At 41.6% G+C, this 288,358-nt stretch overlaps 7 protein-coding genes and 1 long non-coding RNA gene across 16 annotated transcripts in view; 3 read left to right on the forward strand and 5 right to left on the reverse strand.

Annotated features, from left to right (window-relative positions):
* LOC112255598 (zinc finger protein 2 homolog) overlaps nucleotides 1-6,818 on the reverse strand; it is a 21,581-nt gene extending 14,763 nt beyond the window's left edge. Inside the window, exon 1 of the mRNA XM_024428526.2 lies at nucleotides 6,239-6,818. Within this exon, the coding sequence (XP_024284294.1) occupies nucleotides 6,239-6,593 (355 nt within the window). The 5' untranslated portion in view covers nucleotides 6,594-6,818. The remainder of the gene's footprint in view (nucleotides 1-6,238) is intronic.
* A 20,281-nt stretch (nucleotides 6,819-27,099) lies between these two features.
* On the forward strand, nucleotides 27,100-45,316 carry LOC112255614 (bcl-2-like protein 11). 2 transcript variants are annotated; one of them, XM_024428528.2, is made up of 4 exons: nucleotides 27,100-27,547; nucleotides 29,341-29,705; nucleotides 31,356-31,489; nucleotides 42,425-45,316. In XM_024428528.2, exons 1-4 carry the CDS (start codon nucleotides 27,531-27,533, stop codon nucleotides 42,551-42,553), a joined length of 645 nt encoding a protein of 214 aa, XP_024284296.1. In that variant the 5' UTR covers nucleotides 27,100-27,530; the 3' UTR covers nucleotides 42,554-45,316. The 2 variants fall into 2 exon arrangements, with proteins under 2 accessions (XP_024284296.1, XP_024284295.1); XM_024428527.2 differs by lacking the exon at nucleotides 27,100-27,547 and having other exon boundaries at nucleotides 28,778-29,705.
* Nucleotides 45,317-80,043: 34,727 nt separating this feature from the next.
* Nucleotides 80,044-119,827, reverse strand: LOC112255640. The gene is made up of 3 exons (XR_002954338.2): nucleotides 119,606-119,827; nucleotides 86,763-86,857; nucleotides 80,044-81,733 (listed from the first exon to the last, which is right to left on the reverse strand). It is a non-coding gene; the product is annotated as an uncharacterized LOC112255640 (long non-coding RNA).
* Nucleotides 119,828-122,146: 2,319 nt separating this feature from the next.
* anapc1 (anaphase promoting complex subunit 1) lies at nucleotides 122,147-173,166 on the reverse strand. Of its 2 annotated transcripts, none has more exons than XM_042324663.1 (49): nucleotides 172,959-173,166; nucleotides 172,305-172,396; nucleotides 171,981-172,217; nucleotides 171,575-171,736; nucleotides 171,355-171,397; nucleotides 170,318-170,418; nucleotides 169,365-169,447; nucleotides 169,174-169,247; nucleotides 168,787-168,932; nucleotides 165,111-165,331; nucleotides 164,669-164,878; nucleotides 162,015-162,110; nucleotides 161,813-161,903; nucleotides 160,251-160,316; nucleotides 160,029-160,166; nucleotides 159,323-159,463; nucleotides 158,314-158,374; nucleotides 154,980-155,167; nucleotides 154,590-154,664; nucleotides 153,637-153,908; nucleotides 152,496-152,587; nucleotides 152,138-152,286; nucleotides 145,974-146,052; nucleotides 144,878-144,914; nucleotides 144,339-144,412; nucleotides 144,050-144,228; nucleotides 143,699-143,925; nucleotides 141,786-141,904; nucleotides 140,356-140,627; nucleotides 139,301-139,535; nucleotides 137,847-137,938; nucleotides 137,418-137,552; nucleotides 135,173-135,255; nucleotides 134,841-134,919; nucleotides 134,425-134,499; nucleotides 133,935-133,996; nucleotides 133,734-133,824; nucleotides 133,607-133,660; nucleotides 133,292-133,485; nucleotides 131,786-131,872; nucleotides 131,119-131,236; nucleotides 128,735-128,812; nucleotides 128,372-128,439; nucleotides 126,161-126,299; nucleotides 125,273-125,359; nucleotides 124,844-124,939; nucleotides 123,972-124,173; nucleotides 122,744-122,878; nucleotides 122,147-122,558 (listed from the first exon to the last, which is right to left on the reverse strand). In XM_042324663.1, exons 3-49 carry the CDS (start codon nucleotides 172,191-172,193, stop codon nucleotides 122,431-122,433), a joined length of 5,847 nt encoding a protein of 1,948 aa, XP_042180597.1. In that variant the 5' UTR covers nucleotides 172,194-172,217; nucleotides 172,305-172,396; nucleotides 172,959-173,166; the 3' UTR covers nucleotides 122,147-122,430. The 2 variants fall into 2 exon arrangements, with proteins under 2 accessions (XP_042180597.1, XP_024284299.2); XM_024428531.2 differs by having other exon boundaries at nucleotides 144,044-144,228.
* Nucleotides 173,167-178,636: 5,470 nt separating this feature from the next.
* Nucleotides 178,637-182,393, forward strand: LOC112252343 (VIP peptides). The gene is made up of 6 exons (XM_024423518.1): nucleotides 178,637-178,795; nucleotides 179,266-179,370; nucleotides 179,998-180,102; nucleotides 180,500-180,631; nucleotides 180,767-180,869; nucleotides 181,355-182,393. Coding segments are annotated over exons 1-6 (456 nt in total). The 5' UTR covers nucleotides 178,637-178,793; the 3' UTR covers nucleotides 181,364-182,393.
* Nucleotides 182,394-197,078: 14,685 nt separating this feature from the next.
* Nucleotides 197,079-201,618, reverse strand: LOC112255663 (F-box only protein 5). Its single transcript, XM_024428540.1, has 5 exons — nucleotides 201,460-201,618; nucleotides 199,931-200,587; nucleotides 199,736-199,826; nucleotides 197,893-198,090; nucleotides 197,079-197,699 (listed from the first exon to the last, which is right to left on the reverse strand). Exons 2-5 carry the CDS (start codon nucleotides 200,560-200,562, stop codon nucleotides 197,442-197,444), a joined length of 1,179 nt encoding a protein of 392 aa, XP_024284308.1. The 5' UTR covers nucleotides 200,563-200,587; nucleotides 201,460-201,618; the 3' UTR covers nucleotides 197,079-197,441.
* A 6,537-nt stretch (nucleotides 201,619-208,155) lies between these two features.
* On the forward strand, nucleotides 208,156-275,579 carry LOC112255674 (equilibrative nucleoside transporter 1). 4 transcript variants are annotated; one of them, XM_024428557.2, is made up of 14 exons: nucleotides 245,542-245,665; nucleotides 251,716-251,793; nucleotides 256,124-256,199; nucleotides 257,931-258,012; nucleotides 258,414-258,595; nucleotides 265,744-265,883; nucleotides 266,382-266,516; nucleotides 266,609-266,706; nucleotides 267,696-267,780; nucleotides 268,051-268,136; nucleotides 268,252-268,360; nucleotides 268,618-268,703; nucleotides 273,985-274,184; nucleotides 274,474-275,579. In XM_024428557.2, exons 3-14 carry the CDS (start codon nucleotides 256,171-256,173, stop codon nucleotides 274,583-274,585), a joined length of 1,344 nt encoding a protein of 447 aa, XP_024284325.1. In that variant the 5' UTR covers nucleotides 245,542-245,665; nucleotides 251,716-251,793; nucleotides 256,124-256,170; the 3' UTR covers nucleotides 274,586-275,579. The 4 variants fall into 4 exon arrangements, with proteins under 4 accessions (XP_024284330.1, XP_024284316.1, XP_024284311.1 ...); XM_024428562.2 differs by lacking the exons at nucleotides 245,542-245,665; nucleotides 251,716-251,793 and adding an exon at nucleotides 208,156-208,180; XM_024428548.2 differs by lacking the exons at nucleotides 245,542-245,665; nucleotides 251,716-251,793 and adding an exon at nucleotides 212,814-212,956.
* Nucleotides 275,580-282,369: 6,790 nt separating this feature from the next.
* Nucleotides 282,370-288,358, reverse strand: part of LOC112255710 (atlastin-2) — a 21,900-nt gene continuing 15,911 nt past the window's right edge. For 3 of the 4 annotated variants that reach the window (XM_042324688.1, XM_024428576.2, XM_024428569.2), the window contains exons 7-13: nucleotides 288,260-288,352; nucleotides 287,566-287,704; nucleotides 287,242-287,369; nucleotides 287,072-287,128; nucleotides 286,882-286,953; nucleotides 286,379-286,810; nucleotides 282,370-283,610 (exon numbers count right to left, since the gene is read on the reverse strand). In XM_042324688.1, coding sequence (XP_042180622.1) covers nucleotides 283,497-283,610; nucleotides 286,379-286,810; nucleotides 286,882-286,953; nucleotides 287,072-287,128; nucleotides 287,242-287,369; nucleotides 287,566-287,704; nucleotides 288,260-288,352 — 1,035 coding nt within the window. In that variant the 3' untranslated portion in view covers nucleotides 282,370-283,496. Of the gene's footprint in view, nucleotides 283,611-283,833; nucleotides 284,079-284,196; nucleotides 284,212-286,378; nucleotides 286,811-286,881; nucleotides 286,954-287,071; nucleotides 287,129-287,241; nucleotides 287,370-287,565; nucleotides 287,705-288,259; nucleotides 288,353-288,358 lie in introns of all 4 variants that reach the window. The other variant, XM_024428581.2, reaches the window with a different exon arrangement.

The raw sequence follows: 288,358 nt of genomic DNA on the forward strand, positions 1-288,358 counted from the left end.
GGAGCTCTATGGACAATTCCTTCGACCTTGGTTTTTGCTCTGACATGCACTGTAAACTGTGGGACGTTATGTAAACAGGTGTGTGCCTTTCCAAATCATGTCCAATCAATTGAATTTACCACAAGTGGACTCCAATCAAGTTGTAGAAACATCTTAAGGATGATCAATGGAAACAGGATGCACCTGAACTCAATTTCACATCTCATAGCAAAGGGTCTGAATACTTCTGTAAACAAGGTATCTGTTTTTATGTTTTAATAAATGTGCAAACATTTCTAAAAACCTGTTTTCGCTTCGTCATTATGGGGTATTGTGTGAAGATTGATTAAATAAAAACCAATCCTATGCAATTTTAGAATAAGGTTGTAACGTAACAAAATGTGGGAAAAGTCAAGGTGTCTGAATATTTTCCGAAGGCACTGAGTGGATTTACGACGTGGTTGTAAAGTCATAAAAACTAACAGGGGGGTTACATCTCTGCTAGTCAATTCACTGAAAGGGCTAGCGTCATGACACTAGGGATGTACGATATATCGGTGAACGTATCAGAATCAGCTGATATTTGCTAAAAATACCAACATCTGTATGGGCCCGATGTGTAGTTTAATGCGATGTGCAAAACTGACGTGCATACAGTGAGGGGAAAAAAGTATTTCCCTCATTAAAATGCAAATCAATTTATAACATTTTTGACATGCGTTTTTATGGATTTTTTTGTTGTTATTCTGCCTCTCACTGTTCAAATAAACCTACCATTAAAATTATAGACTGATCATTTCTTTGTCAGTGCGCAAACGTACAAAATCAGCAGGGGATCAAATATAACGTAGGTAAATAATGTAATGACGCCACGTAAAATGTTGCGCTACATGTTCAACACAGCATTCCTAACCTAGCCCACAATGTCTGCTGTGTGGATCCAGCAGTCAACAAGTCGAGCAGTCATTTGAAAGAGTAAGAACATTTCAGCGAGACAACTCAAAGGCGAAATACATTAACGTCAGGATAATGGAATTCATTAACGTCAGGATAATGGAATACATTGCCCTTTGCAATCAACCATTCTCTGTCATGGGTGATGTTGGCTTTCGCCAACAAGACGAGCACCGGAACACATGTTGCCCTACCGGAGTTACACAGTAATAGCGTCACTCTTATTAGCTTCACGACATATGACATATACGTCTCTTCCAAGACGGAGTAGCAGTCAGACGTCTTTGTCCTGTCGTGTCCCTTGTATATATCTTTTTACATCTTTTTCTTCGCATATCTTTTAAAAATATTTTCTTAAACCTTAACTTCTAAATACTCTCCTGCAACACGCCTCACCAAATGTGGGGTAGATCTGCTTTTTTCTAAAGTATTTCTATTTACTTCGGATCTGGAATCCCTCAAATGAAGCTAGCCAGCTAATTACCTACCAGCTATCAGTTAGCAATCCATTGCTAGCGGTCATCAACTAACCTTTAGCTCGGAAAGCTCTCGCCAGTTCAAACAACGTGACTCAAACCAGAGCATAACGGATCTATTTCTCTCCATATTCCCGGATTCCTACGCAAACTCTGGACATTTTCATTTGGATCTTCGCAACTAGCTAACCGCAATCCCAAGTGACCACTCCTGGCTAGCGTTTCCATCCCGGAGCAAGCACCAATTAGCCTGAAGCTAGCCCGGTCAGGACTCCTGTGCTACCACCGAAGCCCACTCCTGGGCTACAATATCCGGACCTCTTCTACTGCCGGTACAGGGCACGGAACCCCGCCGATCCTCTACGACTGGAATACCGACATAATCTGCCCGAGGATTCCAACAGGCCCGACACCCGCTGAAGGCCCATTCTGCTAACCTGCTAGATGCCTAGAGCTACTTGGAACCCTATTAATTCCACAACTGGTCTATCAACATCCCCCAAAGGCTAACTTTCTAGCCCCGGTCTGCTAACTCCTAGCTTGCCTGTCCCGGTCTGCTAACTGCTAGCTTGCCTGCTAACTGATATCTTGCCAGTCCCAGTCTGCTAACTGCTAGCTTGTTTAGCCCCGGCCTACTAACTCTTAGCATCGGCCTGCTAACTGTCTAAATCACTGTGTCCACAGTCAGCCCAACTACTCACTGGACTCATATGTTCACTTGGCTATGCATGCCTCACTCTAATATCAATGGTTTGTGATTACTGTCTTATTTCACTGTAGAGCCTCTAGCCCTGCTCAATATGCCTTAACCAACCATGTTGTCCCACCTCCTAGATATGCGATGACCTCACCTGGTTTAAATATCTCTCTCATCATTACTCAATGCCTAGATTTACCTCCAATGTACTCACATCCTACCTTCCCTTTGTCTGTACACTATGCCTTGAATCTATGCTTTCGTGCCCAGAAACCTGCTCCTTTTTCTCTCCGTTCCAAACGTGCTAGACGGCCAGTTCGTATAGCATTTAGCCGTACCCTTATCCTACTTCTCCTCTGTTCCTCTGGTGATGTAGAGGTTAATCCAGGTCCTGCAGTGCCTAGCTCCACTCCCACTCCCCAGGTGCTCTCTTCTGCAACCGTAAAAGCCTTGGTTTCATGCATGTTAACATTAAGAAGCCTACTCACTAAGGTTGTTTTACTCACTGCTTTAGCACACTCTGCCAACCCGGATGTCTTAGCCGTGTCTGAATCCTGGCTTAGGAAAACTACCAAAAACCCTGAAATCTCCATCGCGAACTATAATATTTTCCGCCAAGATAGAACTGCCAAACGGGGTGGTGTTGCAATCTACTGCAAAGATAGCCTGCAGAGTTCTGTATTACTATTCAAATCTGTATTAGAGGTCGACCAATTATGATTTTTCAACGCCGATACCGATTCCGATTATTGGAGTACCAAAAAAGCCAATACCGATTAATTGGCCGATTTTTATATATTTTTTATTTGTAATAATGACAATTAGAACAATACTGAATTAACACTTATTTTAACTTAATATAAAACATAAATCAAATCAATTTAGCCTCAAATAAATAATGAAACGCGTTCAATTTGGTTTAAATAATGCAAAAACAAAGTGTTGGAGAAGAAAGTAATATGTGCCATGTAAAAATGTGTGCCATATAAAAAAGCTAACGTTTAAGTTCCTTGCTCAGAACATGAGAACATATGAAAGTTGGTGGTTCCTTTTAACATGAGACTTTAATATTCCAAGGTAAGAGGTTTTAGGTTGTAGTTAATATAGTATTTATAGGACTATTTCTCTCTATACCATTTGTATTTCATATACCTTTGAATATTGGATGTTCTTATAGGCACTATAGTATTAACAGTGTAACAGTATAGCTTCCGTCCCCCTCCTCGCCCCTGGGCTCGAACCAGGAACACATCGACAACAGCCACACTCGAAGCATCGTTACCCATCACTCCACAAAAGCCGCGGCCCTTGCCATGCAAGGGGAATAACTACTCCAAATCTAAAAGCGAGTGACATTTGAAACAGTATTAGCGCACACCCAGCTAACTAGCTAACCATTTCACATTGGTTACACCAGCCATTAGGCTGATAGGCTTGAAATCATAAACAGTGATGTGCTTGCGAAGAGCTGCTGGCAAAACGCATGAAAGTGCTGTTTGAATGAATGATTACGGGCCTGCTGCTGCTCAGTTAGACTGCTCTATCAAATCAGACTTAATTATAACATAATAACACACAGAAATACGAGCCTTAGGTCATTAATATGATAGAATCCGGAAACGATCATTTAGAAAACAAAACGTTTATTATTTCAGTGAAAGACGGAACCGTTCTGTATTTTATCTAACGGGTGGCATCCCTAAGTCTAAATATTCTTGTTACATTGCACAACCTTCAATGTATGTCATAATTACGTAAAATTCTGGCAAATTAGTTTGCAATGACCCAGGCGGCCCAAACGGTTGCATATACCCTGACTCTGCGTGCAATGAACGCAAGAGAAATTACACAATTTCACCTGGTTAATATTGCCTGCTAAACTGGATTAGTAGGTATAACTAGTGATTATGATTGCTTGTTTTTTACAAGATAAGTTTAATGCTAGCTAGCAATTTACCTTGGCTTCTACTGCATTTGCGTAACAGGCAGGCTACTCGTGGAGTGCAATGGTTAGAGCGTTAGACTAGTTAACTGTGCGGTTGCAAGATTGGAACCCCTGAGCTGACAAGGTGAAAATCTGTTGTTCTGCCCCTGAACAAGGCAGTTAACCCACAGTTCCTTGGCAGTCATTGAAAATAAGAATGTGTTCTTAACTGACTTGCCTAGTTAAATAAAAGGTATAAAAAAAATATATATATATTTTTTTAATTATCGGAAATCGGTGCCCAAAAATACCAATTTCCGATTGTTATGAAAACTTGAAATCGGCCCTAATTAATCGGCCACACTTCTAAAAATTCACCTTTCGAGAAACAAGTCTCTCACGGTTGCCACTTGCAAGACCTCCCTCTGCCCCCAGCTGTGCCCTCGATACCATATGTGAATTGATTGCCCCCCATCTATCTTCTGAGCTTGTGCTACACTGTGACTGTGTGAAATCACCTCCCCAGTCAGCCTATTGTGTGTAGTGACATTTATATTACACTGTACAGCTTTACCTAAGGATTGGGGATCAATGAAATGGGGTATCAGTCTACTCAATACACAATATATTTTTTCCCAATGTCCACCTCAGTTATCAGACTCCAAAACATCCACACAGTATTGTTTTTCCTCAAGAATAGTGTTCAAAACACATAATTTGACAATAAATGTGGCTCAATTTACTATTGTTTAAGAGTCCCGCAATAAGAGCTACAACGCTAATGTTCTCTGGGTGTCACTGAGTAGACTGATACCCCATGTCATTGATCCACAATCCATAGGTAAGGCTATACAGTGAAATAAGTATGTCCCCAACGCAATTCTAAAGTATAATACATCCCGTGTGATTTCAACTGATTGTCAAATTAACAAATTATTGTCTTGTTGATTTTATATAACAACACTCCAACATTGCTTATGCAATTATGGCATAATTCTACTATTTGTATTAATTTGCGTCACTGTCAATTACATACTTTTATTTTGAAGGCTAAACGCAAAGTCCACTATTGTGGCTAATATTTATTGTGGCTAGCTTCACATAGATGGGTCCGACCACCATTAATCAAATAAGAACAATCTTGTAAATTAGGGTTATTTTAGATGATGTTAGCTAACTAACTAGAGCTAGTATGAGAAATCTTGGTTGAGAATGAAACAACTGAACAATGAAACAGCACAGCAAGTAAGTCAAAGAAATAGGTTTTGATGATGTTTTACTGATAATGGGGCCAATTGTGCGCCGCCCTATGGGACTCCCAATCACGGCCGGATGTCATAGAGCCTGGGTTCGAACCAGGGACTGTAGTGACACCTCTTGCACTGAGATGCAGTGCCTTAGACCGCTGCGTCCATGTGTGTGTTTTAACTATTTAACTGTACCAAAATGCTTAAAAGGCAGCTAAAATTTTAAATATTGGTTATTGGTATCGTGTTTTTTTGGGCAAGTAAAATATTGGATATCAGTATTGGCCAAAAATGTCATATCGGTGGATGACTACTTGTAACCATAGTGTAGCGAATTCAGGGGGAGCTCTGAGCTAGACTCAAAACTGAGCCCAGCCACAGTCAAGACAACACATTTTAACCGTTACGCCAAGATGTCCTTACTTCTTGACGAGGTCGCTAGGTTTTGGGTTAAGGTTTCTACAATAGCTTTCTCTGTGGATTTGAGTGTGGTTACATTTCTCCAGCTCCCATCCCTCAGATGTTAACCAAACCAATTTTCAGGGATACCATTTTGTTGCTTTTTAAATCCTTGGTTGCCCCTTTAAAAAAGACACACAAACAATCAATCAACCAACCAAACTGCAACTCCTCAACTCTTAGTCAAGAGACTGGCATACATAGCATTTATATTAGCCCTCTGATTACATTTAAGAGCAAGACCTGCAGCTCTGTTCTTGGCCAGCTGCAACTTAACTAGGTATTTCTTTGCAGTACCACATAGCTGGACAATAATCAAGCGAAGACAAAACTTTGAACTAAGCCCATGGGGCATATGTTATATTCTTCAAGAATAAATGGCTATCTATAAATAATTATCAAGTCTAAATATGGATGTAACAACTGCAGATGTACCCTTTAACACCACACGTCAGTTCAGCAAACTGCAGAGTCTGTGCCTCTGTTTTAAGACAGTACTTACTAGTGTTAATCTGGGCCGATTTTCCCAAACGCATTTTAAGGCTAACTTCATCAGTAGAACCATAGGATGCCTTAAGACCACTTTGGGAAACCGAGCCCAGATATCCAGTTTCCTCTTCCTCCTCCTTTTTCGATGTGACAGTCATCTCCCTATTCTCTTCTTTCACTCCGACAACTCCATCCTCCTCTTGCTCCTCTTCTTTCACAGTAACTTCCTCCTCCACTTTCACTCTAAACGCGTCTCCCTCTTCTTTTACTGTAACTTCTTTCTCTTCTTCTTTCACTCGAACAGCATCCTCCTTCTCCGTCCAGCAGACCTCTTCTTTAATAGTTGGAGAGTAGCTTAGTGAGGTCATGGTCGGCGATGTCAGCTTGCTTGCTAGGATAGTGCTAATTTAACCAGCCAGCTAGTTTATCAATAACAACACAGTAAATATTACATTAAATGGGATAACTAACTAGACAACAGACATGGGTTTAAAACATAGTGGCTAATATACACGAAAGCGTCTAACGAGCTGTATCGGTTTGGCTAGCAAGCTACGGAGGTGGCTGTCTAACTGTTGCTGTGTGTAAGAAGCGTCGCGTCCACTAGATTATACGTCACATTGGCAGCATTGCCTTAAAGCCCGACATCGCCATCTGCTCACTGGAGTGTGTAACGCAGTTGAGTCAAATTAATATTTTATTTTCAGACAAAAAAGTTAAAGGGTATGAGGAAGCATTAGTTTTTACTCACCAATGTAACAAGACAGTGTGGTAAAATGTTTTGTGGTAATCACAATCTGGCTACCTATAAGAACAAACAAATCAAGTAAATTTGTATTTGTCACATACACATATTTAAATCAAATCAAATTGTATTGGTCCCATACACGTGTTTAGCGGGTGTAGAGAAATGTTTGTGCTTCTAGTTCCGACAGTGCAGTAATATCTAACAAGTAATATCTAACAGTTTCACAACATATACCCAAAATACAAAATAAATCTAAGTAAGGAATGGATTAAGAATATATATACATATATATTAGAGCTGCATTGGACTAAGATACAGTGGCATAGTATAGAGTACCATATATACATATGAGATGGGTCACATAATATTTACAAACAATTAAGTAACTAAGATACCGTAGAATAGTATATAGTACAGTTTACACATATGAGATGAGTAATGAAAGATACGAAGACATTATTAAAGTGGCTAGTGTTTCACTTCCTTAAAGTGGCCAGTGATTCCTAATCTATGTCTATAGGCAGCAGCCTCTGATGTGCTGGACATGGCTGTTTAACAGTCAGTGGTGTAGTATAGAATGCAATACAGTATATACATATGAAATGGGTGATGCAATATGAAAACACAATTTTAAAGTGACTAAGATACTGTAGAATAGTGTGCTGTGCAGTTTATACATATGAGATGAGTAATGCTAGATACGGAACATTATTAAAGTGGCTAGTGATCCATTATTAAAAGTGGCCAGTAATTCCTCATCTATGTCTATAAGGCAGCCCCCCCTGATGTGCTAGTGATGGCTATTTAGCAGTCTGATGGCCTTGAGATAGATGCTGTTTTTCAGTCTCTCGGTCACAGCTTTGATGCACCTGTACTGACCAAATCAAATCAAATCAAATGTATTTATATAGCCCTTCGTACATCAGCTGATATCTCAAAGTGCTGTACAGAAACCCAGCCTAAAACCCCAAACAGCAAGCAATGCAGGTGTAGAAGCACGGTGGCTAGGAAAAACTCCCTAGAAAGGCCAAAACCTAGGAAGAAACCTAGAGAGGAACCAGGCTATGTGGGGTGGCCAGTCCTCTTCTGGCTGTGCCGGGTGGAGATTATAACAGAACATGGCCAAGATGTTCAAATGTTCATAAATGACCAGCATGGTCGAATAATAATAAGGCAGAACAGTTGAAACTGGAGCAGCGGCACGGTCAGGTGGACTGGGGACAGCAAGGAGTCATCATGTCAGGTAGTCCTGGGGCATGGTCCTAGGGCTCAGGTCCTCCGAGAGAGAGAGAGAGAGAGAGAGAGAGAGAGAGAAAGAGAGAATTAGAGAACGCACACTTAGATTCACACAGGACACCGAATAGGACAGGAGAGGTACTCCAGATATAATAAACTGACCCTAGCCCCCCGACACATTAACTACTGCAGCATAAATACTGGAGGCTGAGACAGGAGGGGTTCTGACCTCGCCTTCTGAATGATAGCTGTCCCATCAATGTGGATAGGGGGGTGCTCCTGCTGCTGTTTCCTCCAGCTATAGTCAATGAACAGCATTCTAACATAGGTATGCCTCTTGTCCAAATGGGACTGGGCAGTGTGCAGTGTGGTGGCGATTGCATCGTCTGTAGATCTATTGGGGTGGTGAGCAAATTGAAGAAGGTCTAGGGAGGCAGGTAAGTTGGAGGTGATATGATCCTTGGCTAGTCTCTCAAAGCACTTCATGATAACAGAGGTGAGTGTACGTGGCGATAGTCATTTAGTTCAATTACCTTTGCTTTCTTAGATACAGGGACAATGGTGACCATCTTGAAGCATGTGGGGACAACAGACTGGGATAGGGAGAGATTGAATGTATCTGTGAACACACCAGTCAGCTGATCTGCGCATGCTCTGAGGACACGGCTAGGTATACCATCTGGGCCGGCAGCCTTGCGAGGGTTATCACGCTTAAATGTATTACTCACATCGGCCACGTAGAAGGAGAGCCCACAGTCCTTGGTAGCGGGCCGCGTCGGTGGGACTGTATTATCCTCAAAGTGAGCGAAGAAGGTGTTCAGCCTGTCTGGAAGCAAGACGTTGGTGTCCGCGACGTGGCTGGTTTTCCTTGTCTCTGTCAGATAGTACGGTCGGCATTTAATTATGAGATATTCTAGGTCGGGTGAACAGAAGGACTTGAGTTTATGTGTGTTATCACAGTTACACCATAAGTCGTTAATCATAAAACATATACCTCCATCCTTCTGCCTCCCGGAGAGATGTTTGTTCCTGTCGGTGGGATGTACTGAGAACCGAACTGGCTTTACAGAGTCAGACAGTATATAGAGAGAGAGCCATGTTTCCGTGAAGCAGAGTACATTCCAATCCCTGGTGTCCCTCTGAAAAGCAACTCTTGCCTTGAGATCATCAATTTTATTATCCAGAGATTGGACATTAGCGAGTAAATTACTCGGGAGTGGTGGGTGTTGTGCACGCTTCCTGAGTCGGACCAGAAGACCACCTCGAGTACCTCTCCTTCGCTGGTGTTGTTTTGGGTCAGCCTCTGGAATAAGTTTGATTGCTCTAGGGAGAGCAAACAAAGGATCCGCTCCAGGGAAGTCATAATCCTGGTTGTAGGGCTGGAAATTCTGGTGAGTTACAGCCGCTATAATATCCAATAGTTCTTCCCAGTATGTAATGACACAAAACAATTCCTGAGCTAATAATGTAAAAAATAGTACATGAACAAACAAAATACTGCAGAGTTGCTTAAGAGCTAGTAGCAATGCTGCCATCTCCGTCGGCGGCAGCAGATGTTATTGTGGGTGAAGCGAAATGCTTGTGTTCCGAGCTCCAACAGTGCAGTAGTATCTAAATATTCACAACAATACACACAGATCTCAAAGTAAAATAATGGAATTGTAAATGTTAGGACGATTAATGTTGGAGTGGCATTGAATAGACTACAGTACATTCAGTGCATTCGGAAAGTATTCAGACTCATTCAATTTTTCCACATTTTGTTACGTTACAGCCTAATTCTAAAATAGATTAAATAGTTTTTTCATCAATCTACACACAATATCCCATAATGGCAAAGCAAAAATAGGGTTTTAGACATTTTTGCTAATATATTGCATTGTATTACTGTACATTCAGACTTGTCCCGAAGGTAGTCCTATGTTGCCTTGGCTGTGTACTTGTTGTCCTGTTGGAAGGTGAACCTTCACCCCAGTCTGGGTCCTGGGCGCTCTGGAACAGGTTTTCATAAAGGATCTCTCTGTACTTTGCTCCATTCAGCTTTCCCTCGACCCTGACTAGTCTCCCAGTCCCTGCCGCTGAAAAACATCCCCCACAACATAATGCCAGGTTTCCTCCATGCTTGACATTCAGGCCAAAGAGTTCAATCTTGGTATCATCAGCCCAGAGAATCTTGTTTCTCATGGCCTGAGAGGCCTTTAGATGCCTTTTGGCAAAGAAGACTGTCATGTGCCTTTTACTGAGAAGTGGCTTCCGTCTGGCCACTCTATCATAAAGGCCTGATTGTTGGAGTGCTGCAGAGAGGGTTGTCCTTCTGGAAGGTTCTCCCATCTCCACAGAGGAGACTGGTCCCACGACTGGTCAGTTTGACCGGGCGGACAGCTCTAGAAAGAGTCTTGGTGGTTCAAACTTCTTCCATTTAAAATGATGGGCGCCACTGTGATCATGGGGATCTTGGGAAATGTTTTGTTACCCTTCCCCAGATCTGTGACTCGACACAATCCTGTCTCTGAGCTCTAAATCAAATCAAATTTTATTTGTCACATGCTCCGAAAACAACTGTAGACCTTACAGTTAAAGTTATAATTTTCATAATATAACTTTCAGATATTTTCATATCTGATCAATAGTCTTCTGATTAATGAATTCTTCTTTACCTCATGTTAGTCACATTCCAAACGTCGTAAATTCTTGGTTATCTGCACGAACCCAGTCTTCACTATGAGTCATCCATACATCAACATCTTAAATCATTTATTTACTAACTAAGTAATTCACAGAAATGCATAAACAAACAGTAGATAGCTTCAAGGAAATAATATGAAATGCATGCTCTTCAACCGATCGCTGCCCACACCTGCCCGCCCGTCCAGCATCACTACTCTGGACGGTTCTGACTTAGAATATGTGGACAACTACAAATACCTAGGTGTCTGGTTAGACTGTAAACTCTCCTTCCAGACTCACATTAAGCATCTCCAATCCAAAATTAAATATAGAATTGGCTTCCTATTTCACAACAAAGCATCCTTCACTCATGCTGCCAAACATACCCTCATAAAACTGACTATCCTAACAATCCTTGACTTCGGCGATGTAATTTACAAAATAGCCTCCAACACTCTACTCAACAAATTGGAGGCAGTCTATCACGGTGCCATCTGTTTTGTCACCAAAGCCCAATATATTACCCACCACTGCGACCTGTATGCTCTCGTTGGCTGGCCCTCGCTTCATATTCGCTCCAGGTCATCTATAAGTCTTTGCTAGGTAAAGTCCCGCCTTATCTCAGCTCACTGGTCACCATAGCAGCACCCATCCGTAGCACGCGCTCCAGCAGGTATATTTCACTGGTTACTCCCAAAGCAGATTCCTCCTTTGGATGCCTTTCCTTCCAGTTCTCTGCTGCCAATGACTGGAACGAATTGCAAAAATCACTGAAGCTGGAGACTCATATCTTCCTCACTAACTTTAAGCACCAGCTGTCAGAGCAGCTCACAGATAACCTATCTGTAAACAGCCCATCCAACTGCCTCATCCCCATACTGTTATTTATTTTATTTATTTTGCTCCTTTGCACCCCAGTATCTCTACTTGCACATTCATCTTCTGCACATCTATTACTCCAGTGTTTAATTGCTATATTATAATTATTTTGCCACATTGGCCTATTTATTGCCTTACCTCCCTTATCCTACCTCATTTGCACACACTGTTAATAGACTTTTTTCTATTTTATTATTGACTGTATGTTTGTTTATTCCATGTATAACTCTGTGTTGTTGTTTGTGTTGCACTGCTTTGCTTTATCTTGGCCAGGTCGCAGTTGTAAATGAGAACTTGTTCTCAACTAGCCTACCTGGGTAAATAAAGGTGAAATTTAAAAAAATTTAAAAGGCCTCCTGCTGGGATTAAAAATAAAAATAAATAAAATAAAAATATAGGACAAATCACACATCATGACAAGAGAGACAACACAATGCTACATAAAGAGCGACCCAGGGATTAGTGTGCTTTGGGGACCGTGTGTCGTCTAGCCATACTTCCAAGTACTTGTATGAAGTGACTACCTCAAGCTCCAAACTGTCAGAGGATTTAGCGGTTTAAGTGTAGATTCTGCATGCATATAGATAATATCCCCATAATCTAAAATAGACATAAAAGTGGCCTGGACAAGTTCCTTCCTATTAGCAAAAGTCAGACATGCTTTGTTTCTGTAAAAGAAACCAACCTTGAACTTCAACTTCTTCACCAGCTCAGTGACATCTTTTTTAAATAACAGTTTGTCAAGCTAGATACCAAGGTATTTGTAGGGAGAAATTTGCTCAATTTGTGTACCGTTCAAACTAGTAAATCTAAATCTGGGGTATGGGACCTATAAAATATGCATTTTGTTTTGTTTGAACTTAGCACTGCTTAAAAATCAGTCTTCAAAGTCTACAAACATGGCAGCACAATTCTTTTATAATCTAAGGAATTATTAATATAATATACAACAAGCATGATAGACGTACTGGTGCTATGTTTAGGTCTGAATCCGGATTGATTATTACTAGGAATACCATTTAAAGATAGAAAATAATGTAACTGTTTGTTGACCAATGATTCTAGTATTTTCACAAATCAAAGAAGCTGTTTTCCATACTTTTGGAATATTTCCTGATACTAAAGTTAAATAAAAAATGTGCGTGACCCTCATTTCTGGCTTAGTAACACACATTTTGTATTTAATAAGCAAAGACAGGTCTAAGTTGTCAGCCCCTATTGACTTCTTGGTGTCAAAAGCTAATGAGGCAGCAAGAACGTCTGTTTCTGTGAATTGCCAAAAAGAAAAACCCTGACCATCATTTCAAAAGGCACGTGAGGTTGACTGATCATCCATAGAGGCAACTGGAGGCTGTATGTGGGAAGAACCGTCAACTGACTGGTCAAGACCAATATGACCACAATTTATTTCAAGAAGGAAGCCAGCTGAAATAAAATGCTGATTAACAGCATCACAAATCTGACATTTTTTAAATAATGATGCAGGAGTCTAAAGCTATTTGTTTAGGCAGGGAAGTAGAGCAATTTGCCCCGCTTCTGTGAATTAAACTTTTTCCAGAATTTAGAGAGATCACTAACACAGTCTGCCATAGTGCTAAGGAAGTAGTTTGATCTGGCCTGTTTAACCGAGGCAGTGGACCTATTTAAGCCAGCAGCATACCACCCTGCATATCACTGCTGGCTTGCTTCTGAAGCTAAGCAGGGTTGGTCCTGGTCAGTCCCTGGATGGGAGACCAAATGCTGCTGGAAGTGGTGTTGGAGGGCCAGTAGGAGGCATTATTTCCTCTGGTCTAAATAGCCCAATGCCCCAGCGCAGTGATTTGGGACACTGCCCTGTGTATGGTGCTGTCTTTCAGGTGGGATGTTAAACAGTGTCCTGACTCTCTGAGGTCATTAAAGATCCCATGGCACTTATTGTAGGGGTGTTAACCCTGGTTACCTGGCTAAATTTCCAATCTGGCCCTAAACTGTCACAGTCACCTAATAATCCCCAGTTTATGATTGGCTCATTCACCCCCTCCTGTAACTGTTCCCCAGGTTGTTGCTGAGAATGTGTTCTCAGTCAACTTACCTGGTAAAATAATGGGGGGAAAAATACTCTAATGGCATCATGCTATCTTAACATCTCTGTCCCCAAAATGTGTGAATTGTAGAAATGGCCAAAATATGCATATATTTATTGCTGTGGTCTACCCCAAACTGCTTTGTCTGGCTGTTGGTATTATTTGTGATTATTTGAAATGATTTCTAGCATCTGAACTGGTTGTGAAATGAGAAGTAAATCTTGATTGGATTACTCATGCCTCAGATCAGTTAAAAAATATCTGTCTTGCATTCGCCTTAACTCAGTTGATTATGAAACCAACTCAGATTAATGTACAAAAAACCTAGCAAACTCCTCATTGATTGAGCCTATCCTGACTAACCATGCCAACAAGTATTTGGCTCGTGGTGTTGTTGCAAATGATATCAGTGACCACTTCCCTATTGCATTCATTAGAGATTACACATTGGAAAACTTTGACACTCGTATAATTGTGAAGAGAATTAAATAAATAAAAATCTTGCCTTAGACATTCCTTCATGATCTACAGTACCCTACACAGGGTAATCACTGCCCTGGGGTATTTCTTTTTAGACCAGAGGAAAGAGTGCCTCCTCCTGGACCTCCAACACCATTTCCAGCAGCATCTGGTCTCACATCCAAGGACTGATCAGGACCAACCCTGCTTAGCTTCAGAAGCAAGCCAGCTGTGGTATGCAGGGTGGTATTCTGCTTGCATAAAGTTGTTTGGGAACCCATGAGTAGATCATGGGTTCCCACACTTTTGGCGTCCAATGACTCAATCGAACAAGGACAACCAGGCAGGGTAGCCTAGTGGTTAGAGCATTGGACTAGTAACCGGAAGGTTGCAAGTTCAAACCCCCGAGCTGACAAGGTACAAATCTGTCTTTCTGCCCCTGAACAGGCAGTTAACCCACTGTTCCTAGGCCGTCATTGAAAATAAGAATTTGTTCTTAACTGACTTGCCTGGTAAAATGAAATACAAAAATATCTACACACACAAAAAAGTATAGTTTGATCAGTATAACATAGAGCCTTCACAAAATGCCTCAAAGCAGGCCTACATTTATTTTCAGATCTCGCCCCCCTCCCCATTCAATACACTGGAAGCTGTCATAGGGTTTATCATTCAACCCACAAAGCCCAGACCTGCCTTCCACCTAGGTGATTATGTATAAAATACATCTCACTGTCCTAGAAATGCCTCGGACATGATGAAAACATGCCAAGATTCCCTCAGGGTGAAATTCCCCTTCAACCTTAACCCTTAACTAACCCTAACCTTAACCCTTACCTTAACCATTTTAAATTTCAACTTCAATGGGTTAGGGACGTCCCATGTTAGCCGGATTGAACTGACTATGTGCAATCGAGAGGGATAGAGTAGAGAGCAGTTGCTTCGCGAGGTATCTCCACATAAAAATACATGATCTAAGTGATTGATAGTTGGTATTCAGCAGACATAAAAGTATGCCATGGACAGATTCCAATTGATGTTGATGCTAAAAAGGTATAACAATTATGAAGGTAAAAAAATATGAAAGGCTTGCAATCAAAAAGTAAATCCAAAGGTATAATCCACAAAAAAGTATGAAACACTGATATTAAACTGTTGAAAACTTTATCTTAACCCTTAAAACCCAGATCCAGTTTTACTTGCATGAAAATTAAGCAATTATTAGGACTGCCCAAGGAGACACCAAATAACATATTTATATAAAAATAAATCAACAATCCTAGCTGGCTTTCCATGACTGACCAGGTTAATCAAGTTGAAAGCTATGATCCCTTATTGATGCCACTTGTTAAATCCACTTCAATCAGTGTAGATGAAGGGGAGGAGACAGCTTTTGGCAGTTTCATTCGCTGGATTTAGGATGGACAGGGTCGACACCAGAGAGCAGGCAGCAATATAAAATATTTTTTATAACTAAACCAAGACAGAACACAGCCTGTTGTTTCAAATGGGAACAAATGAGCCATAGTGGGAAGAACAAGCAAGAAGGTAGGCAGAGCCCCTGTCTTATCCGGTGTCCTGTGTGAATTTAAGTATGCTCTCTAATTCTCTCTTTCTCTCTCTCTTGGAGGACCTGAGCCCTAGGACCATGCCTCAGGACTACCTGGCATGATGACTCCTTGCTGTCCCCAGTCCACCTGGCCGTGCTGCTGCTCCAGTTTCAACTGTTCTGCCTGTGATTATTATTATTTGACCATGCTGGTCATTTATGAACATTTGAACATCTTGGCCATGTTCTGTTATAATCTCCACCCGGCACAGCCAGAAGAGGACTGGCCACCCCTCATAGCCTGGTTCCTCTCTAGGTTTCTTCCTAGGTTTTGGCCTTTCTAGGGAGTTTTTCCTAGCCACCGTGCTTCTACACCTGCATTGCTTGCTGTTTGGGGTTTTAGGCTGGGTTTCTGTACAGCACTTTGAGATATCAGCTGATGTACGAAGGGCTATATAAATACATTTGATTTGATTTGATTTGAGCTAAGCACGAGTTGGTGAAATCTTATTTACGTGTTCTAGAACTCATTTGCATATTTCCATTAGGGAACGCCTACTGTGAAGTGCGAGTGTGCAATAACTAAATTCGCGCAGGCACTCCTAAACAACGCAATTTTTAAAAACTTTGGCAAAGGGTAAAGTCTACAAAACTCAGTTCACTCTTTTCGGAACCAATTGTAGTTTTGTAAACAGAAAACTGTATTGAGATCAAATGTTTCATTGATGAGAAATTTAGCAGAATGTCCATCAAAATACATCTCGCTTCGTCTTCTCCCACTGCTGGCCACTGGGCTTCCTCTCACCACCATATTTGGTAGTGAGTGGAAACACCAACCGGATGCTTCCCATTTATACATGGGTTGGCAGGTAGTCTAGTGGTTAGAGCATTGGACTTGTAACCGGAAGGTTGCAGGATTGAATCCCCGAGCTGACAAGGTAAAAATCTGTCATTCTGCCTCTGAACCAAGGCACTGTTCCTAGGCTGTCAGTGAAAATTAGAATTTATTCTTAACTGACTTGCAAAGTTAAATAAAACAATAAATACATCTGGTGAAATATCTGTCTCATTGTTCTATATGTGACACAGCCTGTCCACCCGCTCTGTGGTATCTGCATGGTCTTAAATCCAGCTGACTGAAACAGCTAAACAGCCTGCCCGATCGTTCTGAGGCATCCGCATGGACCTAATGCACACAATGCCATTATTTTGTATCACAGCGCAATGATGAAACTGGGGAGCACAAAAATTCAATTTCAAAATGTGTGTGTGTGTGTGTGGGGTGGGGGTGGGTCACAACATTCACAGTGGCGTGAATGTGGCGCCACTGTTAACCACAGACAATTATGTTGAGATAGAGTAGAATAAATGAGATTAAACTGTTCTTTGGAAATGTGCATATGGAAATCATAACCGGCATCATAACTGGTAGATATTTTTACATAAATTGTCACTCCAAATGGAAAAGGATGCCAACCGCTGGTGCAGCCAGCTTATCACCAACAACTTCCACTATCAGCAGTGGGTGGAGGGTCGGGCATAGGTTTTTTTCTTCTGGTTAGGCTATCTTGATCTCTGGCTCCCTCTTGAGTAATTTTTGTGTCTTAATTATTTAATCAAACAGCCTGCTTAAAGCATCAGACAAGTTCAGTACATACTGTACAAGTCAAAAGTTTGGACACCGCTCCTCATTCAAGGGTTTTTCTTTATTTCTACTATTTTCTACATTGTAGAATAATAGTGAAGACATCACAACTATCAAATAACACATATGGAATCATGTGGTAACCAAGAAAGTGTGAAATATATTTTATGTTTTATATTCTTCAAAGTAGCCACCCATTGCCTTGATGACAGCTTTGCACACTCTTGGCATTCTCTCAACCAGCTTCACCTGGAATTATTTTCCAACAGCCTTGAAGGAGTTCCCTGATTGAAAAGATTTGTTATGGGTCCCCAGATTCTCAAAAGGTTCTACAGCTGCACCATCGAGAGCATCACCGCCTGGTATGGCAACTGCTCGGCATCTGACCGTAAGGCGCTACAGAGGGTAGTGCGAACGGCACAGTACATCATTGGGGCCAAGCCTCCTGCCATCCAGGACCTATATAATAGGCAGTGTCAGAGGAAAGCCCATAAAATTGTCAGAGACTCCAGTCACCCAAGTTATAGACTGTTTTATCTGCTACTGCACGGCAAGCGGTACCAGAGCGCCAAGTCTAAGACAAAAAGGCTCCTCAACAGCTTCTACCCTCAAGCCATAAGACTCCTGAACATCTAATTAAATGGCTATTTGCATTGCCCCCCCCCCCCTCTACGCTGCTGCGACTCTCTTTTATTATCTATGCATAGTCACTTTATCAACTCTTCATTCATTTACATATTACCTCAATTACATCGACACAGGGTGCCCCCGCACATTGACGCTGTACCAGTACCCCCTGTATATAGCCCCGCTATTGCTATTTACTGCTGCTCTTTAATTATTTGTAATTCTTATCTTTTACTTTTTTTTAGGTAATTTCTTAAAACTGCATTGTTGGTTAAGGGCTTGTAAGTAAGCAATTCACTGTAAGGTCTGCACCTGTTGTATTCGGCGCATGTGACAAATACAATTTGATTTGATCTGATCTGATTTCAATCCCCCCCACTGGGTACAGTCATATCTGAGGAGACAGTTATTTAACGGTGATTAACTAGATCATTGAGGTAGACCCAGAACAAAGTGGTATGAAGAGTGTAAGTAGCAAGAAAAACATTGAGGTCAGAATAGTAGTAGGCTGTATTCAAATGTTTACACAGGCTTGGTTCCCACACTCCTCATGTCAGGTAAGCTATATTTAAATATTGTTTTATGTAATGAGCCGATCTGCTGTACCTTCCATTTCCTGCATATCTAAGCCTCATCTCCTCATCTCTCAAAGGTGAGTTCCTCTGAAGGTAGAGTGAGAGTCACTGAAAAACAGAGCAGATAAGAGTGACTGTCTTTGCTTATCACCACACAGGCAGTATGAAACAGGCCATGCAAATCACCCTGCCCACCTGACTGTACTGTGTGAGCCTGGACAGAGACAGGCTCCTATACGCTAGTCTGGGTGCGTGATGATCATCTCTCCAGATTGATCTCTATGCACACACCTGCTCTTAATGTGTGCCCACACACCCACACACTGCTGCTTGCTGTTGCTGTTCTTGTCAGTTCAATATTGGGACTGTTCCTGATGGTCTTTGTATTTTGTTTTGATACCATACAGTAACAGTCTGCTTGAGTGAGAGCAGGGTTCGAGACAGCGACCAAAACACTCGCATTTGCGACCCTTTGACTTTGAAGTGTGACACCAATTTTTTATTGGTCGATAGGGTTCCAGTGAAAAAAATGTGACTGTGTCACGGTTTTCTAGGTGTGAAGGAGAGTCGGACCAAAATGCGGCGTGGCTATTGAGATTCATGTTTAATAAAAACAAAGTAAACACGAATCAATACAAAAACAATAAACGTAATGTGAAAACCGAAACAGCCTAAACTGGTGCAAACTAACACTAGACAGTTACAAGGACACTAAGGACAATCACCCACCAAAAACCAACACCAAACAGGCTACCTAAATATGGTTCCCAATCAGAGATAATGACGAACACCTGCCTCTGATTGAGAACCATATCAGGCCAAACATAGAACTAGACAAACTAGACATGTAACATAGAATGCCCACCCAGCTCACACCCTGACCAACCAAAACATAGAAACATACAAAGCAAACTATGGTCAGGGTGTGACAGACTGGTCACGTAAGTTTAGTATTGCATAGCATACTGAAACATTGGTACTAGAACATGAAAAATAGTTTGGTACAAAATGTTTTGTTACTTTCGGTACTTGTGTCAAATGTCTCAGTCATCTACTGATTGAGAGAGGATTAAGTCCGTCTATGTCTCCTTATAGCGCGAGCACACCGTGCCTGCTCCACTTACTCATTGCTAGCTCTAGCCTGTCAGAAGAACCATTGCACTCACTGGGAGCCTCTGGGCTGGATCAGGTTAGCTCTCCACTCATGCTGCACAGGAGTTAATGCAACACGGCATGTGGAAGTGTTGCAAATGTTAATTACTGTTCGCAAAACATTGTCCATTTTACAGGCTAGAACACTTTACAATGCAAGAAGATACCATTAGCATCCAGCTGTGTAGGCTAACTGTCCTAGCTTACAGCTGAAGCTAACATCAGTTCACTCTCCTAGTACTTTGTTTGTGATAATATGCAAACTATAACGCAAAAATATGTTGATTTCAAAACTGATTGTCGCCAAAAACCATAGTCATTGACAAGAACTTGATTAATTCACTTCATCTCCCTCAGGCCTCACGCCTCTTCTGTCTCTCTCACTCAATGCTCTCAGTGTGTGTGAATGACGTCGTTAGGTCTAAATGAGACAGCGTACACTTTTATAAAATAAGAGATTGCTTCCCCTATGCAAATGTTGATCAGTAGGTCAATAAAATAAGTCCCAAAATGCTTTTTGTTTTTCATCTGTAGCACAATGAAATCAGCCAAAACAAGTTTAGTAACTCAATGCATGCACACACTGATAATGCATTCACCTGTATTATGTTATTATGTAGTTAAATTGGTAAAAGCAAAGTCAAATTGATTTAATGATTGTATAATTGATTGTATAAACAGACACAGGTCAGGTCATTTAAAAAACAATCTCCAATCTAGCCCCCTCTTCCTCTACTTTACAATGACTGTCTAATGAACGTTAATGAAGGAAGATGGTCTAAGGATGTCTGTTGTTGTTTTGAAATAATTGACTGCGAGTTAGTGTGATTGTAGTTATTTAATTACACAAATGAATGACACAGACATGACATACTGTATCTGATTACAGTTTGTTAGCATGGTGGCTCCATGTGATCTTGCTTAAGGCTCACTAAGAAAATCTGTGTGTGATTGGGCATGTGTCCCTGAGGAATATAGCAGGGACATGGGGGAGTTTTTTCTGTTGTTTGTTGAGGAGACAAAGCACAGTTGTAACACATAGATGACATTTTCTCAACATGAGTCCAGCCCTTCAGAGTCACAGTGCCATTGTGAACAGAGCTCTCTTATTACACTGGTCAATATTGGGCCGTGAGGAGTGATATGGTTCACTGCATGGGAACCTGGGCTCTGCCAGCTACTGCTGTAGCTGTCAGTAGCTAGTCGTCAATAACCCCAAACACCCACTCACGTACACAGACACATACACACACACACACCTTTGTTTTACTATCATTGTGGGGACCAAACAATTGATTCCCATTCCAAATCCTATTTTCCTTAACCCCTAACCCCTAACCCTTAACCTAATCCTAATCCTAACTTTAACCCCAAATCCCTAAACCTAACTCCTAAACCTAAACCCTAATTCTAACCATAATACTAACCTTAATTGTAACCCTAATCTTGAACCTAAACCCAAAGCGTGAAATAGCCTTTTTCCTTGTGGGGACTGACGAAATGAGAGTAAAACCAAACACACACATACATTCTTAACCTTATAGTCACTGCTCACTAGCTGGAACATAGTCCATTACAGATAACAATCCCTCTATCTCTGACTTTCTCCTTCAGTCTGCTGCTGTGTGGATGTGGCGACGGTGACCTTTCCTTTGGCTCCTCTTTCTCGCTCTGTTTGTCTGGGTGCTGCTCTCCTTTCATCTTTGACAAGTAGGGAGGAAAGGAGGGAATGAGGCTTCAGAGAGAGAGGGAGTGAAGAGGGATTAGGTTAAAACCAGTGACAGGTTGACACCCTGAGAACCTTTATAGGGGCGGAGGGCTCTTTAAAAAGGTGCAGACACCAGGTCAAACATGCCCAAGCATCATTTAGTGCCTAATAGAACACAGATAAGATGGGGCTACCCAAATAAAACACAGAAGGATTGTTTGAATGCAATACTTTATCACAGGCCTGGTCTATTTTGTTCTTTCAGTCAGTGAGTTACTTTTAAGAACTCAATTATATCCAAGTTGTAGTGCAGTATCCACACAGTCTCTATAAACTTCCCCTTGTCCAGGGGTGAAATTTAAAAAATAAAATTAAAAAATGTACTGGAACAAATACCAGTTGGACAGGTAAATACTTTTAGTGTTTAGATTGCACAGTAGCTAGATTGCCTCATAGCTGACATTATGAGGTCAAATGACGTGCTATTGCTTTTCTGGTTAGGAGCCACTAGGTGGCATTAAAGGTGGCACCACACAAACTGTGAATCTGAGGGAACAATCTCAGTTTATGAAATTAATATTCTCCACAAAATTGGAGACCTGTACGAACAATGACATGTTACTAGATAAACTTAATGAAATCAGAATTAAGGATATACATTTAGTCAGGCATATTATGAGCTAATACTTTTTTGAAACAGTTATGTTAATGCCTCACTTCATAAACGGAATTTCTTACTAAGTATTTAGCTGAGAAACATTCAATAAATTCATTACAGCATGTAAGGGAATAACATATTTTTCTAGTCTTAAGAAATATGTATTTGTTCACGCTGTCTCAGTGATTTGTGGGGTTGGCTGCCATTACTCACCCTCTCCACTCCATTAGTTTTAATGAGTTTCTGAATGATCCACGGGTAATTATTTTCCCATGGAAACCATGGCTGTTAAGTTTACCCTCCTACTGATTGGGAACAATTACATCCTAGGCCCTCCTGAGTTTATGATTAATATGACTGTCCACACAACAGCCATGGGGAACTGGTTGGCTAATGAGGGAGGCTGCCTGCACCTATGACAGAGAGACCTGGTGTCAACTGAAACTTGTCAGAATAGCTCATCTCAATTTTTATTGCTATAATTAGGTTTGCCTGTTGCTGTGTAGTTACCTTCCTGTTTAGTTGCACAGTCAATATCTCAGATTGGGTGTTGGTTCCAGCATTTTCTTAGAACAAGAGATTTTGTGTGTCAAAGCAAGAAAGTTAGACCGATTGTTATTGCAGTTAAAGTTAGGAACACTAAGTCAGTCGGCACTATTAAGTCCCATTGAAATATTTTACAAATGTGCATAAAGCCCCCAAACTTGCAAATACACTTCGTTCTTAGGCAGTTCAATCTGATGCCAGTCTGAGCCTTGTAAAGATAATGGCAGTGGTGGAAAAAGTACTCAAATCTCATACTTGAGTAAAAGTTAAGATACATTAAAAGAAAATGACTCAAGTAAAAGTCACCCAGTAAAATACTTGAGTAAAAGTCTAAAAGTATTTGGTTTTAAATATACTTCAGTATCAGAAGTAAATATAGTTGCTAAAATATATTTAAGTATCAAAAGTAAAAGTACGAATCACTTAAAATGTCTTAAATTAAGCAAACCAGACAGCACAATGTTCTTTTTATTTACGGATAGCTGGGGGCACACTCCAACACTCAGACATAATTTACTAAAGAAGCATTTGTATTTAGTGAGTCTGCCAGATCAGAGGCAATATGGATGACCATGTTCTCTTGATAAGTGTTCGAATTGGACCATTTTCCAGTTCTGCTAAGCATTCAAAATGTAACGAGTACTTTTAGGTGTTAGGGAAAATGTATGGAGTAAAAAGTACATTGTTTTCTTTAGGAATGTAGTGATGTAAAAGTAGTCAAAAATATACATAGTACAGTAAAGATACCCCAAAACATGACTTAAGTACTTTACACCACTGGATAATGGGCTCTGGAATATACAGTGGCAAGAAAAAGTATGTGAACCCTTTGGAAATACATGGATTTCTGCATAAATTGGTCATAAATTTGATCTGATCTTCATCTAGGTCACAACAATAGACAAACAGTCTGTTTAAACTAATAACACACAAACAATTATGTGTTCATGTCTTTATTGAACACACCATGTAAACATTCACAGTGAACCACTGGATTCAATAACTGGTTGACCCTACTTTGGCAGCAATAACGTCAACTAAACGTTTTCTGTATAGTTGCGGATCAGACTTGCACAACGGTCAGGAGGAATTTTGGACCATTCCTCTTTACCAAACTGTTTCAGAGCAGCAGTATTCTTGGGATGTCTGGTGTGAACTGCTCTCTTGAGGTCATGCCACGGCATCTCAATTGGGTTGAAGTCAGGACTCTGGCTGGGCCACTCCAGAAGGCGTATTTTCTTCTGTTGAAGCCATTCTGTTGTTGATTTAGTTCTGCGTTTTGGGTCGTTGTCCTGTTGCGTCACACAACTTCTGTTGAGCTTCAATTGACAGACAAATAGCCTTACATTCTCCTGCAAAATTTCTTGATAAACTTGGGAATTCATTTTTCCGTCAATGATAGCAAGGTGTCCAGGCCCTGAGGCAGCAAAGCAGCTCCAAACCATGATGCTCCCTCCACCATACTTTACAGTTGGGATGAGGTTTTGATACTGGTGTGCTGTGCCTTTTTCCCTCCACACATAGTGTTGTGTGTTCCTTCCAAACAACTCAACTTTCGTTTAATCTGTCCACAGAATATTTTACCAGCAGCACTGTGGAACATCCAGGTGCCCTTTTGCAAACTTCAAACTTGCAGCAATGTTTTTTTTGGACAGCAGTGGCTTCTTCCGTGGTGTCCTCCCATGAACACCATTTTTGTTTAGTGTTTTACGTATCGTAGACTCGTCAAGAGATATTAGCACGTTCCAGAGATTTCTGTAAGTCTTTAGCTGACACTCTAGGATTCTTCTTAACCTCATTGAGCATTCTGCGCTGTGCTCTTGCAGTCATCTTTGCAGGACGGCCACTCCTGGGGAAAGTAGCAACAGTGCTGAACTTTCTCAAGTTATAGACAATTTGTTTTACTGTGGACTGATGTACATCAAGGCTTTTAGAGATACTTTTTTAACCCTTTCCAGCTTTATGCAAGTCAACAATTCTTAATTTTAGGTCTTCCGAGATCTCTTTTGTTCGAGGCATGCTTCACATCGGGCAATGCTTGTGAATAGCAAGCCCAAATTTTGTGAGTGTTTTTTATAGGACAAGGCAGCTCTAACCAGCATCTCCAATCTCGTCTCATTGATTGGACTCCAGGTTAGCTGACTCCTGACTCCATTTAGCTTTTGGAGAAGACATTAGCCCAGGGGTTCACATACTTTTTTCAACGTACACTGTGCATTTTTAAATTATGTATTCAATATAGACAAGAAAAATACAATAATTTCTGTGTTATTAGTTTAAGCACACTGTGTTTGCCTATTGTTGTGACTTGGATGAAGATCAGATCAAATGTTATGACCAATTCATTCAGAAATCCAGGTTTATCTTTGTTTATACCCTGTCCAACAATGTTAAACATTTCAAGACATTACCTCCGTTATAAAAAAACAAAAATTCAGCCATTGACTCATTTACAAGGCTATTCATACCAGTCTTCCTCATTACCATTTTCTCACATTCTCATTCATTGATTGCATTGATTTATGCAAATGTTGTGTCTCTGACTCCTGTTGTGTTTGTCCTCCAGCTGTTGCAGCTGTGTAGATCAGTTAAAGGATATGAGGCCCTGAAAATAGTGTCTGACTTCAATGTTCCCTCCTGCTGCATCTTTTTTTAATACATTTTTTATTTAACCTTAATTTAACTTGGCAAGTCAGTTAGGAACAAATTCTTATTTACAATGATGGCCTACACCGGCCAAACTCTGACAAAGCTGGACCAATTGTGCGCCACCCTATGGGACTCCCAATCACAGCCAGTTGTGATACAGCCTGGATTCGAACCAGGGTGTCTGTAGTGATGCCTCTAGCACTGAGATGCAGTGCCTTAGATCGCTGCTGCACCACTCGGGAGCCCCAGGTCCCCATTGCATCTAGGTCCCCATTGCTGGGGTGGCCAACCCTCGGGCTGAGTGGGCCGTCTATTCCCCACCAGAGTACCCCATCAGAGCCTCCATGTTATGAGCCCCACTGTGCAGTATGCTGGGGCCGATCTCAGAGTGTCAGCTCACACCAGCTCACTGCTTGATCACATAGTTCTCAGTGAAAAGCCATGAGCTATGTTCCAATGTCCATACTAGCATACCACTAAGAATAATGCAACATATTGGGCATGCATTCTAAGTCGCGTAGTGTGGATATGAGAACAGAGCCCGTGGTATTTTGCATAATCTGTACCAGGTTTGCAGACTACAGGCCCAGTTGTTGTCTACACTCAGTGTTGCTTAGTGAATATGCTAATTTTGTTTGTACAAAAAAAGTTCTGAAATTAAATGTATTCATGATAGTAGTGGAACAGAACTACATTTTAACAACAAGTCTTAAGACTAATGTAATGTAACATTTGTTACTAGTTTCCCTCATGAGCTGAGACCTAGCCTTGGCCTGAGACAGTGCACCAGACCATAGGTGTATGGAAGCAGACTGTCTCAGTAGACACATGGACTGCACTGCTAACAGCATGAGGTAGCTTCACAAAGTGGACCAGTGAGCTATGTGCAATCGCCCAACAAATACAATCTCCAGTATATACAGAGACCCACTGGGCACACACTGGTTGAATCAAAGAGGTTTACACGTAATTTCACTAAAATTACGCTAAACCAATGTGGAATAGACATTGAATTGACGTCTCTGCCCAGTGGGGAACACACGTTTACTGTGAATCTATCTGCCAGCCACTTTCTCTCATCAAGACTGAATAGGCCATTATGGCAGTTTTTTGATTCAGCGAGATACAAAAATTGTAAACACACAAGATATGTTCAGAATATATTTTATTAATATGAGCAAAGTCATAGGAAATGGTTTGTGACAGAATACATGTGGGAAATGCAGTACTTTATATCCCTCAATTCACTGATCATTGGTTGCGAACCATTTATTTAATAGTGTTATATTGTGCAAATGATCAACAAATGGATGATTGTGAGAAGGTGCAGCTGACTTTTTAACAATGTCTTTTGATATAGCCTTTCTTCTAACTGAGAATGTGTGGGCAAAAGCGTGATGAACCAATGCAATAACTATTTTAGGGGCTCAAATACGTGTACTAAATTACTCTAGAAAAAGCCAATTCTTCTTAAAGTAGATCATCTATAAAACAATGTTTGTCTGAAATGTATTATCATCTACTGGATGTTGTTATTTTAATAGAAAAATATCCTCCTCATAATTTCTCTGACACAAATTAAGTGTTGCTAGGTATAGGATCTTGATAGCTGAAGTTGCCCCTCTGAATTTGGTAGGTAGATGTACTAGTACTACAGTATTGTAAACGGTTCGCCTACAGAGAGAGAGGGGGGAGAGAGAGGTTTATCTGGACACTTGAAGGGATGCTTTGAAACGAGGCTTAGATCCCACCCAGTGCAAGAGTAGGCGGGTCAGAGGAGGAGGATGGCATACAGGCGTCATCCCACTCTCGACTCAGACCAGACGCTTCAACTTTTTATATCAATCGCGAGTGAACTGCTACAGCAAGGAAGTATCCTCAGCTGAGCTGAGATATCCACCCCGGAGACAAAAGAGTCGAACGCTTTCCCCCCTCCTTCAAGCAACGTATATTTTGTAGGGGATCTGTTTTTACAAGGCGGAACCACTATTCTTTCGATGTTGACATCGTAGTTTTCTGATTAAAAAGGCATTGGACTCTAAACTTTTGCGTTTAGAGCGTATGTAAGAAGTTCAAAAGCGGATTTTCAGATATTTTACCGTTATTAACAACTGTTATGTCGCGCTACTGAAGCGGTTTAGGACATGTCCGATTCGTCCAGGTGAGTGCAAAATAAACATAAGGAAATAGCATGCTTTGATGTTTTTGATAGCTATAATTTCAGAAGACTAAGAATAAACAATACAACAGAAAATCGCACCGCCGCTCTCCCAACTTTAGACTTCACTACCCAACATAGCCCCATAGGCCGAATTACTCGTTTTTAGATCATTATGCTGTCTAGTCTAAATGCATTTATTTTGTAGGCTACCATATCAAATAGGCTATTCATGTGTTTATTTAATGAAACAAAAGTGTTGTAGTCGGCTCACGGCGCACGCCTAGACGCGCACGATGTAACATTAATTGGAGAAAGTTATTTTTTTGATGAAGTCCCTCTGTTGTCTGCACAACGGTTTAGCGTGGGAGAATTATGTTTTAACAGATGTCCGTCGTTCCTGATTATCTGTAGTAGCCTATTATTTCCATAATAGTAACGCTTGAAACACTAGCCTACGCATTTCCACTGGGCACACACTGGTTGGAACAACGTTATTTCCACATCATTTCAATGATATGACAGTGAACCAACGTGGAATAGACGTTGAATTGACGTATGTGCCTAGTGGGATTGGTATTGAATATAATTTAAAAAAATACCATATATGCGTTTTCTTTCCCACGACTGCCTGGATTTAGCCTATGTTGTGTAGCCCTGTTGGTTCCAAAGCGATGGTGTCTATAATATGCCTATAGGGCCGTTTTGTGGGGATAGGAATGAGAGAAAAGCAGGCACCTGATTGTTTTGTTTCCTTTTGTTTTCCACATTAACCTATCTTCGCTCTTCTCAGTCTATCCAGCATTTAATGTGCTACCTGTTGAAATTGCTCGACAATGGGGCTCCTGTTCTCTGGTGATTCAGTGAAGGCGAGGGGCCGAATTGTGTTTCCAATTTCAAGACAAAGTAAAAAGAGAGAGGCTACTACTGCAACCTGTGGGTGGCGATAATGGACCAGTTGGCCGCTAGCCTATGATTTTGGATGCCGTTTTTTCGCCCGTCAGTCAAAGAGCCATTAATCCAATCAGGTCTGCTTTCAACACATGTTGGTAGAATGTGTGCCGAGTCTGCCGACACTCAAGCAACAAACTGCGTGACTCTATTGTTCGTCGGTTTGACTGCGTTTTCGTTGTCTCTCAAATATGGCATTCGATTTAACTCTGAATTTATTTGATATGAGTAAGTATTTATGATATAATAGGCTACTGAAAGTATTATGAAGTATTATAGTATTATAAAGCCGACAGGTAGACTATAGGCCTAATAGAGAAAGAGTGTACGCTGCCTGCGATCCTTCATGCGCAAGAGATCCTCCATGCGTAATTCGGAACCAATTCGAGTATGCAATACATTTTTCCAAGTAACGATCAGATTCATTTCGAAAACAAGACTATAACTAGATTTGTCTTGGGGATGAACAATATGCTATTCACAACTTTCATTTCAGATAGAAGAAGTTAACTTGGCTTGGAGATGGGGCTGTGACGCAGTTACTACGGCTCATAACTTCATGCCAACTGTTTCCCCCTGCTAAAAATGCTGGAATCAGCACTTCTGTCCAAACAAATAATGGATATAGGCCTACGTGGAGAGGAAGAAGTAACAGCGGAGTCAACAACTTGACTCGACCCGGCGGGATATTTAGTCATGCGCGCTCTGTTTTATTAGCCTATACATTCTATAAAGTATGACTGTTTAGACTTTGAGTCCACAAGAGCAAATCTCCAACAAATAATGACATTGCACCGACAAAATAATAAAAACAGCCTAACTCTGATACTTGATCTATCCTACAGACGACAAAATCAGTCCAATGGCTCGACCATCCTAATTGAGAGAGGGAAATACGGAGAATTGAATCCCGGTGGCGGAGCAGCCTCCGGTGCCGAACCGACTGACAATCCCCAGTTCAGCGAAGGGGAGCAGCAGTCACGGGGAGGAATAATGATGCCGAATAGTCTGCTTGGTTTCCAGTCGAGGTCGCCGTTGTTCAGAACACTGTCCAGGTCATCCAGTGGATATTTTTCGTTCGACAGCGATTCTATTCCAAGCTCCCCGCTATTGAAAGATAAATCGACACAGACTCCGAGCCCATCTAGCCAAGTCATGACTCACGCACTGCAGCGCATGTCTCAAGCACAGGAGACCAATCGAGATTATGGTAAGGCACACCCTTGCTTGTGTCGCACAAATAAATGTTGTTACTCACTATCCAGCCCGCGCTGGGCAGCTGCATGGCATGGTGTACATGATAAATCCTTGACGCGCAAATAATGATATGTGCCATGCCCCTGTGTCAATCGGAAGGTGCACTTTGTTTTGAACTCTTAACCCACACCAGTTCACGACATTGTCTATTCCAAGTATTAAGGACCATTGGTTTTGTAGTGTGTTCACTGATATGGGGGGGGGTTGTAATGTATATTGTTATTTACTTCAGTATCGTAGTCTTTACCACATCTGCATGTGTCCAGCCAACAGAATTGCGTGACCATGAGCCAACAGTTGGATTCAACCTCAACAGGAAGTTTCTAAAGAACAGTATCTGTCCTCTGTTTACTGAGTTGTGTCATAAGCCACCAAGGATCCACCTGGGCTCAGACAGGGTGTGTGTGTGTGCACACGTCATAGCAAAACATGCGCGTGCATATCTGTGTTAAAGGCACCTGTGCGTGTTCACACAGATTTACACTCAACCTCAATAACATTCCCTGACAAAGCTAGTGGCCATAGAAGACAAGCTAAAGGAAATACACAGGGACAAACAGGCACAGTGCATAATAGATGTGATTGAGCAGCCTGATTCACTTGTGTCCTTTTATGTGCGCTCAGTGTTGCAAAGGCCACATGTAGCGAGTTTGAGTATAGGCCAGTCAAAATAGACCTCTGTGTCTTTTGTCAGCAGCAGACAGGGATTCCTCTCCGTTCATTCTCCTTAGGAGCCGGCTGATATAAGGGACAGATAAATCTCTATCTGTAGTGTTTCACCACATCTCTAATCCCAGAGGCTACTCTTAATGGGGTAGAGAACAACAACTGTTCTATCTCTGATCTTGGGAAGTCAGTGAACTGGCTCCAACTCAAATCCAGTTCTTTAAATAAAGTCTGAATAGTATGTTTGTGGAGATTAACAAATGTTCTCCAGTTTTAGTTCTACCATATGTATGTTATTGCCTGAGGGAGACAGATGCTGTGGAGAAATTACTTTCTGACTATCAGATATGAGTGATCCTAGCGCACATGTAGAACACCACAGCTGTGGTTTTATATCTTCTCGGGGCATAATGCCTTTGGTGACTTAAATGGCATTTTGATTTTGACAAATTCTTAACAAATATCCTTTATAACTCAGTCATAAGGTTGTCATAATATAACAGAATGCCACATTTCATAATACCAGTCCTACACTTATCTTGGGAAATGTTGTGGTGATGCATGATGCATGTCATGAATTGTCTCTGTGCTGTGTTATTGTTATGTCTCTTTAATGAAATTGATATAAAAACATTATACCAGGCCACTTGCAGGAAAGTAAAGTAAGTGAAGTGGTTCCACATTAACATATGGTTCCACTGATATTACAGGGCCCCTGAGGGATATGAGAAATATTAGACATATGTTTCATGACACCTGTGAGTCATAGAAAGAGATCAGAACACATTCATATTGACAACTTAACCACACTATAGGAACCACTTGGCATGTCTGCGAAGTGTCATACTGGCCTTTTCTTAGTAATGCTGTAGCTTGGTCTTTGTTACTAGATTGTGTTCTAATGAGTTCTGACAGCCACTTGCTCTTTGTCCACCAGACGCGTGGCCCAACCCCCTCCACCCCTATAGACCACGGCCACCGCCAACTGCAGGGGACATGTGGCCAGAGACACTGATTGGCCAGGAGCTTCAGCGCATTGGTGATGAGTTTAACGATCTCTTCATACATGGGGTGAGTAGGTACACCACACCAGCACTGAGTCTTGTAACCTACTACTGTATATACACATACAGGGTTGGAGGAGCCAAAGATAAGTGATGATGAGGATGATAATGCCCCTTATATCCTGAAGATGCAACATTTTGGGGGTGTTAGCATTTAATTAAAGGACCCTCTTCAGGGAATGGGTAGCTTCAATATCCAGGGGGTAGAAATATGCTACATAGGCACTGCAAAAAAGTATTATATCAGGGACTTGATAATCACAGGTGTCACTGCAGCGCAGGGGAAAGTTAATCTTCCCATTAGATAGTGTCAATAATTTAAGTGTTGTCTCAGAGCTGCTGCCAAAATCATGGCAGCGCTGGTGAACAAAATGCCTTTGCTGCCATGTGTTTTTTTTCTTCTCTTGCTACTTGCACAGTACATTTCTGGAAGTTGCATCACCTTATTTACAAACCATATCAAGGACTGCACTGTATCAAATGGTGCTGATAAGGTGCTCAGCTCATTCTAAATTATTTCACACTTCCATACTTTCTTTGTGTCCTTGACCTAGCATAGACACATTCTGTGCTGTAATTTCTTATGTGCTGAGGGCTCTCTGTTTTTATAACATTATTTATAATAGATACAGGACAGATCCAATAGCCACATTGCAATTGTGGTGCATAGTGCAGAAGGCAAGATAAAGGGAAATCTGTGCAACTGCAACATTGTACAGTAGCTTGTATATGAGTATGGCGATTAATCAGCCAGCTGTTCATCTACAGTATAATGTCATGTCTTTGTACCTTAAACAATATCTGTGAGTTGGTGATTCATATTACCCTGGGTTATCAGTTTCCTGGTTTATTGTGTAACTCGTACACTTGAACACTAATACTCAAGGCTTGTTGTGTTCATTTTTGGAGAAAATATTTTGTTTACACTCTATGGAGAGTTTTCTCCCATGTTCCTTTCTTGTCACTCTCCATCTGAGCAGACTTTAATTGGCTGAAATGAAATACGTTTTTCTTGCCAGCTCATAACACCGGGATTTTCTTGTCGTGGACATTGTGTATCTTTGCACCTGAAGAATGTTAGGATGTGTTTTCCTCATCACCATCCCCAAGAGTCACTGCTTGGTACCCATAAAGGCGGACAGTTTGTCTATATAACCAAAAAGATTAACTGAAGACACATTTCTTTCAAATGAGTGTGTGAGGATTTGCCATGAGGTAAATGTTGTGTTACTAAAGGCCTCAATGTCTGAGGAGAAGTATAAATATTTATACATCTTTCAACAAATGAGGCTGTGATTCAGACTTAACACACATTGTAGAACAGGGCTTGTTTGTGTGTGTGTGTGTGGTACTGTATTGGCTAGAGGCTAGTATTGGCTAGTATGTATTTTGAGAACAATGAGCCCAATAAAAAGCAGAACATGTTGTGTTCAATGTTCCGTGTTTTGATCTCAGGTGTTTGGTTGACATCAGAGTGAGGAATTCTGCAAGACTGTCTGTCTAGAATCTAGAGCTGTCTCATATGTGACCGACCGCCTTGATTCGGTCTTATGTAGCAAAATTTGAAATGGTGTTTTTTACTTTGGATAAAAGCAGAGACACAGCTACAAAATGGTATATCATACACTGCAATTGAGGAACAATGGGAAAGTAATTCTGCTTTGAAAGTTGATGAACTTGAAATCTCACTTTTAAGAAAATGCTGTTAGAATATTTTGTTATCTACTGGAGAGCTCTTCTTTGTCTACACCCATTCAGCATCATTCACACCCTTTAAGCTTTAGCCCCCACCCAAACTCTGACCATTTTACTCCCCCTCGCAGAGCTGGTTAGGCTGTTCTCATGTTATCCAAAGCGTTGGTGACTAACTGTGCTGCTGTCAACAAATTAATTACGCTTTTTGCAGACGTTTACTGACACCGGCATTATTCAATGTGTTTTTAGCGTTCGGTAATTCATCAGTTATTCTGCGCTCTGGCACACTCAGACAAGAGTGTAGAATGGCCAGACTGAATTCATGAACGCATCCGACATGGCTACTAGCATAGTGGAGTCTTTTGTTAAGACATATAGCTAGCTAACTAAACAATGAACCATAATCCCAACTCATGATGTTACTACCCTGCATGAATCTGCAGGTAACTAACTAACCAGGTTCAATGTTAGCTAGCTAACATTAGGTTATAACTAGCCAATAAAATTATTCTGAGGTATGAATAATAAGGTCATACATGTAACGTTAGCTAGCTAACAGTACACTTTAACTTGAAATGAAAATACTTTGTCAAAATTAGAAATGTGTCATATCTGAAAATGTAGCTCGCTAGACTATCTTAACTGTGGTCTGAAATCGGAGTAGATAGCAGAGCGAATTTACCAGATAACATTAACATCTATCAACAGTTCTTGCAATGACATTCTATTGAAATGTATACTTTCATAGTGGAATATTTTGTTAAGACATGTAGCTAGCTAGCTTGCTAAACAACGAACCATAATCCCAAATCATGATGTTACTAAACTGCATGAATCTGCAGGTAGCTAACCAACCAGGTTCAATGTTAGCTAACAGTACACTTTAACTTGAAATGAAAAATCTTTATGTCAAAACTAGAAATGTGTTATATCTGAAAATGTAGCTAGCTAGACTATCTTACCCATAGACATCATAGATGTCACGGATGCCATGGTTGCCCTTAGTTTGAAGATGTAATCCGAAGACAGGTGTTTTCTCCATCTCCTTAGCTATCATACTCGAATTCCGGTTATGCAGTTTTACTACGCAATATATCTTTTTAAATGCAGCATTAGACAGGATTAGCTAGACATACTGACCAGCTCAAATAGACAGAAGTGTGCTATATGGCAGACCAATCCAAATTCATCTCTCGGCATGTCCAGCCCACTCATTATCTCAGCCAATCATGGTTGCTGGCTTTTTCTGTGGCTAAACCAACTAAGCTTGTAATTTAACCATGTCTTACATATTTACAGATGGCATACAAGTTTGATATTAAGGCACTTGAAAGTTCGCATGTTCGAGAAGGTATTTATGCCAAAAAACGCATTTTGATTAAAAACATTTTTTGTACGTTCAAATGAGCTCTCCTGTGAAGTAGTGACCCGCGACAGGCCTAGTTTCCTGAAACGGGTGACATATGTCTCCTATCTGTCTCAAATGTCTATTAAATAACTACACTGCCTTCGGAAAGTATTCAAACCCCTTGACTTTTTCCACATTTTGTTAGGTTACAGCCTTATTCTAAAATTGATGAGGGGAAAAAACTATTAAATCAATCTACACACAATACCGCATAAAGACAAAGCAAAAACAGGTTTTTAGAAATTGTAGCAAATTTTGGAAAAATCGAAAACTGAAATATCACATTTACATACAGTGGGGCAAAAAAGTATTTAGTCAGCCACCAATTGTGCAGGTTCTCCCACTTAAAAAGATGAGAGGCCTGTAATTTTCATCATAGGTACACTTCAACTATGACAGACAAAATGAGATTTTTTTTCCCAGAAAATCACATTGTAGGATTTTTAATGAATTTATTTGCAAAATATGGTGGAAAATAAGTATTTGGTCAATAACAAAAGTGTATCTCAAAACTCTGTTATTTACCCTTTGTATATACCCAATGACAGAGGTCAAACGTTTTCTGTAAGTCTTCACAAGGTTTTCACACACTGTTGCTGGTATTTTGGCCCATTCCTCCATGCAGATCTCCTCTAGAGCAGTGATGTTTTGGGGCTGTTGCTGGGCAACACAGACTTTTAACTCCCTCCAAAGATTTTCTATGGGGTTGAGATCTGGAGACTGGCTAGGCCACTCCAGGACCTTGAAATGCTTCTTACGAAGCCACTCCTTTGTTGCCCGGGCGGTGTGTATGGGATCATTGTCATGCTGAAAGACCCAGCCACGTTTCATCTTCAATGCCCTTGCTGATGGAAGGAGGTTTTCACTCAAAATCTCACGATACATGGCCCCATTCATTCTTTCCTTTACACGGATCAGTCGTCCTGGTCCCTTTGCAGAAAAACAGCCCCAAAGCATGATGTTTCCACCCCCATGCTTCACAGTAGGTATGGTGTTCTTTGGATGCAACTCAGCATTCTTTGTCCTCCAAACACGACGAGTTGAGTTTTTACCAAAAAGTTCTCATTTGGTTTCATCTGACCATTCTCCCAATCTTCTTCTGGATCATCCAAATTCTCTCTAGCAAACTTCAGATGGGCTTGGACATGTACTGGCTTAAGCAGGGGGACACGTCTGGCACTGCAGGATTTGAGTCCCTGGCGGCGTAGTGTGTTACTGATGGTAGGCTTTGTTACTTTGGTCCCAGCTCTCTGCAGGTCATTCACTAGGTCCCCCCGTGTGGTTCTGGGATTTTTGCTCACCGTTCTTGTGACCATTGTGAGACTTGCGTGGAGCCCCAGATCGAGGGAGATTATCAGTGGTCTTGTATGTCTTCCATTTCCTAATAATTGCTCCCACAGTTGATTTCTTCAAACCAAGCTGCTGACCTATTGCAGATTCAGTCTTCCCAGCCTGGTGCAGGTCTACAATTTTGTTTCTGGTGTCCTTTGACAGCTCTTTGGTCTTGGCCATAATGGAGTTTGGAGTGTGACTGTTTGAGGTTGTGGACTGGTCTTTTATACTGATATCAAGTTCAAACAGGTGCCATTAATACAGGTAATGAGTGGAGGACAGAGGAGCCTCTTAAAGAAGAAGTTACAGGTCTGTGAGATCCAGAAATCTTGCTTGTAGGTGACCAAATACTTATTTTCCACCATAATTTTGTCTGTCATAGTTGAAGTGTACCTATGATGAAAATTACAGGCCTCTCTCATCTTATTAAGTGGGAGAACTTGCACAATTGGTGGCTGACTAAATACTTTTTTGCCCCACTGTAAGTGTTCAGACCCTTTACTTAGTACTTTTTTGAAGCACCTTTGGCATCGATTTCAGCCTCGAGTCTTCTTGGGTATGACTCGACAAGCTTGGCACACCTTTATTTGGGGAGTTTTCTCCCATTGTTCTCTGCAGATCCTCTCAAGCTCTGTCAGGTTGGATGGGGAGCATTGCTGCACAACTATTTTCAGGTCTTCATAGATCTTCGATCGGGTTCAGGTCTGGGCTCTGGCTGGGCCACTCAAGGACACTCAAAGACTTGTCCCGAAGCCACTCCTGCATTGCCTTGGCTGTGTGCTTAGGGTTGTTGTCCTGTTGGAAGGTGAATCTTTGCCCCAGTCTGAGGTCCTGAGCGCTCTGGAGTAGGTTGTCATAAAGATCTCTCTGTACTTTGCTCCATTCATCTTTTCCTCCACCCTGACTAGTCTCCCAGTACCTGCCTCTGAAAAACATCCCCACAGCATGATGCTGCCACCACCATGTTTCACCGTAGGGATGGTGCCAGTTCAATCTTTGTTTCCCCAGACCGGAGAATCTCGTTTCCCATGGTCTGAGAGTCTTTAGGTGCCTTTTGGCCACTCGACCATTAAGGCCTGAATGGTGGAGTGCTGCAGAGATGGTTGTCCTTCTGGAAGGTTCTCCCATCTCCATAGAGGAACTCTAGAGCTCTGTCAGAGTGACCATTGAGTTCTTGGCCACCTCCCTGACCAAGGCCCTTCTCCCCTGATTGCTCAGTTTGGCCGGGTGGCCAGCTCTAGAAAGAGTCTTGGTGGTTCCGAACTTCTTCAATTTAAGATTGATGGAGGCCACTGCGTTCTTGGTGACCTTCAATGCTGCAGAATCTTTTTGGTACCCTTCCCCAGATCTGTGCCTTGACACAATCCTGTCACGGAGCTCTACGGGCAATTCCTTCGACCTCGTGGCTTGGTTTTTTGCTCTGACATGCACTGTCAACTGTGGGACCTCATATAGACGGGTGTGTGCCTTTCCAAATCATGTCCAATCAATTGAATTTACCACAGGTGGACTCTAATCAAGTTGTATAAACATTTCAAGGATGATCAATGGAAACAGGATGCACCTGACCTCAATTTAGGGTCTGAATACTTATGTAAATAAGCTTGGCACTAAAAACCTGTTTTCTAAAAACCTGTTTTCACTTTGTTGTTATGGGGTATTGTGTGTAGATTGCTGAGGATTTTTATTTATTTAATCCATTTTGGAATACGGCTGTAACGTAACAAAATATGGAAAAGTCAAGGGGTCTGAATATTTTCCAAAGGCACTCTATATACAGGTTATTACATTGTGTGTTACTGACAAATTCAGGTGTTTCATCTGGCTTTTATGTATATGTTTTCAACTGCCAATAACTGTAATAATGCTTGTATCTGGATCAGCGGTAGTCTCCTGGCTAGTATGTTATTTCCTTGTAAACAAAGCGTTTGTGTGTTTTCAGGTGTCACCTAAGGTGAATTTAAAAAACTCCTGTCATTTGTCAGACTACCCAGTTCTCACTTCGGATTGTCTCTATGGCCTCTGGCCACCCAAGCAACTGACCAGTGACCTACATTATTCTCGGGATGACCTGATTTTGTTTTGCTATTACACACACACACACACACACACACACCCCTCCTTCTCTGCCTAATAGCCATTATGGAAAATACTCTGGCTGTCTGAGTGCGCAATCAAGATCAAGTTTTGGGGTTAGAGAGCTCAGAGGAGGAAGGGTTATAGTGACTGGGCAGATGGTTAGTGAGTGAGGAGTGGTTGTGCTGCAGCATGGCAGGGCTACGTGACTGCTCAGCTTCATTATTCCTACCCTGTGGTTAAGGCTCTGAGAGCCCACTGTGGTCTCTAATTATCCACAGGTCCGCCTTTACAGGCCTCATTCAGCCAGCGCCATGGAGACCCACTCAGTCCAGCCCCAGCCTGGCCCTCTGGACCTGCTCTTTGACCGGCTCTTTCTCCCAGTGTGAGTTTGAACCCAGGGCTCTAGCGGTTGTCATGCTTTGTGAGAGGCACTGGAAAGAACTTTTAAGTGAAGTTGGTCCACTGTTAAGTCTTTGGGTGTGTTGTGGGTTTGGGTGTCTCCATACTCTCTTCATCTGGTTCTGGTGTTGCTTGCGTGTGTGTTTAGTGGTGGCAATGCTGTGAAGTTAACTTTGCATGTGAAGGTGCTCTGTCCTGTGGACTGAAAAAGGAGGCTTTTAATTCAGGGCACTCCTCTGATACGCTGAGCGTTTAACTGAACCTTCCCAGACTGACAGATGTGCAGGGTTTTCATTTATGGGACTATTCCATTGGTTCCATTGCACCAGGCCTGCTCAATAAAGTACAGCTAAAGTATTTGAAAGAAATCCAAGTACTATTTGAGCCCAGGTCTGGTGAGACGTCTCTCCAGTGGTAGATATGGCAGATAGTAGCGTGAAGCAAAAAGGACAAGCACCCTGCTAATGCAAAGCAGATGTCTGGCCACAGAAACATGTTGTATTCTAAGAGAACTAATGTCTGCATTTTGCCACTCAAATTATCTGAGCAATTTACATGGCAGCTGACTTCTTTGCTGAGTTTCTCTTCTGTTTTTAAATGGGGTTTGTTTTTTAAGTGATTTCCCTTAGAAAGTAGTGACACCCCATCTTATATGTGATGCAAGGTTATTTTGGCTTAGGACCAGCAGTCTTTCTCTTGTAGAAAGAGGGAGAGAGAAGTTTGTCTGTTTGGAAACTATTTTAAGCAGCTGTGTAATACCTTGTTTTGATCAAATAAAAGCACAAGCTGAGTAGCATTGAGTGTTTCAGTGACAACGTTGTTTTTCCTCAGGCAGACATCTGTGAACGTATTAGTGAGTCACTTTAATTTCATGTTGTCTATTCCAAATTCTGTCTGCTCTCCCAATTTGGTCGAATTGTTTTTGAGTGTTCTTATGGTCTTGTAAGTAATGGCTTCTTTGTTTTGCTTGCATGTGGTGCTGCACTCTGCGTTCTCTCACGCCAGATCAATTGTCAGAGAGAGATTAGTCAGTCTGTGTGTGATGCCGGCATGCCACAACACATTTTGGGCACAGAAACAGCTGAATACTCAGACCCTGATCCATCATACTTGAGACATGGTTTAAGTGTTAATGGTTTGCAACATTGTACCAATTTGCTGGTTATCGTTGTAAAACGTTCAGTGTGTGTATTTAGTGAATTTGGGTATTAACATTATTCTTAAAGGGAAAGAGAAATTGATCTAACTTTTAAGTGGGAAAAAACAAGATTCTTAAAGGGAAAGATAACAAGTACAATACACACTAACTCCATTTAAGCTATGTGTGAAATAGCTGAAAGTCTTTGAAAGTAATATTGGAATATGTTTTCTACTGTACCCTCCCCCCAGCTAATAACATATTATTAAAGGGATCATTCACCTGTTGATTTGCCTTATGCCTCCCTCTCATGTTGCATGCATCGGGGTGTGAAGTGGCATGTGATTACATACTGTGTGTACTATATAATGCCATACAAAATGCAACATGTAGTCATGATACTATAATACACATCAGAGAGGTTTTACCCTCAGCCTCAATGGCCAAATCTCAGGATACAAGTCTGTGTTTACACTGTTGAAACCACTGCCTGGAATGGCAGCATGCGTTTAATTTGTGGGGTGTACAGTAAGTATAGTAGTCATTCTTCTTTCCATCTCATTCTTTAAAATCTCTTTACCATAGGAACATACAGTATTTGTTTCACATATTGTTAAATAGTCCTAAACTTCGAATGAGGATATGTTCTAATCAAACAACCTTTCAACAGATTGTTTTAAGGTATTGTTAAGTCTTTCGGAACCATCATTTACATCTAGCCAAACCTTCGATCTGTCAATTCTCTAATGAACTCATCATGTTTGGCCTGAAGGAGAATGGGGTCTTACAATGTTGCCAGTCCTGTTCTAAGTCTATCTCACAGAGGAGTTAATGCACCTCAATTTAAGTTCACTTCCTCATCACCTGTTTCCTCAGACACTATTCACAGTCACTCCAGGTTTCTGTGGTTCTTGGCACAACTCATTTAGTGTAAAACCAAGCATTGATATTCCTCTTGCATTTGTTCCTAAAATCCTTTTGTTGAGAGCAGAATACCTGAGGCACAGGGCTGGTTTACAATGTCTGCATGGTATGGTTACCTGCCAAGCTGCTCTGAATCCACACACCTGCAGTGATTCACTAATGGAGCGATGCCCAAGTCATACTTCAGCACAGTTCCTGTAAGAAACAGTTGTTTTTTTCACCTCGAAGCACTAAGGGAAAAGTATAACTCAGACTTGGTGTTTTCTCTTCATTTTATACTTGTAAAATGAATCACGCTTCCTCCGTCCCCTCTGCCAAAGGGCAACAGGGGAAATGCTCAGCGCTTATCACAAAAGCCCTGCCAAACTAGTGGCCTCAGGCCAAAGTGCTGGCCTGGCCAAGACAGCCACCTGTTTTCACCTCCACTATGCCAAGTCTGCAGAGGTAATTGTCTGTGAGGGGAGTAGTCCATCCATCCCTCATTATTAGGATACCATGACCTGGCCATGTCCAAGTGCACCACTGAAGACCAAATAGAATGTCTCAATCTCTTCCCTAATCTCTCCATTCACCTCACAGTAAAAATGTCCCTATTTGTGTTTAGTTCATGAAGTGCCGTTTCCATTGGAGCTGAAGTAGCTGCCCTAATAGAATGGCCTTTATGACACTGCTGCTGCATTGTATTGCTCATTAAGAGATATCACTCATGTCGTAAACCTGGTATGTTAGGGTTCTCTTCAGCCCAAGGCTGTAGGACTAGTGTGGTCGTTTGCAGGGCCTCTGACCAACATAGCAATGTTGACACAAAGATCAGAAAAGCAGAACATTAACCCTCAATTGAGAGGGTAAATACAGTTAAAGTGGTTGCTCATTTAAATAAAATCACATTTTATTTGTCACATGCTTGGTAAACAACAGGTGTAGACTAACAGTGAAATACTTATGGGCCCTTCCCAACAATGCAGAGAGAAATAATACGAGGAATAAATGCACAATGAGTAATGATAACTTGGCTATAGACATGGGGTAACAGTCCCGAGTCGATGTGCAGGGGTACGAGTTAATTGAGGTAGATATGTACATATAGGTAGGGGTAAAGTGACTAGGCAACAGGATAGATAATAAGCAGTGGCAGTAGCATACACAATGAGTCAAAAGAGTTAGTGCAAAAAGGGTCAATGCAGAAAGTCCATGTAGCTATTTGGTTAATTATCAGTTTTATGGCATGGGGGTTGAAGCTGTTCAGGGTCCTGTTGGTTCCACACTTTAATGCTCAATTGTGCTTCTTTAATTCAATGCTGTGTACACATCATTACCAAACTCATTCATATACAAACACTCCATGGTACTGTATCACAGGAGCACAAACACATCATGGTACTGTATCACAGGAGCACAAACACATCATGGTACTGTATCACAGGAGCACAAACACATCATGGTACTGTATCACAGGAGCACAAACACATCATGGTACTGTATCACAGGAGCACAAACACATCATGGTACTGTATCACAGGAGCACAAACACATGTAAGAACAGTATATATATTTGTCTGGGCCTCTTGTCTGAGTGTGAAGTGAACCCACTGGTCCTAACACCTGGAGAGGGACCAAGGGTTTGGGTTGAAGTGGACCAGGATGTCAGGAACAAGTTGTGTTGGCCTGACTCCTGTGTTTGTAGGGCTGCATGTGTGTGATGATAAGTTACCCCTCATGAAAGGACTGGCACACTGACCACAGTTGAATTCAGCCATGTCCATAGCCATTATTGTCAGCCAACCTCTGGTGTCTGCGTTCCACACACAGCACGGGTCATTATGGTTGTCAGGTGAATGGCACTATTACGCCATGTGTTATGGCAATATGTTGAATGCTTTATCCTGTATGTTTGTGTATATGTTCAGTGGTTATGTATACAGGAGTATGTGTATGTAACAGGGCTCTTTTCGCTGTGTCCTCCACAGCGCCTTGCTGGCAGAAACGGTCATGTTGCCCAGGCAAACCTGCAGGAGATGCACCAAGAGCCCGCCTTCCTACTGTGGATGGGGCTCCTGATTGGACGACTATTACAGATCATCCTGCAGAGAAGATGATGGGTAGACAGAAGCCTCAATCCCATTCCTGCAGCACCCAGCAGACACATACTGTAGCACCTGGGAGAATTCTGTCAAAAGACCCTGTACATATGTGATGATATAAAATGCTACATTTTCAGTATGGATCTTCCTGCATATGTGGACCTATACAAATTTGTCTTGATAGTTTTTAACCTTGAATTGGCTCAAGATTCCCTGATCCAGGATAAGTTGGAATAGGGAATTTGTACAGCTTTGGAGAATACTTTCTTTGGGAATTCTACAACAACTGGAATTTTGCACCTATGTTTCCTGCTCAGATTTGGAACGCTGAGCCTAATCAAACCACCAAAGATGGAGTGTCCTGTTGCAGAGCACTCACAGGGATAATGCCATGTGGATAATGCTTTGTGGAGGTAAATGTGCCTTGTACAGTTTCTCGCTTTTTTACTAAGCTGTTTTCTTTTTGTTGCAGCTATTTATTTTTCACCTATGTATTTAATTTGTTTGTGAGTTTGCCCAACGTCAGATGTGTCGAGTCTGCGCTGTGTCTGTTCCTCCTGGTTCTCATGGTTTCTCACTGTTTCCTTTCCTCATCCAAACATCATCTGCAATTCTAATTTGATGCAACCAGTTCCACGGCCAGTTCCATTGACCCAGACATTTAAATCTTAATATTAAATATTAAATTATTTGTAAGCACCATTTTTTAAATGTATTTTCTTTCCAAACATATTCAGTACAATAGCAAGGATGTTAGTAATAATTGTAAGAACAACAGCTGAAAACATTGATAGCAAATACAATGCCTAAAATAATCATATTTAATTCAATTAAAGTACATGAATCATGGCAAATAATGTAAGTTCTTGAAACAACTTATTTTACTGTTGTCTCACTTGTTTAACCCTGCCCCTTTTCAGATGTCAAACATAATTGCTGTTATCATTTAGCATTTAGCTTGGACAGGCTGTTGTCGGGGCTTTCATAGCCCAGCTGACACTCATGTTGGCCCGGCCAAGTCCTTCACAGCGCTGCCAGGTCATTAAATGCTCATAGAAGCTTTGCTGGAAGAGAACCAAACTCTGAGCACCAGGGGAGCAGGGCTTTGTCAATGGAGAGCCATGAGCTAACATTAGCCAGAGGAACAGGCAGAGAGAGCCAATGGGTTCAATACAGGTTTTAATGGATGGGATGACTTGCAGTGCTTGAGAACTTAGATCGATAGACAGGGATAAAAACCACCCAACAACCTTGAAGGATCTATATCCAAATTCTTGAAAATGTGTTGTATTTCTGATCTGTGGTAGTATGAATGGGTTTTTTAAGGCCCAGTGCAGTCAAAATCCTGTTTTTCCTGTGTTTTGATGAAACTATCCCTTTAAAAGTGTGAAGGAATTTGAGGCAGTATAAGTTAATATATACCAATAACAAAGAGTTCCAACCTCTTTGCCAATAACAGTTAGTTTTCAGATTACATACTCAGACCACTCCAACAGTCCTAACAAAATTATTGCTAGAGAAATAGTTTTTGCTAAAAAGCTATTTTTGTTTCCTTTTTACAGTTTTAATGGAAAACTATTACAGTAAGGCACTTACTTAATTGTTACCCAGAAATTATTTGATATTGAGATAAAAACAGATGCATTGGGCCTTTAAGGAAAAACAAAAATTGAAGTAGGATTACTTTGAATGTTACATGCTACCACATTGTGCACCATGGGTTGGTTGGAAATGTTATGTGTCCTCTTGTGTGAGCCAAAGATTGATTACACTGTAATTTTGCTGGTTAGATCTTATTGTATAGTACAGTATAGGCGTGGTTCAGTCCAACTGCCTTGGCCACCCTTTTGATTCCATTGCCTCATATTTGTCAGTCTGCCAGTATTTGATTTGAAAATTCATTTCACACCCACAGTTCAATAAATGTTATCCATGTAATTAAATGTTAACGGTATAAAATATCTTTAAAATAACAGCACTTACAGCTCATTAGACGTTTTAATTGCCAAACATCTGCCTTTTAGAATTTTGCCGATCATGTAGACAAAATGTAAGGTATTAGTTGATGAAATTATCTGCAAACCCAATTTTTATTGAGAAGCGTATCACTCCGTCATGTTCTTCTTTGTACCAAAATTGTACTGCTCGGCCATGTCTTTTATATATTGTATGACTGTCTTTTCTTTTTTGGTGTTGTCAAATGAAACCAAAGACCTCATTTCAGAGTTGTGTATCTCAGACGGGTGTAGTCGAGTCTAGTGGCTTTCCAAGAGAACAACTGAAAGCTGAATTTTTCACCTTCTGAAACTGATATGGAAACTTCTCAGACAGTCAGCCAATGGTTCCATGTACTCTAGATATCAATCCATTGAGTGACAGCATAGTCCATACTGTCCATACTTCTTAATGGGTAGAGACCAGACCATAGATAGAAATAGCATTTTTCCCAGACACATACAATAACTTAATTTTGATCCGCAACATTCCCAAGTTGTCCTTAGCAAGAGCCATGAATTTCAACCAGTGTCATCTTGGTGGAGGAAGTGCAGGTGTGTCCCTCTTGCACTATGATTACTGTCCCAGAATTCTGTCTGTTCAGGACCCTTTTGCACTGAGCGCAGTCTGACAAACTGATTTATCTGACTCACAGGACCCAGTACATTTGTAGCAAAATGTAAATTTCTTTCAGTTTTTTTTGCACTGAAATGTTTTACGGTTGTGATTTAAATTGTGCATAATGCTGTGCCTGTATAAAGCTTTTTTTCATCTTTTTAAAAATGTGTTTCTGGAATCTTCTTTCATTGTTGATTAAACCACATTCTTTTTAATGATAAGTTAGTAAGCCCCTGTCATTGTTCTACAACTAGAACCACTCATATTGCAGTCATAATGGAATTAATCACAGGCAGTTCATAGAAAGTTTGACCAAAGAAAAATGTGGCGAAATATCTTTAGTGCAAACTTTCATTAACATGTCTTTATTTATGTAAGTGTCATACAGTAAGTACATTCTCAAAAATGACTATTTGGGTTCAAGTGAAAATTGAAAAGACTATTTGTGTATGTGTGTAAAAGAGGACTCTCTTCCTCTGTGTGGCGGCCACGCTTATCTCTGATCATCTGCAGGACATGGAAAGTACGGTACCTTCCCTAGCTTGGCAAAAACAGCCTGAGATAATTATACATCCCGTATTCAGCCAGTCAGTGGCTGCTACACTAAGCCCCATGTGACTGTGCACAGTCCAGGGTGAATTCCAGTATTCGTATAGAGAAAACCTTTTATCCACTTAGTGGCAAGGTAAACTATTGAGAGGACAGTACGGTGGGTAGGTATTTATTCAGCCTGAGGTGTAAACATTCGGTTGAAACTTGCGTAAGAATTGTAAGATGAGTCAAATGAATGAAGAACGATCTGAACTCCTCTCTATCACACACACACACACACTTGAGCATGTGTCTGAATTCGAGCATGATGACCCCACAATATATTTCAGATAAGTATTATTAAAGTTCAGCTGCTTGGTGAGAGTTTACATTAACTTGAGTTTCACAGCCTAACAGCAGACAGCCATTGTCTTTATCCAAAACAGACGAGCTGACTATTTGAGCTTTGTAGAGATCCAAACTGGGCCCTGAATCCCACCCTCTTCACCACTGACTCAGTGGAATATCCAAAGTGGTGGACTACTACTTGAAGGATCACTAAAGACCCAACTATATCAGCCCTATGATAAATCAAACAAGTGCATAGCGCACTTATATACAATACTATTTTATTTCTTATTCAGTTCTTCACTTGCTGGATTCAGTGGTATACACAGGACATAGCACTGTGTAATCTCTAGGAAGAGCAAATTAATTAGAATCCATTATCTGTTCAGGTCATCCCACAACACTTTCAGTGTTTCTCTTTTGACAGGGATACTGGCTCAATGGCATATTCCCTTAATTTCCCCTCAGGCGGAAGAACTCATAGCACATGGGATTTTTATCTAATACAGAATGAGAATGTCTACAGGATTAGAAATTCAAATGCTAATTTACTGAATTTGAGATTACTAGAAACCATGCCATTTGTAGTGTATTGGTATAGCACAGTGGTGCTATTTCACAGTCATAGGCTTTTAGAGATGGCTGATTTTCAATGACAGCCTCTACAGCTTGAAATGCACAGTGAAAATCTTTCTGTATCTAATCAGTCTGTTTTTACCTCTCTGCGCTAAAGCCAAGAGGCAACGTGTTTAGGATACTGTGGTCAGAGACCCCAGTCAAATCTCTTCCTCTGTTGAGTGCTTTGAAATACTTCATGTGAGACTCATGTTGAACTTAACTTTAGTGTCTTCCCTTTATGCCCCCCCCCCTTTTGAAAATGTAATGAATTTTTTGAAATGTTGAGTAGTTTCTTTGAGCTCATCACTCGTCCCTTTGATAATCACAAGATTAAATCGTTTTTTTCCTTCTCTTCTTTCTTCTTGACACGTCAGCAGCTGGAGATGACCTCCCAAGAGGGGATGTGTGTGTGTGTGTGTCCGTGCATGCATGAGATTCGTATGGCTCAGACACATAAAAGAAGATCCAACACAGAACAAAGGGCATCTTCACGAGTCCTGGTTAATCTAGTGTGTGTTTTTTCACTTGTGCGTGTGTTTATGTGTTTTCAATTCATCAACACCATAGTACCCTCCAAGCTCATCATGAAGCTTGAGGCCCTGGGTCTCAACCCCGCCCTGTGAAAATGGGTCCTGGACTTCCTGACGGGCCGCCCCCAGGTGGTGATGGTAGGTATCAACATCTCCACTTCACTGACCCTCAACACTGGTGCCCCACAAGGGTGTGTGCTCAGCCCCCTCCTGTACTCCCTGTTCAGCCATGACTGTGTGACCATGCACGCCTCCAACTCAATCATCAAGTTTGCAGACGACACAACAGTAGTAGGCTTGATTACCAACAACAATGAGACAGCCTACATGGAGATGGTGAGGGCACTTGGAGTGTGGTGTTAGGAAAGCAACTTCTCACTCAACATCAACAAACGAGATAATCGTGGACTTCAATGAACAGCAGAGGGAGAACCCCCCCCTATCCACATCGATGGGACAGCAGTGGAGAAGGTGGAAAGTTTTAAGTTCCTCGGCATACACATCACAGACAAACTGAAATGGTCCACCCACACAGAAAGTGTGGTGAAGAAGGCGCAACAGCGACCTCTTCAACCTCAGGAGGCTGAAGAAATTTGGCTTGTCACCTAAAACCCTCACAAACTTTTACAGATGCATAATTGAGAGCATCCTGTCGGGCTGTTTCAATAGCACCGGCCACAACCGCAAGGCTCTCCAGAGGGTGGTGCAGTCTGCACAATGCATCACCGGGGACAAACTACTTGCACTCCAGGACACCTACAGCACCCGATGTCACAGGAAGGCCAAAAAGATCATCAAAGACAACAACCACCCGAGCCACTGTCTGTTCACCCCGCTACCATCCAGAAGGTGAGGTCAGTACAGGTGCATCAAAGCTGGGACAGAGAGACTGAAAAATAGAAGCTATCTCAAGGCCCTCAGACTGTTAAACAGCCATCACGAACACAGAGAGGCTGCTGCTTACATACAGACTTGAAATTATTGGCCACTTTAATAAATGAATCATTAGTCACTTTACTAATGCCACTTTAATAATGTTTACATATCTTGCATTACTCATCCCATATGTATAGACTGTATTTTATACCATCTATTGCATCTTGCCTATGTCGCTCGGTCATTGCTCATCCTTATATTTATATGTATATATTCTTAATCCATCCCTTACTTAGATTTGTATATATTAGGAAGTTGTTATGGAATTGTTAGATTACATGTTAGATAGTGCTGCACTGTCGGAACTAGAAGCACAAGCATTTCGCTACACTCGCAATAACATCTGCTAACCATGTGTATGTGACCAATACAATTTGATTTGATTTAAAGTTGCAATATTTAACGATGATCTGACCAAATTCACATAGAAATATGAGTATTGATCTATCATTCTACTTGAAAGCAAGTCTAAGAATCGGTAGATCTGTTCTATGTCTGCTATTTCTCTTTTCCTTTAGCTAACATAAGCAAGCTAATGTTAGCAAATAAGAGTAGTTCAATCTGGATAAACATCTAATTCACCCGTGTCTGGAAAACACTGTTACTAAAAATAGAATTGTTGATATAGCTAACTCACTCTGTTTGTGTGCTGGTAACGTTAGCAATAATGAATGTGTATAAATGGTTGGTTAGTTGGCTCTCAGACAGTCTCAGCTGAATAGCAATCTTGCTTCCAATTTAGTGAGGCTAGTTAGCTAACAAACAACTACACAATATTGAAAGACAATTGAAAAAATGCATCCCATAACATTTAAACATGGAAATAGCTGTTCTGTCTTTCAGCCTACAGTAGCAGCCAATGTGTGGTGTTCAATCTAGGCCTACATTCCATGAGACTTTTGAAAAAAAAACATGTAGGGATTGACATTATCCTGTTAATCCACTTGTCCTTCAGACAGGGAGGTGACTGAAGATGTTGTGTTATTTGATGCAAGAAACCAATTTACAAAATACAATTCATTATTATTGCCATACCATTATTACAGAGAATCAGACAAATTATCCTACCTTCTGCCTATTGGCTACTTAGCTTATTCAAGCCTGTCTCAAAATACAACACTGCCCCTTACAGAAAAAAAAAGCTCTTTAACTGACTTGCTTTTCAAAGACGGCTAGAAATGCACATGTTTTGTGCTCTTTTAGGAAGAAACCAATCCCCTATTGCTGACTAGAACTTACCTATAACTAGGCTAATAATGCTACATGCAGCTCTTGCTTTGATCTCAAAATAAGCGCATCTACTTGCGACCACTTACGCTGTAAACACAGTCCAGTTCAAAGTGAATGGCACAGATCCATATATGGCAATGGTCTATTTACATATAGGGATACTGCGGCTCTGATTGGTTATGGCGCACCAGTCTGTGTAGAGTATGGGCCTGAGTCATGTCTGTCAATGCAATTGAATCCTACTCCAATGCGCTCTGCCTACAAGAAAATATCTTGCATAGTTTGTTTTGTTATGTTGCATTGAAAGTGACTAGTATTGCATTGATTCGATCACAATTCACACAGTAGAGGGAAATGTTGATAGTATTAACTAAAGCGGAAAACTAGAAAGTTGAGTGAAGTTCAGTCCAGGGAGAGCTGTTTAGAGGGAATATTGGTTACAAATGGTTAGACGTAGCCTGAGAACCTTCCAGAACATGTCATTCATTTAGTCTACCCCTCTTCTCTTTTACCTTTTGTCTTTGTAAAACTCAGGTTATCTGGAGTCATTACACAGTGCCCTGCTGAAAAATACCTCAAAGGGGTGGAATTTGTGGGTACACAAGCATGAGGGAGCAGAAACAGCTTGCGGTTATGGAGCACAACAAGATTGTGGGACAGAAACCAGCAAGGGACATTAAAATCTATAAAATCAAGACACAACCACCTCATTCTTCTCTCTGCAGATTCTTAAAACATAATGCATAGACATGCCTACAAAAATCCCCTGCAAAGGGCTACTATTGACAAGAATGATCTGTGAAAGTCAATGGGCTGGGGGAAGTTTACAGACAGTACTTTGAGATGAGGAAGGGTTTTTTGGTTGTGCAGTGTTGTGGTTAGACAGTAAATGTATTGTTCTGTATGAGAACGATTGAGGTGACAATTCTCCTCAGTCTCCCATACACAACAATTGTTGTGTAAGAACTGCCCTCCTAAGACGTTTCACACCTTTTTTGGCCCCCCCAGCCCATTCAATTTGTTGACTCATCTTTCCTCTCAAAAGCAGCTCCCAATGTCCCCTCATTGTCCCTAAACAATATGCTAGCCGTCCCATTCGGTTAACACCTTTACCAACAAAGGTGTGTTGCTCTATGTCCCTTCCACAAAAAGAGTAAAATGCTAACACCACAACCATGTCTTTGCAGGAGACGTGCAGTACCAGGAAGAGTCTTAAAGGCTCAAATCAAATCACATTTTATTGGTCACAGACACCTGGTTAGCAGTTGTTATTGCGAGCATAGCGAAATGCTTGCGCTTCTAGTTCCGACTATATCTCAGCATTCAACACCATAGTACCCTCAAAGCTCATCATTAAGCTTGAGGCCATGGGTCTTAACCCCGCCCCGTGCAATTAGGTCCTGGACTTCCTGACGGGCCGCCCAAGGTTGTGAAGGTAGGTAATTCTCTGTGCTACACCAAATGGTAACTATCCTGTAACTTCCAGTAATGGATACCAAAAATCTTTGGTTAAATCACATTATCTGGTGTAACAATCTGTAGCTAAGAGAACTTGTGATCTTGATGAAATTGCCATTCACAAAGAAACATACAGTACTCAAATACAATAAGATCAGTGTAGTAAAGTTCAGGGAATACATGGAAAACTGTGGGAGGAATGTTGTCATGATCAAACTGCCATTCAGCTCCTCATGAGTCATCTGCTTGAAATACAGCATAATGTATGATCCCTCGAGAGGGATACAGATCACGGGATACAGTTCTGTGACAATGACACACACAGGTAAAGGATTTATGTTTCTGTATCTAGAATTCACTCCAGGAAGAAGCCCAGGCACCCGGTATTGTAAATGTAATCAATTATACTCTATTGTAGTTTGAACGACAGTTGAACTGTGCCAGTATCAACATTAGGGTAGACTAGTTGAACATGCATACATGTGAACAGGCACAGAGATTACATTTCCCACCATATCTAGACTAATAGATAGTCTAATAGAAAGAAATATGGCATAACCCTCAACCTTTGCACAGTGACCAGATCGTACAAATGTACCTAGATAGGTAGGCAGACAGTATCTACCTACATCCATGTCTATCAGGCATGCAAAGGCAAATATGTTTTGAGTAAAATCAGCTTCAGTTTTAGAGAATTACAACAGCAAATTGTTGTATTAGTGGTTCTCCTCATTATTTGCTAATAAACTTAGCTAGCTATCTTGCTGGATATACAATACTTGTTATTTACATCTGTTAGGAATCATATTTTGTGTCATGCCTATAATTTTGTGAGATTGATTATGATTATGACTGTGGATGCATTTCAATGTCAACTCTCGTAAATTAAGTTACTTAGCTAGCAAGTAAAGTTATTTACATTTGCTGATGTTACATGTTTGCTAACAAGTTACAAATGCAAGGTGTGGCGCATAACAAGTTAACAGGCACCAGGCTAACTAGCTTGCCAACTTCAGTCATCTGCTAACATTTGCTGGTAAACCTAGCTTTAGTTGGCTGGTTGTAATATTGTAGCTTGCTGTTTAGTAGCCATATCTACAACTAAAAATAAGAGATTTTACAATCAAGAAACAAAAGATCTCTGATTGTAAAACCTCTTCTATTTTTTTGTCATAGATATGGCTACCGGTAGTTGTTAAGCTAACTTTACTACCTTGCTAGCTAGCTACCTTGCTAAGTTAGCAAACATATTTTTTCCCCCTTTGATTTCCCCCCACTGTAACACAGTAGTACAGTACCAGTCAAAAGTTTGGACACACCTATTCATTGTAGGGGTTTTCTTTATTTTTACTATGTTCTACATTGTACAATAATAGTGAAGACATCAAAACTATGAAACACCAAAAAAGTATATTTTATGTTTGAGATTCTTCAAAATAGCCACCCTTTGCCTTGATGACAGCTTTGCACACAGGAAAAGCAGCCAACAAGTGCTCAGCATATGTGAGAACTCCTTCAAGACTGTTGGAAAAGCATTCCAGGTGAAGCTGGTTGAGAGAATGCCAAGCGTTTGCAAATCTGTCATCAATTTAAAGGGTGGCTACTTTGAAGAATCAAAAATATATTTTGATTTGTTTAACAGTTTTTTGGTTACTACATGATTCCATATTTGTTATTTCATTGTTACGATGTCTTCACTATTATTTTACAATGCAGAAAATAGTACAAATAAAGAAAACCTCTTGAATGAGTAGGTGTGTCCAAACTTTTGACTGGTACTGTATGTTAGCCAGCAATACACAATATGGGTTTTAGTAGATATATTAAAGTTAGCTAGCTAGCTAGGTGGCTTGCAGGAAAAATAACTTACTTAGCTAGGCACCTTATTTGTCATCTCCCCTCTTGGTCCTGGCATCGGCTGTAGCTGAGCTTCTAACGTTCGCTAAATCCAACTCATTATTCTCAAATCTTCTTCGCTATATTCTATTTGAAAGATGTATGGTTGATTATACAATGGGTGGGCCTAATCCTGAATTATGATTGGTGAAAACCGTGTCTATTCCACAAGTTATCACCTGCTAAATCTATGACATTAAAATGCCTATTTACTCTGTTCCATCTGACTGCACAATCCATTGTCTTATCAGCCCAGTCAGGCACTTTATAAACTTGATCTCCACTATAAAAAGCATCTAGACATTATCTCACATTTCTTTTAGACTTGCTGTCTGTCTCTGACTTTTCAACATTGTTTCAATATTCAAATTCGATCTCCAGCTGTCCCATAGAAGTGATTGTGTTAGCTGTTGTGTTAGCTGTTTTGTTGGCTAGCTCCTCTGAACAACAGTCTCCTGATGAGTGAGCACATTTTCAATGCCTCATTAGCTCATTGTTATGGATGTATCCAAATAAATGTCACTAGAAAACAGCTTAAACAAATGCAAATGTAGCTACTTTGCTGTAAATCTGGCTGCACTTTTTGTCATGGCTGTAAATTAGCTGTAGTTGGCTAGCTAGCAAGCGATAAGAACATTGCCAGCCAGTATGGCAATGGAACATTTATACTGAACGACTGGTTCGTGTCCATAGATACAGTACAACTGGATTGCGTCTCTAGCAACCAAATCAGTGTGTGTTGTGTGTGTGTGTAATGCTCCGGGTGTCGTGGGTGTGGAGTCAAATGCAGGAGACAGAGTTCAATGCTGTGCGTCTTTTAATTGCACCAACGCACCACAGGGTGCTCACAAAAGTTACGTTCCCAACCACAGGGAATCAAAATGTACAATGGAAAAAATCACGACCAGGCACATACACGTACCTCTACAACAGAGCCGAAGGTTACATTGAAATAATCCCGCACAACAACCAGGCGGGCCGGCTGTCTAATAAAGACAAACTAATTAAACATGAACAGGTGCTACCACTAAACATACAAGGAGGGGGAGGAAAAACAATCAGTGGCAGCTAATAGGCCGGTGACGACGACCGCCGAGCGCCACCCGCCCGGGAAGGGGAAACACCCTCGGTCGGACTCGTGACAGTATGTGTTTGAAGCACAGTTTCTCTAGCCTGCATCTCAGTTAAACCTTGCAGAGATTGCATCACATTTACATCATACCCACTACGCATACAGCTTTTTGATGTCAGTAACAGCATTATGTTTACATGCACACTAATAATCAGATAATAAACTGATTATGGCCGAATATGGCAATAGTCATGTAAACACCTTACTCTTCTTACCTTAATAGAAGTAAGGTCATAATCGAAGCAAGCATACACCGATAAAAACACATGGTTTTCTACGCAATCTTTCATATTAATAGGACATGTAAACAGCTTAATCGGTGTTCCTGTGGTATATCAGCACCAGTAGTGCAAGCCACCAAAGGCTCTACATGGTCAATCTGGCATCTGCATTGGCCATACAGCATTTACGGGGATAAGGCCTCTGCAGAAGTCAGGGAAGTCATACATTTTGAGCTTCGGGGAGCAGAGCTGTTGTGAAGGAAGTTGTCGAGGAAGTGAGTTTGTGTTTATACAGGACCTACCAGCCCCACTTACCGTGAACCAATCATGTCATTGTAGAAAATGGCGCCAGAGAAGATGGCTGACATTTTACATGCTCCTAACCAACTGTGCTATTTTGTTAGTAACTTATTATTTAACTTATTTTGTACATAATTTTGCCGCTACCGTCTTTTATGACCATAAATAACTTCTGGACATCAGCGATTACTCACCTCGAACTGGAAGAATCTTTTTCCTTTAACGAGTCCGTCGAGAAGGATATACTGCTTTCCTGGGAACAGGCCCAAATCCCTGTCATTTGGGTAAAGAAAATATGGAGAAAAAGGGGGCGGAGGTCAGGCTGAGAATTCGTAGGCGAGCGAGTAAACTCCCACTGCCATCCATTCTATTGGCCAACGTGCAATCACGTTGGAAAATAAAATTGATGATTTTCCTGGACATCAAAAACTGTAATATCTTATGTTTCACCGAGTCGTGGCTGAACAACGACATGGATAATAAAGAGCTGGCAGGATTTTCCATACACCGGCAAAACAGAGAAGCTATGTCTGGTAAGACAAGGGGTGGGTGTTTGTGCCTATTTGTCAATAACAGCTGGTGCGAGATGTCTAATATTAAAGACGTCTCGAGGTATCAACTGGCAAGTGTCTTCACTGACATTTTCAACCTCTCCCTGACCGAGTCTGTAATACCAACATGTTTCAAGCAGACCACCATAGTCCCTCTGCCCAAGGAAGCGAAGGTAACCTGCCTAAATGATTACCGCCCAGTACCACTCACGTCGGTAGCCATGAAATGTTTTGAAAGGCCGGTCATGGCTCACATCAACAGCATCCTCCCGGATACCCTAGACCCACTCCAATTCGCATACCGCCCCAACAGATCCACAGATGACGCAATCTCAATCGCACTCCACACTGCCCTTTCCCACCTGGACAAAAGGAACACCTATGTGAGAATGCTGTTCATTGACTACAGCTCAGCATTCAACACCATAGTGCCCATGAAAGCTCATCACTAAGCTAAGGACCCTAGGACTAAACACCTCCTTCTGCAACAGGATCCTGGACTTCCTGACGGGCCACCCCCAGGTGGTAAGGGTAGACAACAAAACGTCTGCCACGCTGATCCTTAACACTGGGGCCCCTCAGGGGTGTGTACTTAGTCCCCTCCTGTACTCCCTGTTCACCCACAACTGCGTGACCAAACACGACTCCAACATCATCATTTGGTTTGCTGATGACACAACGACAATGATGAGACAGTCTATAGGGAGGAGGTCAGAGACCGGCAGTGTGGTGCCAGGACAACAACCTCTCCCTCAATGTGAGCAAGACAAAGGAGCTGGCGGGCCGAACAAGCCCCCATTCTCATCAACGGGGCTGTAGTGGAGCGGGTCCAGAGTTTCAAGTTCCTTGTTGTCCTCATCACCAAAAAGCTATCATGGTCCAAACACACCAAGACAGTCGTGAAGAGGGTCACTTCTCCCTTACCTACATGTACAAATTACGTCGACTAACCTGTACCCCAGCACATTAACTCGGTACCCTGTATATAGCCTCGTTATTGTTATTTTATTGTGTTACTTTTTATTATTTTCTACTTTAGTTTATTTGGTAAATATTCTCTTAACTCTTCTTGAACTGCACTGTTGGTTAAGGGCTTGTAAGTAGGCATTTCACGGTAAGGTCTACACTTGTATTCTGCGCATGTGACAAATAAAGTTTGACTTGATGTCAATGCAGAGCTATACGGAGCCCTCCGCATTGTTACAACATTTGGGAGGCTGGCCTCCGGCTCAGCAATTGCGTCACAACCTCCAGACCGCAATGTGGATCAAGCATAAAACACTCTGCATCGTCAATACGAAATCTGCTGTGGCAATAAAGCACTTACTGTGATGCGGCCTCCACAGAAGTCAGAGCATTCATACATATTACACTTCGGGGAGCTGTCATGCACATTCCAATAAATTGGTCTGCAGCACACCACTCATCGCTATAGCCATCCAGCTAATTATAAGCAACTGGCTATACGAAAAGATACAACCTTACCTCTTCTGAGATGTTAATGAAGAACAGACATGAAACAAGAGAGGCACAGCGTCCGCACACGGGCAAAACAACGACATTCGACAATCAATGCAGCAGCGGGGAACAGAGATGGGGAACTGACAAATATAGGGGAGGTAATTAACAGGTGAGTCCAATAATATGCTGATGTGCATAACAGGGAAAGGCATGTGTGCGTAATGATGGGGAACCTGGTGCCCCCGAGCGCCAGGGGGGAAGAGCAAGAGCAGGCGTGACAGTACCCCCCTCCCGGGGCACCACCCGGTGTCCCACCTGGGCAAGCCTGACGGGCCGGCCGAGGCACAGGCGCTGGACAAGCCAGGTAGGCGTGAAACCCCGATGAACCGACAGAGGCGTGAGAGCCTGGCAAGCTGGCTAAGGCACCCCTGGTTTCATCGGTGGCGGCCCCCAGACCCGACGTCAATACCAACCAGAAAGCCAGCCCATCCCTGATACATTGGTGGCTGCTGTATTCTGTAAGGGCCGACGCCAGAGATGAGAATCAAGCACGGGAAGTCAACATTTAATAAAGAACAGACATGAAACAAGACAGGCACAGCGCAGCACACGGGCAAAACGACATTCGGCAATCAATGCAGCAGCGGGGATCAGAGCTGAGGAACTGACAAATATAGGGGAGGTAATAAACAGGTGATTGAGTCCAGGTGAGACCAATAATACACTGATGCGCGAGACAGGGAAAGGCAGGTGTGCGTAATGATGGAGAGCCTGGCGCCCTCGAGGGCCTGGGGGGAAGAGCGTGAGCAGGCATGACAAGAGTTAAGACTGCACCGTTTTCCCACCTTCAATCCATCCAGAATCTCCCCATTGTCCCCCAGCAAAATGTGCCTACATTTAGGCTATTGTTAATGTGTATTTCCCACTATGTTAAGGTAAAAAATCTGAGTATAATGCTTTAATGGATGTCTACCCTAATACATGTTCATGTCATCAGTCAAATGCATTACAGTTAAAAACTACTGACTACCACCACCTATTTCTGTATGCTAGCTATGCTACCAGCTTATATGAACTGGAGTTAGCATTCAGCCAGCACTTTTTCTAAAGCTGAAAAGGGACAACTTCTAAATGTTGTGCAGTGAAAGAACTGTAAAATATATCCAAATCGGGTTTTAGTAACCACATTGTGGGCCTGTTACAATACATCAATCATGACGGATTTTACAAATATCCACTTTGTTAGATCAGATTTGATGAATGTGCGCTTATCCAGCGTACTTATAACCCTTCCCTGAATTCCACTGACCTCTTTACCGAATCTATCACCATTACCTCCCTGATCGCTTTCCAGCAGTTCAACCCCATTTTCGTGTCTTTGAAATCCCTACAAGGGGTATCATTACGATGTTTTTTATTTGTTCTTTATGTTTGTTGTCAAGGAAGTGAGTTTGTGTTTATACAGGATTTACCGCCCCCACCGACTGTCAACCAATCATATACGGAGCAATGCGGAGCCCTCGGCATTGTTACAAAATATGGGAGGCGCATGGCATCACCATAAGGAGCTTTATTTGGCCTCTGCAAGCCTCCGGAGGGTGCGTCACACCCTCTGTAAGGAGTGTGTGACTCACATTACTGGATCAAGCATAAATTGACTTTTAATAGGCTGTAATGATCAGAAAAATTATGCATCTTAGAAATAGTTTTCACATAAACTTTATATGTCCGAAATCAGAATCAAATAATCCCTGCAAAAGTAACATGGTCATTGTGTTAGAACGTTTATGTTTATTGCCGATTTTCTGCATTCATCAAAGTCCTATCAGTTAGCCTGATTTCAGATGTATCTAACAAGATTATTGGGTCCTTCTATAAATAAAGGGGTCAGGGTCAAAATGGTGTGATATACACTACCTGTCAAAAGTTTTCGAACACTTACTCATTCAAGGTTTATTTTTATTTTGACAATTTACTACATTGTAGAATAATAGTGAAGACATCAAAATGACGAAATAACACATATGGAATCATGTAGTAACCAAAAAAGTGTTAAACAAATCCAAATATATTTTATATTTGAGATTCTTCAAATAGCCACCCTTTGTCTTAATGACAGCTTTGCATACTCTTGACATTCTCTCTACCAGCTTCACCTGGAATGTTTTTCCAACAGTCTTGAAGGAGTTCCCACATATGCTGAGCACTTGTTGGCTGCTTTTCCATCACTCTGCGGTCCGACTCTCGAACCATCTCAATTTGGTTGAGGTCTGGGGATTGTGGAGGCCAGGTAATCTGATGCAGCACTCATTCCCTCTTCTTCTTGGTCAAATAGCCAACCATAAATCTCCCATTCGGACTCCAGACCAAAGGACACATTTCCACCAGTCTAATGTCCATTGCTCGTGTTTCTTGGCCCAAGCAAGTCTCTTCTTATTATTGGTGTCCTTTAGTAGTGGTTTCTTTGCAAAAATTCAACCATGAAGGCCTGATTCACACATTCTCCTCTGAACAGTTAATGTTGAGATGTGTCTGTTATTTTCACTCTTTGAAGCATTTATTTGGGCTGCAATTTCTGAGGCTGGTAGCTCTAATGAGGCTGGTAACTCTAATAAACTTGTCCTTTGCAGCAGAGGTAACTCTGGGTCTACCATTCCTGTGGCTGGTCCTCATGAGAACCAGTTTCATCATAGTGCTTGAAGGTTTTTACAACAGTTCTTGACATTTTCCGTATTGACTGACCTTCATGTCGTAAAGTAATTATGGACTGTCATTTCTCTTTGCTTATTTGAGCTGTTCTTTCCATAATATAGACTTGGTCTCTTACCGAATAGGGCTATCTTCTGTATGACACCCCTACCATGTCAGAACACAACTGATTGGCTCAAACACATTAAGAAGGAAAGAAATTACACTAATTCACTTTTAAGAAGGCACACATGTTCATTGAAATGCATTCCAGGTGACTAGACATCACTTTCTTGCTTCCTCTGTCCTTGTTTCCTCCACTCCTTGCCTCTCCTTGAAAGTACATTGGATCCTGAGGGGAGGAACCTTCCCTCCTCTCCTCCTTGAGGAGGTGAGGAATGGAGGAAACAAGAAGAGAGTGTTAATTGCATTTCCTTCATTTCTCACTTCCTCTCTCCTCGCCTCCTTCTCAAAGCCCATTGGATAAGAAGGTGAGAGGTGAGGGACCTCTGACCTTCTCATCCAATGGGTTTTGAGAAGGAGATGAGGAAAGAGGATTCAACAAACCAAGGAAATGTAATTGATATTCTCCCAAGGATAGAGGAAGCAAGTATTTGACAGCTATTCCCATTTTTTGAAAGTGCCAGACTGACTGACTGAGCTACCATAATATTCATGGGCTTTCTAGAAACAACCCCTTCCCCCTAATGCCCAGATTCTAGACACGAGTGGAGATCTGAGAGGGATTGATGGGTGGTGACATGCTGAGAGCTCCACCTAACCCTCTGATAGGCAAGGTGGAATTTTGGCAGTATTGCTTACACCAGTACAATTATCTCAGATCTCCACTAGGGGTAAGGGGTAAGGGCTAGGGGTTGTTTCTAGGCAGGACCCCACAACCCTTCAGGTGTGTGGTGGGCCTACAGCATGACATTTGAGGCATTGGATATTTACTTCTATTGCTATACACACATAGATTTGCACAGGTGGGAACTGGACACACCCACGGCACCCTACCAGGCTGATCAGACAGGTCTGGGTAGCTGAAGACCTGCTGTAAACAGTGAAAGGATATATTTACATGTCTACTGTTCACACCCTTGCTTCATTCCAGCTAGTTAGATGTGCAACCACTGACTAACTAAAGCTAGTGCATATCTCTAGTCTAGCAATTGATACTGTTGTTTTGGCTGTATAGCATCATTCAGTAAGATTACCAATGGTTAGCTAGGTATCTAGGATATATCAATATATTAATAAGTCAATATACACTAAATCGTATGCAGAAATTGAGAAATCGTATCTTATTTTGGCACTGTGGCAGGTATGGACAGCTATTATCAATTAATGAATAGATAGTAGATTAATAGATTTGAAGAATGGAGTTAGAAGGGTGACCTGCTTTGAAAGGATAACCACATTTTAACATTGAAATATCAAGTCGTTTTTTGGTTTAATATGGCTGTTTTCACGTTGCTCCGTTTTAACTCGGAAAACAAACGATCAAAACATACGACCATAATCTTCCCTCAATCTTATCGAATCTTGATATAATGTTGTTGAAGAAGTAGGCTAATTATTTAGACCACCTTAACAACATAGACACCAAAATGTTCTGTCAATCCTCAAGATAAACATTAATTCCCACACTTTAGCTGTTGTTAAACCGTGTGCAGTATCACACAAACTCTTTATCATTCTGAAAATCCTTTCCTGAATCAGCTGATGTTGTGCGATAATGTCCCCAATTAACTAAACAGCTAGACATAAAACGCATATCAAACAACTATTATGAGTAATTATTGAAGGACCCTGTTAATGACAGTATCACATTTTGTTTTATTAATCATATTAAATTTACACTTTCTGTTTGAAGCATTGGCTTTTGCAATCACATACATTATTTTGGATATGTGGGTGCATGAAAACTCTTTTCACACTGTAACATAGGGAGCAGTGAAGGCTCCTCGGAGAAGGAAGGGGGGACCATCCTCCTCAGTGAATTTCATAAAAATAAAACTATACTAAATATTTCATATCACCAAATAATTGATTAAAAGACACTGTTTTGCAGTGAAGGTCTAAAGTAGCCTCAACAGCACTCTGCAGGGTAGCACCATGGTGTAGCTGGAGGACAGCTAGTTTCCGTCCTCCTTTGTGTATAGTGACTTCAATACAAAACCTAGGAGGCTCATGCTTCTCACCCCCTTCCATAGACTTACACAGTAATTATGACAACTTCCGGAGGACGTCCTCCAACCTATCAGAGCTCTTGCAGCATGAACTGAGATGTTATCCGCCCAATCAAAAGGTCAGAGAATGAATCTAATATGGAAAGCATAAACTACAGCTAGCCAGCCCTGCAGTGCATAAAATGTGGTGAGAGGTTGACTCAAAGAGAGGGAAAGGCAAAAGTTGAACAGTTTGAACAAATGTATTTATTTAAAAATGAAGGAGAAACAAGAAAGCAAGAGTGAGAGAGAGCTATGTTTCGTTGTATTGTTTTTCACTTTCACTTAGCTAGCGAATGCAGCTAGCTAGTTTAGCCTACTCAAATAACCAGCTCAAACTGAGAGGGATGCTATGTTAGCTAGCTGGCTATGGCTATCCAACACTGGAACTCTTCCAAGTCAAGGTAAGCTTTTGGTTTTATAAATGTATTGCCACCGGGGCCTGCCGGTGTAACTGCTAAACTGCTTGCTGACTGTACACTGTACTGCATGATTGTAGCAGGTTTAATAATGCATTACTTCTAGTAGCTATGTTGACTAGGACGTTAGCTAATATGGCGACAACAATGTAGGCTGTTTGTAGCAGTTAGTGGTTATGATATGAAGGTTTTGCTTGGAAAGTCTTTTTAGCCATGTCACGGACAGCTGATGTGTTGTGCACTGAAGTCCACAAGCGAAGGGAAAATGTGAGAGGAAGAGCACATAAATGCGAGAAGGAATTATACAACGACCAAATTGATCATTCTGTTTGTATGTGGCTGCTATGAAAGTGAACTCTGTTTGCGTGTGATCAGTGGTGTATTCATTCCGCCAATTCCGTTGGAAATGTTTCTTAAACGGAAGCAAATGGAACAGGGATAAACATACCTGAATTGTCCAATTGAAACTCTAGTTTGCAACTGATGTACTAATGATTACACCCTAGATCAGCTAGATGCAGATAAGAGTGTGCAAGGCGGTATTGAATGTGTCACTGTCTGTCACCTTGATTACTCTAATTTTTTCTCGACCTGTGCACCTACATTGTAAACTTTCATTCATAGGCTAGGTTGTAGCCAACTCATAATGGGTACTGATATGGAGATAAGAAATGTTACAAGGTTACAGTACTCTTCGGAGATCGCCATACAAAAAATAATCCAACAGCAATATCCAGGAATGTCACAGGTTCAAGGTCAATGGGTAATTCAATTATTAAATGCTTAATATATGATCTAACAACAAACAAGTGTATCATGAATGTAAGAAAATAAATGTAGTGTTTTATGTCACACAATTTTTGCCAAATCTGTGAAGACTCCAAGCATGTGAAAGGGTTTAAACATAGGTATTGATTCAACTCGTGAATTATGTTGAATGTATCTATCTCCCCCCTTTATATCTTAATGTATTCACATAAAAAAAGTTGACTAAATTACTTATTTGCTGATAAGATTTTATTGTCATTTGAGCAGATGGTCGAGAAATATCGACTCCCAAAGCAGGACTTTTTCCGCTTCCTACAAGTAAGACATTATATTCTGAAGAGCACCACCTTAATTGGTAACCCTGATGTGTCTATCATTGAAATAATGCTTTTTTTCCCCACAAAGGAAAATGTCTGTAAGTCTGTTTTATGATACTTTAAGGTCCTTTTCTGCTGTCAACACACAGAGGGTGAAACAAGTGTGGGAGAAAGAATTGTCTGTTACTATTGACGAAGAGATGTGGGAGGACATTTGGAGATATGCAAAAACAATATCTATATGTAATCGTACTAGAGCAATCCAATTAAGAATAATACACAGATTGCATATATCCCCAAATCGCAGACATGCTTTTAGCCCCACTTCCTCCTCTCCTCAGTGTCTTAAATGCAAAACTGATACAGGCACTCTAACACATTGTTTATGGTCATGTACCAAAATAGAAAGATACTGGTCTGGTGTTCTGCAAGAAATTGAAAAGATCCTAGGGGTTGATCTAGAATTGGACCCAGTTTCTTTACTGTTAGGTCTCCCTAGTAGGCATGTTACTTCTGTGGGTAAGAGGAGGCTTTACAACATCCTTACCTTCGCAGCGAGGAAAAACATCCTTTTACAGTGGATTAGTGATAAGGTTCCTTCTATTAAAGATTCGCATAAGATACTATTTGAATGGGTGTCTCTGGAATATCTGACATGTACATTGCATTCTAAAAGAGACCAGTTCTACAAAGTATGGGAACCTTATCTAAATGACCTAGAACCTAAGGTATCAGCTATTATGCTGCAAGGATTCTCTTAGAATGGCGGGATCTATGTATTTCAGAACTACACTGTACGTTCCATGTGTGGAACCTAACTTCTTGGTTTAAACTGAGTTTTTTTGTTTAATTTCTGTTTGTAAGTTTATTTAAAATGTATGTATTGAGAGACGCAATGTTGGGGATGGGGTGAGAGAAGCACCAAGCGGGAAGAGGAAAATGATGTATGTATATATGTATGTATGTATGGGTGTGTGTGTGTGTATGTATGTATGTATGTATGTATGTATGTATGTATGTATGTATGTATGTATGTATGTATGTATGTATGTATGTATGTATGTATGTGTGTATGTGTGTATGTGTGTGTATGTGTGTGTGTGTGTGTGTGTGTGTGTGTGTGTGTGTGTGTGTGTGTGTGTGTGTGTATGTATGTATGTATATATATGTATATGCATGTATATATGTATATATATATACGTAGGTATGTGTAAGTGAGTGCTGTTTTTTTTTGTTGCTTTGTCTCTGTTGTTGTATCTCTTAATATGGGTGAAAATAGTGAAATTCCAATAAAAAATACTGTTACACAGAAAAAAAAGTCCACTACAATAAATGCTCACTGGTACCCTAGTTTATAGAAAGACCCTATTAGGGAAATCATTATTCTTGCAAAGCATGTAAGCATTTTAAACAAGTTATTATATTAATCTTACTATTCACAATAATCCTATTATTGTGTGCATGTAACCGTGCATAAGTAACCAGTTCTGTATCCATTACACTCAACAAAAGCCTACAGTAAAATCAATGGTTTTTGGTGGCACAATGAATTTCACAGGTTTGGATCCATTTTGTGTTCAGTTGAGTACGACCCACTGCAACCACATCCTGTGGTCAAGAGCTCAGTGACACTTAAAACTACAGAGTATTTAATTATGCAGTAAATGTAGTATAACACTTTCACTGAAATAACAGCTCAACAGAGAGAACACACCAAAATATAATTTAATTTATATTTTATACTATGTATGTACCACTAGCGTCATGCGGTGATGATAGGTTGTTCCTCACTATAATCCTGAGTTGTGCTCTGTGACTGAACAAACAGGTTGTGATTCTCAGTGATTCACTATGAGTGGTTACCCTGTCAGTATTCCCCTCGTGCTATGTTTCACCAGACCTTGAATCACTGCCAGAGAAACAAGTACTGAAACATTGGTAATCTGCATAGAGTGCACAAAGGGTTTGTTTAAACCTACGATTATAACATCTGTGGTTATTGCAGTAATTTACACCACAGGTTTTGGAATCGAAGTGCATCTTCAAAACAAATACATCAAATGTTACTTACCTTAGGCAATTAAATCCTCCTGAACTTTTGACCTAAGGTGAACCGAACTGAACCAAACCTTACAACAAACAAAGTGCAAAAGCAGGATGTTCATGTAACCTGTACAGACTTTTCCAGAGCATTTGACACTAGACCATGGCTAGCTCCTACTCAGTCTAGCTTCTTAAGGATGATGCAGAATGCTGTTCCCATGCAGGAACAACACTCAGCAGATTTCAGAGCGCCACCTATAGTTTTTGATAAAACTCATAATTTCATTAAACTTTCATTAAAATACACATTCAAGGTAGTGAATTAAAGCTACACTCGTTGTGAATCTATCCACCAAGTCAGATTTGTAAAATGCTTTTCAGCGAAAGCATGAGAAGCTATTATCTGATAGCATGTACCCCCAAAATACTGCAACGTCACCTAACACGACAGATTTTGCGGTAGCCGGCGCTACCCAAAACGCAGAAATAAAATATAAAACATTCATTACCTTTGACGAGCTTCTTTCTTGGCACTCCTAGATGTCCCATAAACATTTATTTGGGTCTTTTTTCGATTAAATCTGTCCATATATAGCCTAGATATCGATCTATGAAGACTGTGTAATCAAGGAAAAAACTGAGTTTGATAACGCAACGTCATTTTTAAAAATTAAAAAAGTCGACGATAAACTTTCACAAAACACTTCGAAATACTTTTGTAATGCAACTTTAGGTATTAGTACACGTTAATAGGCGATAAAATTCATCAGGAGGCGATGTAAATTCTATAGGTGTCCGTCTGGAAAAAATGCCCGGAAAAATCTCAACCAAAACATCCTGTTGGAGGCCGGAGGGAATCGGTTCCCTTGGGTCGGTTTGACCAAGAATCAAAACCTAAGCAAATGACAAGACTCTAGACATCGTGTGGAAGCTGTAGGTACTGCAACCTCGGCCTCATTTAATCCGGTTCACCTTTAACAATTCCTGGAAGTGGCGCATGGATATTTATTTCCATTTTCAGTGATCAGATTTTCCTGCACTTTTCGATGAAACGCACGTTTTGTTATAGTCACAGTCGTGATGTAACCAGTTTTAGAAACGTCTGAGTGTTTTCTATCCACACATACTAATCATATGCATATACTATATTCCTGGCATGAGTAGCAGGGCGCTGAAATGTTGCGCGATTTTTAACAAAAAGCTGAAAAATTCGCAGCCTCCCTAACAGGCTAGCAGAGCATGAGGTGTCCCAGACACAATGGTTTACTATCAAGAGCATGAGGTGTCCCGCTCACAATGGTTTACTATCAAGAGCATGAGGTGTCCCACTCACAATGGTTTACTATCAAGAGCATGAGGTGTCCCGCTCACAATGGTTTACTATCAAGAGCATGAGGTGTCCCGCTCACAATTGCTTACTATCAAGAGCATGAGGTGTCCCGCTCACAATGGCTTATTATCAAGAGCGACCTAGAAAACCGCAAGTGAAGGGTGAGGAGGAAAACATGCCTTTCTAACCCACAGCCAGTCCCAGCTGGAGTTCCCCAGGGTGGAGGGCTCTCTCCCCTACTGTTTGTGCTATGCACGAACACCCTAGAATCCACCCTGTTATGTACGCTGATGACCTTACATTCACTGAGTTGTGCCATAGCAAGCTACCTGGCCAAACACAAGCAGCAGTCAATGCAGTGACAATACCTACTTAAATTTGTTTGAGTGCCTTCTTGTATTTCATTTTTCTTATATTTTTATCAAATGTTTATTCATTGAGCTTTTTATGTTTGTATTGCTCTTTTATTCGCTTACTTACTTTTCGTATTGTTGTTGCATTGTCGAGAGGTGAAACTGCAAGTAAGCATTTCATTGCACTGTTTACCCAATGTATGTCAAGTGTATATGACGAATAAACAAACTTGAACTTGTGTGGAAAAACCAACTGCCTGTAAATGAAAGAAAAGAAAACCAAGGATATGGTCATCTGCTTCGTGTCTACTGACAAGGCCTTTCCAGCATCGGCTGCTGTAAACACCCATCCAGTTGAGCACGTGGAGTCTTTCAGTCGACTGGGTATAATGGTGTCAGCTGGCTTGACCTGGGATGAACACATCAGGTACATTCTAAAAGAGGTTCAACCCAGGATCTACCACTTACAGTTGAAGTCAGAGGTTTACATACACCTTAGCCAAATACGTTTAAACTCAGTTTTTCACAATTCCTGACATTTAATCATAGTAAAAATTCCCTGTCTTAGGTCAGTTAGGATCACCACTTTATTTTAAGAATGTGAAATGTCAGAATAATAGTAGAGAGAGTGATTTGTTTCAGCTTTGATTTCTTTCATCACATTCCCAGTGGGTCAGAAGTTTACACACATTCAATTAGTATTTGGTAGCAATGGCTTTAAATTGTTTAACTTGGGTCAAACGTTTTGGGTAGCCTTCCACAAGCTTCCCACAATAAGTTGGGTGAATTTTGGCCCATTCCTCCTGACAGAGCTGTTGTAACTGAGTCAGGTTTGTAGGCCTCCTTGCTTGCACACACTTTTTCAGTTCTGCCCACAAACTTCATTCAAGAAGTTAAATCTTGGTTGCAAATGGGTCTTCCAAATGGACAATGTTGTTGCAAAATGGCTTAAGGACAACAAAGTCAAGGTATTGGAGTGGCCAACACAAAGCCCTGACCTCAACCCTATAGAAAATGTGTGGGCAGAACTGAAAAATATCCCAGAAATGTTCCATATGCACAAAAAGCTTATTTCTCTCAAATTTTGTGCACACATTTGTTTACATGTCTGTTAGTGAGTATTTCTCCTTTGCCAAAATAATCCATCCACCTGACAGGTGTAGCATATCAAGAAGCTGATTTAACAGCATGATTATTACACAGGTGGACCTTGTGCTGTGGACAATAAAAGGCCACTCTTAAAATGTGCAGTGTGTTGTCACACAACACAATTCCACAGATGTCAGAAGTTGTGAGGGAGAGTTCAACTGGCATGCTGACTGTAGGAATGTCCCCCAGAGCTGTTGCCAGAAAATGTTATGTTAATTTTTCTACCAAAAACCACCTCCAACATTGTTTTAGAAAATGTAGCAGTACGTCCAACCAGCCTCACAACCGCAGACCACGTATATGGGGTGGTGTGGGCGAGCAATCTGCTGATGTCAACGTTGTGAACAAAGTACCCCATGTGGTGGTGGGGTTATGCTATGGGAAAGCATAAGCTACAGACAACGAACACAATTGCATTTTATCGATGGCAAATTGAATGCTCAGAGATACCCTGACGAGATTCATGTTTCAGCATGATAATGCACGGCCCCATGTCGCAAGGCTCTGTACACAATTCCTGGAAGATGAAAATGTTCCAGTTCTTTCATGGTATGCATACTCACCAGACATGTCACCCACTGAGCATGTTTGGGATGTTCTGGATTGACGTGTACGACAGCGTGTTTCAGTTCCCGACAATATCCAGCAACTTCCTAAAGCCATTGAAGAGGAGTTGGACAACATTCCACAGGCCACAATCAACAGCCAACTCTATGCAAAGGAGATGTGTCGCGCTGCATGAGGTCACACCAGATACCGACTGGATTTCTAGTCCACGCCTCTACCTTTTTTTAAGGTATCTGTAATGTGAAATCAATAGACTAGGGCCTTTTCCTTATTTGAACTGTAACTCTGTAAAATCTTATAAATTGTTGCATGTTGAGTTTATATTTTTGTTCAGTATATATTGTATGACATTGTATTTTATGTATGTTTCTGCATATTTTTTACTTTATTTAACTAGGCAAGTCAGTTAAGAACAAATTCTTATTTACAATGACGGCCTAGGAACAGGGGGTTAACTGCCTTGTTCAGAGGCAGAACAACAGATTTTACCTTGTCAGCTCAGGGATTCAATCTAGCAACCTTTTGGTTACTGGCCCAACACTCTAACCACTTGGCTACCTGCTAATACCATATGTACCAAGATCTTCAAATAAACCTAAACCTAAACCATGGAGATGTGGAATGGGCTGTATTTAACACACTGTGACAATCACCAGACAAAAACTGTAAAGGGACAGACACCTCAGGCTGTGAGTGTCAGTGACTCAGGTTGAAGAATCCCCATGTCCCAGAAGATGAGGAAGAGAAACCATGGGCTTCTGGTAATACTGAACTAGAACAAATACTTACATGCACCCTGCTCTTTTATTGCCTTGCCCTTTTCTCTGATAGCAGCTGTTTCCAGGAAAGGGGCTTTGGCACGACTCTGAGCCCTTCAGAGTGTGACCAAGGAGGACAACCACATCTGGAGGGTCATGGAAACTGTGTGTCACGTTGTGAGAGATGACAAATAAATACTGTCTGGTCTGGTCTGCATATCGAGGTTGCTGAGCTGCTGGTCTGTATTTGTATTTTGGAATTATGTTTAAAAGACACAGGTCACTGAGGGCATAATTGTGCAAGTCCCAAAACAGCAGAGGTGGGTTGAATTAAAAAATAAAGCTTTTTGGTCCCATTTTAATTAGATAGTCCCCTACAGATTGTCAATAGATGCATACTATCAACAAACCTTCAACAAAAATGAAACAGCTTGCCCTAGGGTTAGGATTAGGGTTAGAGTTAAGGTTCGAGTTATGATAATGATCAATATTTTTGGTTTAATGGTTTAAGTTGAACAGTTTTATTTAGGCAACTGCAGAAACCAGAATGCATTTTCAGTCCTTATTTAGTCTGAGTGGCGCAGCAGTCTAAGACACTGCATCAGGGGGAGACACCCTGGACCCAAACTGTTACAGACCTATATCCATCCTGCCCTGCCTATCTAAGGTCTTCGAAGGCCAAGTTAACAAACAGATCACCGACCATCTCGAATCCCACCGCACCTTCTCCACTGTGCAATCCGGTTTCCGAGCCGGTGCACCTCAGCCACGCTCAAGGTACTAAACAATATCATAACCGCCATCGATAAAAGACAGTACTGTGCAGCCGTCTTCATTGACCTGGCCAAGGCTTTCGACTCTGTAAATCACCATATTCTTATCGGCAGACTCAGTAGCCTCGGTTTTTCTAATGACTGCCTTGCCTGGTTCACCAACTACTTTGCAGACAGAGTTCAGCGTGTCAAATCGGAGGGCATGTTGTCCGGTCCTCTGGCAGTCTCTATGGGGGTGCCACAGGGTTCAATTCTCGGGCCAACTCTTTTCTCTGTATATATCAATGATGTTGCTCTTGCTGCGGGCGATTCCCTGATCCACCTCTACGCAGACGACACCATTCTGTATACTTCTAGGCCCTTCCTTGGACACTGTGCTAGCTAACCTCCAAACGAGCTTCAATGCCATACAACACACCTTCCGTGGCCTCCAACTGCTCTTAAACGCTAGTAAAACCAAATGCATGCTTTTCAACCGTTCGCTGCCTGCACCCTCACGCCCGACTAGCATCACCACCCTGGATGGTTCCGACCTAGAATATGTGGTCATCTATAAGTACCTAGATGTCTGGCTAGACTGTAAACTCTCCTTCCAGACTCATATCAAACATCTCCAATCTAAAATCAAATCTAGAGTCAGCTTTCTATTTTGCAACAAAGCTTCATTCACTCACGCCAAACTTAACCCTAATAAAACTGACTATCCTACCGATCCTCGACATTGGCGATGTTATCTACAAAATTGCTTCCAATACTCTTCTCAGCAAACTGGATGCAGTTTATCACAGTGCCATCCCTTTTGTTACTAAAGCACCATATACCACCCACCACTGCGACCTGTATGCTCTAGTCGGCTGGCCCTCGCTACATATTCATCGCCAGACCCACTGGCTCCAGGTCATCTACAAGTCCATGCTAGGTAAAGCTCTGCCTTATCTCAGTTCACTGGTCACGATGGCAACACCCACCCATAGCACGCGCTCCAGCAGGTGTATCTCACTGATCATCCCTAAAGCCAACACCTCATTTGGCCGCCTTTCCTTCCAGTTCTCTGCTGCCTGTGAGTGGAACGAATGGCAAAAATTGCTGAAGTTGGAGACTTTTATCTCCCTCACCAACTTTAAACATCTGCTATCTGAGCAGCTAACCGATCACTGCAGCTGTACATAGTCCATCGGTAAATAGCCCACCCAATATACTATGCCTTTGCTATGCACTTCTCAGTAGTTGATATTCAGACTTACTTTATTCAGTTGCATAACGGACTTTGTAAGGCGTGGTTCCTTTGCGCATGCTGAATACATTTAATTGAACTGCTGAAAACCCACTTGCTGGCCAACAGATTTTCTCCTGGAGTTTTCATTCAATAGGGGTTTCAGTACATTCATCTAAAGCCAACCCTATACATTTTGTATACCTTTAATTTGAATTTTCTTTACAGACTAACTAGAATATATGGAGAGAACAGTTCAGAATATTAGTGATCAATAAAAAAACATGTAAATACACGCATATTTGTCTCCTTTTCAGCACCAATTGGTAGATTAAAACATACTCTGATCTATATTATTTAGGGTTAGGAAAGTATTTGTTAATAAAACATAAAAAACGAGTTTGGAGAGCCTTTACATATCAAAATACTGGCCTACACACAATACCCTATAATGTCAAAGTGGAATTATGCTTTTCAATTTTTTTTCTAATTAATACAAAATTAGAAGCTGAAATGTCTTGTCAATAAATATTCACATGGGTATGCCATCTGTAAATATAAATAAAATAGTTAACTTAAGAGCCTTGTAGGTTAAGCCACAGAAAAAGTCAGCAACCTTCCCATTAGCCATGATTGGCAGAGATAATGAGTGGGCTGAACATGCCGAGAGATGAGTTTGGATTGGTCTGCCATATAGAAGGCTTCTGTCTATTCGAGCTCGTCAGTCTGTGTTGGTAATCCTGTCGAACGCGGATTTTTAAAAAATGGATTGTGTAGTGGAGCTGCATAAGTGTTGCTCTGTACTTTCTGGAGGATCAAGTTGAAATCAGTGGAATCAGTGGAATTAGAGTATGATAGCTAAAGAGAGTCTCTGTATTACATTTTCAAACTAAGGACAACCGTGGTATGGCATTCCAGACAGGGAGATGCGTTCATCATGCATGATGATGAATCCAGGTAAGATAGTCTAGCGTTAGCTAGCTGCATTTTCAGATATTACACATTTCTAGTTTTGACAAAGCTTTTTAATTTCAAGCTAAAGTGTAGCGTTAGCTGGCTGGCTCCCCAGCTGACGTTATTAGTTGTATCCTAGAGCCGTATTCATGCAGGGTAGTAATGACATGATTTGGCACTGTGTTCATTGTTGTTTAACTAGCTGGCTGGCTCGTTAGCTAATATTATGTTAGAGTTTCACACCCATTTTACTTGTTTGTGCACCTTGCCCCTCCACTTCTTGCTACATTTTATCACTAAACACTTATCTGACAGGATTCTTACAATGTGTCATCAACAGTTATTTTTTTCTGTCCAATTTATTTATTTATTTTATTTAACCATTATTTAACTAGGCAAGTCAGTTAAGAACCAATAATTATTTACAATGACAGCCTACACTGGCCAAACCCGGGCCAATTGTGTGCCACCCTTGTGGGACTCCCAATCACGGTCAGTTGTAATACAGCCTGGAATTGAACCAGGGTGTCTGTAGTAATGCCTCTTGCACTGAGATTTTTTAAATTTTTATTTCACCTTTATTTAACCAGGTAGGCTAGTTGAGAACAAGTTCTCATTTACAACTGTGACCTGGCCAAGATAAAGCATAGCAGTGTGAACAGACAAAAACACAGAGTTCCACATGGAGTAAACAATAAACAAGTAAATAACAGAGTAGAAAAAAAGAGTCTATATACATTGTGTGCAAAAGGCATGAGGAGGTAGGCAATAAATAGGCCATAGGAGTGAAAAATTACAATTTAGCAGATTAACACTGGAGTGATAAATGATCAGATGGTCATGTGCAGGTAGATATACTGGTGTGCAAAAGAGCAGAAAAGTAAATAAATAAAAACAGTATGGGGATGAGGTAGGTACAGTGGGGCAAAAAAGTATTTAGTCAGCCACCAATTGTGCATGTCTCCCACTTAAAAAGATGAGAGAGGCCTGTAATTTTCATCATAGGTACGCTTCAACTATGACAGAAAAAAAGGACAGCATAAATATGCAAACTTGAATATATATATATAATATATAAGTAAAAAAAAGAAAGTAAGAAGTAATTAAAGAGCAGCAGTAAAATAACAATAGCGAGGCTATATACAGGGGGTACAGGTACGGAGTCAATATGCGGGGGCACCGGTTAGTCGAGGTAATTGATGTAATATGTACATGTAGGTTGAGTTAAAATGACTGTGCATATGTTATAAACAGAGTGTAGGAGCAGCATAAAAAAGGGGTGCAATGCAAATTGTCTGGGTAGCCATTTGATTAGATGTTCAGGAGTCTTATGGCTTGGGGGTAGAAGCTGTTGAGAAGCCTTTTTGTCCTAGACTTGGCGGTCCGGTACCGCTTGCCTTGGTGTAGCTGAGAGAACAGTCTATGACTAGGGTGGCTGGAGTCTTTGACAATTTTTAGGGCCTTCCTCTGACACCACCTGATATAGAGGTCCTGGATGGCAGGAAGCTTGGCCCCAGTGATGTGCTGGGCCGTACGCACTACCCTCTGTAGGGCCTTGCGGTTGGAGGCTGAGCAGTTGCCATACCAGGAAGTGATGCAAACAGTTGGGATGCTCTCGATGGTGCAGATTTCTTATTGAGGATCTGAGGACCATTGACAAATCTTTTTAGTCTCCTTAGGGGGAATAGGCTTTGTCGTGCCCTTTTCGCAACTGTCTTGGTGTGTTTGGACCACGATAGTTTGTTGGTGATGTGGACACCAAGGAACTTGAAGCTCTCAACCTGCTCCACTACAGCACCTTTGATGAGAATGGGGGCATGCTCAGTCCTCATTTTCCTGTAGTCCACAATCATCTCCTTTGCCTTGATCATGTTGAGGGAGAGGTTGTTGTCCTGGCACCACACGACCAGGTCTCTGACCTCCTCCCTATAGGCCTGGCCATGCAGTCATTATTGAACAGGGAGTACAGGAGGGGACTGAGCATGCACCCCTGAGGGGCCCCCCATGTTGAGGATCAGCGTGGCGGATGTGCTGTTATCCACCCTTTACTACCTGGGGGGCGGCCCTTCAGGAAGTCCAGGATCCAGTTGCAGAGGGAGGTGTTTAGTCCCAGGATCCTTAGTTTAGTGATGAGCTTTGAGGGCACTATAGTGTTGAACACTGAGCTGTAGTCAATGAATAGCATTCTCACATAGGTATTATTTTTGTCCTGTTGGGAAAGGGCAGTGTGGAGTGCAATAGGTATTGCATCATCTGTGGATCTGTTGGGGCGGTATGAAAATTGGAGTGGGTCTAGGGTTTCTGGGATAATGGTGTTGATGTGAGCAATGACCCGCCTTTCAATGCACTTCATGGCTACAGATGTGAGTGCTACAGGTCGGTAGTAATTTAGGCAGGTTACCTTAGGGCACAAGGACTATGGTGGTCTGCTTGAAACATGTTGGTATTACAGACTCAGTCAGGGACCAACTTCCCAGTTGGTTAGGGCATACTCGGAGTACACGTCCTGGTAATCTGGCCCTGCGGCCTTGTGAATGTTGACCTGTTTAAAGGTCTTTCTCTCATCAGCTATGGAAAGCATGATCACACAGTCGTCCGGAACAGCTGATGCTCTCATTCATGTTTCAGAGTTACTTGTCTCAAAGCGAGTATAGAACATATTCCAGTCTATGTTAGCAAAACGGGCCTGTAGCTTAGCATCTGCTTCATCTGACCACTTTTTCATTGACTGAGTCACTGGTGCTTCCTGCTTTAGTTTTTTCTTGTAAGCAAGAATCAGGAGGATAGAATTATGGTCAGATTTGCCAAATGGAGGGAGAGGGAAAGCTTTGTGAGAGCTCTGTGTGTGGAGTAAAGGTGGTCTAGAGTTTTTCCCCTCAGGTTGCACATTTAACATGCTGGTAGAAATTAGGTAAAACAATAAGTTTCCCTGCATTAAAGTCCCCGGCCACTAGGAGTGCCACCTCTGGATGAACGTTTTCCTGTTTGCTTATGGCCGTATACAGCTCATTGAGTGCGGTCTTAGTGCCAGCATCGGTTTGTGGTGGTAAATAGACAGCTACGAAGAATATAGATGAAAACTCTCTTGGTAAATAGTGTGGTCTACAGCTTATCATGAGATACTCTAACTCAGGCGAAGAAAACCTCAAGACTTCCTTAGATTTTGTGCACCAGCTGTTGTTTACAAATATACACAGACCACCACCCCTTGTCTTACCAGAGGCATCTGTTCTATCCTGACGAAAAAGTGTAAAATCCGCCAGCTGTATGTTATTCATGTCGTTGTTCAGCCATGAGTCGGTGAAACATAAGACATTACGGTTTTTAATGTCCCGTTGGTAGGATATATGTGCTCGTAGCTCATCTATTTTTTTATCCAATGATTGTACATTGGCTAATGGGACCGATGGTAAAGGCAGATGTCCCACCGCTGTCAGATCCTTACAGCCTTACACCTCTAACCACAGAAAGCCTCTCCTGCCCCAAGGCTCTAAGTCATCAGTCTTACAGTCCTCAGTACTTTGCTGAGATATTAGTCACTAAACATGGTGCCTCACTCTCTCAACACACATCCCTCCCATCAGGGAGCTCTCACATGAACATCCTGCTTCAAATAAACTGACTAATGTCTAGTTTGGGATTTGAATGCTTTGCTTTGATACGATGAATGTTTCAGCTTGTTTGACAAAGACATTTGGAATGCTTCTCATTAATCTTCCAATTCAGCACCTTATCTGATATCCTTGTATTGTATTTGTTTCCCATTGGAAAGTCTCTCAGAACACTATGCTTGTCATTGTGAGTTATTCTTACGGTGGTGAGTCATCTTACCTGTCAGTCTTCTCACCTGTGATTGGCTGGTCTATTTCAATGCAGGTATATAATGAGAGTTGGTCAGATCCTGTGATAGTTAGTTTCTGTAGCTGAGCTCAGGGATGAAAGTCTACCATCACAATCTCATATATCTGCTTTCTGTTTTCTTATAAATTCAAACATATTTATGATATGAAATAGGCCTTCTGTAATATTTCATTCTGTCTGCTTTGCTGAATCTGTATTTAAAAAAAAATCATTGTTCATTTCCTAATACAAGACTTTATTTGTTAAATGAGTTTATTTTGTTACATGACTCTGCATTTTTCCCTGTGAGTGCACAATCAAAATGACTGCCATCTGAACAGGAAAGAGTCCTCCCATAAGTCAACAGGCCCTGTCACTGAAACTAGTTGACTGAGGTTGTGTGCCTCCTCTTCTCTCAGCAACACAGAGCTTCTCCTTTTAACCAGAGACAACAACGTAACTAACCTTTCATATGCTGTTTGAAGAATATTAGGCTGTTCTAAGAATTCTTGAATTAGATATGTCCGATTTATCTGTGCATCTAATTCAAAATGCCATGATTGTAGTACAAATGCTCCTGTGGATGGTGCAATGGTGTAATTAATGGACTGTAATCCATGCAAACAGCAATGTCATACTGGTGGACATTTAAAGTTCCAGTGGTTACAAACTTCTGCTTTTTTGTTTCATTTTAGGATTACAATACACTGCTTATTTTTAAATCCAATGAGAGTGAGAATCTACTTAGATTCCATCAACTCTTCCTTGTATTCTAACAAGCAAGAAACAAAAACAAAACTACAGTAGATGCCTCCTCAGGTGTTGCTCAGCCACAAAGTGAAAGAGTTGGTGTGGTGTTGGTTGACGGGTAATGAGGGATCGTGCTGTCTTCCATGCTGGGGTAAGAGACAGACAGCCAGGAGCTCCACTCTGCTATCTTCTATCTGCTCTCACCACCATGCCTTCCAACAGCCGAGGAGCACTTTGGCAAAACAAAAGAGTCTAGTCAGCATCTCATCCCCCCCCCAGTTACCCGCACCTTGAATCTGACTATCACAACCCAGTCCTGACAACCCAACCCTGTTCAAAGTCACATCCCTGAAATGAGACTAGACTATCTAACAATTTATCCAAACAAGGGAACCACTGCCAGAGTTCTTATCAAGTTGAACTCCCCAGACACCTGTATGAGACTATGTTCTCCTGACACTCAGCATGGTTCAAATCTGATTTCTAATCAGTGTTTGATCCCAAGTTCAATGTTAAAGCCTCTTTGTTATATACCTCACTGGCAAAGCACTTGTTGTCAAGCAAAAGTAATCAGTGGGCAACATGTGTTACCACCCAGAGTTCTAATGGTGGACTAATGATGAGTTAGCGGTTGTGGGGAAGAGGTCATGGCTGCGTTCACTGCTATGGAGTTGTCCTAGGCAAGCAGGAACCAAACAGTTTTGAACAGACTAATATTATCACATTGGGAATATAGTATTTATTGCAGGGATATAATCTTGGGGTCCGAGAAGGATCATCGATGTATTGGTACAGTGCTGAGAGTAAAGGATATGTCATCAGTTGTCAAACAGTTCTGTTAGCATCTCCTTTTTATTTCAGTTCCTGACAATTCCACCTTAAGTTCTAATTTTGTATCACACAAAAAAATTATACTTGTTAAAGAGAAGCCTTAAAAAAAAACGTGGTAGAAAGGGAGAGATTACAGTGTTAAGGGCCAGTGTTGGAGGGGTACAGGGGTGAAGGGGAGGTGTTGAAGTAACACTGAATTATGTACAAGAGGCTATGCTGCACTGGGTAATAGTGAGGCTAAACAGGCCTATGAGTGAATATAGACTACATTCTGTAACAGACTATTAGCAGGTTTCTACATAATAGGATGCCTGTTGATTAGGGTGTGGGGGACTGTGTCATAAGGTTATGATAAGTGGATGAATGAAGGGTCAGTGTGGTTAATGGGTGCTGACTGGAAGTAAATGAAGTAACTGGCTATACAGAACAAATGGTTCAATAAGGAACATTATAGCTGAGCAGCAATTGGCCCAGATAGCAACAAGGCTGTGTTGATATTGCTGGACAGAGCATTAAACCGGGGGAGTGAGCTACCGACTGCTCAACATGTCTGGGCGTAACCCTGTCTGTACATTGTAGAGCTTGCACCCTGAGGCACTACTGAGCATGCTCACGAGTGTCAGACAGAAACTGTTCAGACGCTCACTCTATCTGCCTGCCACTGTAACTGTAGCTAGTTCGGACATGAAGGAACAAAAGGCAGACGGGCCGTCTCAGAGTGATGACCTGGGGATATAGTTAGTATTTCAGAAAGGAATATAGTAACAAATTAAACAGATACAAATAAAACACAGGCACACAGAGTAAACACCCAGTAAAAGGCACACACAGTGAACACTCAGTACATACATGCTCACATAAATAAACAAGTTAAATGTGCTACTTCCCCATTGCAACTGTACCATGTGTACCTTCAGACTAGCGCCCCTGGGTGAGCCCAAGTAAGGCGACAATAACATTGGCAGAAAAGGAGCTAGTATAACAGCCTGTGTCTCTGATTGCCATGAGTCACTCCAGCCTTTGTGTGGCGGCTTTCAGTGGCTTGTAAACAGATATTCATCCGACGTGCATCACGTGCGCCCTGGCTCCTGCAGGTCGGTGTGTGTCGCTCCAGACACATTCTACGCTCTGTTGATCTTGACACACTACTGTCGACAAGCATTCAACACAATTAAACGCCATTTTTTATTACATGTAATATTAGTTTGGGGATTTATACAAAAAGGTATATGATGCAAATGAATGTAGCTAAGCAAGCAGTTAACTGATAGAAGTTGGTAATTTGGTGAGTGTCCATTGCAAGGAAGGAGAGGGGCAAGGAGGGGTAGAAACTAAGCTGTACAGAAATCTCAGAGACATACAGTACATAACTATGGAAGTACCACAACTTCCTGCATTTTCACTGAGTCACCAGAGTTGTTAGAGGGAACACAGACAGATGTAATCATGTAAAAAGAAAACTGTGTTATGCCAAAGATACATTGTCTTGACAACTAGCATTTTCTTCATCATCCTGACCGTAAAGTATAATGAGAGTAACAAAAAAGTCACAAATTCTCTTGAATCCCCGATTATACGGCAACGCTAATAACCTAATACCATATTCAAGAAACATGAGAAACATTCGTTTAAAAAGCTGTGTAGAAGCATCTCAATTTAATCAAAATTAACACGTACTGAATAAGGCAACCACACAGTATTTTATTGGGCAATTGTGCTTGTTCATCACCCTCTGTGACGTTATGTGGAGCCAGGTGTATCCAGGGTATGTTCTGTCTGAAAGTTCACTGATTGATTAACATTCTGAGGCCTGACCAATGACAACACCCAAAATCCTACGTGATAATGTTGTATTGCCTTACCCGATAAACCAGTTTTGATTCAATTCTGGACTTTGGCCATAAACATTGAAACATGTCATGACACAAATTAGCCATAAAACAGTCCTAATAAGAATGAACTTGGGCTATAAAACATCAGTTATACCTGGTGATAGCTGTAAGTCTATTGTATAAGGCTGTCTTCAGCATCATATCATAGACAAACTGTATAGGAGTTGGGCATTACCAGGTGCCCGATAAGACACTCTACTCTGCTGTACTGGAGATAACCCATTTATAGCCTGGGATAGATAGATAACTGCTTACCCCGCATTATACTAGAGCCAGCTGTGGCTGTCCCTACCTCACCCAGTCACAACCTTGGTCATGACCCAATCTCACCCCCTGGGGAACCCCTGTTCATGACCTCAACTACCCATGTCTACCACTGTCAGATTCACTTTTAACACCCTATCTAATTCATCCTGAATCAGACTAACCCTTTTCATGACTTAAAGACACATTTTGTGACCACAGATAACCCCAGTTGCTGACCTTCATGACCTCAAACACCCCAGTGTGCAGCTTGTGACAGAAAATGACAGTATCTTCATTGGAAGAGTGTTTATTTTGAGTAATTTGAGTGGACATGGGATCACTAATCATTCTTTCAAAGACTTCAAAGGACTTCAGAACTGAGCTCAAAGTCAAGAGTGATTCCCTGTCAACTACAGAAGACTTTAGCCTTTAGACACCATTCATGAAGAAAATGTATTTGCCCTTTTGGCACTTCAGGGGGAATTTATGCTTCTTAAAATGATTTAAAACATTTATATTTGTCCATATAAAACAAAAAACTCAAGTCAGACAACGTCCTTAGTTTCAAATAATTTATTGTTGTTTATGTCAAAGGTACAGAACCATTTTGAGACGTCAAGGACTAAACTTCAACAAATCGCCCTTAACAAGGAATCACAACTGCAATTAGGAAAACCCAGCAGAGCTTAGCATGATCTCCTGTCTCCAGCTATTCCCCTCCCTCTCTTGACAAGTCATTAACAGGCAGCCTCGTAGTATTTGAGCCTCAGGCAATGCCTTTCAAAGACAAAAGTCTGCAAAGAGGCTCTCTTTTTAACACAAAAACAGCTTTAGAGCCATTTAACAGACCTATGTCATCACTTGGGAGCTATGAGGTGCTTTGTCCAAAAACTCCCTCCTGCTTTAACAGTAGAGTAATTGTTTGCCAGGTGTTCTAGTGGGAGGAAATATAAACAGAATACAGCTAATTGACAGGGTCCCCAGAGTGTCAGGAAAGGACAAGTTATGAAGAGCCACATGACACGATCACACAGGAAATAACAAAAAAAAACACCAACCTGTAAAAAATATAAGGCCATGTTTATGTGACCCCCTTTCAAACAGCCCCTTATTTATCACTTATATGCAGGTATACTGCTATTATACCACAGGAGGTTGGTGGCACCTTAATTGGGGAGGACGGGCTTGTGATAGTGGCAGAAGCGGAATTAGTGGAATGGTGTCAAAAACATCAAACATGTGTTTGATGCCATTCCATTCGCTCCCTTCCAGCCATTATTATGAGCTGTCCTCCCCTCAGCAGCCTCCACTGTATTATACATATCAGTGGGTAAGTGGCAAATTGGGAGGGTCGGGGGATGTTCTTAAACCATAGGGGCTGTTTTGTATTTCAAATTAGGTAGGTGTTAAACAATAGAAGTGTTGATGAATTTACTTACAAAAAGCAGGGAACCATTCACACATAACCCATACCTGTATTTCGGTTACAGGGTCTGTCTTATTTTACTAGGCAAGCCAGGTAAGAACAAATTCCTATTTACAATGATGGCCTAGGAACAGTTTGTTAACTGCCATGTTCAGAGGCAGAACGACAGAGTTTTACCTTGTCAGCTCGGGGATTCAATCTAGCAACCTTTCGGTTACTGGCCCAACGCTCTAACCACTAAACTACCTGCCACCCCATGACTAGGTCTTTAGGTGGATTTTAATTGACCATGTTTTTGTGCATCCTATGCCTTTCAGATCTATGAAAAATCTGGCATGGTACATTTTTGGGGATTTTGGTCTATGTATGGAAGGGATATATACAGTCCATCATATTACATATAGGATAAAGGCAATAGTACAGTAAACCAGGGAATACATCAAAAAAGTGTTTTAAAAATATAGAATTTAGGTATTTGATTTCAATGCGTTGGGGTCCTCTGAGTGGATCCTTTCAATCAAATATTTTTCTAAACCAAAATGCACTTGTCAATTAATGATATCATATCCTTGTGATACCCAGACATTATCTTTTTTTATAATGCCTGAAAAGTGAAATGTACATACAGTAATACATATTATAGTTCAAACTAAATTATTGGGTTCCCACCTGCCAAGGTACAGTATGAGACAGGCTGAGCCGGTGGGATCTAACTAAGAAGTCTGGCTTCTGTCTCAGTGTCCTCACAAGATCATTTCAAACAGGGTAGTTCATCTCACCTCGGTCTCAATGCCATCTCACCTCTGTCTCATCCATCTCAATCTAAAGTGGAAGAGAGAAATAAGGGCAAATAAATAGATGATAGACACATTGTATCCAGGGGCAGATAACTACTGTAAACAGAAAATCCAACCTTGATATCATTATCCTATAAAAAGGCCTTGTGTTGTTTATATGACGCAATAATATGATGTGTTATTTTTCATGTGTAACATGTTTTGATCTAGCTTCACTCAAGTTGGTACTTAATCTCTACTTATACGATAACTATGTCCCACTCTCTACTTATAGTGCTATTACCAAACAACAATATTTATATAACTAAATCAATCCTTACATTTAGCAGAAAATAGTGCATATAATTCTCGTAGATTCTAAACAATATTATTTGCATTACACCATTGGAAAAAAAAAATCCAAGTTTATGTGTCATGTATTTTCATGATCCGTTTCTGCTTCTGACTTGCTCATACACCACAGGGTGTTATTTGTTGCTCCCAAGTACCACCTACTATCACCACGCTCTTATTAGCTATTGACAGAAAGTTGTCTGAAAACCCACATCCTCAGTCAAGTATTGTAAACGCGTGTAAACAGAGACTTGAGCAAAACCTCAGATTAGACGGAAAGCACAACCTTTCATAAAATATAAAAAGAAGCTTAATCTAAATTTCTTATTTATCTTTTCAAATAAAATTGTATTAGTAGAAAGAGGAGGAAGGGAAGCACTACTAAGGTACACAATAGTACATTTTGGTAGACAGAAGGTGCTCTTTGGTAAAAGGGGTACATTGGTCATCAAAAAGAAAGGACCAAGGCACTCTTCATATAATTAATTAAAATGCCTTTATTAGTATGGCATGTTCAATAGAAACAACCTTTTTTTTTTTCTTTTTTTTAAAGCTGTTCAAAAGAGGACATTGTATTCCTTTTTTTTGTACTCCCTGACGAAGGCCATGCAGCCAAAATGCATTGTTTTTAAAAAACTTTGTTTCTATTGAACATGCCATACTAATAAAGGCATTTTAGAAAATAATTGTATTGCTGAACAGGACAATACATCCTTTCCAGGGCAATTGGGTTTGTATTTTTGATGTAATGTCAGTTCTCACTGTATGGGAAAATGTTTACAAAGGGAATACAAGCTATGATTTCAAGTAAAAAGAAAACACCTGGATTTCCATCCCAAAGAGAATCTCCTGTTGGTTTAAAATGTACTTTGACTTTGTTTGAAACACTGGTCAGAGGAGCTGTGGTTGGGTGCTCTGGTTTTAACTGGACCGTGAGGGTTGACCGTGACTAAACAGATAAAAAGCAGAGAGGTTGTTGGTAGGAAGGCACGGTCTATGAGGATGAAACCTGAGATGGCTATTCACTGTGCCACAAACACTGGTGGGCCACCACACTCTGCTCAGAGACCTAAGACATTTTGGGTTTGTTTCACAGTCATAGATTGGATTTTTTTCCCCCTAATTTAGTCGATTGAGGACCAGTGAGTAGGAGTGTATTTAAATCATGTTCATGCAACCACATTTCAGTGGTCTGGATTGAAGTGTAATTTAGTTAAAACACAGGCTTATCTATGTCCGTGAAACCGTCCCTTCAAGTTTGAGAGAAATACACTACTGCTTTACATTTTAGATGAGCAGTTTTGCAACTCATGTGATCTATTCCTTACTGCGCTAATCTTATAGAGTAAAACACCGAAATACATGAGCATTCGTGTGGCTGTGTCCTGTGTTCATTACAAAGCATCCAGAAAGATGCTGCAGCACACAATAATAATGTCAAGTCCCACATAGACACGCTTAAAATGGCCGGCCCAAAGTGAAAAATAGCAACATTACTTAGTGTGTGTCATAGACAGAGAGTAGTCCCATTCACTGCCACGTAACCCCAACTGACGACAGGCTCTCCTACACAAGACACATTTATCAGGGCACCTAAACACATCGCAGGTGGACGTTATGATTAAAGAGGCCTTAAAAAGTCAACAATAAATGAAAAACCTCCATTTATAACCCAATGTGTCGCTATACACTGCAAAAATTAGAACACAGAGATTTAGAGTTTTAAACGTGTTTTCAGTGTGCTGTTTATCATCCTGCCATGGAAAGAGGGATTTGTATACTTTAAAATGGATGTCAGAGACATTTTCCACAACAAGAGCAGTCATTCATCATGACCACATTCCTCAGGACAGAGAAAGTGTCATGAATTATTTATTGTACAGACACTATATCACAAAGATTGATTAAAGACTAGAGAGCTTTGTCGTCCAGCTTGATACAATGCATCTTATAATTTAGCATGTTAGAGACATACTTTTCACACTGATGTATTAACTGGTTCAGGATCAAAGGTGACAACAACATTTTCTGCACTGAATTAAGTCATTGGAACGGCTGCCTTTCACAGAAAACCCCCTTTCAACAACACCCCTCCACACTGATTATTAAGGCATCTGCATGCTTCCCATGCTTCCGAAACAGTTCAGAACAGTTTGTGCATATATTCTGACGACATTTTGTGAAGATTTTGTTAGGTTTGGTCTTCGGCAAGGGTTTTTCCAGTTTGTGCACACAAACAAAATTCGAGGCAAGCCAAATTCAGTAGCCGAAGTCTACACCCCTTTGTCGATGATTGGTCAACAGTAGCGATTCTTCAATTAAGTGTTTGTTGTCATTCAAAGAGAGACAAATCGTTTTCATGCAATATGTTTCACTTGCAAAATTAGTTAATTGTAAATTTGACCAACTAAGATCCCTTCGACAATTTTTTTTCGAAATTAATGACCGATTTTTTGAGTTATCTTACATTAATTTAGACTATTTTGAAGAAATGTATACTGGTGTATTCAAGTGAATGTCTTTTAAGGGAGTATGCAAGCATACTCGCTCAGTGCACCTATGTTCAGCTAGGCGCCAGCTGACTCAAAACATGTGGAAGGCTTTAACACAGGGGCCCCCCTGGGTTGTGTCCTCAACCCTCTACTGTACTCCCGGTCACCCACGACTACACCAACTCCATCATCAAGTTTGTTGACGACACCGCGGTTGTAGGCCTGATAACCAACAACGACGAGTCAGCCTATAGGGAGGAGGTAAATTAACTGGCATTGTGGTGCCAGGACAACAACTTCTCCCTCAATGTCAGCTTAACAAAGGAGTTGATTGTTGACTTCATAAAGCAGAGGAGGGAACATGCCCCAATCCTCATGCTCTGATACCGTCTGCCTGACGATAAGGGAGTGAACAGCTTATGGCTGTGGTGTGTGGGGTCCTTGATGATACTGCTGGCCTTCCCCAGGCACCGTTTTGAGAAGATGTCCTGGATGGGTGGAAGCACGGTCCCAGTGATGTACTGAGCCATCTTCACCAGAATGTCAAGAGTGTGCAAAGCTGCCATCAAGGCAATGGATGGCTACTTTGAAGAATCTAAAATCATTTTTTATTTAACACTTTTTTGGTTTCTACATGATACCATCTGTGTTATTTCATTGTTTTGATGTATTATTCTGCCATGTAGAAAATTGTCAAAATAAAGAAAAACTCCTGAAGGAGAAGGTGTGTCCAAATGTTTGACTGGCACACACACACACACACACACACACACACACACACATAAATAAATTCATACTACACACACATGACAAATGCTGCTACTAGACTCTTATTATTATTGCTAAATACTGCACAATTTAAACACTTGCATCCCAATCCCCCTTTCACCAAAACATGTATAAATATTGGATTATAAATTGTGCCTTTCTGTATTATACTTATTCTACAATGTTGATTTCTATTCTACTGAGGCATTTACTTTATGTTTGTATTCTTATCTTTTATTATTTCTTATTGTTGTTGCATTGTCAAGAAGGAACCTGCAAGTGAGCATTTAGTTGGACGCCGTATACTATATATATCCCAAACATACGACTAATAAAATGTGAAACTTCATAAAGATCTAGAGGAAAATATTCATATATAATATAAAATATGAATAACCTTAAAAATACATGATCAGATATTATCTAAATAAATAATGACTATACCACACAATTGATCCAATTTCTAAACACACGTTGTTGTATGAAAGACCAGCAAAGGGAGAGAGAGAGAAAGAGAGCAGATGGTAAAACAAAAGGTTTTAGGTGATTCACTCATCTTTTGTTTCGCTATCTTTGATCAAATGAAGAGAAACCCACCCACAACAATAAAAGCAAACCACACTTTGCAAGCTCCCTCTCATCAAAAACACAGTGTTTTTATCTAAAGCATCCCCCATTACAACAAAAAAAGTGTGCATTATTTAAATTGTTCTAAGAACCACCAGTTAACCTTCCAGAAAAGATGCACCACAAAAAAAGTGATTTGCATGCACTCACACACACTTGTCATAATAAGCCACGAAAAACAACCAGTCTAACAGCAGTGTTTAACTGCCTGAAATGCACATTTTCTCAGGCCGATTTCTGCCCAATGACCATTTTATGGCTTTGAAAGCAGTTACAGTACATTGACTAGGAACTGTTGTGATCCTGTTTCCAAAACAGGGTCACATATAGCACATATAGCAGATTCACTCTACAGTATAACAAGGTCACTAACAAGGTCCCTGTCTCATCTTTGAAGTGTACACTCTCTCTCTCTGTCTTGTTATTTAGCCTGACAGACAGATGTGGTGAGTGAGCTAACGTAGGAGCACAGCATTGACACCAGCACCCAGGCTAAGAGATCATGGCAGCCAGTACTTTGTTCACTCTGCTATGGATGACAGCTATTGATCATCCATGGCTACTTAATGGATAAGCTCCACTTAAGTGAATTAATCTCGTAGAGAAAGAGGGGAAAAACCCAGACATGCTTCCATCCATTATGTGGTTGGGATGGTTTGCGGGGTGATTAGTAAATGTCTCCTGTACATTGTCTGAACGACTCACACATGCGGCAGGCCAACTCAGAGTGGCTTTGCGGGGGCTGGCAGGAGGTTGACTAAACTTGCAAACATTTTTTAATCACACACTGATCTGAACATTTCCGTTCATCATTAACAGGTGTAGTTACTTTACCCTACATGCCCTGCAGGAGAGAGTGACCGTTCCGCCACTATACTTCTCTCCGATCTTCTCCTCTTCTTTTCTCCAACACACGTTGTAAACAGACACTGAAACAAGAGGACAGAAACTCAAATTAGCCCTATGTCTGTATTTACTGAACGCAAAGTGCTATTGGAATTAGTCAGACACAAAAGTGATTCACTGAAGGTCAATAACTTTGTGGAGTTGAATTTGAGGTGTAAATTACATGGCTAAGGCAGTCTGGGAGATTGTCAGTTGGGAGTGTGTCAGAGAAAAGCCATCGCATGGGCATTAATCATATACATGTCAGAGTGAAAAGATAATGTAGTGACAGAGATACACTACATATATAGAAAATAGCATTTGTTTTTACAAAGCAATTCCGGTAGACAGTCATCTAAGTATAGGTGTATGTGTGTAAACACACACAGACTATGAGCAAACACACATTTAATTCTGCTTCAACTGACAAAGAAAAACATATACGCTGGGTTCCTGGGTTGTGGTCAGAATCTATTCATTAACAGAGTCACACTGTATTATTTGGGGTTTTGTAGTATACTCAAAAAGAGGATGAGGAAAAACAACAAAACAAACCAATACATTTTTTGAATAAGTTGTATGCCTAAATCATTTAAAAATAGCAACATCAATGTAAACAAAACAGCTTCAAACAGGAAGTAAGATGCTAATATCTGCATTGGTTCAGAACAGCTAAAGAACAAGTCCAAATCCTGTAATGTTTCCATTTTCAACATACCTTTCCTTTGTAAGAAAGCATATAGCAAGTCCTAACATATACACACACATTGATTAACCATTGTGCCCTGTGTCTGTCTATTATTTAGGGCATATTACACCGGGCCCATGTTTTACAAGGATTTCCAATATGAGACTTAGACGTCATATCCCCATCAAAACCATATACAACAGATACAAATGACCAGTGTCCATTTGAAGAGAAACACATTCCCACACACAGGACAGCACTGAAGATATACAGCAGCAAACTTAATGAAGAGGTTATAGCTATGCAAATAATGCATATTTCTGATTTGAATTGCAAAATATTACAGTTGAGGTAACAGGAGTTTAAGAAGTATTTCTCACACAGAAATAATCACACACTCAGACTAATGGTAATCTGAGGAGATAAAGAGGCCTGGACAGGTGAAACGAGTGACAGGACTAAGCTTTAAAACAAACACACTGTGGAAATATTTGCCACTCACTAACATTACACTGTACACTAAACTGACAGCCGTCACAATAATACAGGATACTGTATACACTTTACTCATGACAAAAACAACGAAAACACTTACAACTAAATGTGTAATGTGCCTTCTTTATGGTCATGAAAGCAGGGAGTCCAGATTCTACAACCAAGTACACTTTCAACTAATCCAGAAAACTAGAACTACGTACAATTCAATTATACCGTGGAGTAATCTAAATATTACAGGAAACCAACACATACAGTAGTCTACATGATAGTCTACAACTAATTTGTGATGAACTAAGTCTGTGTTTGGATGGTAGATGTATACATTAGATTACCATGCATTATTTTGTGAACCAATCATTTCCACCAGTAGTCTGCGTCTCTGGTAAAAATAAATAAATTGAGCCTTAAAATATGTTGCACTTGTTTTTTTTGATAGGCATTTGTTGTTGCTGAAAAGGTTAACGATTTTTCCTATCGAAACTGAGTGGGTTGTGAAAGAACATTTCATGAGGCAAATTTCCCCTGAGCGCCTGTAATATTATCACCCCAGCCATCATAGTTTCAGAATGACTTCTGGATGTATTTATATAAAAACAAGTCTAACACAAATAGGTTACAATATTAATGAGCTACTACAGTTTATTACACAATTTCCTAATGAATGCTGATCTTGTCAACTTTTGACTTATTAATAAATATTCAAAGTTAAGGCCTAACAAAAACTTTGAGGCCTTCAACAAAAATAACAAACACTTCAGTTTTTCATAGAATACAATTAGCTGTTATTCATGAAGAAATATACATTTAAAAAAAGTAATGATTTAGGTCAACAATTTGTACTGGGTTTGTTAAGTGTGAATTTGTTTCCAAATCAAATAAACAACTCTTACAGTAAACAGATCATTTGACCCATTTCTTTATTTAACAGCAAACATGACAGCATGCTTGTATTGTAAAAATACTAAATATAGGGTTTACTGTGCATTTTCACTATCAAAATTAGTCAGATGACACAGAAGAGGTTTTTAGAGCATTTCTTTGATGCGTTCCGTGGTTAAACAGAGGATTTCAGAGCCGTGGGCAGACTTGCCGAGTATTTTCCCACCTTTTTATTTGTCACAGACAGAGACAGAGAAAGAGAAATAAAGAGAGAGAAAGGACCGCTGAATTATGATAAACTTACAGCTTTAAAACCTGATACTTAATGGAGTTACTGTACCATATGGAATTCCCACAGAAGAGAGGCTGAGACAACAAATGGAGGAAAGACAGCAATGTTCTCAAAAAAGCACCACCCATTTTAAGCTGAATTGTGAAGCATGACATTACCATGATCTGTAAAATGATGAAAGCTATATAGACTGAAGTTAAATTTAGGTATCTTCAAACGATCTTAGAGAGAAGGTTGGCATTGGGCACTGGAGACAAAGACCAATCATTCCTACGTAATAACGAACCTCAACGATCAATACTGAAACTCACACAAATAAGAAAAGAATGGGAGTAGATTTACCACAGATGACTTTTCAGAAGGACAACTATAGCCACCATTGGGATGTAAACAAAAGACAGGTCCTTCCTCCATCTGAAAGCACATTAGCCTCATCTGACATGTACCTAAAATGTATAAATTACTGAACATAATAGTTTGACTGTAAACTGAAAATAAAATGCAGTTGCCTAAAGGTGAAAACCATGACACCATGGAAGCACAATACGCAATTTCAACAACTTGACACTGCCAAAGCTATGGATTCAAGGACTGAAAGTCCATGAGAAAGTTACATATTTTACTTTGTATTGCTTGTTTATAAATGATGGGGTAAGTTGTACAAGCTCATAAAGGAATGTATATGGATACATGGATGTGCCATAAACATGTAGCATTTTCTTTACATAAAAATCGGACAATTCTGGCCATCAGTGAATTAATCTTCTATTTTCTGAACACTGTAGAGTAACAGACTCCACATCAGATGGACTGAAGTGTTCATCATGTGCAGCAGACATTTTGTGCCCGTGTGAAAGCCGTTAAGAGTCTGCAGGCCTCCCACAGTCTAGCTAGGAGCAACCCGAATGTCACACACAACCACAGGTGGGAGTCTTCACACACACACACACACACACACACACACACACACAAACACAAAATAGGCTCCCTCTTTGTTAGCAGGAAATGTGAATTATTATGTGGATTATAATTAATGGATATTTTTGTAGGGGTTGATACATTTTTCGTAAGGGAAGTGACATTTTAAAGGGGAAATTACAAAACTTCAGAAGCCTTTTTGAAACCTCAAATAAACTACAAGTTTTAAATGTCCTGCATTGCAGGAACATTCTCCTGCAACAGGGTGATCAAATTAAGATCCTACACGAAAGTGTCCTCAAATTCTACAGGTAAATGTCTATAGAGGACATTCATTAATTTGTTACATATCATCAACTGTATTCTCTTGTTGTTAGTGATAGACCATATAATTGTAACATAATTCCTTTCATACCATTTGTGTACCAAAATACAGTGAAACTGGAGCACCTAATTTGATAACATTAAGTTTAACAAAATAACAAGCAAGATACCAGGCAGAATTTTACTGTGACATGAACAATATAACCAACTTCCAGGTAGTTCCAAGAATGTGAATTTAACTTTTACATGAACAAAAACAAACCAACTTCCAGGTTAAACAAATTACGCCTGAAAACAAAACTGAGAAAAGCTTGTGGTTTTCAGAAAAAGCTCAGACAGATATTTTGTGGAGGATTTGGTATTTCTGGGTGACATTTCAACATCCTATGTGTTTGGTTGGTGCCATCTGTGCATTCAAAACAAGCCCACGCGCACCTTGACTCACTGCTCAGTGCTCAAATCTCCCCTCTTTTGTGGGAGCCTTACACATTCTCTCACACAAACACAATGTCATATTGATGGTTAAAAGTTTTGTTGCTTTATTCACACTGTCCTGTATTATTGGTAAATTGATACACATCAGATTCCATGTTGAATGCAGTATTATGATATGGTACATATATACACACTGAAGACTGCCTAACTCTGAAACCTGTTTGAGTAAGTCCAGCTTTAGGGTGTTATAAACAATCATCTCTGAAATGTCTGCCTGGACTATATCTGGACTGTCTAGACAGCGCTGACCTTTGTGTATTCGTTCTTTTAACCTGAAATGCATTAACTGTAATTTGGATGTTTATATTACACTGTACTAGAGATGTATAATTGCTATCAACATGCAAATTCTTAGCCATGTGTATAATGTTTGTCTTGACTAACATGACCTTGAAAGGTCAGGGGTCACATTCATATCTCCCCTCAGTTCTCTTTTTAAATGCCACGGCAATAATGCATAAGCCTATAGATAATACACTCCAACTCAAATGAACATCAGACACACTAATTAGAAAGGTCAACACTGACATTTAAAAAAAAAATGATGGTATAGTTTGGGGAGGTTATTGTATTGAAGTACATTACAGTACACATTACTTTTGTCTGTGTGGATAAAATCAACCCTCACTTATCTGAGTATGTCTTTAATTAAAACAAGTATTTTGTTCTGAAGAACATGAATGACCCACTATTGAGCCTCAAAATCTTGTTTGCTTTTATAATATGAGTTTGTTGTGTTTCCTCACGGCCACGTAAGCCTACTCTATACACGGCATGTTTTGTAACAGTGAAACTGGAGCACCTAAGGGTATGTCACATCTCAAACTTCTATGACATGGTCTTCAAAACCGGACCCTGGCTCAATTGTCTTTTTCAGAGGACAACAATTGAAACAATTGCACAGTCAAACAGCATTCACATTGTTATGTCATGGAAGTCCACTGAAGTTTCACTCCATCTCAGGTTGGTATATTGTAGGCCTACAATACCTTCTCAGAGAATAGGGTTTCATAGATGCAATCTGCTTCAATCACCAGTTGTGTCATCTCTTATTTTCACTTGCTGACTGTCACAATTTATCTGTCAGATACAGTACCCAAGGACAATATTACAATGTGACTCTGTCAACAGCAACAAAAAACAGACAGTAAGACTAATAAGATGACTTCATGTTACACACGCGTTACCTTAAATTGTGTCAACTAAAAATATATATACTTTGTTCCTATAAACCTACTGCAAATCTAGCCGAGCTATATGTCATGTGCATCTTTATGATGTCCGGTAATAACTATTTCACACATCTACATAAAAGTGACCATAATAATACTTGAAGATTATAACACCACACAGACAAATAGATGCTGGGAGGTAAGGACAATGGGATAGACACATCACAAATAGATGCTGGGAGGTAGGACAATGGGATAGACACATCACAAATAGATGCTGGGAGGTAAGGACAATGGGATAGACACATCACAAATAGATGCTGGGAGGTAAGGACAATGGGATAGACACATCACAAATAGATGCTGGGAGGTAAGGACAATGGGATAGACACATCACAAATAGATGCTGGGAGGTAAGGACAATGGGATAGACACATCACAAATAGATGCTGGGTGGTAGGACAATGGGATAGACACATCACAAATAGATGCTGGGTGGTAGGACAATGGGATAGACACATCACAAATAGATGCTGGGAGGTAAGGACAATGGGATAGACACATCACAAATAGATGCTGGGTGGTAGGACAATGGGATAGACACATCACAAATAGATGCTGGGTGGTAGGACAATGGGATAGACACATCACAAATAGATGCTGGGAGGTAAGGACAATGGGATAGACACATCACAAATAGATGCTGGGTGGTAGGACAATGGGATAGACACATCACAAATAGATGCTGGGAGGTAAGGACAATGGGATAGACACATCACAAATAGATGCTGGGAGGTAAGGACAATGGGATAGACACATCACAAATAGATGCTGGGAGGTAAGGACAATGGGATAGACACATCACAAATAGATGCTGGGAGGTAAGGACAATGGGATAGACACATCACAAATAGATGCTGGGAGGTAGGACAATAGGATAGACACATCACAAATAGATGCTGGGAGGTAGGACAATGGGATAGACACATCACAAATAGATGCTGGGAGGTAAGGACAATGGGATAGACACATCACAAATAGATGCTGGGAGGTAGGACAATGGGATAGACACATCACAAATAGATGCTGGGAGGTAAGGACAATAGGATAGACACATCACAAATAGATGCTGGGAGGTAAGGACAATGGGATAGACACATCACAAATAGATGCTGGGAGGTAAGGACAATGGGATAGACACATCACAAATAGATGCTGGGAGGTAGGACAATGGGATAGACACATCACAAATAGATGCTGGGAGGTAGGACAATGGGATAGACACATCACAAATAGATTAATCGTGTTATGCTACCTTGTATTATTTCAACCTAAATGCTCAGTGCCTCATGTTTTCTTAACATCTCCTTTGTCATGAAGACCGATTTTCACAAAGTGATTTCGATGAAGTGGTCTTCTAGTTAGACAGAGCTCATTATAAAGCTCTGCTGTCTATTACTTGGATCCCACAGTCTCTCTACGCTGCACGCTCATACTGACTAGCAATGCCAAAACAATCAGTACAGGTAAGACACATGTCAAAACACCACTGTCAGGTACTGGATGATGGTCAGAGCTCAATGTGCGAGCGCCCACACACACACACACACACACACACACACACACACACACACACACACACACACACACACACACACACAAAGAGAGACACAGTGCCTAATCAAGGATGTAACTATTCAATGCCAAAAGGCTCTCATGAAAATAGCAAACCTCATAATTACTACAAATGACAGAATCCATAGACTGAAATAATTTGTGTATATTTACCAAACCCCTTGTACTTTGTTCATGCAGAAGGGAACCATTTTGCTTGGTTGGAGAGAGGGAGAGTGTGGCATAAAATCAAAAGGTATTACTTGATTTATAAAGCAGTAGGTCCTATCTTGCGGATAGAGTTCTTTAAAGTTATGACAACTTTCTCATATTTTTTTTCCAGTGACTGAAAGTGAAAAAGACTTAAAGGATGAGCATCGTGAATTGCCATAACCACAGACTGTGGAGGTGTTTGACTCAGAAAGGGCCAGTCACAACTTTCCTTTGACAAAATAGGCTTCTATCTGTGTACAATTCTCAAGAACTCTAGAGACCAATATAAGACTTTTTTTACTGAAGGCAACAAATTCAATTTATGTGACATTTAACACACATCTTTTAACACCCATTTAGTGACTTACAGATCTGTGAGAGACCATGTCATTGAGTTTTCCCAAATCAAGCCTGGTTATCATAGCCACAAAATCTTACCCATTTTAGTCATGTCCTACTTTTTAAATTAACCCGTATCATGGTTTACAAGTGTTAAAATGGGCCTATTACGGAATAAATGTGTACAAGTGTTAAAATGGGCCTATTACGGAATAAATGTGTACAAGTGTTAAAATGGGCCTATTACGGAATAAATGTGTACAAGTGTTAAAATGGGCCTATTACGGAATAAATGTGTACAAGTGTTAAAATGGGCCTATTACGGAATAAATGTGTACAAGTGTTAAAATGGGCCTATTACGGAATAAATGTGTATCTCATTTGTATTTCATTGCTTCATTCAATCTTTGATATTGACGTTTGCTTACAGGGAAATAATGTGCTCTTTTAAATCAGTATTTCATTATCCCGATGATCATTTTCAAAATCTTTCTATTTGATATATATTCACCAGTAAAATATGTATTGATGTTTAAAAAAGAAAGATATTGTAGGTGTTTCATATTGACCTTGAGGCTACCTCTCCCGACAGTGCTGCAAGCTGCATATATTTACACCAAATAGTCATATCCAAACCTCCACCAATTCAGCTAAATGTCAGGTAAGGTCTATTCTTATCAACTTCTTATCAGTCTCAGCACTGTTTGTGACATTTGATCGATTTGTTGGTTCAGAAAGCAGTAGGCCTATAAATAAACAAACTCATAGTTTCAGTGTTTGTGTCTACACCTGCACAACTGATGTTATGGATGCAAATAGCCTAATCAAAACAAAAAATAACAGTTATTTCTGAGTTGATATATAGGCCTAGCCAGGATTGTATCTACACTAGTAGGTTATTTGCAACTAGGCTTATATTACGTTTAACTTTTTTTTACCAAATAAAAAGGGCTTGCATAAATTCACAACATACTTTACCCTGTCTTCATGTTAATCTACCTCAAATACCTGGTAGCCCTCCCTGCACATTGATCTGGAACTGGTGCTTTCTGTAGCCCTTATCACTTCATTGTTGTGCATTATATTCCTCGTGTGTAACTAGTTTTTAACTCTGCAAGGTTGGGAAGTGCTGGTGAGCAAGCATTTCACGTTAGTCTACACCCGTTGTATTCAGCGCATGTGACAAATATGATTTGATAACCAATAATTATTGGTAGGTTGCCTTGCATAGTTTTCTATTATAGGTTTTGCTATCAATTTAAAAAAAAAAATAATAATGCCTTTGGTTCATTCACTAGGTTTAGACTACTGTGCATATCAACCTGTTCTCAAAACAAAAAGGCACATAAGAGTTGTAGATCTATGACATTTCGATTAATTCAAACATTACGTTTAATTTTCGGTTATACGATTCTTTACAATTAGGCCAACATTGTTAAGCAAGATATTTGAATAGCTTAGTTGAATAAGATTCAGCAATAATTTCCAAATCTATTCTGAATTTCAAAACGTTGAAATAACATGTTGTGTAAGCTATTGTTATCGCGAATAACCAAATTAAATAGACTGACACAAATATAGAACATTAGTATGAGACTGTAATGTGATTTATATCATATATACCATTCTTATTGTTATCTGAAATCTCTTTAGCAAAACATTCTGAAGAAGTTGACTTGGCGTTTTCTGAGTGAGCAATTTACGAAAGTAACCCACTGCGCACACAATGTGGGACACACTCTTTTCGCCGCACTTCGATACAAAGTGATTTTCGTAGCAGGTTAGGATAGCATTTTCGCTAAACCTAACCATTTTCCTAACATTAACTTCAGACTCCTAACCTGCTACGAAAATGTCACTTCGGTATCGAAGTGCCATGAAAATAGTATTTCCCCACACACTGGTTGAATCAATGTTGTTGCCACATTTGCCTGTGGTTTTGTCAACAATAACACTACAGATACCGCAGGCTAATAATGTATGTATATGTAGAGACTGTATAAACCGCATTGCGGATGAACAGCAGGTATATGAGCAAACTGTGTTCTAGAACCACTGCTTTATTGCACTACACTTAATATAGGCCTATTCTAATGTGATATAAACATACCTATATAAACGTTACTCATATATGAAAAAATATATTTTACTCGGTTATCGTTTCATTTCAAGTCCATGTTGAAACGAAAAAAAGTAGAATGAGGTGTTGTAAAATGTCCAATTGCCATTTTCATAGCAGTAAGTGAGCTCAGAGGCTTTCCTGGGACTGTAACGCCATCTACTGGCTATAACCTGCCAATCAGTTCTGGAAGGACAAGACACCCCTTATTTCTGAGAAGTGACTCTCATGTGTCATGTTGCTTACAAAGAGAAGAAAATTCAATACAATAGATATATCATCATTACACTGATGATGTCACTAGTTAAAGCTGTAGACAATTGCAGTAGGCCTATGATGCTATGCCATTATATTGAAGCACAACCACACTTTCATGTACCAAATGTCACTACTACTGTGAATCAAATTATTAGCAACACACGGTTTCAGTTTCCAAAAAAACCACATAATCCCTGCACCAATCTCCTATTCCCACCCATGATACATTATCTGTGAGAGAGAGAGAGATATGATGATGATGCTTCTCCATCTATAAAACTATCAACCGTGCCTCAACAAGCAGTCCACACAAATCTAACTACATAGGTAGCTAAGGTAACTGAACTAAATTACTACCGCCCCGTAGCACTCACCTCTGTCATCATAAAGTGCATTTAGAGGCTAGTGAAGGACCATACAGTGCCTTGCAAAAGTATTCATTCACCATGGCATTTTTCCTATTTTGTTGCATTACAACCTGTAATTTAAATGGATTTTTATTTGGATTTAATGTAATGGACATACACAAAATAGTTTAAATTGGTGAAGTGAAACTGGAAAAATAACTTATTTCAATAAATAAAATGTTTTTTAAAAACAGAAAAGTGGTGCGTGCATATGTATTCACCCCCTTTGCTATGAAGCCCCTAAATAAGATCTGGTGCAACCAATTACCTTCAGAAGTCACATAATTAGTTAAATAAAGTCCACCTGTGTGCAATCTAAGTGTCACAAGATCTGTGACATGATCTCAGTATATATATACACACCTGTTCTGAAAGGCCCCAGAGTCTGCAAAACCACTAAGCAAGGGGCACCATGAGACCAAGGAGCTCTCCAACCAGGTCAGGAACAAAGTTCTGGAGAAGTACATTAGGGTTGTGTTATAAAAACAATATCAGAAACTTTGAACATCCCACGGAGCACCATTAAATCCATTTTTAAATATGGAAAGAATATGGCAACACAACAAACCTGCCAAGAGAGGGCCGCACACCAAAACTCATGGACCAGGCAAGGAGGGAATTAATCAGAGGCAACAAAGTGACCAAAGATAACCCTGAAGGAGCTGCAAAGCTCCACTGCGGAGATTGGAGTATCTGTCCAGAGGGCCACTTTAAGCCGTACACTCCAAATAGCTAGGATTTACGGAAGAGTGGCCTGAAAAAAGACATTGCTTAAAAAAAAAATAAGCAAACACGTTTGGTCTTCGCCAAAAGGCATGTGGGAGACTCCCCAAACACATGGAAGAAGGTACTCTGGTCAGATGAGACTAAAATTGAGCTTTTTGGCCATCAAGGAAAACGCTATTTCTGGCGAAAACCCAACACCTATCATCACCTATCCCCGAGAACACCTGTGGGGATGTTTTTCTTCGGCAGGGACTGGGAAACTGGTCAGGAATGATGGATGGTGCTAAATACAGGGAAATTCTAGAGGGGAAACCTGTTTCAGTCTTCCAGAGATTTGAGACTGGAACTGAGGTTCACCTTCCAGCAGGACAATGACCCTAAGCATACTGCTAAAGCAACACTCGAATGGTTTAAGAGGAAACATTTAAAAGTCTTGGAATGGCCTAGTCAAAGCCCAGACCTCAATCCAATTGAGAATTTGTGGTATGACAAAGATTGCTGAACACCAGCGGAACCCATCCAACTTGAAGGAGCTGGAGCAGTTTTGCCTTGAAGAATGGGCAAAAAATCCCAGTGGCTAGATGTGCCAAGCTTATAGAGACATACCCCAAGAGACTTGCAGCTGTAATTGCTACAAAAGGTGGCTCTACAAAGTATTGACTTTTGGGGGGGGTGAATAGTTACGCACGATCAAGTAAAACATTTTTTGCCTTATTTCTTGTTTGTTTCACAATAAAATATATTTTGCATCTTTAAAGTGGTAGGCATGTTGTGTAAATCAAATTATACACCCCCCCAAAAAATCAATTTTAATTCCAGGTTGTAAGGCAACAAAATAGGAAAAATGCCAAGGGGGGGTGAATACTTTCACAAGCCACTGTGTCACGAAGGCCAAGATGATCATCAAGGACCTCAGCCACCCAAGTTATGGTCTGTTCACTCTGCTACCATCTAGCAGACAAAGACCGTACAGCTTCTATCTCCAGGCCATCAGACTGTTGAAAAGCCATCGCACCATCTCCTGTAGTAAGAGACAAAGATAGACTCACTTACAACACACACACACACACACACACACACACACACACACACACACACACACACACACACACACACACAACACTGCTGTCCCGTGTACTTAGCCTAGAGACATTAAATACTGGACTGTTTCTTTTATACCGTTTTTCACACTGTATTCATATACTGTATTCTTCACATTGCTCATTCTAATATATCTACTACTGTACATTGCATTTAGTTACACTGTTTATACACTGGATTCTCAACATAGCTCACTGTAATATATCTACTGCTGTACATATCCTTCTTAGTTGATCTTTTTTTGTGTATATACACACGCATAGATTGCATTTGGATTACTTACAAAATGTTATTTGGGTAAACTGGGTTCGTTCTGACATTCGTGATTTGTTGTTTTTGTTTATTTGTGTACTTGTTTGACATTTTTGCTGCTCTGTGGAGTGGTTGAAAAACTAGTTTTAATGACTCCAACCTAAGTGTATGTAAACTTACGACTTCAACTGTAGATCTTTATCAGATAATGACACAGGGCTCGTTTAATTGTGAGGCTTAACACGGAAGCATTTCACTGGACCCACTATAACCTCTGATAAACTGTGTACGCGACCAATACATGTTGATTTGATTTGATGTATTAGTCAAAATAAACTGTTGAATAAGCATGTCGGTGTTTTCCTATTCCTTTGTTTCATGCTAAAAATATAGTGCCACTGTGAAAACAATTGAATCCCATAGTCCATATTGCAAGCATACTGTAGTTTAAAAACTGCTGAGTCCAAAACAGTTATTCAAAATGTGACATATACAACTAAATATTGTAGTAGTTTAACTACTGGTCAATCTAGATTTCAAAGCTATAGGGAAAAAAATGTTTTTTTGTTTCTTTTGAATTAAGGCCAGAGGGCTTAAACTACCATTATGGAAAAAACACATGAATTTCACATGTGAAGTGTTCCAAAAACACATGTTTTCATGTGATCTTATGTGAAGTTATTGTGATAACAGGTTACAACATGTAAAGCAATGTGATAACAGGTTACAACATGTAAAGCAACGTGATAACTTGTCATAACCTGTGATCACATGAAGTTCCAAAACCAGGTTCACATGATTTCACATGAAATTTAATGTGAAATCATGTGGTTTTTCTGTAAGAGCTCAACCACAATCATTCCTGTTGAATCACTTGACACACACCGAAAGCCTCACACACACATTAGACCTGTGTTCTTTGAAAAAATCTGCTGTGTCTTACTAGATACACACATCTGATGTAATGAAAAGGTCATCATTACTCATTGTTTAGGTATTAATCATTGAGTTCTGACCAGAACACATGACGACTTCCATTTCACTCAGGACGCTGACACTACGCTACTACTACTCATATACATACATCCGTGACATTAACTTGACATTTATACATTTTCTATTTGACATCATCTATACAGGGAATCATAAACCTCCCACTCTGAAAGAAGATTAAAATTGTAAACACAACCCACACAATGTGATACCTGACAAGTTCTGCACCGTATGAAGAAAGCTTTTAAGTTATGATAACATGCACATTACACAGAGACCATTTACATCTGCTAAGGTTGCTAAAAGAATACTGTATTTAACCTTCAGTATCAATACTTATGCCATTTGAAATCTAATCTCCAAAAATAGACTAGCCTACATGCTTACATTTCAAGACAAATCCTTATTGCTAAAACTACTCAACTCCATTCTATCGGGTACAGTGAAATGCTTGACTTGCAAGCCCTACCCAGCAGTGCAGTTTTCATTTTCAAAATATTATAGCTAATCAAAAAATAAACAAGAAATAAGATATTAGAGAGGAAGATACAGTATAAGGGGCACAGTGCCAATACAAAATAGAAAATTTGTGCAGCATTTATCTGATACATAAAAATTATACAATTTAGGTAGCAGATGTCATGGAGGCCTCCTTTTTCTGCCCAGTAACAGAATGCTGAGTAATCTCAGTCATAGCCTCCCACTCGCAACTACCCACGCTACACTGGTCTTGGTCTGCACCCTGGTAATAATACCAAAACTACCAGCACTTAACAGACGCCCACAACACAACAGACACTCCATTTACAGTAAATGGGTGCAGTAGAAGCAGAATGAGCATGGGGGATTCTGTAACCCATAGAGACCCATATATCACAGAAAACACCTCACCCCAAATTCATTCCCACTTCAACTAAAAGCTTAAACATCTGATTTGGTTTAGAGAGTGTGACTCTTTTATTATACACTTCATTACACTACTCGTTTGTCCATTATAAATGACATGTGTACTGTACATGACTGGGACTTTTCATATACCATGCCTTACAGAAAACATTTGGTTAATCAATCTAGCAAACAACCAATGAGATGCATCTGTTTAAAGATTGTCCATGTTTGGATGTGTTATTGATGATTAAAAAAAACTGACTGAGCAGAAGGGGAACCGTATCTTGTCTTTGGACACATTTAGGTGATCTTGTCAAGTGTTAAATAAAATGGATTCCACTTCTACTTTGAATATGCCAATTACAGATGAATTGTGCATACAGTACATTATGCTGACTATATATTTACAAGAAGCGCACATAACATCGTTTAGAAATGAAATTACCTGAAAGTAGTGAACTTTTTAAATGTAGAGTGATGTGCAACTTACAAAAAATTTGAGTCCTGTAGCCTACATAAAACAAATGACTGAGAGAAAAACTGAATTCTCAATTGAAAGTCAGCTGCAATTAATGCATTATGCCATGTTGGTGTGCCAAATGAATACAATTTGTGGTTAAGTTTGGCAGGCAGCATATATATTACTAGTCAGACAGAAATCATTATGTCAATCATTTGAAGTAGTAATACGCCTGCGGACATCCATCTGATCTCTATATCATTTAACCTAATAGTAGGAACATCGTCAAACACTAAAGAAATTGACAACACAAACGACACTCAAACATGGATGACCCAGCATATGCTTACCATTCACTCACTCCCTCCTGGTCCTCTTAAGAACCCAGACCCTCTGAACACAAAGAACAACAGTCAGACTCCATCCATCTGAAATGGGTCAGTTTCATCACAATGAGAGAGACCGGTTCCCTGCCCACACACATAGCTGAATGACCCACTCAAACAGCACCCCCACCCAAGAAGATTACAGATATCCATATGAGTCAGAGAGAGCAAAAACAGAGTGAGCAGCTAACAGAACACAATCACTCATGCCTTAGCTGAGTCATCAAAATTACCACTTCCTATCTTTGCATGCCTGTCATAACTCCCCTAATGACTGGTCAAGTTCTCAGGAATCCAAACTGAACCATGGGAAGACTGGATGTAGGACAGTGTGTGTTCCTGAACCAGATTGAGGGGGTTGGGGGATAAATTAAATTGACCTCTGAGTTGGACATACACTTTGTGTGTGTGTACAGTGCATTTGGAAAGTATTCAGACCCCTTGACTTCGTCCACATTTTGTTACGCAACAGCCTAATTCTAAAATAGATTAAAACATTTTTTTTTCCCTCATCAAGCTACACATGATACCCCATAATGACAAAGCAAAAACAGGTATTTATACAAATAAAAAACTGAAGTAACATTTACATAAGTATTCAGACCCTTTACTCAATACTTTGTTGAAGCACTTTTGGCAGCGATTAGTCTTCTTGGGTATGACACTACAAGCTTTGCACACCTGAATTTGGGGAGTTTATCCCATTCCTCTCTGCAGATCCTCTCAAGCTCTGTCAGGTTGGATGGAGAGCGTTGGTGCACAGCTATTTCCAGGTCTCTCCAGAGATGTTAGATCGGGTTCACGTCTGGGATCTGGCTGGGCCACTCAAGGACATTCAGAGACTTGTCCCGAAGCCACTCCTGCGTTGTCTTGGCTGTGTGCTTAGGGCCGTTGTCCTGTTGGAAGGTGAAAATTCACCCCAGTCTGAGGTCCTGAGCAGGTTTTTATCAAGGATCTCTCTGTACATTGCTCTGTTCATCTTTGTCTTGATCCTGACTAGTCTCCCAGTCCCTGCCGCTGAAAAACATCCCCACAGCATGATGCTGCCTCCACCATGCTTCACCATAGGGATGGTTCCAGGTTTCCTCCAGATGTGACGCTCAGCATTCAGGCCAAAGAGTTCAATCTTGGTTTCATCAGACCAGAGAATCTTGTTTCTCATGGTCTGAGAGTCTTTAGATGCCTTTTGGCAAACTCCAAGCGGGCTGTCATGTGCCTTTTACTGAGTAGTGGTTTCCGTCTGGCCACTCTACCATAAAGGCTGGATTGGTGGAGTGCTGCAAAGATGGTTGTCATTCTGGAAGGTTCTCCCATCTTCACAGAGGAACTCTAGAGCTCTGTCAGAGTGACCATCGGATTCTGTCATTTTGCTCTGACAACGGTCAACTGTGTGACCTTATATAGACAGGTGTGTGCCTCTCCAAATCATGTCCAATCAACTGAATGTATCACAGGTGGACGCCAATCAAGTTGTGGAAACATCTCAAGGATGATCAACGGAAACAGGATGCTCAATTTCAAGTCTCATAGCGAAGGGTCCGAATTATTTTGTAAATAAGGTATTTCTGGTTTTTATTTGTAATAAATTTGCAAACATTTCTAAAAACCTATTTTCGCTTTGTCATTATGGGGTATTGTGTGTAGAATGCTGATGAAAAAAAATATTTCATACATTTTAGAATAAGGCTGTAACATAAAATGTGGAAAAAGTTCAAGGGGTCTGAATACTTTCCGAAGGCACTGTATATGAGTGTGCGCATGCATGCACAACTGTCTCAGTTGGACAAATGCATACCATGCCTCCGTCATAGCGATGACCTCACACTTTTGTGTGATGATAGTAGAGTACAGGAGGAGATTCTATGGCCATTATCATGTTATACATCAGTATCCCAGGCCTTTGTAGCTGAGCAGCCCACTAGGAACAGGTTTGGTAACTCGTGTTTTTATACTACACCAACAAACTTAGGTAAATCGGAAGCTTGTGTTGTAAAGCTTTGACAACAAAAAGGGAATAGTGATATGATCTACGGGACTTTAATGACGACCAGCCAACCTTTTGATACTGCATCCTGTTCACAGGGTTGGTTAACTCTTGAGGTTCCTCGGGTCTCCGCCAAATTAGGTAAATCCCCTTTTTGTTTTAATGCACCTCACCTTCTGGTGCTGTTCGGGTAATTTAAAGTGATGACTAAGGACCTAGTAGCTGAGGAATGTAACTGTTTTTCTTACATTTTGTGTTGTCCTGTAATATTATACTTTTTTTGACATTGTATTGATTGCTGTTTTGCTTCACATTGTATTGATTGCTGTTTTGCTTCACATTATATTGATTGCTGTTTTGCTTCACATTGTATTGATTGCGGTTTTGCTTGACATTGTATTGATTGCGGTTTTGCTTGACATTGTATTGATTGCTGTTTTGCTTCACATTGTATTTGATTGTTTTATTACTGTGATCAGGGCTCCCTTAAAATGAGACACTGGTCTCAATGGGTTTCCCCTGAATAAATAAATAATAAATACAAACAAAATGAAATAGGCTCTCCTATTCTCCAGAGGTTTCCATGTGAACCTAGGAGCTCTTCTGTAAATAGAAACTTCCTCTGCTGCAGTTCACACGCTGGTGGACGTCCCATTCCATACAACACACGCACAGGCTACAGTATATTAGTACATTGTATAGAATGCTGCCACGGCTTGTTTTAAAAAGAAACAAAGTATGTACTATGTTATACACATCAAATAAAAACTGTAGAGACATTATGACTTGGAAATGCTTGCTCAGTGTAACTGCGTGTGGGAGGATAGGGAGGTTTGGCTCTCTCCACTCAAGTCAATGTGAACTGTGAAGAATGCTAACTTCTTATCAAAAAGAAAATAAAGGGTTGTGCTCTGATTGCTGCTCTTGCACTATTCATCTTACCCTATAATTTTTCTAAAAGGGAAGACGACTCATAAAAATATACTGTATTTAGCATTCTACCACAAGCAGATAGGATGGACATTTGTCCTACGTGATTTTGGTCCCTAACCAATATCCATGCCCAGGGGCGCAGCTTTGGTTTTAGAAGTGGGGGGGACATAATAATAATAATTATTTTAAACACTCCAAACAGTCTACCCAACCACTCGGAGGCATCCGAATGGTCCTAAAGCACAACGTTGCCTCGTTTTGTATCCCATTCCAATGATAATACTGGCAGGGACAAAAATGCAATTTCAGAATATGGGGGGGACATATCCCCCCTGTCCCCATTGAAAGTTGCGCCCCTGTCCATGCCTATTTGCTTGGTATCTCAGAACACACAGATATCCAGCATGTCACTACACAGTCATTTCACCACTGAATCTAACTTCTGACTCATAGCCCTGTTGTTGCTGGTCTCTACAGATATGTGCATTGTGAATCCTTTTTTCACTAGATATTGCTCTGTCATGGAGGAGCTCATACTATATGTAAAGACACATACACGGTATATCCATCAGTTCACAAGATAAAGGGTGTTTTTAAGACTGTTTTTGGTCTTTGCAATGCTAGATTTATTTATTTAGTAACTGTCCAGTGAACATTTTAAAAGCTCATATTCTGTTTGCTCATACCCAAATAATATTGTTGAATCGTCCTTTACTTGTAGTTGTGGCCAAAGCATAAATTAGAGAAGAAAACAAACACTCTGTAGAACCCCATCTCAAACTTGTTTTTGAAACAAACAGTTTTAAAAAATGCTTGACATTTTCTGGGATAATGACATCATCCTCTTTTGCCAAGACAGGTCCGTATGTGATTAGTACAGCAGCTTTTTGCTGTTTTCCAAATTCTCCGGTTGGGGTAAGTATCCTTCTCGAGACTATGGGAGACATGGGCTCAGGAGTGCACATTCACTGCATACAAGCAAGCTAGCTAGCAAGCCAAGCAATCCACAGCTGGTGTTAGCATACAGGACAAAGCCTATGCAACAACTATCTCGTCAGTCACTTCTATTTCAAATTATGTGGTTTGTAACAGTTGGGCCCGCTGGCTGTTTGGAAGCAGTTAGCTATCGCGGCTAACTTAGCTAGCTGGCTAGCCAACAAGAAAGCAAGTCAAAGCAGATCCTCCACACAACAATCACCTCGCCATTCCATTCTATGGTTTGTAGCTAAAATGTTGTGTCAAGAGGCAACCTAGTTTTTTCTTTATTTTTTTACTATTTTCTATATTGTAGAATAATAGTGAAGACATCAAAACTATGAAAAACCACATATGGAATCATGTAGTAACCAAAACATTTTAAACAAATCCAAATATATTTTGATTTTAGATCCTTCAAAGTAGCCACCCTTTGCCTTGATGACAACTTTACACACTCTTGGCATTCTCTCAACCAGCTTCACCTGGAATGCTTTTCCAACAGTCTTGAAGGAGTTCCCACATATGCAGAGCACATGTTGGCTGCTTTTCCTTCACTCTGCGGTCCCACTCATCCCAAACCATCTCAATCGGGTTGAGGTCAGGTGATTGTGGAGGCCAGGTCATCTGATACTCCATCACTCTCCTTCTTGGTCAAATATCCCTTACACAGATTGGAGGTGTGTTGGGTCATTGTCCTGTTGAAAAACAAATTATAGTCCCACTAAGCACAAACCAGATAGGATGGCGTATCGCTGCAGAATGCTGTGGTAGCTATGCTGGTTAAGTATGCCTTTAATTCTAAATAAATCACTGACAGTGTCACCAGCAAAACACCCTAACACCATCACACCTCCACCTCCACGCTTCATGGTGGGAACCACACATGTGGAGATCATCTGTTCCCCTACTCTGCGTCTCACAAAGACATGGGGGTTGGAACCAAATCTTACAATTGGACTCATCAGACCAAAGGACAGATTTCCACCGGTCTAATGTTCATTGCGCTTGTTTCTTGGCCCAAGCAAGTCTCTTCTTCTTAATGTTGTCCTTTAGTAGTGATTTCTTTGCATTAATTCACCCATGAAGGCCTGATTCACACAGTCTCCTATGTATGAACTGTTGATGTTGAGATGTGTCTGTTACTTGAACTCGGTGAAGCATTTATCTGGGCAGCAATTTCTGAGGCTGGTAACTCTAATGAACGTATCATCTGCAGCAGAGGTAACTCTGGGTCTTAATTTCCTGTGGCGGTCCTCATAAGAACCAGTTTCATCATAGCGCTTGATAGTTTTTGCGACTGCACTTGAAGAAACTTTCAAAGTTCTTGAAATGTTCTGCCATGACTGACCTTCATGTCTTAAAGTAATGATGGACTGTCAAAACTCTTTGCTTATTTGAGCTGTTCTTGCCATAATATGGACTTGGTATTTTACCAAGTAGGGCTATCTTCTGTACACCACCCCTACCTTGTCACAACACAACTGATTGGCTCAAATTCATGAAGGAAAGACATTCCACAAATGAACTTGTAATAAGTCACACCTGCCAATTGAAATGCATTCCAGGTGACTACCTCATGAAGTTGGTTGAGAGAATGCCAAAAGTGTGCAAAGAAGGTAATTAAGGCAACATTAAGGTGGCTACTGAAGAATCTAATTTGTTTTACACTTTTTGGGTTACTACATGATTCAATGTGTTATTTCATAGTTTCTACAATGTAGAAAATATTAAAAATAAAGAAAAACCATGGAATGAGTAGCTGCGTCCAAACCTTTGACTGGTACTGTAGGTACTAGCAGTAGCTAGCTAGCTTCACGGCTTGCTAGTTAGTTACCTAACTAAATAAATATCAGGAATATAGTGACAAAGCAAAGGAAAGAAATGACTCAATCATATGAAATAATCAGTCTGCATTTACTGCTGTTAAAGTGCCCTAGTAGTGCCATTGTGCATCCTGAATCCATCACTTGGCTTGGTGCAGCCGGGCTCTTGGTGCAGCCAGTCTGTCCCAGTGCCCCCCACGTGGGAGCTAATTTGAATATCAAAGTGTATGGGCGTTTCATTGGCTTTGCGGTCAAATCCTTTTTTGTTGTTGTTTCCAAGCAGGCCAATCAGGGTCACAGAGAAAAGCTGCTTTTTAGGTCATATTTCATAAAAATCTGGAACACTGGACAGGCATGCTATTTCTAAGAGGTTTCTTAAAGCTGCAAAATGTCTCTTTTTGGGCGACCTGACAAACTTCACATACAAATGTAAGTTATAGTTCTGTCATTCTCATACCTGTTTCATACACACACCAAGTTTGGCTTTGGTCCCATGTTCATTAGTTGGGTCTCGTCTGTCAAAACGTATGAAATAGTGTCTGACTAATTTTGTCTCCACGAGGTGTGAGACAGGGTTTCCCCGCTAGTCCTCTCCTATTTATTTGAGTCTTCGATCCCCTGACATGTGGAATACGTGCTGAAAAGACCATCTCAGGTGTGTGCGCATTTATGAACATGAGTTCAAATTAAATCTATATGCTGACGACATCCTACTCACCCTTAGTAACCCTCCAATCTCCCTACCAGCAGTCTTAAAGCTGACTGACTCATTTGGCTCCCTCTCAAGATACAATATCAACTGGAGTAAGAGTGAGGCTATGCCTCGCAACCCACAGACATTTCAGGCTGACTTAGTGGGTTCCCCATTTGTTTGGAAGACTAGTGGCATGAAGTATCTAGGAGTTAATATAGTATTCCCCATAACCAAGATATTCAGTCTAAATGCACCTAGAGTTGTCCAGGTCATCAGTGATGATATTAAGAGATGGATAACTATCTTTATGGGGCAGAGCTGATATTTTGAAGATGAATGTACTACCTAGGCTAGCCTGTGATATTTCTTCCATCCCTGGCCAGTTCCAGTCATGGTTTAAGGAGGTACAAACTCTCTCCTCACAGTTCTTATTGAACAATCAGAAACCCAGGATAGGTTATAGGAAACTGGCTGCACCTAGATTCAAAGGTGGACTGGGTGTCTCAGTTGTATTAATCTACTAGTTGTCACATAATTCAAGATATCCCTTTACATGGGTTTACACATCTATAAGATTGGCAGCTGGGAGTGGTTAGAGGAGAGGATAATGTCTGAACACAGGTCTGTTTCCCTGGCATCAATGTGGTACTGCCCCAAACCCCCTACTGCCCTTGACAGTGTAATTATCAGGTTCTCATGTAGCATTGTTAAGATGATGCGCAGAAGGTTTGGTGTAAAATGTCTTTCTCTTCCATCCTGTCCCATGTGGCATAACCCCCTGTTTACAGCTGGGGAAAACACTTTCAATAATAGACTCTGGCATAGCCACGGTATTTTATCTATTGGTCAGATAGTTAAAGATGATATTCTACACTTTTCCCAAGTGAAGGCAGATTTAGGTTTGAGCGATACCTACAGCTTAAGACAGTCATATGTACGGTTCGTAAAAAGGAGGATGCTGAATCTGACTCTGGTACAGAGTTAGATCAAAACCTCAGCAACGCTGCCTCCTAGAGAAGAACTGTATGAGGCATTTCTAGACGGTTGATTTTTTCCGTCCCAAATGCATATTCTCCCATTTAGTTAGCATAGGAGTGTGACTTGAACAATGTCCCCATCGCAATGGGACACTACTTGGAGAAGGGGTCTGACCACTTCAACATGTGTTAGGTATAAGATCATGTGTATAGTGTATAGCCTATACCACCCATATACGTATCTCAAAGATAGATTTTAATACATCTAACTTGGTCTGAAGCTATTTCAGTTTTGTCCAACATTTTTTAAGTTGAATTTCCAAGGTGTTCCATTTTTTAAAATTTAACTAGGCAAGTCAGTTAAGAACAAATTCTTATTTATAATGACGGCCTTCCGGGGAACAGTGGGTTAACTGCCTTGTTCAGGGGCAGAACAACAGACTTTTTAAACTTGTCAGCTCGGGGACTCGATCCAGCAACCTTTTGGTTACTGGCCCAATGCTCTAATCACTAGGATACCTGCCGCCCCATCTTATGTTTACTTGGTCAAAGCCCAGAAAATATACTGTTCATACACTTTCAGTCAAGAGAATCATTCTTCTTAACTGGAAAGAACCTAAACCAACTTGCTTTTCTGTGGACCGCTGGCCGGAGGACTACTTAGACCTTTTATACATGGAACGTGCAGCTTGTCTGTTCAAGGACTTCAATCTAAGTTTACATGGTCACTGGGTCACTGTACGCAAGTTCTTGGACTCTGGAAATGTACACATTCAAGTTTTAATCCTGTAGTCCATACTTGAATATCTGCCAAGATAATTTGTACGAAGTAGAAACCTTGTAACTCTTATTTGATGCATTTCCCTTCCCCAGTTTTTTTGTTCTGTACTGCATGTACTGTCATTCGTGTTGTTTCTATGCTGAAAAACAATAAAAACTGTTAACAGTAAAGATCTGTCATTCTCATTGAAAGCAAGTCTAAGAAGCAGTAGATGTGTTCTGTATGCTCTATTTCTATGTTTCACATTACAAAATATGTTTGTTTCTGGAAAAGACATTTAACAGTGGTTTAGACACAAAAATTATTCTCTACACTATACTTGCTTGTTTTGTCACAAACTGAAATTAGGCAAACAATTGTAATTTTTATAACCACAAAACGGCAGAGCGATTTTTGTATAGTGCATCTTTAAGTAAGATCCTTTTCGTGGCCTGAGAAGGATATATTTCTGTACATGAGCTTGTCATCTGGTACACAGGAAGGGCCTTTTGCAACTGAGAGAAATGAGTCAGTCATGATGCTACAAAAACAGACATTCCCACACTCTGTCACACACCCACACAGGCACTGAGCCAGTACGTAATGGGAAACAAAAAATACTGGAATTACAGTATGACCTTGATGTGAGAGTAGGAACTGCGAATGTAGTATGTTTGCCCACTTGGCAACTACATGAAATGTAGAGACATTTCAAACTCGTGGCTGAGGACAGTTCTACAGCCCTACAGGAGGTCTGGGTTAAATCGGGGGAGAAGAGGAACTGAGTCAGGTCTGGATTAACAGAGTTAGTTCTCAGCCAGGTCACAGACATATTCTTCATTGTGTGTGCTTAATTACACTACCATGTCAGATATGCGGGGGTGAGACTGCATGCACAACATTTCCTTTCCTACCCCTCAGTTCCAACTCCAGACCAAAAAAAATACTGTACTGTGTGGGTGATTCACAGTGTGTCTGACCACCAACGATGAGACACCACAGGTGGGAATAAAATTAATTTGTGGGAGGTAGAGTGGAGGAGTAAAGCCTGTTCTGAGACACCCAGAGTTGTTAATAGCAGGATGTTAGTATTATCCTAGTACAGGGAGTGATGTCGACCATCGGGCTGGCACAATAACCATGAAAAATAAAAATAAAAATTATTTTCACATGAAGAGGGTAAAATTGGTAATTATTTTACGAGTAGAACGGCATGGTTGGGAGGAAAAGCTTAATTTCCAAAAGTTCCAACTCGTTTTTGAGACGGGGGTGTCACCAAAGCTGTGCTGTATTCATTAGGTATGTACTGTAGCTAATTTTCAAAGATGCATTACAAGCAAAACAAATAAAAATACTTTTATGACAATAACCGTGGTCATTTGTATGAGAATGAATTGTTCCCCAAAAATCCATAATCATCACAGCCCTAGTTTACCATCTGACTACATTAGTCTCTCATAACACATTCTACAAATCACTATAGTTTGTAGCAACAAAGAAAATAGAGCCCCACACCTGCCAGCAAAAATACTGGGCATGAAGATTTGTATGTCTTATATGTATTAGTTTGATCCATGTTACACAATAAGTGGGAACTGAAATCCCTCACGTGCATACTGAACAGACACACACACCCCACACACACATTGTCTTTGTCAGGAAAAGTAGGCCAGTGTAGGCCAACAGCTGTGTCCCTGTCCTCATTATAATAATCTACAGTGTGAAACTGGTTTGTACACTTTCTCACTGCTCATCCCCTCCTTCCCCACTGCTTAGAATATGCCTGTCAATAAATCTACCTGACACAAAACAACCAATCAATATCCTCCAATCCTAGAGGGGACAGAGAGAATAGAGCAGCTCACCAGCCCAGCCCAGGCAGGCGGGCAGGAAGCATTCAGACAGACAATGATGTTGGGTGTGATTTCATGAGGAAATCAATAATCTGAGATCTATCACAGACACCATGATAACACATTCCCACATTCTCTTGAATGAGAGCCAGTCAACATCTGATGGATGACCTTTGACCTACACTACAGTACAGAACATACTCTGGTGTTTCCCATTTACCATTTTGATACTGGTATACTAGTAACTAGACATGCAACACAATGTTACAGGGCTCAGTACATATACAAGAGACTAGGTGATTACATGTTATCAAAGCAGAATTACATTTTCACCTACAGTGTATCAACAGTCTTGATAAAGGACAAATCCATCAATTTACTTTTTAGTAAGCAACTGAGCAAAAGTTTGTGTTAGTGGGAACAACAATGTGAATCATTATCCATTATGATTTGACCATTGTGAGGTGCTCACATCATTATTGGAAAAACTCTTCCAAGGTTACTGTGAAAACAGTGCCACCTTGAGACAGAGACATAACCCTACCAAGTGAAAAGGTAAAAGCCAATGTCTCTAAAAAGGTTCACTAGATGGCACTAAAACCTAATGTATCTGATATTGCATACCACAAGCCATCACAAGGAGCAGAAGGAGAACAGCTCTTCACTGCTTTATTGAGGTGAATACATTCACATTAGATTCAAATATGTACTGCACTGACACAAACATGTACTGCAATGACACAAATTACTGATGATTGGTTGAAATAAATTGATAGCAAGAACATTGTGGGACCTGTACTGTTAGATTTCAGTCAGCCTTTGATATTATTGACTATAACCTGATGCTGAGAAAACAAACAGTACCAGTCAAAAGTTTGGACACACCGACTCATTCAAGGGTTTTTCTTTATTTTTACTATTTTCTACTATGTAAAATAATAGTGAATACATCAAAACTATGAAATAAAACATATAGAATCATGTAGTAACCCCCCAAAATTATTGTTAAATCAAAATATATTTAATATTTGAGATTCTTCAAACTAGCCACCATTTGGCTTGATGACAGCTTTGCACACTCTTGATATTCTCTCAACCAGCTTCATGAGGTAATCACCAAGAATGCATTTCAATTAACAGATGTGCCTTGTTAAAAGTTCATTTGTGGGCCTCCCGGGTGGCGCAGCGCCAGCTGTGCCATCAGAAACTCTGGGTTCGCGCCCAGGCTCTGTCGTAACCGGCCGCGAGGTCCGTGGGGCGACGCACAATTGGCCTAGCGTGTCGTCCGGGTTAGGGAGGGCTTGGTCGGTAGGGATGTCCTTGTCTCATCGCGCACCAGCGACTCCTGTGGCGGGCCAGGTGCACGGTGTTTCTTCCGACACATTGGTGCGGCTGGCTTCCGGGTTGGATGCGTGCTGTGTTAAGAAGCAGTGCGGCTTGGTTGGGTTGTGTATCGGAGGACGCATGACTTTCAACCCTTCGTCTCTCCCGAGCCCTTACGGGAGTAATAGCGATGAGACAAGATAGCAGCTACTAAAAACAATTGGATACCACAAAATTGGGGAGAATTTTTTTTTTTAAAGTTCATTTGTGGAATTCCTTTCCTTCTTAATGTGTGTGAGCCAATCAGTTGTGTTGTGACAAGTTAGGGGTGGTATACAGACCAAGTCCATATTATGGTAAGAACAGCTCAAATGAGCAAAGACAGGCCATCATTAGTTTAAGACATGAAGGTTAGTCAATCTGGAAAATTTCAAGAACTTGGAAAGTTTCTTCAAAAGCAGTTGCAAAAACCATCAAGCACTATGATGAAACTGGCTCTCATGAGGACCGCCACAGTAAAGGAGTTACCACTGCGGCAAAGGAAAAGTTCATTAGAGTTAACTGTACCTAAGAAGGCAGCCCAAATAAATGCTTCACAGAGTTCAGGTAAAAGACACATCTCAACATCAACTGTTCAGAGACGATTGCGTGAATCAGGCCTTCATGGTGGAATTCCTGCAAAGAAACCACTACTAAATAACACCAATAATAAGAAGAGACTTGCTTGGGACAAGAAACATGTGCAATGAATATTAGACCGGTGGAAATCTGTCCTTTGGTCTGATGAGGCCAAATGTAGGTTTTTGGATCCAACCCCGTGTCTTTGTGAGATGCAGAGTAGGTGAACGGATGATCTCTGCATGTGTAGTTCCAACCGTGAAGGATGGAGGAGTGATGGTTTGGGGGTGCTTTGCTGGTGACACTATCAGTGATTTATTTAGAATTCAAGGCACATTTTACCAGCATGGCTACAACAGCATTCTGCAGCGATACGCCATCCCATCTGGTTTGCGCTTAGTAGGACTATCATTTGTTTTTCAACAGGACAATGACCCAACACACCTCCAGGCTGTGTAATAGCTATTTTACCTAGAAAGACACTGATGGAGTACTGCATCAGATGACCTGGCCTCCACAATCACCCGACCTCAACCCGATTGAGATGGTTTGGGATATGTTGGACCCCAGAGTGAAGGAAAAGCAGCCAACAAGTGCTCTGCATATGTGGGAACTCCTTCAAGACTGTTGGAAAAGCAGTCCAGGTGAGGCTGGTTGAGAGAATGCCAAGAGTGTGCAAAGCTGTCATCAAGGAAAAGGGAGTGGCTCCTTTGAAGGATCTCAAATATAAACGTAAATGTAAACTTCCGACTTAAACGGCATGTGTTATTTCAAAGTTTTGATGTCTTCACTAATATTCTACAATGTAGAAAATAGTCAAAATAAAAACCCTTGAATGAGTAGGTGCGTCCAAACTGGTACTGTATGTTTTATGGCTTTTCAACATCAAAGTCGGGAGTTTACATACACCTTAGCCAAATACATTTAAACTCAGTTTTTCACAATTCCTGACATTTAATCCTAGTAAAAATTCCCTGTTTTAGGTCAGTTAGGATCACCACTTTATTTTAAGAATGTGAAATGTCAGAATAATAGGAGAGATTTATTACAGCTTTTATTTCTTTCATCACATTCCTAGTGGGTTAGAAGTTTACATATACTCAATTAGTATTTGGTAGCATTGCTTTTACATTGTTTAACTTGGGTCAAACGGTTTGGTTATCCTTCCACAAGCTTCCCACAATAAATTGGGTGAATTTTGGTCCATTCCTCCTGACAGAGCTGGTGTAACTGAGTCAGGTTTGTAGGCCTCCTTGCTCGCACACGTTTTTTCAGTTCCGCCCACACATTTTCTATAGGTTTGAGGTCAGGGCTTTGTGATGACCACTCCAATACCTTGACTTTGTTGTCCTTAAGCCGTTTTGCCACAACTTTGAAAGTATGCTTGGGGTCATTGTCCATTTGGAAGACCCATTTGCAACCAAGCTTTAATGTCCTGACTGATGTCTTGAGATGTTGCTTCAATATATCCACATAAGTCATGTTGCCTCATGATGCCATCTATTTTGTGAAGTGCACCAGTCCATCCTGTAGCAAAGCACCCCCACAACATGATGCTGCCACCCCTGTGCTTCACGGTTGGGAGGTGTATACAATTGAGCACACCGCCATGCAATCTCCATAGACTGACATTGCCAGTTGAATGGCCTTACTGAAGAGCTCAGTGACTTTCAACGTGGCACTGACAAAGGATGATACCGTTACAACAAGTCGGTTTGTCACATGTTCTTTGGCCTGCAAGCCTCCTCCTTTTCCCTCCAAACATAACAATGGTCATTATGGCCAAACAGTTCTATTTTTGTTTCATCAGACCAGAGGACATTTCTCCAAAAAGTACAGTCTTTGTCCCCATGTGCAGTTGCAAACTGTAGTCTAGCTTTTTTAGGGCTGTTTTGGAGCAGTGGCTTCTTCCTTGATGAGTGACCTTTCAGGTTTGGTTGATATAGGACTTGTTTTACTGTGTATATAGATACTTTTGTACCTTTTTCCTCCAACATCTTCACAAGGTCCTTTGCTGTTGTTCTGGGATTGATTTGCACTTTTCGCACCAAAGTACGTTAATCTCTAGGAGACAGAACGCGTCTCCTTCCTGAGCGGTATGACAGCTGCGTGGTCCCATGGTGTTTATTCTTGCGTACTATTGTTTGTACAGATGAACGTGTTACCTTCAAGTGTTTGGAAATTGCTCCCAAGGATGAACCAGACTTGTGGTCTACAATTTTCTTTCTGAGGTCTTGGCTGATTTCTTTTTGATTTTCCCATGATGTCAAGCAAAGAGGCACGGAGTTTGAAGGTCCACAGGTACACCTCTAATTGACTCAAATGATGTCAATTAGCCTATCAGAAGCTTCTAAAGCCATGACATCATTTTCTGGAATTTTCCAAGCTGTTTAAAGGCACAGTCAACTCAGTGTATGTAAACTTCTGACCCACTGGAATTGTGATACAGTGAAAAATAAGTGAAATAATCAGTCTGCAAACAATTGATGGATAAATGACTTGTGTCATGCACAAAGTAGATGTCCTAACCGACTTGCCAAAACGATAGTTTGTTAACAAGAAATTTGTGGAGTGGTTGATAAACAAGTCTTAATGACTCCAACCTAAGTGTATGTAAACTTCCAACTTCAACTGTATCTAACAGAACTCAAAGGGTTTTCCTTAATAGAAGCCTCATGTCAAACATTTATGGTGTGGTGTACTGCAGGGCAGCTCTCTAGGCCTTCTACTCTTTAGTATTTTTACCAATGACCTGCCACTGGTATTAAATAAAGCTTGTTCAATATCAGCAGCTAATGAAGTCACTGAAACGCTTAACAAAGAGTTGCAGTCAGTTTTGGGCTGGGTGGCCAGTAATAAACTGGTCCTGAAGTTCTCTAAAACTAAGAGTATTGTATTTGGTACAAATCATTCCCTAAGCTCTAGACCTCAGCTGAATCTGGTAATGAGTAATGTGGCTGTTGAACAAGTTAAAGAGACCAAAATAATTGGTGTTACCTTCAAGTGTATACAGGCATGGTCAAAACATATAGATTCAATGGTTGTAAAGACGGGGAGAGGTCTGCTCTTTTGACACCACACTCCAAAGAGCAAGTCCTGCAGGCTCTAGTTTTGTCTTATATTGATTATTGTCCAGTCATGTGGTCAAGTGCTACAAAGAAAGACTTCATTAAGCTGCAGCTGGCCCAGAACAGTGGCAGGTCTTTCTCTTCGTTGTAATCAGAGGGCTAATATAAATCACAGGAGGTTGGTGGCACCTTAATTGGGGACAACGGTCAAGTGGTAATGGCTGGAGCGGAATAAGTGGAAAGGTATCAACAACATTAAACACATGGTTTCCATGTGTTTGATGCCATTCCATTCGCTCCATTCCAGACATTATTATGAGGCATCCTCCACCGATATTAATGCTGTGCATGCCAGTCTCTCTTGGCTAAGAGTTGAGGAGAGACTGACTGCGCCACTTCTTATTTTACTAAGAAACATTCATGTGTTGAAAATTTTAAATTGTTTGCATAGTCAACTTACACACAGCTCTGATACACACACACTTATCCCACCAGACATGCCACCAGGGGTCTTTTCACAATCTCCAAATCCAGAACAAATTAAAGAAAGCGTACAATATTATATAGAGACATTATTGCAGTGAACTCCCTTCTATCTCATATTGCTCAAATTAACAGCAAACCTGGTTTTAAAAACTGATAAAGCAACACCTCACGGCACAATGCCTGTCCCCTATTTGACCTAGACATTTTGTGTGTATGTATGTGTGCCATTTTAAAATGTTTGTAGTTCTGTCCTTGAGCTGTTCTTTTCTACGAATGTTCTGTATTATGTCATGTTTCATGTTTTGTATGAACCCCAGGAAGAGTATATGCTGCCTTTGCAACAGCTAATGAAGATCCTAATAAAATACTAAACACCAAAAAGATTTCAATTCTTTCTGAAGTATGATTTTAAGGATTTCAATTTGCTATCACTTCATCAACTGTTCTGATTACCTATTGGCCAATTCCTCTTTTATTGCTCTTCTCCATAACTGTAGATATTAAACACAATATACTCAACATTAGCTTTATTCAAGTTGTGAATATTAGACTATTGCACCACCAGTACTGACACCAGTTTGGAGTACAATACTAAACCCAAACATGTTCAGACTCAGACTGCCATTTCAACACTACACACATTGTTTTATGAATGCAAGTTTCAAGGCCACCACTTCCTTTTCTCTTCTACTCAACAATGGCAGGTTTTTACTGGAAACCAGTCCCACTGACTAAAAACAGACTGGGGTGCCGTTGTAAACTGACGTATCGCTACAAAACTAGGTTTTGCATGTGAACCTTCACAACTGTTAACCATATACTGCCACAAGCTCCAACCACCATCAACTATTTCTGTTTAGCGTTTTCAGTATGCAGTGATGAGAGCTCCACAAGTACAGAAAGACATACACTATTCTGGAGAATTACCATTACCTCCATCCTGTGATACAGCAAACTGCAGCTCCTGTTGATGAAGCTAATACGAGGGGGGAAGTTCATTCTAAATGAGAATCACCAGAATGTGTTCTAGTTCCACTCCCATCAATCATGGGAAGAGGAGATGACCTCGCTCAGTTTCCTAAGGATTGTAATTCTGTCAACTGTGTGCCGTGCATGTAAATACAGTTGGTTTTCTGTCCATCTTAAATGTAAACTGATTTGGGTGGGACCTGTCTTTCAGTCTTACCTAAGCTAAAACACAGAATACAGGGAGGGAGGAACTTTAGATTAAGGTCACCTTTGTGGTTTCTGAAGAGCAATATGAAAATGACTGTTCTATTCACAGCTTATCTGATGAATGTAGCCAGCTAACTGAGCCAAACATAAACCACATGAATGGATATGAGAGAGAGAGAGGGAAGTCCCAGAGTACTCATTCTGAGACAGAAAAATGGTTCATTCAGGCCAGGGAAAAGACATAGCTTTTTGGTTGTAGAGTATATGGAACACTAGGGCTTAAATATTTTGGAAATGTGTTGTTATGTAGAGACAACCTGTCCTTCTCTCCTGTCCCATCTGGGCTGAATTGGATAGATGGGTGTTTGAATTCACCTCTTCCAGTCGTTTTATGTTTGTGGTAACAAAGAAATGCAATGTAAACTGAACTTGGGATAATGTCCATGAAACAGGTGCTGCATTCTGGATAGCTCACGCCCCCCTATCTTCTTGTCACACAGAAATGAAAGTATATGACTCGGCACTCTAGTCGTATCACAAACCTGGGCCCTATAGAAATGTAGATAAATAATATATTGAGTATGCATTCCGTTCATATTTTGGATGGGCAGTTCTCCAAAGGGCTTTGTAAGATTGCCAACGGTTCAAAGACTATTGGATTTGAAACAGTTGTACACTTCTTTTTTTTAAATACAAAAAGGAACAGGAAGCTAGACTTCAATCTCATGCTGACATTGCATGCTTCCTTTTATCTCTGTAAACCGCCCTTTACACGAGTGCTCTATAGTCCACACATTTTTTACAAATTTATCAGCCAGCGTCATTCGTGCTTTACTTCCCGAAACGTCAATTTCAGAAGGAAGTTATCGTTCAAATGTATCTATAAATATGTAAATAATTACTCTTATTGCATCCATTTAACTGCACCATAGTTGGCCCTTATGTGTACAGTACTTATATTTCCATTCAAGTATCACTGTATGGCATCCTCAAACTACAAAATATTATTTAAGATGTAAAACATTCGTTCGGTCTTCGTGTGTCAACTCACTAACAAATGTATCAAATAAGTTATTTCGTATGTAATTACTACTTACCCATTATTAAAAGTAGTGCAGAATATTTCTGGTTTGCCCCAGTTCAGGAACGAGTTAGGTGGATAATACACTTTGACTAAGTTATTTCGATGTTGGCAAAAGTAATTCTGAACCGGACTAAGCAGTGTAACGTTAACTACCTAACTGATCGAAGTCCTGCCTGTTCATGTATAGTAACACTAGGCGTTTGTAGTTCTGTAGTCATTCATAGCTTTGGAGTTGAACTGTGACACTTTTCTTCGTAATTGGTCACACCCACCTCCCTCCACGAACTGACATTTTTTCCATTCAAACGTTGTCTGAATTAAATCAATGTCTGTTTGTGCACATAAGTAGGCACCTTTAAAACAACTTAATTTGGGGCAGAAGGGTACCAAAAAATCGTCCCAGACATTTGGAACACACAGGACAATTTTTCTCCTTTGATGCCCCCAAACGGACCATATTTTTCCCTCAAGGTCCCAGTATCGGCTAATTGCTTCTCTTGAGGCTACCAGTATTTGCACATTTAAATATAATTTTGTGCCAAATATCCAAGTTTGTCAGGGCCACTAGGCTAAATCTAGACCAGCCCATCTGGCATGTGCCCGAAATGCCAGTAAACACCTGACTAGAATCATTAAAAAAATATCACCTATTTATAAACTGGACATTCGATTCTTTCTGCAATTTTTAATGAAAATTATGTTTTAAAGATTAAGGACCAAGAGGCATTTCTAATTTGTTTGTGTTGTTATTTTTATGGCCTTGTTTCAATGTTGACTTTGGAAGTGAGAACCTCCAGGACCACAGGGTGTGTACCAGTATGACATACATAGAATGTTTTGTGTAAACAGCCCTCTCCCAGGGGCACTGGTTCCCACAGCTTATTAAAGGAATCACCTTTGAAGGTCATAAACTCATGAATAAACCCACTGACTACAGTTCTGGTTGGCCATTGACCTGTAAAATCCCATTACATTTTTGGAAAATGAAGTTGTAGATCCTGTTACACATTTCCTGGATGTCCATAGAAGAACAAACCAAATGGCAATGTCATACTTCCTACAGAGGAAAAAATACACAGCATCCCTGCCTCTCTGTACCAGACTTGGAACTGGTTGCTGCCTCCCCAGAGGATTTGCACTATTACTCACTTCACTTGGCTGGTTTCCACAATGTTCCAAAACAGTATTCCATTATACTGTATCGAAACTACAAGAGAATTAGTTACCCACATTGTACTTCCCTTCCAATTAGTTAACAGAGAAAAGTTGCACTGCACAATTTAAAAAGGTCCAATGCAGCAGTTATCTCCTTATGGTGATTGTTTTCAATTAGAAAGGTCAAAAATGAACAAAAATAGCTTCTTAGAAAGGAGCAATTTCTCAAGCAAGAATTTGGCTAGGACTGTCTGAGTGGTATGAGTTGGGAAGGGAAAACTGAAAAATGTGCTGCTATTGGGAGAGGGGTTTGGGACTCTTATTGGTCTATTAATTAATTTAGAGCATGGTGACATCACCATGGAATGCCAAAACTCCATCCCACCAAAACAGGCTGAGATAGCAGGTGTTCTTTTCAAACAGCTCTTACACTGAAAGGACATTATCATTTTCACAATTTCACAGTATTATTCTAACCTTATGTATGGAAATGTATATAAAAACAGAAAATCACGTTTTTGACTGCACTGGGCCTTTAAATTCCTTACATTCTCTGATGCTTCTCCCTCACAAAATCAAATACTTTCCTGTGTGTCTAATGTTCACTGAACCACATGACAGCACTTCTACGAATGTGGTATGTACGCAATCCATCTGCCACAGCTCTGTGTGCCTTTCATGCCAGTTGGTCCTAAAGATGCCACAAAAGAGCACTATAGTCAACAGTTTTTTTAAAGAGTTTGAATGTATACCATGGGAAGACTGATAAACAGCTAGGCCATGCTTAATAATTCAAGATGAAGACAAAGCTATTTGGCTATACAGAGCATCCGGAAAATATTCAGACCCCTTGACCTTTTCCACATTTTGTTGCGTTACAGCCTTATTCTAAATGTAATCAATTTATTTATTTTCCCCTCAATCTACACACAATACCCCATAATGAAAAAGTGAAAATAGGTTTAGAAATGTTTGCACATTACAAACAAAAAACAAATACCTAATTTACATGAGGCAAAAGTTATTTACTGCATGGAAGGGGTCTGAATACTTTCCGAATGCACTGTACAAGGCCAAAAGAAAACAGAGATTTATATGGGGTGAGGCGGGTGTGGTATTTGTTGCAGGATGTTTTCCATTATACTGCGGAATGTTCCCAGAGCAGTTATGTCGTTAGATCACAGCTCTGGCCAATGCATTCTGTTGCACCACAGCCCACGCACTACTTCCCAAAACATACTGCAGAGACTGAACTAATATCTGAACAACTTTTCCGGAACAAATTTTCTGATAATTCAAGGTAACAGTCTAGACTATATCCCGTGCCGAGATGGAAAATACAAAATGGCAATACTGTAACCACACAGAGTTGGCCAAAATAACATGTAACACATCCACGTTAGTTAACAGCTTTACCTTTTAAATACATTCAGTGCAAATTCTTGTCACTTACACTAACAGTCTCAAATCACATTTTATTTACTGTATTATTATATATTGAAAACAAAGTACAGTACAGTACAAACATTTGACATACAATCTGTATCAAGAAAGCCTTTACAATGAAATGTAATATCATATCCATTTCTTGCGAGCTGCAACAAGCATTGCAGAGTGACCATTGTGGGTCAAGACCAGGATAAAGTCAGAGACCAAGGTTAGTGGTCAAAGGTCAGGGTAATATCAACAGGCCAGTTGTCCGGTCCAGAAGCCCGCAGTCCCTAGGAGCAGAGGGCCCAAACGCAGCAGGGCGCGTACAGGTATGCCCAGCTGACTGAACTTCAACAGGAGCTCAGGGAACGATGTACTTCCTGTGGAAACAAGTGAGTGGATTGGTAGAAACATGAGACCAGCAGAGACATGACGACTTCTCCACACGAGACAAAAGTCAGATATAAAATCCAGCAGTCAGCCAAATAAGAGACCACCAGTGTAAACATGTTAGGTTCAAACTAAACGTAAATCTAACCACAACATTCAGCTCAAAGTTGTTTACCTTCCAGGTGTGTGGAAGACAGCTTACTGAGGCAGGGGATGGAGTGGTAAACCAGGAAGCACGCCAGCATGTTGGACAGCATGTCCTCAGTAAGGGACTGGCCACTCATGTATGACTTCAATACATGGCTGTTATCTGTGGAGACGGGGGAGGGGTTTCACACACACAGGTCAGATGTAAAGAGGTTACATGCACTCATGTAATGGACCTGATTGTTTGACAATAACAGCTGGTGCGCAATGTCTAATATTAAGAAAGTCTTGAGGTATTGCTGGCCTGAGGTAGAGCACCTCATAAGCAGTAAAGATTTGGCATGGGTCCTCAGATCCTCAAAAAGTTTACAACTGCACCCTTGAAATCATCCTGACCGGTTGCATCACCGCCTGGTACGGCAACTGCTCAGCATCTGACCATAAGGCTCTACAGAGGGTAGTGCGTACAGCCCAGTACATCACTGGGGCCAAGCTTCCTGCCACCCAGGACCTATATACTAGGCGGTGTCAGAGGAAGGCCCCAAAAAAAATCGTCATAGACTTTTCTCACTTGGGTGACTGGAGTCTAAGTGCTACCGCATGGCAAGCATTACCGGCGTGCCAAGTCTAGGTCCAAAAAGCTCCCGCCCCCTTTGTTTTTACACTGCTGCTACTCGCTGTTTATTATCTATGCATAGTCACTTTACCCCTACTAATTACCTCGACTAACCTGTACCCCCGCACATTGACTCAGTACTGGTACCCCCTTTATATAGCCTCGTTATTGTTCGTTTATTATCTTACTTAAAAAATCAAATAAAAATTACTTAAGTTTATTTAGTAAATATTTTCTTAAAACTGCATTGTTGGTTAAGTGCTTGTAAGTAAGCATTTCACGGTATTGTCTACACCTGTTGTGTTTGGCGCATGTGACAAATAACATTTTATTTGATTTATTCCTAATTTAAGACTATCACAATCCATTTTCTATTGATGGTTGCCACTTGCCAATATTTCATGAAAAAGAAAGCCTGGCATAATCACCTCCCACGTTTCCCACGTCTTTAGTTGTCACACCCAAAGACATGTTCTGGCACGTACAGTCCCATTGATAGGAACTGTGTGTCACAGTACAGGTACACACTGGTACAAACTGTACTGTGTACATTCAAATGTACAGTTCATTCAATGTGTTAATAGTTGATGTGTTAATATTCTATCCTCTGTGCCTCTCCCACTGTGTTGAGACTGCTCACCAGTGAGCCAGCGGTCCAGGGTGCCATCAGCAGAGTTTTTCATGACAGGCAGGAACTCAGAGCTGAGCAGCAGCCCCCTGCCCTGTGCCCCCTCCCTCAGTCTGTGCTGCAGCACCCTGCTCTCACACAGCTCCAACACCAGTCTCATTTGCCACAGAGCAAACGTCTCACACATCTCCGTCTGCTCCAGGGTCCGTACCGCCTGGGGGAGAAAACAGTCAACACACACACACACACACACACACACACACAGACAGAGAGAGAAGACATTGGAGAAATACAATCGAGAGCACATTGAAGTGACATCAGTTTGCAGTGTGAAAAGTCAATCTATGAAAACTTATTATAGACCTGTCATTCTCATTGAAAGCAAGTCTAAGAAGCGGTAGATCTGTTCCATGTACTATATTTCTATGCTTCCCATGCTTAAGTTTTGTTTTTTGTGTCTTTTACTTTTGGTTACGGAAAGTATATTTCACAGTGGTTTAGATGGTGAATGATTCTCTACACTATACTTGCTTGTGTCATCACATAAATGGAAATTAGGGAACTATTAGAACTTTAGCAACCAGTAAATGGCAGAGCAATTTCTGCAAAGTGAATCTTTTTAACTAACAGTAATACAGTTGCATTCTATGAGTGGGAGCATGTACATCAGGGCTATCCAACCCTGTTCCTGGAGAACTACAGTTCTGTAGGTTTTTACTCCAACCCTAATCTAGTGCACATTATTCTAATAATTAGCATGTTGACAAACTGAATCAGGTTAGTTACAACTGGGGTTGGAGCGAGATCCTAAAGGTTAGCTCTCCAGGAACAGGGTTGGAGAGACCACTGTTGCTATTGTATGGGTAATTTCTAATGTTTCTTACCTGATCAATAGCGATGTATGTCGGCAGCATCTCAGGGTTCTCCTGAGTGACACACTCATATAGAATGGCAGAGAATAAGGCCAAAGTGTCCCGTTTCTGGACAAAGACGACAGTAAATATAAGCGCCATTCAGTGCGAGCTTATCAATTGACTTATAAAATAGGACAGTGAAGGGTGTTTCAATAATTTAAATAAAATCATGAACAAAAGGTTATCACCAATCTCCTTCAATTTCACAGTGTCTCCAATTACATATACGGATATAATATGTAACTGGTGTAAATAGGATTCAAGTGATTAACAAGTACATTCACAAGGGGAGAGACATGGGCAGTCTAAGTCAAATTTCTCCTCTGTGTTTGAATGTTAACCTATCGCTGAAACGTGCCTCCTGCTGCACCATATACCATACTTTCCTAATCAACTCACATGTTTCACGCTCTCCGAGGATTTACAAAAGTACTCAGCAAAGGAGACCAAGGCAGCGTCGGAGGTGAAGGTTGAGATGGCCTCGGGCTGTGGGAGAAAAAAAACTGCTACAACAAGGTCTCCTGATCGTGCCTAAGGGAGGCACGCACACTGAAGGGCTCTGGAAGGTTTCCAATGAGGGATGATGTATTGCACCTAGTGGGACATATTGACTGAGAAGGCTATTGGGCAATAGACCGGTATGGAGGTTGACATTGAGTGAACAGGGAAATAAGTGGTCACACATACTGTCAAGACATATTGGTTTCGTTCTGCCACTCCAGAGTGACGTCACGTGACTACTCCTTGTTATACTGGGATTATATGAGCATCAATATGACCTATTTTTACCCTTTCTGACTCATTATACTAGGTCTATTATACTGATTTCAGCTATTCAATTTCCTCAACCTTGACATACTAATGAAATACATGTGTGTACTGGTCTAGCAGATAGCCCAGTGGTTAGAGCGTTGTGCCAGTAACCGAAAGGATGCTGGATCGAATCCCCGAGCTGACAAGGTACAAATCTGTCGTTCTGTCCCTGAACAAGGCAGTTAACCCTCTGTCTCGGTTGGCCGTCATTGTAAATAATAATTTTTTCTTAAAACTGACTTGCCTAGTTAAATAAAAAAATACTGTATGCAAGCCATACCCAACAGGACTTTGCCACCTAGGAAATTTGTGACCAGACCTTCTCAAATATGACCTGCATGGTAAAGTATGACTGAACCTTCTATGTATACAATATTACTATAGTGCTAAAGTAGCATTAACATAGAAACATGTTGTGCCTCTTTTGCACCATAAAAGGATTGGATTGTAAGCGGAGAGCCAGGATGTTTGTACCTTGAATGTGCGGACTTCTGAGTTCCTGTTGTTGACGTTGGGCGCTAATAGACTCTTCCAACCCCGAGGGTCATCCTTATAGGGCAGCTGCCCCGCACGCAGCTTCACATACAGAACCCCATCTCTGGAAAGAATGGACCTACAACACATATATAGAGAAGTTTACTCAGCAAAAAAAAATAAACATCCTCACTGTCAACTGCGTTTATTTTCATCAAACATGTGTAAATATTTGTATGAACATAAGATTCAACGACCAAAATACACTGAGCAAGTTCCACAGACATGTGACAAACAGAAATTGAATAATGTGTCCCTGAACAAAGTGGGGGTCAAAATCAAAAGTAACAGTCAGTATCTGGTGTGGCCACCAGCTGCATTAAGTACGGCAGTGCATCTCCTCCTCATGGACTGCACCAGATTTGCCAGTTCTTGCTGTGAGATGTTACCCCACTCTTCCACCAAGGCACTTGCAAGTTCCCAGACATTTCTGGGGGGGAATGGCCCTAGCCCTCACCCTCCGATCCAACAGGTCCCAGATGTGCTCAATGGGATTGAGATCCGGGCTCTTCGCTGGCCATGGCAGAACACTGACATTTCTGTCTGAACGAGCAGTATGGCTGGTGGCATTGTCATGCTGGAGGGTCATGTCAGGATGAGCCTGCAGGAAGGGTACCAGATGATGGAGGAGGATGTCTTCCCTGTAACGCACAGCATTGAGGTTGCCTGCAATAACAACAAGCTCAGTTTGATGATGCTGTGACACACCACCCCAGACCATGACGGACCTGCCACCTCAAATCGATCCTGCTCCAGAGTACAGGCCTCGGTGTAACACTCATACCTTCGACGATAAACGCAAATTCGACCATGACCCCTGGTGAAACAAAATCGCGACTCGTCAGTGAAGAGCAATTTTTGCCAGTCCTGTCTGGTCCAGCGACCGAGGGTTTGTGCCCATAGGTGACGCTGTTGCCGGTGATGTCTGGTGAGGACCTGCCTTACAACAGGCCTACACGCCCTCAGTCCAGCCTCTCTCAGCCTATTGCGGACCGTCTGAGCACTGATGGAGGGATTGTGCATTCCTGGTGTAACTTGGGCAGTTGTTGCCATCCAAGTCAAATCAAATTTTATTGGTCACATACACATTTAGCAAATCAAATCAAATGTATTTATATAGCCCTTCGTACATCAGCTGATATCTCAAAGTGCTGTACAGAAACCCAGCCTAAAACCCCAAACAGCAAGCAATGCAGGTGTAGAAGCACGATTTCAGATGCGGTCTAGTCGAGGAGTTGACCTCTCAAATCAAATTTCAGGACTCATACTCACAAAATTTCTGAGTACGAGTGCTGATTTTAGGATCAGGTCCCTCTTGTCTATACAATGTTGTTCGTTTGTGTTAACCATGCAGATGTTAACCATGTGTATGTGACCAATAAAATTTGATTTGGATGGCAACAATAACTGCCCGAGCAGTTGTGATGTACCTGTCCCGCAGGTGTGATGTTCGGATGCACCGATCCTGTGCAGGTGTTGTTACATGTGGTCTGCCACAGCGAGGACGATCAGCTGTCCGTCCTGTCTCCCTGTAGTGCTGTCTTAGGCGTGTCACAGTACGGACATTGCAATTTATTTCCCTGGCCATATCTGCAGTCCTATTGCCTCCTTGCAGCATGCCCAAGGCACTTTCACACAGATGAGCAGGGACCCTGGGCATCTTTCTTTTGGTGTTTTTCAGAGTCAGTAGAAAGGCCTCTTCAGTGTCCTAAGTTTTCATAACTGTGACCTTAATTGCCTACCGTCTGTAAGCTGTTAGTGTCTTAACAACCGTTCCACAGGTGCATGTTCATTAATTGTTTATGGTTCATTGAACAAGCATGGGAAACAGTTTAAACCCTTTACAATGAAGATCTGTGAAGTTATTTGGATTTTTACAAATTATCTTATCTTTGAAAGACAGGGTCCTGAAAAAGGGAAGTTTCTTTTTTTGCTGAGTTTATATAGTCAAATACACACATTTTGGGTCGCTCGTTAGTATGGACAAAACATTTGCGGCCATTATCAACCATTACAGCAGCACATCACAAACTCTCCGTACCGTAAAGACATCACTGGACATAGATCTGGTAGCTTCTCACCCACAGAAATATTATGAAATGAATCTGTATATTGGGCCAGAAACTTTTCACATACAAGTGGAGGACTTACTCTAGATGTTGAGTCCCTTTACTCATGTCTATGGACAGCTCCCAGTATCTTGGTCCTTTTACTTTCACCTGTAAGCACATTAAAACAAGTAGGTCAGCCAATACTTTTTTAAACTTTATTTTGAGAACAATGTGGAAATATCATATTATTTTCTTGTAATAGCCGAGTTTGACCACACTAAGTGACCTTTCTTCCCTGTATTGTATTATAAAAAGTAAGTAAGAAAAGCTTATAAAAGTCCAAATCGCATTACTCATTTCCAAACAAACATGTTGACATCAACCATCCTGCTTGACAAGACTAAACAGAAAGATTGTGCAGCCGGACTACATTCGTCTGATAAAGTACTACATTTCCTTCTACCTTTTTGAGGAGCTGCAGCTCAGGCAACATGGTGGGGGCCATCAGCTCCACTGTAGTCTCCTCATACCATGGAGTCTCCTGATACAGAGAAAAAACAAACAAATATACTCTGAAGACTTTCAAGAAGAAATTAACACAGAAACACACAGCCATCATACGTAACATGAACTGAAACATGGACTAAAGCTCTTTGCGCAAAAAAATGAAAATGTAAATTCACCATGTACACATGTGCTGCATGCAACCTCATAGTGAACATTGAAATATGCAGTGTGTGTGTACGTGCAGAGGTGAAGTGTGTGATTGCACATATGCAGGGGGTGTCATTATAATTGATGTGCGCCGCATGTCTCTCCCTCTGCTGTTCCAGAGTAATTGAAATAAGGAGCACTTCATGGTGAGCCCGCAAACCCAACCGTCAGCAGACCTTCAAGGAAAACTCCAGGCGAAAATTATATTTTGGTATTTTTTAAATTAGTCCACTGTTGATACAGTCCCAAAATCAGTTGCATGTCAGAAGTCATGTTTTCAAGATATTGGACTTAGAAGAAGCAAAGTGTCCCCGGCCACATCATCATCTCAGGCCTCACTCCCCCCTATCTGAGATATTAACTGCAGCCCTCATCCTCCATATGAAATCACATGTTATTTGTCATGCACCGAATACAACAGGTATATAGACCTTACAGTGAAATGCTTACTTACAAGCCCTTAACTAACAATAAAGTTAAGAAAAATACCTAAAGAAATAAAAAAGTAACAAATAATTAAAGAGCAGCAGTAAAATAACAAGAGCGAGGCTATATACAGGGGGTACCGGTACAGAGTCAATGTGCAGGGGGCGCTTGTTAGTCGAGGTAATTTGTACATGTAGGTAGAGTTAAAGTGAATATGCATAGATAAGAGACTAGCAGCATTGAAAAATATATGGGGGGGCAATGGAAATAGTCTGGGTAGCCATTTGATTAGATGTTCAGGAGTCTTATGACTTGGGGGTAGAAGCTGTTTGGAAGCCTCTTGGACCTAGACTTGGCGCTCCGGTACTGCTTGCCGTGCGGGAGCAGAGGGAACAGTCTATGACTTGGGTGGCTGGAGTCTGACAATTGTTAGGTTCTTCCTCTGACACCACCTGGTATAGAGGCCCTGGATGGCAGGAAGCTTGGCCCCAGTGCTGCACTGCACTACACACTACCCTCTGAAGTGCCTTGTGGTCGGAGGCCGAGCAGTTGCCATACCAGGCAGTGATGCAACCAGACCGGATGCTCTCGATTGTGCAGCTGTAAACTTTGAGGATCTGAGGACCCATGACAAATCTTTTCAATCTCCTGAGGGGGAATAGGTTGTGTCGTGCCCTCTTCACGACTCTTGGTGTGTTTGGACCATGATAGTTTGTTGTTGATGTGGACACCAAGGAACTTGAAGCTCTCAACCTGCTCCACTACAGCCCCGTCAATGAGAACGGGTGTGTGCTCGGTCCTCCTTTTCCTGTAGTCCACAATCATCTCCTTTATCTTGATCACTTTGAGGGAGAGGTTGTTGTCCTGGCACCACACGGCCAGGTCTCACACCTCCTCCCTATAGGCGGTCTCGTCTTTGTGATGATCAGACCTACAACTGTTGTGTCATCTGCAAACTTAATGATGGTGTTGGAGTCGTTTCTGGCCGTGCAGTCATGAGTGTAGAGGGAGTACAGGAGGGGACTGAGCACGCACCCCTGAGGGGCCCCCGTGTTGAGGATCAGGGTGTTGTTGTTATCAGGGTGATAATAATGAAATGACAGACACACAGTACCAAAGCCTCCTCAAATAAGGCTAAATAGAGGAAGTGACAACTACGGCTATGTTCACAGGAACATTTATGACGCAAGAGAGCGCCCAGTCGGACACCTATGACGCTTTCAGTAAATGAGAGTGAAAAGGTTCAACTTGAGTTCTCCTGTGTAACAAGGTCACTATTAAATACAGGGAAGTCAACAGTTGCTTGTTGCTACTACTATTAGCAGGGCCAAATTCTAAGGAATTGCATGTAGCTTACACTTCTGCTATTGCCTCTTACTAATACAAGTGCGCACTGTACCAATCAACTCTATAGTGAGGGTTCAGATGAGTACATGCAAAACTGAAACTGGGAAGTGCATTCCAAAATGTTAACTTCCCTCTATTAACACCTGTTTAGTTTCATCATTTTCAAGTTCATGGGTCTCCAGTGATTGTTTTAACACGTGGCTTTAATTCTGAATGAATGAGTCAGACTCATCTTGAAGGTATCACATATGAAGGTCATAGCAGACACAGCTAGGTTGACACTATAAATGGGAGTTATGACCATGCATTGGTCTCAACAGGTTGTATTTTGACTGGGGACTAACTCATTGAGTTGAATACCTTGTATGTGACGTCCAGCAGGGCGTAGCAGGGTTTCAGTGTGTCCACATCGACTGGGACCAGCAGACGAGGCTCAGCCGCCAGGACACCCAGGTGACGCAAAGCCTGCAGGTGGTACCTGAAGCACAGAGATCACACACACAAACATTTTACATTAAGGACCTGGAGGGCCACAGAATTGCTGCTTTTCACCCTTTCCTTCTAAATCAAATCAACTTGATTAAATTTAATCAACAACTGAGTCAGAACCGGCCAGAACTGACCAGATGAGTGAACATTGTCTAATCATCTACAAATCAATTGATAAACCACCTACCAGGTAGAAACGAAAAATATGCAATACTTGAATAGCCCTCGTCTATATGGTATTCTTTAACTACTCTTAATTATGGTCATGGACTTAGAGAGCTTGACTTGGCTCTGTCAGTAGAAGTTCTGATGACTTTCTTATCTCGCCTCATGTAACACTCCCTCCCCGTCTCACAGCCCATTTTGTTTTTCTTAAAATCTACAGCTCAAAACAGCAATACTTTCAAACAGTAGACACCAAATCCATTATGGTCATTGAAAGTCTATGCCGTTACATTAGAGCTCTGTCTATCCTGCCATTTTAGAGCTCTGATAAGCTGTACCTATTGTTTGTATTCCCTGAGGTTGTGTGTCTTACCGGTTGTCTGTGCTGTGGGCAGGGAAATGGGGGTAGAGAGCACAAAGCAAGGCAGCGATGGCCGAGTTGGAGGTGCTGAGAGTGTACCTGTGAGAGGACAATGGGATAACATCAGACCACTACATCATGGATACAGACATAAATGTAAACAAACAGGCACATCACATCAGTGTTGATGTTGGCACATATTACAATAGAATCCTTTTTTGGCGAATAGGTCCAAAGAACAAATGAGGAATTTGGCCTGGGCAAAACAGTTTTGAAATGCTAGGCACCTGACGTAATTTGTGCTCATAAAAGCCCTACTTAAAAAAACATTATTTTTTTTAAATGACTGCACTTAAGTGTGTGCTTAGGCTGGTTCAAACCATTGTGTCGGCTTGGGGAGAAAAATCACTTGTTCGGGTTAGTGTAGGTGAGGGGTTGCCTTGCCTCCTCTTAAAATACCAACTGAAGAGATTAATTCTCAACCCACGAGCTGCCACTCATCCACTCTCCATGGCAACAGATAAAGAGAACTGGCTGGGATGTTCCTGTTTTTACGAAGTGTATTACAGACAGAGGTGAAAAAAACAGCACTATTTACTACACAAGTCAGCTTGATAACAAGGCCCACAAACATACAGAGCAACAGTCAACTTATGTTTGCTCAACACTGATCTCATCTTGAACTGTAGAGTAACATATTCACTGAGAATGGCTGTTCATTTAGCGCTTCTCAAATTCATTTTCAGAAACTTGTCCCTGAGCAATATTACTGTGTTTGAATTGACCCATTCCCTATGCTGAGACTAGGCTCATTGTGGAACTCTGTAGCTACACAAAATGAGACGATAAATGTTTCACTTCAGGTTCTATGATGAAAGCCAGACTGGCAGGGCTGTATGGTGATTGGTTACTATGCAGGATGAAATAATTATCCACAGACCACATCCAGAGAGAGAAAAAGATAGAGTGAGTGCAAGAAAAGATTAAAAGAAAGACGCCATATGTCTGATCCCCACTACAATCTTTCCTTACGCAGGCGTATGTTCAAGGCCGGAATAGGCTGAGAATACTACAATAAGGGCATTCAAATTGCGACCTTGAAGTTGTGGGCCTGCAATTGTCAGCCCTAAAATAAGCAAGTCTAAAAACAGCAAGTCTAAAATCAAAGGGTTTGTCCAGTAAATGTTGATAAGGAGGCAGATTTAGCATCAGTAATGAGTATTGTTACATAAAACTAGATACCCCATAGTCACTGTTTGAATAGCCCTGGGATATTTTAACTATTTGTTATAAAGAACACTCACATAACAGGACACCCCTCATGAACTCATTATACACGTTGTAGCAAAACATACAATCAATATTGATACGGATACAAATGACAGGTGAAAAGTAAAACATCCCTTGACTAGATTATGTTTGATTTACTTTCAATGCAAAAGACAGTACAATAAATATTTATGTCAGCTATGATCATTGGAGAGGCTGGCTGAAACCGGTTGTGAAAACATGTCTCACCTCCCTCCTCCCAGGAAGAGCAGGCCCAGGGCCATGTGGTGGGCCATGTGGAAGCCATAGTTCATCTCTCCACTGGTCCTCTTGTGGAGGAAGCGGCAGAGCTGCAGCACTTTCAGGTTACCAGAGCCAGCCATCACCATGGACAGGGCCAGCAGCACCATGCTCAGACATGTCTGCAGGTTATAGTGGCCCGTCTAGCATAGGAGACACAGAGACACAGATAGAAAAATTGGTTGTGGTGATTGAGCTTGAGTGTATTCTATTGGCGTAAATGGACATTATGGTTGGGAGAAATATGAAAGCAGTGAAACTTACAACCGTCGCTGTCGCTGATGTCAAACACTGCATGAAACTCCTTGCAAACTTGTACTGTGCGAGAAACAGAAGGGTTAGAGACGAACTAGCCAAATAACTAACTTATTTTGAAGTTTGCTCTTCTTACCAAGCAGTCGAATGCGTCAGAGTTGGCCGAGCCAGCGAAGCGAAATCCCACCGCCATGCATGCTCCAGCAATTATGTAGTCATGGGCTTGGCTGAGGACAGGAGTTGTCACACACCTCATTATGAGACTAAACACACCAACTCAAATCCAGCCATGCGGAGAGAGCTAAGGAAACTTTACGTAAAGTCAGTTTGTACTCACGCTAAAGTTTCCATGTTCAAATCCTCTGAAACCACTGGGTTCCCAATGTTCTCTTGGATTATCTGGATTCAAAACAAAGCAAACCGATCTTTGATTCTATAATCATTGTTATCATTGTTTTGGGGATATTAACTAATTTGATCTTGTTGACGTGTAAATGGGTCCAGATGGAGGAAATGCCATTGAGTCTTGTTGCCTCAGTCGTGCGCGCTTGGCAGTAAAGAGTCATTTGAGGACTGAAACTTAGTTTCCTTATTAGCACTGATGTCATTCATTAACAAGTTCATCACACAGTATGACTAACTAACAACATTAAGAGCCTCAGATTGAACCTCTAATGTCTATGGACTGGGCCTTCTGCACTGTTCACTCCAAGAACCCGAGGCCGAAATGATATTACCACTTGTCCGGAGTAGAGGTTTGGGCTGGTAGTGACTTGTGTCTAATGAGCTGAGGTGTTCATGCATGTGTGCATATTCAAGGCAGTTACCTGAGGCACATTGCTGCTCACCCACTCCGAGTTGGGTAGAATGTCATCCCACATGATGATACACCTGGCCAGTGTCTGAGGAGGGAGAGGAGACAGTGACAATGTGTAAAGGTAGTGGATCAGACATTTTGAATTATATACAGTACCAGTCAAAAGTTTGGACACAACTACTCATTCCAGGGTTTTTCTTTATTTTTACTATTTTCTACATTGTAGAATATTAGTGAAGACATCAAAACTCTGAAATAAAACATATGGAATCAAGTAGAAAGAAAAAATATATTTTAGATTCTTCAAAGTAGCCACCCTTTGCCTTGACAGCTTTGCACTCTGGGGTCTGGCATAGTGAATAAGGCAGGTCCGTAGTGGCCAGTACACAGTAGCTACAGCAGCTGAGCTTCTCTGCACTGACTCACCCTGAGAAGCAGAAACTCTGGTTTGATGAAATCCAGGAGGAACATGGTGTCTGGAGCTTTCAGCCAATCAGCGATAGACCTGTGAAGGGGTGACAATAGGTGTTAATGGCAGCCAGAACCAGGCGATAGCTTATAACTGAAGAAGTCCTTTGGTATGTGCTGGAGCGCTGGGGACAAGATGTGCTGTGATGCACTGTGTAAGATTAGATAGAGTCCATTACTTACAGAGAGCATGCTGAGTGGAGTCAAGTATAAGAGAACAGGACATTGCGTCTCGTTGAAGGCTAATCTAATATGAGAATAAGAGTGGTGGTGGTGGAATCCATTCTCACCTGTTGTTGGTTTTCAGGTAGATCATGGCCAGCGCCAGGGTCGCTCCAGGACAGGTGACGTCCACGTTGATGGTGTCACCCTCCTGTCACAAAGAACAGGGGCATTAGTTAACTTTTTTTTTTTTTTACCCGAGACAATAACCAGAAACCCTCACAGTTGGGACAAAGTATATGGGCAGTGTATTCTGTCAGACCTTGGTTTTGTGCCTTCAGGAAAAATGTTAATATGTTAGATGGGGATGAACTGGACAGTAGGCTTTGTTGGGTTGTAATTTGAAATACTTGCTACACCATAAGTTAATGTTTATATATAGGAGGAATGTATATGGTGGGGTCAATGGACTTTGGATATGAGCTAGGGGCTTGGAAAGTGACTAAGGGAAAAGGCAATCACATGGTTGCGGTCACTGATAAGGGTGGATACAGTGGGGCAAAAAAGTATTTAGTCAGCCACCAATAGTGAAAGTTCTCCCACTTAAAAAGATGAGAGGCCTGTAATTTTCATCATAGGTACACTTCAACTATGACAGACAAAATGAGAAGAAAAAAAATCCAGAAAATCACATTGTAGGATTTTTAATGAATTTATTTGCAAATTATGGTGGAAAATGAGTATTTGGTCACCTACAAACAAGCAATATTTCTGGCTCTCACAGACCTGTAACTTCTTCTTTAAGAGGCTCCTCTGTCCACCACTCATTACCTGTATTAATGGCACCTGTTTGAACTTGTTATCAGTATAAAAGACACCTGTCCACAACCTCAAACAGTCACACTCCAAACTCCACTATGGCCAAGACCAAAGAGCTGTCAAAGGACACCAGAAACAAAATGGTAGACCTGCACCAGGCTGGGAAGACTGAATCTGCAATAGGTAAGCAGCTTGGTTTGAAGAAATCAACTGTGGGAGCAATTATTAGGAAATGGAAGACATACAAGACCACTGATAATCTCCCTCGATCTGGGGCTCCACGCAAGATCTCACCCCGTGGGGTCAAAATGATCACAAGAACGGTGAGCAAAAATACGCCGCCAGGGACTCAAATCCTGCAGTGCCAGACATGTCCCCCTGCTTAAGCCAGCACATGTCCAGGCCCGTCTGAAGTTTGCTAGAGAGCATTTGGATGATCCAGAAGAAGATTGGGAGAATGTCATATGGTCAGATGAAACCAAAATAGAACTTTTTGGTAAAAACTCAACTCGTCGTGTTCGGAGGACAAAGAATGCTGAGATGCATCCAAAGAACACCATACCTACTGTGAAGCATGGGGGTGGAAACATCATGCTTTGGGGCTGTTTTTCAGGACTGATCCGTGTAAAGGAAAGAATGGATGGGGCCATGTATCGTGAGATTTTGAGTGAAAACCTCCTTCCATCAGCAAGGGCATTGAAGATGAAACGTGGCTGGGTCTTTCAGCATGACAATGATCCCAAACACACCGCCCGGGCAACGAAGGAGTGGCTTCGTAAGAAGCATTTCAAGGTCCTGGAGTGGCCTAGCCAGTCTCGAGATCTCAACCCCATATAAAATCTTTGGAGGGAGTTGAAAGTCCGTGTTGCCCAGCAACAGCCCCAAAACATCACTGCTCTAGAGGAGATCTGCATGGAGGAATGGGCCAAAATACCAGCAACAGTGTGTGAAAACCTTGTGAAGACTTACAGAAAACGTTTGACCTCTGTCATTGCCAACAAAGGGTATATAACAAAGTATTGAGATACACTTTTGTTATTGACCAAATACTTATTCTCCACCATAATTTGCAAATACATTAATTAAAAATCCTACAATGTGATTTTCTGGATTGGTTTTCTCCTTTTGTCTGTCATAGTTGAAGTGTACCTATGATGAAAATTACAGGCCTCTCATCTTTTTAAGTGGGAGAACTTGCACAATTGGTGGCTGACCAAATACTTTTTTGCCCCACTGTAGCTGTGGATTAGTGAGGAATGGGGGACGAGGTCAGGTCACATGAAGGGAGAAGGAACAGTTTATTACCCACATCACTTAACTTCCTGCGAAGATGTAATGTTTAGAGGAAAGGAGGAGACTCCGTCTAAAGGGGGGGTATAAATATTTGTGCTGGTGGGAACATGTTTTTGTCTTATGCAGCTGTGTGACCCAGTGGGTGAATAAACTTGGTTTGAGCTTTACTCGCTGGTCCGTGAGTTTTTACTCCGTTTATTTAGAACCTAACAGCCTACAAGTGAGGAAAGTTGTCTCGCCGTTTGCTTTTTTTCCCCTTACCTTGATCTGGTAGCTGGGGGACTTGTGTTTTTCTCTGTTGATGCCGGCGTGGGTGCGTCGATGCCCCCCCACCATGTACTGGTAGAGCTGCTCAGGGACGTTCAGGTCAGACATACCTATTAGGTTACTGCCATGCTATGGAGAGAGAGAGAGAGGGTGGGAGTGGAAGGGATCATTCAGTGACTGAGAAACTCTCTTCTGTTTTTTTTAGATGATCCACATCCTGAGTGAACGCTAGTGATGCATTTAGTCACCTTTTTCATTCAGTACCCTTTTATGATTTCTCAGCCTTTTGATGTATGAAGAGTGCTTTCCATGTGAGAACATTTCCTCTTTCTATTACCTCTCTACATACACAGGAATACAGTAAGTAACTTTACTGCAGAGCTGATCCAGTAGTGTAATTACAGTGTGTACTACTAGACTTACCCCCAGACAGACCATGCCCAGGGCTAGCCCAGCGGCAAGGGAGTAGGACTCGCGGTCTGTACAGTACTCCATCTCAGGACCAGGGGGTCGACCTGCAGGAAGCAGCAACATCTGTTAACTTCAATATCTATTGGAGTTTCGGAGTAAGCTCCATCATCAAAGCACCATATTTGAAGGAATACATTTTACTTCAATTATATAATTTTTTTTGCTGAGGCATCTTAGAGAAAGTTCTGCCTTGACAACAAAGCTTGCTCCGAAACATGACAGCAATACTAATCATTGAAGAGAATAAGGCTGTCGTGCTGAACCTTCCTTAGACCTTTCAGTTGTACATTCTAAGGACTGAGCCCCCCCCCCCTTCAGCAGTCCAGACTATTTTTAAAATCTTGGTTGGAGCGCCAGCACCTATAATCTATTCAATATCCAGGCACAACATAGACGCTTCACAAACCATCTGGCTTAAGCATACTGTAACTAAAGGGAATATTAAAGGGTGACATAACAGCTCCATATGTAGCGTGCACTGCTAAATGTGATAACACACTATGTACATTTCCCAAAAAAAGAATGTGCTTTATAAAACGCTGACATAACCCATGCAAATTAAGATGCTGATATGAAGTGTGAGATTCCACCTGAAATGACTTGCCCCATCGAAACAGTGTGAAACTGTATTGATGTGATGCAACTGCCATACCTGGTGAAAACCTTGTGTTCTGGCCTGGAGCAGGTCAGGTAACTGTCATGTGAGAACTGACCAGGTTAAATAAAGACGGTGAATAAATAAAAGGGCAAGGCTACGGATCAGAGTTCTCAGAAACCCTGCTTCTGACAGCTAAAGTTCAGATGATTCTGCGCATGAGCGAATCAATGTCTGCAAGATCACATGATATTACTCTACATAACAGAACAGCATAGAAATATACTGTTACTGATTGTACAAATGGTCGAATCTCTCTCTCATGCGGCCAAAACAACAGTGCGCACCACTTGGCAAAATATGTGCGATTTGCTAAAATTTGCTCAGCGTACATAATTCAAAACAACACTATTGTTAACTAAAGATCGAAATGAATATCCCCATGAAATTAAATGGTTGGCATGCAGATGCTGTATGGACATTTCCCAGTAAAACTTGAAGAATTAAACGTGACAATTTGCGCAACCATCCTAAAATCTCATAAGAAATTAGGTTGTGCAATGCATCATACGTTGGGAGCTGTTATGTCACCCTTTACAACATGACATATGCTTAGAAATGATATGTGACGCATCTGAAGTCTACATATGCAATTATAAAGCATTTATAAGTTGTTTGTTTTAAGTGGGACCAGCAGTTCCATGTCAAAACAGTTTGTGTATTGTATTTAGTGTTGTATGCCCTCCTCCCTGCAAATATCCCCACAGGACAACAAAACATTTACTTCATTAGGGATGTATCTATCACTGACCGATCTCAGCGAGCAGCACCTCCGCGTTGTGGCGGTGTCCTGTGCCCTGGTAGACTAGGCCGATGCCCACCACGGCCGCCACCTGAACATTGTGCGGTACATCCAGCTCAGTGGAGGTGGGCGGGAGCAGTGCGGGAATGTGAATGCTCAGCAGGCGGGTGATTGACATGTCCATGGTGCTCAGCTTGGCTGCAGACACACCCAGGAGCAGCCCGATGCTTGTCATCTCGTGGCCCTGAGGACACACAGGCAGCCATTTTCATTAGTCCCCCATGGACTTTATACACAGAGGGGTTCACTTGTTTATTAACAAATCGAGAGATTATGAGTTACTGTGTAGGGCTGAATGGGGAGCTAGTATAAAACAACGAGGTTATAACAGATCAGAGCTCTTTGCTCAACATGTGCTGAGTGAGGTAATTTTTTGCCCTCTTCCTCTTTTTGGGGGAACCAAACTACACTGTAGTTCAGCCTAAAATACGTTATTTTCTCCTTCATCACAGAATTACGCTATGTAACAAAATGAATGAGAACATTTGAAAGTACTAATTTTGCATAAATCACCTGATCCCTTTCATACTTAAATAATTCACTTTTAATTTTCAGCCATCAAAGACTGCTGTACTATATCCTAATTAACAGTACAGCAGCAGACCTTTAAAAGTCCACATGTTGTGCTCCAATGTAGGCTCATCTGTCCTGGCACAGGTGATAAGCTAGCAAGAATGAGAATAGTAGTAAAATCGTATACTGTAGTAAATAACCACTGATCTTTCCTGAGCTGAGAGATGTGAAAGATATGACCACACAGCCTTCTATGGCAGGCCTAACTGGAAATGAGAAAGTTGCTATGCGTCACTGCCAGGGAAAAGTCAAAGTGAAACTCCGCTCTCAGCGCGCTGAGGCCTTCCCACTTTCATGTGAGAAAAATAACAGGATGCCGAGAGAATTTCTGCTAAAACCAACGTGCAATCTAGAGAAGCTTCAAAACATGTAATGAGAAAAAGTACACGACTAAACTCAACCGCAGAACCTGTGTTTGCATGCATGCTCACCTTGGTTAAGTAGTCATGTATGTTGAGTGTGGCCAGCTTGGTGAGGTGTCCGTTGAGGCCCAGAGCCATGAGGAAGCCTGCATACTCGTTGGCCAGCTCGGGGCTCTTGGGTTTGTTGTAGGCGATCCAGGCAGAGTCCACCTGGGAGGCCGGAGCGATTTTCAGGCCCGCAGCCACCCCGTTGTGAAAGCTGGACCAGCTCGTCATGTTGGGAGGAACGTCAATGTTCCCGCTGTTCAGATCTACCATGGTGTTCTGAGGGGGCGCACGACCTGTCACCAGAAACACAGGACTCCATATCGGATTCTGACAAACTCCACACACATGCATGCTCGACATTTAGGCCAGAATCCCGTTAGCACCAAGGAGCAATGTAAACATGGCCTGCCGGGTTCAAAATAAGTCTCTGCTTCTCATCACAGTGATCACACACATTGCATTCTTTCCCTTGTCCTAAAACGCAACACACTGAAGCACCAGCTGTAATTACAGATCCAGACTGACTAAAGTGAGCTTTGTGAGCTTTCTTGTGGGCTGCTGTTAAAAACACACCCAGAGATTGAACTTGCATAGACAGACTGAGAAAAGCCTTTTTACTCAGATCTTCAAAGGAAAAACAACATATTCCTGTACTTGATGTTTTGTCATAACTATTTCTGTAAACGTGTTTGAAGTAGGGTTGGGCAATATGGCCTAAATATATATATATTTTTCTCTTCAAACTTAATATTCACGATTTCGATGTTCTCTAAATAAGCTTTATGTACAATGTCAAATACACTGCATTTCAAAAATTGAGGGCTTGTGAAATGAAGGCTAAATATAAGCCCCACTAACAATTAAATTATTTTATCAAAATAGTTTAACCTGCTTTTCTGCAATAATCCCTGATCTGGCTTTCAAGTCGTTCTATGAAAATGCCCTTTTTGTTACAAATGTAATGACCAACTTCTTGTAGCAGACATTATAGAAAATTCAAAACAGGTCACAAACAATCTCTCAAGCACAAGTCAACGTGCTAGTGAGTAGCTTGCTAACCTTTATATATGCCAACTTGGATCTATTTGCTAGCTAACAAGGTAGAACAGTTAGAAAAGTGAGAGGTTTCACACTCGCTAAAACCTGTCCAAAATAAGCCCAATGCGTTTCTAGAGGTTCATTAGGGACCTAAGCTTGTCGCCTGCCTTCCCGGTTTTGGGACAACGACTCCCATTGTAGGGGCATCTTGTCATTATATTCAGCTCTCTGGTGTAAATGAGAAGGTGCACCAAAAATAAATAAAAAGAGTCATTCTTGCGATACAGGCATTTGAAATATCACGCAAAAACATACATTCAAATGAATTTGATATATTGGCCAGTACTAGTTTGAAGACAGACACGATCTCTCAGACACACACAGGTATGAGAAAGGCCTAAGGGATACAGTACCAGTAAGGTTGAGTTTGGGCACTGGTAGGGGCTCCGTTGGCACAGGGTGGTAGGAGAAGAGGGTGAACAGGCCTCTGCCGACTGGCAGAGCCATGGTACGCTGGCAAAGCTGCAACAGTCTACCCAGAGATAGCAGAGAGAGGGATGGAGAGAGAGAGGCATCAGAACAATAGCCAACTACACCACTCAAAAAAATAAAGGGAACACTAAAATAACACATCCTAGATCTGAATGAATTAAATATTCTTATTAAATACTTTTTTCTTTACATAGTTGAATGTGCTGACAACAAAATCACAAAAAATGATCAATGGAAATCAAATTTATCAACCCATGGAGGTCTGGATTTGGAGTCACACTCAAAATTAAAGTGGAAAACCACACTACAGGCTGATCCAACTTTGATGTAATGTCCTGGAAAAAAAAAGTCTAAATGAGGCTCAGTAATGTGTGTGGCCTCCACGTGCCTGTATGACCTCCCTACAACGCCTGGGCATGCTCCTGATGAGTTGGCGGATGGTCTCCTGAGGGATCTCCTCCCAGACCTGGACTAAAGCATCCGCCAACTCCTGGACAGTCTGTGGTGCAATGTGGCGTTGGTGGATGGAGCGAGACATGAACACCCAGATGTGATCAATTGGATTCAGGTTTGGGGAACGGGTGGGCCAGTCCATAGCATCAATGCCTTCCTCTTGCAGGAACTGCTGACACACTCCAGCCACATGAGGTCTAGCATTGTCTTGCATTAGGAGGAACCCAGGGCCAACCGCACCAGCATATGGTCTCACAAGGGGTCTGAGGATCTCATCTCGGTACCTAATGGCAGTCAGGCTACCTCTGGCGAGCACATGGAGGGCTGTGTGGCCCCCCAAAGAAATGCCACCCCACACCATGACTGACCCACCGCCAAACCGGTCATGCTGGAGGATGTTGCAGGCAGCAGAGCGTTCTCCACGGCGTCTCCAGACTGTCACGTCTGTCACATGTGCTCTGTGTGAACCTGCTTTCATCTGTGAAGAGCACAGGGCGCCAGTGGCGAATTTGCCAATCTTGGTGTTCTCTGGCAAATGCCAAACGTCCTGCACGGTGTTGGGCTGTAAGCACAACACCCACCTGTGGACGTCGGGCACTCATACCACCCTCATGGAGTCTATTTCTGACCATTTGAGCAGACACATGCACATTTGTGGCCTGCTGGAGGTCATTTTGCAAGGCTCTGGCAGTGCTCCTCCTTGCAGAAAGGCGGAGGTAGCAGTCCTGCTGCTGGGTTATTGCCCTCCTACGACCTCCTCCACATCTCCTGATGTACTGGCCTGTCTCCTGGTAGCGCCTCCATGCTCTGGACACTACACTGACAGACATAGCAAACCTTCTTGCCACAGCTCGCATTGATGTGCCATCCTGGATGAGCTGCACTACCTGAGCCACTTGTGTGGGTTGTAGACTCCGTCTCATGCTACCACTAGAGTGAAAGCACCGCCAGCATTCAAAAGTGACCAAAACATCAGCCAGGAAGCATAGGAACTGAGAAGAGGTCTGTGGTCACCACCTGCAGAACCACTCCTTTATTGGGGGTGTCTTGCTAATTGCCTATAATTTCCACCTGTTGTCTATTCCATTTGCACAACAGCATGTGAAATGTATTGTCAATCAGTGTTGCTTCCTAAGTGGACAGTTTGATTTCACAGAAGTGTGATTGATTTGGAGTTACATTGTGTTGTTTAAGTGTTCCCTTTATTTTTTGGAGCAGTGTACATACCAACCGCTAACTACAGAGCACACCAAAAAAATAAAAAATAATTTAAAAAGCAAGGTTGAAACTAAGCAGAATTTGGATATAGCCTATAACGTGGGCCCAGACTGCTTTTGAATGAGACTACGATAGCTGCAATCACTTGAACGATATTACTCACTTGTTCTCCTTCTCCTCTATGTACTCGTGGTCGCTGACCTCAGGCAGGTGAACCACACTGACCCTGACTGGTCGGGAGCTCTGGAGTAGACGTCTGGCCTCATGGACACGCAGGTCCTGGCTCCAGATAAGACTAATTACGTCCTGGTTCAGATCTGTCATACCAACCTCCTCCTCCTCTGCCTCTGTGGTGGCTGGAGCCTCCAGCATCAGCCCCAGACCCACCGTCTGAGTACACACACACACACACACACACACAAACACACACGAAACAGAAACATTAACTCTAAATCCACAAGGTTGTAAAGGATGAAGCCCAAACCATCCAATAACCCCAGAAACTCACACTTACAGCTTTGCCTTTGGCCACGGTCACTTTGTGTGCTTGTTTGGTGAGATCCTGTCGCCCAATCAATAGGCAGACGTCCTCTGACCAGTCAGAGCAGGGTTGCTCTCGACACTGGTAGATAGCATCTCTGATGGGCAGAGCCACACCAAAGGGCACAGATTCCAGGTCTTTCAATGTGAAACCTAAATACAACACATGAATGTAAAAAGAGTCTCACACCAGCAAATACTCCATAGCATAGCAATAACAGACAGGCTGTGGAGATGTTTCTAGGCTTGATGTAAAGTCTTACCTTCTGATGTTAGCCAAACCACAAGCTTTACAGCCAAACTTTCATTTGGAGCATCAGGCTTCATACAGCTCGGTCTGGAAGAGAAACAGGGATTACATTTCTCTGTCTCAAGTTGGAAAATCATGGTTAAAATGTTAGGACAAGAGTCTAGTTTATAGCTGTTACTATTACTAGAGGGATATTTAAGCAATATACCACAGCTAAGGGCTGTTCTTATGCCCGACGCCTCGTGGAGTGCCTGGATACAGTCCTTAGCTGTGGTATATTGGGCCATATATCACAAACTCGAGAGATGCCTTACTGCCATTATAAACTGGTTAACAACATAAATATAACAGTAAACAAGTATTTTTGAGTCCTATCCATTGTATATTGTCTGAAATACCATGGCTTTCAGCAAATTAGCATCCAGGACACAAACTACCCAGTTAATAACACGGAGTGAACCCTTCTTTTGGCTTTATGGGAAAATGCTTTATGGTGAATAAAGAGTCTATAAGAAGGAAGTGATTCAGGATGTGCTCCTGGTAAGTTGTTACCTCCTCAAAGCTGATTCAATGACAGTCTTCTTCTGGCCTGTGAGAGAGAGAGACGCCACACAAGTGCTGTAGTTCAGTTGTCACAATAAAAGGAATTGTGAAATGGGTCAGAGAAAACAGGAGAATGACAAAGCCTCACAATCGTCACCATAATGCCCATACTCGATTCCAAAATGCCATTCAGATTATCATGCTTGCAAATAATGAAGCTTTACATTTACAGCGCTACTTCAAAGGACATTTCTTTGGAAACTTTATTAAAAGGGCAATCTGCAATTGCTACACACATTTTCAGACGGACAAATTAAAATGCCATGTAGCCATTGATTCTTGAAGAATATAAATGATAAATGCCTCATGAGCTTAGTTGTACCCAAAAAATAAGCTATATACCATTCGTTAACAAACACTATATAGCCTCAAAACATGGTTAAAACTATCATTTTAATATCATGGATGTTTTGTTTCCCCAGAGTCAGATGAACTCGTGGATACCATTTGTATCTGTGTGCAGTATGAAGGAAGTTAGCGGTTGGTTTGCGAGCTAATGCTAACTAGCATGGCATTTAATGCTAACTAGCATTAGCACAATGACTGAACATTTGATTTATTTTAACCTTAATTTAACTAGGCAAGTCAGTTCAGAACAAATTCTTATTTACAATGACGGCCTACCCCAGCCAAACCCGGACGATGCTGGGCCAATTGTGCACCGGCCTATGCGACTCCCAATCACGGCCGGCTGTGATACAGCCTGGATTCGAACCAGGGACTGTAATGATGCCTCTTGCACGGAGATGAAGTGCCTTAGACCGATGCGCCACTCGGGAGCCAATAGGTACGCCGTTCATCTAACTCTTGGTAAGTAGAACAAGGCCTTAAATGCCAGAATCTCTCAGTCTCTCTTTAAACAAAACAACAGGACAGAGACAGCATGGCAGTACCGCCTTACAACCTCTTCCCTCATGTGCGGAAATTACTGACCGGTGTGACATGCATGTGGGCACGCGTAAGGCACGTGGGAGGCATGTCCCAGGGATGGTTGTTCGTTATCTTGGGCACACACTGCTCAGTAATCAGACACACACAAACCCACCTGCAGAGAGCTTGGCCAGATACTTTGACACATCAACTGAAGTTGCGTTGTCATCTCCAATGATGTACAGGGCATAGCTCTGAGGGAGAGGTACGACAGAGAAACAAACGTCAGTGTCTGGCCTATTGAAACAGAGACAGAAAGATGCTTAGTGTGCAAGAGAGAGTGAGAGACAGGGGCAGAGAACAAAAGGGTGAGTGTGCAAGTAAGAGTCAACAAGAGAGAGAGGGTAAACGAGAGTGAGAGAAAGAGAGTGAGAGAGAGAGAACGAGACAGTGATGGGGTAAAGAGAATCTGTAATTGCATGACAGGCTGTCAGTCTCATCGGTGACGTGCGTCACCTCACTTAGCCTGATGGAAGGAGACGCACAAGGCCTGGTCATCAGCACAGTCCCCCTGATCCACCTACACCTAAACCGCTAGTGATTCAGCCTTCCATCCGACCAGGGCTTAATTATGGCAGAGTACACAGACAAAAACACACACAAGCGTGCGCCCACACACAGTCTCACATGTACAGTGCATTTAGAAAATAGCCCTTAAATTTTTCCATGTTTTGTTACATTACAGTCTTATTCTAATTGATTAAATAGTTTTTTCCCCCTCAATCTACACACACAAATACCCCATAATGACTAAGCAAAAACAGGTTTAGGCATTTTTTAAAACTGAAGTATCACATTTACATAAGTATTCAGACCCTTTCCTCAGTACTTTGTTGAAAGGGGGATACCTAGTCAGTTGTACAACTGAATGAGTCTTCCGCATTTAACCCAACCCCTCTGAATCAGAGCGGTGCGGGGGGCTGCCATAATCGACATTCACATCTTCGGCGAGCAGGTTATTGTCAAGGATCCCTCTGTACTTTGCTCCGTTCATCTTTCCTCGATGCTGACTAGTCTTCCAGTCCCTATCACTGAAAATCATCCCCACAGCATGATGCTGCCAACACCATGCTTCACCGTAGGGATGGTGCCAGGTTTCCTCCATATGTGATGTTTGACATTCAGGCCAGACTTTAATCTTGGTTTCATCAGATAAGAGAATCTTGTTTCTCATGGTCTGATAGTCCTTCAGGTGCCTTTTGGCAAACCCCAAGTGGGCTCTCATGTGCCCTTTACTGAGCAATGGCTTCCGTCTGGCCACTCTAGAAATAAAAGGCCTGGTTAGTGGAGTGCTGCAGAGATGGTTGTCCTTCTGGGAGGTTCTCCCATTTCCAGAGGAACTCTGGAGCTCTGTCAGAGTGACCATCAGGTTATTGGTCACATCCCTGACAATGGCCCTTCTCCCCCAATGGCTCAGTTTGGCCGGGCGGCCAGCTCTAGGAAGAGTCTTGGTGGTTCTTGAGGACATTCAAGACATTTTTTGGTGCCCTTCCTCAGATCTGTGCCTCGACACAATCCTGTCTCAGAGCTCTACGGACAATTCCATCAACCTCATACAGAGTTGAAGTCGGAAGTTTGCATAGACTTAGTTTGGAGACATTATAACTCAATTTTCAACCACTCCACAAATTGCTTGTTAACAAACTATAGTTTTGGCAAGTAGTTAGGACATCTACTTTGTGAAAGACAAGTAATTTTTCCAACAATTGTTTACAGACTAGCAATTTCCAAACGCCTTAAGGTACCACGTCCATCTGTACAAACAATAGTACGCAAGTATAAACACCATGGGACCACGCAGCCGTCATACCGCTCAGGTAAGAGACGCATTCAGACTCCTAGAGATGAACATACTTTGGTGTGAAAAGTGCAAATCAAACCCAGAACAGAAGCAAAGCAAAACCCGAGATTCATCCGTGAAGGGCACACTTCTCCAGTGTGCCAGTGGCCATTGGAGGTGTGCATTTGCCCAGTGAAGTCAGAAATGACACTGAACTGCAGTCGGGTCAAGACCCTTGCGAGGATTGGTAGTGCAAATCCAGTTTCATCAGCTGTCCGGTTGACTGGTCTCAGACGATGCCTGCTGGTGAAAAAGCCAGATGTGGAGGTCCCGGGCTGGTGTGGTTACGTATGGTCTGCGGTTGTGAGGCCGGTTGGACGTACTGACAAATGTTCTAAAACAACGTTGGAGGCGGTTTATGGTAGAGAAATGAACATTGAATTCTCTGGCAACAGCTCTGGTGGATATTCCTAAAATTGCACGCACCCTCAAAACTTGAGAGCTCTGTGGCATTGTGTTGTGTGACGAAACTGCACATTTTAGAGTGGTATTTTATTGTCCCCAGCACAAGGTGCACCTGTGTAATGCTGCTGCTGTTTAATCAGCTTATTGATATGCAACACCTGTCAGGTGGATGGATTATATTGGCAAAGGAGAAATGCTCACTAACAGGGATATAAACAAATTTGTGCACAAAATGTGAGAGAAATAAACTGTGTATACAGAACATTTCTGGGATCTTTTATTTCAGCTCATGAAACATTGGACCAACACTTTACATGTTGCGTTTATATTTTTGTTCAGTGTAATTTTCTGGGTCATTGTTACCAAATGCGCTGTAGAAAATTGTTGTGTAACCTACCAGACTGGATGAAACTTACTCCAACTTCAGATAGGGGTTTTCGATCATTCCGATTTAATGTACATTGTTCAGGTTCACAATAAGAAATCGTTTTGGAAGTTTTGCTTTAAACAGTCTGTGTATTTGTTCATTTTTACATGAACAGAGTAATTTCATAAAGGACAGCAATAATATTTGCGAGCTGTGCATGGTTGCATTCATTGGTCAGAGTGCGATAAGCTCTCTAAAATTCCTACCTGTCTAAACAATTCACTTTTGAGACGGGGGTAAAATCCAAAGTAGCATTATATTAATTTGTATAAATGCCATTGCTAATGTCTGAAGATAAATATTGACAGGACTAGCTCAAAACATGTTTTATCTGCAAAATGTACAACTTAATCAGTGGGTGATGGTGATTTCACATAAAAAAGTGGAGCTGACAAAAAGCATAAATTGCCCCCACCCCTAATCTGATAGTGGGGTGGTAGATGCTTAGTCTGCCCTATGACTCAGCTCAGGTGCCTACACATACCATTAAAACACACACACCAGACACATACACACAAAAACTAACGGAGGGCCACTCATCTAAAAAAGTACTCTTAGACAGATCCAGCTCAGAGGCCCAGCTCATGAGCTCCATCAGGAACAGATATTACATTTAAAATGGATGTGTTCATGCAAAAAATGTAGTGTCTCGATTCACATCAATCGTTTCAAACTAAAACGATCGTTTCTGAGACCATTTAGCTAGCATCACCACCCTGGATGGTTCCGACCTTGAATATGTGGACATCTATAAGTACCTAGGTGTCTGGCTAGACTGCAAACTCTCCTTCCAGACTCATATCAAACATCTCCAATCGAAAATCAAATCAAGAGTCGGCTTTCTATTCCGCAACAAAGCCTCCTTCACTCACGCCGCCAAGCTTACCCTAGTAAAACTGACTATCCTTCCGATCCTCGACTTCGGCGATGTCATCTACAAAATGGCTTCCAACACTCTACTCAGCAAACTGGATGCAGTCTATCACAGTGCCATCCATTTTGTCACTAAAGCACCTTATACCACCCACCACTGCGACCTGTATGCTCTGGTCGGCTGGCCCTCGTTACATATTCGTCGCCAGACCCACTGGCTCCAGGTCATCTACAAGTCCATGCTAGGTAAAGCTCCGCCTTATCTCAGTTCACTGGTCACGATGGCAACACCCATCCGTAGCACGCGCTCCAGCAGGTGTATCTCACTGATCATCCCAAAGCCAACACCTCATTTGGCCGCCTTTCGTTCCAGTACTCTGCTGCCTGTGACTGGAACGAATTGCAAAAATCGCTGAAGTTGGAGACTTATCTCCCTCACCAACTTCAAACATCAGCTATCTGAGCAGCTAACCGATCGCTGCTGCTGTACATAGTCTATTCGTAAATAGCCCACCCATTTTCACCTACCTCATCCCCATACTGTTTTTATTTATTTACTTGCTCTTTTGCACACCAATATCTCTACCTGTACATGACCATCTGATCATTTATCACTCCAGTGTTAATCTGCAAAATTGTAATTCTTCGCCTACCTCCTCATACCTTTTGCACACATTGTATATAGACTCCCCCCTTTGTTTTCTACTGTGTTATTGACTTGTTAATTGTTTATTCCATGTGTAACTCTGTGTTGTCTGCTCACACTGCTATGCTTTATCTTGGCCAGGTCGCAGTTGCAAATGAGAACTTGTTCTCAACTGGCCTACCTGGTTAAATAAAGGTGAAATAAAAAAATAAAATAAAAAAATGTACCGTTGAAGTCAGAAGTTTACATACACCTTAGCCAAATACATTTGAACTCAGTTTTTCACAATTCCTGACATTTAATCCTAGTAAAAATCCCCTGTCTTAGGTCAGTTAGGATCACCACTTTATTTTAAGAATGTGAAATGTCAGAATAATAGTAGAGCTTAACATTTTTTCATCACATTCCCAGTGGGTCAGAAGGTTACACTCAATTAATATTTGGTAGCATTGTCTTTAAATTGCTTAACTTGGGTCAACCATTTTAGGGAGCCTTCCACAAGCTTCCCACAATAAGTTGGGTGAATTTTGGCCCATTCCTCCTGACAGAGATGGTGTAACTGAGTCAGGTTTGTAGGCCTCGTTGCTCATACACGCTTTTTCCAGTTCTGCCCACAAAATTTCTATAGGATTGAGGTCAGGGCTTTGTGATGGCCACTCCAATACCTTGACTTTGGAAGTATGCTTGGGGTCATTGTCCATTTGGAAGACCCATTTGCGACGAAGCTTTAACTTCCTCACTGATGTCTTGAGATGTTGATTCAATATATCCACGTAATTTTCCTCCCTCGTGATGCCATCTATTTTGTGAAGTGCACCAGTCCCTCCTGCAGCAAAGCACCCCCACAACATGAGACTGCCACCCCCGTGCTTCACGGTTGGGACGGTGTTCTTCTCTAGGAGACAGAACGCGTCTCCTTCCTGAGCGGTATGGCGGCTGCGTGGTCCCATGGTGTTTATATTTGCGCACTATTGTTTGTCCAGATGAAAGTTCAACTTACTTGGTGTCCACATCAACAACAAACTAGAATGGTCCAAACACACCAAGACAATCGTGAAGAGGGCACCACAAAGCCTATTTCCCCTCAGGAAACTAAAAAGATTTGGCATGGGTCCTCAGATCCTCAACAGGTTCTACAGCTGCAACATCAAGAGCTTGGTTGCATCACTGCCTGGATCATCATTTTCTGGAAATTTCAAAGCTGTTTAAAAGGCACAGTCAACTTAGTGTATGTTAACTTCTGACCCACTGGAATTGTGATACAGTGAATTCATTCTAAGTCTGTAAACGATTGTTGGAAAAAGTACTTGTGCCATGCACGAAGTACATGTCCTAACAGACTTGCCAAAAATAGTTTGTTAACAAGACATTTGTGGAGTGGTTGAAAAACGAGTTAATGACTCCAACCTAAGTGTATGTAAACTTCCAACTTCAACTGTATGTAGATGCCCGTCAAATCAAAGGAAAGGAGAGATGCACATCCATAGTCTTTACGAATAGGCAAAATGCCTTTCTCTCTCTCCCCCTCTCTCTGATTGGCATGAAGCCCTATATCATAGCCCTTTGATATTTAAGCAGTGTGTGTGTGTGTGTGTGTGTGTGCGCGCGCGTGTCGATGCTTGATGACTCCTTTTAATTGGGAAATCATGTTTGAACAGAAATTGCCAATGGCAACACAGGGGCTAGGGCCCGCAAACCAACCCAGGGAGTAGAATGTTTATTTTGAACACAAACGGCTACGTGTTGACATTGGTCACTCAAAATATTCAGGAATTATTTGTTGTCCAACAGTAATATTTACATAACATGTCAGTCAGGTGGTGAGGTCATCTAGCTGGGCACACATGCTGTAGCTAACCAAGGTGATGGGAAATCTACTTTCCTCACACCAAAACCAAGGACAACGTAAATAGTAATTCCCTAGTAGGGTTTTCATTCGTCTGTGGCACCCCCTATTGGAGATGTCTATATTGCAACCCAACTCTAAAACTCCCACCTTATATACATAACCCTAGGGATAGATGGTTCCATCAATTGCCCTTGTCATCATGAGGAAAAGATAGAAAAGATAAGACGATGATAGCATACCAGCACCAGTAGTTTGGTTCTCTCACAGATGCCAGGCAGATAGGGGAAGGGTGCTACCTCCTCACCCCTCAGACAGCTGCTGAGCCAGCTGAACACACACGGAGGCTCCGCCCTCAGGAAGGATGGACGCTGCATCTGCTCCATCTGGGCTGCAGGAGAGGGAGGGGCCACAGAGACTGTCATTCAAAGTGTCACAACAGGCTCTGCGACTACAGACACACCTGTCCTTATCACACAGTCAGACCATCCTTTCAATCAATATTAGGAAAATGAAAAGCCAAAGTGGTAGTAGACATGACCTCTTGTCTATGTGAGCAGAGGGGACTACACATGCTTTAGAGGTTGATTTGCCTCTTACCCTGATCTATGATGCAGGACTCCTTGAACGTGGTGATGAATGAGGGGTAATCTCGCCAGTACAGATCAATATACTCCTCCAGCTGCAGATCCCTTTTAATAAACAGTACAACAATTAGCAGGTCATAAGAGGAGCGGTTAATCTAACCTGAGCCATTGAATCAATACTTTTAATATCCAACCTGCTCTACCCTCACCGTGAAGCACTTACACAGACAGCTAAACACAACCAGAAGCAGATAAACCAATCAGAACTATGACTAAGCGAACACCCACGTAAACTTCTAGTTTAGCACTAGATGTAGTGAGGTCATTACGGTACAGGCCTAGCCGGGTTGCCAGATTGGTCTGTGCTTTAGCTACTGTATCTCTTTGTACAGTATGTATGGCAATGACAGTGAATACAATTAGTAATTGGCTGAAACACCAACTGTTGTGTCAACCAGCCTGGTAATACTAAATGACCAGGACAATAAAACAAGGCCAAATAAGCACTAAGCAATTCAAGCGCCAGTTGATTCTCCCACTTCAGCTCTTCTTTTAAACGTAAAATGAGACTGTTGACGAGGCCACCTGACACACTTGAAACCGTTTTAATGCCATTTTCTTATCCTGGTAATATTAACGTTTTAGGAGAGACCAAACTCATCAGTTTTTATTGAGCAGTGACTCATCGGACATACTTCTCCATTTAAATGTTTAACAGCTTCATGAAATTGTTGTGTTCGTTCTGGATTGAAAAGATGCACCTGCGACCTGTCGCTTTAGTTCGCCTCTGAATGGCCATCGCTATCCGAGTGACAATAATAAATCCACAACATTTAACTGGAGTCATTTGAATGTAATTCTCGTGGACAGGATGTTGTCCAGGTGTCCGTCAATAGACTGTGGGATGTAACAACTAACGAGGAACTTGGTTCTGGTGTGCAGATTTTGGTGCGCATGCAGGTTCTGGTGCGCATACATTGGCTGAGAGTTTACGTTTAGGGGGGGGACCTTCACTAGTCTCATTAATATATTTTCTTTTCTCATCTCCCCAGAACCAAATCGAGCATCTGACGCAATTACGCAAGGTTTAATTTATGGGTTTCCAAGATTATTTAAGAGCGTTAACCTAAATTGTGAAGACAGAGCACCAGTACCTGGCCAACTGTTGCAGAAGGCCCACCAGTGATCGCCCCCCGCTCCTCTGCAGCTCGTCCAGCTTCAGCTCCTCATAGAGCAAGTGCAGCACGTAGAACAGGGCTGGGATGTGGGGGAAGAGTGGGGCAGAGGGGTCCAGATGCAGGGCAGGGGTGGAAGACAGAGACTCTTCACAGCCAGAGGTGTCAGTGGACTCCAGACTCACAGCACCACACGCATGCCTGAACACCACCTGTCTGTGGTAGTCTGAGCACCACATGTAGTCCCAGTCCTGGTGGATTATATGCATAGACACACACACACACACACACACACACACACACACACACACACACACACAAAGCCACACAGAAACACTCACATGAAATGCATACACAGAAACAGGGCCCAAAGCAACACATACAAAAAGGTCAGTGGATTAAGGAACAATATTTGTGCCTGGTCTGAATCAGCAGTTTCCCAACATGCACTTCCTTTCTTAAGTAACAGCTCTCAGCCAGAGGGTGAACTCTACACGACACCTCCCCAGTTCAACTGTGCACCCTTAACCATGACCCCTTCCAGGATTCCATGCTACAGCACCACTTTCACCCCACAACACCACTAACATTCTACATGAATTTATAATGCACAGGGCAAATGGATGAAGGAAAGAAAGACTACAGGTTATTTATCAACCTAAACCTAATCTTCAATACTTTTGTTTTTTTATACATCTATAAATCACAGTGCACTTGGAGCAGATTTCAACCATTTCAAAGTAGTGGTCTGTATATGAATTCAACATATTACTGAAATTCTTATTATGCATGACAGAAAAGCAAATTCACTCATAAGTTGACCTCATCGCTACCTCCTTTTAGCCTCTGTCCGGATTCAGAGCTTGAGAGTAACATGAATAGTCTTGTGCTTTCCACATAAAGCATGGTCTACGGGGGTAACCCCTACCTACCTCATCAGACCCTGTGTCCGAAGGCCGGGCCTTCTTTGGTGCAATCACAGGAGAGAGGGGCACTTCAAAATGGAGCTGTGGGGGGAACAAAGGTTAAGAGCATGGTAGGGCTACAGACCAAATAACCATCTGATAAACTACATAGGTCCTTCCTGTGTTGCCTTGCCAACCTACCATTTGTGGCTTAGTCTCTATGTCTGGATTTCAGAGATGTGCAGGCTTTGGTGACATCGGTATGACCTAGATTGAGGCACTTCTATGTACTTGGGTATAGACTGTACATTCAGTAAGACTATCCTGCACTGTGACTATCCTGCACGGGTGCTGCACTGTCTACTTTAAGTCACTCTCTCTCCTGGGAATGACAGCACCGTTGCCAAGGCGACTCACGTTGCGTGTCCAACCCAGCCGCTCTGTGTTGTAGCCCATGAGAGTCATGAAGCAGGTGACAAACAGGTTCCACTCCAGGTGTGCGCTGGGCCCCCCGGGGGCATTATAGATGTTGTACCACTTTATCAGCACCTTCATGGCCGTTTCCTTGGGCAGGATGAAGCGCACCGCCTGGAGGCACTTCCTCACTACGGACACGAGGAAGCATACGTAAGACGGTGCACAATTACATCCATTTCACACAGAAAATTGACATTTATATGTATCAAACTTGTGATTTGTATAACTTTTATTTTGTTTTTTTTAAAGTGGTGTGGTTAAAAAAAAAAAAGATCTACACTGAACAAAAATATAGACGCAACATGTAAAGTGTTGGTCCCATGTTTCATGAGTTGAAATAACATTTCACATAAAAGTTCCATATGCAAAAAAGACTTATTTCTCTCAAATGTTGTGTACAAATTTGTTTACATCCCTGTTAGTGAGCATTTCTCTTTAGCCAAGACAATCCAGCCACCGGACACCTGTGGCATATCTAGAAGCAGCTTAAACAGCAGCCACCTTGTGCTAGGGTGGATTGACCCCTTTACAGTTCACAACACACTGATGTCACGCACAGATGCGCGCGACTCTTGGCTGCAGTGAGAAAGCAATCACCATCTGAGCCCATTCAACATGTCCTAGATTTACCTTTTTTATTACTTCAAAACATATTTTTGGGGTTCTCACACGCTTACAAATTATGTTTTGATTCTTTCTTTAACAGTCGCTAAGACTGTATTTGGTTGTGATGTTTGTTAAATAACTATTTAGGATGCAGCAGTTGTTAGCTAGAATGCTAACGGTCATTGACATAGGCTGTAGCAAAAGCCAGCCAAAGAGCCATTTTACTGGTTGAAGTGTTTAAGTATAATGCAATTAATTTGCGATGATAAAACATTATTTTAGGCAGGACATTCATACAAGCCTTAAAATCCTATTAGAATCCTAAAGTAGTGTGAAATGCACTCAATACTTTTTTGTTGTTGTTGCTGGCGTTCTATAAGAACTCCCCTGTGTTCTGCCACCACCTTGTGCGCGTCTCGTGCAGCAATGTTTGAGCAATGTCTCGTGCAGCAATGTTTGCAAACACAGAAAGGAGCTTCATAAAAAGGCCACTCGAAAATGTGCCGGTTTGTCAAACAACACAACAGATGTCTCAAGTTTTGAAGGAGCGTGCAATTGGCATGCTGGCTGCAGGAATGTCCACCAGAGCTGTTACCAGAGAATGTAATGTTAATTTCTCTACCGTAAGCTGTCTCCTCCGACATCGCTTTTCGAGAATTTGTCAGTATGTCCAACTGGCCTCACAACCGCAGACCATGTGTACGGCGTCATGTGAATGAGCGGTTTGCGGATGTCAACGTAGTGAACAGACTGCCCAATGGTGGAGTTATGGTATGGGCAGGCAGGCATAAGCTATGGACAACGAACACAATTGTATTTTATCGATGGCAATTTCAAACAGAGATACCGTAACAAGGTTCCTGAGGCCCATTGTCGTGCCATTCATCCGCCGCCATCACCTCATGTTTCAGCATGTTCATGCACGGCTCCATGTCCCAAGGATCCATACACAATTCCTGGAAGCTGAAAATGTCCCAGTTCTTCCCATGGTCTGCATACTCACCAGAAATGTCAACCATTGAGCTTGTTTGGGGTGCTCTGAATCAACAAGTATGACAGCATGTTCCAGTTCCCGCCAATATCCAGGAACTTCACACAGCCATTGAAGAGGAGTGGGACAACATTCCACAGGCCACAATCAACTCTACGCTAAGGAGATGTGTCATTCTGCATGAGGCAAATGGAGGTCACACCAGATACGGCTGTTTTTCTAATCCATGCCCCCTTTTTATTTTTAAAGGCATCTGTGACCAACAGATGCATATCTGTATTCCCAGTCATGTGAAATCCATAGATTAGGTCCAAATGAATTTATTTTAAGTGACTGATTAACTTGTTGCATGTTGTGTTTATATTTCTGTTCAGTAGATATATTCATTGTGCCTACATTGACATCAAATTACACGAAAGTCTGATTAGTGTCCGTGTCCTCTCCCAGGTCCACCCAATCAGACAGGTAATTAACTCCACCCGCAATCTCTAATTGGACAACAAACTCCAAAAGGTCAAGGCAGAGCAGGAGAAATGCCATTTCATTAGACTGAGAAGTCCTGGCTTTTGGATCAATTAGGCACTAATATGTGGGAACTGGGAACAACACTACGCTGTAATCAGTAATGGTTTCACAAAACAAAAGATGTGGGGTCAAAGAGTCGAAAGTTCATGGTTTAAACAAAGACCTTAAAAAAACGCACAAAAAGCCAATTAGGGTTGTAAGGCAAATACCGGTATACCCGAGTGCTCCATTTCCTCAATTACAGTGTAAAATGATACGCTATTACACTTATCTACAGCTGGGTAGAAAGATGAGCCACAGCATGTTTTACAGTATATGCATGTACTGGTGGAGAAGGCTGCTTCAGCAGAGGCTCAAATGTCGCCACCGGAAAGACGTGTGAATCGTGCATGGCTTCAGTATAGGTCGCCATACATGAAGTCATTTACAAAAAAAAGTACCCATCTTTAGATATTACTGTCACAGACTCTTCACGCACAAACGCAAGGAACCAAGGTTAATATACCCACTTACTGATAGGTACAGAAATGGTCTTATGCTTAAGCAATAATTTATCTGAACACAGACTTCCAATATATACCAGCACCACAGAGCATGTCATTGGGCAGGATAGGAACGGAGCAGAATCATCTCTCTCTCATCTATTCCCCCTTCCCACCCTCATCAACATGTCCCAGATCACCCCCCCCCCCCAAAAAAAATGAGCTGGAGAATCGACAATCCAGGGCCCAATCGAATCTTTGGCTGAATAAGGGCATGGGAATCCCACCATAACAAACAGCAACTACAACTGCCTAGCGTGGAGTAGCTGCTGTGGTGATGCCTTCGTAATGCTGTGGCTTACCCAGATAGTAACTATATACATTCCATTCTGTGTGTGTACGTCATGTGGCATGCCAGGAGAAATGAGAGTGGGTAGAGTGGGGGATGTCAAGTGTGTGTAAGGGAATGGCGAGTGTGTAAGTACGAGCGAGGAACAGTGGGGTGGGGTCCCCTTAGGTTTACGTCAATGTGACAGCGGGAGGCTGGCAGCACTTAAACCCAATTTTCAGGCCATCAACGCTGGATGACTCAGCTGTGTGAGAAACCTAATCCAATACACAATATCTTGTCACACACATTGGTTTTGCACATTGTTGTGTTAAAACTTACCCATCTCTGAGGTAGCAATTTCAGGGATAGTTATCCTCAGCATTGTGCCGTTGCTTAGCTCCTACAAAAAAAAAAACATATGAATCATAGGGATATAGATCATTTCACCATAAGTTAGAAATGTTTACACGCTACCTTTCAGTCAACTCTTGAAAGCTTTGATCAATTAAATAATTTGAAATAGATGACATCAAGGGATAAAAAAAAATCAAATCAATATGACGTCATAACATATGCAGTTGGACTTTGACATTTAAAATCTTTAAAAAATAAAAACATCTCAAGAGGGGCTCTCTCAAAAGGGCTTGAAAATGACTGACAGGTCTGAGAGGAAAAGGTCCCTTGGCTGAGCGGCATGTCTTCACCGGTCTTGACAAAACTGCCCCTGCAGGTAGCGATGTCCACCAAGAGAATTGTAACCTTATTGGTCCCAGTAAACATACTGACAGGCCTCTGGTGCTCAGTTCTGTACACAGGCTGAGCTTTTCTCCATTCCAATTCATCAAATTAAGATGTTCAATTAGTGTCTGTTTAAAAAACATTCACCCCTGGAGGTCTAAGTACTCACATACCAACCAGCCAGACTCAAACTCATTATAAACTCCACCTTTCATTCATATCAATACACACACACACCCAACCACCCACACACCCAACCACCCACACACATACCCAACCACCCACACACATACCCAACCACCAACCGACCCACCGAGCCCCACACCCAACCACCCACCGAGCCCCACACCCACACACCCACACACCCACCCAACCACCCACCGAGCCCCACACCCAACCACCCACACACCCACCCAACCACCCACCGACCCCTACACACAACCACCCACTGACCTCCACACACACCCAAACACCCACCAACCCCCCACACACACACACCCCAACCCCCCACACACACACACCCAACGACTCCCCACACACACACACACCCAACCACCAACCACCACACACACCCCCCAACCACCCACGACCCCCACACACACACACACACCAGGGTGACTCTGCTGCTGACGGGGTCTCTGAGGGCGTGGATGTAGGGTACAGACTGTTGAAAGGTGTAGTCGCCCAGCCAGGAGGTTTCATGGTGCTTGGTGGAGCCCCTCAGCTCTGATACAGGGGAGGGCATGGCCACCTGGCCAACAGGAAGGGAGTGGAGGAGAGACAAAGAAGAACTCAGCTACCCGGGTTGAATAGACACAATCAAGATAATTTGTGGCATGTTAGGGGAACTAATCCATACACTTCAGCTCTACCTTCTAAAGCAATTCTGCAATGAATGCAACATATATTAAATTGATTCATCTACTGTTCGTTTCTCCCAATCTATTTCCTTAAAAAACAGACATCACACAGTCTGAAGTTTAAATCTAATTAGAGTATTGATCAGGATCCATAATATAGCCTCCATTAGTTACTGGCTGGTCTACTGCAGACTAATACTGCAGCTTCACTCTACTGTCAATGGAGGGACGTCAGAGGGACAGCAGTTCTTCACTGTAATTCATATTGAGATTGCACCATTTCCATTACCAGTAACTACCTGCTTTCAGTTTGGTGGTTAGTTATACTCTGTCATAGCAATCTGACTTAATTTCCATGAGAGCAGCTTAATTATTTTGATGCATTCATTGCAATTGCACTTATCATTCTAATAACCAACCCAATAGATATACACCCATCTCAGGTGTCAGTGGTACCTCCTCTAGTCTTCCTATGTGTCTCCCTGTGGCCTTGGCGGGAGTGCTCACACTGTCCATGGGGGTACTAAGATGGGTTACATGGTTGGACAGGCTGAAGGTAGGAGACAGGAGGCCAGGAACAAACACCTTGCTCACCTGTGGACAGAACACATTTTACCATTTGAACTTGAATCACCAATAAACACATTTAAAACAGTGTGAGCACTACTTTCAAGTTACCCTTGTCACTCCAGTGTACAGAACCAAGCTTCCATTGGCTTCTAGAACTAGCATGGCATCTATATCCTGAGAGGAAAAAAATAACAGTTTGAGATGAGACCAAACCAATGATGTAGTAACAGTACACAAGCACATAGAGTGTATTTGGAAAGTATTCAGACCCCTTGACTTTTTCAACATTTTGTTACATTACAGCCTTATTCTAAAATTGATTTTAAAAATGTTTTATCAATATACACACAAAATCCCCTAATGACAAAGCAAAAACAAATGTATAACATTTTTTTCAAATGTATACAAAATTAAAATACCGTATTTAAGTTAGTATTTCAGACCCTTTGCTATGAGTCTCACAGGATGGTGTCGAGGCAAAGCTCTAGGGAAGGGTACGTCTGCAGCATTCAAGGTCCACAAGAACTCAGTGGCCTCCATTAAATGGAAAAAGTTTGGAACTAAGACTCAGAGCAATCAGGGGAGAAGGGCCTTGGTCAGGGAGGTGACCAAGAACCTGATGGTCACTGACAGAGCTCCAGAGTTCCTCTGTGGAGATGGGAGAACCTTCCAGAAGGAAAACCATCTCTGCAGCACTCCATCTGGTCTGATAAAACCAAGATTGAACTCTTTGGGCTGAATGTCAAGCGTCAAATCTGGAGGAAACCTGGAACCATCCCTACTGTGAAGCATGGTTGTGGCAGCATCATGCTGTGGGAATGTTTTTCAGTGGCAGGGACTGGGAGACTAGTCAGGATCAAGGGAAAGATGAACTGAGAAAAGTACAGAGAGATCCTTGATGAAAACCTGCTCCAGAGCGCTCAGGAACTCAGACTGGGACGAAGTTTCACCTTCCAACAGGACAACAACTCTAAGCACACAGCCAAGACAACGCAGGAGTGGCTTCGAGTCTCAATGTCCTTGTGTGGTCCAGCCAGAGCTCGGACTTTAACAAGATCGAACATCTCTGGAGAGACCTGAAAATAGCTGTGCAGCGACGCTCCCCATCCAACCTGACAGAGTTTGAGAGGATCCGCAGAGAAGAATGGGACAAACTCCCCAAATAAAGGTGTGCCAAGTTTGCAGCATCAAAACCCAAGAAGAACCGATGCTTTAATCACTGCCAAAAGCTGTGTCAACAAAGTACTGAGTAAAGGGTCTGAATACTTATGTAAATGTGATATTTCAGATATTTTTTTATTTCATACATTTGCAAAAAAATCTTTAAACAATTTTTTGGTCATTATGGGGTATTGTGTGTAGATTCTTGAGGGGGAAGGAAACTATTTAATACATTTTAGAATAAGGCTGTAAGGTAACAAAATGTGGAAAAAGTCAAGGGGTCTGAATACTTTCTGAATACACTGTATGGACACAGCAACACACCATTTTACACATGCAGAATAAAGCAGTCAATAAGATAGGACCTTGACCATCATTTAAAGTACAGTATACTTTTGATTAGTAGAGGATTAAGATCTAGCCTAAAATAGCTCAATTGGGTCCTGAGAGACATAGAATCGTTGCCACCGCTAAGGGAAACGCAAAGCAATTAGTCAAATTGACTCTACCTGTAATGGTGCTGCGTCTTTTGCAGGGATAGTGGCAACAGATGCAAAGATAAGCTGGGAAGGATTGTTGCTCTCAATGAATTTTACACATCTGTGAAGATAAACAAATCAACATGTGAGAGTGAGTGATTGACTGAGACCGAGAAAGAAAGACAGAGATAGGACACTGAAAGCTACAAAGATAAGATACGTGTTCCCTGACCTGAGCTGTTGGTGGGACTCCACGAGAAAGCACAGGTACTTGTTCTCACACAAGTCAGAGGTGATGAACACCTTAGAGGCCTGGCAGCTCATCTCCCTGTAGAAGCAGAGTGTTGTTAACCTCTCTCTCAGACACACAGCATCACCTTTAAACACCATAACCTGCTTCTACACCTGCATTGCTTGCTGTTTGGGGTTTTAGGCTGGGTTTCTGTATAGCACTTTGAGATATCAGCTGATGTAAGAAGGTCTATATAAATAAATGGTTTTTGATTATAACAGCCATATATTTACTGTTCAATGATTTTTAATCTTCACCTTGTCAAATGGATATTTGCTGTGTATATGTATGTACATTTATTCAGCACATAAAACATTGTGATATAACATGTTATCGGCCCCTATTGGCTGACCCTCATTATGGCCGCAACATGAAGGAGTTGTGACAGTCTGATTAGGTTATAGATCATAGAGTCTACCGTTTTCAAAACTGGATAATAATTGCCTTATATGCCTCAAAATAAAGGTGAATGAATAATATTGTTTGTCCTCCCTCTCAAAAGCTGTGATTGAGAATAACCTATTCCTAGGCTAAACACTTTCATTCTTGTTATTTTTTAAAGAGTCAACTTCAGCACAACACCTTCTCAGGCTAGACTATTTGGGAAATATGCTACTGTTTGTAACTTTAACGTGTCTTAAAGCTTTTATGATAGGCCTAGGAGGAGGATAGGTTATTGGCCATTTGGTTTTCAACTTAGATAGTAGATCATTTAGATAATTTAGATAATTTCTAACTTGATGAAACTGTCATTCATAGGCTATTGATACGATTTTATCCCTTTCATTGTTATTATCCTAACTACCTTATGTTTTTAGGCTAGTCAAACAACTTTTTGACATGGAACTCTTACGTTCATTGTTTGAGCAGGAGAAAGACATGCATAAAACAATGAAAGCATAGCCTATAGCCCAAAGTCACATTCCTAACGTATCAAAGAGAGAGATGTAGGGAACATAGGCTATGTTTTTTTAAACAACTTGACAAGATAGTTAAGAAGTGTCCGTTATAAAAACCAATGAAAATGTTTAGGCTATAAGGCTATATATAGCCTGAGGCCCATGTATCTGACAGAGAAAGAAACAATATTACTGAGAACGTCACTTCTGTGCTTCCCTGCTGTGCAATGAAAGACTCCGTTCTTTACCGCGTCAGTCAGTCAAGCTCAAATAGGCTAAACCATTGTTGCATCACAATTGTCATCTTCGACAATGGCAATCAATCATCGACAATAGATAATGTAGCCCAATATAGCCCAACCCCAAAAACACAGTGACATGGAAAGATCAGCAGTGTCTAACTGACATAAATAGTGACTAACATTGTTTTTTTTTTCCCGCAATGTTATTATGGGACGATCCATCTATATATATGACTTCAAAATCCAAATCTGGTATTTGTCATCCTAGAGCTTGTTCTTCCTCTTCTTTACAAATAGTGAGCCAAAATGTTTTCAGCTCTTTTATTTCCAAGACTGATCAAAACTCATATTTTCATGTGCTCGTCTCTCTGCAGCAGATACCTTTGAAGTCAGAAGTTTACATACAGATTTTCTTTCTTCTCATTTTGTCTGTCATAGTTGAAGTGTACCTATGATGAAAATTACAGGCCTCTCATCTTTTTAAGTGGGAGAACTTGCACAATTGGTGGCTGACTAAATATCTCTTGCCCCACTGTATGTCGATATAGGACTCATTTTACTGTGGATATAGATACTTTTGTACCTGTTTCCTCCAGCATCTTCACAGGGTCCTTTGCTGCTGTTCTGGGATTGATTTGCACTTTTCGCACCAAAGTACCTTCATCTCTAGGAGACAGAACCCGTCTCCTTCCTGAGCGGTATGACGGCTGCGTGGTCGCATGGTGTTTATACGTTTATACTTATGCGTATTAATGTTTGTACAGGTGAACGTGGTACCTTGAGGCATTTGGAAATTGCTCCAAAGGATGAACCAGACTTGTGGAGGTCTACAATGGTTTTTCTGAGGTCATGGCTGATTTCTTTTGATTTTCCCTTGATGTCAAGCAAAAAGGCACTGCGTTTGAAGGTAGGCCTTGAAATACATCCACAGGTACACCTCCAATTGACGTCAATTAGCATATCAGAAGCTTCTAAAAACATGACATAATTTTCTTGAATTTTTCAAGCTGTTTAAAGGCAGTCAACTTAGTGTATGTCAACTTCTGACCCACTGGAATTGTGATAGTGAATTAATCTGTCTGTAAACAATTGTTGGAAAAAGTACTTGTGCCATGCACGAAGTAGATGTCCTAACCGACTTGCCAAAACTATAGTTTGTTAACAAGAAATTTGTAGAGTGGTTGAAAATCGAGTTTTAATGACTCCAACCTAAGTGTATGTAAACTTCCAACTTCAACTGTATATAGTGAGCAATATGTTTGAAACATCAAATCGCAATATCGAATTTCAATACATAGGCAATAGTGAAAAATCGCAATACATATTGTATCAGCACCTAAGTATCTTGCTATCGTATCGTCAGGTCCCTGGCAATTCCCAGCCCTAATTATAAACTAGGAGTGGTTCAACCAACTAGACCACAGAGCAGGATTTGTGAATGTCGGACACTGACCTGTGGGAGGAAGCAGTCTCACTCCACAGCTGCTCGATGCATAGGTCAGGCACTATGGGCTCCATCTCCGGGACCAGCACAGACTCGTTGGCCGTGCTGTTGGGCGAGGGCAGGAAGCTGTGCCCTCTGGGGGACGATGAGTGGTACGACATGTTAAACCGTGCTGCGACCGAAAAGGAGGGTGCCGCCATGCCAGGGGAGTGGGACCGGCTACAGACGTGTCAGAAGAGCGCAGAAGAATGGTTGGTTATGGTCCATAGTGTGGTGGTTGTAAATGAGTCATGAGCTTTTGAGGGTGAATGTTTGACAGAAACTGTGTATAACCCTGTGGGACGGCAGAGATCCTGTTTACTGTATTTACATCCTCTTTGGGTATTTGACTCAAAGCCTGCACTCTGTAGCGTTCCAGAACCACAAATGAAGACGCCTGGTATAAACTCACCTGAGTGCAGCCATGCTGGAGATGCTGGGTGAATGTGTCCGTGAGTGGAGGCCTGGTGATGAGGTCATCCTGTTTTGGTTGTGCAGGGCGTGGCAATGAAAGGGTGAACCAGGCGAGTCCATCCTGGAGACGTTCCTCAGGTGTGTGGTCAGAAAGCTGGGCGGCATCAGGCCTTGGGGCGTGTCTACCTGCTCCGGACACTTCAGCACTGTGGACTGCTCCTGTGGGACAGAGTTAAAGGTGAAAAGTTCAACTCAAATGATATACAAGCAGATTCTGTTCCAACCCCCCCAGACACAACAATGATCAAACTAGCAATTTAGATCAGTCTGACGTGGTCCTTCCGATGGTGCGCAAACAAAAAGGGGCAGGGTCCGGGTGCCATTTTCACACAGTTTGGTTGCTATAGTTAGAATATTTGTTACATTGTATTTTTTACCCCCATTTGGTCCGGTTGGTTTCCTTTGTCAAAATAACTCAACAAAATCATGTATACATGCAAGTCATTTATTGGGCAAAAATGCTCACCTTAAATCCATCTATGATGTTATACTCCATAATTAGACTGAGTGTCCCAATAGTCACATTTTTACTTTTGTTGGTCTTCCAACAACATAAACAGTAAATAGGGGAGACCAGGGTGGTTGTTCCATAGGCTGGCTTTCAGAGTACTTAAGGCTCACACACGAACGTGGATCTAGCGTTCGTCTGCCAATCACTCATCGTGCTTTGTTTTAGGGACTACTCGCTGTAGACATACGGCTGCCAACTTTTTTCATACGATTCTAAAAGTGTTAGATCGGTGCTCACTTGGTTCGCTAAATTGGGTTCAGAAGTGCTAAATACACTCGGCCAGAAAACACAATTGCTGTGTCTGAGCTCTTAATCTATTACTCCCAATCCAGAGTGTGTTGTGTAGCCTAATAATGTTTAAGACAAAAATGTGTGACTACTTTGCAAGAGGTCATCCACCTGGTCAATTCATGTCAGCATCTCAAATCATTGAGGTTAGGGGAATTAGTGTGTTTTAATAGGAGGTGGAAGTAAAAATTAAAAATATTATTTTCATTATTAGGATTTTTGTCACAATTTCAAACAGTCCATTTATATTTTCCAACGGGGCTATACATTTTTTTTTTTGCCCCCCTCACCTGAGTAGCCTCGTTTCACTGCCAGAAATAAAATTAAACCATCTAGTGTTCAGCGAAATAACAACACAATGTCAAATACAGGTAGCCTAGTCAAATAATTAACATCCAATCACAGTAACCGTTACTCTCTTGCGGAAATTCCACTAACGGTCCGTATGTAGCCAAACGTAGCTGCTGATCATTCCATTTGCTCAAAAATTGATAAATGGTGAAAAAAACGTAAGGCCCACATCCATAAAGACACATAACAGCTCTACTGGTAGTTACTGCTACTACCAGCAGTACTACACCTGCACCTGTCAACGACAAGTTCTTCTGCTTCCATGACCACACATCCAATGCTAGCATCAGTAATTCTAAATTTGTTGTTAGCCCAGCTAACATGGACACTGGCAGTTGTGAATCTGATGCAGCCTAAGAGCTACTGCCCCCTTACACGGTAAAGCACCGAACAGACAGGGACGTTGGACCATTGAAGAGGCGCAAATATGATAACTACATTGATTTTGGGTTTACTTGTATTGTGAGTAGTGCCTCAATGAAACCTCCATGCTTGCGCAGACATTTAGAAACAAAACATGCCAATTTGAAAAATAAGCCTCGGGAGTTTTTTGAGCGAGAATTAAGACGACTTTCAAATAGTAAGACAAGTATAAAAGCAACATCCCATTAATAAGAAGGGGCTATAGTTAGGCAAGTCGGTTAAGACATCTACTTTGTGCATGGCACAAGTAATTTTTCCAACAATTGTTTACAGACAGATTATTTCACTGTATCACAATTCCAGTGGGTCAGAAGTTTACATACAGTAAATAGCTTGGAAAATTCCAGAAAATGATTTCATGGCTTTAGAAGCTTCTGATAGGCTAATTGACATAATTTGAGTCAATTGGAGGTGTACCTGTGGATGTATTTCAAGGCCTACCTTCAAACTCAGTGCCTCTTTGCTTGACACCATGGGAAAACCAAAAGAAATCAGCCAAGACCTCAGAAAAAAAAATTGTAGACCTCCACAAGTCTGGTTCATCCTTGGGAGCAATTTCCAAACACCTGAAGGTAACACGTTCATCTGTTCAACGCTCAACGCAAGTATAAACACCATGGGACCAGGCAGCCGTCATACCGCTCAGGAAGGAGACGTGTTGTGTCTCAGAGATGAACGTACTTTGGTGCGAAACGTGCAAATCAATCCCAGAACAGCAGCAAAGGACCTTGTGAAGATGTTGGAGGAAACCGGTACAAAAGTATCTATATACACAGTAAAACAAGTCCTATATCAACAAAACCTGAAAGGCCGCTCATCAAGGAAGAAGCCACTGCTCTAAAACAGCCATAAAAAAGCCAGACTACAGTTTGCAACTGCACATGGGGACAAAGACTGTACTTCTTGGAGAAATGTCCTCTGGTATGATGAAACAAAAATAGAACTGTTTGGCCATAATGACCATCATTATGTTTGGAGGAAAAAGGTGGAGGCTTGCAAGCCGAAGAACATCAACCCAACCGTGAAGCATGGGGGGTGGCAGCATCATGTTGTGGGGGTGCTTTGCTGCAGGAGGGATTGGTGCACTTAGAATAGATGGCATCATGAGGGAGGAAAATTATGTGGATATATTGAAGCAACATCTCAAGATATCAGCCAGGAAGTTAAAGCTTGGTCGCAAATGGGTCTTCCAAATGGACAATGACCCCAAGCATACTTCCAAAGTTGTGGCAAAATGGCTTAAGGACAACAAAGTCAAGGTATTGGAGTGGCCATCACAAAGCCCTGACCTCAATCCTAGAAGCTTGTGGAAGGCTACCCGAAATGTTTGACGCAAGTTAAACCATTTAAAGGCAATGCTACCAAATACTAATTGAGTGTATGTAAACTTCTGACCCACTGGGAATGTGATGAAAGAAAGAAATCACTCTCTCTACTATTCTGACATTTCACATTCTTAAAATAAAGTGGTGATCCTAACTGACCTAAGACAGGGAATTTTTACTAGGATTAAATGTCAGGAATTGTGAAAAACTGAGTTTAAATGTATTTGGCTAAGGTGTATGTAAACATCCGACTTCAACTGTATTTGTGCCCTGGTCCTATAAGAGCTGTTTGTCACTTCCCATGAGCCGAGTTGTGACAAAAACTCACACTCATTATTATGTTTAATAAATGTATTTTATAGTGTGTGGCAGGCTTACAATGATGGCAAAAAAAAATACATTTGAGAGTGCGCTGACCCTGGTGCTAGAAGGGGTATGCAGCTGGAGGTTGAATGTTTGAAGGGGTACGGGACTATAAAAAGTTTGGGAACCACTGGTGTAAGGAAACCAATGTGTCATTTTGTAATTATCCCTGGCCCGAGTCGGACCAATTTAAATCCACCCTTAGGGGTCGTAGATAGGCCTTTGAGTCATCACTCTTGCTATGATGAGAATTATTTACCAATTCCATTGATGCCATAAACATTACATTTTCTACCACTGAAGAACCAGTAATGGAACAGTAATAACAGTGTTGTTCTTGCATGTTATCTTACATCTGGAGTGACTTTGCGCAGCGCCCACACAGAGTGTATGCACTGCACGGTGTCGTATGTCATGACTATGGAGGGCTCGCAGTTGGAGAAGACAATTTTCATGGTGCTGTCAGAGACGTACTGCACACGTGCAGCCTCGAACAGACCTGCCAGAGACACAGGAGATGAGCAATTAACAAGCCATAATGGGGCCAGCAATTAAGGTACCGGTAGTCAGCTAACAGGGCAGCCAAGGAGTGCAAGAGGGCCAACAATATGCTGGCTCCAACATTCAGGTTTCAACATCCATTATAGTTTATTTGTATGGTGGTTTCCGCCATGCTCTTAGTAAACACAATGTCAAACAAATTGTGACAATTTCTATGTATGCGTGTTTGAGAGTCTCACCTGTAGGCCTGCACACCACTGGGGCAATCTCATCCAGAGGGTGCAGCATGCTGAATACTGTGGGAAGAGGTTCCCTGAAAACAGAGAAACAAACAGTGGTATGTTCAAAACAACCTCTACTGACACACTAGCATGAACCAAAATATATCAGAAACAGCAGGGTGTGTGCATTACAGGTTTCTGCTGTATACCTGGGAGGACTCTGAGAAGCATCAGGTGCAGAGTTTTTGCGTTCTAACAGCAGACCAAACTTAGTAGGCCACAGATTAGAGACCTGTAAAAGGCGAGAGTCACAGGACTTATTTTCATGAAATTCTATCAAGGTGATGTTGGAGAAAAATTTGATAAACATGATTTGTCAACACTTGAATGGCTCACTAAAGAAACAGGCAGTTTGCATTTTCATTGTATCTCGTGGGAAAAGAAACATGTCCCTATTTACAGTAAAATAATGGTGGAGTCTGACGGCGGCTAGTGAGTCATGTCTTATCAAATACAACTGAACTGGTTACAAAATGTTTTTTAATTTTTTTTAAATGCATCCACCAATACAAATCTGGTCTGTAAATGTGGACCCAATCACCATCAGCTAAATTAGCTACCAAGAAGCAACGTAATTTACCCAGCATGTCACAACGTAGACTGACGCAGTGTTTTTCCAGCAAATCACCAGGAAAACAAAACCAAATTCAAATCATATCAAGTGGACTTCGATGTGAAAAAGAATCACACATAAATGCAGAGGCAGTTAATCGCATGGTGGTGTTTTTCATTGTAATCTGAAGCCTCTTGTCAGCGAGCCAAATCCCCCATTACCATTGGTTAAAAAGACAATTGACTGGTCCTGGAGAATATCAATAACTGTGTAAGCAACAATAATTACTGTCCATATCTGCTGGTTCTCCTTAAGGGATTCTAACAAGGAAATTAAAACAGCCAGGTCTGGGAGACATATTTTACAAAATGTACAAATAAGGATTTTTCTAACAAATGTTCAAAGTAAATCACATTTCATCACAAGTAGTGCATCACGAAAGTCAACACGTAATGAACACCATGAAACGTCAAATGACAGATCATCCAGCGATGATAGCACACATTTTAGACTATGTAACAACATACCAATCAGTGATGAGGAACTCACCTGAAAGGGTAGAGGGGAGATAAAGTCCTTCCCTGTCACACTATGCACATTCACGCAGCTGCTCTGGACAATACACACAGTCTTCTCCAAAATCTCCTTCTCTGGAATACAATAGAGCAAATTAACCTCTTCACAACATTACTGAGACATAAAAAAATAAATGTTTTAAATATACAGTACAAGTCAAAAGTTTGGACACACCTACTCATTCAAGAGCCCGCAGAAGACCCAGAGTTACTTCTGCTGCAGAGGATAAGTTCATTCGAGTTACCAGACTCAGAAATTGCAGCCCAAATAAATGCTTCACAGAGTTCAAGTAAGAAACACATCCCAACATCAACTGTTCAGAGGGGACTGTGTGAATCAGGCCTTCATGGTCCAATTGCTGCAAAGAAGCCACTAATAAAGGACACCAATAATAAGAAGAGACTAGCTTGGGCCAAGAAACACGAGCAATGGACATTAGACTGGTGGACATCTGTCATTTGGTCTGATGAGGCCAAATTATAGATTTTGTTAGACGCAGAGTAGGTTAACGGATTATCTCCGCATGTGTGGTTTCCACCGAGGCTGTGTAAGGTCTATTTCACCAAGGCGAGTAAATGCATCAGGTGACCTGGCCTCCACAATCACCCGACCTCAACCCAATTAAGATGGTTTGGGATGAATTGGACAGCAGAGTGAAGGAAAAGCAGCCAACAAGTGCTCATCATATGTGGGAACTCCTTCAAGACTGTTGGAAAAGCATTCCAGGTAAACCTGGTTGAGTGTGCAAAGCTGTCATAAAGGCAAAGGGTGACTACTTTGAAAAATCTCAAATATATTTTGATTTGTTTAACACTTTTTGGTTGCTACATGATTCCATGTGTTATTTTGATGTCTTCGCTATTATTATACAATGTAGAAAATAGTCAATATAAAGAAACGATGTTGAATGAGTAGGTGTCCAAACTTTTGACTGGTAGTGTACATCAATGAGCTCTAGAATTTAATAGAAATAAATTGTGACGATGAGGATGTGGCATCGGCCTACTTACCATCTTTCTTCTTTTGTGGAATACCAAAGTTACACCATAATGCCTGAAAAGGGAGGGAGAGAGATATTACTGGATATACATCCTGAAAAATAAGTATTTATTGTTAAGCTGACTAATATCTTAATGTTGACAACAGACATGCCATATAATGTACACAGAGTATGTAGGTATGCATGCATGTTTAATATGACATGTTTAGTTTGATCTGGAACAGGATTACCTGTTGTACTGGACTGTCCACGGTAAAAGCTTTATAGACATGGGAGGCTTGACTCTTGCTCCCTTTGCTCCATATGACCATGTTTCCTGCTGCATAGAGCTCCTCATCATACTCCATCTCATCACTGTCCACACTGGAACCCTTTCTCAGCAACCAGCATTCCTGCAAACAGACACACAATAGTGAAAACAATCTCCTTATGTATCAAACAGATCCAGCACACAAGAGAAAGCACTTTAAAGAAAAGTATGCACCTGAAACCATAAGCCGAGTAAGGAGATCTTACTTGAACCAAAACAAAACTATCTGGCAAACATGTTATTTATCCCAGATATAGCTATACATATTTATCAGTAGCACCCTGTAAATCTGAAAGAAGATGACCAAGAGTCCCCCCCAGTCTTACCCTCTTCTTCTCCTGTAGAGTGACCTCCTGGAGGGAGCCCACCAGACCGGCTGCTCCATCTGAGGACCATAGCTCAGAGGCTGGCTGCAACTGCCGGAGCTGCAGGTTCACAGCGTTTGGGTGGTTCTTGCAGTGCTCACGGCCAAATGGGCCAAACGACTGCAATTCCCCTGCGGCTATCATTGTGGCTCTCTCTTCATAGACGTTCGACATGAGTTCCAGATATCAGCATTATTTCTGAGAGAGAGATAATGTATGTTACTGCTTGAATTCAAATACATTATAAACATCTGACAGTACATCAGATATCCTGGTACACTTCACCTGTAGAATGCTGTGAAATACTTCGAAAATCCAATGAGACCAGTGATGAGGCAGAGTGTTCACCAGACTGAAGGGATGCTCAGGTCTGGAAACTTGAGTGAAATGACATGACAACACGTTGGTCAGAGTCAAGAAGTTATACTAACGTTAGTTGGGCAGCTCATTGTGAGTTGTTTATTTTGGTAGCCAACTCTGCTAACTTAGGTAGAACATGCTCAACGGCAGACACGTAGCTAACTATAACAACTTACTAATTATAGCTAGATAACTATTAAAATACTGCAGCTAGCAATAGCCTTGAAGGTAAGAAAATAATTGTAGCTAGCGACTGTCTGTGGTCATCATTATTTTTGTTGTATCACGACTTAAGCTAACTTGCTAGCAAGCCATTGGCTTGAAGCTAGGCTAGCCGGTTAACTATTTCAGTAGCAAAACGTTCAGCATGAAAGACTCACGTTATAACAGATTGCTAATATTAGCTGGACACATTGCGTAAACTTCAAATACACATATAAATAACGTTGAGTGTCGCATCTTTGTGTCTGGCTAACTAGCTAGCAACCATGTTTAGATTAGCATACTGTCATACATGCAGTGTCTAGCTGGCTAGCTAACGTTAGCTAGCTAGCATACTACCGTGGCACAGGCGCGAACCTGATAAAAAGGAATACTCTGGCTCTTGTCTCGGAGCCCTTGTCTTTTCTTTATATGACTCTTCCTCGAGTACCACCTAGTCAGTGTTGTCAACATAAAAACACCTTAAAGCAACACATAAAATAAGAATACAGCTAGCTACATCAGTTTTTCAAATGTGCGCGGACATCTTGCTGTCCCGAGATTCTTCTCCTCACTTTATCAACCAATCAAGTACGAAGAAGGAAAGTGACGTGTCAAGTGGTTATATTTCCATATTTATATTTTAAGCAATAGATACATTGTAGCCAGAGAGAATGTACAAAGTATATGAAGCCTGTTTGACTGTGGAACATACACTATATATACAAAAGTATGTGGACACCCCTTCAAATTAGTGGATTCGGCAGGCGTATAAATGCGTATAAAATCGAGCACACAGCCATGCAATCTCCATAGAAAAACATTGGCATTAGAATGGCCTTACTGAAGAGCTAACTGACTTTCAACGTGGCACCATCATAGGATGCCACCTTTTATTTTATTTATTTACCCTTTATTTAAAATTGTGCCTCAAATTTATCTGCCTGTAGCTCAAATCCAGAAGCAAAGATATGCATACTCTTGATACCATTTGAAAGGAAACAGTTTGAAGTTTGTGGAAATGTGAAATTAATGAAGGAGAATATAATACATTAGATCTCATTAAAGATAATACAAAGAAAAAAACGTGTGTTTTTTTGTACCATCATCTTTGAAATGCAAGAGAAAGGCCATAATGTATTATTCCAGCCCAGGCGCTATTTAGATGTTGCCCACTAGATGACAGCAGTGTATATGCAAAGTTTTAGACTGATCCAATGAACCATTGCATACCTGTTTAAAATGTTGTATCAAGATTGCCCAAATGTGCATAATTGGTTTGTTAATACATAATTGTGCACTCTCCTCAAACAATAGCATGGTATTATTTCACTGTAATGGCTACTGTAAATTGGACAGTGCAGTTAGGTTAACAAGAATTTAAGCTTTCTGCCCATATCAGATTTGTCCTGGGATTTAATTTTTTTACTTACAACCTCATGCTAGTCACATTAGCCTACGTTAGCACAACCATCTGGCGGGGGGGACACCGATCCCGTAGAGATTTTAATATAGGCCATGCCTAAATTCTTATATTTGTCTCCATTATTTTTCATTGTGATTGATGTTCACAAATGCAGGGGACATAGGGACTAGAGACGGATGTGACTGATCAATATGAGTTTAATAGAAAGATTTAGCAAGCTATTCCTTCCCACAGTGTGCCTGCTAAACTAGGTAGACCTCACTGCCAATAATCCTGTTTGTCCCGAGGTACATCACAAAAGAGGGTGCCTCCACACCTGTTATTGATTTTTCATACAGTGCATTCGGAAAGTATTCACACCTTTGACATACGACACCGTGCAGTGCATACACTCTGTGTGGGCGCTGCGCAAAGTCACTCCAGATGTAAGATAACATGCAAGAACAACACTGTTATTACTGTTCCATTACTGGTTCTTCAGTGGTAGAAAATGTAATGTTTATGGCATCACCTTTTTCCACATTTTGTTATGTTACAGCCTTATTCTAAAATGTATTAAATCATTTTTTTTATCATTAATCTACACAAAATACCCCATAATAACAAAGCATGAACAGGTGTTTAGAAATTTTTGCAAATGTCTAAAAAATGTAAAACCGAAAATATCACATTTACATAAGTATTTATTGAAGCACCATTGGCAGCGATTACAGCCTCGAGTCTTCTTAGATAAGACTCTACAAGCTTGGCACACCTGTTTTTGGGGAATTTCTCCCATACTTCTCTGTAGATCCTCTGAAACTCTATGAGGTTGGATGGGAAGCGTCGCTGCACAGCTATTTTCAGGTCTCTCCAGCGATGTTAGATTGAGTTAAAGTCCGGGCTCTGGCTGGACCACTCAAGGACATTCAGAGACTTGTCCTGAAGCCAATCCTGCGTCGTCTTGGCTGTGTGCTTAGGTTCGTTGTCCTGTTGGAAGGTGAACCTTCACCCCAATCTGAGGTCCTGAGCGCTATATAGAAGGTTTTCATCAAGAATCTCTCTCTGTACATTGCTACATTCATCTTTGCCTCGATCCTGACTAGTCTCCCAGTCCCAGCCGCTGAAATCCCCACAGCATGATGCTGCCACCACCATGCTTCACCGTAGGGATGGTGCCAGGTTTCCTCCAGACGTGACGCTTGACATTCAGGTCAAAGAGTTCAATCTTGGTTTCATCAGACCAGAGAATCTTGCTTCTCATGGCCTGAGAGTCTTTAGGTGCCTTTTGGCAAGTGGGCTGTTGTATATTTTACTGAGGTGTGGCTTCTGTCTGGCCACTCTACTATAAAGGCCTGATTGGTGGAGCGCTGCAGAGATGGTTGTCCTGGAAGGTCCACAGAGGAGCTCTGTCAGAGTGACCAATGGGTTCTTGGTCACCTCCCTGACCAAGGCCCTTCTGCCCTGATTGCTCAGTTTGGCCAGGCGATCAGCTCTTGGAAGGGTCTTGGTAGTTCCAAACTTCTTACATTTAAAAATGATGGAGGCCACTGTGTTCTTGTGGACCTTCAATGCTGCAAAATATTTTTTGTTACCCTTCCACAGATCTTTCCCTCGACACAATCCTGTCTCAGAGCTCTACGGACAATTCCTTAGACCTCATGGCTTGGTTTTTGCTCTGACATGCACTGCCAACTGTGGGACCTTAAATAGACAGGTGTGTGACTTTCCAAATCATGTCCAATCCATTGAATTTACCACAGGTGGACTCCAATCAATTTGTAGAAGCATCTCAAGGATGATCAATGGAAACAGGATACACCTGAGCTCAATGTCTAGTCTCATAGCAAATGGTATGAATACTTAAGTAAATAAGATATATCTGTTTTTGTCATTATGGGGTATTGTGTGTAGATTGATGAGGAACATTTTTATTGAATACATTTTTGAATAAGGCTATAACGTAACAAAATGTGGAAAAATGGAAGGGTCTGAATACTTTCCAAATGCACTATATACAATGTAGATGATATCCAGAGAGCCAACTCCTCAGAGAGTTAAATTCACTATCTATCTTGTTAGTATTGAAGGAAATATAAAGCATGGCTCTACCTCCGAGAGCAGTGCAGAGAGGCAAAGCTGTAATGTGATTGGATCTGATGACTGGTGGTCCCAGGAGTGTTGTAGGGTGGTTTGTGGCTTTGATTACTGGACTAATGAAGCACGGAGACCATTACTGGTCATAATGTTTTCCATATGGCTTGAGACACAAATGTATTTACAGAATTAGTTGGGATGCAATGAAGAAGAACTTTGCTTAATTGATCCATTGCAGGGATTTCAGCCTAAAACAGGACCATGATTACAGGTCCTCCATGGGCCCAAAATAAGGTGTACCATCAGCCCACAGTGTGTTTTATTTGGGTCCATCAGGGCTAAAAGTTATTGTTTTTATTGCCTAAATTCAATTTTTTCTAAAATGCAGTGGCTTAGCAAAGTCGAGATCTTGAATAAAATGTGGATTTTGTTCTTTAAATAAAACTCAGTACACGGTTTAGAACATACCAATGATCTATGTTTGTAAATGTTCAATCTCCATGTTCAACTTGCCCTTGGTTTGCCAGCAAAAGGGAAGATGATATGTATCATTCATGGTCTTCACTCTGAGAAAAGTCCTCTCCCTCAGTCTTGATTTATTGGACCTAGTTTTGCCATCTAATTTCCTCTATTTGGGATCCATTACTCATAAGATCCAGGTGGACCTTTACCCTGGTGAGGGAACCCATAAACGGGGATAAAGTAATCCACTGGGTAGTGAGTTCCTCAGGCAAACTATGTAAAACTGACTCACCATGAGGGCGTGGCTGCCTGTCATATTAGATCCTGGCCCGTAAAACAGTCTGTCAGTGCCAATTTGGCAACAAACACATCTCCATTATTCAGTGGCTAGATAATCTAAACCACAAAAGGCTCTAACAAGCTGTGGCATTCCCCAGCATCCGATTCGTGGCCAGGTGTTTTCTGTTGTGTATTCTGTCCATTAGGTATTGGAGAATGACAAAGGGTCAATTTATAGCTCACATAATGTATTATCCATATTCATGTGACGTGATGCTGACATTATTGCTGGATGACTGAGAGGAAAGTCTGTGCATCATAACACCAAAGGTATGGTTTCAGCAATGCAGTAGTTTATGAGGATCTATAACTTGCTCATCCAATGGAACTTGCAAATTCTGCACATTTCAACAAAATAATGCATGTGTTTCCTGTATGACAGGGTCCTTTCCAGACTCTGTTTTAAATCATCACTGTCAATTAAATGAGCATGTTTCCCAGTCCTTTGTCCGTAATCTACTTGATGTTTGGCATGATTACATTACAATTGTGATTAGGCTTCCAGAGGCTGCTGGTTGAGATAAGGCTACAGCCACCCATTCTTGAGTATATGAGATGCATTCAACAATGTCACCCAGTCTTGAAGACATGAGATGCAAACATAGGACCCAACACTGAGAATCAGTACAGCTAAACTAGAGTCCAACGCTGATACTGAATCCAGATGCCGAAATACAACACTGTGGTTCAAACCTGAAGCATTTCACTAAAGTTAACCCGCAAAACCATTATGGGTTATAGAAACACATTTGTCAGTACTTGAGCCTTGAGAGATATACATGATTGATCTATTTTCCAAAGGAACCACCAACATTCCAGCACAACAGCCATACATACGGTCTTTCATCTACCAGACTACAAATAAGATCACAAAATCTATAGTCTTAATTCCCTCTGGGATAAACTCTGTTCAATAAACTCTCTCCAATCAGAACATCTGTGCACATCTTTACTTAGTTCAACCTAATGAGGGGATGATGGGATTTGGATGTGATTGGTTCTTGTGTAATAGAAGTGTGCAAAGTTATTCCATGATAGTATCTGACATCTGTGTCAACTGAGCCTTTTATCTGCATTGTGTAAAGGAATGTCAATGTTTAATGTCGTTATATTGGGAGAGACAATGTGGTTAGGAGGAGAGAGTGATATAGATTAGAATGATGATGAGATGGGAGAGGTGGAGAGGTGAGGTAGAAGAGGAGAAAGGGAAGGAGATGTAGGTGCTGAAACTGATAAAGACTATTAATGGTTTCAAGAATTGTTTTATTCTTCATGGCTATCATGCAGACACTGTACAACCACTCAGAGGGAGTTATAGTCCAAGATATCACAAAATGACATAAACCAATTTCAAGTTATGTACCGGAAATACAATCTGGGGAGATGGAAATCGCCACTGTGTCCACATTGTGTATAACATTATATTTACTTTGCTTACCAAATGTCAAAAGGTATTTTCACTGTTTCACTGTTTATGTATCTAAGTGCTTTGGTTCCCCCTATTCATAACTATTAGGCCTATACCATTTCAAATGTGTATAATATAAGATGAGTCAACCCCCATGATATGTAATAAGAAATTATTGTATGAGCAAAACCTAATTTTACCATAAGGTTGGTTTGAATGAACATGCCAACAAGCCAATGACGAATGCATCACTCCCAATGGGACTTATATGACGTATCAACCCTGATCTAATCTGATTGCCTTCCTGCTTGATGAAAAGTATTCAGATGTATAAAACGAGGGAAGGGTTGAAGGTATAGTAAGAGACGCTGACCAGCGAAGAAGCAACTGAGGTACTGAACAGTGTTCCGTGACTTCTCTAGGAGATACAAACACAAAGCATTCCAGGACCTTGGACAGCACCCAGTACCCAAGAGGAACAGCAGATCATTTACTAAAGACAATGTAAGACTTTTTTCAGATGATGCTATTTGTTTTTGATAATTATGATATTTGTTAGATATTCTTTTCAGTTAGGCTTCACTTCACATTCTAGATTCTAAAGTTTTTGTCGTATCCATCTTCCAGCAAATTAATAACTGTAAATAGTTATTGATTCCAAATATAAGAATGATTTTTGATTGGCAATAGCATTTGATCACATAAACAAATGTTCATACAAAGGTTGAAAACAAGTCCTCACCAATTGGATACGTGCGCAACTGCACATTTGTCTTCATTCTCAACGTGTTTGTTTTCTGGTGGCACTGGGAAGCACAATAGAAAGTGTTGATAAACTTGTTTTTCTGTGCATAAAGGCGTACCGAATGACGAGGCAATCATTTTAAGAATTCTTGTCGTTTTCATATTGACCATAAGAATGTAGGCTATCTGAAAGAAACATTATTGAATGAAACCCATATCTCTTTTTACAGGTATAAAGCGATGTTACAAAGGAACGGCTCCCAGCTCCTTTTCCTAATAGCCCTGTGCAGTGTGTTATATTCCCGGACTCAGTGTTTGCCATATGCATCTATGAGGTAGGAATAGTACCGCTATTACGCATGCGGACATAAAGGTTTAAAAGAGCATCATTAGTTACTTTTACCAAAGAGTTCAAAAACTGCAACGATGTACTAACTTTTTATATTATAGGCTATCGGCCAATAACTTTATGTGTATCAATAGGAATTGATATCATCATGGACAAATACATCATAGGCTATAGTGTTAACGTGTTTTAACTTATTCTAACTCTGGGTTCATCAATAAACAAGACAGTCAACAATTAATTCGTCGACTATATCCTAGAACAATAGTACTTTCTAACAATAGCGTTTAAGTCTTGAGAAATGTTATGTAATTCTTTTCCACAGGCTACTTTCATAGAAGTGACTATTGATTGTGTTCTCTGGATGATTAAGAAAGTAATGAATAATAATGAATAATCATTTCTTCCAATGGAATATTGAATGTCAGGATACAAAAAATGTCTGCCTCGTGACTTAATGTCGTTTTGGTATTGTCTAAGAGTAATCACATACGCCCATATTTGTTTTACCCCAATATTAGCCCATTGAAACGCTCTGCCCATAAATGACTCCTAAACCACCTTTTCAGATTTATGCTAGACAGTGTGACTAATAACTGTTTTAATCTGTTGGCAGACCGACGAGACACGCAGACGGTCTCTTTACAAGTGGATACAGCAAACTTCTTGGACAGCTGTCGGCGCGGCGGTACCTGGAATCCTTGATTGGAAAGCGAGTCAGGTAGAATGTAGTTTATGCTTTTCCTTCAGATTAGCGCGCAGTATGATAATATTCATAACATATTTTCAGGAACATTCAGGTTTATTGAAAACATTTAGAGTCAGGAAGCATGACACAAATATATATTCCACAAAATTGTCTTCCTGTATGCCTATTTCTGTGATTTTAGTCTCATTGAAAAATTAGGATATCCTTTAAAAAGTTGTATTAGCATATCTGCCTTGAAAACAGTTAATAATCTAATTTGTTGTAATTGTATTAGATTTGTCATCACAATTGTGATTTACTTCTGGTTTAAAAAAAACTATTTATTGGATAAGTTCAGTAAAAGCCAAAACAGGTTAGCAAATGTCTCAAAAATGATGGACTAAAATGTGTTGTGATTAATTTGTCACAGTGATGACATGATGGAGGACCAGGTACCAGTGAAGCGCCACTCAGATGCCATTTTCACAGACAACTACAGTCGCTTCCGCAAACAGATGGCTGTGAAGAAATACCTTAACTCAGTTCTGACAGGAAAGAGAAGGTGGGAACAAGTACAGAGCACAATAATGGATTGTGTGTTTGCCAGTGTGCATGCATGTGCATGTCCGCATGTGCATTTTTGCAGTGTGCCTCCACAGTGTGATGAAAGTCAAATGTACCCTTCTTGTCTTTTCAGTCAAGAAGACCCTCCCATGCAAGAAGAATCCAGAAGTGAGCCCTCGTTTCTAGAGAGCTATGATGACGTCGATGTAGATCACCTTCTCAATAACTTCCAATTGGTAGGTTCAGTCTCTCTCCTCCTCCTCCTCCATTCACTTTCACTCCACTCTCATTTCTAAGTTTAGTTGAACGCCATCTCAATTGGGTTGTTACTGTGGTGGTCATTGCATAGAGAAGTTATGGAACACAGTGTGGTCGCACTACTACACATAGAGACAGCAAGACCTGACACCTGTATAGTGGAGTTGTAGTGGACAAACGTAGCTGCATTTCCAGTACATTGTACTGCTAAGAACATACTGTATAGCCATAGGGCTACTTTCATTTTACTACAGAAGCTCAGCTATTGAAAACATATGAGCAGTAGAGTATGATGTTTCTACTAAATGAAAGCCCTTATCACGTCTTCTCATACCATGATTTGAAACTCTGTTGCATGTACTTGTGATTCTCTCACTATTCTGATCAATAATCAATTATCTGGACCTTTCTCTTCCTCCCTCTCTCCCTCACTCTTTCCCTCTGCTCCAACTGTCTTTTTCAGCCACTCTGAGGAAGACCCGCTGGTGCGATTACCTCAATCAGTCAACCTCATCGATTTGCTATCCAAAACAAATATTTAAGTTCTTCAAAAATGGACATGTTTCAAAGTCAAGTGTGGTTATCTCTACAGTATAAAGTAAATGTTTACATTGTATACAAGATATACTGAAACTACAAATATTGGTCTGAAGATGTAGGCAACAGTAAATACTATATACGTCCACCTGGGATCAGATAGATTTGCTTTGACCAGGACTGTAAATGGTAGCTCAATAAATGCATTCCTAAAACAAACTTTATACTGGTATAAAGTATAATCAGCTCATACAGTAGAGGACCACATTTAGAGTGACACTGATGCATATAATCACGTTATATCCATGTGGAACAATGCTATACCTTGTGCATAAACTTACCTAGAGCATTTAGTTATGTAAAACCGTGCATCCAAATAAAATATGTCCATTTATTTTTCAAAGCTGAGTAATTTTGTAAGTAAATATTGATGTTGATTATCTCTTTTCATGTGAAAAAGTATTGCAAATAATGACAAATTAGGCCACAAACTTATAGTTGCACTCAACATGTGCTTTGATGGCCTGCTCACCTGAATGAAGATGGTAAGCAAAGACTACTACATTTGATTTCATGTATATCAACTTCATACCATTTGAAATGATCAGTTACATGACAATACACATTCTAAATAAGCATGATATTGGCTATCAGATCAAATCATCAAAAGATAGAGAAGGACTTGAAAGCAACTACCTTGTGTCTCAATTAAGGTTGGCAGGGATCTTTTTTTTTTTTTTATTCACTTCAAAAGACATGAGACAAAGAATAGCATAGCAGATACACACTTACATGAATTTATTTCAACAGACATAGATAAGTCATAGGCTGTCTTCTAATCATCAAAATTATGAGAGGACTGTGAGAAAGATTGTTTCCACAAAGCGAGAATTATTGTTCCATTTTTTAAATGAATGTAACTCCGAATATATTCAATGAATAAAATGACATAGGCTATACTTGTGCGATTGTTTTTATGTGTGATTCTTCTTGCCATTATAGAAGGATTCAATTGGCATAATGAATAACAAAGAATAGCCTTGGATTTTACATCTACATTTAACTTTTTGATAGAGCAATTTATATATATATATTTAAAAAAATTGGGACCTGAACAGACGTGACATTTGTGTACACCTCTAATCTCACTTCTACAAGTATAATCTCAATCACAATGGCCATATCCAATTTGCATTATGAAGCATTGACATATTTTGATAGTTATTTAAAAATATACACTGCTCAAAAAAATAAAGGGAACACTAAAATAACACATCCTAGATCTGAATGAATGAAATATTCTTACTAAATACTTTTTTCTTTACATAGTTGAATGTGCTGACAACAAAATCACACAAAAATTATCAATGGAAATCAAATTTATCAACCCATGGAGGTCTGGATTTGGAGTCACACTCAAAATTAAAGTGGAAAACCACACTGCAGGCTGATCCAACTTTAATGTAATGTCCTTAAAACAAGTCAAAATGAGGCTCAGTAGTGTGTGTGGCCTCCACGTGCCTGTATGACCTCCCTACAACGCCTGGGCATGCTCCTGATGAGGTGGCGGATGGTCTCCTGAGGGATCTTCTCCCAGACCTGGACTAAAAGCATCCGCCAACTCCTGGACAGTCTGTGGTGCAACGTGGCGTTGGTGGATGGAGCGAGACATGATGTCCCAGAAGTGCTCAATTGGATTCAGGTCTGGGGAACGGGCGGGCCAGTCCATAGCATCAATGCCTTCCTCTTGCAGGAACTGCTGACACACTCCAGCCACATGAGGTCTAGCATTGTCTTGCATTAGGAGGAACCCAGGGCCAACCACACCAGCATATGGTCTCACAAGAGGTCTGAGGATCTCATGTCGGTACCTAATGGCAGTCAGGCTACCTCTGGCGAGCACATGGAGGGCTGTGCGGCCCCCCAAAGAAATGCCACCCCACACCATGACTGACCCACCGCCAAACCTGGTCATGCTGGAGGATGTTGCAGGCAGCAGAACGTTCTCCACAGCGTCTCCAGTCTGTCACGTCTGTCACATGTGCTCAGTGTGAACCTGCATTCATCTGTGAAGAGCACAGGGCGCCAGTGGCTTGGTGTTCCCTGGCAAATGCCAAACGTCCTGCACGGTGTTGGGCTGTAAGCACAACCCCCACCTGTGAACGTCGGGCCCTCATACCATCCTCATGGAGTCTGTTTCTGACCGTTTGAGCAGACACATGCACATTTGTGGCTTGCTGGAGGTCATTTTGCAGGGCTCTGGCAGTGCTCCTCCTTGCACAAAGGCGGAAGTAATGGTCCTGCTGCTGGGTTATTGCCCTCCTATGGCCTCCTCCATGTCTCCTGATGTACTGGCCTGTCTCCTGATAGCGCCTCCATGCTCTGGACACTACGCTGACAGACACAGCAAACCTTCTTACCACATCTCGCATTGATATGCCATCCTGGATGAGCTGCACTACCTGAGCCACTTGTGTGGGTTGTAGACTCCGTCTCATGCTACCACTAGAGTGAAAGCACCGGCAGCATTCAAAAGTGACCAAAACATCAGCCAGGAAGCATTGGAACTGAGAAGTGGTCTGTGGTCCCCACCTGTAGAACCACTCCTTTATTGGGGGTGTCTTGCTAAATGCCTATAATTTCCACCTGTTGTCTATTCCATTTGCACAACAGCATGCGAAATTTATTGTCAATCAGTGTTGCTTCCTAAGTGGACAGTTTGATTTCACAGAAGTGTGATTGACCTGGAGTTACATTGTGTTGTTTAAGTGTTCCCTTTATTTTTTTGAGCAGTGTATTTTGGTCGTTATTTACAGATACATTGTAAGCATATTGATCAAGGTAAAATTGTTTTTGTAATATGCATTGGCCTCAGCATGTATACAGTGTAGGCTGCATATGGTACGGTAGTGTGTCCATCTCACTGTATGTTAACCTGTGTAGAATCACTATCGTAATCCGTGCCAGCCGCCAGAGCTATTTTGATGGCCTCCTCGGCCTCCTAACAAGCTGAGTGTAATCATGGGTGTGAAAAGGACTGTAAACAATCCATGTCATTGACTATAATGTATTATAAACTGGGTGGGTCGAGCCCTGAATGCTAATTGGCTGACAGCAATGGTATATCAGACCATATACCATGACAAAACATTTATTTTTACTGCTCCAATTATGTTATTAACCATTTTATAATAGCAATAAGGCACCTCGGGGGGTTATGGTATATTTCACCAATATACCACGGCTAAGGGCTGTACCAGGCACTCCGCGCTGCGTTGTGCATAAGAACATCCCTTAGCCGTGGTATATTTGCCATATACCATATCCCCTCGTGCCTTATTGCACAATGCTTAGTTCACTGTATAGTTTCTGGCAGGTATAAGACCTACTATCCTACCTCTTTGAATAGAATGTGCTTTCTTCATCGAAAAGTAAAAAAGTGTTCACTGACCCTCTTACATGGTGATGTTAAATTCTTAACTCATATGAACAAAAAAAAACAATCAGATTTACTACATTATTTTAGGATGAATACTCACTGTGTTGGAATCATCGAAGCCAGTGTGAAAACGTGCCACAAAAGTCATGACTCAGTGTGTTTACAAGTGTCGAAATGGCACAGGATATTTGACTCATAAATGTCATAAGCAATACGCTGGGAGGGGGGTTCCAAATTAAATGACATTATTAGCAGGGACTTATGTGGGATCTAAAATGAGAAAATACATTCAAATCACTGTCAAGTTGCATCTATGTCAAAGCTTTTTATTACCAGGAAACAACAATTCCAACAGTATGTACAGGGATCCACATTTTGTAGATATGGAAAACAATCACATGATGATTCCTTTGACCAACACATTATTAAAACTATCCTCTCACCACGTTGCTGTGGTAACCATGCACCTGTTTCAAGCACAATTTGACAATATCTATCTTTTGTGATGATTAAATGTCCTTATAAATCAAATACAGCAGTGCTGTGCACTGGTTGGTTTTGTTTTCCATCATCTTTCAGTATCACCAACAACCATGTTCTCTGAAGGCAGGGCAAACAAAAACACTTTACACTGATAAAGTTTCTTCTGGGCTCCATGCATCTCAATTTGTCACATCATATTCCCGTCGTTACGGTGCTTGGGGTGAAGCAAAACTCCATGGCGGTGACTAAGGACAGCAAACAAAGACAAAAACATTTTCAGTTGAATCGGGTGGTCGACCTTAGTGCCCTATTCAATCAATCCCCAATAAGTAAAATAATGTGTGTGTGTATGCGTGTCTGCACCAGAGGAGGCTGGTGAGGGAAGGACAGGTCATAATAATGAATGGAGTAGAGTAAATTGAATGGTATCAAACACATGGAAACCAGGTGTTTAATGTGTTTGAGATCATTTCATTTATTCCGTTCCAGCCATTACTATGAACTCCATCCTCCCCATTTAAAGTGTCACCAGCCACCACTGGCCTGTGCATATGTGTGTTTTTGTGTCTACTCCCCAGTGTAAAGCGAATGATATGTCATTATTCTCTGCCTTGTGGAGGCCAGACTCATTAACTCTCATTACTGTTGATCTTAATGGCCCCTGCAGGCCCCCTGGGTGTAAAAATAGAGAGGCTCAAGCACGGTCAGGTCCAGCATTTTTACTCTGAGCTCTAACTGACTGCTCTCACTGGCTCCGGGCAGTAATTGGAACACTACCACTAAAGCGACCCATCCTTACAGATATGGACAAATGGACAGTGTGTGTATGCCCATGTGTCTACAGTATGTACCTATGCCTTTCCACCTAGCCCTCCAACCACTTCTTTCTCAATGTGGGAAAACAAATATTCAGTCGCAATGTGACTGGCATCCTGATAAGTGTACCCTTCGAATGCTCGCAACATATCTTGGTAATTACTTAGCTGAATGTTGGGCCACTCTTCCTAGACCAGTTTTACACTCTAATGATATGGTCAGTGTGTGGTGATTCAGTCTTGACTCAGGGGAAGGGAGGGGGCAGTTGCTGATTTCAAGGGGGGATAGTACTTCTTCCTGGCCACCCCACTTCCTGTTTCTTGCCTAGCGGTGTTGCCACATAATGTTTGTGACAGCGTGTAATGGGATCGACCTTTGGCTGTGTGACATATGGCCGGGCGACAGGTGTCAGTCACTCCTTATCAGTGTCACACCGTCCAAAGCTCCATCATACACCAACCGGCGGGTTGTGTCTGTACATGCGCATCAACCACTGTGTGTGATTAATGATGTGTGCGTTTCACCATCACATTCTGAGACACATGAGGTTGAGAGAGAAGCAGAGAATAGAGAAAGTTCGCTAAATGGTTGCCTAAATGAGAGGCGTTGTACAAAACAAATTCATCAACAACTGGACCATCTCTAAACAGAGTATTTAAGCACAGAGTTTGATGAAAGCCAAAGACGTGATTACAGCGTTTCTAAACCCAAAGTTGCAACACCACAAGACCTCCGGGAACGCTGGGAAACAGACCAACCCCCGGCGGTTTGAGAAGTCAATGAGAGAGTGAATCGTTCTTCCTTAGTTGTTAATTTTCTCAAAATCTGAAGGCACAACCTAGATTCGAGACAACGTCTTAAGTAGTTTAACATGTTTTTACTCCAACTTCGTGAAAGTGACAAACTGACGCGTTTTCATTTTCATAAAAACTACCTTATATCGAAGGAGTGGATTTCGGCGCGAGATGAACGTTAGATCCGATGACGTGTTTCTACAGCATGATTTTAGCTAGCCAACGCCATGACATCGCCTACAAGTGTGATAAGGGATTTCCTCTCACAGAGGGTCTTTTACTCAGTTATAAGGAATTCTTATCACTTTACAAGGTCCCTGTAACACTTAAATATTTTGCAAATGTTTTAGATGCCATTCCCTCGGGTATTGCTATGTTATTCAGGAAAGTGTCAAGACCTGACCCTCAGAGCCTACCTTCTATTGACCCGGTTGACTCATCAGGAGGAAAGATTTGTTTCTCTTTTGGTCCATTCAACAACAGAGGGATACGACCCTTGTTTCAGCAGGATGTTGTATCTATGCCTTATGTCATGCCTTATTGGAATGGATTTATTGATAATATCTGTTGGAAAAAAGTTTGGATGTTGCCACACACATACCTACTTGTTAACTAAAGTAAGGAAGTTTCCTTTAAAATTATTCATAAATATTATCCTGCCAACCACTATATGAAGAAGTTTAGGGAAAACATCAACTCAAATTGCTCCTTTTGTAATGACCACCCAGAAACAGTGTTGCATCTTTTTTTGGCATTGTATGCATGTAAGAAAACTGTGGCAAGAGATCAGTAGGTTTATAATTGAACACATTTATGAAGAGTTTACACTATTGTGTTGAGATGTACTGTTTGGATTCTTTACATATGATAGAAATAAGCGGAAACATTTTTATGTAATTAATTTCATTATTCTTTTGGCCAAATTTCATAGACACAAATGTAAATTTACAAACAGGAAACCACATTTTCTTACCCTACAAAAATAAATGGAACTGTATTTTAAGACGGTTAAATGCTCTACTATCAAAAAAGCTGTTTGAATTGTAAGTATATGTATGTCCCTTAAGGTCCTTGTGTAATTGTAATGTGATATTGTACCTCCTAGCTCGATTGTCCATTGTTTGTAATCAATGTATGATTGTGTTCCCTCATATGCTTTATGTATTGATTTGTTGTTCATTTTAAAAATGATGTATACAACAAAAAAAAAAAACAAAAAAAAAGGGATTTCCTCTGGTCACACTGTACTGTCTGTCTTGTTCTTCTGCGTAGAGTTTTATGGTGGTGTGCAAACCAGTATTAGGTTTATTACCGCCACCTACTGGAGTGTGATGGGACTATGGAGGTGTTCTAGATTCTGCACTAGTCTACATGACTGGAGGAAGGAAATTACTGCTAAATGGATTACAGTTTGTTCTGTCCAGGTTTCAGTAAATTGGAGAGGGTGAAGCTTATTCCCAGGGATGTGATTGTTCTTCTGAGTGTTTGCATATGATGTTCATAAGTTTGACAATGAAGAAGGAAGTGATCTGTAGTTTCTGCTGCTGTTTTCCTATCTTTAGAGAGAGATTGAGGCGATTGTGTTCTATTCGCAGATGAGTGATTATGGTTTCTGATCATCTTAAGAGTCCTTTGTAGTTATTGCTGATTTGAAACCAGTGGGTGGATGGAGTGTAGATCCCTTCCTTTTCCCCCTTCTGTCCATTCATTTTGCCATTTGTCTGTGATTTTGATTTTCATGAGTGACTTTATTTCAGATTTTGACATTGGAACTATGATGTTGATGTTTTGGTGTATTGGTTCCTTATGCTGCTTCATCTGCCATGTCATTCCCAGGCACCCCCACGTGAGTCGGGACCTAAAGAAAGTTCTTATGGCTTGGTGTTGTATCCTGAGAAGTGCCTGTAAGATGTCGAATATTAGGTCTAGCCTGCTGTAGGTTACCGTCTTTTATTTTTTTTAAATGTATTTTACCCCCCTTTTCAATCTTGTCTTATCGCTGCAACTCCCCAACGGGCTCGGGAGGCAAAGGTCAAGTCATGCGTCCTCCAAAACATGAACTGCCAAACTGCGCTTCTTAACACTTGCCGGCTTAACCCGGAAGCCAACCGCACCAATGTGTCGGAGGAAACACCATTCAACCTACCCCCGATGTCAGCCTGCAGGTGCCCGGCCTGCCACAAGGAGTCGCTAGAGTGCGATGGGCCAAAGTAAAGCCCTCTCGGCCAAACCCTCCCCTAACCCAGATGATGCTGGGCCAATTGTGCGCCGCCCTATGGGACTCCCGATCACAGCAAGTTGTGACACAGCCTGGGATCGAACACGGGTCTGTAGTGACACCTTAGACAGCTGCACCACTCGGGAGGCCCTTCGCGGGTACTGTATTTAATGTGATTCATGATTTGTTTAGGCCGGCTCTGGCAAACCCATCGGTTTCTGTGACCAATCAGACGGGTCCGGTTGTGTTCACTACAAGACATTGGGGAGGAAAGGAAATTCAGAAACACTAATGGCCGTGGCGTTTGACTGGAGCGATATGGATGGGTTGTCAGGCTAGCGAAATTACCCAAACAGCCAGCATTACCCCAATGTTCTAGTAGAGTGGAAGATCTGTAGATCACAATGCCCCCTCAGCCACACTACAGAGGAACATGTTTAGAATTCCTCTAAATGTTTAGAATTCCCCATGAAACTGTTCTTCAGGCTAATTGTATAGGCTGTTGTCTCTGGGTGCTGGGTTCCAGACTGTCAAATTGCTCTATAAGGCCATGGCAAACCTGAAGGTCTGACACACACATCATACACTACATGGCCAAACATATGTGGAAACATGCTCGTCGAACATCTCATTCCAAAATCATGGGCATTCATTTATTTAAAAAAAAATTAACCTTTATTTAACCAGGTAGGATAGTTGAGAACAAGTTCTCATTTACAACTGCGACCTGGCCAAGATAAAGCAAAGCAGTTCGAAACACATACAACAACACAGAGTAACACATGGAACAAACAAACATACAGTCAATAATACAGTAGAAAAAAAGTATATATACAGTGTGTGCAAATGAGGTAAGATAATATAAATGCATTCCAGGTGACTTCCTCATGAAGCTGGTTGAGAGACTGCCAAGAGTGTGTAAAGTTGTCTTCAAGGCAAAGTGTGGCTACTTTGAAGGATCTCAAATATAAAATATATTTTGATTTGTTTAACACCTTTTTGGTTACTACATGATTCTAGCGGAACCCCAGTCCTAGACAGGATAAGGGAGGTAAGGCAATAAAATAGGCCATAGTGGCGAGGTAATTACAATATAGCAATTAAACACTGGAGCTAGAAGGTTTGGCGACGAGTATGAAGCGAGGGCCAGCCAACGAGAGCGTACAGGTCGCAGTGGTGGGTAGTATATGGGGATTTGGTGACAAAATGGGTGGCACTGTGATAGACCACATCCAATTTGTTTAGTAGAGTGTTGGAGGCTATTTTGTAAATTACATCACCGAAGTCGAGGATTGGTAGGATAGTCAGTTTTACGAGGGTATGTTTGGCAGCATGAGTGAAGGATGCTTTGTTGCGAAATAGGAAGCCGATTGTAGATTTAATTTTGGATTGGAGATGCTTAACGTGGGTCTGGAAGGAGAGTTTACAGTCTAACCAGACACCTAAGTATTTGTAGTTGTCCACATATTCTAGGACAGAACTGTCCAGAGTAGTGATGCTGGACAGGCGGGCAGGTGCGGGTAGCAATCGGTTGAAGAGCATGCATTTCGTTTTACTTGCATTTAAGAGCAGTTGGAGGCCACGGAAGGAGAGTTGTATGGCATTGAAGCTCGTCTGGAGGTTAGTTAGCACAGTGTCCAAAGAAGGGCCAGAAGTATACCGAATGGTGTCGTCAGTGTAGAGATGGATCAGAGAGTCACCAGCAGCAAGAGCGACATCATTGATGTATACAGAGAAGAGAGTCGGCCCGATAATTAAATCCTGTGGCACCCCCATAGAGACTGCCAGTGGTCCGGACAACAGGCCCTCCGATTTGACACACTGAACTCTATCAGAGAAGTAGTTGGTGAACCAGGCGAAGCAGTCATTTGAGAAACCAAGGCTGTTGAGTCTGCCGATAAGAATGTGGTGATTAACAGATTCGAAAGCCTTGGCCAGGTCAATGAATACGGCTGCACGGTATTGTCTCTTATCGATGGCAGTTATGATATCGTTTAGGACCTTGAGCATGGCTGAAGTGCACCTATGACCAGCTCGGAAGCCAGATTGCATAGCGGAGAAGGTACGGTGGGATTCAAAATGGTCTGTGGTCTGTTTGTTAACTTGGCTTTCAAAGACCATAGAAATGCAGGGTAGGTATAGGTCTGTAGCAGTTTGGGTCTAGAGTGTCTCCCCCTTTGAAGAGGGGGATGACCGCGGCAGCTTTCCAATCTTTGGGGATCTCAGATGATACGAAAGAGAGGTTGAACAGGTTAGTAATAGGGGTTGCAACAATTTCGGCAGATAATAGCACCTTTAGAAAGAGAGGGTCCAGATTGTCTAGCCCGGCTGATTTGTAGGGTCCAGATTTTGCAGCTCTTTCAGTACATCAGCTATCTGGATTTGGGTGAAGGAGAAATGGGGAGGCTTGGGCGAGTTGCTGTGGGGGGTGCAGGGCAGTTGACCGGAGTAGCGGTAGCCAGGTGGAATGCACGGCCAGCCATAGAAAAATGCTTATTGAAATTCTCAATTATCGTGGATTTATCGGTGGTGACAGTTTTTCCTAGCCTCAGTGCAGTGGGCAGCTGGGAGGAGGTGCTATTATTCTCCATGGATTTACAGTGTCCCAGAACTTTTTTGAGTTTGTGCTACAGGATGCAAACTTCTGTTTGAAGAAGCTAGCCTTAGCTTTCCTAACTGCTTGTGTATATTGGTTCCTAACATCCCTGAAAAGTTGCATATCACGGGGGCTATTTGATGCTAATGCAGTACGCAACAGGATGTTTTAGTGCTGGTCAAGGGCAGTCAGGTCTGGAGTGAACCAAGGGCTATATCTTTTCCTGGTTCTACATTTTTTTGAATGGGGCATGCTTATTTAAGATGGTGAGGAAGGCACTTTTAAAGAATAACCAGACATCCTCTACTGACAGGATGAGGTCAATATCCTTCCAGGATACCCGGGCCAGGTCAATTAGAAAGGCCTGCTCGCTGAAGTGTTTTCGGGAGCGTTTGACAGTGATAAGGGGTGGTCGTTTGACCGCAGACCCATTACGGATGCAGGCAACGAGGCAGTGATCGCTGAGATCTTGGTTGAAGACAGCAGAGTTGTATTTGGAGGGCAAGTTGGTTAGGATGATATCTATGAGGGTGCCCGTGTTGACGGATTTGGGGTTGTACCTGGTAGGTTCATTGATAATTTGTGTGAGATTGAGGGCATCAAGCTTAGATTGTAGGATGGCTGGGGTGTTAAGCATGTACCAGTTTAGGTCTCCTAGCAGCACGAGCTCTGAAGATAGATGGGGGGCAATCAATTCACATATGGTGTCCAGGGCACAGCTGGGGGCAGAGGGTGGTCTATAGCAAGCAGCAACAGTGAGAGATTTGTTTCTGGAAAGGTGGATTTTTAGAAGTAGAAGTTTGAATTGTTTGGGTACAGACCTGGATAGTATTACAGAACTCTGCAGACTATATCTGTAGTAGATTGCCACTCCGCCCCCTTTGGCAGTTCTATCTTGTCGGAAAATGTTATAGTTAGGGATGGAAATTTCAGGGTGTTTGGTGGTCTTCCTAAACCAGGATTCAGACACGGCTAGGACATCTGGGTTGGCAGAGTGTGCTAAGGCAGTGAATAAAACAAATTTGGGGAGGAGGCTTCTAATGTTAACATGCATGAAACCAAGGCTTTTACGGTTACAGAAGTCAACAAATGAGAGCGCCTGGGGAATGGGAGTGGAGCTAGGCATTGCTGGGCCTCGATTAACCTCTACATCACCAGAGGAACAGAGGAGGAGTAGGATAAGGGTACGGCTAAAGGCTATAAGAACTAGTCGTCTAGTACATTCAGAACAGAGAGTAAAAGGAGCAGGTTTCTGTGTGTGATATAATAGATTCAAGGCATAATGTATAGACAAAGGTATGGTAGGATGTGAATACAGTGGAGGTAAACCTAGGCATAGAGTGACGATGAAATTGTCTCTAGAAACATCATTTAAACCAGGTGATGTCACCACATGTGTGGGAGGTGGAACTGAAGGGTTAGCTAAGGCATATTGAGCAGGGCTAGAGGCTCTACAGTGAAATAAGAAAATATTCACTAACCAGAACAGCAATGGACAAGGCATATTGACATTAGGGACAGGCATGCGTAGCCGAGTGATCATAGGGTTCCAGTGAATAGTTAAGCTGGCTGGAGACATGGCGATTCAGACAGCTAGCGGGCCGGGGCTAGCAGCTAGCAGAAGGGTCTTAGAGGTACGTCGCGACGGAAGAAGTCTGTTGTAGCCTCCTCGTGCAGAGCCTCCTCGTGTGGTTCCGTCGGCAGACCAACCGTGATGGATTAGTAGGGTTCTGTGTAGTAAAGGTGCCCAAATGAAGTTGGTCCCCCCTTTGCTGCTATAACAACACTCTTCTGGGAAGGCTTTCCACTAGATGTTTGAATATTGCTGCATTGACTTATTGGGCACTGATGTTGGGCGATTAGGCCTGGCTCGCAGTCGACGTTCCAATTAATCCCAAAGGTGTTCGATGGGGTTGAGGTTAGGGCTCTGTGCAGGCCAGTCAAGTTCTTCCACACCGATCTAGACAAACCATTTCTGTATTGACCTCACTTCGTGCACAAGGGCATTGTCATGCTGAAACAGGAAAGGGCCTTCCCCAAACTGTTGCGACAAAGTTGGAACCACATAATCATTTAAAATGTAATTGTATGCTGTAGTGTTAAGATTTCCCTTCATTGGGAATAAGGGGCCTAGCCTGAACCATTAAAAACAGCCCCAGACCATTATTCCTCCTACACCAAACTTTACAGTTGGCACTATGCATTGGGGCAGGTAGCATTTTCCCGGTATCCTCCAAACCCAGATTCGTCTGACTGCCAGATGAGGAAGCGTGATTCATCACTTCAGAGAACGCGTTGCCACTTCTCCAGAGTCCAATGGCGGCAAGCTTTACACCATTCCAGACGACGCTTGGCATTGCGCATGATGATCTAGGCTTGTGTGTGGCTGCTCGGACAAACCCGTTAAGCTCCCGACAAACAGTTCTTGTGCTGACGTTGCTTCCAGAGGCAGTTTGGAACTCATTCGTGGGTGTTGCAACCGAGGACAGATGATTTTTACGCACTACGCACTTCGCTGTCCCGTTCTGTGTGCTTGTGTGGCCTACCACTTCACAGCTGAGCCATTTGTGCTCCAAGACATTTCCACTTCACAATAACATCACTTCCAGTTATCCGGGGCAGCTCTAACAGGGTAGAAATTTTACAAACTGACTTGTTGGAAAGGTGGCATCCTATGTCACTGAGCTCTTCAGTAAGTCCATTCTACTGCCAATGTTTGTCTATGGAGATTGCATGGCTGTGTGCTTGATTGTATACACCTGTCAGCAGCAGGTGTGGCTGAAATAGCCAAATCGACTAATTTGAAGGAGTCAACACATACTTGTATGTACTGTATATAGTGTATCTATAGTGTATCTACCTATGCATCTTTGTGGAAACAGGGCAAGTATTGCTGGTACATAAGACTCTTGTTGCAGATGTTGACAAACACAATCATGGAAATTGTCTGTTTTGTTGTGGCAGAAAAAAGGCTAATATCAGAAAATTGTCTGAATCAGATCAGTGAAATTAAGTTACTGTAGTTACTAGTTACAAGCCTTGTATGACTCATTCACAATTCCACTGTTGACGTAAACAGGGATGGTAAACGATAGGAAAACACCTGATTGTGTGAAAGTCTAATTACTTCAATTATGAGCTTTCATTTGGAGAAGTGTCCCAGTGTCGCTGGAGTTCAATAAATCAGAGTAATGAAAGACCCATGTGGTTCTCTGTCCTGGAAAGGGCAGCTAAGAGATCAATTATCTGGTGTACTGAGAGCAAAAAGGCCATCTGATACATACGCAGTCAAATGCAGTGTCCTGAAAGATGATGGCATTTGGGGCATCCGTTAAACATTTAATTCAATTTGCATGGCTTTACTCACGTTAAGAAACTATCTAGATTAGAATAAGAATGCATCTGTATATGTGAGAAAGAGTCAACATAATCAGAAAATCCCAATCAACAGCCATGTTTGACACATAGCAAACAGATACAGTTGTAACCTTGGGCATCTTATTTTCTTGTTTGTATACTCTACATATATGAATGATTTTTTTCTCCTTTGCCCATACCCTCCAATCAATTAGTGGAAGAAATAAGCAGGGGGCGGTTGAGAGGTGGTAGTGCTACATTTAGTTCCTCCACTGTTGTCGTTGCCCAGAGCAGGAGGGGGAAGTCACAAAAATAGCTACTTGTCACCACAGCTGGCAGGCCATTTAGGGACAGTGATAGAACAGTCAACTGGACATTGACATTTTGTGTAGCAGGCAGCTAAAGAGTGCAGCCCCAGGATAGAGGTGCACAGAGGGAGCTGACACAACTGTGGCCAGACACTGATGGAAGGGGCAGACGCACACTGAGGGGGAGGCTAATTGGAAAAAACACTGATGTTTTGGGTCTGCAGGAGAAAAACAATGGCAACCCTTTTAAATGACAGCAAAATGCTTTTAATGCACAGAAAGCATGTTTCATGTGGTCACACATTGTATTCGGCATCACTAATCGGCATAAAAAAAATATGTAGATTGGCATCACTAATCACTATTGAAAGATATGTAGGCTTACCACCTAAATTTGAGCCTCTAAAACATACCCAGAAAACAACCTCTCTTCATGACGCATTATATTTCTTGTCCCTTCTCATTTCACAGGAATATTCTGTGCACCACTGATTATTTCAACCAGGAAATGGAGCCTATGAAACCAATTTCAGTCAGACTGTGGAGAAACTGTACTATCCAGACATTTTAATTGAACATGTTACATATCATGAGTGGTGCAGTGGTCTAAGGCACTGCATCTCAGTGCAAGAGGCGTCACTACAGTACCTTGTTCAAATCCAGGCTGTATCACATCTGGCTGTGATTGGGAGTCCCATAGGGCGGGTGCACAATTGGCCCAGCATCATCCAGGTCTGGCCAGGGTAGGCCATCATTCATTGTAAGTAAGAATTTGATCTTAACTGACTTGCCTAGTTAAATAACAATCACAATTATGAATTGAAATGCCCCTAATAGGTAGGTGGGTGCTACACTTTCGGTGGTAGATCTGTTCCAGCCTACCTACAGAGGACAGAAACGGAGGTGCCTGATGAAGAGCTCTGGGCCTGCCTAGCAGACTGTTTCTCCCTCCCTGGCTGTACCATCGACCTCAAGCTACTCCGTCACTGAACTGTAGAAGACCTTACTTTTCAGATAAGCCTACACATTGAATGCAATTTTGTTATTGGAAAATACCAGTACTATAAGCATGAATCATTAAATCACCATTAAGTGTGCATAAATACTGGCTGTTTTCAGCTATATGTTGTCTTCTAAATTCCTTAATCTTTCCAGATAGTGAGCTAGGAGGTTTTTAGAGCTACACTATGGCACCATCTAATGGCTGAATGGCTTAGTTTCACTAGTTGTTACAGCTTTTGAAGCAAGTGGCAAAAAATGTATGATAGTGATGTCATTTTCCAGGAAGTAGCTTTGTAGTTTTTGAACTTTTGTAGGCTTTTGGGATAGTCTTCAATTGACAAATACATAGCACAATGGTCTTCAGCACAATAACTTAAGTATCTGGCAGAAGTAAACTAATACAAATATATTGTATACATATATATTTTTAAACGGCTGCATTTTCACAAATTAAGATATAATTGTCAAGCCCCTTGAAAAGAAAATCTGGGAACTGACCCTGGAAGTATGATGTAACTTTCATACCCTTATTGGCATTGTAACATGTGTTCTTCTTGATAAATTCTGAAAGAAAGTTGGTGCGTATTACAAGGTTTCTGGTAGTATGTGGCTTTGAAAAATAAAAGATCAGTTCTTAAATCCCAAGAGACATTTATTTAAACAATAAATATTTACATATCTCACATTTAAAATATGTACAAATATACGACAAGGACATTTCATTCAGAAAAATACAAGTCTAGGAAAAATTCCTCTGCATCCAGTGGGATGTTCTTTTTTTGGGCTTGCAGTACGATTGTCGCTTTCTGACAACTGGAATCACTTGATTGCCTCAATACAGTCTACTCTTAATGCAGAGTATTCCAATAGCCGAGATACCTTTGGTCTTCAGCGGAGGCGGTAGTGGGCTAAAAGGGCTATGAATAAAACAAATATTCCATAAAAATTATGTTTGTTTTAAAAGGTGAGCGATTGGGTCTTATCCCAGGCTGCGTTCATCTCACAGGCGCCTGACGTTCCTCTTGCTGCGAGCGCTGCCAATGAGGATGGGGGTGGTTGTGGGGCTGCTAGGCCGCCATGTCAGCCGGGTGCAGCAGGTTGAGGAGCCGTGGAAGGGGCCCTGGCACTGGGTGCAGAAGTCAAAGGCACAACTAAAGCGGGTACAGGTGGCCCTCATTGCGTCTGCATTGTGCTTGGCTGGAGAGCCGCAGCGCTTACAGGGCTTCAGCGACTCGTGCTGCTTCAGCGAACTGGCAGCCTAGAGAACACAACCAAACAATGTATCAGGCTACAGAGTATAACTCACAATATGGATCATAGGTAACATGAACATAATGTCAATTACTTTTTTGGAACTGATTGGAAGGTGACCAACCCAATAAGTACACACACACTGAGCACCATCATGTCCTTTGAACCTTCATATGCAAAGTGAATAGAGGAACCCTCACCTCCTGGTATTCTCTGAAGCGAGATTGGTGGGAGCAGTATGGCGCCTGCGTGCATGCTCTCTGGGAGAGCATCCTCTTGGTAGACTTCTGGATAGGGATTGAAGCTACTCTCTGCATACAGGACATTACAACCCTGGACAGGGTGGTGTCTCTCGTCAAAAAACCCACATTCTCCAGTCCTACGGGGATTCTTGAGTCCTATAACAAAAAAGGACATTGCTATTTAGCATACAACACTCATGCAGTGGATTACCCTATGGTTAGGCAATTAAGATTGAAGTACTGCAAAGGGCCTCTAAATAAATGTAAATATCAAACATATCAGCAAAGTTGGGAGCCCCTGCAAGCTTAAAAAACGAAACTGTCAATGTGAATTGAAAGCATTGATACCTGATATTAGAGGTTGACCGATTAATCGGACTGGCCGATTAATGAGGACCGACTTCAAATTGTCATAACAGTCGGTAATTTGCCTTTTTGGACACCGATTATGGCCGATTACATTGCACTCCACGAGGAGACTGCGTGGCAGGCTGACCACCTGATGCAAGTGCAGCAAGGAGCCACAGTAAGGTGCTAGCTAGCATTAAACGCATCTTATAAAAAACAAACAACCTTATCATAATCACTAGCTAACTACACATGGTTGATGATATTAGTAGTTTATCTAGCTTGTCCTGCGTTGCATATAATTGATGCAGTGCCTGTTAATTTGTCTTTGAATCACAGCCTACTTTGCCAAACAGGTGACTTAACAAGCGCATTCGCGAAAAGAGCACTGTCGTTGCACCAATGTGTACCCAACGATAAACATCAACGTCTTTCTTAAAATCAATACACAAGTATATATTTTTAAACCTGCGTATTTAGTTCATATTGCCTGCTACCATGAATTTCTTTTAACTAGGGAAATTGTGTCACTTCTCTTGCGTTCCGTGCAAGCAGTCAGGGTATATGCAGCAGTTTGGGCCGCTTGGCTCGTTGCGAACTGTGTGAAGACCAGTTCTTTCTAACAAAGACCGTAATTAATTTGCCAGAATTTTACATAATCATGACATAGGTTGTGCAATGTAACAGCAATATTTAGACTTAGGGATGCCACCCGTTAGATAAAATACGGAATGGTTCCGTATTTCACTGAAAGAATAAACGTTTTGTTAAGTCTATGATTTGATAGAGCAGTCTGACTGAGCGGTGGTAGGCAGCAGCAGGCTCGTAAGCATTCATTCAAACAGCAGTTTCCTGCGTTTGCCAGCAGCTCTTCGCTGTGATTCAAGCATTGCACTGTTTATGACTTCAAGCCTATCAACTCCCAAGAGTAGGCTGGCAATACTAAACATCCAATAGTCAAAGGTATATGAAATACAAATGGTAGAGAGAAATAGTCCTATAATAACTACAACCTAAAACTTCTTACCTGGGAACATTGAAGACTCATGTTAATAAAAGGAACCACCAGCTTTCGTATGTTCTGAGCAAGGAACTTAAACCGTAGCTTTTTTTTTTACATGGCACATATTTCACTTTTACTTTCTCCAACACTTTGTTTATTGCATTATTTAAACCAAATTGAACATGTTTCATTATTTATTTGAAACTAAATTGATTTTATTGATATATTATATTAAGTTAGAATAAGTGTTCATTCAGTATTGTTGCAATTGTCATTATTACAAATATATATAAAAAATCTGTTTTTTGGGGTCCTCCAATAATCTGTATTGGCGTTGAAAAATCATAATTGTTCGACCTCTACCTGATATACATGACATCCATTTAAAATGTTAGCACTTACCTGTAGTCTCTGTTATACATGACATCCATTTAAAATGTTAGCACTTACCTGTAGTCTCTGTTCAGCTTGGTCACATTTACGGAGTGCAGACTTGTCTTGACAGATTATTTTTCTCCAGCTCTTGCTCACTTTTCTACAGCTGTGAAGAAAACAAAAACCACCATGAACATATGATGAGTACAAAACCATTTTCACGTTGAAAAACCTCTAAAATCATAAGAGCAGTAAAGGTCAAATGTTTACCTTATCAAGTCAACATCAAGAAGACGCAGGATCCTGGTTAGGATGTGCTTCATGTCCCTCTCCAGCAGAGCTTTTAAAACATCCATACACTCAAGGCCCATGTTCCCACCAATAACCCTTTCAAGGCCAGAGTCCTCTGCTAGCCAGCTAATGACAGTCCAGTCATAGCTCTGGGTCCTCTTGAAGCTATTGGTGAGTTCTTGGCAGATGGCATGTTGAAACTTCAGTATGGGGAGTTGAGAGGCAGAGTGCTTAGCCTTGTGACAATCAGCAACTGGAGTACATGGGGAGAATATCTCCAGTCCTAGAGACTCCCCTTGTTCCTTAACATTATAAAAGTCCTCCATCTGGCTGTTCTGTAAAGACAGGTAACCACTGTCCTCGAGTGCTTCACAGCCTAGGTTCACCTCGTCAAGGATACGGTCATATTGGTTGTTCTCCTTATTGTGAACACCTTGCACATCATCGTTGAGGCAAATGTTGGCAGAGGTGAGACCTGGAGAGAGTTGTTTGACTACTAATTGGATGCATCCCATGAGTGGTGAGGTTGAGAGGCCTGACTCCTTGTATGTGACATGTTTCTCCATGTCGCATGCAAACCGGAGTTCATTGTTGTTGGACTGACACTTCATTTTTCATTGACTTCAAACTGTATCCCTGAGCCAGAAGAGAAGTCATTAGTCAGTTCCATCTCACAATCAAAACGCGCCAAACTGGCTAGCTACAGTACATAAGTTTCAAACCAGTGTATTGCCCCACTCAGTTACTCGATATAGCTAAATTCTAAAACAAAACATTAACGTTAAACCAATTTACCATACACTTAGTTATCAAGAAGTTGCTAACTAGCTGCAATATCTCCATAGTGCGCCTTCCTTTTCCCCCCCAAATTTACTTTGTAGCATAGCTAGGTAGCCAACTAATTTGGCATTACGGTCTTTGATATCACAATAGCTAACTAACTAATGTTACATGCATAGTAATTTAGTACAAAATAAGCATTTAACGTACCATAACGTATTAAATCATTGTAATAGTTATAGTCGTTTCCACCATCACGTTAGCTATATTCATAGGATAGCCAATGTCATTGGTAATGCTAACTAGTCTAATTTTGAGTAGCTAACTTAAGTGGATTTAAAACAAAAATCTGTAACTATAACGACGTCAAAAATATACATGTAGTTAGCCAACTATTGCTAATCGTACAACTGCCTAGTTAAGTTACCTACACAGTTAACTAACGTTAGATAACTACAGTGACATAGCTAGGCCAGGTATGGCTAGCTACCGCTAGTTAGCTAGTTAGTCAAGCAGCTAACTAGCTATGTAGACAAGTTGGCAAGGAGTAGCGTTAGCTAGCTAATATTGTAACAAAACTAGGGTCATCATGGCTAGAAGGATGTGCTTTCTCAAATAAACTTCAAAAGTTGTGCGTAACTAGCCTGAATCAAATGAGTAATAGCTATTAGCCTAGCAAACAACTTAACAACACAGTTGTTGATTGAGGTAAGAAAAATATTGCATACCTTTAAGGTAACTTCACCTATTTCTGGTCTGCCACCGACATTAGCATCTAGACTGGGTTCGGAAACTTTCTTGATGCTTGAATGAGGAAAATATGGAAAACGCGCCAGTTCGCTGCACCTTTGAAATCCGTATCCAAAATGTCACAAACCAATGAGGGAAGTTACCTTTAAACCGGGGAACCAATGGGAGAACAGAAAAGCGCAAACGGAAGTCTGACGTCAGAGCTTAAACCGCATAAGACCCACTACATTTTTTTCGACCATTTCAAACATGTACCAGTTATCTTTCTTTGCAAATACAATAGAAATACACCGAGGTAGAGGTGATTCGTTAAAATATTGGTGCAATGTTTTTTATTTTTTGTTAGAAATACACTATTGGTCAAAGGTTTTAGAACACCTACTCATGCTACATTGTAGAATAACAGTGAAGACATCAAAACAATTAAATAACACATATGGAATCATGAAGTAATCAAAAAAGTATACAGAAGATATCCCTATTTGGTAAAAGACCAAGTCCAAGAATAGCTCAAATTAACAAAGAGAAACGACAGTCCATCATTACTTTAAGACGTGAAGGTCAGTCAATCTGGAAAATTTCAGGAACTTTTAAAGTTTCTTCAAGTGCAGTCGCAAAAACCATCAAACGCTATGATGAAACTGGCTCTCATGAGGACCGCCACAGGAATGGAAGACCCAGAGAAACCTCTCATTCTGCAAATTAACCTCTTCACAACATTACTGAGATAAAACATGTTTTTTTATATACAGTACAGGTCAAATGTTTGGACACACCTACTCATTCAAGGGCCCAGCAGAAGACCCAGAGTTACTTCTGCTGCAGAGGATAAGTTCATTAGAGTTACCAGCCTCAGAAATTGCTGCCCAAGTAAATGCTTCACGGAGTTCAAGTAACAGAGAAGACTGTTTGAGTCAGGCCTTTATGGTCGAATTACTGCAAAATAAAACACTACTAAGGGACACCAATAAGAAGAAGAGACTTGCTTTGGGCGAAGAAACATGGGAGCATTCGTGCAAAACTGAAAGCCCGAACCACCGCATTTAACCAGGGAAAGAAGACTGGGAATATGGAAGAATACGAACAGTGTATTTATTTACTCCGCAAAGCAATCAAGCAGGCTAAATGTCAGTATAGGGACAAAGTTGAGTCCCAGTTCAAAGGCTCAGACACAAGACGTATGTGGCAGGGTCTACAGACAATCACGGATTATAAAGGGAAAACCATCCACGTCGCAGACACCAACGTCTTGCTTCCGAACAGGCTAAACACCTTCTTCGCTCGCTTTGAGGATAATACAGTGCCACCGATGCAACCCGCTATCAAGGTCTGTGGGCTCCCCTTCTCCGTGGTTGATGTAAGTAAGACATTTAAGCGTGTTAACCCTCGCAAGGCTGCCGGACCAGACGGTATCCCTAGCCATGTCCTCAGAGCATGTGCAGACCAGCTGGCTGGTGTGTTCACAGATATATTCAATCTCTCCCTATCCCAGTCTGTTGTCCACACATTCTTCAAGATGGCCACCATTGTCCCTGTACCTAAGAAAGAAAATGTAACTGAACTAAATGACTATCGCCCCGTAGCACTCACCTCCGTCATCATGAAGTGCTTTGAGAGACTAGTCAAGGATCATATCAGCTCCACCTTACCTGCCACCCTACACCCTCTTCAATTTGCTTACTGCCCCACTAGATCCAAAGACGATGCAATCGCCACCACACTGCACACTGCCCTGTCCCATCTGAACAAGAGGCATACAGTAAAAGAATGTTGTTAATTTTTTGTCTTTTTTTGTTGTTGTTATTTTCACCCCTTTTTTCTCCCCAATTTCATGGTATCCAATTGGTAGTAGTTACAATCTTGACTCATCACTGGAACTTCCATACGGACTCGCGAGAGGCGAAGGTCGAGAGCCATGCGTCCTCCGATCCAACCAAGGAAGCCATGTTCACCAATGTGTCGGAGGAAACACCGTGCACCTGGCGACCGTTTCAGCGTGCTCTGCGCCCCGGCCCGCCACAGGAGTTGCTAGTGCATGGCAAAACCCTCCCTAACCCGGACGACTCTGGGCCAATTGTGCGCCGTCCCATGGGCCTTCCAGTTGCGGCCGGCTGCAACAGAGCCTGGACTCAAACCCAGAATCTCTAGTGGCACAGCTAGCACTGCGATGCAGTGCCTTAGACCACTACGCCACACGGGAGGCCCGAATGCTGTTCATTGACTATAGCTCAGCATTCAACACCATAGTACCCTCCAAGCTCATCATCAAGCTCGAGGCCCTGGGCCTGAACCCTGTCCCGTGCAACTAGGTCCTGGACTTCCTGACGGGTTGCCCCCATATGGGGAAGGTAGGAAACAACACCTCCTCTTCGCTGATCCTCAACACTGGGGCTCCACAAGGGTGTGTGCTCAGCCCCCTCCTGAACTCCCTGTTCACCCATGACTGCGTGGACAAGCACGCCTCCAACTCAATCATCAAGTTTGCAGACAACACAACAGTAGTAGGCTTGATTACCAACGATGAGACAGCCTACAGGGAGGAGGTGAGGGCTCTGGGAGTGTGGTCCCAGGAAAATAACTTCTCACTCAATGTCAACAAAACTAAGGAGATGATCGTGGACTTCAGGAAACAGCAGAGGGAGCACCCCCCTATCCACATCGATGGGACCGCAGTGGAGTAGGTGGAAAGCTTCAAGTTCCTTGGCGTACACATCACTGACAAACTGAGATGGTCCACCCACACAGGCAGTGTGGTGAAGAAGGCACAACAGCGCCTCTTCAACCTCAGGAGGCTACATTTTTTAAACTTAAAACCTAAAACCCTCACTAACATTTACAGATGCACAATTGAGAGCATCCTGTCAGGCTGTATCATCACCTGGTACGGCAACTGCACCGCCCACATCCGCAAAGCTCTCCAGAGGGTGGTGCGGTCTGCCCAACGCATTACCGGGGGCAATTTCCCACCCTCCTAGACACCTACAGCACCCGATGCCAAAGGAAGGCCAAAGTGATAATCAAGGTCATCAACCACCCGAGCCACTGCATGTTCCCCCCTCATTATTGAGAATGTCAGTACAGTACAGTTGCATCAAAGCTGGGACCGATAGAATTAAAAACAGCTTCTATCTCAAGACCATCAGATTGCTAAACAGCCATCACTAGCACATCAGGGGCAGCTGCCTATAGACATAGATTTGGAATCACTGGCCACTTTTAGAAATGGATCACTAGCCACTGTAATAATGTTAAGTACCTAGCATTGCTCATCTCATATGTAGTATAAACTGCACTCCACACTATTCTGCAGTATCTTAGTAACTTTTAAATTGTGTTTACATATTGCATCACCCATTTCATATGTATATACTGTATTGTATTCTATCATACACCACTGACTGTTAAACAGCCATCTCCAGCAAATCAGAGGCTGCTGCCTATAGACATATAGTTGAAGTCAGAAGTTTACATACACTTAGGTTGGAGTCATTAAAACTTGTTTTTTCAACCACTCCACAAATTTCTTGTTAACAAACTATCGTTTTGGCAAGTCTGTTAGGACATCTACTTCGTGCATGACACAAGTCATTTTTCCAACAATTGTTTACAGACATATTATTTCACTTTTTATTATTCACTGTATCAATTCCAGTGGGTCAGAATTTTACATATACTGAGCTGACTGTGACTTTAAACAGCTTGGAAAATTCCAGAAAATTATGGATCGGCCATACACGTTCTCTAAGTGCATTTTGACAGCTTGTGTAAAAGCCACACTAAACAATGGTTTGCATTAAAGGCTCAATTCAACATAGGAAAAATATTTATATCATTTGTTGATTTGTTTAGCATTTTATCATGCTAGTTAACGCTGCACAACGACAGCTAATTGAAGTGGTATGACGTTCTGAAGCTTTTTGGATAGTTTGTAGCTGCAGTTGTGTCGAGTATAACGTAAGGTGACCAGATTTCTGAAATTAAAACCGGGGACATTTCCAGTTTAATGTATTTAGTCTAATAGGCACATTGTGATAGACAGAGAAAACAACTATATTACAGAAACACTACAGACAAGACAGAACTGTCCGATCTGAACAGCCATTCAGTGGTCCTGGTAGAATGAGAGCAGAAGAGAACATGAGCAAAACTGAAAAAACAGACAATAGTATATGTGAAATACTTAACATAATAAAGAAATAAGAAGATGATGTGATTGGTATAAGTATATTATTACCAATCTAATCTATATATTTCTCAGAAGAATGTATCTTCTTCAGGATTGCTCTGTCTTTGGCCAGCTTCTCCATGAACTTCTGGCAAGGGAGGTTGAAGTTTGTCTTCACAATAAGCATGGCCTTGATGGTAGGAACAGTGAACCCATTTCTTGCTGCTGTCCATATATCATTCATTTGGGAGAACACTCTCTCGACTGGTAAGCACATGACTTCCAGGTAAGCACATGACAACAGACACTAATCTAGCCAGGTTAGTGTGTGGGATGTCGTTCTCTTTGAAGTGGGTAACCACCATGCTCCATCTCTGACTAAGTGGTGTCTCCACCGTGCTCCATCTCTGACTAAGTGGTGTCTCAGATGTTTTCCATTCTTCAAGCGATCCCCCCCTTTAGGAACTCTTGCAGGCCAGTAACCTTGTCAAACAATGCATCCTCATTGATGGTCACATTGGGGAATTTTTCCTGCAGTGTGCCTGCTGCCTTCTGGATCTCTTCACGCTGAGATTGCCTTTTTAAAAGGAGACCATGTAAATATTTTAGATGATCTGTGTGCTTTCCCCATGCTTGCAAGTAGTTCACAGCCGTAGTGAAGAATGATTGGGATGTTTTGAGAAATCTCTCTTTAGACATTGCTCCATTTCCCTCTAGCTCTCTCAGAAGTCCTCTGACCAAAACTGGAATGAAGTTGTCATCACATCTTGCAGTCAATTTAGCCTCAATGTTTCTCAGAATTGCAGCTGACTCCACAGCACAGCGGTCCTGGCATTCAAGCATCTTGATCATGTCACTGAATATGGTCAAGTTTCCATGGACAAAGGCCAGACAAAGTTCAGTCAGTGGATCTTCGAACATTGCTCACAGGACATTTGTCTTCAGAAAGAAAAAAGGATTTCAATGGCACATACCTTTTCAGCACTCTTTCTAGAGCAGGGAGCATGGACAGCCAGCGAACATTGCTGTGTCCTAAAATGTTATTGTACTCCTGGCCTACAAACTTACAAAGTCTTTCTATTCTGACGGTGAAAATTTCCAAATATCTTTGTGAGCAGGTACTCAACATCAAGGGGGATTATATCCAAAGCTGTTCTGGCTGTGTTATGAATGATGTGGGCAGGACAACCTAAGCCAATAACCTCCCGCTGCAGAGCATTTTTAACTTTGGTATGGACATTGACCCTCCCCAGCCTATTCAGTCCTCCAAAGTTGGTATTTGTGTTGTTGGCAGAGAATGCCATGACTTTGTTTTGCAGTTTAAATTTTTGGATGACCACCAGGACCTCAGCTGCAATCTCCTCTGCTGTTTCTCCTTTCAATTCAACAAAATCATGCAGTTTTGTTTCCACAGATGTGTTGCCACCATATATCTTACAATATCTGACTACTACTGGCAGCAGCGTTACATGTCCATGATTGGACGCATCAATGGACAGGGACACAAATTCAACCTGGTCTAGGTCCTGTGTTACCAAAATAGTTGCCCATGGTGCTAACATGTTACTCACTATGGCTTCACATTTTGTCCTAGCACATGTAAACTTTGGCTCATAAAGCTTTCATGTCAGTTGTGCTGTGCAGTCCATAGATCAGTAACTATGATTGTGTCGCATAGTGTGGTATGCAAAGACACCCTCCTGCACAGCTAAATCATATTCTTCTTGGGAAGGCTCTACCTTCTTGAAGAATGTGGTGACAGAGGGCATACCAACACGGCCAATCAGATAGGCTTTATGCTTTTTCGTCTGTTGATGTTCTGCCACTGCCGTTCTTCCCCCGCTGCCAATTGAAAAAGAGGAATTACAAAGGGTGCAGTTAACCATTCTATCGTCTTGACCTGAGCGTATAAATGGAAATTCTATCATCATGTTGTCATTAAAATGGCATTTCCGTTTCTTGGAAAGAGCCATTGTACCTCCTCTGTCTGCTCTTCTTCACTCTCCTTGTGTCACTCTTCTAACTCTCTTAACTTTTTCTTCTCCTCCTCTTTTCTTCACTCGTCTTCCTGCTCTTTCTTCATTTCCTTCTCTTTACCTTTCCACCTCACTTTTCCACACTATTCTCGCTTCACTCCCTTAATTTTTCCTTCTCCTTCTCCAATCTTTAATAATAAATAGTACATTATTAGAAAAAATACTTTGGTTAACAGATTCCCATTAGCTAGCATAACCTACTTAAAACCTTATAAAGCAGAGCATCTATCTATATAATAAATTGTGACATCATTACCTCATTATCATTATCTCAAACGAGTGTAACTTTGTTTGTTTGTGGTGATGTGGGTTAACTTGACACTTGCTAGCTTCTGGCCGAGTTTTCCACAGCAGTTTTCTCTAAAACTATCGCGAGCAAGTAGTTAGTAGAAGAAGAGTGAATGAAGCTGATATAGCGAGCAGCCCCCTCTGCTGGACGAAACAAGCACAACGCGACTGAGACGTCAACCGGTAGGCTCTGCTGCCCTGTCTTGCCAGGTATAATATTATTTCACTTTGCAGTCTGTTTTTAACGCACAGTTAAAAACGGGGACATTTCCGGGGACTGCTCCAGCCGGGGACAGGCCACCAAAAACGGGGTCTGTCCCCGGAAAACGGGGACGTCTGGTCACCCAACCATAACGACTATTTTCCATTCACATGTATGTCTGGATGTTCACCTATCCGAGCTAGCTAGCTAGCTAGCCATCACCAAAGACAGAGCGTTGTTTTTATTATAATTTTTCATGCTCAAGGGCACTGACATGTTGCTTTTCGCACGCACATGCGTAGTTTGTTTATGTGTAACTCTGTGTTGTTGTTTTTGTCGCACTGCTATGCTTTATCTTGGCCAGGTTGCAGTTGTAAATGAGAACTTGTTCTCAACTGGCCTACCTGGTTAACTAAAGGTTAAAAAAAAAAAGAAGAAAGTAGCAGACTATTTACATTCTCAAAACGTAGATTACCATAAGTAAACAAATACATGTAGCCAAAACAAACATTTATCAGTAGTATTGCATTGTGTTAAAACGTAATCTGTATAAAACTTCAACAAATCAAAACATTAATGTGTCGCTGCACAGGACTGTCTTACTGACCACTTTGCCTGTTGTGTTTACTATTTATGTGTCAAACTCGTTCCATGGAGGGCCGAGTGTCTGCGGGTTTTCACTCCATTGTACCTAATTAATGAATTAAGGTCACTGATTAGTTAGGTACTCCCCTCACCTGGTTGTATAGGTCTTAATTGGACACAAATTGAAAGGTGAAATCAACAACCAGCACACTCGGCCCTCCATGGAAACCCCTGGTTTATAGAAAGAAACCCGGGACCAATCCCCTGTTTGACCAGAAGATGGGAGGAAACATCCATCTAACTTTGCAGTTAATTGAATATGCCTACTTACAGATTGAGTCATGTGTTACTAGTAACAGTTTCATACAGCATACAGTGCCTTTGGAAAGTATTCAGATCCCTTGACTTTTTACACATTTTGGTTACTTTACAGCCTTATTCTAAAATGGATTAAATAAAAAAATATCCTCAGCAATCTAGACACAATACCCCATAATGACAAAGCAAAAACAGTTGTTTATACCTTATTTACACAAGTATTGAGACCCTTTGCTATGTGAGACTCAAATCGAGCTCCGGTGCATCCTGTTTCCATTGATCATCCTTGAGATGATTCTACAACTTGATTGGAGTCTACATGTGGTAAATTGAATTGATTGGACATGATTTGGAAAGGCACACACCTGTCTGTCTATATAATGTTCCACAATTGACATTTCATGTCAGAGCAAACACCCACCAAGCCATGAGGTCAAAGGAATTGTCTGTAGAGCGCTGAGACCGGATTGTGTCGAAGAACAGATCTAGGGAAGGGTACCAAAAAATGTCTGCAGCATTGAAGGTCCCCAAAAACACATTGGCCTCCATCATTCTTAAATGGAAGAAGTTTGGAACCACCAAGGCTCTTCCCAGAGCTATCCGCCCGGCCAAACTGAGCAACCAGGAGATAAGGGCCTTGGTCAGGGAGGTGACCAAGAACCCGATAGTCACTCTGACAGAGCTCTAGAGTTTCTCTGTGGAGATGGGAGAAACTTCCAGATGGACAACCATCTCTGCAGCACTCCACCAATCAGGTCTTTATGGTAGAGTGCCCAGATGGAAGCCACTGCTCAGTAAAAGGCACATGACAGCCCGCTTGGAGTTTGCCGAAAGGCACCAAAAGACTCTCAGACTATGAGTAACAAGATTCTCTTGTCTGATGAAACCAAGATTGAACTCTTTGGTTTTGGCTTTGGTTTAAAATCATATTTCACTGTCTGCCCCCCAGGTTGCTAAAATTCTTCATATAAGACTAGGGTATTCCAGTGGATTAAATAACTTCTGGCTGCAGGGTTTCCATCAGGCTTCCTGGGGTGGGCCACCACACATGTTTCAGAAAAAAAGTTAATCTCCTGCAAAGTTAAATTATGTGCTAATTATTCAAGAGAATTTTAAGGAATGTCTTTATATGGGTCAGGCCAGGGACTGTAATGTCACCATAGATTACCAGGATTTGGGGTCTTTCAGAGGGGAGTTTGGCGCCCACACAACCAGAGCCAAAAACCATCTGGCCATTTGGGTGGTCATGTCACACCCATGTTGTGGTATTTTTAGCCAGAGGTGAGAGAGGGAGACAGAGGAAGTAGACAGCTGCAAAACTTATCTGGAAATAGAAGTACTGTTTCAAAAAAGTATTTAATTGAAACTTCACAACCTCCCATACACAACAGAATGACTTGTTGAATGAGGCAGACATGAGGTCTGGATTATAGAATACATATAAATGTTGTCATTCCTCCCAGTCAGATGTCACCCCCCCCGTAGTCAAGTCTCAAACCTGCACTGGTCAAGTGTCATTCCTCCTCCTCAACCCTCACCCCTGCATTGGTCAGGTATCACCCATTTGAGACATGACTAGGGAGTGGTGTTCTGGGGAGGAAGGTCTGACAATGAGAAATGACCAAGTTCCTCATATGTATTCTTGACTCAATTGACTCATCATCCAATTCTTATGTGAATGAGAAAAAAAAACATTTAAAACTTTTTTCAAAACCATAAAGTTATCAAAGAAATGGCATTTACTTGCAATCCACAATAAAACATTTATTTAAAGAGGATTTCACAAGTGCTTCTACATTCTTGTCATAATGCATAGTAGGGTAAGGTAGTTCAAAAACTTCAGTCCACATAGGCCTACTCAAACAAAACAACTAATGTTGCTTGATGGAGAAGTTCATGTGGTATTTACACATCAGCTCAGTAGCAAGACAAAACTAGTTATCTCCTCTGGAATTCCTTGCCCTTGACTGCATGAGCCTGCATTCATTTATAATGCATAAACAATATCATTAGAGGAGGTCACACCTGCTACCCTAGATGTCACTACTGTTAGGGTTGGCTGAGTGACTGCTATTAAAACAGGACAACGTGACGCTGTCGCAGTTGCTTAGATATTCTTGATGGACTAGCATAGTTGTATAGGAGAGGGAAATAAACAAGGCCCATCAAAATAGCCCCTCAAGTGGATCTTTATGTCAGACTTTTGTGAGTTTCCCCCAGTGTCAGTGTGTTATGTGGCTTCCTATTTGGGAGGTACTGAGTCATGTCAGTAATGGAGAGTGAAATGAACAAGGAGGAAAAAGTAAACAATGAGCCAGTCCATTATGCTACATAAAATGCAGTACCAGTCAAAAGTTTGGACACACCTACTCATTCTAGGGTTTTCTTTATTGTTACTATTTTCTACATGGTAAAATAATGGTGAAGACATCAAAACTATGAAATAACACATATGGAATCATGTAGAAACCAAAAAGTGTTAAACAAATCCAATTAAAGTGTATATTTGAGATCCTTCAAAGCAGCCACCCTTTGCCTTGATGGCAGCTTTGCACACTCTTGGCATTCTCTCAACCAGCTTCACCTGGAATACTTTTCCAACAGTCTTGAAGGAGTTCCGACATATGCTTAGCACTTGTTGGCTGCTTTTCCTTCCCTCTGTGGTCCAACTCAACCCAAACCATCTCAATTTGGTTGAGGTCGGGTGATTGTGGAGGCCAGGTTACCTGATGCAGCACTCCATTAGCCTGTTGTACATACTGCCAAATTCTCTGAAACGATGTTGGAGGCAGCTTTTGGTAGAGAAATTAACATTCAATTATCTGACAACAGCTCTGGTGGACATTCCTGCAGTCAGCATGCCAATTGTATGCTCCCTCAAAACTTGAGACATGGCATTGTGTTGTGTGACAAAACTGCACATTTTAGAGTGGCCTTTTATTGTCCCCCAGCACAAGGTGCACCTGTGTAACGATGATGCTGTTTAATCAACTTCTTGTTATGCCACACCTGTCAGGTGGATGGATTATTTTGGCAAAGGAGAAATGCCCACTAACAGGGATATAAAACAAATGTGTAACATTTCTGGGATATTTTATTTCAGCTCATCAAACATTGGACCAACACTTTACATGTTGCGTTTATATATTTGTTCAGTGTATATATTTATTCCGTGGAATTAGCAATATACCTTTTACATGTAAATGCCCTATTCACTTCTATACATTTTTCGGCCTGGTACCAGATTACGAGTCCCTTGACACTTGTGGGGGTTTTAGAGCAAAACAGAGAACATCATCGTGTTCCTGAGTGGAGAAATTAGTCAAACAAACACAAAAGTGTTGATTTAATGTTTTTTTAATGCCCAGCTCATGTGCCCCTTGATGAGGCCTACAGCAATTGCATATTCTGTCTAATGCTAAATCCGCCAGTGTCCACAGGGACGTTTGCTTCAAACATTGAGTTTGCTCTGGCTTTGTTTTCCCGTTATTAGGATGCTTATCATCAGAATGGATAGTGTGCAATACCACATATGTGTAGGCTAACGTTCCATTGGAAGCCAATAAACTTCAGTACATGTTATTATGATGCAAATTCTTATAGTAGGTAGGCAAAATTATTTAAATCCTGGATTTGTAAAAATCCCTATTTCTGGTGGAATTTGGAACGTCCGGGTCCCCTGCTTATTTGCATGTGCCCGCGCCGCCACCACCATACCGCTTTAGGAATGAATGCAGACTCAGTTTGTAAGTTTTTTTTTGGACAAATGACTCGAGTCGACAACTGGAGCAAATCTGTTGGGTCAAAAGAATAACACCCACCAACTTTATGTGGCGAAAATTGAGCGCGTTTGAATGTTATAACATCCCACCACATTTCATGTAAGTAAATCGTTTTACTCACATAACGAACTCTGAAACTGCACATGCCAAAAGCTCTTAAGAGTCTAATTGGGGAGAGGATATGAGTAGAATCCGAATGAGGTAGCCAAGCGTTTGTCTGAGAAACTTCTAATAATTTGGATGCACAGTTTTTGGGATTAAATTATTTTAACAAACGAATTTACCAAACACAATGCATGTAAACTGCGCGGATTAGCCTAGATCACAAGTAGCAAATGTTTACAGCTAAAATTCTAATGGTAACTACAATGCACTGCGCTACCTCGAAATGACATGCGAATGCACCGTTACCTTAGTAAGCATTAGTAAACCTATAATTTATGATTTCACATTGTGTGTGTGAGAGAGAGAGAGCGAGAGACAGGAATCATGTTTGGTTAGCTGTAGGATATTATATTATTTTAAACAAAACTTTGCATAGAGGCCACACAACCCAATGACACATTCCCATACTGTGTGTGTGTGTGTGTGTGTGTGTGTGTGTGTGTGTGTGTGGGGGGGGGGTCTTTACAGTGGGAGAACGAGAGTTAACAAAATATCCCCTATAGAATACATGACATAGTAACACGACCATATAATCAGTATTATGTCTCTACTGCCATTAATTCCAATTGGACTGGTGTGGATTTCTCCCGGGCCAACATGGCTGCCATTTCCACCCCATTCTGGAACTTTGAGGATTTATGACTTGGCCTCTCTAGTAATTTAATAGGATCTCCATGAGCATGACTGTAGACATTTCCTATTGACTCAAACCTTCTCCATCTTTTATAATGTGCTTCTCTCTGATAAGCATTTTCTCAAAGTAATCTCCAGTGAGATAGCATTCTCAGGTGTATGTTATATCAGCAGTCCTGAGGATCAGGATGCTGCCATTTCAAAATGTTCAGCTGCAACATCCTGAAATAACACGAAGTACCTCACTGCCTTTAATTTAATGTAACTATATTTAATCTAAATTGTAATCTACGTAATCCCCAAAATGAATTATTTATTATGAGAGGACCATAAACAATAGCTAGTAATGCTGCATACTCTAGTTATAAATTGCTGAGGTGTAGTCACTTTTGAGGACACAAGCTCATGTACACAGTACAAATATTATATATTTTATATGATGTCCAGGGCTTTTGGAAAGTATTCAGACCCCCTGACTTTTTCCACATTTTGTTACGTTACAGCCTTATTCTAAAATTGATTAAATAAATACAAATATTCAGCAATCTACACACAATACCCCATAATGACAAAGCGAAAACAGTTTTTGTTGAAACTTTAGCAAATGTATTCAAAATAATACACATAAATTCCTTATTTACATAAGTATTCAGACCCTTTGCTATGAGACTCGAAATTGAGCTCAGGTGCATCCTGTTTCCAGTGATCATCCTTGAGATGTTTCTACAACTTGATTGGAGTCGACCTGTGGTAAATTCAATTGACTGGACATGATTTGGAAAGGCACACACCTGTTTATATAAGGTTGCACAGTTGACAGTGCATGTCAGAGCAAACACCAAGCCATGAGATTGAAGGAATTTTCCATAGAGCTCCGAAACCAGATTGTGTCGAGGCACAGATCTGGGGAATGGTACCAAAATATTTTGGCAGCATTGAAGGTCCTCAAGAACACAATGGCTACAGGTTCACCTTCTAACAGGACAACAACCCTAAGCACACAGCCAAGATAACGCAGGAGTGGCATCGGGACAAGTCTCTGAATGTCCTTGAGTGGACCTGCCAGATCCCAGATGTGAACCCGATCAAACATCTCTGGAGAGACCTGAAGATAGCTGCGCATCAACGCTCCCCATCCAACCTGACAGAGCTTGAGAGGATCTGCAGAGAAGAATAGGAGAAACTCCCCAAATGCAGGTGTGCCAAACTTGTAGCGTCATACCCAAGAAGACCCAAAGCTTGAGGTTGTTTTTCAGATAGAAAATGCACAGACTGCCATTGCTCAGCCTGGTTTTAATGTATGCAGTTTATTACTATCTGATATTTATTGTCTTTGTGGGCTAGATTTTGTGATATTTAGATATTGCAAAATTGTAATCAATTGCAGTTATTCGTCATATTCCTTGAAAACGGAAAGGGGTAGAATTGACTGAAAAACAATTGGTTCAATAAGCCCTCAGACGAGTCATAGGTTTTAATTAAGTTGGATATTTTCAGGTTTGAATTACAGTCTTGACCTCTCGCCGACCAGGTGCCTTTGGTATCAGCTTGTTATGTAGGCACATTCCATGGTCTAGCTGTGCAGTAGTCAGCTAAGGGACTACCCTACTGAGCAAGCTGCCAACTTCTGACTGCTTCACAAAATCATCCCTTTATCACAGCCACACTGCCAGGGAGGGTCTGCTGAGGTATTTGAGTGTTTGCCTAAGGGTGGTTAAAACTCACTATCCTCTTACGTATGCTGTGGTGGACAGCCAAGATATTCACGGTTGAGAGACAATGTTCTTTCAAAATTCCTGAGTAATGGCATTTTTTTCACCCTGTGTCCCACCTGGCACTGCAGACCCTCTTACTCAGATAGTGGATGGAGAGAAAAGTCAGGAAATACAATGCATTTGGAAAGTATTCAGACCCCTTGACTTTTCCACATTTTGTTACGTTACAGCATTATTATAAAATGTATTAAATTGTTTTTCCCATCAATCTACACACAATATCCCATAATGACAAAGCAAAAGCGGGTTTGTAAAAAAAATAATAATAATCATATTTACATAAGTATTCAGACCCTTTACTCAGTACTTTGTTGAAGCACCTTTGGCAGTAATTACAGCCTTGAGTGCTCTTGGGTATGACGCTACAAGCTTGGTACACCTGCATTTGGGGAGTTTATCCCATTCTTCTCTGCATATCCTCTCAAGCTCTGTCAGGTTGGATGGGGAGTGTCGCTGCACAGGGTTCAAGTCTGGGCTTTGGCTCGGCCACTCAAGGACATTCAGGAACTTGTCCAAAAATGTGGAAAAAGTCAAGGGTTCTGAATATTTTCCGAATGCACTGTAAGCTCCAGTCGAATCCTTAAGCATCTTAGGGTGGTGAAATAATTAACTAAGTCGCCACCTCTATTCAACAAAAATAGGTTTAATGTACCATGTACAGTGCCTTGCGAAAGTATTCGGCCCCCTTGAACTTTGCGACCTTTTGCCACATTTCAGGCTTCAAACATAAAGATATAAAACTGTACTTTTTTGTGAAGAATCAACAACAAGTGGGACACAATCATGAAGTGGAACGACATTTATTGGATATTTCAAACTTTTTTAACAAATCAAAAACTGAAAAATTGGGCGTGCAAAATTATTTGAAGACTCATGTTAAAAGGAATCACCAGCTTTCATATGTTCTCATGTTTTGAGCAAGGAACTGAAACGTTAGCTTTCTTACATGGCACATATTTTATATGGAACATATTGCACTTTTACTTTATTCTCCAACACTTTGTTTTTGCATTATTTAAACCAAATTGAACATGTTTCATTATTTACTTGTGGCTAAATTGATTTAATTGATGTATTATATTAAGTTAAAATAAGTGTTCATTCAAGTATTGTTGTAATTGTCATTATTACAAATAAATGTAAAAAAATCGGTATCGGCTTTTTTGGTCCTCCATTAATGGTATCGGCGTTGAAAAATCATAATCGGTCGACCTCTACCCTCTGTAGTGCCTTGCGGTTGGAGGCTGGGCAGTTACCATACCAGGCGGTGATGCTCTCGATGGTGCAGCTGGAGAACATTTTGAGGATTTGGTGACACATGCCAAATCTTTTCAGTCTCCTGAGGGGGAAAGGGTTTTGTCGTGTCCTCTTCACGACTGTCTTGGTGTGTTTGGATCATGATAGTTTGTTGGTGATGTGGACACCAAGGAACTTGAAGCTCTCGACCCGCTCCACTACAGCCCTGTCAATGTTAATGGGGGTCTATTCGGCCCGGCTTTTCCTGTAGGCCACGGTCAGCTCCTGTGTCTTGCTCACATTGAGTTTCCACGTTGGTGGTGTAGTTATTTTCCTCTGCTGAGCACAATGTTTTGCTTGCTTAATTTGGACCACACCCTTGTCATTTCACCCAGTTTCAGGAAAAGTGAATGTAGAAGTTTTGAGTTTGTATTGCACAATCTTGGCATGGTCATATAAACTCAGCAGATGCTTTCTGTATTGATATCATGTGTGTTTGAGTGACATTATGTTACATTGCCAAAATGTTTCTCTTCCTTATGATTTTTCTCTGAAATGAAAATGGATGTGTTGTGGACATTTTTACACAGGGACACTCGAAGTCAGTCTTAAATGAATCATTGTTTATTGTCAGCATGCTGGAGAGGTTCCAACAAAATTGATGCACCATATTGAAGATCTGTCAGTTCTCTTATATACTGCAGACAAGTCATAATTGCATAATTTAGCTTATTCATAATAAATCAATCATTAACGTTTGCTTAATTCATGTGACAGACCAATACCTCACGAGAGTTCTTCTCTCTAAGTTGAGACCTTGAAATTGAGATATGACTTTCTCTAAACAAGGTTCTGGGCATACTGCCAAATTGTAGACACTGATAGTGAGGATTCGTTCAATCAGTCACTTGCTTGAACACAGAAATTGGTAAATAGAAAAGCACCAACATAAAATGTTCCATCACAGATGGCACTCCCTTCAGCAAAATATTTTTTACCTAAACCTTCCCTGAATGCTTGAAAAAAAGCAAGTGACCCTCCCCTAAACCCAAAATAATATTTTCTAACATAAAGTGGATAGCAGAGAACATGACTACCGTTTACCCTCACTTCTTGGACAGACCCGCGCATTAGATATGCCATTTTAGAAACTGTTCTTCGTCTTGTAAGCATCAAATCCAATCACATTTTATTGGTCACATACACATGGTTAGCAGATGTTATTGCGAGTGTAGCAAAATGCTTGTGCTTCCTGTTCCGACAGTGCAGCAAATCCTTAACAAGTAATATCTAACAATATCTAACAAAAGGAGAGGATTGTGGACTACAGGAAAAAGAGGACCGAGCACGCCCCCCTTCTCATCGACAGGGCTGCAGTGGAACAGGTTGAGAGCTTCAAGTTCCTTGGTGTCCACATCACCAACAAACTAACATGTTCCAAGCACACCAAGACAATCGTGAAGAGGGCACGACAAAACATATTCCTCCTCAGGAGACTGAAAAGATTTGACATGGGTCCTCAGATCCTCAAAAGGTTCTACAGCTGCACCATCAAGAGCATCCTGCCTGGTATGGCAACTGATCGGCTTCCGACCGCAAGGCACTACAGAGGCTAGTGCGAATGGCCCAGTACATCAGAGGCCAAGCTTCCTGCCATCCAGGACCTTCATATCAGCCGGGGTCAGAGGAAGGCCCTAAAAATTGTCAAAGACTCCAGCCACCCTAGTCGTAGACTGTTCGCTCTGCTACTGCACAGCAAGCGCCAAGTCTAGGTCTAAGAGGCTTCTAAACAGCTTCTACCCCCAACAGCTTCTCTCTGATACTTCACGGCAAGTGGTACCGGAGCGCCAAATCTAGGTCCAAGAGGCTTCCAAACAGCTTTTTCCCCCAAGCCATAAGACTCCTGAACAGCTAATCAAAGGGCGACCCAGACTCCTCTTTTACGCTGCTGCTACTCTCTGTTTATAATCTATGCATAGTCAAATCAAATCAAATGTTATTTGTCACATACACATGGTTTGCAGATGTTAATGCTAGTGTAGCGAAATGCTTCTGCTTCTAGTTCCGACAATGCAGTAATAACCAACGAGTAATCTAACCTAACAATTTCACAACTACTAAGTGTAAAGGAATGAAGAATATGCACATAAAAATATATGAATGAGTGATGGTACAGAACAGCATAGGCAAGATGCAGTAGATGGTATCAGGTACAGTATATACATATGAGATGAGTAATGTAGGTTATGTAAACATATAAAAGTGGCATTGTTTAAAGTGGCTAGTGATACATGTATTACATCAAGATGGCAAGATGCAGTAGATGATATAGAGTACAGTATATACATAGAAGATGAGTAATGTAGGGTATGTAAACATTATTACGTGGCATTGATACATTTTTCATCAATTTTTACATTATTAAAGTGGCTGGAGTTGAGTCAGTATGTTGGCAGCAGCCACTCAATGTTAGTGGTGGCTGTTTAACAGTCTAATGGCCTTGAGATAGAAGCTGTTTTTCAGTCTCTCGGTCCCTGCTTTGATGCACCTGTACTGACCTCGCCTTCTGGATGATAGCGGGGTGAACAGGCAGTGGCTCGGGTGGTTGTTGTCCTTGATGATCTTTATGGCCTTCCTGTAACATCGGGTGCTGTAGGTGTCCTGGAGCAGTTACCGTACCAGGCGGTGATACAGCCCGACAGGATGGTCTCGATTGTGCATCTGTAAAAGTTTGTGAGTGCTTTTGGTGACAAGCCAAATTTCTTCAGCCTCCTGAGGTTGAAGAGGCGCTGTTGCGCCTTCTTCACCACACTGTCTGTGTGGGTGGACCATTTCAGTTTGTCAGTGATATATTTGTCAGGAACCTTCTCTAGTGCTGTCCTGTCGATGTGGATAGGTGGGGACTCCCTCTTCCGACTTCAACTGTATGTGTAACATTTGTTTTGATTTAGAGTGGACCATTATTATGCACCAGTCTCGAAACAGGGGCAGAGGGAAAAAAAATACATGTTACCTATGCACTTAAATAGCGAATGGAGGACCTTTTTCCCGTAGTTCATTTTCATGCCAGCCATGTAGGCTATACTCCTGGTGTCAAGAGAAGCAATGTGCTTAATAATAGGAAAGTTTAGAAGTAAATATCATAGGCCTAGCCTATAGAAAGCTGATGTGATCCTCCTCTTTCTAATAGAGGCCATCACTCTGTTTTCTCGTGCAATTGCATAGCCTATAGAAATGTTGCACAACATGAGCTCATGGGCTCTCATGAAGTGTTTGATTAGATGTTCAATTACATTTGCATTGATGTCAGAGTGATTAGAGGCACAATAGACTGCTGAGTACCAGGCTTGGTTTGGTAGGCTACTAATGACCATCAGCAGCATCAGAGCTTGGAGAAGCCTAATTACCCAGCTAGCAATAATGAATCGGCCCAGAATCGGGTGTCGGACTAGACCCGGAATCAAGATGAATGACTGCACAGAATCGGCCCAAGTACATCGGGCCGTTTCCGTCAGCCGACTTTGCCGGCATCTTACCAGAATCCCCCCCAGAAGTGGCAAATTTAAATTAATGTATTCAAAATTACCCAATTTAATCATTTTAAATGTGACTATTTTATACATAGAAATTATACCCATCCACACAAAAAAAGCATTTTATGTCGGAGGAAACACCATACACCTGGTGACTGTGTCAGCGTGCATGCACCTGACCCGCATCAGCGCGATGGGACAAGGGCATCCCGGCAGGCCAAACCCTCCCCTAACTCGGACGACACTGGGCCATTTATGGTAGCCTCATGGGCCTCCCGGTCACGGCCAGCACGGTTGAACCAGCATCTGTAGCAACGCAGTTTGCATTGCGACGCAGTGTCTTAGACCGCTGCGCCACTGGGGCGCTCTCTATCCAAACTTTTTTATGCTTATCAATTACCTTGCACAAAGTATGAAAATACTATGCAGGATTATTAAATAATTTTATTTAAATGTTAATTGTATTTTTAAATCACAGAAACAATGAGAAAATATGGAAAAATAAATATTGAAATGTTAATTATATAAAGCAGCCCGTGTAATCATCTGCATACATAAGCAGGGTGTCAGTTTCAAGTTTGGGAAAGATCATTTTCATCATAAAAATGCACCTTTATAATAAAAGCATTACATGCATTTGCGGTCACTTTTGATAATGGTGTTTTCCCGCTAATGGAACGTTTGCGCTTATAGCTTACTGCAATGCACTTATGTGTGTGTATAATGTGAAGAAATAATCTGTTGCATCAGCCACATTGTGTAAAAAAGTTTTTTTGGTGGTTGTTTTATTTTGCGATCTATTGCATTCCACAACTGTCCCAGAATATGTTTGGAATATTTATTTCTCGGACAGAATAAAATAAGTAAACTTGTGTACTATGGGGTATAGTAGATTGACATAGGCTAGTGCTTTTGCTGTTTGTTAGGCCTACTCATCTTGTTGACTGACGAAAAGTGAATATCTTCCAATATCTTCAATATGCACCTCGTAATTGGATAAGGAGGCGAGCAGTTGCGTCCCTGATATGTCTGTCTTCACTTGTGGCCTATGAGAAAGACCCAATCACCTGATGAAGAGCCATGTGAGTGAGAGGTGCTTCATAGCGCGCAGCATTCATGTAGAAGAGCACAACGCAGCACTCCGTGCCAAGGGCACAACAGCCACTGGCCACAAAAGGCATATATTTTTTTTAGGGTGCATTACGGCCACACAAAGGGGATGGCACCGTGAAATTTGAGGCATTATCAAGTGCTTGTGAAATTGTGAATGAAAGACTGAAGTGTGTACAACCTGCGCAAAAAAACAAAGCAGAGCGAGCTCATGCCTTTCAAGCAACTTTTTTCAATTAATCATTAGTCGCATCATGCAGCCTTGCAATGTATTAAAAATCTAAACATATAGCCCAACGTTTGTAGAACAACTAAAGTTACATTAATAACTCTCAATTAAGCATATAGTAGTACCTATTTCTTTGTTAACCACTCAACACAGAAAAGCCGCATCTTCGCACTCCCTCAAATTGTTTGGAGAAAATATCCTTTTTATTTTATTCAGCTTGATTAAATTATATTCTTCATACTATAAAATAATGCCATGGAATTATAAGCAAATATTGTCTGCTAAATTAACTATTGTAGCCCACAGCCATTTGGCATAGCTTTCTTATTTGTAGTTGTATATAAGATTTTGTTCTTAACTGACTTGCCTAGTTAAATAAAGGCTAAATTTAAAATAAATAGCCAGATCAGGACCTAACATAAGGACAACTCAGAGTATGCTATTCTGTTATTTTCTAAATATCATGCTTCTTTAGACCTGTCTAAAATAAATATTGGATTTATTGTGAAGGTGTAGGCTATATTACATGTATTTAGACTTTTTAAAATGTAGAGGTTCCAAAGGTAACTGTTGGTGTGGAAGCCAGGAGATGCTAAATGTGTTTATGTTCATTCCGGTCAATTACCGTGAGACCAACAGTTATTTGCTTGTGATTACCGGCGGACAGAATTTCAAGACCGCCACAGCCCTAGGCGTGGCAGCCACTATAACTCAAATGTAAGTACATATTTAGATGTCAGTCAATGTCTCTATACCAGTCTCATCTTTCAGATGCATTTGGAACTGAGTTTATAGCCCATAGGGTTCCAATGTTAGAGCTAAAAGTCTGATGGCACCTGCACAGTGTTAATTTTGCAACAACAATTGTGACAAAATATTGGTCACACACCTATTTTTCAGTGGCAATTGACGAGACTATAACTGACTAAATAAACTCAGAGGAATTATAACTAAACAAAAAATATTTTTCATTTCAGTTGACTAAAACGAGATTATCTCTGTGACTAAAATCTGACTACTAAATGGGCTGGACAAGAGTTTTTGGAGAGATCGGTGATAAGCACAATTAATAGCCGTCTTTGCGGACATATTTTACATTCATATAGCGTTCTAAAACTAGGCTACTTGCGGACCGGACCGTTAACCATTTGTTTAGGCTACATCTTGTTGGGTAATGTTACCTCATTAGCTAGCTATAGTTAACAATCTGGGGGCATGTTCATCAGGATGCAACGTTTTGGAACGTTCAAATATAAATATGCTATGTAGAACAAACATGCCTCTTTGACATGTTGAATAAGGAATAACGTTGGCTCTATTCATGCAATTTCTATTTAAATGTGTCCCTATTAACATTACCAGTAGCCAATATGCAAACATATGGTGGCACAAAAATAAAGGAAAAGGGTTTTATTGACTAAGTTCCTCTTGCCTTCAGAAAGTATTCATACCCCTTGACTTATTCCACATTTTGTTGTGTTACAGCCTGAATTCAAAATAGATTAAATAGATTTTTCTCTCTCACCCTCCTACACACAATACCCCATAATGACAAACTGAAAACATGTTTAGACATTTCTGGAAATTAAATACAGCAGTATCGAAGTGCTTTGCACACCTGGATTGTACAATTATTAGCAAATTCTTTTTACAATTCTTCAAGCTCTGTCAAGGTGGTTGTTGATCATTGCTAGACAGCTATTTTCAAGTCTTGCCGTAGATGTTCAAGCCAATTTACAGTTGAAGTCAGAAATTTACATACACCTTAGCCAAATACATTAAAACTCAGTTTCTTAATTCCTGACATTTAATCCTAGTAAAAATTCCCTGTCTTAGGTCAGTTAGGATCAGCACTTTTATTTTAAGAATATGAAATGTCAGAATAATAGTAGAGTGATTTATTTCAGCTTTTATTGCTTTCATCACATTCCCAGTGGGTCAGAAGTTTGCATACACTCAATTAGTATTTGGTAGCATTGCCTTTAATTGTTTAACTTGGGTCAAACGTTTTGGGTAGCCTTCCACAAGCTTCCCACAATAAGTTGGGTGGATTTTGGCCCATTCCTCCTGACAGAGCTGGTGTAAATGAGTCAGGTTTGTAGGCTTCCTTGCTTGCACACGCTTTTTTAGTTCTTCCCACAAATCTTCTATAGGATTGAGGTCAGGGCTTTGTGATGGCCACTCCAATACCTTGACTTTGTTGTCCTTAAGCCATTTTGCCACAACTTTGGAAGGATGCTTGAGGTCATTGTCCATTCGGAAGACCCATTTGCGACCAAGTTTTAACTTCCTGACTGACGTCTTGAGATGTTGCTTCTATATATCCATATAATTTTCCTGCCTCAAGATGCCATCTATTTTGTGAAGTGCACCAGACCCTCCTGCAGCTAAGCACCCACACAACATGATGCTGCCACCTCCGTGCTTCACGGTTGGGATAGTGTTCTTCGTCTTGCAAGTATCCCCCCTTTTCCTCCAAACATAACTATGGTCAATATGGCCAAACAGGTCTATTTTTGTTTCAAGGAGACAGAACGCATCTCCTTCCTGAGCAACATGATGGCTGCGTGGTCCCATGGTTTTAAACTTGCGTACTATTGTTTGTACAGATGAACGTGGTACCTTCAGGCATTTGGAAATTGCTCCCAAGGATGAAGCAGACTTGTGGAGGTCTTCAATTTTTTTTTGAGGTCTTGGCTGATTTCTTTTGATTTTCCCATGATATCAAGCAAAGAGTCACTGAGTTTGAAGGTAGCCCTTGAAATACATCCACAAGTGCAACTCCAATTGACTCAAATTATGTCAATTAGACTATCAGAAGCTTCTAAAGCCATGGCATAATTTTCTGGAATTTTCCAAGCTGTTTCAATGCACAGTCAACTTAGTGTATGTAAACTTCTGACCCACTGGAATTGTGATACAGTGAATAATAAGTAATATAATCTGTCTGTAAACAATTGTTGGAAAAATTACTTGTCATGCACAAAGTAGATGTCCTAACTGACTTGCCAAGCTATAGTTTGTTAACAAGAAATTTTTGGAGTGGTTGAAAAATGAGTTCTAATGACTCCAACCTAACTGTATGTAAACATCCGACTTTAAGTGTATGTGAAAACTAACTAGGCCACTCAGGAACATTAAATGTTGTCTTGGTAAGCAACTCCAGTGTATATTTGGCCATGTGTTTTAGGTTATTGTCCTGCTGAAGGGTGAATTTGTCTCCCAGTGTCTGTTGGAAAGCAGACTGAACCAGGTTTTCCTCTAGGATTTTGCATATGCTTAATTAGCTCTATTACGCTTCTTTTTATTTAAAAAACTCCCTTGTTCTTGCCGGCAAGCATACCCATAACATGATGCAGCCACCACCATGATTGAACATATGAATAGTGATACTCAGGGATGTGTTGGGTATAATGATTCGCCATCCAAAGTGTAATAATAATATTCCATAAAAAGAAAATCTGCTGTTTCCAGCTACAATAGTAATTTACAAAATGAACAATGTCTACACTGTATTTCTGATCAATTTGATATTTTAATAGACAAAAAAGGTGCTTTTCCTTCAAAAACAAGGACATTTCTAAGTGACCCCAAACTTTTGAATAGTAGTGTATGTTCCGAAACCATTGCGTTGCTATAACTGTCAAATATTTGGGCATGTGGCGGCGGTGTGAAAAGGCAAAAGGAGATATGCAAATTGTGGAGATGGGGTCCAGTTAAAGTGCTGTAACTGTGGGGGTGCCCATAGTGTAGTGTATGGGGGTTGTTCAGTGATGTCATGACTCTCCTGGTCGAGGATCCATGGCCTCAGATTAACTTGGCAAATGGCTGACAGCCAGACCCCCCTCTTTCCCAGAGGAGAGAAGACGGGTGGTTGGGCCGGTTTTATGACACCTCATGCCAATCGTAAATCTTATGCAGCAGAAAACCCTCTCCTGCTCTTCAGTACCAACCAAAGGAATGCCTTTGTCCTCCAGAAAACTTTTGCCGCCAAAACTATTACGTCCAAAAAAAGTTAATATTGGAACAATATTTTTAAGGTAGAAATGTAAAGAATGGTCAGTGGTGATCTAAAGAATAATCATGTCATATTGCTTTTCATTTTGTGATGTTATTAACTGTACTGTATGAACCATATACTGTAACTTAGGAAGGAAACCCCCTTTGGCTGTTAAATTTCCATCCAACATGATGTTAATACAATATGAAGAACGATTAAACTATTTTTGTTAGCAATGTGATTTTAGTTTTCTAACGGGACCATTGTTTTCATGTCCCTTGCACATTAACTAAGCCACACCCCAAATGAGGTCAGAAGAGCATGTCAGTGTAATGGAACCGCCATTTTCGACCAGAGCTTAAAAAGACTCGCTAAGAATTAACATATTCAGACCAGCAGACGTGTAGTCACAGCTTCACGTAGAAAATGTTTGAAACTCTGAAACTCAACGAGGTGAAGAAAAACTCACGAGACCTGTGAAGGGATCTAGAACGTTGACTAACTACACGAGGAGGGAAGGAAGAAAATCCCATCGAAGACAATCGCAGAGTATCTGTATCACTACAAGACCATAACTAAGAAGAAGGACATTGTGACCTTTGGTGGACAACCAGAGCCTTACACCCATCGAGCCACTTCCCCAAAGAAGTTTCAACAGAGAGACAACAGATAGACATCTAAGTAAATACATTGCATTTCTTACCCAAATGGGCGGTGGTCCCATGTGCAAGGTATATGGTTACTGTGAGCGTCTTTACCAAATGTACGATAAATGTCCCTTTCTCCCTATCTATTTTCCCCACCCCTTTTTTCATCTCTGTGTAATAAGCCGTCATATCTTGTCAGTCCACTAGGGACTTTTGTCTCATGTAAGTGTGTAAGTGTATTCTGTGTTATTACAGTTAGTTAGTAAATAAATAATTAAATCAATTTGTGTAGAACTGAATAATCAGAAAAGGCTGGGGTTCTTGCGGATTCAAGTGGTCTGCGATGTTCAGAATGAGACTGATATGAGATAATGATTAATAAGTTATCGATATATAACATACATACATCTTTTAGAGTTGAATTCAGGAGATGGTAACTCTATTAACAACTTCTACTGTGGTGCCCCAAATCCTAATGACTTAATTGTTACATGATTAATTTAAATTGGGTAAACAATTAAACATAGTTGATTCGATAAATAAATCAGATTAATGTAAGTCACGTCATGACAGTGATGAAAAGACAGGTGGAAGTGCAGCAGGTAAGGAGTGAGCGTAACATCTCGCATGCAGTGAAGGTATTTAACGCATTAACAAATCTGGGCACCTAGAAGAGCAGGTATTCCAGGACAGATTGAGATGCAGGTTGGGTGTGATGGAGGGAGCAGAATGGTGGAGAACACAAGACTGGTAGAAGACATGAGGAAGGTTGTTACATTTGTGACACTAACAATCAATTAAACAGAAAAATTACTTCCGAGGACTAAGAAGATTAAGACCATAGTGGAGCAGGCAGTGAGGTATCTTGGACTCACAGGACTGACATGGAAAAATGTACAGGATGACTACAATAAGACTGAGAATCAGTCCAGCCAGGAATCATGTATTGGTTAATTTGCCTTTTTTATGGTGTTAATCTTTCAATGGAATGCCAGAAGTGTGATGGCTAATGGGCAAGAGTTCAAACGGTTTCTTGAGGAGTTACCAGCCAAACCTGGTGTGATATGTCTTCAGGAGACATGGCTAAAACCTACTCTAGATTTTGTATTACAAGGTTATGATGCAGTCCGTAGTGATAGGGTGGCAGGAGGAGGAGGTGGTGCTACCTTTATAAAGTGGGGGATCCCATATAGGTGTGTGGGAGAGGGAGTATGTAGTGGTAGAGGTGTGGTTGGGAGGGGGGAATATAGTAATAGTGAATTTTTACAACCCGTGTAAGAGAATGGAGTTGCTGGCCCTTGGGAATGTAGAAGGTCAAGATAGGAGACTGGTAATGTGGTGTAGGGATTTTAATCCTCATAGTACGCTCTGGGGAGGGTTATGGACTGATGTAAATGGAACTGTGTTGGAGGAACTACTAGGTGAGAAAGGGCTTGTGAGTCTTAATGAAGGCGGGGGGACCAGGATTGACCCAGTAACTGAAAATGAATCTGCTCTGGATCTTATTTTGATCTCAAGATCTCAAGTGCAAGGCATGTGATTCCTATGGGTACAGGGGGGAGAAAGAGTAATGCAGTCCTCTGGTGGAGTGTAGAGGTGCCGTGGAGAATAAGAACATTCAGAATGTTGAAACGGTCCCATAATTACCAGCACCTGATTCAGAATAAACCAGCACAAGCAGTAGTAAGGAGGATCACAAGGACAGCTGAGTATTGGAGCCGGTTCTGTGGAAACATAGGCAGGACCACTCCTGTGGGAGAGGTATGGGGGATGATTAGGAGGATGATTGTGATCTCCCTGTGCTGAAAAGTGGGGAGATTGTTGCAATGAGAGATACAGAGAAGGCAGAGATGTTAGCCCAGGCATTTGTGAAGGTGCACAGCTCAAATAATCTGACAGAAGAGAGGCAGCTTGGGAGAGAGAGGGTCAGAGGAGAACATCCGGGAGTCCTTGATCAGAGAATGATGGTGGGAGATACATTGAGATAAAAAGAGATTTAGCTAAAGCTGGGGTAACATCTCCTGGGAAGGATGAGATATGTTACATCATGATGGTTAATCTCAGTGACACAGCAATGGGGAAAGTATTGGACCTTTACAATAAGGTGTGGCAGGAAGGGAAACTGCCTGGAAGTTGGATGCAGGTGGTAGTGGTGCCGATATGGAAACCTGGGAAAGACCCTACTAGTACCTTTTAAGCTATAGGCCGATAGCGTTGACATCTCACATATGTACATTAAACGTATGTACATTAATGGAAGGAATGATAATGGAAAGGCAGACTTACTTTCTGGAGAGAAGAGGACTAATGTCACCAGATCAAAGTGGGTTCAGGAAAGGCAGGGGAGCGATGGATCCTGTACTGTGCCTTGAGTCAGTCATACGGAAGGCATAGGCAAATAAGGAGGTGGTGGTAGCCATTTTCTTTGATGTAGATAAGGCTTATGATGTGATGTGGAAGGAAGGCCTACTTATCAAGCTGGATAACATGGGGGTTGGAGGAAGGGTTTTTAACCAGATAAATGATTTTATTTTTGGGCGATCAATACAAGTGAGGGTGGGGAGCTCTATCAGAAAGCTATGAGGTGGATAATGGTACCCCCCAGGGAAGTGTCATTAGTCCTTAGTTGTTCTCCATTATGATTGACGATGTATTCTCTCAGGTGAGACCTGATATTGGGAGGTCATTATTTGCGGATGATGGAGCGCTGTGGAAGAGAGGGAGAAATATTACCCATAGAGCAGGAAGAGTTCAAGAAGCGATTAGTGAAGTAGAGCAGTGGTTCCTCAGGTGGGGCTTCAAGTTTTCAGTTTTCTAGAAGGAAGGTTGTGGAGGAAATATACTTGAAGTTGTATGGAAGGAATCTGGAGATAGTGGGAGGATTTAGGTTCCTGGGGGTCTGGTTTGACACTCGAATGACATGGGCGGAGCATATTAACAGAGTAGTTCTCAAATGAAAGAAAATATTAAATGTGACTGGATTCTGGAAGTATAGCATATGGATCAGCAGCTCAGACATCTTTACAAAAGCTTGATGTTATCCAGGCCCAAGTCCTAAGAATATGTTGTGGAGCACTCAGGACCTCCCCGGTGGCAGCAATGCAGGTAGAGTTGGGAGAGATGCCGTTAAGGTTAAGAAGACAACAGCTAGCCATTACATATTGGGTAAATCTACAAGGACATAAGGTTACACATCCTACAAAAAAGGTGCACCTAGAGTGCTGGGACCATAAACAATATCTAAATACAAGCTTTGGATGGATAGGCAATTGCATGGCGAGAGAGATGGGGTTGTTTGGAAGGGGGTTTAGCCCCTCTGTAGATCTTCCTGCTATCCCACATTGGTTTCTCCCTCAACCAGTGATAGATCTAGGGTTGCTTGAGAGGGTAAGATATGTTGAGGAAGGAGTAGATTCAGTTGTAAGTGAACATTTAAGAACACAATACTATGCTTTCTTGAATATATTAACAGAAACAAACAGGGAGAACAGGAGCAGCGTTTAGTGTTCCTGAGTTTAAGGTGGCAGTGACAAAAAGAGCAACGGATAATTTGCCTGTTTACAGAATGGAGTTGTTGGCCATACTATTGGCTGCAGAGTGGGTGGAGGAGGTTAGGCCAGACAGGGTAGTCATCTGCTCCGACTCATGTGCAGCACTGATGAGCTTAAATTCATGTGTCTCAGAGCAGACAGGATGTATTGTATGAGTTTTTGCAGTGTTTGTATAGGGTGAAACAGATGGGGGTATTTGTGATATTCCTCTGGGTACCAGTTCATGTGGGAGTAGAGGGGAATGAGGAAGTGGATATTATTGCCAAGCAGGCTCTTAAACATCCTAATTGTTGAGATGGAATTGTCAATCAGTAAAGCAGAAGCCAAGGGATCAATAAGAACAGTGGTTAAAAATAAGTGGCAAGTTTTGTGGAACAAGGAGAGTAAAGGAAGACACTTGTATAAGATCCAGGAAAAGGTGGGGGCAGGGAGGTCCTCAGGCTGAGAGAGAAGGGAGGAATGTGTAGTCACAAGGCTGAGACTGGGACACACAAGGCTAAATAGTACATTGAAAGTGGTGGGGAAACATTCGACTGATTGTCAGGAGGAGATGGAGACATTGGAACATGTTCTATTTCAGTGCCAGAAATATGTGAGAGAAAGGGAGCTCCCTGCCCCCACTTTTTCCTGGATCTTATACAAGTGTCTTCCTTTACTCTCCCTGTTCCACAACTCTTGCCACTTATTTTTAAGCACTGATCTTTGTTATTAGATTTGAGGAGTAATGGGTTTGAAGAGCCAGGATTAAGTGAACTGCTGGGGAAATCTTCATGGGATGTAGTATTTAATTATGTATTTTGTTTCCTTAGGGAGACGAGATTATTGGGTAGAATTTATACCTTCACTGTCTCTGGTCTACACTCCAGTCCAGTGGCAGTAATGCACTGTAACGTTGGTTGCCAACCGCCATACAAAATTCACAGAAGAAGAAGCAGTTGTGTTTGAGCCAATCAGGCTACTGCACCAGTGGTGCGTGTCTGCCGTCTTGATGGCTTCAGCCGGTGCCTTCCAGGACCTATGCAAACAATTAGAAAAAGGTCACAAACAAGCCGGGCTAATGGGTTTGTAGCACTGGGTTTATGTGATGATGGGGAGAGAACAGTCATGTAATGCAGTGGAGACTGGTGGGAGGAGCTATAGGAGGACGGGCACATTGTAATGGCTGGAATGGAATGAGTCAAACATGTGGTTTCCATATAGCTCCTCCCACTAGCCTCCACTGATCTAATTACTTCTGGACAGTGTAAGAGGATGAACAGCCCTTCGAGGGTTGAGAATGTTGCTCAAATTATAAGGTTCAAGGTAACCCAGCCACGGTAGGGTTCAAGGGATGGAAGTAAATATCCCCTCCATCTAGATACAGTACCTACAGAGCTTAAATATATAGTTAAGATCTGTGTAAGACCAGAACAGAGATAGGGGCTGTTCAGATTTACTAACCAAGCATATGGTGATGCGATTTCGTCAGTGTCATAGGGCAGCCCTAGTGAAGACTTCTTTCCGAAGCTCCATTCCTGTGCCAGGTATGTCACGTAGAGACTGTGTTCATTTTGGCACTCTTTTTTAGTCTTAGTCATTTTGGCAAAAATATCATTAAGTCTTAGTCACATTTTAGTCATTCAAATAATGATTTAGTCTAGTCATTGTAAAAATGACAAAAACAGTGGGCCATTTTAGTCAACTAAATGCCCTTTCATTTTAGTCACAGAAATATCAAACACATAAGAATTATCTGGCCATGTAAATCCCTAATTCAGCCTACACAGATATTGCACATTAGAGAGAGAACAAGATGGTCCTGCAAAGTAGTATGGGTTGCACCTCCATCACTCGGTCCCGTCATCAACGTCCCACAGCCACATTGGTGTCCAAAAGTAGAACCGGGGTTAATGACTTTGAACAGGAGCTAATGACTCTTTTGCCTAGTCCCAGTGCTCAAGATCTGGTCCAAGTGGTCAAGTCTGAGTCACTGGGTCTACATTAACTCAAAATAAAGTTATTCACCCATTCAGATATAATGTAGTGGCAAGGGGAATTGTTTTCAAAATTCAATTGTTTGGTTACCCTCTTTCTTTCTGTGTAACCAAATGTTTGTATATTGGCTGCTGGTAATGTTACCAGGGCCACGTTCAGTTGCATTACATGAATAGAGCCAACGTTATTCCTTAACATGTCAGAGAAGCATGTTTGTTCTATATAGCATGTTTCTATCTGAATAGTCCAAAGCGTTGCGTCCTGCTGAACACACCCAGGTTGTTAGCTATAGCTAGCTAATGAGATAACATGACTGAACAAGGTGTAGCCTAAACAAATGGTTAACTGTCTGGTCCGCAAGTAGACTAGTTTTAGAACACTTTATAAATGTAAAATGTGGGCCACTAATGCACGATAGAAAGAAAAAAACGTAGTGCCAGTGTTGTGGGTCATATCTTTTGAACGGTGAGGGCTAGAATCAATACGTTTTTTTTTTTTAGAGGAAAAGAGGAAGACTTGGCTACTTTGGCTACAGAACCTGGCTATGAAGGGCGGTAGTGAAAGACTAGAAATTCAAAGACAGCCTACTTTTCTATACTCAAGGGAGTCTAGAAAAGTGCCCTGCAGCTCACCAGCTCATGTAGGCTGTGTGCCCATCCTTCCCACTGCTGAACAGAACTGCATTGCGCATCTGTGCTGCTAATATTATTGGTGCTTATCACTGAAAAGCTCTCAATCTCTCAAAAAACCTGTTCAGCCCACTAAGTCAGATTTCAGTCACAGAGATAAATTTGTCTCGTTAAACTGAAATAAAAAATTGTTTTTGTTTAGTTATACTGTTAAACTGAAATTAAAAAATTAAAAAAATGTTTTCCTGAGTCTATTTAGTCACTTATAGTTTCATCATTTGCCACTGAAAAATAGGTCATTTTATTTTAGTCACTGTTTTTGTTGACGAAATTAGCACTGCATAGAGAGCACACTCACAGATATCAACATGCCTTCAGGCAGATGTGTAGTGGTCTGGAGAACTGGGTATACTCACATTTTTCCCAAAAATGTCCATGCGCCCCACCAGGCAAAGGAAAGGCACCCTGTGTGAAATATTCTATGAGAAACATTGATATACACTCTGAATTACCAAAAATGATGAATCCCATATTGGTATTTCACAGTCAGGCCAACCCAAGCTGTACTGTGTAAGTAGGCTAATAGTAAGCCTACCATTAAAACAGATTAAAGTTTAAAAAAAAAATGTTAATACAGGTTTCACTCTCAGTCACGCTTTTTAAATCAGAAAAACAACAAAATTGTATGTTCTAAGTCCATAACAATGCTTAAACCACATTAGGAGACCACTTTTGAGGTCTGTGAAAAATCGAAGAAATGTAGGGTTTAGTTATCCTTTAGTGCAAGTGTGCAGGCACCTAGCACTGTTTGGTTAGCAGTGTTTCTGTAGCACGCAAGTTGGAGTTTGCAGATTTATAAATTCAAAACAGAAATACCTCATTTGCATAAGTATTCAGACCCTTTGCTATGAGACTCAGAATTGAGCTCAGGTGCACCCTGTTTCCATTGATCATCCTTGATTGAAGTCCACCTGTGGTAAATTACATTGATTGGACATGATTTGGAAAGGCACACACCGGTCTATGTAAGGTCCCACAGTTGACAGTTCATGTCAGAGCAAAAACCAACCCATGAGGTCGAAAGAATTGTTGGTAGAGCCTCGAGACAGGATTGTGTCAAGGCACAGATCTGGGGAAGAGTACCAAAAACTGTCTGCAGCATGAAGATCCCCCAAGATCTTCAAGAAGAAGTTTAGAACCATCAAGACTCTTCCTATAGAGTTGGATGCCGGGCCAAACTGAGCAATCAGGGGAGGAGGGCCTTGGTCAAGGGAGGTGAGTGGCCAGACTGAAGCTACTCCTCTGTAAAAGTCACATGACAGCCCGCTTGGACTTTGCCAAAAGGCACCTAAAAACTCTCAGACCATGAGAAACAAGATTCTCTGGTCTGATGAAACCTAGATTGAACTCTTTGGCCTGAATGTCAAGCGTCACGTCTGGAGGAAACCTAGCACCATTCCTACGGTGAAGCATGGTGGTGACAGCATGTGGGGATGTTTTTCAGTGGCAGGAACTGGGAGACTAGTCAGGATCGAGGGAAAGATAAACGGAGCATCCAACCTGACAGAGATTGAGAGGATATGCAGAGAAGAATGGGAGAAACCCCCCAAATGTTGTATGTATTTATTTATATTTGTACTTATTGGGGATCCCCATTAGATTCTGCCAAGGCAGCAGCTACTGTTCTTGGGGTCCAAACATATTACAACACTTACATTACATATAAATTAAAAGATAAAACAGTACATCATATAACATTATTTCACTACTACATACACTACCGGTCCAAAGTTTTAGAACACCTACTCATTCAAGGGTGTTGCTTGATTTTTACTATTTTCTACATTGTAGAATAATAGTGAAGAGATCAAAACTGAAATAACGCATATGGAATCATGTAGTAACCAAAAGTGTTCAACAAATCAAAATATATGTACATTTGAGATTCTTCAAAGTAGTCTCCCTTTCCCTTGATGATAGCTTTGCACACTCTTGGCATTCTCTCAACAAGCTTCATGAGGTAGTCACTGGGAATGCATTTCAATTAACAGGTGTGCCTTCTTAAAAGTACATTTGTGTAACTTCTTACCTTAATGCGTTTTGAGCCAATCAGTTGTGTTGTGACAAGGTAGGGGTGGTATACAGAAGATAGCCCTATTTGGTAAAATACCAAGTCCATATTATGGCAAGAACAGCTCAAATAAGCAAAGAGAAACGACAGTCCATCATTACTTTAAGACATTAAGGTCAGTCGATCCGTAACATTTCAAGAACTTTGAACGTTTCTTCAAGTGCAGTTGCAAAAACCATCAAGCGCTATGATGAAACTGGCTCTCATGAGGACCGCCACAGGAATGGAAGACCCAGAGTTACCTCTGCTGCAGAGGATAAGTTCATTAGAGTTTCCAGCCTCAGAAATTGCAGTCCAAATAAATGCTTCACAGAGTACAAATAACAGACACATCTCAACATCAACTGTTCAGAGGAGACTGTTTGAAACCACTACTAAAAGGACACCAATAATAAGAAGAGACGTGCTTGGGCCAAGAAACACGAGCAATGGACATTAGACAGGTGGAAATTGTTCCTTTGGTCTGGAGTCCAAATTGGAGATTTTTGGTTCCAACCACTGTGTCTTTGTGAGACAAGGTCTGGGTGAACGGATGATCTCCGCATGTGTATTTCCCACCGTAAAGCATGGAGAAGGAGGTGTTATAGTGTGGGGGTGCTTCGCTGGTGACACCATCTGTGATTTATTTAGAATTCAAAGCACACTTAACCAGCATGGCTACCACAGCATTCTGCAGCAATACACCACCCCATCTGGTTTGTACTTAGTGGGACAATCATTTGTTTTTCAACAGGACAATGACCCAACAAACCTCCAGGCTGTGTAAGGGCTATTTTACCAAAAAGGAAAGTGATGGAGTGCTGCATCAGATGACCTGGCCTCCACAATCAACCGACCTCAACCAAATTGAGATGTTTGGGATGAGTCAGACCGCAGAGTGAAGGAAAAGCAGCCAACAAGTGCTCAGCATATGTGGGAACTCCTTCAAGACAAGCATTCCAGGTGATGCTGGTTGAGAGAATGCCAAGAGTATGCAAAGCTTTCAAATTCAGAAAGCCAATGTATCACATTGAGCCCATTTCAGCCATTACCGGGGTGTGTTTGACAGGTCATTACAAACATTTCCGTGGTCATAACGTTAACGGGGAAAATGACTGGCAAGAGTATGAAAGAGTCACAGGAGTAAAATGGAAGAAATTCATAATTTGCCCAACTGAGACCCCTAGCAGCCTGGTTTCATAGATTAGACGTAACATTGTAAATGCAAATCCAGGACACTCAAAGTGGTACGATGTGTTACGTTTGATATGTTTATACAGTTGAAGTCGGAAGTTTACATACACTTAGGTTGGAGTCATTAAAACTTGTTTTTCAACCACTCCACAAATTTCTTGTTAACAAACTATAGTTTTGGCAAGTCGGTTAGGACATCTACTTTGTGCATGACACAAGTCATTTTCCCAACAATTGTTTACAGACAGATTATATCACTTATTATTCACTGCTTACAATTCCTGTGGGTCAGAAGTTTACATACACTAAGTTGACTGTGAATTTAAACAGTTTGGAAAATTCCAGAAAATGGCTTTAGAAGCTTGTGATCGGCTAATTGACATCATTTGAGTCAATTGGAGGTGTACCTTTGGATGTATTTCAAGGCCTACCTTCAAACTCAGTGCCTCTGTTTGACATCATGGGAAAATCAAAAGAAATCAGCCAAGACTTCAGAAAAAAATTGAAGACCTCCACAAGTCTGCTTCATCCTTGGGAGCACGTTCATCTGTACAAATAATAGTATGTACACCATGGGACCACACAGCCTTCATACCGCTCAGGAAGGATACGCGTTCTGTCTCCTAGAGATGAATGTACTTTGGTGCGAAAAGTGCAAATCAATCCCAGAACAACAGCAAAGGACCTTGTGAAGATGCTGGAGGAAACGGGTACAAAAGTATCTATATCCACAGTAAAACAAGTCTTATATCGACATAACCTGAAAGGCCACTCAGCACGGTTTGCAACTGCACATGGGGACAAAGATCATACTTTTTGGAGAAATGTCCTCTGGTCTGATGAAACAAAAATAGAAATGTTTGGCCATAATGACCATCCTAATGTTTGGAGGGAAAAGGGGAGGCTTGCAAGCCGAAGAAATCCATCTCAACCGTGAAGCACGGGGGTGGCAGCATCATGTTGTGGAGGTGCTTTGCTACAGGAGGGACTGGTGCACTTCACAAAATAGATGGCATCAAGAGGAAGTAAAATTATGTGGATATATTGAATCAACATCTCAAGACATCAGTCAGGAAATTAAAGCTTGGTCGCAAATGGGTCTTCCAAATGGGCAATGACCCCAAGCATACTTCCAAAGTTGTGTCAAAATGGCTTAAGGACAACAAAGTCAAGGTATTGGAGTGGCCATCACAAAGCTCTGACCTCAATCCTATAGAAGATTTGTCGGCATAACAACTGAAAAAGCATGTGTGAGCAAGGAGGTCTACAAACCTGACTCAGTTACACTAGCTCTGTCAGGAGGAATGGGCCAAAATTCACCCAACTTATTGTGGGAAGCTTGTGGAAGGCTACCCAAAACGTTTGACCCAAGTTAAACAATTTAAAGGCAACGCTACCAAATACTAATTGAGTGTATGTGAACTTCTGACCCACTGGGAATGTAATGAAAGAAATAAAAGCTGAAATCAAAAATTCGCTCTACTATTATTTGACATTTCACATCCTTAACATAAAAGTGGTGATCCTAACTGACCTTAGATAGGGAATTTTTACTAGGATTAAATGTCAGGATTTGTGAAGAACTGAGTTTAAATGTATTTGGCTAAGGTGTATGTAAACTCCCGACTTCCAACTGTATAAGACATATGGTTACTTAAGGCAAAAACTAAAAGTAGGATGGTTGGTCGGGACTGATGGGTGTGCTTATAACGCGAACATCTAGCGAACCAAAGGTTGCGAGTTCAAATCTGTTCACAGACAACTTTAGCATTTGAGCAACTTTTCAACCTACTTACTACTTTTTACCTACTTTGCAACAACTTAGCATGTTAGCTAACCTTTCCCCTAACCCTAACCTTAACCCTTACCCTAGCTACCATTTGCAAGCTATAATTTGTGACATATTATACGTTTTGAAACGTCATAACATATAGCATGTTTAGTAAATTTGTAACACATTGTAAGTTTAGCAAATTCGTTACATATTATACGAATTGTAATTCGTAACATATCATACGAAATGGGTGATGGACATCCATTGGGGCGGCAGGTAGCCTAGTGGTTAGAGCATTGGACTAGTAGCCGAAAGGTTTCTAGATTGAATCCCTGAGCCAACGTGGTAAAAATCTGTCATTCTGCCCCTGAACAAGGCAGTTAACCCACTGTTCATAGGCTGTCATTGAAAATAAGAATTTGTTCTTAACTGACTTGCCTATTTAAATAAAAGGTCAATTTAAAAATTCTAATGAAAAAATGTATACATACCATACGGAATATAACGTATCATACTAAATGGAGTGTCTCAGATTTCTGTACAGAATAATACAAAATGCTCTGAGACCAGGTTGCCTAGTGCTGTCTTTGTTTAAACTTCTTTAGCAGTTTAATTTAGCAGCATACCACCCTGCATACCACTGCTGGCTTGCTTCTGAAGCTAAGCAGGGTTGGTCCTGGTCAGTTCCTGGATGGGAGACCAGATGCTGCTGGAAGTGGTGTTGGATGGCCAGTAGGAGGCACTCTTTCCTCTGGTCTAAAAAAACAACCCAATGCCCCAAGGGCAGTGATTGGGGACACTGCCCTGTGTAGGGTGCTGTCTTTCGGATGGGACGTTAAACGGGTGTCCTGACTCTCTGAGGTCATTAAAGATCCCATGGCACTTATCGGAAGAGTAGGGGTGTTAACCCCAGTGTCCTGGCTAAATTCCCAATCTGGCCCTCAAACCACCATGGTCACCTAATAATCCCCAGTTTACAATTGGCTCATTCATCCCTCTCCTCTCCCCTGTAACTATTCCCCAGGTCGTTGCTGCAAATGAGAACGTGTTCTCAGTCAACTTACATGGTAAAATAACAGAGAAATAAAAAATAAAAATAGGTTAATCACAGTGTTGGTGACACTGAGTATGTTTACATGCACAGTAATAATTTGATAATAAACTGATTATGGCAGTAGGCAGATTATGCAATAGTTATTTAAACACCTTACACTGATTAAAATAAAGAGAGTAAGGCCAAAATCGAAGTAAGCATATGCCGATTTAAAACACCTTTTCTGAGCAATCTTTCAAATTATTAGGACGTGTAAACATCTTAATCAGCGTTCCATCTGTGTATTTGATGTGAGCGAGCCTCCCTCTTCAACGCGAGTGAAGTAAATTCGGAATGAGGTAGTTTTCACATACTGATTTTAGATGTGTCAGGATTTAAACATGATTGTTAGGGAATTCGTTTTTCTTGCAAAGCTTGTAAATGTTTTAAATTAAAATGATTATATTAATCTGGCTATCCACAATAATCGCATTATTGTGAGCATGTATCCGTACTCTGTGCTTTTCTCCCCACAAAGCCTCTAATCAGGCATGGGGTTCAGAGCTCTCTCAACTAAGAGTTAAAAAGGCTTTCCCCTGGAATTTGTTTCAGTTCTCAGTCTTAAATTTATATTTTCATATTTAAATTTTTGTCACTTATCCAGAGCAACTTACAGTAGTGAGCACATACATTTTCATAATAAAAATAATAATTTCAGTATGTGGTCAAAAACACCACTTCCACCCTTTTTTGTGAATGTTTTTTATTTATTTTTGTGCCACAAATTCAACAGTTATAGAATAGACATGTTTACTTTCGTATTTGCCTATTATTGCCTGTCGTTACTAAAATGGGTAGATGACATCAGCCAGAATTCAAACCAATTTTGGTAAACAAACATCTTGACACATCATGATTGAATATAAGATGGGGTTACTGACCAGAATACAGTTTGTTGACTGGTTGAGTAGTGGAATAAATGGAAAGGGGGTGGCAGGACAAGATGTACAAATGTAGACAACCACCACAGGTCTAACCCTGCCACTCTTTCCTGTACTACGCCCCTGGAAGAATACAGTCAGAGCTGTTCTGCTCTGTGTGTGGAGTCAGTTTTTGCTCCTGGAGGAAATTTAAAAAACACGTGGCCGAGGTTGGCGTGACAGAGACAAATATTATATGAGACAAACATCTTCATTTTGTGCTTGTTTCATGAAGGTAATCAGGTCTACTTCTATAAAGTGTAATATGGTGTTGGGCGACGACGTACCATTTAGAGGACTGGTTTTGGAGTATCCATCAGCCAGCCTAACTCCTTCATGGGTTTGGGATCTGGGGTGTGTATTGAGTGGAAGTTGCCAGACTACAACTCCTCCGATGGTCTGTGTCCAAACCGCAGCAGCCTTATTTTAGACTAGACAGGGTGTGGGTGAATGCAGTTGGAACATAAGAGCAAACAACAGTCTCACGCTCAGCATATCCAGATGCATACTGTCAAAGCCAAACATAAACAATGCTTCAGCCAATTCCATTCAAACATACAAATTTAACATCCACAGCAGACAATCTAGAGAGTATTTGGAAAACAACACTTAGAGTAATGCTTTATAGTGTTGTCCAAAGAAAAGGTCAGTCAGAGTGCTACATTTAGACTCAAAGCTTCAGTGCATTTGGAAAGTATTCAGTCCTTTACTTTTTCCTCATTTTGTTACATTACAGCTTTATTCTGAAATGAATTAAATATTTTTTTCCCCTCATCAATCTACACACAATACCACATAATGACTGAGCGAAAACAGGTTTAGACATGTTTGCAAATGTATTAAAAATAAAACAGATACCTTATTTACATAAGTATTCAGACCCTTTGCTATGAGACTTGAAAGTGAGCTCCGGTGCATCCTGTTTCCATTGATCATTCTTGAGATGTTTCTACAGCTTGATTGGAGTCCACCTGTAGTCAATTCAATTGATTGGACATGATTTGGAAAGGCAGATACCTGTCTATATAAGGTCCCACAGTTGACAGTGCATGTCAGAGCAAAAACCAAGCCACGAGGGCGAAATAATTGTCCGAAGCGCTCCGAGACAGGATTGTGTCAAGGCACAGATCTGGGGAAGGGTACCACAACATTTCTGCAGCATTGACGGTCCCCAAGAACACAGTGGCCTCCTTCATTCTTAAATGGAGGAAGTTTGGAACCACCGAGACGCTTCCTAGAGCTGGCTGCCCGGCCAAACTGAGCAATCTGGGGTCTTGGTCAGGGAGGTAACGAAGAACCTGATGGTCACTCTGACAGAGCTCCAGAGTTCCTCTGGAGATGGGTGAACCTTCCAGAAGGACAATCATCTCTGCAGCACCACCAATCAGTCCTTTATGGTAGAGTGCCCAGACGGAAGCCACTCCTCAGTAAAAGGCACATGACAGCCCGCTTGGAGTTTGCCAAAAGGCACTTAAAGAGACTCTCAAACCATTGAGAAGCAAGATTCTCTGGTCTGATGAAACCAAGATTGAACTCTTTGGCCTGAATGCCAAGCGTCACGTCTTGGAGGAAACCTGGCACCATCCCTACGGTAAAGCATGGTGGTGGCAGCATCATGATGTGGGGATGTTTTTCAGTGGCAGGGACTGGGAGACTAGTCAGGATTGAGGGAAAGATGAACAGAGCAAAGTAAAGAGATCCTTGATGAAAACCTGCTCCAGAGCTCTCAGGACCTCACTGGGGTGAAGGTTCACCTTCCAACAGGACAATGACCCTAAGCACAGCCAAGACAACGCAAGAGTGGCTTCGGGGCAAGTCTCTGAATGTCCTTGAGTGGCCCAGCAAGAGTTGAACCCCATCGAACAGCTCTGGAGAGACCTGAAAATAGCTGTGCAGCGATGCTCCCCATCTAACCTGACAGAGCTTGAGAGGATCTGCAGAGAAGAATGGGAAAAACTCCCCAAATACAGGTGTGCCAAGCTCATAACGTCATACCTAAGACTCGAGGCTGTAATTGCTGCCAAAGGTGCTTTAACAAAGTACTGAGTAAAGAGTCTGAATACTTATGTAAATGTGATCGTTTTTTATTTTTAATACATTTGCAAACATTTCTAAAAATCTGTTTTTGCTTTGTCATTATGGGATATTGTGTGTAGATTAATGAGGGGAAAAACAATCAATTTTAGAATCCGGCTATAACGTAAGAAAATTTGGAAAAAGTTAAGGGATCTGAATACTCCGAATGCATTGTATGTGTCACTTGATTTCATGGTCTCGTGATCGACTGACACAGATGTACAGTTGAAGTCAGAAGTTTACATACACTAAGGTTGGAGTCATTAAAACTAGTTTTTCAACCACTCCACAAATGTTTTGTTAACAAACTATAGTTTTGGCAAGTCGGTTAGGACATCTACTTTGTGCATGACACAAGTCATTTTTACAACAATTGTTTACAGACAGATTATTTCACTTATAATTCACTGTATCACAATTCCAGTGGGTCAGAAGTTTACATACACTAAGTTGACTGTGCATTTAAACAGTTTGGAAAATTCCAGAAAATGATGTCATGGCTTTAGAAGCTTCTGATAGGCTAATTGACATCATTTGAGTCAATTGGAGGTGTACCTGTGGATGTATTTCAAAGCCTACCTTCAAACTCAGTGCCTCTTTGCTTGACATCATGGGAAATCAAAATAAATCAGCCAAGACCTCAGAAAAAAAATTTAGACCTTCACAAGTCTGGTTCATCCTTGGGAGCAATTTCCAAACACCTGAAGGTACCACGTTCATCTGTACAAACAATAGTACACAAGTATAAACATCATGGGACCACGCAGCCGTCATACCGCTCAGGAAGGAGATGGGTTCTGTCTCCTAGAGATGAACGTACTTTGGTGCGAAAAGTGCAAATCAATCCCAGAACAACGGCAAAGGACCTTATGAAGATGCTGGAGGAAACGGGTACAAAAGTATCTATATCCACAGTAAAACAAGTCCTATATCGACATAACCCGAAAGGCCGCTCAGCAAGGAAGAAGCCGCTGCTCCAAAACCGTCATAAAAAAGCCAGACTACGGTTTGCAACTGCACATGGGGACAAACATCGTACTTTTTGGAGAAATGTCCTCTGGTCTGTTGAAACAAAAAATAGAACTGTTTGGCCATAATGACCATTGATAGGTTTGTAGGAAAAATGGGGACGCTTGCAAGGTGAAGAACACCATCCCAACTGTGAAGCACAGGGTTGGTAGCATCATGTTGTGGGGGTGCTTTGCTGCAGGAGGGACTGGTGAACATCGCAAAATAGATTACGTGGCTATATTGAAGCAACATCTCAAGATATCAGTCAGGAAGTTAAAGCTTGGTCGCAAATGGGTCTTCCAAATGGACAATGACCCCAAGCACACTTCCAAAGTTGTAGCAAAATGGCTTAAGGACAACAAAGTCAAGGTATTGGAGTGGCTATCACAAAACCCTAACCTCAATCCTATAGAAAATATGTGGCAGAACTGAGAAAGCATGTGTGAGCAAGGAGGTCTACAAACCTGACTCAGTTACACCAGCGCTGTCAGGAGGAATGGGCCAAAATTCACCCAACTTATTGGGAAGCTTGTGGAAGGCTACCCGAAACGTTTGACCTAAGTTAAACAATTTAAAGGCATTGCTACCAAATACTAAATGAGTGTATGTAAACTTCTGATCCACTGGGAATGTGATGAAAGAAAAGAAAAGCTGAAATAAATCACTCTCTACTATTATTCTGAAATTTCACATTCTTAAAATAAAGTGGTGATCCTAACTGACCTAAAACAGGGAATTTTTACTGGGATTAAATGTAAGGAATTGTGAAAAACTGAGTTTAAATGTATTTGGCTAAGGTGTATGTAAACTTCCGACTTCAACTGTATGTGTTGCTGCCAATCAAATCAATCAGACATGAAATGTAGAATTTGTGACACACACAAACCCAACATAGTGATAAGCATCAACCCAAGTCCACGCGATACTTGATGCAACTGGAGAACAAGAAAAAATGTTTTATGTAATGAGGGAATGTTATTGGACATACCCTACACCAGGGTAGTCAATATTATTGTCATTTATTGGCGTAGTAACAAACCCCCACCTCACAACCCATGTTTGTACACACCCCTCTTGTGGCAGACATTTTAGCAGTTTGAAAGTGAATTTTCTGCAATTCTACACATTTTGCCATGGGGCGTTTTATTTTATTTTCTGTTTTAAAGCAATTTTTTTGCAATTGTACAAATGTTCCCATGTCCTGTGTGTGTTTATATGATACCAGAAATTGAATTCTGACCGAGATCCCCCTCACACACAAAAAAAAAAACTTGTAGTCGGGACCTGTGGTCCACATTGACCCCTTCTGGGTCCGGACCATGGTCCGCCAGTTGAGTGTGGGGGCCCTATACTCTGCACTCCATGTAGTTTTGTGTAAACTGTCCCAATGGGAGGTCTCTCATCGTTCATTCCTTCTTCAACTCGTTTGATTGCTGGAGTATGGGCAATGATTAAACATCATCCACTATCAAGACATAAAATGGAGTGATTTAGTTCGTGTAGATCCTGTGCATGCTCAGTCAAGCTTGTACTATGGCAGTTCAACACTCTCAGGTTTTTGGCGAGAACTCCATCAAAGCAGATGGTTTCACATTTGCCATTTGTGATTGTGCCTTTCTTATTTGGATAAAGAGGAATGATAAGTCTGTTTGTTCAACCACAAATACTTTTGCTCGCTCTCTAGCATAAACATAGATGTGGACATAGTGAATAAAACTGCAGGGCCGTTGGTCCTCACCAAGGGTTTCACTGACCTCGACATCTCCCCAATGTGATGAAGGCCGATTTCAATTAGAATAGCTTACTTGAGCTTACTCATTTTACACATACTTCGGTGGCCGCTCATCTGATAGCCTACAGGTTAACTATGTGGTCCTGAATGGACAACAGCACTGTTCTTGTGCTTCTGCACCTGCATTGCTTGCTGTTTGGGGTTTTAGGCTGGGTTTCTGTACAGCACTTTGAGATATCAGCTGATGTAAGAAGGGCTATATAAATAAATTTGATTTGTTCTTCTCATGTTCATTCAACAGTAGCCTAACCCTAAAAAAAGGCATTTAGACCTGCCTTAAAGGGCAACTTTACCAACTCATTTTCATTATCTACAGCACAACGCCAGTGTCTACATATGTGAAAGCAGCGCATGACTAGATTTTGTAGAAAGAAATATAAAGTTAGAAAGTTCTACCCGATGACATCATCAAAAGTTAAAACAAAAAAAAGTGATTTTCAACTTCATGAAATTCACAGTGACATGGGGAGCAAGAAAATACCCTCCCTCTGGCTAGAAACTGCAGATTTAGAAAATCACAGTATTTCTTACTTTTTAATCCTACCCTATGATGTAAAAAATAAGCATTTTTTTAGGACATTTTTAATTTTTAACTACAGATCATTGAAATGTCCGTTTTCACATATGTAGAACCTGGTATTGTCCTGGGGATAATGAATATGATGTTGAAAAGTGGGAGAATTGCCCTTTAACTTGTAAATGAAGTCCATTGCTCTACATTTGAGTCATTTAGCAGATGCTCTTATCCAGAGAGACTTACCGGAGCAATTAGGGTTAAGTGCCTCGCTCCAGGGCACATTGAGATTTTTCACCTAGCCGACTCTGGGATTTGAACCTGCAACCTTTTGGTTATTGGCCACCCTTAACCACTAACTTTAGGCTACCTGCTGCCCATTCATCCCTCTTTCAAGGTGAATCTCTCGGTGACTGCATTGTAGAAGTCTTCTTTATTACTTTTAAGTTTGAAATATCTGTGTCAATTTAGATAATATTGTGCAGTTTTAAAGCAAATGTCCTGTAATTCTACACATTTAGCCATGTCTTGTGTGCTCATGTGATATGAGTGGCTCAAACATTACAACTAAATCAATAGCCTAAAAAAACGTTAGCTGGCATGGGCAAATTAAACTGGACATTACTGACAAGTTATAAATAGCACTCTTGGGTCTGCAATGACTGACACGACGAGAGGAAAACCTGACTGAGTTTCTTTTAAAAAAAGTTTGGGAACCACTTTGCCATCAATCAGTGCTGCTGCACGTCACGAGTTGGGGGATGCATGTGCGGCTCCTCACTACATCCTGAATTTTGACTGGGTTGAGGACAGACTACTGGTACTCTTCTTCTCGCGCTAAGGTATTGTTCCAGTAGAAATAGAATTGAACTGTTTAACTTTTTGTTGAAAACTACTTATACATTCATAGCTCAGTTGTAGAATAGTTTACAAATGAGTAAAATATTTCAGTAACTTGTATAGCGTCCGATTAGGCTACACTTTATGATTGCACATTGTTTACGAATGAGTGATGGCAATTGTTAGCTGAAACATTCTCCTACATTGTAATTTTGTTCGGGTTTTCATACCTTTTTTCTGCGCCTTGGTGCTGACAAACGCTTATGTTTGTTGGAGGAAACTCTTTGTCGTGATTTGGATTTCAATTTAGTGCCAACTTTTACGCTTCGAACACACCGACAGTGTCATTGCGCTAAATGGTGTGCAGCATCGTCTGGATATATATATATATGTATGTATGTATGTATGTATGTATGTGTGTGTATGTATGTATGTATGTATGTGTGTATGTGTGTGTGTGTGTGTGTGTGTGTGTGTGTGTGTGTGTGTGTGTGTGTGTGTGTATATGTATGTATGTGTATATATATATATATATATATATAAGCATTGCGTTGCAGAGGCAGTTGTAGAGCGTTCTGTGTGGTGCATACGCTGGATTTATCGAACGTATGCATCAAATTGTATGTGTAGACTTACTTGACAGAAAGTAGCAAAATGTGAATGTTGAATTTTTGTTGCACACATATCCAGTAAAAACATGTGGGATAACATAATAAAAACAGTTAGACTGTACAATCTCTTTACATGTTTTATTCATTTATTTGCCAAGTATATTATTTATTCGATGACATCCACAAATTAATTATGAGAGCCTATAATATAATTTCCCACTAAAATGCAGTTTTGGCGCGAAATGCAATAATAAATAGTCAAGATAGCAGAGTAGGCTCTTTCAACAATGAGATCAACGTTGAGGAAGGTGGTCTTGATCGCGCTGTTGGACCGGGACCAGCCCTGCCGAAAGCGCAGGTCTGTTTGGGTCCAGTCCTGAAAGCAGGCAGGGGAGTTCCACCATCTCATTCAAGATCTTCGACTGTTTGGAGAGGAATTCCGACGTTACTTTCGTCTGGATCAAAGCCAGTTCGATCATCTGCTCCAGATGGTTGGAGCCAGGATCGCCCGGGTGGATACCAACTACGGGAGTCCACCAGCCGTTGAACGCCTGGCGATTTGTCTCCGGTAAGCTACATTCAAGTACATTTTTAAAGCCTTTGATACCATAATTGATTGATATTTGATACATTGTTTTTATGTGCAACCTAGCTAGCTAAAGGGCTCTCTAGTTAATAGTCCCTATTTGACATCAGATGTACTTTTACAGAATGTTCATTAGGACTATAACTTTTCCAGAAGTTCGTTTATAATCCTTTTTTAATTATTCAATGTTACTAAATGAAAAGAAAGTTGAGGTGCCTGACCTCTGATGAAGGTAGGCTAGTCTTCTCCAGGACCCATTGTTGTTCAAGACAGTTAGTCATTCATTACATTCTTATTGGACTCACATACACTCTTAGAGAAAAAGGTTCCAAAAGTGTCCTTCTGCTTTCCACATAGGATAACCCTTTTTGGTTCCAGGTATAACCCTTTGGGGAATAGGTTATACATGGAACCCAATAGGGTTCTACTTGGAACCAAAAGGGTACTACCTGGCACCAAAAAGGGTTCTACTATGGGGACAGCCGGAGAACCCTTTTAAGTAGATAGTACCATTCTTTCTAAGAGTAGAGTTGGCCTGGGCTACAGTTTAATGATATAGTCATAGACTGAATTGTACTGTTTCAAGGCATTGTTAATGATGGCTGATGAGTATTACAATATAATTAGTAGAGTATAATAAACAGTAATGAGGTAGCTATATGAGTACATATAATATGTGGGTGGCATTCAAGTTACACACAATATTGATAATTATTTGGAATTATATTTTAGATTCTTGGCAACAGGGGACTCCTACAGGACCATTGGATTCAGCTTCCGAGTTGGACGGTCCACAGTGGCAGGCATTGTCCCCTCTGTGGCACAAGCCATTTGGGACTGTCTGGTTGGTGAATACATGCCTGTCCCCAAGGAGGAAGACTGGTGGGCCATCGCTGCTGAGTTCCTGGAGAGGTGGAATTTCCCCAACGGTCTTGGCTCCATTGACGGGAAACATGTAGTAATCCAGGCTCGCAATTCTACAACAACGGTACATATTAAGTTGTACTCTTGGCTGTTGTAGATGCCATTTACTATTTCTGTGTTGTTGGTGCTTACGGCAAGGGAAGTGATGGTGGGACCCTCCGGGACTCTGCCTTCAGTCCAGGCACTTCATGATGGCATCCTGGAGATTCCACCACCTGCATCACTCCCTGGGGCTGAAGACCTGGGACCTGTTCCCCATGTCTTCGTCGGCGACGAGGCCTTCCCTTTAAGGCCCAACCTCATGAGGCCCTACGCTGGACACCAGTTGCCATTGCCAAAGCCTGTAAGGATCTTTAACAAACGACTGTCCAGGGCAAGGTTAGTTGTTGAATGCACCTTTGTGATTCTGGAAGCCCGGTGGAGAATGTATTGGAGAGTGCTTGGTCTCAGCCCCTCAAATGTCAATGCCTGCGTGAAGGCCACACGTGTTCTCTATAACTACCTGCAGAGGTCATTCCAGGAGCTGCTCCGGATGGAGATGGGCATGCCAAATGGTCACCTACCTGATGTCACCAGGGCAAGTGCCAACAACGCCCCCAGACAGGCACTCCAGGTGAGGGAGAAGCTGACCACCTACTTCTCATCACCAGCAGGTGAAGTCCCATGGCAGTATGCCGTGGAGTGAAACAGCTCTTTTAAGAGCCCCCTAACACAAAGGTTATTTTAAGAACCAACCACTGTTGTCCATAAAATTGCATTTTTTCCCCAGATTACTTTGTGTCATTGTCTCTCTTCATTTGGAAGTTATATTTAAGTGAAATTTGGGAGTAAAGACCACACCTTAACCCCTTCCCTCTCCCATTAACATCAGTATTATACACACCTGGCATGGTACACCAGGTGAGCGGGAGCACTAAGTTATAAGACATACAGTTAGTATGATAACAAAGGGAAAGCGTAACCTAGGTAACCTAGGGTCCATACAAATAGTACAGTTTACCACCATGTTCACTGGCCTGACAAAATACAGGTGGGAAAAAAACGAATTAGGAAGAGAATGTGTTTTTACTTTCATCTTGTTTTAGATCTGCAAAGGTGTAGGAAAGAAATAAGCAGATTAAGTCTAAATGAGATATGAATAAACAACTGAAACAACTGACTATAAAAACATAATTTAATAAGTATTCAAGTACAGGAAAGAACATGACAAGTATGTGTGTTGTGTATGTGCGTGTAAAAATAAAAATAAATGTATGTGTAACCTGTAACAGAACAACAAGAGCATGTATTTTTGGCACAACTGCAGACCGATACAGGGACTACTCATAAAGCCTAGACGTAGTAGGGGAACTTCAGACATGGCCATAAAGAGAGAGAGGGCAGGGCACTGGATCTGAGGTACGAAGAGGTGTGTGTGTGTGTGTGTGTGTGTGTGTCTCTGTCTCTGAAAAAAAAATAATGTGTAGCCATAACACAGCTAAACAAACAAATGGCCCCTGGACGTCATGTAGTCGATGGAACATAACTTAGCAAACAGTTTCAACACCCTGGTTTTCAAGTGGTTTTAAATGAAAGAAATATATTCACCTTTAGTCTTCTAAGAGACCAACAAGAGCATCTGTGAATTCTCCGTTGTATGAGATTCAATTCTGTCAATTCAGAAATCTATGTAACACTAATAATGAATGCTATCCTAAGACTTATAAACAAATTACTTTATGAATTGACTGAATTTAAACGGAACTGACGTGTGTGAAAAGAAAGGTCAAAACAACAACGAGACAACTCATCTCCTCTTCCTGTCCTTCCTGTGAGCTGGTCAGCTAAATTGACTCTATTTCTGAAAGGGAAGAGAAAAACAACACATACAAGCTTAACTTAAATAACACCATAAAAGGGGAGATTTATGTTAACTAAATACTGCTTGTATAGTGTAGATGGTGTCATAAATATTGGAACAGTGTGGTAAAGTTGGTAATACTTGCTGTTTACTCATGGAATTTGTATGAATGTGACAGGCAAATATTTAGACAGCAAACTGTTGTTTTAGGATATTTTCTAACCCAGAAACAACAGCTATACATTTGCCTCATATTAATACTTTGATCTGAAATACCAATTAGCCTACATGACTATACTGTAAAAATGACCTACTTTACTTTACTGTTGCAACACTTATGACACTACCTGTGATGTGGAGAATATTTTTTTTATTACCATTGAACTCTGCTTCGAACAGCAGCTGATACATTTTATCCTTGACTGCTGCTTTTCTTTGCTGAGGCAGCCTCTTCAGTGTTGGTACCAGGCTCATGGCAAAGAGGGTCTCTTCATCCTCTTTCCTGTGAGCAAACATTCACCTTCTGCTACCATTTCTGTAAAGGCGTCTACCTACGCATACAGTTTGACGCATACGTTCAATAAATCCAACGAACGCACTGCATCACAAACACAGTGTTTTTCATTGGAAATGAATGTAATTCTGGTGTACCAAAATGCAAGAACACTGGTCGGTGTGTTCGAAGCGTTAAGCGCGGTAAGGAACGTTAATATGACAAGAACACGGCAATAGGGACTGGTGGGTCATGTGCCTGGCCCTGACCCATCTGTTAGCTAATTCAGCAAGCTAGCTGTCCCGTTGTTGTTTTGCATTGTTTATAATTGTTGTGAGTTTTTTTCCTTCTTTCCAAGGCTTCAAACACACCGACAGTGTCCTTGCATTTTGGTACACCAGAATTACATTCATTTCCAATGGAATGCTTCCTTGCAGAGGCAGTTGCAGTGCATTCGGTGTGGTGCACACCTTGGATTTATCGAACGTATGAGTCAAATTGTATGGGTAGATGGCTTGACAGAAATGGTAGCAGAAAGTGAATGTTGAGCTTTTGTTGCATACATATCCAGATGATGCTGCATACTATTTTGTGCAAATACACTGTTGGTGTGTTCAAAGCATTAGGCCTAGTTGCGTATTAGTTGGCTAGCTCGCGCTATCCATTCATTTCCGATTTGTCAGTTAGCTAACTAGCCAATGCTGAAACTTGTCTGCATGTCGTTTTGATATACTTAAGCAATAAGGCACAAGGGGGTGTGGTATATGGCCAATATACCACGGTTAAGCGCGGTTCTTAAGCACGACGCAGCCCCCCCCGAAGTGCCTTATTGCTATTATAAACTCGTTAGTAATGCAATTAGAGCAGTAAAAATAAATATTTTGTCATACCCATGGTATACGGTCTGATATACCATGGCCGTTAGCCAATCTGCATTCAGGGCTCGAACCACCCAGTTTATAATTGTGTATTGATCATGACAAACATTACTTTAAATGATTCCCAGAAGTGTTGTCTATAGACCATAGCCAAGTCTTCTATAGCAGGGTTTCCCAACCTCGGTCATCATGCTCCCTCCCGTGCACGTTTTGGTTCTTGCCCTAACACTACACAGCTGATTCAAATAACCAACTCATCATCAACCTTTGATTGTTTGAGTCGGCTGTCTAGTGCTAAGGCAGAAACCAAAACGTGCCCCCAGGACCAAGTTTTGGGAAACCCTGTTCTAATAGCATGGCTAACTATAGAAGCATGGTTAGCCCAGTGTCAGTGCTATTTCTGTGTCATCCTGACAGTCCTGGCTGTGGAGCACAAGAATGGCTTCTTTGTTGTAGCAAGAACTGCCAATGAGCAGCTGATGAACTGCAGCTAAACTGAGTGAGCTAGAACAGACAGCAACAGCGTTTCACTCCTGTGTGAAATGGCTTCACAGACAAAACAGTGCCACACAGTTAATTTTTATTTCAACATTTAGCTAAATAGAGTAGCATTGCTCAATTAGTATTTTTTTTTAGGGGCAGGAAATAATTGGTAGCAAAAAGGGAGGGTAATTGAAAACAATGCCATTGGTGACCCTGGTATTCCTTTTCTGTGAGCAGCTTTTCTTTCCAAAGGAAAGGACATTGCTTTGGTTTGGCACCACAGTGCACTGCTCACCTGCCTTCCACTCTTCAGAGGTAACTGCCACCAACCTTGAAGTGTATAAAAAACTATAATATAAACTAGTAGATTTAATATGTTGTCAGTTTAGGTAGTATACAAAGGAAACATTTATCAAAAGGGATTGCGCTTAAATAATGTATTTTTTGCATGGTTATGAGCTGTTAAACGTTGAGTATCCTCAAGGTATGAAAATAATGCCATCAGGTTTCCTATCAGTCCTAAATGCTTATGAAAATAAAGTTGGATTTGAAGAGCTTCAGTTCAGTAATGGCTTGTGTGTCTATAGTCCAGGTGGGAAAGAACACTGATACTATCACATGCTTCTGAATTATCTGCACAAAGCTGAATTTAACTGCACTATACACACATGCCAACTTTTAGTATTCCTTTTTCTCCCTGGCTTTCTCATAACATGTTCTCTGTTCTCTCAGCCAAAGACCAAAGACTTGGGTTCATCTCCACGCTTTTGTCTGTCAAAGTATCTAACACTTCCAACTGTGTTACCTAGGCCTGCTGTGCTGATTAAATGCTATTTCAGTCATGTGGAACTGATGAACTGAATATATATTTTGCCGAGGCTTTTATTTCCAAAGTACCCCATCCGAAGGAGGAGAGAAACTAGCAATGGGGAGTTTACTGGGAACTCACCATCAATAGGATTTTTATGTTCACACCACTCCTAGCCAACTGTCATAATAAAGGGGCTCGATGTTTGGAGGTGCTGCCTGTCAGGGTGACTGGCTGTGTGTTGGTTGCATGAGCAACCCACAGACACTCCACAGTACCGTATGTACCAGTCTCCTATTACAGGCCCAGCCGTGACTGTTATAAACCAACCCTCAGGCTATTCCGAGAACCCACATTGTTTTTTACATGGTGATCCAGCCCATGTTAGATTCAGCAACCAGATCCCTGGAAAGGGAGAAGGAAATTGATTTTGGATGATAAATGTGAGTGTGCACCATTTGGCTGTTTAAACAGTATTGTAAAGGGTTGAAGTACATGCTTGCAGAGGGTGTGTGTGTGTGTTGGTGAGCGGGAGTGTGTCCTGTCACCAAAGTTGGGTAGTGGGGTGAAGGCATGTTGGGTAGTGGGGTGAAGGCAGGGGAAGCTCTGATAGTTCCACCAGATTTATCCCCTGAGCGGAACTGCTCGCAAACTGCTCACAAATCAGAGGGATGACTTGCACCATGTGGAAAAACATTGATACTGTTGCTACACCTTTTTTATCCAATGCACGGGGGATTATTTAATATTCTTTGTGAAGAGGTATCTGTTGCTACTTTGCAGGAATGTTTTGCTAATTTTGGATAGGACAATTTCTCTTAGGAGTAGTACTGATTTTTCCCTTAAAGAGATTAACCGGTACTTTTGTATACTTTCTAGGCAGTAGTTTTGAAAGTAGCGCTCACGAGCCAAAAGTGGTCCCCGAATGACATGTGCACCACGTCATTGCTTTCTGGCTCTGCTGTGTGTGCATCTTGCTAGAGTTGCACACAAGTTCCTGAGCATGTCTTTTAAAATCTTGATGAAGTTATGACAACTATATAAACTTCTGGGAAATGGTGAAGAGCGCGGTTCTTTTCATCTTGTCATATGACCCATACGCTATAGCCAGAGAACACGGTCTGGGAATGTAAGTCAGAGCTATTCCAGTACAATGCCCTTATGTCCACCTTAATTTGGATTTGGTGGTGTAATCAAGATCATATAGACCCCATTCTATCCTAACGTAAAGGGTGACCGCTGCACTACTTCAAAATGCTTTCTCACTACTGTCTGATCTCTTGGGAATGATGGTAATGGGACGGCTTTAGATTTATAGGGTGACTACAAGGGCAAAGCAACTTCTAATCTCAACAGTTGTCAGTCCGTATTTGCCTTAGGGCCAGAAGTAGTTATGATTGGCTTATGAGTTTTACAACTTGACATAAGGGTATAATGTTAGTCATAAAGTAACATTATAAAGTAATGTTGTCCACCAGGCGGCTCTCTGTCGAACCATCTGTTTTCACAGAGCCTCAGAGTGGAACTTGACTGGAAGTCTATGGCAGAAGCGAACGAAACAACCGCTGGTTTTAATTGGCTGATATCAGTCCATCACCATCTTGCATATCCCTTAGAACCTTCCCCCCTACATTGTGGACAACAATGCACGAGCAGCGCAAGGTAGTGAGTACAAAAAAACAGGAAGTACACATCTTGGAAATCATTTTCACATATATTCTTTTGAGTGGCACCAATGGCTCAGACTGCAATCAACAACCTGATCAACTATATGTGAAGGAGATGTGTCGCGCTGCATGAGACAAATGGTGGTCACACCAGATACTGACTGTTTTTCTGAACAACGCCCCTGCCTTTTTTTGTAAGATATGTGTATTCCCAGTCATGTGATATTTTTAATTTTTAATTTTACCTTTATTTAACTAGGCAAGTCAGTTAAGAACAAATTCTTATTTTCAATGACGGCCTAGAAACAGTGGGCAGAACGACAGATTTTGTACCTTGTCAGCTCAGGGGTTTGAACTTGCAACCTTCCGGTTACTAGCTCTAACCACTAGGCTACGCGGCCTAATTAATTCATTTAAATTGACTGAATTTGATATGAACTGTAACTCAGTCAAATCTTTGAAATTGCTGCATTTGAACAAAAATATAGTGTTTTGTAGGCCAGACATTCGTGAGAAGACTGATTTTTCAGGATGTCTCATGGTCTTACAAACACTGCTTTAGCTCTGCCACCTTTCACCACAAGTGGGGATGGCTAGCATCAGTGGACGTGGTGGATTGAGATGCAGACCATGCAACAAACAGCTTAAACAGGTGGATGTTTTTATTATGCTAATCCAATTTTGACTCTAGGGGTTAAGCAAAATAAGAGCCAAAATAAAAATCTAGGGTGCACCGCTGTACTGTTCACAACCTTGGAGACCACATTCTCTGAGAACCAAGCACACGATGAGAATCCACTTGGTAACATCATAATGAAACGCAGCAGCAGACCCATTACTGTGTTTGTCTTCCTCTACAATGGTCCCTAACAATAAGTATGCTCACATGTATAGCTTACATTACACACAGTCCAGTGGATTGTGGGTTCCCATGTGATCCCAGTGAGACATTCTAAAATACTGTCCAGTGTAGAACACTCACAATGAGCTGCATTCAATACTCTTAACCAATGACAGTGCATTCCCATGACCATTTCTTCATGACAACTCCATCATCTATTAGGCACATTTTCATCTAAAGAGGCTTAGTCTGTTCCTTAATGGTATCCATAACTTGAGACTATGAGATGCATTGTGAGATAGCCTAAACCTGTTTGGGCTGTTGGGATGCTTGGGAGTTCTGCACAGCCATCTGTGTGTACAGTGAACTTGGGCTTTTTGTTTAAGAGGGACTCAAGGAAGGACGTTTGGATGTTATTTGGAGACCACCTCTTAACCAGGTTTTTCTTCCATGTATAAAATGAAATTCTGTTCATAGGTCCACCCTTTCAGTAAATCAAATCTTGGATTTAGGCTAACCCTGCACTTCTCTAACCAAGTGTAATTTAAAATAAATGTTTCTCAGAAGAAAATAGTGCTGATTACAGTACACTGAATCTGTGGCTGGCTTGTATGATACATTTGAGTTATGTGCATATTTGGCTACAATGTTTTAGTTTGTTGATGACAGTATTGTGCTTGATAAGGTTTTGAAGGTCGTCTTCTGGCTTTTTATCATATTATGAAATGCTGGAGCTGCATAGGCTACTTTGTGGTTTGGTATAATGTCAGCTGTTATAACCACTGGTATTTCTATTGTTGCCTACATATGCTGCTTATCTTAAATTAAGACCATTTTCCTGGCAAGCAAGGACTTGGTTTATCTTTAGGTTACAAATGTAGTAGGTAGAAAATAGAAATAGATGATGTTTGTCTGAGATGTCATATTGGTGACATGCGCTTCTGTCTATTTGGTCATACATTTTTCTTTTTAAAGTAGCCTAACCATAAACTGATATTTGAGAACAAATACCTGCTGAATCTGTAGGGTTTTCCTTAGTATCCCTTAGGCAAACTACAATAGTTAGACAGGAAATGGAATTGTAACTGGCTGGTGATGAACCTGTGGAATTAAATGTAAATCAATTATTGGAGATACGATGTGGAAAAGTTATGAAAATATAACAATGCATTTTGTTAGATTTTATTAAATAAAAAATATAGATCACCAGGGGGAAAAACAGGTTGATTTCATTCTCCTGAACTTTATCCTGTTTTGCTTGAATATCGTTGCTTTAGGAAGGGGCCTCTAAAAATACTAGGCTAATTTATGAAAATGTCTCGTTTTCAGAATCCGTGCCACATTTTGACTGAAGAGTTGGTTCCTGCTTCAGGAAAATGACGGCCATCAACGCTCCACGGGACAAGTGAGTGCATTGACTTAGAACTTTTTGCTTTTGCCTGCAATCATTCAATGCTGTGTGGATATGTATTTTATGGATACAACTGGTATACATATAGAGTGGGGCAAAAAAGTATTTAGTCAGCCACCAATTGTGCAAGTTCTCCCACTTAAGAAGATGAGAGAGGTGTGTAATTTTCATCATAGGTACACTTCAACTATGACAGACAAAATGAGAAAAAAATACAGAAAATCACATTGTAGGACTTTTAATGAATTTATTTGCAAATTATGGTGGAAAATAAGTATTTGGTCACCTACAAACAAGCAATATTTCTGGCTCTCACAGACCTGTAACTTCTTTAAGAGGATCCTCTGTCCTCCACTCGTTACCTGTATTAATGGCACCTGTTTGAACTTGCTTGTTATCAGTATAAAAGACAGATGTCACAACCTCAAACAGTCACACTACAAATTCCACTATGGCCAAGACTAAAGAGCTGTCAAAGGACATCAGATACAAAATTGTAGACTTGCACCAGGCTGGGAAGACTGAATCTGCAATAGGTAAGCAGCTTGGTTTGAAGAAATCAACTGTGGGAGCAACTATTAGGAAGTGGAAGACATACAAGACCACTGATAATCTCCCTCGATCTGGGGCTCCACGCAAGATCTCACCCCGTGGGGTCAAAATGATCACAAGAACGGTGAGCAAAAATCCCAGAACCACACGGGGGGACCTAGTGAATAACCTGCAAAGAGCTGGGACCAAAGTAACAAAGCCTACCATCAGTAGCACACTACGCCACCAGGGACTCAAATCCTGCAGTGCCAGACGTGTCCCCCTGCTTAAGCCAGTACACGTCCAGGCCCGTCTGAAGTTTGCTAGAGAGCATTTGGATGATCCAGAAGAAGATTGGGAGAATGTCATATGGTCAGATGAAACCAAGATATTACTTTTTTTCGTTAAAAACTCAACTCGTCGTGTTTGGAGGACAAAGAATGCTGAGTTGCATCCAAAGAACACCATACCTACTGTGAAGCATGGGGGTAGAAACATCATGCTTTGGGGCTGTTTTTCTGCAAAGGGACCAGGACGACTGATCTGTGTAAAGGAAAGAATGAATGGGGCCATGTATGGTGAGATTTTGAGTGAAAACCTCCTTCCATCAGCAAGGGCATTGAAGATGAAATGTGGCTGGGTCTTTCAGCATGACAATGATCCCAAACACACCGCCCGGGCAACGAAGGAGTGGCTTCGTAAGAAGCATTTCAAGGTCCTGGAGGGGCCTAGCCAGTCTCCAGATCTCAACCCCATAGAAAATCTTTGGAGGGAGTTGAAAGTCTGTGTTGCCCAGCAACAGCCCCAAAACATCAATGCTCTAGAGGAGATCTGCATGGAGGAATGGTCCAAAATACCAGCAACAGTGTGTGAAAACCTTGTGAAGACTTACAGAAAACGTTTGACCTCTGTCATTGCCAACAAAGGGTATATAACAAAGTATTGAGAAACTTTTGTTATTGACCAAATTCTTATTTTCCACCATAATTTGCAAATAAATTCATAAAAAATCCTACAATGTGATTTTCTGGATTTTTTTTTTCTTATTTCGTCTGTCATAGTTGAAGTGTACCTATGATGAAAATTACAGGCCTCTCATCTTTTTAAGTGGGAGAACTTGCACAATTGGTGGCTGACTAAATACTTTTTTGCCCCACTGTACTAACATTACTGGTGTAAATTTGTTTTTGTCAGGTATAATGCAGTGTGGATCATTTTTTTCATCCTTGGCTTGGGAACCCTCCTGCCATGGAATTTCTTCATGACTGCAACCATGGTAACTGTTCTTCATTCTTCTACAACTGTTTCCTTATGATAACCATGAGAAATCAGACTTAGAGCTGTTGTCAAGTAGAACAATATGCTGTTAAGGCACACAGACTGAGTTCCTATTTCTTTAAAAGGGTAATATAACTGGTCTTAAATAATACACCTACTCTAACCAAAGGGAGCTTCTGGAGCTGCCTCGAGGGAGGACATGTTTATTGAGACCACTTTTGTAAACCGCTACAAACCCCTGGTTCATCGCAGGGGGAGTTCAAACTTTTAGCAATATCCTTAATCCCTGCACTGGCCCTGGACAGCAGGCTAGCATTATGAAAACATTGACTCTCATTAGTTTTGGTCACGAGCTGACCCCCAAGTCTCTCTCTCCTTTACCCTGTTGCTTCTTTTTAGTACTTCACCAACCGACTGAAGGACCCGGCCGTTGAGGGCTCAGCCATTCTGACAGCCAACACCACAGTGGTGGAGGGAGACACGAGGAGCATCCTAGAGTCCAAGTTCAACAACGTGATGACCTTGTGCGCCATGGTGCCCCTGCTCATCTTCACCTGCCTCAACTCCTTCATCCACCAGAGGTATAGTTAGAACTAATGGTCACTATAACCTACTGTAACCTCTAGGAAACCCAGGACTCACTTCAAACCACACCTCATTCATCTTAAAAGCACATTGAATTGATACCCCACTCTTATCCTCAATCCCTGCCGGTTTAAATGTCCCCTTATCCTCACTCAATGCATTTTCCTCACAGTCCCCTAAACAACCATAGTTCTCACCCTAACCCTGAATGGTGCCTCATGTAAACTTAACTTATCTCTGCTAATCAAGGTTTTTGTCTGCATGAAAAGTCTTGTATGGGCCGCCAAAGTATTTGGCGGCAGAGCTTATGTCCAAACAGTATCATTTTGGGGATGTAAAAGGTTCAGTATTATCTTAAAATCACAAAAAACAGATATAGTATGTGGACAATATACAGTACCAACCAAAAGTTTGGACACACCTACTCATTCAAGGGTTTTTCTTTATTTGACTATTTTCTACATTGTAGAATAATAGTGATGACATCAAAACTATGAAATAACACATATGGAATCATGTAGTAACCAAAAAATTGTTAAACAAATCAAAATATATTTGAGATTCTTCAAATTAGCCATGATGATATCTTTGTACACTCTTGGCATTCTCTCAACCAGCTTCACCTGGAATGCTTTTCCAACAGTCTTGAAGGAGTTCCCACATATTCTGAGCACTTTGTTGGCTGCTTTTCCTTCACTCTGCGGTCCAACCCATCCCAAACCATCTTAATTGGGTTGAGGTCGGGTGATTGTGGATTCCAGGTCATCTGATGAATCACTTAATCACTCTCCTTCATGGTCAAATAGCCCTTACACTGCATGTAGCTGTGTTGAACATCTTAAACATCTTTGAACATCTTGGCCATGTTCTGTTATAATCTCTACCCGGCACAGCCAGAAGAGGACTGGCTACCCCACATAGCCTGGTTCCTCTCTAGGTTTCTTCCTAGGTTTTGGCCTTTCTAGGGAGTTTTTCCTAGCCACTGTACTTCTACACCTGCATTGCTTGCTGTTTGTGGTTTTAGGCTGGGTTTCTGTACAGCACTTTGAGATATCAACTGATGTACGAAGGGCTATAGAAATACATTTGATTTGATTTTGATTTGTTGGGTCATTGTCCTTTGGAAAAACAAATGATAGTCCTAAGTGCAAACCAAATGGGATGGCGTATCGCTGCAGAATGCTGTGGTAGCCATGCTGGTTAAGTATGCCTTGAATTCTAAATCAATCAGACAGTGTCACCAGCAAAGCACCATCACACCTCCTCCATGCTTCATGGTGGGAACTACACATGCAGGGATCATCCATTCACCTAATCTGTGTCTCACAAAGACATGGCGGTTGGTTCCAAAAATCACAGATTTCCATCAGTTTAATGTCCATTGCCTGTGTTTCTTGGCCCAAGCAAGTCTCTTCTTATTATTGGTGTCCTTTTAGTAGTGGTTTCTTTCCATGGTCGAAGTGGCAGTCTCCTCTGAAAAGTTGAGATGTGTATGTATTTCTTTTTTCTTTTTTTTTTACAGTGCACATTAATCAACGTTTCAGTAAAAGTGCCGGTTTTAGCCAGCCGGCTAATTTTCAACCGCAGTCCCTGGGCAGGTTATTAAAAACAATTAAAAACAATTACAATATAGACAATAGCAACATAGAACAAGCAAGACATAGCAACATAGGACAATCAAGACGTAGCATACAGACAGAGCAACATAGAACAAAAAGCAGCAAGACAAAATTCATAAAAGCAACAAAGTGTTTCCACACCTCACAAGCTACAGACAACAGACAACATGGAGAGCGGCAACACACAGCTAGGGACCATGTTCACAAATCTGATTGACCTTTAGCCATGTCTTCAAGCATTTTGTGAAAGTGTGATATGTGGTGCAGTTATGTGTGTCTGATGGCACTGTATTCCAGACATGGGAAGCTCTCACAGAGAATGCAGATTTACTAAAGGTGCTTTTCCTTAGGGGAACTATACAGTCACCTCTCATGGCAGACCTTGTGGATCTGCTGCCATATGTCTGGGTTTTCTGTTTAACAAAAATATTGAGTGGAAGGGGAGCCAGGCCATTAAGGATCTTGAATACAAGACATGCGTCGGTGTATTGCACAAGATTTTCCCAACTCAAGAGCTCATGCTTTCTAAGGATGTGACAATGATGATGGCTATTGGGCTTCCTATCAAGCACTTTGAGAGCCTGTTTGTAGACAGACTGAATAGGTTTTAATGTTGTACAGCAAGCTTGGGCCCAACTAGTCAAGCAGTATGTTAAGTGGGGAGTATCATAGATTTGAAGTACAGTTTTGCTACCTCTATAGTCAAACAATTTCGTATAAATCGGAAATTAGCTAGGTTGAATTTGGTTATTTGAATTACCTTTTTCACATGCTTTTTAAAAGAGAGGTTGGAATCAAGTATGATGCCAAGGTACTTAAAATCGGATACCACCTGGAGCTTCTCCCCTGACACATAGACATCTGGCTCAGTAGCATCTGTTGCTCTCTTTGTGAAGAACATGCAAACTGTTTTTTTCACATTGAGATGCAAACACGAGTCACTGAGCCACTTTGTAACCTGGACCATTACAGTAGTGAGTTCTTGTGCAGCTTGTTGTTTGCTCTTTGCATGCACATATATCACTGTATGTTACATGAACTCTGAATCATTTATTTGGTCTGCAATTTCTGAGGCTGGTAACTCTAATGAACTTATCATCTGCAGCAGAGGTAACTCTGGGTCTTCCTTTCCTGTGGCGCTCCTCATGAGAGCCAGTTTTATCATAGTGCTTGATGGTTTTTGCGACTGCACTTGAAGAAACTTTCGGAGTTCTTGAAATGTTACGGATTGACTGACCTTCATGTCTTAAAGTAATGGATGTTTCTCTTTGCTTATTTGAGCTGTTCTTGCCATAATATGGACTTGGTCTTTTATCAAACAGGGATATCTTCTGTATACCACTCCTACCTTGTCACAACACAACTAATTGGCTCAAACACATTAAGAAGGAAAGAAATTCCACAAATGTTCTTTTAACAAGGCACACCTGTTAATTGAAATGCATTGCAGGTGAATACCTCATGAAGCTGGTTGAGAGAATGCCAAGTGTGTGCAAAGCTGTCATCAAGGCAACGGGTGGCTACTTTGAAGAATCTCAAATATAAATATATTTTGATTTGTTTAACACTTTTGGTTACTACATGATTCCATATGGGTTATTTCATAGTTTTCAAGAAAAACCGTGGAATGACTAGGTGTCTGAACTTTTGGCTGGTAATGTCTGTACCATCACTCCTGTGTTCTAATGTCATGTTGTGTTAGCTAATCTAGTTTTATCAGTTTATCAGTAAAAAGCTAATTGATCATTAGAAAACCCTTTTGCAATTATGTTAGCACAGTTGAAAAACTGGCCTTCTTTGGACTAGTTGAGTATTTGGAGCATCAGCATTTGTGGGTTCGATTACAGGCTCAAAATGGCAAAAAACAAATAACTTTCTCCCAAAACTCGTCAGTCTATTCTTATTCTGAGAAATGAAGGCTATTCCATGCGAGAAATGGCAAAGAAACTGAAGATCTGGTACAATGCTGTGTACTACTCCCTTCACAGAACAGAGCAAACTGTCTCTAACCAGAATAGAAAGAAGAGTGGGAGGCCCCTGTGCACAACTGAGCAAGAGGACAAGTACATTAGTGTCTAGTTTGAGAAACAGACGCCTCACAAGTTCTCAACTGGCAGCTTCATTAAATAGTGCCTGCAAAACACCAGTCTCAACATCAACAGTGAAGAGGCGACTCTGGGATGCTGGCCTTCTAGGCAGAGTTGCAAAGATAAAGCCATATCTCAGACTGGCCCATAAAATGATTAAGATGGGCAAAAGAACAAACACTAGATGGAGGAAGATTAGAAAAAAGTGTTGCGTTTGAGGTGTTCAGATCACAAAGAAGAATATTTGTAAGACACAGAAAAATGAAAAGATGCTGGAGGAGTGCTTGAAGCCATCTGTCAAGCATGGTGGAGGCAATGTGATGGTCCGGGGGTGCATTGGTGGTGGTAAAGTGGGAGATACAGTGGGGAGAACAAGTATTTGATACACTGCCGATTTTGCAGATTTTCCTACTTACAAAGCATGTGGAGGTCTGTAATTTTTTATCATAGGTACATTTCAACTGTGAGAGACAGAATTTAAAACAAAAATCCAGAAAATCACATTGGATGATTTTTAAGTAAATATTTTGCATTTTATTGCATGACATAAGTATTTGATACATCAGAAAAGCAGAACTTAATATTTGGTACAGAAACATTTGTTTGCAATTACAGAGATCATACGTTTCCTGTAGTTCTTGACCAGGTTTGCACACACTGCAGCAATTTTGGCCCACTCCTCCATACAGACATTCTACAGATCATTCAGGTTTTGGGGCTGTCGCTGGGCAATACGGACTTTCAGCTCCCTCCAAATATTTTCTATTGGGTTCAGGTCTGGAGACTGGCTAGGCCACTCCAGGACCTTGAGATGCTTCTTACGGAGCCACTCCTTAGTTGCCCTGGCTGTGTGTTTCGGGTCATTGTCATGCTGGAAGACCTAGCCACGACCCATCTTCAATTCTCTTACTGAGGGAAGGAGGTTGTTGGCCAAGATCTTGCGATACATGGCCCCATCCATCCTCCCCTCAATACGGTGCAGTCGTCCTGTCCCCTTTGCAGAAAAGCATCGCCAAAGCATGATGTTTCCACCTCCATGCTTCACGGTTGCGATGGTGTTCTTGGGGTTGTACTCATCCTTCTTCTTCCTCCAAACACGGCGAGTTTGCCTATTTTTGTCTCAACAGACCACATGACCTTCTCCCATTCCTCCTCTGGATCATCCAGATGGTCATTGGCAAACTTCAGACGGGCCTGGACATGCGCTGGCTTGAGCAGGGGGACCTTGCGTGCGCTGCAGGATTTTAATCCATGACGGCGTAGTGTGTTACTAATAGCTTTCTTTGAGACTGTGGTCCCAGCTCTCTTCAGGTCATTGACCAGGTCCTGCCGTGTAGTTCTGGGCTGATCCCTCACCTTCCTCATGATCATTGATGTCCCACGAGGTGATATCTTGCATGGAGCCCCAGACCGAGGGTGATTGACCGTCAACTTGACCTTCTTCCATTTTCTAATAATTGCAACAGTTGTTGCCTTCTCACCAAGCTGCTTGCCTATTGTTCTGTAGCCCATCCCAGCCTTGTGCAGGTCTACAATTTTATCCCTGATGTCCTTACACAGCTCTCTGGTCTTCGTCATTGTGGAGAGGTTGGAGTCTGTTTGAGTCTGTGGACAGGTGTCTTTTATACAGGTAACGAGTTCAAATAGGTGCAGATAATACAGGTAATGAGTGGAGAACAGGAGGGCTTCTTAAAGAAAAACTAACAGGTCTGTGAGAGCCGGAATTCTTACTGGTTGGTAGGTGATCAAATACTTATGTCATGCAATAAAATGCAAATTAATTAAAAATCATACAATGTGATTTTCTGGATTTTTGTTTTAGATTCCGTCTCTCACAGTTGAAGTGTACCTATGATAAAAATTACAGACCTCTACATGCTTTGTAAGTGGGAAACACTGCCGATTTTGCAGGTTATCAAATACTTGTTCTCCCCACTGTATGTACAGGGTAAAAGGGATCTTGAAGATGGAAGGCTATCACTCCATTTTGCAATGCCATGCCATACCCTGTGGACGGCGCTTAATTGGAGCTAATTTCCTCCGACAACAGTACAATGACCAAGTTTGACAATAATGAGCAAGGTAGAACAAACATTAGCAAAATAGAAAAAACAAATGAGTAGTTTTAAAAAGCCAGTTGAGCAAAGCTTAGTCTAAAATAAATTATTCATGTATCCTCCTTGCTGCGAATCAAAAAACAAGTCATACCAATTTAAAATATTCTGTCAAAAGCATGAAGACAAGTTGAAGTGTTTCCCAAATTCGCTATTCTAATAGTGTTTATTGTCCTAAAGTTGCAGTTTTCAAATGGGAGCAATTGTGAAAGTCAGTCTCTAGGTGATTTTCCATCAGCTTTATTTTAAATGACCAATATTGTCAAACAATATCACAAATTGAGCAAACAATATCAAGATGGGAAAAGTCCAAAGAGAACTTACAGCTGAGCAAAGCTTATGAAAGAAACAGTGTACAGTAGGCCTATTTCCATAGCCTATTATTAGCCATTTCTAGAACCTACATGCCACGTATAAAAGCCTAGGTCTAAAAAGAGAGGAAGATTAGGCAAAAATGCAAATCATTGAATAATTATCCAGTTCTTGGGACAGCAGAGTTGCATGCTCTGCAGCTGGGGCCTACATGATTTCTGGCGCATCGGACAAACGCACCATATACACACACACACACACACTGATTTTGTGCCACAGCTCCAACAAGCTCATGCTAGCGGTCCTTTTTTAGCCGTCTTGTTTTTTGTGATTCTTTTTTTTTAATGTTTGGAGGTGGGGGGTTTGCCAATAGGGGTCGCCAACCCTAGCCCCATGGCAAGATGTGTAGAATTGCAGAAAATGTGCTTTTAAACTGCATCATTTTGTCACTGCGGCCAACAGAAGGGCCTCAAAATGTTGGTCTGCGACTGCAACATTGGCCACGCCGCTCCACGCCCACCACCTAATCCCCATTTTGATCCAGGAAAAGACCTGTAATCCTCCCTCTCATTTCAACCCTGAGTAATGTATCGTTTTAACAAAATCGCAACATTATTTTTGCGCTAGTTGGCTGTTCCTGCACCAAAACTCCACTATTTTTCCTTCATAGCTTGTTCTCCATCTTTTTAAATAGGGAGCCAATTTGTTTTCAGCACTTATTTCCATGACTGATCAAAACTCGTTTTCTCATGGATCTCTCTTGTCCCTCTACAGCAGACATATGGTGAGCAATATGTTTGGAACATTGAATAGCAATAAAATCAGTATCGAATCACAATACATAGAATTGTGAGAATCGCAATGCATATCGTTTTGGAACCAAAGTATTTGTGGTCCCTGGGGATTCCCAGCCCTAGTCGTCCATCGGTGACCTCCACTTCGGTCTAAATAGTCGTAGGAATGTCATCTGTTTTTATCCTCCTTTCTCACTCTTCCCTCACCTCTCCCCTAGGATTCCTCAGAATTGGCGTATCGCCGGCTGCCTGTCTGTGATCCTGGTGGTGTTTCTGTTGACGGCGGTGCTGGTCAAAGTGGACATGGGCCCTCTCCCCTTCTTCTCTCTCACCATCATCAAAATCATCTGCATCAATTGTAAGTGGACCCCAACCTACCTCATACCTAACACACCAAGCTCACACACACACAACTCATTCACCACTCACACCATCTGCTATGGAGTTGGCTTGTTTAAAATGGGACGTAAAACAGGATACGCTCACCCCCATTTTGCTCTCCTGTTGGTTTGATCCTGATGCCTGATGAGGAGCAGCTTCTCCGGCTGTTTAGGTTCTGCCAGAGGGGAGGACTGGGTGAATACTGTGTATACTAGGAAAGGGGGTGAATGAAATAATGTTTTATGTAAAACAACCCTTGTGATGTTCTCATTTGTTTTTGCTTTATGTCTCTGTGATGTGCCAACCCTACCTGTCTTGATCTTCCTCTTTTGAGTATATCATGACCTTTTCTTCCAATAAAGTTGTTTTCCCTTTCTTGCCTTCAAATGTATTACTCCCTCTATCCAACATCTACAATCCCTCATTCTCTCTCTAAATTGACTTAATTTTCTCCCCCCTCTCTCTCTCTAACCAGCGTTTGGGGCAGTGCTGCAAGGCAGTCTGTTTGGCCTGGCTGCAATGCTGCCGGCCTCCTACACCACACCTATCATGAGTGGACAGGGTCTCGCTGGAACCTTCGCTGCCTTCTCCATGATCTGTGCCCTGGCCAGTATGTCTAACACTCACAGCAGGTCCATAACTTCTATTCCAGGATGAAGATAGTAAGCACTTCCTGGTCATGACCCTGTGTTCTGTGTGTAGGTGGCTCAGCCCTGCAGGACAGTGCCTTTGGCTACTTCATCACTGCGTGCGTGGTCATCTTCCTGGCCATCCTGTCCTACCTCGCTCTGCCCAGTATGGTAAAACCTCCAACTAACACACTCTAATCCAGTGGCTCTCAACTGATTTTGTCCTTGGGACCCAAATTTAACCAAGTTGTCTGCCTCAATCCAATATTCACATGTTGATTTAAAAAAAAAAAAAAATTTAATCTGGAAAACTGTGGTTAATGCTCGTAAATGTACCAATTATATGAAAAGGGAACAAGTCTCACCTTTCATTTTCAGTCCTTGATGAAGAATGTTAAGCTCACTGGTTTGAGACCACAAGAAATATAGTTGAGGTTAAAATATAAAATCATTATGATTTCTACACACTTTCTACCTGGTTTTAGTTGTTTAAGTTCAGACTGGAGTATTTTTCATTAAAAAAACTTGCGACCCATTCAAAACCATTTGGGTTGCGACCCACCAGTTTAGAATAGCTGCTCTAATCTACACAGAACATTGACCCCTACTGATCTGGTCTTCCTAATGGGATGCTCTGACCTCAAAATACTTTGTCCGGGGCTCAACAAGGTTATCTGAGGGAAGTCGTCATTGGCTCAACAAGGTTATCTGAGGGAAGTCGTCATTGGCTCAACAAGGTTATCTGAGGGAAGTTGTCATTGGCTCAACAAGGTTATCTGAGGGAAGTCGTCATTGGCTCAACAAGGTTATCTGAGGGAAGTCGTTAGCAGGGTGTAGCACTATAAAGCCCCCTGGCCTGTATCCATAATGTGTCCTCCTACTCAGCTATATGGACAGATTCAGTAACCTGATAATAATAATATGTAGGGATGTTAACCCCGATGTCCTGGTTAAATTTCCAATCTGGCACTCATACCATCATAGCCACCTGGCTTCCAATTGGCTCATTTCATCCCCTCTCCTCCCCCTGTAACTGTTCCCCAGGTTGTTGCTGTAAAAAAAAACGATGTTATCAGTCAACGTACCTGGTATAAGGATAAATAAATCATGTGGGTTGGCAAATGTGCTGAATTGTCTTAAAGTCTCTCCCTACCTCGCAGGAGTTTTTCCAGTACTACCTGGAAAGTAATGGATCCAAGCCAGCCGGCGGAGATGAGGAGAACAAGATGAACCTATTGAAAAAAGGTACAGTCAGCAGCTGGAATGACATGTAACAAGACGCGGCTTATAAAACCTGAAGCCATTGAGAAATGTGTTTCTCCTTTTGTGTGTAGTAGTGTACTCAGCCCAGGGCTCGCTGGATTATAGTATAACTATAGTTTGCTTGTTTATGTATGTTTCTTGATTTAATTCTCAGTTCTTCTTTAAATTAGATTATTTTGCATCTCTATCTGTGTAACGCTAACAACAAAAGAGGATGTGAGGAATCATACAGACTTTTGCGTTGTGTGACAGACAGCCCAGCAGAGAAGAGGCCAGTGGTCAGTCTGACAGAGGAGGAAGCCAAGCCCACGATATCTGTGTTTGCCATCTTTAAACAGGCAAGGGACCTGCACAAAGATAATATCAACTAAGTGGTTCTCCCAAGTAAGGAAATTGGTGGGGGGGCCTAAAACCACCCACTTATGTTGGACTTATTTTGTCCTGTGTTTGTAGATCTGGGTAATGGCCCTCTCTGTGTGCTTCGTGTTCACCATCACCATCGGAACTTTTCCTGCAGTCACAGTTGATGTCAGATCCACCATGGCCGATGGAGGTGCCTGGGGTGAGTGTGCTAAGGGAGCGTTTATGTTGTAAATGATTACACAAGTCTTTATTCACCTGTGTTTTGCTGTATAAATGGTGTGTGAAGAGAGTGACCAGCATACAGGCTCATAGCATTCATCCTCTATATAAAAAAAACTAGCAAGGACAATGCCAAACATCTGCCCTTGCGATTTTGCTCAAATAGTTTCCAGTATTGATTTTAAGTCTGTGGACTTGTTATTCACCATGCGGTTTATTGTCCTTTTGTGGCCACAGATACATACTTCATCCCTGTGTCGTGTTTCCTGCTCTTCAACGTGATGGACTGGGCAGGAAGGAGTCTGACGGCCGTGTGTATGTGGGTGAGTCTTGAGGCCCTGAGCACTAGTTCCACTGACACTGTCTCAAACAGACAAAGGCTTGTTGGTGTAGATTCCTACTCAACATCTGTGCTCCCTTAAAATGGTTCCCCCTGGCCTGACCAATTTTTCCCCTTGGCCAACTTCTTTGACGTTTCACTGGACCATAGATCAGAATGTCTTGGCATCTCATCAATCTAAAAGGGAGAGGAGAAGGATAGGCTAATGATTCCCATACAACAGTATAACAATGACATAACACTTTTGTTTAAAAATACCTTAACTTCTCAAAAATGTTAATCCAAATCTGATCCAGATTACTGCCTGGTTTACATGACGTTATAGGGGTTGTAACCCCTCCTCCACACACCATCAAAGTGAATAGAATGGAATTATAGTTGGAAACCTTGTATGAGTGAAATCATGCTGAGACACCCGTCCAGTCGGATTTACAGAGCTAGACACAGCACCGAGACTGCCCTGGTAAGGGTCATCAATAAACTCCGTAAGGGTCATCAATAAACTCCTCATGAATACTGCCTCTGGGGCTGCCCGCATCCTCACACTGCTGGACCTCTGTGTAGTATTCAACAGGGTCAGCCACCCCATCCTGCTGGACCGCATGGAGAAGCTCTTGGGGCCTGTCAGACACTGTCCTGGACTGGTTCAGGTCCTATCTCACTGATCGCTACTAGTTTGTAGCCATCCTAGTAGGTCAGACAGTTGTGGTCTGACAGGGAGTCCCTCAAGGCTCTGTCCTCGGGCTACTAATGTTTTATATCTGAATGCTGCCACTGGGAAACATCTTGAGGAAACAGACAGGGCTTTCGCTTTTATGCTGACAACATAAAAAGCTCTGTTTCCACAAGCACTGACATTGCCAATGCCACTACAAAGTCAGTGTAAAGTCAGTGTGGAAGAGGTGAAAAAATTATTGTTGTCTATCAACAATGACAAGCCACCAGGGTCTGACAATCTAGATGGAAAATTACTGAGGATAATAACAGATGATATTGCCACTCCTTATTTGCCACATCTTCAATTTAAGTCTACTAGAGAATGTGTGCCCTCAGGTCTGGAGGGAAGCTAAAGTCATTCCGCTACCCAAGAATAGTAAAGCCCCCTTTGGCTATTTCAGCAAGTAATCAGCCTGTTACCAACCCTTAGTAAACTTCTGTAAAAAATTGTGTTTGACCAGATGCAATGCTATTTTACAGTAAACAAATTGACAACAGAATTTCAGCATGATTATAGGGAGGGACACTCAACAAGCACAGCACATACACAAATGACTGATGATTGGCTGAGAAAAATTGATGATAAAATGATTGTGGGGGCTGTCTTGTTAGACTTCAGTGCAGCTTTTGATATTATCGATCATAGTCTACTGCTGGAAAAACGTATGTGTTATGGCTGCTATAATGTGGATAAAGAGTTATTTGTCTAACAGAACACAGAGGGTGTTCTTTAATGGAAGCCTATCTAATATATTCCAGTTAGAATCAGGAATTCCCCAGGGTAGCTGTTTAGGCCCCTTGCTTTTTTCAATTTTTACTAACGACATGCCACTGACTTTGAGTAAAGCCAGAGTTTCTATGTATGCGGATGACTCAACACTATACACGTCAGCTACTACAGAGACTGAAATGACAGCAACACTCAGCAAAGAGCTACAGTTAGTTTTAGAATGGGTGGCAAGGAATAAGTTAGCCCTAAATATTTCTAAAACTAAAAGCATTGTATTTAGAACAAAACACTCACTAAACCTAAACCTAAACCTCAACTCAAAACCCTAGACCTCAACTAAATCTTGTAATAAATCATGTGGAAATTGAGCAAGTTGAGATGACTAAACTACTTGGGTAACACTAATTTGTAAACTGTCATGGTCAAAACATGTTGATGCAGTAGTAGCTAAGATGGGGATAAATGAAATCAAAGTGTATTTGTCACGTGCGCCGAATACAACAGGCGTAGGTAGACCTTACAGTGAAATGCTTACTTACAGGCTCTAACCAATAGTGCAAAAAAGGTATTAGGTGAACAAAAGGTAGGTAAAGAAATAAAACAACAGTAAAAAGACAGGCTATATACAGTAGCGAGGCTATAAAAGTAGCGAGGCTACATACAGACACCGGTTAGTCAGGCTGACTGAGGTAGTATATAGATATGGTTAAAGTGACTATGTATATATGATAAACAGAGAGTAGCAGCAGTATAAAAAGAGGGGGTTGGGGGGTGGCACACAATGCAAATAGTCCGGGTAGCTATTTGATTACCTGTTCAGGAGTCTTATGGCTTGGGGGTAAAAACTGTTGAGAAGCCATTTTGTCCTAGACTTGGCACTCCGGTACCGCTTGCCATGCGGTAGTAGAGAGAACAGTCTGTGGCTGGGGTCTTTGACAATTTTTAGGGCCTTCCTCTGACACCGCCTGGTGTAGAGGTCCTGGATGGCAGGCAGCTTAGCCCCAGTGATGTACTGGGTCGTACGCACTACCCTCTGTAGTGCCTTGCGGTCAGAGGCCGAGCAATTGCCGTACCGGGTAGTGATGCAACCAGTGCATCTCTGTGTTGCAGCTGTAGAACCTTTTGAGGATCTCAGGACCCATGCCAGATCTATCTATAATAAAGCGATGCTCTGCCTTCTTATCAACAAGGCAGGTCATACAGGCCCTAGTTTTGTCACACCTTGACTACTGTTCAGTCTTGTAGTCAGGGGCCACAAAAAAGGACTCATGAAAATTGCAATTGGCACAGAACAGGGCAGCACGGCTGGCCCTTGGATGTACACAGAGAGCTAATATTAATAATACGCATGTCAATCTCTCCTGGCTGAAAGTGGAGGAGAGATTGACTTCATCACTACTTTTATTTATGAGAGGTATTGACATGTTGAATGCATACCCCACAAGACATGCCACAAGAGGTCTTTTCACAGCCCCCTAGTCCAGAACAGACTATGGGAGGCACACAGTACTACATAGAGCCATGACTACATGGAACTCTATTCCACATCAAGTAACTGACGCAAGCAGTAAAATTTGATTTAAAATAACAGATTAAAAAAACACCTTATGGAACAGCGGGGACTGGGACGCAACACAAACATTGGCACATACACACTATACATACATATGGATTTAGTACTGTAGATATGTGGTAGTGGTGGAGTAGGGGCCTGAGGGCACACAGCGTGTTGTAAAATCTGGGAATGTATTGTAATGTTTTAAAATGGTATAACCTGCCTTAATTTAGCTGGACCCCAGGAAGAGTAGCTGCTGCTTTGGCATGGTGTCAAGGTCCTCCCCTCCAGTGAGGTCCGCAACCTGGGTGTGATATTTGACAGTCGGCTCTCGTTTGAGGCTGATATCAAGAGTGTGACCAAAGACATTGCCAGGTTACGACCTATGGGATTACATCCTGCATCTGAGTGACTCATCCACGCCTTTATTTAATCCCGTCTGGACTATTGTAACGGCCTGTTTGTTGGCGCATCTGCCAAGCTCTGAAACAGGACACAATGTTTCCAGAACTGTGGTGCATGTGTCCTCACCCACACCCCCCACGAGCACATCACTCCAGTGCTATCCAAACGCCACGGGCTCTCCATATGCTCGCGCACCGACTACACTCCTACCAAGGTATCCACAACTCTGGAACCAAGTACCTGTCTGACCTCATTCTACTCTTTTTCCCCACACGCACCCTTTGCTCCTCCATCTAACTTCAGCAGCCTCGTAGCAAACTAAAAACTATGGGTGACAGGGCTATCCGTTGCGCTGTTCCGCGGCTGTGGAATGCACTTCCAGACACTAGTAGGACTGTCCTCCTTTTATGGCACAGCTCAAGACCATGCAGTTGCTAATTCTGCTAATTCTGTTCATGTCCTCTGGATCTGATGTCACCTGGTATATATCTTTGTTTGTTGTCTGTTTTGGATTATTTTATATTTGCGCCTTGTGTGTGAGAAGCTTTTTACAAATTAAATGTATTATCAATCGTTCAGAATTCTGTGAAAAATCTGGTTTGGAACAGAACAGTTGCTGTGTAGGCCAGTGGTTTGTATTGGAAAAAAGCCCTTGTGGTTTTAGGATGAAGAGGTTGTGTGACTGCTGAAAGGAAGTCGGTTTTGGTGGGTGGTTGAGGAGTGGTGAAAATAAAGACCCCCTATTGATTTGGAGTAGCTTCCTGTTTTTAACTAGATCTCATGACTGGGGCTGTAACAGCTCCCAGCTCTGGAGTCTGTCATTCATTGGCTGAGAGGTTTCCCCATAGAGATCTAGATGGTGTTCTGTTTCTATTTAATTCTACCTCCGCCCCCTCCCTTCCGCATCATGACCCCTATGATTACTTTAGAACAGTCCTGCCCTCCCCAATTAAGGTGCCACCAACCTCCTGTGATTCTGACTAATTTACATTAAAGGAAATTGCTTTGACTACAATATGGCTACCATTATACCGTGATTCAACATATTTTGGCCAGACAATCTAAACCATTAGATTGCGATACAGTCTTGATAACACATTGCTGACCCTAGAACATCCCTTAGCCAGCTGTGAGTACCTCATTAATCTAATCTCCAGCCCATCTGAAAACCTGCCCTGAACCCTATCAGCCTCACACCACTCAATGCTCTGTTGTGTTCTATTCTCCAGGCCCTACTGCTATCCAATCCAATTGAAATAATCAAATGCAATTAAGCTTGGCCACGGGTGGAATAGTTAAATGATTTCACAGAGAAAATGTTTCACTATCCCTTTTTACAGTGCTGTGTTTTATTAGCCTCACTTCGTGCTGAAGCATATAGTAGGCCTCATTATAATGTAACTAATTGAGTTTATAGTGTGTTGTTTATTTCTCCTGCCTGCTCTGAATTCTGTAACTCAAGGTTTCATTTGGAGGCCATTTCTGAATTCCCTGAGTTCACAGGCTCCTTGTCTAAGCTTTTCATTTGAATGTGTGTGGGTTTCAGACCCCATCTTATCCAGGGCGTGGCTCTGTCTCAGGCTACATAACCTTGCACTACTGTCCCCCCCTCAGTTTACATTACTGAAGCTACACAGGAAGTGTGTAAAACCCTCAGCAACCTGACATTTCAACACACCTGACCAGCAACTTTCTTGTTGACAAAATCCAGTATGAAGAGAGGTGATTGCGATCAGGGTTCACATTCATAAGTGATCTGTTTTAAACAGGGTATACAGTATAAGATTGGAGTGGATCTGTACGATGTGTTGACATCTGTATGATGTGTTGATGTACGATGTCTCTTTTTCCTGTCAGCCCGGTAAGAACAGCGTCATCCTGCCCGTCATGGTGGGTCTCCGTGTGGTCTTTGTGCCTCTCTTTATGCTGTGTAACGTCCAGCCCAGGAACAACCTGCCCGTGCTGTTCGCCCACGACGCCTGGTACATCGTCTTCATTATCCTCTTCTCCTTCAGCAATGGATACCTGGCCAGCCTCTGCATGTGCTTCGGACCAAAGTAAGACCATCGCCAGTGACAACTACAGCAGAGTTCTCAACCTTCTGTATCAGGGACCGGCACTGCTGACTGGTTCCTCAGCTGGAAAGCTGACTAATTATAGTCAGTTTGCAAGCGGTACTCCATAGAAGGGAACCATAGCTTGCCGGTTCCTGTAACACAGGTTGAGAAACACTGTACTTTCACAGTCTTCTCATGACGAAAAAGACATTGCACTGGTTCATCATTTTGTATACAGTCCTGTTTTCTTCTCCTGGTCATGTGTTTTGTCCCTCCTATTTCCATACAGGAAAGTGGCACAACGCGAAGCGGAGACGGCCGGGACCATCATGGCGTTCTTCCTGTCTCTGGGTTTGGCTCTTGGAGCTGCCTTGTCCTTTGTTTTCAGAATCATTATCTAGACCTGGAGTCCCCACAACACCACCCCACCCCTCAGAACACTGTCTGCTCCTCTACCCGCCGTGCAGGACGAGGGGTGGAGGAGGAGGTGAACTTTGCTGTGTTGACTGTCACACGGCAGAAACACTACAACACTCAGATGCAGCCAGCCTCAGAGCTTGAGTGTATGTGCTTCCCCTCTTCCCACTGAATTATAATACTCTCCATTTTGAAAGAATGCAAAGTTAATCTAGTTCAGCTGCCTATGTAACTGCTCTCATCTCGTGCTCTAGTTGCCAACATGTCTCTCATCCTGCAGGGAACATGGTGGAAGACCGGAGAAGCGCTCTCAGCTCAAGGGAGTATTTCAGCTCTTAGGCCAAAATGCCGCTATGAGCCGTAAATGGTGCAGGACATGTATTTATATGGATTGCAAAATGATTGTGAAACTGTGCAGCTTCTAATGTCTTAGTATGTGTTATCATTGAGATGTATGGGCCTTCTAGTTTAGAATAGGTTTTAAATTTCAATGAAGTTGTTTTAACAGCCTACGTCCATGTTAAATGCTCATTATGGTAGCGCTTTGCCCTGCCATATAAAGGTATTTTAAGCACAGCTACAACAAATATGCAGCTACTAATTACATGTGTTGTGCTAGTGAACGTGAGGGGAGGAGAGTTTTTGTAAACTCACCCGTTCATTTGTTCTGTCAGTTTGTGCCATTTTTCGGGTTCATCATCAAAACATTTTGTATCAGAACTACAATGAACAAAAATACCGACACAACATGCAAAAATGTCAAAGATTTTACTGAGTCAGGTCATATAAGGAAATCAGTCAATTTTAATTAATTAATTAGGCCCTAATCTATGGATTTCACAACTGGGAATACAGATATGCAGATAGCACCATCGTATAAAGTTGATCAGTGGTAAAATGTTGGGTTTTATTTGTCTTATATACAGTGAGTGTCTAAGGCCTACTTAAATTATTATTTGCATAAAGTACTTCAACTAATTTCTTGTGGCCTGTGAAATGTTGTCCCACTCTTCAATGGCTGTGTGAAGTTGCTGGATATTGGCGGGAAGTGGAACATGCTGGCAATGGAAGAACTGGGACATTTTCAGCTTCCAGGAATTGTGTACAGATCCTTGCAACATGGGGCCGTGCATGATCATGTTAAAACATGAGGTGATGGTGGCGGATGAATGTCACAACAATTTTTTTTAAACATTTTATTTCACCTTTATTTAACCAGGTAGGATAGTTGAGAACAAGTTCTCATTTGCAACTGCGACCTGGCCAAGATAAAGCATAGCAGTGTGAACAGACAACACAGAGTTACACATGGAGTAAACAATTAACAAGTCAATAACACAGTAGGAAAAAAAAGGGGAAGTCTATATACATTGTGTGCAAAAGGCATGAGGAGGTAGGCGAATAATTACAATTTTGCAGATTAACACTGGAGTGATAAATGATCAGATGGTCATGTACAGGTAGAGATATTGGTGTGCAAAAGAGCAGAAAAGTAAATAAATAAAAACAGTATGGGGATGAGGTAGGTAAAAATGGGTGGGCTATTTACCGATAGACTGTACAGCTGCAGCGATCGGTTAGCTGCTCAGATAGCAGATGTTTGAAGTTGGTGAGGGAGATAAAAGTCTCCAACTTCAGCGATTTTTGCAATTCGTTCCAGTCACAGGCAGCAGAGAACTGGAACGAAAGGCGGCCAAATGAGGTGTTGGCTTTAGGGATGATCAGTGAGATACACCTGCTGGAGCGCGTGCTACGGATGGGTGTTGCCATCGTGACCAGTGAACTGAGATAAGGCGGAGCTTTACCTAGCATGGACTTGTAGATGACCTGGAGCCAGTGGGTCTGGCGACGAATATGCAGCGAGGGCCAGCCGACTAGAGCATACAAGTCACAGTGGTGGGTTGTATAAGGTGCTTTAGTGACAAAACGGATGGCACTGTGATAAACTGCATCCAGTTTGCTGAGTAGAGTGTTGGAAGCAATTTTGTAGATGACATCGCCGAAGTCGAGGATCGGTAGGATTGTCAGTTTTACTAGGGTAAGTTTGGCGGCGTGAGTGAAGGAGGCTTTGTTGCGGAATAGAAAGACGACTCTTGATTTGATTTTCGATTGGAGATGTTTGATATGAGTCTGGAAGGAGAGTTTACAGTCTAGCCATACACCTAGGTACTTATAGATGTCCACATATTCAAGGTCGGAACCATCCAGGGTGGTGATGCTGGTCAGGCGTGCGCGGGTGCAGGCAGCGAACGGTTGAAAAGCATGCATTTGGTTTTACTAGCGTTTAAGAGCAGTTGGAGGCCACGGAAGGAGTGTTGTATGGGCCTCAGGATCTCATTGAGGTATCTCTGCATTCAAATTGCCATAGATAAAATGCAATTGTTTTCGTTGTCCATAGTTTATGCCTGCCCATACCATAACCCCACTGCCACCATGGGGCACTCTGTTCACAACGTTGACATCAGCAAACCGTTCGCCTACACGACACCATATTGCCAGTTGCCCGGTAGTTAACTGGGATTCATCCATTAAGGGCACACTTCTCCAGTGTGCCAGTGGCCATTCAAGGTGAGCATTTACCCACTGAAGTCAGTTATGATGCCGAACTGCAGACAAGTCAAGACCCTGGTGAGGACAACAAGCATGCAGATGAGCTTCCCTGAGATGGTTTCTACAGTTTGTGCAGAAATTCTTCAGTTGTGCAAACCCACAGTTTGATCAGAAAACTGATGTGGTGGTCCTGGGCCTGCGGTTGAGAGGCAGGTTGGATGTACTGCCAAATTCTCTAAGCCGCCTCTGTCGAGAAATTAACATTCAACTCTCAGGCCACAGCTCTGGTGGACATTCCTGCAGTCAGCATGCCAATTGCATTCTCCCTCAACTTGAGACATCTGTGGCATGGTGTTGTGTGACAACTGCACACTTTAGTGGCCTTTTGTAATGATTATTCTGTATAGTCAGCTTATTGATATGCCACACCTGTCAGTTGGATGATTTATCTTGGCAAAGGAGAAATGCTCACTAACAGGGATGTAAACAAATGTGTGCTGAAAATTAGAGATAAATAATATTTTTGTGCATATGGAACATTTCTTGTATCTTTTCATTTCAGCTCAAGACCAACACTTTTTACATGTTGCGTTTTATATTTTTCTTCACAGTGGTGGAAAAAATACAACATTTTCATACTTGGGTAATTTTCTATTATTAAAGGCATCTTTACTTTAACTCAAGTAAAAGTCACCCAGTAAAATACTATTTTATTCAAATTAAGTATTTGGTGTTTAGATATATTCACACATTGAAAGTAAATCTTTTCAAATTCATTATATTAAGGAAACCAGATGTACCATTTTTTGTATGTATTTACAGATAGCCAGGGGCACACTCAAACAATTCACAAACGAAGCATCTGTGTTTAGTGAGTCCGCCAGATTACAGGCAATAGGGATGACTAGGGATGCTCTCTTGGTAAATGTGTAAATTGGGCCATTTTCCTTTCCTGCTTAGCATTAAAAATGTAACGAGTACTTTTGGGTGTAAGGGAAAATGTATGGAGCAAAAGTACATTTTTCTTTAGAAAGGTAGTAAAGTACAGCTAGCCCAAAAAAAGACTTAAGTACTTTAAAGTATTTTTACTGTAGTACTTTACACCACTGTTTGTTCTATTCTCTAAGCAAGTTTTATCATGTGTAATGCCAATTTATCTGACTATTTATACCGATTTGCTTGTCAGTTATGGTTTAAATATGCATATTTTCTGGAATAATTTCATTTTATAGTAACGTCTTCATTTTCAAAATCCTGAAACGTATCAACTATTAATTTGGGTCAGGCCCGAAGCTTGCGCTAGTGAACTTGCAGCATTGTATAAAATATTTTGGGCCCTCATTTTCCGGTGACAGTAAGATCGGGACACAGCTGGCTATTTCCGCATGGCATAAGAAGCAGTGCTTGATTTTGGCGGGCGCCCACCAGAGCACCTCAAATGTTTTACTGCTTGAGCTCCTGTTCAAATAATAGATTATAAACAGTACCAGCACCCAAAATGATTACCGGAACCTAAATCAGTCTAGCACTGATAAAATGGGCCCACCTGATTACTTCTTGTGTTTCCACTGGATCGGAGCATGGCGTTTTAACCTTTCATGCTGAGTGGTTAACGAAAGGAGAGGGCAGGAAAACATTTAAAATACATTCAGTAACTATAGAAGCTCCACATGTCTGTAGTGGTGGTGTGTTAAGCCAATCAGAAATACTATCAAATCCCCAAATGGGCACATTTCACATTTGCACGCAGGCCAGTTAGCCTATAGGCCTACTTCTATGCTTGCACGTCCTTATTCAACACTGGCAGGAGCGCCCCAAACAAAAGACAATGGCTAAATTAACGAAACTCGTAAATGAAATAAAATAAACTTGTTTCTCACAAGTGTAGCATAGGTTGTGCACTTTGAAAACAATTAGTCCACCCAGACAATAACAGAAAGACTAGAATAATAACATTCAATGCATTAATAGAAATGACCATAACCAAAATAACAAACATTGTAGATTAGGAATTAATGGTAAATGTACTACTGGTAATATGTAATGGGGAATTGATATACACTAACAATCAAATGCAAACAATTGATATGAAGGTGTGAAACAATGAATGTGCACAAATTGGCGGGAGAGGCCGCATTCAGTAGAAAAGTCCATCTATCTGCATTGGCCATTCAAAATTTAAATTGATGCCGCCTGAACAGAAGTCCGGGCATTCATACTTCTTGTGCTTGGCGGAATAGTGTAGAGCTGTTAAGGGATTGTGTTTTCTAATGGCTGTACCGCCCCCACCTACCGTCAACCAATCATGTTAATGCGGACCTATACAGAGCCTTCCGCATTGTCACATTTGGGAGGCACATGGCGATGTGGTACGGTGCTTGATTTGGCCCTGCATGCCTCCTGGAGGCTTCGCAATTGCGTCAAACCCTCCATATGGAGCCTCTGACCACATTATAGATCAAGCATCAATTGTCTTTTGTCTAGTCCTCTGCAATGGATTAGTTCACAGAGATGGGCGCAAATATACACTGCTCAAAAAAATAAAGGGAACACTAAAATAACACATCCTAGATCTGAATGAATGAAATATTTTTATTAAATATTTGTTTCTTTACATAGTTGAATGTGCTGACAACAAAATCACACAAAAAATGATCAATGGAAATCAAATGTATCAACCCATGGAGGTCTGGATTTGGAGTCACACTCAAAATTAAAGTGGAAAACCACACTACAGGCTGATCCAACTTTGATGTAATGTCCTGGAAAAAAAGTCTAAATGAGGCTCAGTAATGTGTGTGGCCTCCACGTGCCTGTATGACCTCCCTACAACGCCTGGGCATGCTCCTGATGAGGTGGCGGATGGTCTCCTGAGGGATCTCCTCCCAGACCTGGACTAAAGCATCCGCCAACTCCTGGACAGTCTGTGGTGCAACGTGGCGTTGGTGGATGGAGCGAGACATGATGACCCAGATGTGATCAATTGGATTCAGGTCTGGGGAACGGGCGGGCCAGTCCATAGCATCAATGCCTTCCTCTTGCAGGAACTGCTGTCACACTCCAGCCACATGAGGTCTAGCATTGTCTTGCATTAGGAGGAACCCAGGGCCAACCGCACCAGCATATGGTCTCACAAGGGGTCTGAGGATCTCATCTCGGTACCTAATGGCAGTCAGGCTACCTTTGGCGAGCACATGGAGAGCTGTGCGGCCCCCCAAAGAAATGCCACCCCACACCATGACTGACCCACCGCCAAACCAGTCATGCTGGAGGATATTGCAGGCAGCAGAACGTTCTCCACGGCGTCTCCAGACTGTCAGGTCTGTCACATGTGCTCAGTGTGAACATGCTTTCGTCTGTGAAGAGCACAGGGCGCCAGTGGCGAATTTGCCAATCTTGGTGTTCTCTGGCAAATGCCAAACGTCCTGCACGGTGTTGGGCTGTAGTAAGCACAACCCCCACCTGTGGAGGTCGGGCCCTCATACCACCCTCATGGAGTCTATTTCTGACCGTTTGAGCAGACACATGCACATTTGTGGCCTGCTGGAGGTTATTTTGCAGGGCTCCTCCTGCTCCTCCTTGCACAAAGGCGGAGGTAGCAGTCCTGCTGCTGGGTTGTTTTCTCCTACGGCCTCCTCCACGTCTCCTGATGTACTGGCCTGTCTCCTGGTAGCGCCTCCATGCTCTGGACACTACGCTGACAGACACAGCAAACCTTCTTGCCACAGCTCGCATTGATGTGCCATCCTGGATGAGCTACACTACCTGAGCCACTTGTGTGGGTTGTAGACTCTCATGCTACCACTAGAGTGAAAGCACCGCCAGCATTCAAAAGTGACCAAAACATCAGCCAGGAAGCATAGGAACTGAGAAGTGGTCTGTGGTCACCACCTGCAGAACCACTCCTTTATTGGGGGTGTCTTGCTAATTGCCTATAATTTCCACCTGCACAACTGCATGTGAAATTTGTCAGTGTTGCTTCCTAAGTGGACAGTTTGATTTCACAGAAGTGTGATTGACTTGGAGTTACGTTGTGTTATTTAAGTGTTCCCTTTATTTTGAGCAGTGTATTTGTTACTGCTCAACTGAAACAATCTCGTTAGACCAAACAGTTGACCAGTCGACTAATTGGGTTAAGCCCTAGTTTGTTCTGTGTAGTTCTTTTCAAACCGTGTTGGTACAAGTTGAATTTGCTTGGATCGTGTGTCAGGTTGTTTTTATGAATAAAAAAATTGTAATGTGCCTGTGTTTGACGTGGTAAATTAAGTTCATGCTTTAAGCCTTTTCTCCAATTTGCATTATATTAAACAGGTGTGTGCATCCAAACATTTCAAAAGCACAATGTGGTCGGTCTTCTCATCTTGAATGTAGTGAAAGTCAACCATATAGTTACTGTACAACATGAAGCAGTCCCGTAATTATGTTTTTACATACGACTTGGTCTCCCTCTCTTGGCCCTAATAGGTATTGCATACCCACACTGACATGGAAAGGGATTGAAGTTTAAACAATGTCGAATATAGTCGATGCCAGAACATTGTTTCGTGTTTTTGGACTTCCTTAATTGTCCAGTCTGCAGACAAACTAACAATGTAGAGCCAAGTGCATCATTCATTTGTTAGACCACAACTATTCTGACATTAAGGGCAGACCTTTCCCTGTGCAGCAGTGTCACTAACATAATATCTGCTCTGTCCCAGCCTGGACAAGGACAGCTCTTTTCTTGTGACAATGCTCTCTGGCTGACTGCATATACACACACACACCCTGTTTCATACAAAGCGGTCTCTGTTGTGGTTGTTTGAGAATCAGACACTAAAAGGAACAGTGGATTGAATTGTGAGGTCTATCGCAAACCAAAAGAAAAACCATAACTTTGGACTCCAAGGCACTGCATCTGTGCTAGAGTCATCACTACCGCCTGGAATCGAACCAGGGTCTATCGCAACCGGCCATGAGTGGAGTCCCATAGGGTGGCGCACAATTATCCCAGCGTCATCTTGGTTAGGGTTTGGCAATCCTTGTAAATAAGAATTTGTTCTTTACTTATCAATAAAACCAGTGTAAATTGGGTGTGAGGTAGGTCAAAAACAAAGCTCTACGATGGTAAACCTCACTTTGGTGTTGAACTTCCACAGCTTTCTACTTAGTGTATTGACAACGTCAACTGGAATGCTGTGAAATCTGCCTTTGTCCCAATAAACAAAAAGGAGTCATGAACAGTGTATTGATTTTAATCATTAAGGTCAATGTACTCATTATTGAAAAATAAATTACAGTGAATTTAAAATGCAAAAAGACATTCGGCCCACTCAAATTCCAGAAAGCGTTGTCCGAGGTGGAATTGAAGTGCTCTAGCCTCGAGTTTGTTTACATACTGGTATAGTAGAAATAATATACGCAATTTTACATGTAAGACCAATCACAAAACATTCCATAACAAGTCACTTGTAGGCCAATTTCTCCTCCCCCCCCACAAAAAAAGCCATAACACCAGAAAAATGTATATAAAGTTGCAATGTCAAAAACATCGTGCCTTATTTGTAAAACAAAAAAAGACTAAACTGGCACGTTCCTAGGCGAAACAGCTGTGGATGGAATTTGTACTAGGGTGTTGGCATAAATGATCAGTGCTGTATTAAGAGAAAAACATGCTAGATTTGCAATATCTTTGATCACTCCCACTATACTTGTGAGTTTTAGAAAAACAAAGTTAAATAGTCTGAATACTTCCCCGCTAACCAATAGCTTGAACTCTAGGACCTATTCTAGCACTATGCTATGTTGACCTAATACCATGCAGTGGGTAATACTGGTAGGTAGACACTAAAGCAAGTTCAGTACCTTAACAATGAGGCTCAAATGCTTCCTAAATCCACCACAGTTAAAAACCAAACAATATCAGAAGAGAGGGAGGAACAGACTGGCTTGGCTACAGTATATGACCATGCAGATAGTTCAGCTTGCTTCCAAAGGCACAGCGTCAGAGCTGCATTTCCCTGAATTTCCCTTGAAACCAAAGCAACTGCAATCAGTTTAATTACAGTATTAGAAACTAAAATCGGGCCAGCAAAACTGACAACTCTTCATAATTTAAAATCCTGGGTAGGGGTGGGGTTGCATCTACAAAATGGCACATTTGAGAAATGGGTCCAATTTTGGTAAAGGCAGGAGAAGACTGGCAACTCCACTTAACTCACTGATTGTCCACCTCCCAACAGAAGGGATCTGATAGAGAAGCCAGCAGTAATACAGGACACTACAGCAGACGAGGCTGGCTATACTTTGGTTTGCACAGTTCTAGGACTTAGCACACTAAGTGGGTGAGCGGATGGCAGGGAGGGGTCAGTGTGACTTGACGTGCTGCGTGACCTGTTCTGTCAGACTGGCTCTGATGGAGTTGACCACAGTCTGTCTAACGTTATCCTCCATATATTGCTCACTCAGAGGCTTCAACACCTGGAGAGGAGAGAGCACAGGGGGACATGACAATCAAAATCAATAGAAAAGAACATGACAATAAGGACAAAGGGATCGAAAGAAAGGAGCGAGAAAATATTTACCATCCAACATGCAGAACGAAAACAATGATTGTTTAAAACAAGAATTCAACTGAAAAAATATGAAGTGTCAAGATGATTTATGCTGTATTTACAATCAGAAGAGTAGGTAGAGTGCCAACCTGCGCTCTACATGTAGGGTGAACCAGGCAGACAGCATCCCTATAATTAAGACCAGCCCCATAGGCCACAAGGAATGACAAGAGCGGAATGCAGATGCATTTGGAAATAAAGAGCCAAGCAGCTAGCCAGAAAGGCTAGTTAGTCAGTCATTGTTGTTTGAGGATAGTCCCTTTCTCTGTGCTGCTGGTAGGAAAAAGCTCCATGTGATTTGACTCTTTGTCGACTCGAAGAGTTTGGAAAGCACCTGGAGACGGGAGGTAAGGAATTAGCAGAGAAGAGCAACGTCAGCAGAGACAACCAAACACAAAGAGTACACTGAACTGCACCAGGAACATGGGCAGGAAGGGAAACCGCCACCTCACCTTTCTGGAAGTCCTCTGTGAGGCAGAGAGGAGAGGGAGAGGGAGAGCAAGATCAGATTAAAGAAAACAGATCACCAGCTGATTGGACAGGGAAAGGGCAGGCTGAAGGCTGATTGGATAGTAAAGAAAGACAGTTAACCTCACATGCACAAGTATACTTAAATGTCTTTCTTGCAAGCTCTAAACCCAACAATGCAGTAACCAATAAAGTACAAAAAAACAAGTTAATAAAAACAAGTAGTAAGCCATAAAGTATTCAGACCCCATTTTTTCCCCACATTGTTACGATATAGCCTTATTCTAAAATTGATTAAATTGTCCCCCCCCCCAATCTACACACAGTACCCCATAATTACAAGGCAGAAACAGGTTTTGAATTTTAAGCAAATGTATTAAAAAAAAATGAAATCACATTTACTTAAGTACTTTGTAGAAGCACTGTTGGCAGCGATTACAGCCTTGAGTATGATGCTTCAAGCTTAGCACACCTGTATTTGGAGAGTTTCTTCCATTCTCTGCAGATCCTATCAAGCGCTGTCAGGTTGGATGGGAAGGCGCTGCACAGCTATTTTCAGTTCTTTCCAGAGACATTAGATCAGGTTCAAGTCCGGTTCTGTCTGGGCCACTCAAGGACATTCAGAAACTTGCCCTGAAGCCACTCCCGCGTTGTCTTGGCTGTATGCTTAGGTTCATTGTCCTGGTGGAAGGTGAACCGTTGACCCAGTCGGAGGTCCTGAGCACTCTGGAGCAGGTTTTCATCAAGGAACTCGCTGTACTTCGCGTCGTTCATTTTCCCTTTGATCCTGACTAGTCTCCCAGTCCCTGCCGCTGAAAAACATCCCCACAGCATGATGCTGCCACCACAGTTCCCCGTAGGGATGGTATTGGCCATGTGATGAGCAGTGCCTGGTTTCCTCGAGACGTGACACTTAGCATTAAGGGCAAAGAGTTAAATCTTGGTTTCATCAGAGCAGAGAATCTTTTTTCTCATGGTCAGAGTCCTTTAGGTGCCTTTTGGCAAACTCCCAGCAGGCTGTCATGTGCCTTTTACTCAGGAGTGGCTTCCGCCTGGCCACTACCATAAAAGGCTTGATTGTTGAGAGTGCTGCAGAGATAGGAAAAACTTCCAGAAGAACAACCATCTCCAGAGATGAGCTCTGTCAGAGTGACCATTGTGTTCTTGGTCACCTCTCTGACCAAGGCCCTTCTCCACCGATTGCTCAGTTTGGCTGGGCGGCCAGCTCTATTGGTGGTTCCAAACTTCCTCCATCATTCATAAATGGAAGCCACTGCGTTCTTAGGGACCTTCAATGCTGCAATGTTTTAGATCTGTGCCTCGACAATCCTGTCTCAGAGCTCTATGGACAATTTCACCGACCTCATGGCTTGGTTTTTGCACGGACATGCACTGCCAACTGTGGGACCTTAAATAGACAGGTGTGCCCCTTTCCAACTCATGTCCAATCAATTGAATTTACCACAGGTGGACTCTAATCAAGTCGTATAAACATTAAGGATGATCAATGGAAACAGGATTCACCTGAGCTCAATTTCAAGTCCCATAGCAAAGGGTCTGAATACTTATGTAAAGACTATTTTTAATATATTTTGTAAAAACTTCTAAACCTGTTTTTGCTTTGACATTATTGGGGTATTGTTTGTAGAGTGAGGATGTTTTATTTATTTTTAAAATTCATTTTATAATTAGGCTGCATTGTAACAAAAATCTGGAAAAAGTGAAGGGGTCTGAATACTTTCCGACTGCACACAGGGTCAGTTCCAATTCTATATTTACAATGTGCAGGGATACTGGACAGCTAGAGGTAGATATGTATAGGGGGGTGATGTGACAAGGCTAAACAGAGAGATGCAGTAGCATATATGATTGTATGGGAGTGTGTGTGTGTGCATGCGTAGAGTCCTGAATGTGTGAATAGAGACAGGGCAACAACAAAAATACAAGGGTCAACTCAGTCCATGTAGCCATTTTGTTAGCTAGATCGAGTTCGGGGCCAATGGGGAACTAGAGGGCCACTAGAAATCTGGAATCTGAGGTTAGGGAATCAACGTCAGACAGGGGAGACAACGAGGAATTCTGCAAAGTCACTCGTCCTAAATAAAAACACTTACAGTACTCTAATTCACTTATCCATACTTCTATCTTTAACATGAAATCACCCACCTGTTCCCAGAGTGTCTCTGCCAACAGGTCTATGATGGTGCCCACATCTCTGAACTCCCCTGAGTATTTTACATAGGCCCACATGCAGAGCATCATGAGGGCCACGCCCATGACCAGGTTGGCCAGCATGGCAATAGTGTTCATGCCGATGAAGCCGGTCAGCCCTGAGACGATGTAGGTGGCGAACATGACGACGAACAGCGTTGCAGGTGTGCGTGCGGCATAGAAGATGTTCTTGCCCTCGTTGTGCTTGTGGAAGTTGGAGTAGGCCTCATCCAGCTCACCCTCCAGCTGCTCCTGGTATTTCTTGCAGAAGTCCTCTCCGCCCATCTTCTTCACGGAGCGGAACTGACGCAACGAGCACTCCTTGACCTCCTCGTGGCAACGTTCCAGGTCTGCAGGGGCGATGTAGGGCTTGTCCCCTCCACACACCTACCAGCGAAACACATCAGTTCAGAAATCAAACAATATTACACCGACAAACTAGGGGTGAACAAACCTACCATCTCCATGCTTTTGCTGTACATGTCTTTTGCTCCAGCAACTGCTGTAAGGTTGTTGGCTTCAGCCGTTGCCTAGGTAACATGGAAGAAAATGTGAGCAAAGTCAAACGCTGAGGGTTTGAGCAGAACAAGAGACTCTACAGGCTTGCTCAAAACTATTAACATCAATGTTGAACAAACCAATACAGACCTGTAACATGGACTTGGGATGAGGAAGCTCCTCCCCTTGATAAATCTTTATATAGGCCTGGGAAATAAATGTAGCGAAATTAATTTGTTGTAAAGAGAAGACATTTTTAGAATACTTTCAGGCATTTCCAGTATTCCTGTCGCCATGGGAGAGGCAGAGCGCTTACTCACCTTAAAATACTCCACTAGATCTCTGCAGGTCACTTTCGCCCCTCCAATCTCCTTCTCCACCAGGTTCTCAGGAGCCAGCAGTAAGGGCACCAGATTGCCCAGCGCCTCCTTGAAGTCACCATCAATGTCTACACAAACACAGTCAGAAGCATCGTAAAGCCCAGAGCGGTCTCCTGCCGAGGTTAACTAAGCTTCCTCTCCACTTCAGTATTTCAGAAAAGGGTCAGGGAGTCACTGAGGATGGGATAATGTCAGGTGGATGGGATGTCATATGGACGGGGGTCAGGGGTGGAAAGGATAATTCTCTGTAGTGCAAGGCCTCACCTTTTAATCTTCCGTCAAACATGGGGTTGGTGGCCACCTTGAGGCCAGGGTGGGGCAGTAGGAAGCAACCGATGTTGGAGAAGCAGGAGTGGATATGTTTCCTCACGGTCTGCAGCTCCTCGTGCTGGTTCTGTTTCACCTGCAGAACCAATCGACACAGCTGTTACATAATATCCAAGACAGACACTGGTCTTCTGTCCAATGCTACCCCACAAGCGGCCGTTGGCCCAATTGGAACATGATACCAAACATAACACAAGTCAACGCTTCCATACACAAGGCTCAGCTGTTACATGCTACCCAATAAGACGGCTCAGCTGTTACATGCTACCCAATAAGACGGCTCAGCTGTTACATGCTACCCAATAAGACGGCTCAGCTGTTACATGCTACCCAATAAGACGGCTCAGCTGTTACATGCTACCCAACACATGGCATAAGGTGGTATGATAGCTACACTTCCAGATCCTCCTCTAAGGAGTGATACTGCAAGTCTCCTTCCATTCAGAGCTAAACTGAACAAAATTACTCATTACAATTCGTTCAAGATTTTGAATTCATACTAATTTTGTTCAAAACTGTAGTGGAAATTCCTCTCCTGAAAAGCCACACTGGACTAGATACTATGTTTAAATTTGGAGCAGCCCATTTTAAAATTCTCCTTCACAGGCCTCACTCTCGCATCCAGACATACCTGCAGTCTCTTCTCTAGAAAGCGGTTCCCTCCCTCCAGTCCATAGTTGTGTTCGTATGGATAGCTCCAGTCTCGGATCAGGAACATGAGTGACTGGAA

The sequence above is a fragment of the Oncorhynchus tshawytscha genome, linkage group LG01 (genome assembly GCF_018296145.1).
Source record: "Oncorhynchus tshawytscha isolate Ot180627B linkage group LG01, Otsh_v2.0, whole genome shotgun sequence".
NCBI lineage: Eukaryota > Metazoa > Chordata > Actinopteri > Salmoniformes > Salmonidae > Oncorhynchus > Oncorhynchus tshawytscha.

Bases quoted from the DNA above. Each gene is read 5' to 3' on its own strand.
- LOC112255614 (XM_024428527.2), top strand. From the start codon at position 29,279: ATGACATTGCACCGACAAAATAATAAAAACAGCCTAACTCTGATACTT. The intron at 29,706-31,355 runs GTAAGGCACACC...TTTGTCCACCAG, and splicing joins GGAGACCAATCGAGATTATG to ACGCGTGGCCCAACCCCCTC. The intron at 31,490-42,424 runs GTGAGTAGGTAC...TGTCCTCCACAG, and splicing joins ACGATCTCTTCATACATGGG to CGCCTTGCTGGCAGAAACGG.
- anapc1 (XM_024428531.2), bottom strand. From the start codon at position 172,193: ATGTCGAACGTCTATGAAGAGAGAGCCACAATGATAGCCGCAGGGGAA. The intron at 152,588-153,636 runs GTACTGGTGCTC...GTTTATTAAAAG, and splicing joins CTTCTGCAACAGTTGGCCAG to GGATCTGCAGCTGGAGGAGT. The intron at 139,536-140,355 runs GTGAGCATGCAT...GTGTGTCCTCAG, and splicing joins TACATGACTACTTAACCAAG to GGCCACGAGATGACAAGCAT.
- LOC112252343 (XM_024423518.1), top strand. The intron at 179,371-179,997 runs GTAGGAATAGTA...ATCTGTTGGCAG, and splicing joins TTGCCATATGCATCTATGAG to ACCGACGAGACACGCAGACG. The intron at 180,103-180,499 runs GTAGAATGTAGT...AATTTGTCACAG, and splicing joins TTGATTGGAAAGCGAGTCAG to TGATGACATGATGGAGGACC.
- LOC112255663 (XM_024428540.1), bottom strand. From the start codon at position 200,562: ATGAAGTGTCAGTCCAACAACAATGAACTCCGGTTTGCATGCGACATG. The intron at 199,827-199,930 runs GTAAACATTTGA...TTTTCTTCACAG, and splicing joins CTTGATGTTGACTTGATAAG to CTGTAGAAAAGTGAGCAAGA. The intron at 198,091-199,735 runs GTAAGTGCTAAC...TTTTTGTTATAG, and splicing joins AAGCTGAACAGAGACTACAG to GACTCAAGAATCCCCGTAGG.
- LOC112255674 (XM_024428562.2), top strand. From the start codon at position 256,171: ATGACGGCCATCAACGCTCCACGGGACAA. The intron at 258,596-265,743 runs GTATAGTTAGAA...CCTCTCCCCTAG, and splicing joins AACTCCTTCATCCACCAGAG to GATTCCTCAGAATTGGCGTA. The intron at 266,517-266,608 runs GTATGTCTAACA...TTCTGTGTGTAG, and splicing joins CATGATCTGTGCCCTGGCCA to GTGGCTCAGCCCTGCAGGAC.